Source organism: Cavia porcellus, unplaced genomic scaffold (assembly GCF_034190915.1).
Source record: "Cavia porcellus strain 051 isolate PalLab524CR breed Dunkin Hartley unplaced genomic scaffold, mCavPor4.1 scaffold_3, whole genome shotgun sequence".
Lineage (NCBI taxonomy): Eukaryota > Metazoa > Chordata > Mammalia > Rodentia > Caviidae > Cavia > Cavia porcellus.
The window spans coordinates 52,069,820-52,358,177 of record NW_026947486.1 but is presented as its reverse complement, the minus strand read 5'-3'; the positions used below and the strand labels follow the sequence as shown (position 1 = coordinate 52,358,177).

General features: G+C 34.1%; 2 protein-coding genes across 3 annotated transcripts; one reads left to right on the top strand and one right to left on the bottom strand.

Moving 5' to 3' along the window:
- The first annotated feature begins 68,265 nt into the window (after positions 1-68,265).
- Positions 68,266-263,486, top strand: Pcdh11x (protocadherin 11 X-linked). 2 transcript variants are annotated; one of them, XM_003471041.5, is made up of 8 exons: positions 68,266-68,678; positions 174,151-174,193; positions 174,731-174,929; positions 177,228-177,319; positions 231,019-231,216; positions 233,882-234,465; positions 256,738-259,230; positions 263,011-263,486. In XM_003471041.5, exons 6-8 carry the CDS (start codon positions 233,926-233,928, stop codon positions 263,053-263,055), a joined length of 3,078 nt encoding a protein of 1,025 aa, XP_003471089.2. In that variant the 5' UTR covers positions 68,266-68,678; positions 174,151-174,193; positions 174,731-174,929; positions 177,228-177,319; positions 231,019-231,216; positions 233,882-233,925; the 3' UTR covers positions 263,056-263,486. The 2 variants fall into 2 exon arrangements, with proteins under 2 accessions (XP_003471089.2, XP_023421353.1); XM_023565585.2 differs by lacking the exon at positions 263,011-263,486 and adding an exon at positions 259,469-260,382.
- On the bottom strand, positions 246,494-247,706 carry LOC106027920 (histidine protein methyltransferase 1 homolog). Its single transcript, XM_013153639.2, is given in 1 exon segment — positions 246,494-247,706. A coding segment is annotated over 1 exon segment (1,107 nt). The 5' UTR covers positions 247,645-247,706; the 3' UTR covers positions 246,494-246,537.
- Positions 263,487-288,358: the final 24,872 nt, after the last annotated feature.

Below are 288,358 nucleotides of genomic sequence, written 5' to 3'. Positions count from 1 at the left end.
TTAACTATGCTATGATATTCAGTATTATGTCCACTTTTAGCTAGATCCAAAGTGAAAATTGGTGGGAAAAACCAAAGACAGAACACCTATTTCTCATTTTAGTAGAATGGACATGTCCGCAAGTTTAGGGTAAAGAACAGCTCAGATGCTAAAAAGGTTGTCATTAAAATGAAGCTCATTTCTTTGAATTAGGACAATGGGAAAATGCTGCAGCCATTGATCAAGTGTATGACACTACTTCATTAGGTAGCGGCAGACACTGGTATCACCCATGTGGTATTGATTTTACAATCATGTACAATGCATGAAGCATAAGGTCATGAAGTCATCCAACTACATTTCAGAAGGCCTTGGAGACCAGGCAATGTGTCCATGAGAAAGAAGCATGTGAAGCTGTGACACTGAAACTAAAATTGCAGTGATGATCCCAGAAAGCTGTAGATCCAAGAAAATGGAACTTCTGCTGTGGAAAGCTGCAGGCATTGAGTGGACTTAGCCCAGGAAAGAAGCTATGTATTGCAACTTGAAAACTCATAAGGCTGAGCTTGCATTTTGGAGCTCACATGTCACAATCACCTGCCTCGGGTAGTGGATGTGGGGCTATGATATTTTAATTTTTCCTGTGACGTTTTAATCTTGCTTTGGCTTGTTTCCTATTTTGCCCCTATATTTCCCTTTAGAAGTGATAATATGTACTTTGTGCCAATGAATGTTGATAATATTTAATTTTTTAATTTTGCAATCGCTAACTAATAACAGTTTGCCTTGAATTTCTGAGAACACTTGTACTAGGGTCTTCAACAATGCTGGATGTAAGACTTTTGTGACCGTTAGAGATAAACTAAATGTATTTTACATACATTTGATGTAGTTGAATTTTTTGGGAGCTAGGGGCTCAGGAGAAGAATGCTATTGCTTATATCTAAAATATTAAAAATTCTCAGGGTCAAAAGTAGGGCAAAGTCAAAGGAAGTGGACCACTGAAATGTGACTTTTAAGGGTATATTGTCAACCTTAATGCCTTATTTCCTCTGCTTCTTGTCCAATTAATAGTTAAGCAACTTTCCTCTACCAGATTCTTCCATCATACAATTTTTACCTTGGAGATTCTCCACCATGCACTGTACACACTGAAACTGTAAGTCAAATTATTTTCTCATGCTTTATGTTATGGTTGTCTGGCATTTTGTCCCTGAAATAGAAAATCTGACTAGTATATTTATTGCAGAAAATGTATGAAAATTTTTAGTTTGTACCTGCAAATAAATTCTTCAAGATAACATTAGTGAAGTCAATTATTTTGAAATGTTCTAGATGAAACATATCAATAATTTTTATTTTAGTATACCTGAAAAACTTATCCAAAGAACCATTGTCAATTGGACATTTTCTTCTTTGATTTTCCTACTCTTCCATTTCCTGCCCAACTTATACACGGCTCTGAAGGTCTATTTTTTCATACTGATATGAAATGCTAAAATTAGATCTTTTAGTGTGCAGATATATTTTTCTAGTATTCAGCCAACTATTCCTTTTTCATTCACTGAAAGTTTATTCTCATGACCATCAGATATCATTTTGAAGTTTCACAATTCAAGTAATGTTGACATACTTTTATATTTGTACACATGCATTTGTATGTACATACCTTGATATAATGTGTGTTATGATACAGGATATGAAAATTAGAAGAATTTGCAAATATTTTGCATTTTATCCACAATCATTCTTCAAATTCAAAGGAAATTCAAGAAATTATTTTCACCAAGTGTCTATTATTTTAACATAAATGTATTTTATACTCAATGATAGGAAAAAATTGAATACCTATCCTTTTGAAAAATGAAATCCCCTTTCTGCTGAAAAAAAGGTAATAATGGAAAAAGAGATCTGTGAGAAATTTAAGTATTTGTTCTACTTTATATTCATCTCATAAAATGATGTCAACTTTTCTACCTCTACCATCTAGTTTTTTACCTCTACCACAGTGAATGACTGTGTTTTGTAATAAATCATTTTAAACCCATTTGACATGTCTTCCCATTTCTCAGCCAAAAAAATTCCCAAAAAAAGTACAAGCATAGTAAATCACTCTGAGAAGGTTTCTCATTAAAAAGCTGCAGCAAATATGGCAACCAGACATAAAGTTTACAAAATTCTTCTGAAACTTAGAATTCTAAATTTACCCTAAATTGATTCACTCACTCTTTCCTTCACCAAAGAAAGAAAGAGAGTGAGGGAAAGGGAGAGGGAGAGAGAGAGAATGATAAAGTACGTCTCATACTTTCAAGGCTTTGTATCAGGCCTGCTCACTGTTTGCAACAGCCATGAACTGCAGCCTGCAATGCCTGTCTGCCTTGGAGCCAAATGAATGTGGGCTGAAACCTCCAAAAACTAAGAGGACAGTAGGGATTTGGGCAGAACCCTGTGCCACAGTGACATTAGTCAGCTGCTTCTGGCACAGAGAGAACTGGCAGGATCTGCTGGGGCTAAACCAAGCCTCTACTTGGGGCCCAATAAGCAGATACAAAATAGTCACAACTCTGTGACATTCAGAAAGTATAGCCTAATTTATGGACTGACTGGCACAGAGGCTGGAGGCTAGCCTGCACCATACCTGCACCCCTGCCTACCCCAGACAACAGCAATTTGGGGAAGACAGCAAAAACTAAAGTCAGCACACTTCTGAAAGGCCCTAAGCAATACAGAGAGGGCCAGAGACCCTCAGGACACTCCAGTCTGAAAGAAACCAGAAACATGACAAGAGATTAAAAAAAAATTCCCACTGCCCAACATGAGAAAATAAGCCCAGAAGAAGTAAACACTGAAGAGAACAAACACAGTAACCATCCAATACTGGACACAGCATCAGCCAAAATTTAAAAAAAATACCTCCATGACCTCATAGATGAATTTAAAGCTGTACTCCTGATCCAAGTGAGGCAAGAAATAAAGAGATTAATTAAATAAATGACAAACCCCACCCAAGACAACACAGATGGAAGAACTGAGGATATCAGAAAAGAAAGAGAAACTTCTGAAAAAGAATTTAAATGTAACTTAGAATACATGATACAGATCCAAAGAGATTACCAGGAAACTAAAAACTCCATTGAACACTAGCAAAATGACTTGACAGAAACTAAAGCCAGCCTTTTGAAACTTGAAGAGAGATTTATGACATATGATCATAAAAGAAAAAACCTCTTAAAAATATCAAGGAACCAGAAAGAAACAATTCAAAGGCTAGAAGTTGACAAAAGTATACATAACTTAAGAATAAAGAATGTGAGTGAGGATGCAGGAGCAACCAAAAATGAAATACAAAGAATATTCACAGATATATTAAAGCAAAATTTCCCATGTATAACAAAAAGAAATGATATCCAGATAAAAGGGGCATACAGAACACCAGCTACCTACAACAAAAACAGATCTACACCTAGACATATAATAATCAAGATTCCAGAAATCCACCAAAAGAACAGAATATTAAAAGCAGCCAGAGAACAAAAGCAGATTACCTACAATGGGAAAATTATCAAAATAACAACAGACTTATCAACACAAACTCTTAAATCAAGAAGAGAATGGGGAGAAATATTCCAAGTCCTGAAAGAAAATAATATGCAACCAAGACTCATATACCCATCAAAACTCTCTCTCAAAATTAATGGAGAAATACAATGCTACCAAGGCAATGAGGAACTGTGGGAGTTTGTGGCCACCAATCCAACCCTACAGAGAGTGCTGAAGGACATTCCAGAGAAAGAGAGGAAGGGATACCAGGATTCCAGCCACAGTGGCAGAGAGGCCTCAGTGAATGGGGCAGACAGTGGAATGAGGGAATAAGGTGGACAAATTATGGCAGAAAAGTGGAGTAGCAGACATGAGGCAGAGACAGTAAGCTATAGTCTTTAGTATAGATAGCTCTCAAACACACACATAAAAGGCAGAGGTTAATAGTGTATCAGGATTTAAAAGATACAGTAGTCTTATTGCCATGTTTAGTTTGAATTTAATTTGTTCTGGTCTGTCCACTCATGTCAGATTTGAGGGCACAGATATCTGACCCAAAAATAGCAGGTTATACCATGGTAACTATCCTTATTTTCCTATTAACTTAAACTGAAATCCTGTATTACTTACGTTGTCTTACTATGACTGATCTTAATTGAATCCAGTTCATAAAATCATGATTTTGCCTTGGTTGGTTTTATTTGTATTTGGTATGTTTTTTAGTATCAACCCTAAAAGTAGAGGAAACTACTCTGAAGATGACAAGATGTAAAATATATCCATATTGGTATTAATTATTAACAGCTCTCAAATCCTACAATGCTTTCAAAGTTGTATTTTTATAAAAATAGGTAATACTATGTTTAACTGTATTAAGCCAATGATGTGGACAAATCTATGGAAAATAACAAGAGAAAACATAGTAACTACAGAAGATCACCTATATTGTGATCTTATATGTCTTATCATTGCATGTTTTTCTAGGAATTTGTTTTGCTGTCTTGGTATGATTTGTTTTTTCCTATAATACAGAGAGGATAGATATATATGTAGAAATTCACACATGAGATTTAAAAAAAAATATTTACGGGAACAGATTATATAATGTAAAATGTAATGAACAGATACTCTGAAGAAGAGACACTAAGAAACCCAATGCTAATTTTGTAGCATTATGATATAAATTCTAGCAATACTATTATTCACTGATCAGAATGATATTAGTCTAATCTCTTAAGTTCAGTTTCAGCATATGTAAAGATAAGGACAGCTACTACGAAAAGAATGAGAGATGTGATGGTAGTTATTATTGTTTTCCCCAATGTCAAATCTTGAAGACCTAAAAAGCCTTCATCATCCTGTAATGATTTGATTCATTCTATAATATGCAATATGTATTCAATGTTCGTGAAGATGGGGAAAACTATTTGTAAGGAACTAGAGACAATTAGATAAACAGTGAAGATCTCCAGTGGACTTGTTTTCAAATCTGTATTTCTTTAAATTGTTTTTTAACTGTTTCCTTCTGTCTTGATATGTTTAATCTTACCCTCTTTGAGATATAAAACAAGTATGGAGGACTGATAACCATATTACTGAGTTTTTGTTCAATCATTGAGCAGAACTGTTGGCAGTGTCACTTTTTGAATGTCATTTTACATACTTTAATTTTGTAACCTTAGCTATTTCTAAGATGACAATATGTAACTTATCAACTAGCGATTTCTTATCATTTATTTTTCTGTAATTTTGTATTATTTCTACCCTTTTTTACTCCATGTATTTTTTTTGTTTCCTTTTCTTTAGATAAAAAAGTAATACAAAAAAAAAAAAAAGACTTTGTATCAGCCAGAAACCTTAAAATTAGGAAATGCCTCTTATTTCACCATTCTGTAACTTTCACTAGGATAAATACCTCCAAACATGGTCATAATTTGAATGTGATGGGGCTTTTAAAAATCTCCTTAGGGACAGTAATTACACTCGCAGAATTTAAATGAGAGTACAAGTGAATACGCACCGTGTCATTAAAGAAGGAGTAAATAAGTTGTCATAGTTAATAATATCACCCAAAAAGTTTACAACCAAGTTGTCTTTCCTAATTAATTATTTATTGTAATACTTTTATGTGCCAGGTAACTTTCTTTCAAGAAAAAGAAAAGGAGTAACAACATAGCAACTGCATAAGATCTTCCAAGAAACCTCTCTGTACAGGTTCACCAATTTGAACAGTAGAAAGGAGACAGATATGAAAACATCTTTATGGAATTCTATGAAAAGTACTAAAATTTCATTATTATTAATATTTATCATCTTGTAGTTATAATGCTTTTATTAAATACCAACTTTTTAAGAAAAATCTTCTTTAGTTGGTAGAGTTATACATATAATTATTGTGTTAGTACTTCAACAAATTGCAGGGCTGGAGCAAGGCTCATGAAATGACTACATATGTTCTGAATCAAATTTAGTATAAGACAATGAAATTTACAATATTTATCTAGAATAACAACCATAGAGTCAAGTGAAGATGAGTTTAAATGATCTGTGTGCTAGACATGCAAACGATCAATCCAAATCCCTAGAATGTACAGCCATGTTCCATCGTGTGTCTGCATCCAGAGTCCAAAGTCTTCTGCAAAGAAACACTGAGGAGTCAGCACCAGGAGATCAAATGGTTGGCACTAGAAGTTAAAGTCTCTGAACTAGCAAGCTGAATGGCCACTCATGAAATTTAAAGAATCTGCACCAAAAGCTATGAGAGGACACCCAATTGGAGATCCTCCATTTAAATAGCAGCAATCTTTGGTGACAGAGAGCACAGGAGCTCCTCTGAGAAAAGCTGAAGCTCCTCTCAGTAAAGTAAACCACAGTGAAGCTCTTCCAGAAAAATCAGCTGAAATCCTTTTCTCATCTTCCTTTTATTCTATTCAGACATCAATTCTCAGGAAAGTGGATATTCTATGTCCAAAATCATGCTGGCTCAATTTGCTGGGTGATTCCCACTCAAGCTGACAAATAGTCAACTAACCTCCAAATAATCAAATAAGAACTTAGTGATAAAATAGTTGACATTAGTTTTCAAATTGATATTTTTCTGGGCCATGGAAGACAAAACTTAGCCACCTTGGACTGACACCACTGGGCCAGCCCCTCTGCTGGGAAAACTGGGGAAGCCCCTGGCACAAACGGGCCACCTCAGGATGCCACCACTGGACTTACCCCTCAGCTAAGATCATCAGGGAAGCCCCCAGCATCCCTGAGTCATCTTGGACTGCCTCTTGGGGAAACCACCTGCCTCTTGGACCTAGTACTTCAATTGATCTTTGGATCCAACCCCTTATCCCAGAACTTGGACTACTGTGAATTACCATGCTGGCTAGTTGGGAGACTCAGGAACCACTCACCCAAACAGAAGACCTCATCAGGCTCCAGTCAGTGTGGTGAGTTTGTCCTAAAATAGAGGTCTGCATTGGGTAAATAGGAGCAGAAGTGGAACTCCCTCCAACTCCACGACCTTGGCAAACCTGGCAAAAGAGTGGGTAATCTCTCCTCTACACAGAGAACATCAGACTGGTTGAGGAGTGCATCAGTAATACCCACTCAACCTAGAGGACATTAAAAGAGCTTGTGAGACCCTCAGTGACACAGTAGGGCCTCAGGTGACACAAATACATGGAAATCTGGTGACCTGCAACAACCTGAAGATATAGCAACATCAGGAACTGAGGGTTGACATACATCAACACGTCTAGGCTTGTTAGCCCAGAATGAATATAGGACTCCCCCAACAGGCTCTGTAGGAGAAATTCAGGTGATTGGTTCTCCTCTTCATTGTGGTACCCAGCAATTGGACAAATAAAAACCACAAAGTAGGAACCTAAAATTCACACTATGGGCAGTTGACGCTGTTGGGACTGAAAGACCAAATATTTACCCAAATGGTGCAAATGACAAACCAAAAAGGCAAAATACAATTTCAAACATCTAGTCCATCAGAAGCAAGTACACAGTAAAATAGAGGACTTTAAATGTCATACACCAGAAATATTTGAAAAGATAACAAATGAAGTAAAGAACCAAGTCTATGAGGCTATAGAAAAACTCAAATTAGATATAATGTCTTACTTAAAAACAGAAATAACAACCTTAGTAAATGAGTTGCTCCACATAGCTAGAGAAGAAATAGAAGAAAAAAAAAAAAAAGAGCACAGGAAATTCATTGAAACTTTGAATGAACAATGGAAAAAAACAAGCAGAATTCATGAAACAAATTCAAAGACATATCCAAGGAACAAAAAATAGTATTGAAATCTGGCAAAATGTTTAAACAAAGCTGAGGATAGAATTTAAGACCTTGAGAACAGGATCACAGGTAACGAACATGAAGGATTAGAACTTATAAAAACAACAAAGCAGCATGAAATGAAAAACCAGTAGCTTAAAGATGATGTCAACAGAAACAATATAAGTCTAATAGGCATCAGTGAGAATGCAGGAGACAGCACAAAGGGCATAACTAGACTGTTCACAGGAGTAATGGCAGACAATTTCCCGAATATGGGGAAAAATCTGATATACAAATAATGGAGGCTTATAGAACACCAATATAAATCTACACCCAAACATGTAATAATTAATATCTCAGACATACAGCATAAAAGCAGAATACTAAAAGCTATCAGAGAAATGACACAACTCACCTATCAAGGAAAGCCTATTAGAAACATGGGAGACTTGTCAGCACAAACCTTCAAGTTAAGATAATCTTGGAGTGAAGAATTTCAAGCCCTAAAAGAAAATAACTTTCAAGCCAGACTGATAAACCCAGAAAAAAAGGCTTTCAAATGTAATAGAGAAGGCTGGGGATTTAGCTCAGTGGCATAAGCACCTGTCTTGCAAGTCTGTGGTCGTGAGTTCGATCCCCGGTACTGATAAAAAAAAAAATTTAAAGAAAAAGAAAAAGAAAAAAATTAAACAAATGTAATAGAGAAATAAGGTACTTCCATGACAAAGAACAACTGAAGAAATTCATGTCCACCAAACCAAACCTACACAGAGTACTGAAAGACATGCTAGATAGAGATAAAAATGACAACAATATCCAGAATAACAACAGAAAGAAATCATCAGGATGGACAGGAAATTAAACAAGGGAAAAAAGCATGAAACCAATAGGGATACAACATGCAAAAATCAAGCCAGTACATATCAATGATATCCATAAATGTAAATTGACTCAATTGCCAATCACAAGAAACAGGTTGATAGAATGGATCAAGAAACAAGATCCCACAATATGATGTATACACGAAACATATCTGACTCAAAAAGAAATTCATAGATTAAAAACTAAAGGATGGAAAACACTATTCCATTCAACAGGAACCCAGAAAAAAGTGGGGATAGCTATTCTGTTTGCACACAAAGTGAACTTCAAATCTAAAAGGGTTAAAAGAGATAAAGAATGCCACTACATACTTACAAATGGGAAATTACAAGAGGAAGAACTAACATTTATAAATATATATACACTAAATACAGGGGAACCAAACTATATAAGACAAAAACTAATGGACATGAAAAATCAAATATACAAGAACACAATTTCAATAGGAGAACTTAACATCCCACTGTCACAAAGAGATAGGTCAAGTAGACAAAAGGTCAGCAAAGAAATGACAGAACTGAATCATAACTGTGAGCAAATGGACTTAGTGGGTGTTTATAGAGTGTTCCACCCAACCACATCAGAATACACATTCTTCTCAGCTGTGCATGGGATATTCTCCAAAATGGAAGATATATTAACCCATAAAGCATTCTCAACTAAATGCAAAGGGATCAAAATAATATCATGCATAATATCTGATCAGAGCACTGTAAAATTGGAAATCAATGGCAAAAATATCTGCAAAACCAACATAAATATATGGAAATAAAATGATAACCTTCTGAATAACCAGTGGGTTACAGATGAAATTTAAAAAGAAATTAAAATACATACAATACAATGAAAATGCAGATGCAACATACTATAAACTATATGATGCAATAAGACAGTCCTAAAAGGGAAATATATAGCAGTAAATAGTCACATCAAGAAAATGGAACAAACACTGGTAAATAACCTAAAGCTAAATCTCAAGCTTCTAGAAGAAGAGTAAGTCAAACCCAAACCTCATAGAAGAGAGGAAATTGTAACTATTAGAGAAGGAATTAATGCAATTGAAACTAAAAAAAAAAATACAAATAATTAATGAATCAGAGAGCTGTTTTTTGAAAAAATAAACAAAAGTGATAAATTCTTAGCTAACCTTATCAAGAAAAAGAAAGAACAATCTCAAATCCAAACAATAAGGACTGAAAAGAAGGAAATTACTAAAGATCCCATGGAAATCCAAATGACCATGAACACCTACTTTGAAAATCTCTACTCTCAGGGATGGGGATTTAGCTCAGTGGCATAAGTGCTTGCCTTGCAAGCACACTTCGTGAGTTCAATCCCTGGTACAAAAAAAAAAAAAATCTCTACACACATAGGGTGGAAAAACATAGGAAATGGACATATATCTAGGAACATATGAACTACCAAAGCTGAATAAAGAAGATTTAACAACGTTGAATAAGCCAATATCAGCTCCTGAAATCGAAAACATGATTAAAAATTTACCAACGAATAAATCCCAGGTCCTGATGGATTCACAGCTAACTCTTTAATGAAACTGAAAGAGAAGCAGTCCTCCCTAACTCATTCTTGGAGACAAGTACCACTCTGATACCAAAACTAGAGAAAGATGCAGCCAAAAAGTAGAACTACAGGGCAATCTCACTAATGGACATTGATGCAAAGTTTCTCAATCAAATATTGGCAAATTGAATGCAGCAAATCATTAAGAAGATTATAAACCAAAACCAAGTGAGACTTGTTCCAGAAATGCAGGAATGGTTCAACATATGCAAATCAATAAATGTAATTCAACAGAGCCAAAAACAAAATCACGTGATCATCTTAATAGATGCAGAAAAAGCTTTCAATAAAATTCAACTTTTCATGATAAAAGCCCTACAGAAACAGAACAGATTGTATGCACCTCAATCTCATAAATGTCATCTATGACAAAACAACAGCCAACATTATACTGAATGGACAAAAATTGAAAGCCTTCACTCTAAAATCAGGAACAAAACAAGGATATCCACTATAACCATTCTTATTCAATATAGTTCTGGAAATATTATCAAGAGAAATCAGACAAGAGGGAGAAATAAAAGGAGTAAAAATAGGAAGAGAAGAAGTTAAATTATCATTAACTGCAAATGACATAATACTCTACAAAGAAGACCTAAAAAACTCAATTAAAAGACTACTAGATGTAATAAACAAACTCAGCAGCATAGCAGGATACAAAGTCAACACTGAAACATCAATAGAATTCCTGTACACAAAATACTCCATGAGCGAGAAATTATGGAACTATCACCTTTCACAATAGCATCTAGAAAAAAGAAATACCTAGCAATGAACCTAACCAACAATGTAAAAGACCTATATACTGAAAATTATACTATTCTAAAAAAATGATGAAGAGGATATTAGAAAATGGAAGGATATTCCTTGCACTTGCACTTGAAATGCCAACATTGTGGACATGGCCATAGTCCCAAAACTTTTATACAGATTTAATGCAATCTCAATCAAAATATCATTAATGTACATTACAGATCTAGAGAAAACATTCCTCAAATTCATTTAGAAACAGAAGAAACCTAGTATATCAAAGATTATACTGGGCAACAAAGGCAAGACAGGAGGCATCTCAATTCCTGACTTGAAACTATACTACAAAGCCACAATAATAAAATCAACATGGTAACGGCAAAGAAATAGACCTGATGAACAATGGAACAGATTAGAAGATGCAAACACTGTTACAAAGACACTCAGCCACCTTTCATTTGACAAAGTAGCTAAACATGTTCACTGGAAAAAAGATAGCCTCATTAATAAATGGTGTTGGGAAAACTGGATTATCACATGCCAAAGATTGAAAATAGACCCATTCCTATCATCATACAATAAACTAAAGTCAAAATGGATCAATGATCTAAATATTAAAACAGAAATACTAAATACACAAAGACAAAGCAGGTAAAAATCTTGGAGACATAGGGTTAGGGAGGGAATTCATGAATAAACATAAACTGCACAGGAAATATTTCAAAGAATCAATAACTGGGATCTCATATTACTAAAAAGTCTTTGCACGTCAAAAGAAATCACCAACAAAGTGAAAAGAAAACCCACAAAATGGGAAAGAATTTTAGCCAACAATCTCTCAGACAAAGGACTTATATCCAGAACATATAAAAAATTGAAAAACATCAAGCCCCCCAAATTCAAAAACCCTCTCCAAAAATGGACATCAGAGATGAACATATAGTTTTCAGATGAAGATATACAAATAGCAAATAAATATATGAAGAAATGTTCAACATCACTGGTCATTCAAGAAATGCAAATTAAAACAGCATTGAGATTTCTTCTCACTCTAGAAAGAATGGCTGCCATCAAGAAAACAACTGATAACAAATGTTGGCGAGGATGCAGGGAAAAAGGAACAATTTGCCACTGTTGGTGGGAGAGCAGACAAGTGCAACTGCTGTGAAAATCAGCATGGAGATTCTGCAAAAACTAGGATTGGAAGTTCCATTCAATCCAGCTATTCCCATCCTGGGTATTTTCCCAAAAGAATTGAAATGGTCATATCACATTGATATATGTGCATCCATGTTCATAGCAGCACAATTTGTGATAGCTAAATCTTGGAAAAAACTAAAATGCTCATCAACTGCAGAGTAGATGAAAAAATGTGGTACTTTTATACAATGGAATACTATTCAGCTACAAAAAGGAGGATCTTTGGCCTTTGTAGTTAAATGGAGGCAACTTGAGAATATCATTAGTGAAATAAACAAGACTCACAGTAGTAAATATTACATTGTCTTTCTAGTGTAAAAAAAAATAAGAACTGACAGAATAATGGGATCCAAAAATAATAAGGAATGTAAAGGTATAATAGATATTGTAAAAGTGAAAGGGAAGGAAATTGCTCTAAAGGATATTAGGATATGTATATTGTGTAAGATAGATGACTATATTACTGAGCTTTTGTTCATTGAACAGAAAAGTTTGCACTCTCAGTATTTGAGTGTTTAGCCACTTTTTCTGCTTTGATTTTGTAACTTAAACAACTATTGTTACCATGACAATATGTAATGTATCAACTAGCAATTTTATGCTGTTAATTGAGTTTGAATTCTGTATTGTAGTTTTTTTCTCGTTTTTTTCTATTTTGCCTTTTTAAATTTTCTTTTCTTTCTCTCTTTAAATACAATAAATTTAACAAAAAATAATATTTTTGGTGACCTTATGCCAAACCAGGAAAATCAGCTGGCAGCTGGGGTAACTCCCTGCACCATCCCAAGCCTCGAGGAGACTTTAAGTACATCTCTTCCAAACCTCAAGGACCTGCCCCAAGCTCAGTCACATGAGGCTGCACTTGGCAGTTTTCAGGCCTGCCCAGGACATGCCCAGTGACTTCTCCCAAATAGGGAAACTCCGTGGCAGCAGAGCTAAATTTGCGGGGGCCCAAGCCCCAGGAGACTTTAAGATCATGTCTTCTGGAGTTCAAGGACCCATCCAGAGCCCAGGAACACTAGACTACCCTTGGGAGGTTTTGTGGACCAACTATATTATGCCTAGTGAACTTCTTCAATTACAGGATTTGAGAGTAGGTGAAGTGAGTTCCAGGGCACTGGTCTTTGCGTGTGGAAAGCTTCAACCCATCATCCACAGTGGTTAGGTGCCTGCCCAGCTACTTGAAACATTGAAGGTGGCATGGGAGGGCCTGAGGGCCTAACTGGACCAGGCTCAATAGCTTCCATTCGGTCCCAGGAGCCTAAGTCATGGGAGATGATTTCCAACACATCCAGGGGAAGCCTTGGAACAACACTTGAAGCCTAGAAACTTAGGAAAATGACAAAGTGAAAGACCAAAATGCAAGCTCAAACCTCCAGCCCATCCCAAGAAACCTTAATAGCTATGTACATAGAAGAAAATATATGCCATGCACCTGAAATATCTGAAATAATAGCAAATGAAATAAAGAAGTAACTCAGGGACACTGTAAAGGAATTCAAGCTAGTAATAATCACCCAGGTAAAAGAATAAATGATAAAAGTAATCAAAGAGATGCTGAACATATCTAAAGAAGAAACAGTTAAAAAATTGGAGGAACTAATCAAAAAAGTAGAATCCCTGGATGAACAATATAGGAAACAAACAGAATGCATAGAGCAGGTGCAAATACATATACAGGAAATCAAAAATTCCATTGAAAGTTATAAAAACTGCCGGAATGAAAGTAAAGATAGAATTTCAGACCTTGAAGACAAGATTGCAGCTACTGAACAGGAAAGATAAAATCTTTTAAAAATAACAAGGAATCAGGCAATAACAATTTCACAACTTCAACATGATGCAAAGAAAAACAACATACAATTGATAGGGATAAATGAAAAAGAAGGGGACAACATAAAAGATATCAAGAGGATATTTAGAGAAGCAATAGCTGAAAATTTCCCAAACATGAGAATGGAAACGGACATCAGGATCAGTGGAGCATATAGAACTCCAAATAGTCATAACCAAAATAAAACTACAGCCAGACATACAATAATCACCACCCCAGAAATCCAAAATAAGAATAGAACATTAAAAGCTGTCAGAGAGAAAAGACAGATCACCTAAAAAGGAAAACCTACCAGAACCACAGCAGACTTCTCAGGAAAAACAATAAAGTCACGAAGAGCATGAGTGAAGTATTTCAGATCTTAAAGGAAAATGATTTCCAAACTAGACTGATGTACACTGCAAAACTGTCCTTCAAAATGGATTGATAAATAAGATATTTCCATGACAAAGAACAGATGAAGAACTTCATGATCACCAAGCCAACCCTGCAAAGAATACTAAAAGGCAGTTTAGATACACTTAGGGAAAAAAAAAAATCACTAAGCAAAGCACACAAGCAGAATGGAAAGATAAAGATGCAATAGCAGAAAGATAACATGTCAACAATAAACCAATATATAACAGTTATAACCATTAATGCAAATGGTCTCAATTCGCCAATTAAAAGAAATAGACTTGCAGAATGAATCAAGAAACAAAATCCAACCATACGCTGTCTCCAAGAAACCCATCTAACCCAAAACGATACTCACAGACTGAAAGTCAAAGGATGGAAAACAATATTTAATGCAACAGGAACCCCCCAAAAAGCAGGGGTAGTTATTCTGTTTGCAGACAATGCGAACTTCAAGCCAATAATGATCAGAAGAGATACATAATGTCATTACAAAATGGGTAGGGGAAAATTTCAACAAGAAGTGATACCAATCTTACATATATATGCAACAATATCCAAAGCATCCAGTTATATAAAGGAAGTATTAACAGAAATGAAAAACCAAATTATCAGTAACACAAATATGACACGAGACCTTAACACACCATTGACCCCAAGGGACGGATCAAACAGACAGAAAATCAGCAAAGAAACAGCAGAACTGAATCACACATGTGAACAAATGGACTTGAAAGATATATATTGAGAGTTCCACCCAACAACATCAGAATACACATTCTTTTCAGCAGTACATGGGACATTCTCTAAAACAGATAATATATTAGCTCACAGAGAATATTTAATAAATTCAAAAGACTTGAAATTATCCTTTGCATGTTATCAAATCATAGTGCCATTAAATTAGAAAGTAATGATAAGATCACCCACACCTATTTTGAAAACTACTCTAATAGGTTTGATAACACAAAGAAATGGATTGCTAGAAACATATGAAGTACAAAAGCTAGGTCAAAACGATGTGAAATTGCTCAATACCCCAAAATCTATTAATAAAATCAATAATGTAATTTAAGTCCTTACTTACAAAGAAAAGCCCAGGCCTGGATGGATTCACTGTGGGAATTCTACAACAAATAAGAAGACTTACTACCAACAATCCTCATAATCATCAATGAAATTGAAAGGGAAGCAATCCTTCCTAAGTCATTCCTGGAAGCAAATATTACACTAGTACTAAAACCTAAGAAATACCCAACTAAAAAAGGAACTACAGGCCAATCTCCCTAATGAACACAGATGCCAAAATCCTCAATAAAATATTGGCAAATAGGATGCAGCCAATCATCAAGAAGATTACAAACCATGACCAAGTGGGATTAATCCCAGGCATGCAGGGATGGTTCAACATACATAAATCAATAAATGTAATCCACCATATCAACAAAGCCAAAAGAAAGAAACACATGATCATTTCTATAGATGCAGAAAAAGCTTTGAATAAGGTCCAACACTCATTTATGATAAGAACCTTAAAGAAAATTGGAATAGATTATCTTTACCTCAATATAATAAAGGCCAACTATGAAAAACCAACAGCCAGTATCATACTAAATGGCCCAAAACTGAACGCCTTTACTCAAAATCAGGCACAAGACAAGTATGTCCTTTATCACCACTCCTGTTTAATAAAGTACTGGAACACTAGCCAGAGCAATTAAGCAAGAGAGAAAAATAAAAGGGGTAAAGATAGGATGATAAGAGGTTAAATTATCATTATTTGTGGGTGACATGATACTTTACATAGAAACCCCCAAATTCCCATTAAAAGACTCCTAGATATAATAAGTAAGTTCAGCAATGTAGCTGGATACAAAATCAATACTCAAAAATCAATAGCATTACTATATACTGACAACAAAATCAGAGAGAGAAATAAGAGAATCCACTCCTTTCAGACTAGCATCAAAAATGCAATATTTAGGAATTATTCTCACAAAAGAAATAAAAGACCAATATAGGGAAAAATATAATACACTGAAAAAAGAAATTGAAGAAGATCTCAGAAAATGGAAAGACATCCCTTGCTAATGTATAGGAAGAATAAATATTGGGAAAATGGACCTTCTCCCAAAACTGCTATCCAGATTCAATGCAATCCCAATAAAAATACCATGAACATACCTTATGGATCAAGAGAATTACTCCTCAAATTAATATGGAACCAGAAAAGACCTAGGATAGCAAAGACTGTTCTAAGCAGCAAAGGCAAGGCAGGAGACATGAAAATCCCTGACTTTAAGTGATACTACAAAGCAACTGTAGTAAAATCAGCATGTTACTGGAATAAGAACAGAGCTGAAGATCAATGGAAAAGATTAGAAGATACAACCACAACTGAAAACACACTCAACCACCTTATTTTTGATAAAAGGTCCAAACATGATCACTGGAAGAACGACAGCATCTGTAATAAATAGTGTTGGAAAACCTAGCTCTCCACATGCGGAAAACTAAAACTAGACCCGTGCCTATCACCATATATTAATTAAAATTTAAATGGATCAAAGATCTGAATATTAAATCACAAACACAATCTATTGGAAGACATATTGAGTAAAAAAATTGAAGACATAAGGGTAGGTAGAAAATTCATGAACAGGAATCAAATTGCACAGGAAATACTTCCCTGAATCAATAACTGGTTTGCTTCTTATTAAAAATTCTCTGCACATCAAAATAAATCTCCAGCACAGTGAAAAGAAAATTCACAAACTGGAAAAAAAAATCTTAGTGGACGGTCCTTCAGCAAAAGGACTTCTGTCTAAAACATACAAAGAAATTTTAAAAAAATCAAACCCCCAAATTTCAAAGATCCAGTCTAACAATGGGCACCTAAGATGAATATACACTTCTCAGAAGAAGAAATACAAATGGAAATAAATACATGAATAAATGTTCATCATCATTACTCACTAGAGAAGTGCAAATTAAAACCCCATTGAGGTTCCATCTCACTCCTGAAAGAATGGCCAGGATCAAGAAAACTACAAAGCAACAAATGCTGGAGAGGCTGTGGGAAAAAGGAACTATCCCCTACTTTTGTGGGAGTGTAGACTGGTGCAACCATTGTGGAGGTCAATCTGGAGATTTCTCAAAATGCTGGGATTGGGAGTCCCATTTGTTTCAGTTATTCTACTTCTAGGCATATTCCCAGAACAACTGAAAGCATCATACCACAGTAATATATGCGCACCCATGTTGATAGCAACACAATTTGTAATAGCCAAATCTTGGAAACAATCTAAGTTTCTATCAACTGAGGAATGGATAAAAAAGTTGTGGCATTTTTATACAATGGAGTACTACTCAGCTATAAAGAATGATCACTTTGAGATATTTATAAATAAGTGGGCACAGCTTGAGACTATACTCATAAGCAAAATAAATGAAACTCACATGTATAAATACCGAATAGTTTACCTAGTGTAATAAATGGTAAGTATACATAAAAGTATGTGGTAAACATGATTCCCCATTATATTGCTTTGAAGCCTTATAATGTTTTCATTAATTGAAATGGTTCTATTCTGGGTTGTCTGATTTTATTGTCTGTGATGGTATGAACAGTTATTTTGAAGAAAACAAGACAATATAACAGCTAGTGCTGATATAATGTCATCTTAATTTGAAGTCCCATGAGGCTTTTGTTCTTCTGTCTCCATCAGTTTATCATGTTGTATCTTATTGGATTTTATTATGTGTGATATTATAAACAAAAATTTTTATATACCAGGAGATATTATAAAAATCATAGTTCATTTTTAGTTGGCTCTAAATATCTTTAATACTTTCATTCTCTTAAATGGTTTTACACTGTCATGTTGTGTTTGATTCTGTAATATACAAAGTTATACTCAAATATTTCAAGGACATAGACTCTGTGGTAGCTACTGTAATGTCGGGTTATCTTGTGGTGAAACAGTATGTTGCTTAAATTGTTCTGTTTTGACCCATGTTGCTATGTTATTATGTTCTCTTTTATCTTAATCTCCTTCTTTCTGTTAATTATTTTAATAAAATTATCAAAAAATTAATATTTTCCACTTATATATGCCTCCATAAAATATAGACATATATCTATTGGACTGCATTACAAAGTTAAAAACATCTCATTTTACAATCACTCTGACCTTAATATGACAAAAGATGTTTTATTAAAATGATAGTAATTAGTATCCATTGTCTTAGTTTCTGTTTGCTGAGACAGAATATGTAACATTTACAAATATAAAAAGGAAAGAATTATGATGATTCACAGGTTGTAGTGGTTTAAATCCTTAGTAGAAAGGTTCCAAGGCAGGGTTCCTTGACTTAGGGGCATGGCAGAAAAAACAGCTCATGTTATGGCAGCTAAGAAGAGAGATACCAAGGAGAAGGCAGGGAGATAGTCTTTCAGACTTTGACCCCAGTGGCCTATCTCCTCCAACAAAGTTTCACTTTCCAACATGATATTTGTTATAAACTCTCCAGTGACAAAACCCCTGTTGAATATCATGATGGTGGCTGTTGGTTTGTTTTACATGGCTTTTACCAAATTGAGGTAGGACCATCTATTCTGGTTGTCTGTAGGATTTGTAACATGAATGAGTGTTGAACTTTATTAAAAACTTTTTCTCAATCTGTTGCAATGATCATGTGATTTTTGTGTTTGAATCTGTTGACATGGTGTATTACATTTGTTGATTTTTGAATATTAAATCATCCCTGCATTCCTGGAATGAATGCTCTTGTATATGGTGTATAATCACCCTCATGATTTGTTGTGTTTTGTTTACAATATATCAATGAGAAAATTTTCATCTACATTCATTAGAGATATTGGCCTATAATTATCTTTTTGCTTGGGTCCTTCTCTGTTTTTATTATCACAGTAATATTTGTCACCAAGAATGATTTAGAAGTAATTGCTTGTCTTTCAATTTAATTAAAACGTTTGAGGAGTACTGATGCAAAATCTTCTTTAAATTTCTTGTAAAATTCAGCAGTAAATACATGTCGATCTGGGCTTTTCATTGTTAGTAAGCTTTTAATTGTATTTTTAATTTCATTAACTGATATTGGCTTATTCAGAATTTTTATATCTATTGATTTAGCTATGTTAGATCATATATTCCTAGAAATATTTCTTCTCTGTTTTTCATACTATGAGAGTAAAGATACTCAAAGCAGGTATTACTGATCTGAATTTCCAAAGGATCTATAATAATTTCATCCTTTTCATGTCTTCTTGTGCAAAGCAGAGCTTTTTCTTTTTTACTTTCCATTTGATATGGCTGGCAAAGAGCTTCTCAAGTTTATTTATTCTTTCAATGAACTAACACTTCAATTCATTAATTCTTTGTATTATTTTCAAAGTCTCCATTTTTTTTTAAATTTTCTGCACTAATTTTTATCATTTCCTCTCTTCTTTTGGATTTGGGCTTGACAAGCTTCTATTATTTTAGAAGCTTTCAGTATAGGATTAGGTTAATTTTTGATTTTTTGATTTTCTTCATTTGATTTTCCTGATCTGAGAATTCACTGCTAAAATTTTCCATCTCAGGACATTTTCATTTTGTAGCACATATTATCATCTTAGAAATAGCTATTCAAGTTACAGGATTAAAGCATACAAAGTAGGCATTCAAACGGTGAAACTGCAAACAGTTGTGCAAAAACTAGTAATATGGTAATCTATATTAAACAACTAAACACACTTGCAGTTGTATCCTTTAGAGCACTTTCTTTCCTCTCTTTCTTACAATAACATTTACACATTTTGGGTTTTATTACTCCCAAAGTTCTTATTAAATTTTTGGAAGAGAATAAAGCCAAATATGGGAAAACAAAGCAGTCAGTCAAAACAAAGGATGGACATAGTACATGATGTAAACACAGAATATAAGGTAATCACAATGGTTACCATAATGCCTCTTGCTACCTAAAAAAGAATTGCCTATATCATCAGGGATAATAAAATTGAACAAAACAGTAGAGAACAAAACCAATAAAACCTAAACATTGGAGACATTACAGGACTTCAAACGAAGATAATAGTCAAACCAGAATGGGGATCATAGTGCACCTTTTTTTCTTCAAAGTAGTTGCCTATACCCTCAAACTTGATACTATCAAACAGAACAGAATAGAATAAAATCAGTCAAAACAAGATGATGAGAGCAATACAGGATTTCAAATCAAGATAATAGGAAATCAAAATGTAACTATAATATATCTTGTAAATATTTTAGATTTTTTTCTCTTAACTAAAAAAAATAAAATTTTTTTTGGGGGGGGCTTTTTTCTTTTTATCAGGACCAAGGATCGAACTCACAACTCCCTGCTTGCAAGGCAGGCACGGATGCTGCTGAGCTAAATCTGCAGCCCCAAAAATAAATAAATTTTGAAAAAGGGTGAGATTGAGATAAAAAAGGACAAAACAACATAATAATGCAGGTCAGAAGAGAACAATTTAAGCAACATAGTGTTTCACCACAAGGTAACCCGACTTAATACTAGTTACCATAGTGTCTCTTTCCTTGAAATATTTAAGTATAACTTGATATATTATAGCTTCAAAAATATCATGTGAAACCATTCAAAGCATGAAAGTATTACATGGTATTTAGAACCAACTAAGAGAAAATGAACAATCGTTTCTATATTATCTCTTTGCCTATGAAAATTTTGTTTCTACTATCACATATAATAAAATTCAATAAGATAAAACATGAAAAAAGCAATGGAGACAGAGAACAACAGTTTGATGGGATTTCCAAACAACATGATATTAAATCAGCACTAGCTGTTATGACATCTTGTTTTCTTCAAAACAGCTATTCACATCATCACAGACAAAATATCAAACAGCTCAGCATAAAACCATTCCAGTTAATGAGTGAAAACTTCATAAGACTTCAAAGCCATATAAGGGGGAATCATGATTACCATATACTTTTATGTATTTGTATCATTTCTTACACTAGGGAAACTATTTGGTACTCATACGTATGAGTTTGATTTATTTCACTTATGAGTATGGTCTCAAGCTGTGCCCATTCATTTATAAATATCTCAATGTGATCCTTCTTTATAGCTGAGTAGTACTCCATTGAAATAAAATATCACAACATTTTTATCCATTCCTCAGTTGATGGACACTTAGGTTGTTTCCAAAATCTGGCTATTACAAATTTTGCTGCTATAAACATGGGTGCACATATATCACTGTGGTATGATGTTTTCAATTTTTCTGGAATATGCCTAGAAGTTAAATAGCTGGAACAAATGGGACTTCCATTCACAGCTTTTTGAGAAACCTCCAGACTGACCTCCACAATGGTTCACCAGTCTACACTCCTACCAACAGTGCGGGAGTGTTCCTTGGGTTTTATTTCTTGAGCCAGTCTGCCCCCTTGTTTCTTCTAATTAGTGAGTTAGTCCATCTACATTAATGGGTATAACTGATATATATATATATATATATATATATATATATATATATATATATGCATATTTTTGTCATGTTATTTTGCTCCTTTTGGTTACCTATCTTTCTCCTATGTTTACTTTCTTTGCAGAGTGGTTTCTTTCTGTTCTATTCTTGAAATTTTGGTCTTTTATATCTGTTTCTAAAGTACCTATCAGTATTCTTTTGATAGCTTGTTTGGTGTACGTTCTTAGATTTTTTTTCATGGAAATACCTTATTTCTCCATTAATTTTGAAAAATACTTTTATAGAGTATATCAATCTGAATTGGAAGCTGCTTTCTTTCAAAGTTTCAAATTCTTAAAGATTTTGACTTGAAGAGTTTTGTGAAAAAGTTTGCAGTCAATCTGAGGTGATCTCTTTCTTTTCTCTAACTGCTTCTGATACTCTGTGCCTGTGATTTGTTACTAGGATCTTGATTATCATATATCTGGATGTAGATTTATTTTGGTGATGGCTAATTGTATTTGCATATGCCTCACTTGTGTGTATTTTATATCTTTCCCTAAGATTTGAAATATTCTGCTATTACTTGTGCAAGTATTCTTTTTATGTCATTCATGTTAACTCCTTTTTTGCTGACACATATCATTTTTATATTGTTTTCATTTACATTACCATGCAGGTGACAATTTTTTGTTCCTTGCTATTTTTAAGAGATCTTTCATTTCTGATCACTAGCCACAATCCTGTTTTCAAGGTCTGAAAGCCTATCTTCAATTTCATTCAAGTGTTTTGACAGCTTTCAGTGGCATTTTCAGTTACCCGAATATTTCTTTGATTCTGTTTCATATATTCTATTTCTTTCTTTATTGTTCATTCAAGGTTCCATCGTATTTCTCTGCTCTTCTATTTTCTATGCATACTTTCTTTAGATATATACTCAGCAATTGTTTCATTATGGTTGTGATTTCTGTTTACCTGATAAACTGTTTCTGATCTGATTTCACTTATATTCTTTTTAAATTTTATTTAAAGAAAGATTAAACAAAACAGAAAACTGGTAGAAATTATACATACTTTCTTTTTTGTGTGTCTTTTTCATTTTTATCAGTACCAGGGATCGAACTCACGACCACCTGCTTGCAAGGGAGGTGCTTATGCCTCTGAGCTAAATCCCCAGCCCTTGTTACATACTTTCAAAGAAAAAGAAAACAGTAAGAAATCACTGGTTGATGTTTACATATTGTGTTCTTACAAGTAGTTGTTCAAGATATAAAATTGGCACGTATAAAGTGGGTATTCAAACAGTGAGGGTTTTGCAAACAGTTCTGTTAAACTATCCAACAAATCTTAGTAATATGGTTATCAATCCTATACCCTTAAACATACATGCAGTTATCCATAGCTTCACTTATGTTGAGATTAAACAAACCAAAGCAGGCTAAAATGACCCTGAACAAAGAATAATATTTGGGGGGGGGGTTTACATCATGAACCTCCAGGGTCAGCACTGGGTACTGTAGTGTCTGTTTTCCTCAAAGTATTTGTTCATTTCATCATGTGTCATAACATCAGTCCTCATAAACTCTTTATAGATTCTACACATGCATGAGTCTTAACATGTATTTCTATCTTTTCTATATTCAAGGGAGAAACAAAACGTAGCAGGACAAAACAAATCATATTACTATAAACACATAAAATGAAAAAGACATACAAAATCACTATGCAAGGAGTTCTACCGTGGTTACTCTGTTGTTTCTTGTTATCTTTATTAGAATGGGCTATATCATCATAGTATAATTGAATATATCAATACATAACCATATTAATAAAAACACGACTTTGTAGATAGTGTAAAACTCCAAAAACAGGTAGTAATCAAACCAGGATGGGTATCATAGTGAATATTGTCATCTTCAGTGTAGTTGCTTATACTCTTAGACTTGATACTATCAATCATAACAGTTTTGAATAAAATCTATTGATAAAATCAGCAATCAAACAATCCAGATTTAATTAAGATCAGTCATGATGAAACAGTATAAGTTATACAGGACTCTAGATTATTAATAGGAAATTAAAGATGATTACTGTGCTATATCCTGATATTTTGGGGATAGCTTTCTGTGCCTTCAGATCTAGTGCATGTAGACAAACTGGGACAGAATAAATTTTATCTAAGCAGAGCAGTGTGAGTAATATGGGTTTTAATTCCTGATATACTATTAACAATATCTTCTGTCATCTTTTTTAAGATTATTCCTAGCCTTTCACTCTTCTGAGGTGCACTGTGCATTTTGGGGTTTCACCAACACCATTGGTTTTAAATTGGGGGTGGAAGGGCAACCTGCTATTTACCTAAGTGGTTCGAAACCTTTTCCCTCCTGGACCTGACCTCTAGTTGTATTCCTTTGCCTATTAAACTCTGTCTTTCTAACCTATCTATAAATGCTGGTCTAGTTGCCCCTATTACTCTGTGGTTCTCTCTCACATAGAGCACTGTTTTCTCATATTTGATTTTCGGTGCATATACCCTTTTTCAGGTTAATTATATTTCCTATAAAGAGCATCTTGGTGGACCCTACTTCCTGATCTACACTGTCTGTGATTCTCTTTTTTGTTATTTATTGTATCAAGGTCGTCTATACTATAGATTATAGGCAACCTTCTCTGCCTCATTTCTGTTGTGCTCTTTTTGTGCCATTACTTATCTGTTTGTCTTCTTCATTTCACTTTCTGCTCCATTCATTGAGGCCTCTCTGCCACTGTTCCTGGAATCCTGGTACTTTTTCCTCTCCCTAGAATGTCCTGCAGTAGTCTCTGTAGAGTTGGATTGGTGGTCTCGAATTCTTCCAGCTCCTCTTTGACTTGCAAGCATCTTGCTTCTCCATTAATTTCTATAGACAGTTTTTCAGGGTACATAAATCTTGGCTGTAAATTTTTTTTTTCAGGGCTTGGAGTACTTCGCTCCATACTCTTCTTGATTTGATCATCTGTGTCGTGAAGTCTGCTGTAATTTTGATGGGATTTCCTTTATAAGTGATGTTTCTTCTCTCTGACATCTTTTAATATTCTGTTTTTTTTATATTGAATTTCTGAGATCTTGATTATTATATGCCTGGGAGTAGCTCTGTTTTGGTTGTAGGTAGCTATATTTCTGTATACTTCATGCATCTGAATATCATTTCTTTTTCTTATGTTTGGGAAGTTTTTCTTTATTATTTCTGTGAATAGCCCTTATAGTTCCTTTGTTTGTACCCCTGCTTCTTCATTTATATTCTTCATTTTTATGTTATAGATCCTCATGTCATCTTCTAGCCTTTGCTTTGTTACTGCTTGTTTCCTTGTTATTTTTAAGAAATTTTTCCTTTCATGATCCCACATTGTAAACCTGTTCTTCAGTTTGGATAATCTATCCTTAGTTTCTTTCAAGCAGTTTTGCTAGCTTTCAATGGAGTTTTTAATTTCCTGGTAATCTCTTTGACCCCAAATCATGTAGTCTATGTTTTCTTTATAATCTTCATCAAATGATTCTCTCTTTTTTTGTGTGTGTTCCTCCATTCTTCTGTCTATGTCTTCTTGAGAGGTGCATAGCATTTATTTTATTAATCTATTTATATCTTGCTTTATTTGGTTAAATACTTCACTTTTCATCTCATCTATGAGGTCCAAACTTATCTCTTTATGTCCACTGGTAGCATGTCTGATATTGCATGTTTGTTGTCCTCAGTGTGCTTTGTATTTACCTTTCCTGGATCAATGTTCTCAGGTTTAGGGGCCGGTAACTTTTTCTTGTTTCTTCCTCTTCTCATATTTTTTGTTTCTTCCATACAGGCATATATAGGAGGCCACAATCTCTTTCTTTGTTGGCTACGGTTTTTCTGGAGTGTGTTGGCTAGGGGATCCTGCTCCCTCCATTGTGTTATTGTGATACAAACAGGGGCAGTGAATGCTGGCCCTTCTTCTCTTGGCCAGTCAACCTGCTGAGTCCTTCACTGTGTTAGTGTGTGCCACACACATAAGGAATTGGTTTGGGATGACTTATTGGGGCTTGGCCAGGGGGGTGAACAAGGCCAAAGACATCCCACGGATCCCATCTGGGAAGAGAACTATTGACTGAAGCCACTGTTGTTCCTTGTTCTTGTCACTCCTGCCTGGTTTCGAGATGTAGAACCCTTTTCTGTAAAAGGGTTTTATTTCCAGCACTCACTGCAGGTCAATGCAGGTCCCCCGTCAACTAGGCTTTCTCTTGGGCCCTCCAACCCCCAATATCAGTAGGACTGCATTTCCAGTGAATCAAAATGGCAGGAGATCAGGCAGCTCAGTCATGGCCACGGGAGTGCAGTCATTACTGTGGTAGCATCCTACCTTTAGCTGTGCCAATAGTAGTAGCACCGGGATTGCATGTTTCATTGATTCTTCTCATCTTAGTTTCTTTCTGGTTCAAGAGAATCCATCTCCCTTTCTCCGGACCTATCCACACAGTGTTATTTTGGCATCTAAGTTGACTATCTCCTGGAATTTCTGTAATCTACCCCTTACATTCTAATGTAGTTGTTTCTTTACTTCAGTTGCTATCTTTTCAGAAATTTAAGGTAGGTGATTTCCAATTTCTTCTATGTCTATTTCTCTTGGACTTGTTTTGGCTGGACTGGAAGTCTGAGATTGCATTTCATTCCTTTATCTTGTTATTTTCCTGTAAGCTTCTAGATTAGCCAGTTGATAAGACCCAGATGATTCCTATGCTGTTTCCTATGCCCTGGTTTAGGATAATGGGCCAGGGACCTGGGTTTCTCTATACTGGGGCTCTCATTGTCATGCAGGGCTATGGGCAGCACAGGTTCTCTTCCATGGCTCACTGGGGCTCCACTGATTGTGGTGGGCTGGTAGGTGCACCCTCTACTATGTTTCACAGCTCAATGGGATGCTCAAAAATTCATTTTAGTCCTCCTAAGGACTAAATAGCAAAAATATAAAATGTAAACATGTAAAGCAAAAACAGTGTATTCTAAAACTCAAAGGATTATCACAATTATATGCTTTTCAACATTTTACTGGAATATATGGAGCACATAATATTTATATTCTTTGTGTGGAATTAAAACAAAAATACTTATAACTTAATTTCTTTTCTCATCGAATTGTCTTATGCTTCCTCCCCTTCCCTCCATTTCTTGATTTCCTTCCACTTTGAGAATATCTTCCTATTTCCTATTATCTACCTTTTAATTTGCCTTTTACTTATAACATGATTTTTCATATAAGATAAGCCTTCTGGCTTTCATATAAGAGAAGCTTTATTTCACTTAACATTATGTCCTAAAAGTGCTTTTAACTTCCTTTTACAAGGTGCTGTTTTGAAATTTTATTAAGTTTATTAGTACATTTTAGATAAAGATAATAATAATAATAATAATAATTGTCATTGGGTATTTGTATCTACGCATGATATATTTTGATTCATGTTTTTTGCTAATCTCCTCTACTCCCTTCAGCTATCTTACCCTTCCTATTTACAAAGCTTTAGTTACAACTTGTCATCTAAAAATATTAATCTGTTTCTCCATTTTTTCCTTCATTTTCTCTTTCATTCAACCTGATTCTCTCCTTTTGAAAAATGTATTCCTATTTCACAATATCTTTTGTATATTTTGGTATTTATGTACTCTTCCAATTTCTCACACTAGGAAGACAATGTGATGTTTCCACACATGAGTCATGTTGTTTTACTTAAGAATATGGTCTCAAGTTGCATCCATTTACCTAGAAATGCCTCAAATTTATCCCCCTTTATAGTAGAGTAGTAATTTGCTAGTTACAAATCATAGTTTCTTTATCCATTCTTTAGTTGATGGACATTTGTTTTGTTTCCAAAATGTAGCTATCACAACACAAACTGTGCTGCTATAAACATGGGTGCACACATATCATGTTTTTCATTCTACTGGGAAGATACCTAGAAGGGAAATGGCTGAATTAAATGGGACCTTTAATTTTAGTCTTTGGAAGAATCTCCATACTGATTTCCACAACAGAGAAGGATTCATTTTTTCTTACAGCCCCTTCAACACTCGTTATTGATTGATTTTTAAGAAAATAAAATTTATTTAACATTGTCTAATAGCATTTCCCTGAAATAGAAAATACTTTTACCTTCTTAGTTACAGGTCTTTTAACCAATAAGGCTATCTCATTCACTAAAAATTACCTGATTGTGCAATTACAGAAGTTATATTTTCTAGTTTGAGTTGAGAGTGAGAACAATAGATAGAAGCTCTGAGACAATAGCTTTAAACAGTTCATTCTGTGAATTATTTTCATTAATGTAATATAATTCTTTAATACACTAATTTTATGGTTTTGTCCTCAGTAGTTAGAAAAAGCATACACACACACACACACACACACACACACACACACTCAATTATTAAGCTGCTTCGAGAGAGCAGTCTTCTTGACAATTGAAAATACATTCAAATAAAAACAGCCTGTACTAACACCTAGGTCTTTTTGGAACAAACAGCCTTAGAGATCTTTCAATCTGTGCTGAAAATTTTCTGAAGCAAGCAATTCTATATATCTTGTCATTCTGCTCTTTTTATGTTCTACAGCTGTTCATCTATGCTACCTCATAAAATCTTATAAACACAGATAAATATGCTCAATAGTAATAAAACAAAACCATCAATAAGTTCCTTTCAGGTGATTAAGATATCATAGTATTAAAACAAGGATGTTATAAAAGTACTGATGAAATTTTGCTGTCCTTTGTGGGAAAATGGCACTGATTTTTTTTCCATAAACAGAAAATCTATGCTTGTTACTATAGAATGTATATAGTCATTTTTCAGATGGAATATGTAAGCAGTATTCTAAAGTACTAGACAATAATACAATGCAGAAATTTTGTAATGCATAAGCCAGGTCACAATTGGAGTCCATGTATTTCATGAAATCTCTCTCATGTCAACATGCAATATCCAGAGAGAGAAACAGAAGTAAGAATCCTACAAATGAGGCACAACTGACAACGTACTCTTGTCTTTTGATAGAAGTCTTTAATTGCTATTTAACCCTTCACACTTCTCTAAAATACTCCTCCTTATTCTAACACACTTCCTTATTATAAATATTAAGGACATTTTATTCTACTTTTAATATTTTGCTGTCATTAGGTAATCAATACACTTAATATATTTGCATCCTCAGTCACAGACAGACAGACACACACACACACAACACACACACACACACACACACACACACACACACACACACACACACACATACACATGCAGACCAAACAAGAGTTACTTCTAAGATAACGCAGACCAAACAAGAGTTACTTCTAAGATAGAATGAATGTCCACTTTGTATTCTCTGATACTGTGATTTGAGCAACTATTTCCAAGATGATAATATATAATCTATTAACAGGTGATTTCTTACTGTTATGTTTTTTTTTGTAGTTCTGTATTATGTGTAACCTTACACCGCTTTGTTTTGTTTTGTGTTTTTCTCTTTTTCCTCTTAAATAAAAAAAGAAGATGTGTATATTGCTAGCTTTCTTTTGTTTTGTAACTATATCCAACACTGAAGATTTATGACAGCAAAGGGAACTTAAAAATGATAAATTACTAAGCAACAATATAGTAAAACAAAAGGAAACTGAGCTCTTTGAGCAGATAAAAGAAAGTATTATGAATAGCAAACTTATGAACTTTTATATTCAGAGATCTAACCACTCACTCTGTAGGCAGCCCAGCCACAAGTCCTGATTGACTATCTTAAATAGTACCACAAGAGAAAAATAAGACAAGGATTGTATTGCATCAGTGGCTGGGAAATCAAAGTTACCAGATCGATCCCCAATGTGCTGTTCCCCAAGCAGCCACTAGTTGTTAGGTTTATACAGTGACAGGTGAGGCTAGCAAGGAGCTATAATTTGGCAAAAGTCTCAGACTCAAGAGGGGGCAGATGGTCATTTGCTAAGAAAGATCTTGTCCTGTAGTGTAATCCTCAGATGAGTCAAGAAGATGTAGATAAACTTATGCTTCAAAGAGTCAATGAGAAATCTCAGGTGGGTTCTTCCAATAATCTCAAACCTCCATTTTATCCCATAGTGAAGAATGTAAAATTAGTCATTGTGAATATTTGTATTTTTATTTTAAAGAAATTAAGACAAAACAAGACATAACAAAACAGACCAGAATAGAACAATGTAAGCAGCACAGTATTTCACCACAAAACAACCTGTAATTAACAGTAACTACCATAATGTCTCTTTCTTTGAAATAATTGAGTGTAACTTCATATACAATAGTATCAAACATAACAAAATAGTATAAAACAATTCAAAAGAATGAAAGTATTACAGGTTATTCAGGACCAAATAACAGAGAATGAAAAATGGCTACTTATTATCTCACTTTCCATAGAAAATTTGTTTATACTATCATACATAATAAAATCCAATAAGATACAATATGCTAGTACCAATGGAAACAGAACAAAAGCATGGTAGGACTTCAAAGTAAGATGATATAAAATCAGTTCTGTCTATTATAATGTCTTGTTTTCTTCAAAATAGCAGTTCACTCCATCACAAATAATAAAATCAAACAAATCAGATAAAATCATTCTGACTAATGAATGCAAAAATTATAAGGATTCAAAGTAGTGTAATGCAGAATCACGATTACCATAAACTCTTACGTATTCTTACAATTTGTTACACTAAGGAGACTATATGGTATTGATACATGTCAGTTTGATTCATTACACTTATGAGTATGGTCTGAAGTTGTGTCCATTTATTTATAAATATCTCAATGTGATCATTGTTTATAGCTGAATAGTACTTCATTGCATGAAAATACCACAACATTTTTTTAATCTACTCATCAGTTGATGGACATTTAGGTTGTTTCCAAGATCGGGCTATTACAAATTGTGCTGCTATCAACATGGATGCACATATACCACTGTGGTATGATGTTTTCAGTTCTTCTGGGAATATGCCTAGAAGTGCAATAGCTGGGTCAAATGGAACTTCCAATCTTAGCTTTTTGAGAAATCTCCAGACTGATCTCCACAATGGTTCCACCAGCCTACACTAAAACCAACATTACAGGAAAGTTCCTTTTTTCCCACATCCTCTCCAGCATTTGTTGTTAGTAGTTTGCTTGACCCTGGCCATTCTTTTCGGAGTGAGAAGGAATCTCAGTAGGGTTTTAATTTGCGTTTCTCTAATGACGAATGTTGATGACCATTTTTTCATGTTTGTATTTGCCATTTGTATTTCTTCATCTGAGAACTTTGTATTCATCTCAGATGACCATTTTTGGATTTGGTCCTTGAGTTTTGGGGATCTGATTTTTTAAAAAAATTATTTAGATGTTTTAGACAGAAGTCCTTTTTCTGAGGGACATTTCACTAAGAATTTTTTCCAGGTTGTGAGTTTTCTTTTCACTATGCTGGAGATTTCTTTTGACATGCAGAAACTTTTTAATGAAATGTAATACCGGTTATTAATTCTGGGAAGCATTTCCCATGCGATTTGATACTGTTCATGAAATCTCTACCTACCAATATGTCTTCAAGATTTTTACCTACTTTGTCTTCCAACAGATTTAGTGTTTCTGTTTTAATATTCAGATCTTTGATCCATGTAGATTTTAGTGATAGATGATTGGTCTAGATAGGGCATGGGTCTAGTTTTAGTTTTCGGCAGGTGGAGAGCTAGTTTTTGGAGCACCATTTATTAATGAGAATGTTCTTCCAGTGAACATTTTTGGACACTTTATAAAAGATGAGGTGGTTGAGTGTGTTTGTGGTTGTGATTGTATTTTCTAATCTATCTCATTGATCATCAGATCTGTTTTTATTCCAGTACCATGTTGATTTTATTATAGTAGCTTTGTAGTATAACTTCAACACAGGGATTGTGATGCCTCCTGCCCTGCTTTTGCTGCTTAGAATTGCCTTTGCTATTCTAGATCTCTTGCAGTGTAACACGAATTTTAGGAGTGATTTCATTAGATCTATGAGGTATGTTGATGGCATTTTCATTGGGATTGCATTGAATCTGTATAACAGTTTTGGGAGAATGACCATTTTCACAATATTTATTCTTCCTATCTATGAACAAGGGATGTCTTTCCATTTTTTGAGGTCATCTTCAATTACTTTTTTCAGGGTATTGTAATTTTCCCTGTATAGATCTTTTACTTCTTTTGTGAGATTAATTCCTAAATATTTCATATTTTGGATGCTAGTTTGAAGGTTGTGGCTTCTCTTATTTCTCTCTCTCTGTGACTTTTCTTGTTAGTGTATAGAAATACTATTGATTATTGAGTATGATTTTGTATCCATCTACATTACTGAATTTTTTTATTATATCTAGAAGTCTTGCAATGGAGTTTTAGGGGTCTTCTCTATAGAGTATCATGTCACCAGCAAACAATGATAATTTAACTTCCTCTTTTCCTATCTTTACCCCTTTTCTCTCTCTCTCTCTTGTCTACTTTCTCTGGCTTGTATTTCTGGTACTATATTGAATAGGAGTGGTGATAAGGGACATACTTGTCTTGTACCTGATTTTTTAGGTAAAGGCCTTCAGTTTTTGGTCATTTAATATGATGCTGGCTGTTCGTTTGTCATAGATGGCCTTTATCATATGGAGAGAAAGACCACCCACTCCAAATCAGTGTAAGGTTCTTATCATGAATGAGTGTTGGACCTTATCCAAAGCTTTTTCTGCATCTATAGAAATGATCACGTCATTCTTACTTTTGGCTTTATTGATATGGTGGAATACATTTATTGATTTACATATGTTGAACCATGTCTTCATGCCTTGGATGAATCACACTTGGTCATAGTGTATAACCTTCTTGATGATTTGCTTCAGCCTGTTTGCCAATATATTATTGAAGATTTTTGCATCTGTGTTCATTAGGGAGATTGGCCTGTAGTTCTTTTTTTTAGTTGGGTCTTTCTCAGATTGTGGTACTAGAGTAATATTTGCTTCGCTTAATGACTTAGTAAGAATTGCTTCCCTTTGGATTTCATTGAAGAGTTTGAGGAATGTAGGCGTTGTCTTCTTTGAATTTCTTATAGAATTCTGCAATGAATCAGTTTGGGCTTGTGCTCTTCTTTTAGATAAGGACTTAATTAGATTTTGAATTTTATTAGTAGACATTGGGTTATTCAGCAGTTTTACTTTTTCTTCTTTTACATCTTCTTTACATCTTGACCCAGCTATGGTACTTCATATGTTTCTAGCAATCTGTCCATTAGTTCTACTATTGAACCTATGAGAGTAGAGGTTTTTTAAATAGGTGTTGATGATCCTCTGTATTTCCACAGGGTCTATAGTGATTTCACCTTTTTCATTCCTTATTTCATGAATTTGAGCTTTTTGTTTCCTTTTTTAATTAGGCTGGTTAGGGGCTTATCAATTTTATTTATTCTTTCAAAGAACCATCTCTTTGATTCATTGAGTCTTTCGATTGTTTTCTTAATCTCTATTCCATTAATTTCTGCTCTGATTTTTATAATTTCCTCCCTACTTTTGGCTTTGGATTTGACTTGTTCTTCTTTTTCTAGATGTTTCAGGTGTAGCATCAGGTTGTTTATTTGTATTCTTTCTGTTTTACTGATGCAGGAACTCAGTGCAATAAATTTTCCTCTGAGGACTGCTTTCATTGCATTCCATAGGTTCCGGTAAGTTGTGTTTGTATTTTCATTTGCTTGTAGGTACTGTTTAATGTCTTCTTTAATTTCCCCTGTGACCCACTGATTGTTCAAGAGTGTATTATTCAGTTTCCTTGTATTTGTGTGATTTTTGTAGTTTCTTTTATCATTAATTTCTAATTTCATGGTACTATGATCTGATGACATGCGTGGGATAATTTCAATTCTTTTGCATTTATTTAAATACGTTCTGTGAAGTCATTGTGAATTTGTGGCCCAAAAAATCTGTCTTTTTTTTTTATTGAAACAGTTTAAACAGCACATAGTGTATGTATCTTTTCCTTGTACTTTTCTTCTGGGTGTTTAACATTGAGCTGATATTAGACCTGTGTTAACAAAATTTAATTTCTTTGTTATCTGTCAAGGTCACTTTTGTTTTCTCAGGAATTACCTTGGAACCATGCACACTATCTCTTAGTACATCTGTCAGTGTCAACCATTTGGATGAGTCACAGTCATTGCTTGACCAAGTTACTTTCCATGAAAGCTTGTGAGACATTTATCCCTGATAACTCTCCTTAGGCACACTGCACAACAATGATTACTGTCTTCTTTGGTTCCATAATCTCCTTCATCATATTAAGGTCTCCTGACACCAAGGATAGGATGCCTCAGCAGAGGTTCTCTTTTTTCCTGGGTCCTCATTGACCTCAGAGGGGTAGGCCACAATACTGGTTTCCTTCTTAGCCTGTCTGTCTTTCTGATTTTTGGTCTCTAAATCCCAGTTGTTGAACATCCAGAAGAAAAGACTGGTAATACTACAGTATAATAAGGCTGTAAGCTAAACATTACTACTTATCTGAATATCAAGCATCTTAGAACATAAACTAGAACCATTATTTTTCATCAACCATGGATGTCCTAGCATATATGTAAGTGTAGAATGTTAACAGTTACATAATTTACATACAAAAATTAGAAATCAAAACCATATATATTATTGTATCCTGACAATTATGACTTTCTTGCAATAACATGAATTTCCGTTTTTATAAAAAATACACTCTTTAGTCAATAATCCTTATTGAATAGATAAAAAGATTTATCAAACTTGTTGACACTTAGTGAAACATACATCTCAAAAGTTTTTGTTAGTGGCAGAGGTCTGAATAAGGCAAAAAGAATCTGTTACAATAAATTATCCCTGTTTTAGAATTTGGGAAACATAGCAAATGCTGAAATGCAATACTTTATGACATGTTGACTTTGCTCACCTGAATGACAGGTGACATGGATCATATGTGAGGAGGTATCTATAGTGGCATGAATATACTTAAATTTGTGAAAAGAAGCTGTAAATACTCATTTGCCATAACCAATTGTTTCTAAGGCCTCTTGGATTGCAACATTGTTAAGGAAAAGACCTTGGTAGGAGCTGGCAGAAAGTACAAGACATCACTATTTTTCTAGCTTTAATTCTGGTAATTTTAAATTCCTTTTGCAGAGCTCAAGACTTTTAAAGAAAAAAAAACTTATAGGATAATTTTACTTGTCAAAAATGCAAATCAGGTTGATAAGAGCAACTGCTTTTTAATTTCCTAATGATAGCAGACCTGAGAGATTAGAAACGGCTCTAATATGATTGATAAAGAGTGAAGCAATTCTGTTAATTATAGATTTATGTAGTTTTAAAAATAATTGTGATAAAGTAGGCTCAATGGTAGAGTGAATAGAAGGAGCTTCAGTCTTTTGGGTCAGATATACTGCATAAGAGGAGACATTTAATATACTAAGGGGCTGGTCTATGAATTGTTCTAAAACATGCAGAATAGCCTTGATTTCAGAGCTCTGTGCTGAATCCCCTTGGTAACAAAGCAGTGCTGGAAGGAACAGCTTCAGATAGCTACTTTCCCCATAGAATAACTATCTGTAAGTAAGTAGGAGTCCATGTCAGTGACCGAAATGAGTGACCTTTGGGAGAATAACAGAAGTGTGAAGGAAGAATTGTAAAACAGGGTCATGATTTTGAATATTCTATGCTTGTTCTAAAATGAATGTCTTTAAATGTGATTCAAAATATAGGAATTGTGCCAATGATAAACAAGTATAAGCTACGTGGGTTACCTCACCTGGCATCACATGGAATCTTTGAACTATGCTACAAAGCAATCAAGAGTGTACTGACTCTAGACTCCATGATCAAGCATGCTCTGCCACAATTCTTTCAAGAGTAAAAGTTTAAAAACTTTGTATGTATTGCACTAATGATCTGAGTGTTCTAGATATGTCTCTTTATTGATTGGAAAGCATAATGCCAGTGTATATAGTTTTATGTCACTATATTTTGGCTTCCTTGGGGGAAAGAAAGGACAGAAGTCATTTTTGATCTGACTTCTTGCTATGAGGGGGAGGAATCTTGTAAGAAGCACAATATTAGAAACATTGTTATTCAAATGGGCTGTAGAGAACAAAGCTTAGTGTGTAAATTGTAAAAGCTTCAGATTTCATTATGAAATTCCTTGCAAAAGTGAATATATTTTATAATCCATAGTTTTAAAAAATGCTTAGAGGTTTGCCAGCAACCCATTAAAAGTCATGTTTTCATGCTGATCTGGCTTTTTTGTTATTTTTGTTGTTTTTATGCTTATATATGGGTTTTCTTCTGTTTCATTTGCCTCATTTTTAATCATTTTCTCAGCACAGGTAGAATGTATTGTAATGGTAACTGGCTGTTGGTCTGTTTTTTTGTTTTGTTTTGTTTTGTTTTTCAAAATCATATTGCAATGATGAGAGGACCATTTTTCACCAGGTTATATGTAGCTATCACTTTTTTGGGTGGATTTTTAAATTTTGGATTATAGTTACATAAAATTTCTCACCTATTTTATCACAAACTCTCATATAGAGTGTACTCACTTTGGAAAAGGAAGGGTAGAATTTAGCTATCTGACAGAGAAACCTCAAAATTTGTTTTGTTGGGACTTTAATGTCTGCATAATTTAATAGGTTCATAATCAACTGGCTAAATTTTTTCTGTCCTGCAGATAAGGAATCCAATTGGCCCATAGTTATCCATGATGAACAAACTCTTAGAACAGATTCTTATTTACCATTTATGTCTCAGCTATATAATTAAGAAAATGCTCAATTTTTCTTTAATTTGGTCATGCTATGTCTGGTGTATTCTCAACACCTAGATAGTGGTTGCTGTGTCTTGATGTGTCATGCATTCTGATCATGTTGGTTGGCACATATCAGGAGCCTGGCCATGAGTCCCAATTTTCTTAAAAAGACTGCAAGAATAATTTAAAAAAAACAGAGACAAGAATAGTACTGCATCAATGACAGAGAAATCAGTGTCTCTGGATCAGTTTGTCTCCACTCTTCAAGCAGCCACTTTTTATTAGGTGTTTATAGTGGAACTAGCTAGTTCAGTTTTAGAAGACAGAAAACATTTATCCAAGACTTTCCCTTATCAATAAGCATGGGATACTCACTGATGTTAACCAGAGCTGGGAAATATACATCTTAAAAACAGTTCATTTATATATAGTAACTAAACATATGCTGAATGAAGAGAACTTTTTAAAAAGAATTAGAAACTTACAAAGATGACATGTATATCTTGATTATGTGGTTTCCAAAGAAATTGTAATGAATAAAATAGTATTTTAAAGAATAAACATTAAACTTTTTCTTTAGGAACTGAAAATAAATAAAATTATGGAATGATAGCCATATTATAAAATAGCAAGTGAAAATCATACATATAAGACCTTGCATGAAATAAATTGAGCATATAATGAGTATGGAGAGATAACCTGTTATCCATTAATAAATGGAAGCAATCACAAAAAGTTCACAGTGGTTGATACTGAAGAACATTTTCATGAATAGTTTGGTTTGCCTGGAATTATATATGAATTGGGAATAAAATCTAGCATAAATTTATAAGTTTATTGTAAGAAGTTTTGCATCTTATTCTTGTAATCAAGTTTACATAATGACCTAGCACAGAAATTCTGATTTTTTTCTTTATAGATCATATTAGAAATTATTATCCACAATGATAGAGAGTAGCTTTGGAAAATATTTATTTTGTCAACTTTCATAAAGCAGGTGATGCTTTATTGAAAAAGTTATTTTTTAAGACTTTTTGTGTAGCTAAAGAAGAAAAAAGTGGGTTTTTTGTTTGTTTTGTAAAAGGAATTGACCTCACAATCTCACACTTACCAGGCAAGTGCCATGTGCTGAGCTATATCCCTGGCCCTAAAATGTGTTATTGTTGTTGTTTTAAAGTTTTTAAGTTTTTAAGTCAGTACAGCACTTAATTAAGGAAAAAACAAAAGAAAATAATCAGTAAGCTTGTAAAATACTTTCTTCTAACAAGCCAAATTAAAAAATATATATGAGTCAAGATATTAATTTGAAGTAAAGTATAGCAATAAAAATTATGGTTAAAAGAAAATAATTTTATATAAATTGTACTGTCAATTTTATGGACAGATAAATTTTAAAACATAGTTAACTGGAATTCTTATTACTCCAAGGATGGTCTGTGAAATAACTTTGCAAGCATTTGTTAGAAGTTTTATCAACACACAGAGGCTTTACCTGATTGACTGTCTTTCCTAGAGTACTCTAATTTTATTAGTGATATCATAATTAACTAAATATTTGAACTAAGTATTAATAGATTTCTATACTTTATACCCTCTCAAACCTTATTAATTCTTTAATTGTATTTGACCAGTTACTTACATTTAATACCTATTGTTATTATAATAGTATGCCAATTTCCCTTTGTACTTGATAACTGCTGTTATTGTATAACAACACTTCTGCTTATTCCAATAGTGCATATTGTAATCATTACCAAATTAAGCTACTAAAATCTCAGTGCGTCTAATCATCTTATTTTTCCAATGAATATAAAACTATTATTTTTTGGTACTGGAAATCAAACTCAGGACCTTATGCTTTCCAGGCAGGTACTGCGACACTAAGCTATATTCCCAGTCCTATAAAACCTTTAATTGAACACTACTTACCAGTACTTACAATAAATAATGGGATAATTTTCTTACTTCTGAAAAGATATTTTCTTCACTCTTGTTGAAAAAATAGTCTAAATCCTAAAAAGATTGAGCCTGAATATAAGGAAATGAGTTATGGATCAGGAAAAACATGCAGGTGAATAATTTAGATAGCAAAAATTGGTTCACTCATGAATTCTAAAAGGTCCTTAACTGTGAACATTTCTAGTCATACAAGTAGTTTTTCATGAGTTAATTAGATATTTCATGAATCATGACCTTTTAGTACACAACTTTCAACAAATTCTAAAGGAATTCTTCACAAGGAATCTTTAAATGTCTCCTTAACAAATCTTGCTTAGCTAAGAAAAATAAAAAAGGTTTGTCTAAATTCATTATTTGAGTAGGGAATATGGTAGGGATAAAATTTTTCCTTTTAAGAATTGTGCATGTAAACTGCTGTGTTTATGTGATTCAAGACACAGACATGAAGTTTCATATGGCTGCTTTGAAATTATCCAATTATACTGTTCAGTTAAATACAAAATCATCTATTTAACTTGAAGTTATGTATTTAGTGAGGAATTTGACTGCTACCATCCTGAACAAGGTCCCTCTAAATCTTCCTTCCAGCACAGCTATACCTAGTAACTTAGAACACTACCAGTTTTATTATTGATGGCAACAACTATTCCTTGCAGCTTCGCAACCTGTCCTTGTAAAACCATTATTACTTGCGCTTTCTCAAATTTTGTCCTTGGCAGGTAGCCACAACACTAATTTCTGAACTTTCTCTTTCCAGGAACCTATAAAGGACCCATTGTCTGTAAAAGAATTACTGTTCTGACTTCTAGGGCCAGAGCCCTCCCACTCAGTTTTGTTCTGGAATAAACCTGTCCTGTTGTGCTCATACTTTTTTTTTTTTCTTTTATTCCTACTTTTTCCCTAATATTCATGAAAACATACAATGTAACTAAAAGTCATTTATTACTTTGGTAGCTGAAAATGATGGCGTTTAAGAAATATGAATAATGACTCGTGTTCTTTGTTTTGGTGATATTTAAAAAACAAAACAGAAAACATTGGTTTAACCATTTGACTCATTAAAAATAAATATTCATCATGCAAGACCTATCATGTGTATTCTTCGGAATAGTTTTCTGACTTAAATTGTATGTTAACAAAGTAATATGAATTCTTTTCAGCCATAATGTACAATAAATGTGTTAAGAATAATTATAATATATTTATTACTGAGTTTCTTATTAAATTAAATAGAAATTAAACAATGCAGCACTTAGAGCATGCAGAGTATTCTTCATCCAGATATTTTCCATGAGATCATTTCATTTATTTAAAAATAGTGGCAAATAAATAATTTGACATTTCAATTCAGTTGTAACTACAGGGTAATATTGAGAAGAAGACATCGTAGGTATAAGCAAAAATTAAAGAATGATGAGGAAAATAATCCTTTAAGTCATCACATGAAGAGCTGTAAAATTTTCATGGTCACAGAAAAATGATTTTAAGAGACTTTTCTTTAAATTCAAATGGTTTGTTAAATGTAGTTTACTACCTTATATGATGTGAATGTTCCGTAGTCATATATATAAACATGAATAGGATTTCAGAATTTTTCATTTGCTTTTAACAGTGAAAAAGAAGAATCATTAACATTTTCTTCATCATAATATATATAGGTATATCAAAATGATGCAAAAATAATATTTCTTCAGAGAACATTTGTTAAAGAAATAAAGTAATTTCACTTAAATATTATTACATTTTTCCATTACTAAAAATTGTTGAAATGAAATGAAGTAGAGAAGCACAAAATAGATAAATGGGACTGACTTAGAGAATAAGCCAATCATTAAATCTTAGAGAAAAAAATATTGTGTGTAAATAGAAAATCATGAAAGACAAAATTTTTAGGCTACACAATATACATGTCAGAGTATATGTATAGTTCCAGCCAGCTTTAGTGCAATATTTTTATGTACTGTCATTCCTATTAAAATGTGCTATAATTTAGCTATAATGACTAGTGATTACAAAGTAATGAGATTAATGTTGCATTTTAATAATAAAATTTTATAACAAAAATATACCTGCATCTATCCATATTATAAATGATACTTTCATTTTAATGCATTTTATTAGAGATTATATAGTTAAAGAAAATAAATTTTTAGCATTTTTTTCTTTCAGAATATATTGTCATAAAAGCCAGCAGGCCACGCAGTGATCAGAGCTATTTTACTCTAAAGCAGCAAATGAAAATAGAGTAAATTTTAAGATTATTTCATAAATTAAACATGTTGGGGTCACAGGAAATAAATAACTCAGTGAAGAATATCAAGATACTTAGAAATAATATAATTTCAAGCCCAAACTGAAATTAAGAGGAAAAATATAAAGACTAGTTTGGAAACTGATAGAATTTAAACATTAAAAATACAAAGAATCAATGGATTAAAGGGTTGGCCTTTGCTAGAACAATAACAATAGATAAACACTAAGCCAAACATACCAATAGAAAGACAAAAAATAATACATCAGTGAAATTAGAAAAAAAGAAATAAAATCCCAACAGACATTACTGAAATAAAGACGATATTAATGTGTATAGAAATTGTACTCCAAAAACCAGAACATATTGAAAAAATGAGTAGATTCTTGGACTAATACAAATTACCAAAACTAACTGTTTTAGTGACTTTTCTCATTGCTAAACAAAATATTCAATACCCAATGTCAAAAATAAAAAGTTTTATTTCATTCACATTTTATGAAGGTTTTGGTTCACAATTGGCTAGATTTGGGGCAGCATGACATAGCTGAGAGACCTCCCAAAGGAGAAATATTCATGGCATTCAGAAGGTAGAAAATTAAGCAAGGACAAGATTCTTTCTGTCCTTTACATTGTAAGTAGGTTACCCATTCTATGGTGAGTGCTGCATTCATACCCTTAATCCCACCCAGAACGGTGCCAAATCAATCAATGGATTACTAATCACACATTGCTTATCCTAGCACCACACACTCTAGATTCATCCACCTTTGCAAAAGTCTCAAAATAGCATGAGATTGAGGAGGACATCTAGACACAAAACAATGCTAATTCAAGGAGACACACAAAATATTGCAAATTCAATAAAAAGCATTGAAGTTGATGAAATAATAATAACAAAATCCAGGACTTGATGAATTCACTGCTGTATCCTACAAAATCTGTAAGGATCTATGATATACTCCCATAACCCTTCAAAGAAATTTAAAGGGCCAAAATTAAGGAACCAGACCAAATCAGTCAGCCCAGTGTGTGGTACCAGCACACATCACCAGTAAAGAACTGAACTAAGCTTGCCACTCAGCACAGGAACATGTTACAGGTATAATCAAATGTTCTACAAAAGTTCAAGGCAACAGTGAGAAATCAAACCAGGGAGTAAACCAAGGGACCCGTGAAAAAAGGCTAGTCCCAGGTGTGGGTACACATGCTAACAGTGAGCAGGACCACCAAGACTGAGACCAGGATTTGGCTGAGGTACATACATAATCCTAGGCAAAATCTGCAGCTTGGAAGAGTCGGAAACAGCAGTGAGGAGCCAAGAGTTGTTAAGTTAGGTGAGCCAGCCTTGTGCTTCAGCACACAGACAGACACAGAATAGAAGTGGGTGGGGCTGCTATTCTATATCAAAAGGCTCTGGAGAATCTAGCAACAGAACAGTCTCAGCCCCTGTATCCAGAGGTCAAGATCAACTTCATACCCACCATGATCCTGCACCAAATCTGGTAGAATACATAGCACATTTGTGGGAAATGACTTGGATACTACTACAGATCTGTGAACACCAGGGGAACGTTACTAGTTTTATTTCTCTTTGTCCAAGACTTTCATCTTTTTCTGCCTGGCTGGGGTGTTTTGTTTTGTTTTGTTTTGTCTTGTTTTATATGGTTATTGGTTTTGGTTGTTTTTTTTTCTCTCCTTGTCTCTTTTTTGTTAGTTTGGCTTCTTATCTCTCTTTTTGTTTACTTCTACTCCTATTCTTTCTTTCCTCAACTATCTCTTGATATTATATTTCAAAGTGAGGAAACATCGTCACTTTTCTTCCTAATTCACTGTGATACTCCAACATTTTCTCACCCATCTTTTCTCTCCTATGTCCTCCAACTTCCCAAAACTTGGGGGATCATCCTTGGCCATCCAGCCTTGCTTCTAATAATTTTGACTTCATCCATCTCCTTATCTTGTACCCTTCCCTCCTTGACACCATCCACACAAATGCAACACGGTAAAATTACTCCATTAATGGGAAAAATATTGCATACTAGTTGCTGGTATATGTTGGATTTTCTTATGCAACTGTAGAATTTGACACTATGGACAAAATATCAAGTTAAAAGTTACCAGTATCTTCATAGCTCAACTATATTTGATGCTACTGCTATTGGCAACTTAACTTTATTCAGGTTGACATAAATGTTATCAGTTTTTCTCATTTACATGATGACTCTGATTTCATTGGATCATAACCATCACCAGTAGTCCAAAGGCCTGGATGCTGAACCAAATAGCAACTTTCAGCTTCAGCAAACTGAGAAGCCAATATCTAGAAAAGCACCAACATCTAGAAAATATCTCTGAAAAACAGAAATCTAGGGAAGAGTGGATACTAGCAATGAAGCTGTCTGCAATAAGAAATGGACAAGTAGCAACACAGAAAACAAAATAAAAGAAAAATTAGAAAATAGGAGATGACAAGACATAGAAGCAAAATGAAACCTCAGACTACCAGTCCACCCAGGACAGGCCCAGATCACAAAAGATAGTGGAAACTAGAAGTCAAGAACTGGAATTTTCTGAATTGATAACATTAGAAGTGAAAAAAAATTGGAAAAGACTATAGAAAAAAGGATCTCATCAAAGAAGTGATGTTAAAAATGAAAAATATTTTAGAGTAGGCACAGATAAAAATAGAAGATATTAAGAAAAATGGTGAAAACCATACATTTACAGCATAGGAAAAAATAGAACATATCAAACAGATTAAAATAGAAACCCAAGGGATGAAATCTCCACTGATTACATAGTCAACAGATTAAATGAAGGTAAAGGTAGAACAACATTTCTCGAAGACAAGATTGCTTCTAATGACCATGAAAAGAAAGTTATCTTTTCAGATAATATGCATGAGATAATTTCAATTTCTCTTCATTTATTTAAGCATATTGAATGGGTAATATGTGGTCTATTTTGGAGAACATTCCATGTTTACCTGAGAACAATGAGTATTCTGATATTCTAGGGGAAAAGCAAGATACCGTCAATCCAACAGCTACAAGATTAAATGAAGAAAAACAACATAAGATTGATTTTGGTGAATGAGAAATCTGGAGAAAATGTAAGTATCTATAAAGTCTACTTATAGAAAAAATGGCACAAAACTTCTTATACATGGATAAAGAACTTGACATACTAATAAATGAAGCATATAGAACTCCAAAAGGCCAAAATCTATGCCAAGTTACATACTAGCCAAGATTCCAGAAATTCATACTAGAACAGTGTACTAAAAGCAGCTAGAGAAAATAAACATATCACCTATAAAGCAAAGGCCATCAGAATCACTGCAGACTTCTCAAAAAAAAAAAAAAAAAAAAAAAAAAAACTAAAATCAGGGAGAGATTGTAGTGAGGTGTTTCAAGCCCTAAAAAAATAATTTCAACCCAGATTGATGAAAGTTGCAAAATATCATTCATAATTGTTGGAGGAAGAATATACTTCCATGAAAAAGAATGACAGGAAATTCAGGACCACCAAACCAGTTCTTTGGAATGCTCTGAAGAATATACAAAACAGAGAAAATTAAGACCACAATCACAATACCAACAGGAAGAAAATCTAAGGAAGTGCAGTAATTAAACAGAAGTGAAAAACAAGAACCCAACAGCAAGAAAATAATGAGAAAAATATGTCAATACATATCTGTTATAACCATTAATGTAACTGGTGTCAATTCACCAGCCCCAAAACACAGGCTGGCAGAGTGGATCAAGAAGAAAGATGCAACAATATGCTTCACTGAATAAACACAGTTAAATCAAAAAGTGATCCATAGTCTTAAATTGGTAGGATGGAAAACAATACTCCAAGCCACAGTAACCCAGAAAAAAGCAGAGAATGCTCTTCTATTTTTAAACAATTCAAACCTCTAGAAAAGGCTGATCAAAAGAGAAAAAGAGGGTCATCACATTCTTGTAAAGGGAATATGCCAAGGAAAAATTAAAGTGGAAGAAATAACAATCATAAATATATTTGCACCAAACAAGGATGCACACAACTAACAAAACAAATATTAATAGACATGAAAATCCAAATAAGTATTAACACATTTCTAATGAAGGACTTCACTACGCTACTGTCATAATTAGAAAAGCCAAAAAGATGAAAAAAAATGTTATCAGAATTAAAATAAATCTGTGGTGAAATGGACTTAGTAAATATCAATAGAGAGTTTCACCCCTAGAATATCCAATGGGTCACAGATGAAATGAAAGAAGTAATTAAACAGCAACTACAATTAAAAGAAAATGCTAATACAACATATCAAAACTTTTGGGATGCAATGAAAGCATTCCTATGAGGGAAAATTTTAGTGCTAAATCCTTATTTCAGAAAGACAGAATGAGTTCAAATAAACAACTTAATGTTAACCCTCAAACTCCTAGATAATGAAGAATAAATCAAACCCAAAGTTCACACAAGAGAAGAAATTAAAAAGAGTAGAGCAGAAAAAAAAAATACAATGGAGACTAGGGAAACAATACAAAGAATCAATGCACTGAAGAGTCAGTTTTTTAAAAATTAAATAAATCGATAAACCCCTAGTCAAAGTTATCAAAAAGATGGAAAATAGGCACAAGTTCAACCAACTAGGAATAAAAAGGGTGAAATTACAATGGATCCTGTGGAAATTCAGATCTTCAATACCTACTTCAAGAACCTATACTCTAATGGCATGCCACAAGAAATGGACAGATTCCTAGACACATATGAATTACCAAAGCTGAATCAAGAAGATATAATAAATATTCTAAATAACCTGATATAAGTCAATTAAATTCAAAATGTAATTAAAACCTTCCAACAAAAAAATGTCAGACCCTGCTGGAGTCACTGCTGAATTCCACAGGAAATTGAGAGAGGATAAAATTCCACTAACGTTCAAACTCTTTAATGAAATGAAAAGAGAAACAGTAACAAACACCATATTATTTTCCTGGTGTGAGAAACTGAAACAGGGAATAAGATCCAAAAAGTACAATAGATATTGGAAAATGGGAAAAAATTGCTCAAAGGAAAAATGCACTTGGATGACGGCAAGAAGAAAGAAAGAAAAGGGAAAAGAAAAACACAAGGTAGTTATACTACCAAATTCTTCTTGTTCACTGAGAAAAAAAATGTTCAAGCTAATATCATTCAGAGTAGTTTTTACTCCCATTTTTAGACTCTGAGTAACTACATTAAAGATAACAACATGCAATGTATTGACTATAAACCAATGTATTGACTATTAAACTATTATATTGGTTTGAGGATCACATTGTCTACCAATACAACAGCTATGCCTTCTTTTCCTACACTTTTTTCCACAGTGGTTGCACCAGTCTACATTACCAAGACAGTGAAGAAAGGTTTCTCTTTCTTCACAGCTCTTCTAGCATTTGTTAGTTATTGATTTATTGATGATAGCCATTCTTTCTAGAGTGAGATGGAATCTCAGTGTTATAAATGGCATCTCTCCAGTGACCCATGCAGTTGAATATTTTTCCCTAGTTGAATATACTATTTTGCTATTTGTGTTTCTTTGCCTGAGAAGAGTGTATTCATCTTGGATGCTCTCTTTGGATTGGGCCTTTGGATTTGGGAGTTACGATTTTTTTTTCTGTTCTTTGTATATTCTAGATAGAAGTTCTTCATCTGAGGCACAGTTGGCTAAACTTTTTCTCCCAATCTGTAGATTGTCTTTTTACTCTGTTGGTGATTTCCTTTGATGTACAAAAGCTTTTTAATAAGATAAAATCCTAGTTGTTGATTCTTTGAAGTATTTCACGTGGAGTCTGAGTTTTGTTCATGAATTCTCTGCCTACACCTATGTCTGCCTACCCCTATGCCCTATGTCTTCAAGATTTCTATCTACTTTCTCTTCCAGTAGATTTAGTGTTTCTGTTTTAATATTTAGATATTTGATCCATTGTGATTTTAGTTTAATATAACGTGATAGACACAGGTGTAGCTTTAGTCTTCGGCATATAAAAGGACAAATTTTTCCAGCATTATTTATTACATAGCGCTTTCCTCCAGTGAAGAAGTTTGGCCCCTTTGCAAAAGATAAGGTTACTGAGAGTGTTTGGAAGTGTGTCCGCATCTTCATTGATCTTCAGGTCTTTTTGCCAGTGCCACGATGATTTTATCACAGTAGCTTTGTAGCATAATTTCAAGTTAAGGGTTGTGATGTCTCCTGCTTTACTTTTGTTGTTCAGAATTGCTGTTGCTATTCTATGTGTCTTCTGATTCCAGATGAACTTTAAGAATATATTCTCTAGTTCTGTGAAACATGGTAATGGTATTTTGGTTTGGATTGCCTTAAATCTGTGTAACAATTTTGGGAGTATGCCTCACTGTAAAGCTATAAAGTAATCAAGCTTTCTGCAGTTTTAGAGAACAATTGCAGCCAGTATTCTATTTAATCTTTCAAGGTGTCACTTAATCTGAGGCTTCTTTGAGTCTTTTTCTGTCTTCTTTTGACAGCCTTGTGAAGAAAGATTCTTGGGGCCTTGATCACCATTTCCATTCCTGTGATTATTCCTAGGGAAGCCAAAGGGGACCGGCTCTGTGGCATGTTGCATCCTGACATAGGTTATAAAGAAGACAAGGATGAGTAAATTGAATGTTGCTAAGGTAAGTGTGAGAGTGAGAAGGCCTAATGTAGATGTTCTGGTATAATTCTTCATTAACAAAATGTATATTTTTTCTCTGCAAACCCAGATTTCCAACTTTATGGAAAGGTATTTCATGAGATCAATTTAGGAAGGAGAAGGAGTTGTGATGTTGGGTTAGGAATTAAATATCAGATGCTTAGAGTTGTGCCAAATATGAAAAGATGAGTTAAATGTTGCAGTCCTCAAGTGGAAAGGAATGTGAGTGGTTGTAACATCAAAGGATCCTCAGGGCTAAAAGTGGCAAGCTTTTAGTTTAGGAAGACTCTGCCATGAGAAATATTGAGGTCTTTGCATTTTGAAGCACTGCCGTGGACTAGAAGAGTATCTTTCAGTAAGTCTCCTGATGTGATATTATTCAGATGTGGTAGCATTTAAACTGTTTTGGAAGAAAGTATCCCCATGTAACCATTAAATTAAAAGTTTTCAGGTGGCTAAAGTTTTGATGATCAGAAGTCTGGAGGAGACAGAGAGTAGTTCTGCACACAATGGGGTCTAAAGAAATGATTAAAATATAATGATCTTGTTTAGTTCGATAAGTGCACAAAGTAGCAGATTGCCTTAGATGGACTCCTTAGGGAGGTACTAGCTAGGGCCAGCTACAGAAGTTGGTGAGAACTTTAAGATCTGTGTGATACCATTTAGTGCCCCCAAAAGTTTGATGTCTGATTCTTCAGCTTGGATTTTGCCCCTGGGACTGGCAGTCTTTTTGAAGCTTAGCCCTGAAAAAATGTTTATTGATGTTAAAAGGAGAGGAAGTGTACTGAGTCTGCTATCTGAGAAAGATGGAGGCAGATAGGTCTGTGTTGTGGTGTTAGGGGTTAATCAAATGAGTAATGATAAGAAAGAAAGAATTGAAGCTGGACACAGGAAGTAAGTGTGGTGATTTGTTCTGAGGGAGAGTCTGACTGTAATATCTGTAGCCATCATTTTTGGATTACAGTGTCTAAGGAGAAAAGGATGAAAAATGGGAAATTTCTTCTCTTAGGGTAGTCAAGGAACAGGCAAAGTTATGAAGAGAGAGACTCATTGACTCATCGTGCCTCCAATCTTTTCAGTACAGGAGGCAGCTTCATGATCTACAGGGATATGGGTCTTGTTGGTGTGTATTGGAAAAGGAAAGCTTTTTTTAATAGAAAACAAATAGACTCAGGAGGAATGATCTTTTAATTTTTCTACTTCTGGAATGGTCAAGATTACTTGAAAAGGCCCTATTCATTTGGGCTTTAATCCCGGAGATAGTTTGTGGAGTTTTTTGTTTGTTTGTTTGTTTGTTTGTTTGTTTTTGGTCTTTTTTGTTTTTATCGGTACCAGGGATTCGAACTCATGACTGCCTGCTTGCAAGGCAGGCACTTATGCCGCTGAGCTAAATCCCCAGCCCCCAGAGTTTTATATAAACCTACTCCCCAGATTGTTGGGATGGAGGACTAAGGATGTCTGGGCTGTTGGAGAGTATTAGAAAGCTAGGGTCAGCATAGATCCAAATGAGATCCTTAAAGGTATTAAGTAATTTGGAAGACAGAGTAGGCTTGATTTGGAAATAAGGAATGTGAATGCACAGAGAGACCTTCCATATAGAATTTCAAAGGTATTGAGCATAAGATGTTTGCATGGGACAGACTTCATTATTAGAAGGGCTAAAGGTAGGAGTTTAGAGCAATTTAAATGGACCTGGAAGGATAATTTCTAAGGTTCAGTTTAAGAAAATGATTAACCCTTTCAATCTTAATTAAGCATTGGTGTCAATGTTGGAATTTTGAACTTCCATGTTATACTTAAAGCAGAGGCCACCTGTTGCATGAACTGTGAGGCAGATTTCAGTCCATTGTTTGTTGGGAAGGAGATTGGGATCCTGAAGAAGATGATGATTTCAGTGAGTAGGATATGTTCTACTGTGGAGGATCTTTTGTTTGATGTAGGAAAGGTCTTTATTCATCCTGAAAAAGTGTCAACTAGAAAAGGAGGTGCAATTATTTTTTACCAAAGGCATTTTAATAAATTCTACTTACCAATCAATGGCAAGGAAGTATCCCTAAAAGTGATAGGTTGAGAAGGAAGGAAGTCTGACCTTGCTCTGGGAGTTGGTTGTTTGGCATATGGAGGATGGGACAAAAACTTTTCATAGGGAGATCCTAAAACTATGAGTGAGTTGTATGTGAATCTGTATGAATTGAAACTGAAGGATTGACATGGCATGGAAATGGTCATGTAAAAATGAAAGGAATTTGTTTTTGCAAGTTTTCAGGAAGGACAAATTTTTATGGAGAAACCATCACTGTTCCTCTTGTGTATCCCCTGTTCTTTGAGTAGAGTTATTTATTGGAGTAAATAGAAAGGTGTAGGAGGGAACTGAAAGATGAGAGTGGAGGAAGGATTGTTAGCTACCTGTTTCCTACCCTGTTAGCCTCATTATTTCCACAAATGCTATGTCTGAGGTGTTAATTCCATTAGTTAGGTATTTGATGGCCCTTGCAATGAACAAAGGTATGGGGGGGGGTAGAAGAGCTCTGGGTGTTGAATTAGAGTGCTATTTTGTATAGGGGTACTTTTTGCAGTTAGGAACCCCTTTTATGCCAGATTTGTGCATTTAAATGTGAAATATTTTGTGCATATTTGGTGTCTGTGTATTTAAATGTTGATAGCTTCATTTTTTACAAGAGCAAGACCTCTACTGAACAGAAAAGTTTGTGCTAATATTTTTGAGGCAATTAAATGCAGATGACCTGTACTCTGAGGAGCCACTTTAAAGATAACAATACTCAATGTATTGGACATTGTTACCCTCTAATTATCTTGCTTTGAAGTCTTTTTTTTTTTTTTCACTTGAAAATGGGGGGAGGGTGTAAGAACTTTAGTGAATATGATGAATTCTGCTTGCTATGATGTTTCCCTCTAGGGAAGGGTAAAATTTTAATTACTTATCAGGGAGAATAGGAGGATTGGACACTGTAACAGCTTTCAAGGATGGAATACGCTGCCTAGGAAGAGGTGGTTTTTGAGTCACTTCCAACATTTAACCAATTGTGGGACCCTGGAATATGTTGTGAGACTATGCGATGAAAGCAGGAGAGAGTAAACTCAAAGAGCTCACTGCACTCATGTTGGAAGGTGGAATCTTGGGAGTCAGGTATTAGGAGAGGTTAACAGGATTTAAGGCAGATGAGCACCTAAAGGTAAACAAGTGTTGTAAGACCTGGGAGTGAAGAACTTGAACTTAGGCTGGAAAAGGCAGAAAAGAGTTAAAACACAATGACTGAGATAGAGAGTTTGTGTGAAGGGTATACTTGTAGGGGTTTGCGGAGAGTAATCATGTGGACTTCGAGAGTAAGTAGTGCAACTGAAACTAAAATCTGTACACAGAAATGTCAATCTTTTGTTACAAAGTTGAGCTGTGTGGATAAATCAGCAACAGGCTGGAGGTAGTCTCTAACTGACTGTGTTGTGCAAGTAGACCTAATGCTTGTCTTTCTTGCAGGTTATAAATTTAAAAAAAAAAATGTTTTATTAGCATTGGATTGGACCAGGGTGAGAGACTTAAAGAATGCCCATTTGAGGGTCCAAAAGGAAAAAAATTATTAAATCTGTTTCTGCCACTTTCTTATGGATCTCCAAGGAAAGTCTTACAGAGATTTTGCAATGAGTAATAAATTTGGGATCCAATGACTAAGATAGTTAAGAAACCCCATGAAGGCAAAGAAATCACAATTTGTGTTGAGGAAAGGAAAATTATTGATAGCCTGTTTTTCAGAGGGCTGTATATAGTAAGTGGTAGGAATGGGGTGAAGTTCAAGATAAATAACATCTTGTATCAGCTGGCCATTGTTTTCTAAGTCACAATATTCCTTTCCCCCATGAATTTAATAAGGAAGATAGTGAAAGATATAGTACCATTTTCCAATGGGTTGCAAAGCATAAGGTACTGGGCATATTGGAGCATGCAGCTGGGGGCAAAGTCAAATGATTGGGTGTCTTTTTGCAATGCATTGCCAAAGAAATGGGAACTATCTGAAAATCCCAGGAAAAGAACTGTCTATGTGTTAAAGCCCCCAGACTCAAATTGTTGATGCCAGAAAAAAATGTATTCAGACAGCCATAGGTCCCTACAAGGCAAGATTAAAGTTTACTTATATAATAGGGCAAAAGAACACTGAGACATGAAGCTGCAGACACATTGAGCAGTGGGCAAGAGGAAATTTTAAGCCCTAACACATGGGAATGATATAGAGGAATGAAACTCCCAATCTACTATTTCCTGTATGAGTTCATGTTCGCTAAAATCAAAGAATGAATTTTAGGAAAAATGGAGGTTAAGAGCAGAATATGTTTATTGAGAGAAATACAGTTTCTTTCTGAGAGAGAAACATAAGTGATCCTGAGCCAGTTGCCAAGGACTCTATTTTTTCCAGGGACTTTTGTAGAGTAAAATCATGAGGTTAGAGGGGTCAAAGGTGGGGAAAAATGGGTATTAGCAAGGTGGGCATAAGGCAGGACAAGACTGTGATCAACCAATAAGATTAGTTGCTCAGGTATAATTTAATAAATTAGGAGCAACTGTGGGAGCAAGTCATGTAGTAAGCAGGTGTGTTTAATAGCAGTGACTCTTTCTGTTGGGGGATAGGATGCTGACTCCTTACTTCCTCAGAGTAATAGAGAAGTATTTGGACTGTGGATCCTTAGGATGTATTTCCTTTGCCGTTTGTATTGAGACTTGGCTCACAGCCAAATCTCTTCCAAGGCTGCAAGGTATCTGAACTTCTGCTCTGGCTCCTTTGAGGGCCCTGCCCTTTCTGACTGTCTATAATATTTCTAATTAGCTCAGTTGCTTGTAACAGGAACACCTATCTTTTGAACTCCTTGGATGAATTTAAAAAAATTGCAATCCGTCATTGTTAGCTAACTTGGGGGGAGGTAACAAGGAAATCTTACCTTGGAAACTGGCTTTTTGCTCTAAAAATGTACAGAGTAACCATTGGAGTTCAGAAAGTAGTAGGTAGTGTGTAAAAATCCAAGTCATTAAAACCCTAAAATAGTTGCTTTGGCCTTGTGCTTTAACAAAAAAGACAAAGCCTATTTCTCACACATGTGAGTTGTTTGTTTAACAGAGAGATGGGATCTGTCCAGGTAAACTTGAAAGATTGCTGGAAATCAAGGTTGAAGGGAACAGTAAAGAAGACTTTAAAGTCTAGAAGAATGCAGTATTGAGTATTGGGGTATATGAGAGAGAAGGATATGGGGATTGTGGATCACTGAGTGAGTGGGAAGAGCAGCTTCATTAAACTTTCAGAGATCTTGTATTAATTGTTTGGGGGCACTACGTTTTTTTACAGGAAGGATGGGAGTGAAAGTTGGGATGAGAATGTTGGCTATAAGAAGGCTGATAATAATATCCTAGATGCCAATATGACCATTGGGACTTAGTGGTTGAGTAGGAAAGTTTAAGTAGGATCCCTCAGGATATTTTGAGGATTTAGTGATGTAAAGGAATAGAAGGGGGTTTTGCATCCCAAATAACAGGTTTACACTTGTGCTTTGATGAATTGGTTAGCCTCAGAGGGGAGGATTTCATTAGGGAGTATGACTGGTATGATAAACAAGGGCTCAGAAGGAAGTGAATATTTACAGAAGCCTTAAGAAATGAAGTATATCTCTTACCAAAAGGATTGTGGAACAGTGGCGGAATTAACAAGAAAGAGTGAGTGAAACAAATATGGCGTAAAGCAGAGTATAATGGTTGAGTCTTAGCTAGCAATTCTAGTAGGCCTGCATTCCAGCAATTGAGAGGAGAACAAAAGTCCTGATTATTCAATAAGAACCGAGGTCCTGATTATTCAGTAAGAACAGAGGTCTTGATTATTCAATAAGAACAGAAACCCCTTTTCTGGGGTTTCCTTTGTGTTCCTTGATAATGTTAAGGAAGGGGTCTTGTGATGCAGGCAACATCAATTAGCAACTGAAGATAAGGCTGCAAGGGCCACCAGATTTTCTCTAGATCTATTAGATTTTTCTGGAGGGCAGAGAAACCAGGGTAGGCACTGACTTCACCAGAGGGCAATCCATTTTCCAGTCATCCCACTGTCTGAAGTTTAGACATGATTTGTAAGAGACCTGAAAATAGGCCAAGCTTTTGCACAGTGACCTGTAATGCCACAGCAAACATAATTGCTTGCTGGGTGTAAGTTGAAGCCTTTGACAGGTTTTTTGCCTTGGGATTGACCTAGAGATACTAGAATTTAATATTTGGCTTTAGCCTGATTTCATTTAGATTTCTCTATTCCTCACTTTGGTTGCTGAAAACTTTTAATGTAATGTCTATGAGCTCCTTCTCTGGTTCTGGAGATAATTTTCTAATTTTTCTAATTATCTGGAGATAATTTTCTTGGAGATAATTTTCTAATTTTTAGGGCTTTTCACAGATGTCTGAGTAACACTGCGAGATGAAGTGGAGATACAGGACAATGAAAACTTCAGGAGAATTATGGTTAGTGTTTTTATATTTATTTATAGCCTGTGAAAGGCAGTTCACAGAGAACTGGGTTTTTGTCCACCTTCTGGGTGATTTCTTATAGTTGATTTGTTGATTTCTACATTTTTTCATTCTTACAAGAAGTCAAGTGATTGTATGACCATGATCTGTCCTACTGATATAGGGAGATGAATCTCTTGACCTACTGTATGTATAATATGAGTTCATTCCCTAAAATTGAAGAATGGATTTTAGGAAAAATGGAGGTTAAGAAAGGAATATATTTATTGAGAGAAAGAAAGTTTCTGTCTGAGAGAAGAAGGTGTCCCCAGCATGTTGCCAAAGACCTTTCTAGGAATATTTATGAAGTAAAATTATGGGGTAAGGTGGATTCAAAGTGAGGAAAACTGGGAACTCTCAATGTAGAAGGGCATAAATTCAGACAGAATTGTAGTTAACCAATAAGATTTTTTAGGTAAAACTAATTAAATCAGGGACAACTGGGGAAACCAGTCATATAGAAAGCAGTCACTCTTAGGGAGCAGTGATTCTTCCAGGAGGGTGTTGCGATAGTGATTCCTGATTTCCTCAGGGTGGCATAGAACTGTTTAAAATACCACTCCTTAGGATGTGGGTGCATTTGTTTGACCTTTTATCTTGAGGCATGGCCCACAGAAGGAGGTGTCTGTCTCCCCCTCAGGTGCAAGGTGTCTGTACTTCTGCACTGGCTCCTTTAAGGAAATAGCCCCATCTCACTGCCTATAATATTTCTTACTAACTTAGCTGCCTGTAACACTACCAGAGTGGCCAAGTTGATGTAACTACTTTGGGTCTCATAGTTTATCCTTGGGGACTGCTTGAGCAGCCTCAGTATGCCTGTTAAGGAGTTGACTGTTGTGTTCACCATGATTTTCAGTCATAGTCCAAACTTGTTCCCATTTGTCATCAGAAAGGATAGACAAAATGATAAGTATTTCCCAAAGTGAAGTCATACAGTTCTATGAGTAGGAGAAATTATTTTCTGAATTTATTGGCATTTTCTGAGAAGGACCTCATTTTTTGTAGGAAATATTCTAGATCAGAAATTGAGAAAGAAAACTGAATTTGAATAGAACCCTCAATGCCTGCTACTTCCTAAAAGAGTAGGACAGAATGAGAAGTGCTCTGGGGAGGTATCAAATGAGAAGAAATAGAGTAAGAGTGTGTTTGAAAAGGAGAAAAGAGTGGGATTGAGGAGATCTCTGGGGTGTGGAAGGCAGACTCCCCGATGTTGAAAAGTAGGAGGAGCATTTGAAGAGGGCAGATCTGCATATTGTGAGTTTGGTTGAAGTTTTTGAGGAAGTGGAAGGCAATAGGTCAGGGCATCATCATCTGGGTTGAATTTGTCAATAGAGTGAGGTAGAGAAGTTAAAGACATGATATTGGGTCTGGAGAAGGGATAGGGGTTTCTATAGGGGTATGAAGTTTTTGTCTGGCAAGAAGACTTCGAAGAGAGGAGACAGTATGATAGAAGAAAGATTGGCTCATGGAGAGTAAAAAAGGCTTGAAAAAATATTTCTGTTCTTTTAAAAGAAGTTATTAAAGTATCAGAAAATTTGGTTTAGAGTACCCTCAGCTCCCCAGCATCATTCATTATCAACTCTATACTGGAGTCACACGGAAGTGTATTAAAATATAATTTTCTGTTCTTTGGTTTTAACATCTCCTTTAATCCAAATTTGGAAATATTACAAGATAGCTAAAAGAGGTGTCTCCCAGTCTTTCTGAGATAGAGTTTCCTATTGCAGGGAGTAAGAAAGGTAGCAGTGATTCAGCAACAGGTTCCCAGGATGTCTTTCTACTATGGCCTCTAGGTGGGGACTTTTACAATCCAAGTTGAACAAGATTGCCCTGCACACTTAAAGTGAAGCATCACTCTGCCACATCCACTGAAGCTCTCAAAATTCCTGGGGGTGGGCGATGGTGGATTATGAAGAAACGAAGATAAGAGTCATAAAACACAAGACTGTAGTAAAGTGGATCCTTCTCTCCTGTTGGGAGAAAAGAACTGCAAACAACTGCAGTGTGTTTATTTATTAACTCAGCAGGATGATGTCATGTGACACCGTTCTACCTATCAGCTTGTTCACATGGCTCACCTTGGATACCTCATGGTCTCAGGGCTGATCTTGCTCCAATCTAACACATATAATCAATCTCCAGCTTCAGTTGCTCCCCACATTCCTCCCCAGTCAGAGTGCAGGAGGTCTCCATTTTATCTGGTGTTCTCAAGTAGTGAATGGGAAGGAATGAAAGGGACTTAGGAAAAGGTAAAAGGGGATGATGGATCAGGTTACCTGAGCAACAAGGAGTCATTTGGGCCATAATCTTGCCCTTTCTGAGTGCTGATGAATTAGCAACCAGTAGTGGAAGTCTGGTTTGAGGTCTGACAGGATTGTATTGTGATTCAATTTTATAAAAAAAAAAAAAATAGGGAATTTCAGGGAAATGAAAGACAGAGGTGGTTACCTGTGGGAGTTTGAGGATCCACCAAAGTGTTGTCCTGGCCAGAGCCTAAAAGTCTTGAGATTTAGAGGGCTGACAAACCTGTGAAATCAATTCTTTGGAAAAGAGGGGAAATGGGATAAGAAACAGGATCCTTTAAGAATCTTGAAGTAAGTCTTGGATGAGCTGACACTGCAAATCATGTCCTGGATTGCTAAACATTCCCCAGCCTCAGCTCTTGGGTGTTGGCACCAGAAGAGTGGGAAAGAGGAACACAAACTTCACAGCCCAGGAAGGTTTATTGCTAAACTTGAGAGGGGGGGGGGGGCTGGAGGTTTAGCTCAGCGGCATAAGCACCTGCCTTGCAAGCAGGCAGTCGTGAGTTCCATCCCTGGCACCGATAAAAATGAAAAAGACCAAAAAAAAAAAAAAAAAATAGAGATAGAGAGCTTTGTTTGAGCAGAACAGAGGAGTCTCTTACTGGCAAAAAGACTTTTTGGTGGGCTTTTGATGGGATTCAGAGAAACTATAGGCTGGTGGTTTGCAAATGTGTCCTCTGTTATCTGCTGACATATTCTGGGAGGATTGGTCATGACCTGCAGACATGTCCTCTATGATATAAGTAAATGAAATTTATATTTTTCTAAGATAACAAGTAGATTCATTTGATGCACTTTCTGGGTTTTATTAGTTTGTGTTTTACCGTAAATTAAACTTGAAATTTAATACATTGAAAAAAAAAAAAAAAAAAAACACTCTCCATTCTGATGTCTAGATTAGTGCTTGAATAATTCAGGTATAGAAATTTTGGCTAAATTTTAAGAGCAAGTGTCTTAATTTTCTCATTGCTGATACGAAATACTCAGCACACACAATTTAAGGAAAGAAAGGTTTATTTAACTCACAGTGTTCAGATGTTTCAACCCATAATCACCAGACTCCAAGGCAGAGTGGCACACGGAAGAAAGGCAACAGTTCCTGGTGATGAAAAGAGCAAAAGTAAGAAGTAGAGAGAAGGAGACAAACTTGTTTCTGTTCCTTTTTATTTTATCCAGTCTACTAGGATTAGGACAATGCAAATCTAATCAATGGACTGATCTAACAATCACCTACAACTAACCCTGGAAACTTTAATCCTAGCAGTGAACCATGAATCCATCACACACTCTAGTCACACTTTCAGAGCCACCTCTGAAAAAATTTATGACTGCATGAGGCTTTATGGGAATATCTAGATACAAACCATAACAGGAAGAGAGTATACCCATAAAATTTTTCCTGAGATAAGACTTCTTCCTTTGAGAGAATTAAACCTCTAGGACACATACCTTAGCTGTAGATCTTCTGTCCTTCTTCTTGTGAATATCTTGTGCTATGAAAACTTATACAAACACCAATAACATAACTAAACTATATATTCTAGAGTCCAGAGGATTTACCCTTATCTTTTGTCTTCTTCACTTCTTTACAACCTTTTTGCCCTGTCCAAGCCTATTTATTGAAGAGAATCTGTCCTCATAAAATACCTCTTAACCTTCTTCTAAACTCTACTTTTTGCACTGCATTTCATCTTTAGATGTGACATTAATATTAATTTGTATATTTTGTTCCTTTACAATATATTTCAATACCTAATTTATTTCTACCACTGATGGCATGCCCCATCCCCAGGAATTGTGCCATTCCAATGAATCTTATTTGATAACTTCTTACTTTATATCAATAAATTCATAGGCATTGAATCAAGGAAATGAACCTTTCGTCTCCATTTTGTAACTGCCCAAAGTATTTTTACCAAATTCCAATATCAACAAGGTTTACTTAAAAATATATATATTTGTGCTAACACTGTCAGTTAAGATATATTAAATCCCATTTATTTTTATCTGCATTTATAAAAAAATAACTTCATGGGAAGGCATTTGAGATGACATTGATGATAGAAATGAAGTGATCAGAAAACTAATTACTCATGAAACACTTTTATAGATCTCATAGACATTTAGAAAAATACAATTGTTTTAGTTGGCAGCATCTTTATGGATGAATTTTCTGCCACTAAAAAATAGTTTTAGTTGTGTTCCAAGAATGTTAAACATAAAGTTGATCAGTTGAGCGAGAAAATATGGGGCTTGGCTCTCTCTTGTGGGCAGAAAAATGAGTATGAACTTTTTCATCTGCATGCTTTCACAGTAACTGGCCAAGAAAACTACAATGCAAACATTAAGTGAAGATAATTCCTCCTTGAACAGTGAGCATTATATTCTTTCTTCAGTGTACGGCAATTCATAAACAGTAAGTTGCATCCATCTTAGAAACTTTGTTAATTTTAATGCTGCAAAGTCTTTCACATTCTAACGCAGAGAAGTTAAATAATAAAAAGCATTGTTGGAGAATTCTAGCAAGAGTGTGTTTACTTCACTATTTAACATTTTACAAATTAAGATGCAATACAGTTTGGTAGAAAAACATCACTAATTTTGACTTATGTGATTTTAATCCATGCCCTGTATCTAAGCGAAAGGTGTTTTGTTTAGCTTGATCAGTAAATTGAGGATGTAGGCCTAGATATGTTTCAAGGTCTCACTGGGTTGAGATACTATGATCACAGTATGATCAATTTTTAATAATTATTTTTTGCAAGTATATTGTTTCTGTTGTGAAAAATATCACTTTTTAAACATGCTATCAGCAGAACAAACTGTTTTATATACCAAACCCCTGGGTCTCAGAAAAGCAGGGTTGTCATCTAGACTTTACCAGTAATATGGTATCACACCAGTAAATTCATCTCTTTCAATCTCATCTCCTCATCTTTAAATTGAGGTAAGATTTCCACAACCATTTTCTGGTGTTATTTTCTGAAGATCAAATTAAAAAAACACACATATGAACCTGCTTTGAAAACTTCAAAAACGTGGATAAGAATACTGAATAAAATAATAAATATTTCAGGGCTGGGGATTTAGCTCAGCAGTATACAGCGCCTGCCTTGCAAGCAGGCAGTTGTGAGTTCGATCCCTAGTACCAATAAAAAGGAAAAAGAAAAAAAAATAATAAATATTTCCTGGAAAGTTTCTGTGATGAACAGTTTAGTGTGCCATTGTATAAATGGGTATGTTTCTGGATACATAACCTAAATACACAGGGATTCAGTTTTTCAACTTTAAAATGTCAATGAGGCTTAGATCAGTGATTTTCATTAAGTAATTATTCATTAATAAAAATATAGTTTTAATTTCTTAAAAATAATAAGTGGAACCATACACATACATCAGCAAAGTGCAGATCAATTCTAACTTAAAGTGATACAGGGATTTGCCTACTCAGCTTCCTGCTCATTTTACCCCATATCTTAGCTTCAAATCAACTTCTGTATCTAAAGTGAGTTTGGAGACCAAACAATGTATCAATTATATCAAGGTTACAATTTTTACTCTCTTTATTCTTTAGTATTTCCATTACAATTACCACCTTTTACAGTTATTACAGTCAACATTTTGCCAGTAGACTACAAAATAATAGTTTATGACATCTGCTACCTTTATCAACTAGAAGGGAAAAAAGAAATTAACTCTCCCTATTGTCATTATGACTTCAGAAATTGCTAGCACATTTTTTGGTAACCTTGCTTAATAATCTGCTTCAGTTTTAAGACGCAATGTCAAAGAAGAACTTTCTTTCAAAATTAAATTTGGCATTTTTTGAGATTCATTAATTTAATTGATTAAAACATGATGCTAGTAAATCCAAAGCCATGCACTTGAATCACAAATAGGCCAGTTAAGTCTGCAGAAAAAATATTTTGTTTCCATCCATACTAGGCCCTTTGCCATTAACCAAGAATCTAATGAATGTCTATTCTTTGAGCAAAAAGGAATTCTATTACTGCTCCTAAAAAAAAAACAGGCTGAATTGTACTACTATGTAAACTGTTTAAAACTATTAACAATAAATCTTTAGCAATAGCTCTAAACGTAAGATTTACTTAAAAGAACTTTCCCACAGGAGTTAAAACTCAAGATTTTAATGATAAACATTAACTAATAAGTTTCAAATTGCTCATCTCTAAAAGAAATATGTGTTTTTGCAGCCCTTCCAGGGGGAGAACCAGCAGTGTTTCCTGAGTTCCACGCCATGTTGGAACTTAGGACTCTGGTAAGCCAAACAAGCACCTCCCCTCCCTGGTAAGTGGAGGCAGGGTGGTAGACTGCAGCCCTTCCAGGGGAAGAACCAGCAGTTTCTCCTGAGATCCACACCATGTTGGAACTCAGGACTATGGGAAGCCAAGAAAGCACCTCCTGTCCCTGGTAAGCGGCAGTAGGGTGGAAGACTGCAACCCTTCCAGGGGGAGAACCAGCAGTGTCTGCTGAGATCCACACCGTGTTGGAACTGAGGAAGCTGTGAAAACAAATGACCATCCTGCCTCCCTGCTTAGCAATAGTGAACCTACTGCTACATGGCCTAGAGTCTAATATCACACTTCCCTGATCCTCCTTCTCCCCCCCCCCCCCCATTAGCTAATGGGAACCAGAAATCTGGGCATATCCTGGGAGGTTGACCATAGCAAATCAGGGGGACTTCCTTCTACCATTTCTTTGAAGGCAAATATTTTTATTACTTTTCGCTCTTTTCTGATTAATGGTATTGCTCTATTTAGTATTCTGTTTTGATAAGTTCTATAGTATTCTATATGTCATCTCATTTTGATATACGTGTTTGAAAGAACAACTATTATAAAGATAACAAAATATACTGTGAAATAAAAAAATAAAAAAGAAATTGTGTTTTAGTTTTAAAATATTATGTGTTATATGACAGCAAACATAAAACAAAATATTTTATAGGTTTTTAAAGACTAATTAAATTAATTTGCATTTTCATGATGAATTTCATTCACTTTAGTTTATACATTATGATTCCATTTTCTTCTCAGAGAGGATTGTAAATAAAATCATAGAATTTCAATTGTAAAACAGCAAACCATTTTGATTGCTTTCTAACTCTTGTCATTTAGAAATAACAAAAGTGGTAACTGGTCTGAAAAAAATTTTAAGGACTGAGTAATACTTTTTTGCATGAAGTATATTTGCCAGTTCAAAGTGCAAAATGTGTAATCCAAAAGTCTATTATCAAAGTGTTGCAGACAACTGAGCTAATTAGAAATATTATAGACAGTCAGAAAGGGCAGGGTCCTCAAAGGAGCCAGAGCAGAAGTTCAGATACCTTGCAGCCTTGGAAGAGACAATAAACTCCTGCTGTGATAATTTCTATGTATGCACATGTATTCCCTAAATTTAAAATACTAGTCGATACCTACTTCCTAAACAGATAACTAGATAGCAATATAAGTAGGATGCAAAACTCATTCAAAATATTAAAAGGAACAACATCAACAAATAAAAATTATGTTCTCAACAAAGAAAACCTCTTGGAATCTTTCATTTCACCAAGTAACATTTTGTAAAATATGTTCTCAGGAAACAAGGAACCTGTAAATAGCATTCTGATCTTTCTTCCTACTGTTTAAGAAATACAATAATCTTCCCTACCAATGTAATGCTATTAAAATACAGCTAATAATACATAGATTTAAAGCATCATCTTATATAATTTGCAACTACTTATTGTGTAGAAAAATAAGAGTACAGTAGGAGAAACACATTCCTTAGGAAACAGTAACCTTGAGGACACCACCCTATAGTCTTACTCATTTAACTGCATAAATCAGAGGCCAGTACTTCAGCATATTTCAGCAATATACTGAAGGCTATAATTCCTAAATATCTGCAGGAGGAAAGTAACTCAGCTGCAGTTTCTGCCTACTACATCTATGAAAATGTTCAAGTGTAGAAGGAAAAGAGCTTTCCAGTATGGGCTTGAACTCACTTGTAGCTCCCGCTGGCCTTGAACTCATGGTGATCATCCTGTGATGATTCTCCTGCCACAGTCTCCCTGGTGCTGAGATTACAGGCATTTTCCACCATGCCCAGATAGAAGGAAAACAATCTTATTGTGACCCAATTACAAAGCAATTGTACCTACACTAGTTAATTTCAGAAGTTCCTAAGATAGTCCAGAATGCCTAATCTTTCCTCCTTAGGTATTTCTGCCCTTTCTTGGGCATTTTGTTTGTTTGTTTGTATCTTTCTTCCTTTCTTGAGCTTTTTAAAAGTTTTTCTCAGAGAAAGTTACTAATTCAAACCTTTCCCAACCATCTGCAGAGTACTATAGCAAGTTTCTAATGTTATTATTTTAATGCTGTGAAGTGAGTCCTAGAAAAAACAAAACAAAATAAAATAAACTACAATAAAAGAATAAGAAGAGAAAAGAAACACCTTACCAGTCATGTCCAGAAGGGGATGGAGAAGCGTTAGTTTCATTTCAGAGGGGTGTCCTTTTCAATTCTTACAATCAATGTCAATATAGAGGAGGAAGTCTCAGAATTCTGTACAGTACTTTATTTGTCCTTGTAAATTTTCAACAATAGCATCCTCTAGTATCTTCAGGTGAGCCATACTTTTGATCACCATGTAGGTACCAAAAACTGCATTTAAAATTATTGAGAATGTATTTGTCTGCATTAACTGTTTCTCCCATTTCTACATTTTTAGTTTCATCATAAATTAATTTGCCTTGTCTGTATCTGTACTAATAGCAGACTTACTTTTCTTTGTGAATTGAATAACTTACCAACAGAAATATCTACTAATTAAATGTAAAACTATCTGAACAAATGAAAGTATAAATGTGTAGAATTAAAGTTTTAATTTTGAAAACAGTTACATAATTTTTATTTTGAAGTACAATCTTTCCCTTAGCAAATCACATGTATGTTGTTTTATTTTCCTTCAAACAAGATCTTACTATGTAGTCTAGGCTTGCCTTAAATTCATTATGTAGCCAAGTTGTCCTCGAACTCACAGTGATCCTCTTATCTCACCTTCCTGAGTACTGGAATTACAGGCATATGCCACCACACCTGGCTTACATGTATGTTTTAAAGGGAAAAGTAGAATAATTTTACTAGGTATTTTAAAAAAGAAACTCTTACCAAAGTATTTTCTTTCAGGTAGACCCTACCCCATTAAGTTTTTGCTATCTGTTATTTTATATAACATCTTTACTTTAGAAGTCTTGAAGAATATTGTGCTTATATTTAGATGTTCTCCCAAAGCCTCATGAGGTCATAGATAGATCTTTTTGGAGATGGCTGGGTCTAGGAAATGTGATGACAAAATCAATGCTGTGATAGCAGAATTGATTCAACATGCGATACTAAGATTAATGATGTCCTACTCTGGGTATGAGTGCTATTCACTCAAAGAGCGGTAAAGTGTAAAGGGTGGAAAGAGTGCTGCTGACATAGCCTGCTGTTTCGCAGCCTTATGCTTCCATGAACCATTTTTCCTCTGTGATGTTCCTCTGCCATTCCATTCTGCCTTGGCAGCAACCAATTATGGACTGAAATCTCTACAAACACTTTGCGAAAATAAACCTTTCCCCCTTTTAACTTTGCGTGTTAGGTATTTTTATCTTAGCAACAGAAAAAGTATTTTAAGGTCATTATTTTATTTGAATATCATTTCAATATATTCAAGGAGGTATAGTGATTAATCTCACTTTTAGATGAAGAAATTGAAGCTTTTGTAGGTTAACTTTGCTCTCAAAATATATAATGCAGCTAACAGATGTAGCGTTAATGTTTCCAGAAGAACAGTAAAAGTACTGAAAATAAACATGTGAAATTAACTAGAATAATATATTTAACCAAGTACTCAAATATGTATCGGTTCATGTAACTGGTGTATAATATTAACATTTTATATAAATATGTGTGTATGAATATTTATGTACCATGTCTTTAGAATAGGATGTGAATTCCATAGTCTCAGTATGATTCAACTTGGGTGATCTAAATAGCCACAGATGGTTAATTTTTACCTTACTGAGCAATGCAAGTATAAAGGTAAATTTGTCTGAAAAGACCTAGCTAGAAAGTGGCAGAACTGGGACTGCAAATTTGATATAAAACCAATGTGTTTTTCTTAATTATCAAATATCACTGTCTCCTACTAATTGCAATCTTTGTTGATGGCTTAATATTAAACATCAAAAGGATGGATAATGCATTTTATACAATCTTATCTGTTTTCACAGTAGCAAAGATGATCTATTGACTATAGCATTTATGAACAAGTTATAGCTAAATTTGCTATGTAAAACAAAAAATTAATGAAATTTGTTACAACTGACATATGATACAAAAATAATTGTGTATATGCATAAATGGTACATTTTCTCTCTACAAAGAGACTATATAAGCAAAAAAAAACCCCACAGTCAATTGCAGATGTCTTGATAAGGGGTGTTTCAATGTAAGGGCAATTGAAATAACACATTATCTGATCTGTTTCATCAATTTTATATCAAAGGGTGTTTTGCCAGAGAGAAGAAATGTACATGAATAAGCAATGTCAATTCTCCTTATTGTATCTTCCTTTACTAGGACACCATGGTTGAGCAATTAGCCTTCAGATTAACATATTACTTTTAAGTTTTAATCAATTCTGATAGGCTCTAGTCACTGTAGTTTTTAGAAACCTCTTCTTTGATCCATTATATAGCCATATAATGGCTTTGTCACTTAAACTTAAGATTAGGAATATTTCCATGTTTATGGGCATGTGTATTACCATAATTACATTTTTATTATTATAACAGAACCATGGTTAAGGTTCTTAATAGGAACACTAAAAAAACAAGATATGTTAAATATCACAGTTCCTTCCTGTGATCTGTTTGTAAAAAAGCAGATTTCCACTGTACCCTCTTTAATTCTGAAGGCTTTAGTTAATTAAATTTTTGATAGAATATACATTGTGCAAAGATTTATCCATGCAATCTGAAGATCACATGTTGAGGGATAGCAAAATAGACTGGAAATAGAAAAATTTGTATTTTCCAATTCTATATTTTACAGCTATAAAACTTTTAATCTAGTTTTTATTTACTCGAGTTAAAAATAGATGGACCTAATAATATGTCCTCATAGCAATTTTTTTTGGTACTGGGAATCAAACTCATGACCTTGCACTTGCCAGGAAGGCACTTGTAACACTTAACTAAATCCCCAGCCCTCATAGTAATTTTTTTAGGATTAATAAACAATTTATATAATATAGATGGTGCATAAATGCATTTCATAAAGGTAAATCTTTCTCTCTAGGCAGAGCAGATTTCTCAACAACCTGTTAAGAGTTAGAAAGAGCTTTTGTCAGCTATCTTAACCTTTGGTTATTGCAGGGTTCGTTGATACTACCAATAGTCAGAACATGAGAGAAAACAAGATGGGAAATTTCTTTTAATTAATTTTATATCAGACTGTCAGACTTTTTCACAAACTAAATTTCTCAGATGATTTTTTGTACTTAAGTTCTATTGTAGTTCTAGTCTTTCAGTAATGTGTCTACTTTACAGATAGTTTTCTATTGGACAATACATTTAAAAGTAAACTTTGTGCTTTATACTATAGAAAAATTCAAATTATAAAATACCCATGCCTATGTAACTGAATTTAGGAGTTATTCATGCTAAATGAAAATCTATAGTCTGTATTTTTAGCTCCATAAATGTGTAATTATCTATCTTTCATGAGATTCAGTTTCTTAAATAGCAAAATGGACATAATAATATTAACTTTATAATCCTTCATAATCCTTATAACTTAAAATCTTTAGAACAGACACTGAATAGTTCTCTCCTCAGGTTGAGATGGAAATCTTCAGAAACCAATTAATTAGTGTCTAACATATGCATTATTGATAATTATTAGTGCTTTTAAAGTACTATTAAATGGCTTTGTTACATTTTCCTAGATCAGTGATTTTACTTTCATTGAGTTCCTACTAACTCTTATGATACAGTATCATTCAACAGTGCAAACTTCAAGAGACAGAGCTGTAAGCACTTGACAGCTTCTGATTTCATCTCACAAAAAGAGGACAATGGCTGTGCTAGACAGTATGAACAATGTACAAAAGGAATAAAATGTAATAGTAATTTATCTACCTAGAACTTTTTGAAGCAGCAATTCTTTATGTTTTCTTTCATATTGATGAACTTCTCCCAGTTTCTCCCAATAGCAGTTTTAATTGTAAAAATCCAAGTTAAAAATCAAAAATGAACAAACAAACAAAACAGGATGTGAATAATCAAATTTTCAATGTTTAAAAAATCAGAAATTGGAAAGGAAGAACAAAATCGAAGACACTGGAAAAAAGTCACTATAATTGCCCTAAATTTGAAAAAAAAAAAAAAAAAGAAAAGAAAAAAATTCCACGAAGAATTAAAGAAAACTCATAATGATTAATAAAATGTTTACTTCTTATTATTCTATCTCTCTGCAGTTGCCATCCCACATTCCATTCAAAAAACAAAAACTTAAAAATTAGTTACTCTACTAATCACAGTCTACCTTGTGGACCTTTCAGCACAGGAGAGACTCCTTTCCTTTTAAAGTCAAAGCACAGTACCAGAAACAAAGTTTCTCCAAGGGTTAAGACTAGACCGTGGAATTTTCGCCTTATGCCACACATAAGAGTAATTCACAGAATTCACCTGGTTCTTTGGCCTCTGGGTAAATCGCTTTTAATCCCTTGCCAGAAAAGGAGAATTGACCTCTGCTTCTTTATACTCAGAGCACATCTGAGCTAGAAAGTAGACTCACAGTCCCTAGTTGCTTTAGTGGTCTTAAGAGCCATAGCATCCCCTATGCCTGACCCGGAGAGTCTGGCTCAGCAGCTGGAGTGAGCTGCCAAAGGCTGGTCTTGCGCCTTCCGTCCGTATTCTTCCTTTTTCTGCTTCCTTTCCTATCTGGTAAACGCCCTGTCCATGCCCACGATGATGACGGCTCCCCAGCAGCGATGCAGCCAGAACCTTGTTAAAAGCAGGACGTGGAAATTCACCTCCTAAAGCTTACTTTTACTTGTGCTCTGGAGTAGCCAAATGCTGATCTCTGCCCCGCCCCCACCACACCCTAATTACACCCGGACTTTGAGTAGGACAAAGCAACCCAAGCATTATTCCTAGCTCACAGTAGAGTATGCTATATTGTAGAAACAAGATCTTGACTCAGACTGCCCCGGGCTGCCTCTACTTCCACTAATTTGTCTTAAGTATCCTTTGTACGAGAAAATGATTTTGCTTTTCGAGTGTTTGCTCTCTTGCTGGAGTCAGGGCAGGGAGGCAAGTCCTGAGAAAAACACAGAATAAGAATAACAAAACTTCTGTAAGATAATGTAAGTGAGGGAAACTTAAAGGACAGGCTAAGAGAGCAATGAGCGACAGACCGAAGGTAGTAATGTACGTCATCATTTTCTTTGTTCGGAGTAGCTGCAACATGAATTCATGAGAATTCCCAAGCAGCGGTTCCTGCGTGCGAGTGTGCAGACACCACGAATTCAGCCTATGACTCCAGGCAGTGAACAGTAACTTGCTGAGTTAACCACCATGGCCTCCCTCCTTTTGCAGGTTGATTCTTAGTTGCAAGGAAGAACCCGCCTCCCGAGCAGAGGGGTAGTGGTGCAAGTAGTGGGGGTCAAAAAAAAGGGGTACCCAGCAGGCAATGCGGCATCATTCCCTCCTAGCAGGCAGCAAGAGCACTGATTCACTTCTCATCTTCCCAGCTACTAGCTAGCCCCTCTGCCTGCACCTTTCTCGGGCTCAGATTTTGTCCTCCCCCTCTCGATTTAAAACGGTCCGCTCCGCCCAGTCCGCAAACTAGAGTGGGAGGAGCAGCGAGTCACAGCTGCATGCCAGGGCCAGTGCGGCAAGGCAGAATGCAAGCAGGAGTGGGCAGAATGGTAGTGCCAGCGGCGACACAGACGGCACAGGCAGTTCAGACAGCCTCAGCGGCCTGAACAGCCTCAAATACAGTTTCTACGACTTCAGCTGCTTCGCGTAGAGCCCGCAATAACAATCGCTGTCTCCGAGGAGCGGGTGGAAGCCTTTTCTTTCTTATGGTTACCTCTTCGTCTTGCTCAAAAGGTGTCGCAGACTACGTAAGTATCTGGTCTGGGAGCCAAAATAGACTGCAGCGCGGGAGGCATGACAGGTCTCGCCATTAGTGAGCGGAGATTGCTAGGTGCCAGCACGTGGAATCCGTACTATGACCACAGAGGGGTTTTCAAGAAGCTTGTGGTGTGTCTTCTTCCCTTTCTTCTTTCTCTTCCCTAGAGATAAAAGAAAGAGCAGAGGAGTAAGCACAGAAAGGCTACGTTTTTTGCACTGCCACCACAAAGTTTGGTTACTTTGCTAAAATTCACTTTTATCAAGAACGTGTCCGCGAATGAATCTCAGCTGTATTGGTTATGCAAAAATGTCTTTCACCTTAACACATAAGCAGTCAGCTTCAGCAAGGATGCAAGAAATTGTAAGATCTGCGCAGATGCAGGGAAAAGAACATGCCTTAGACTCCTGGGATGGCCTGGTGGACGATTCGAATTGAGGGGCAATAGAGCTAAGAATCCAACTACCTATCTTTTGCTGTCTCCACACTGGTAGCCTCTCTTTGCTGCTGGAATTTGGAACCTTGACAGGCTTTCTTTAATGCTTTAGAGGCTGGACCACTGGCTCAAAGCTAAGGAGAGCCCGATCAGTGGCTTACATGGTACTACTAGCAGGTTCTCCTGATATTGAATCCCCGCCTGCCTTTGCTATCCTTCCTGCCCTATTTACCAGGTTGTGCTAAAGCAGCTCATGCAGGATATGGAGACTGTAAGTGTGGACATTTTTTACCTTTTTTTTTTTTTTTTTTTTTTTTTAATTTTAAAGCAACTTCTCATAATCGAATAGCCCAAAAACCAGTATCATTTTCTCATTTTAAAAATTACTTTCTAAGAGTGTAGCCCAATATAAAAGGGTTTCTCATTCTTTAAAGAAAAGACACGCAGTTCCTTAGCTGAAAAACAAACAAACAAACAAACAAACAAAAACACCCACCTATCACCTAAATACTTGGCGCTATGACCCTAAAACAAATTCATCTCTCTAAAAAGGAATTATTTCCTAAAGCGAGTATAGTAATATGGCTCCTTTTAATGAAATGTCTGTCAATGTTTGCGTCATTGGAAGAGGTGATTTTTTTTTTTAAACACAAATCAGGGCATTTCATTACAGACTTTAGTAGAGCAGAGGGAATGTGGGCCTTGGGTTAGAGATAGGACTTACACATTTGTGTTTAGTCAGTTACAAATTTACTCTTCCCTGGGGGGGGGGTGGTCACTAATACCAAGTGGGAGTGCTGTTTTACCCTGCCAAGGAAAGAATTTTAGAGGTTAACTGAGTACATTTCCTTTGCTTCCAGAATGACTTATTATGGCTCTGCTGTTTTGTTCACCGTTGTGGCAGGGAGTGTGGTTCGCTGAGATGGGTGTGTGAACTCCGTGTGTGCGTGCATGATGCCGGTGGGTCCTAGCCTCTGAGAGCAGGGTGTCCTTCCAAAAGGTTGTCTCCTGTCTGAGACACTGAGGCACACAGTTACAAAGGAAAACTGGGAGAGACAAGGGCATAGGACAAAAGAGGTCATAAAAGTGAATCACCACAGCAATAAACGAAATACAAAAGTGAGCTTCCTTATGTAAAAACATGCAGAGAAAGGATTTAAACCTAGCTTAGGAGACATACTACATCTACACAAATTATGTTATGTGCGAGGGAAAAGTGACTGAAGATCCATGTAGAAGGAAAAGGGGGCAAAGAAATGGAGTTGGAGCGATGCTTTTGGAGAAGCAGCGTGTGTGACCCTAGATAGCGCTACAACTAGAAAACAGCCTGAGGAACTGGGATTCGGAACACTGAGCATCACATCAGATAAGGTGTCATAACTTCTCGACTGAAATAAAACGTCTTCCTCTGTGGAAAGTAAGGCAGGTGTGACTCAAATAAAAAAAAGGGAGGGGTGGGACCATCGCAATTTGGTAGAAACCAGATGGAATTCTACTTACAATCTTTTTTTCCCCCACTTGTAATCGCACTTCACAAATTCTTGAAATTGATGCTGGGAAGTGTCAGGACCGTTCCCCAGTGTGTGTGCGTGTAGGGGTGCATTTGAAAGCTATTCGAAATAATGGTATATGTGTATGTCCCCTTTCTTGTCTTTGTGTGGTTCATTGGAAGCGGCCTGGACTTTGTGAGGTTGTTTTTGGCGAAACAACCGAGAAATAAGCACAATCCGGTCTAAAGAAACCTTTTTTTTTTCTTTGCTATATTAAGAACTGCTGCGCGAAGCTCCAAGCTCTGGGTCTGGCCACTGCTGTCTGAGCTCTGAGCTTTACAAGCTGTGAGGATAGCATCCTTGGGGGATTCCGAGATTCTAGTTCTTTTGTTGCCCTCTCCCCGTTCTGCCAATGATGTCAGACTCCTAGAGGCTCAGAAGAAAGAGTCAGTTGTATAGGGGATCCCGGGCTGGGAGCTCACGCTGCTCAGCTCGCACTAGCTGTCTTTACATACAGCTGCCCTTGATTGCTTATCTCCTTTGAGGCGCTGACTCATTGTCCTTGCTTCCAGTTCCCCTGTTCCTCACTGGCGCATGGAGGCACTGGGAGCTGGTCAGTACTAGTTGTTGTGTCACCGTGATTTTTGAACGCTAGGATCAAACTCAGATTTAGGGTTTTCCCCTACCCTTTTCCTCCTTATCCTGAGCTCTTCCCTTTCGCGTATTTCAAGCTCCTACCTTCACTGTCCATAATACGTTTACTTATTTAGTAATATTTTAGAGGGCAAGGTTTTTTTTCTTTCCCACCCAATAATAATTACAAGTGCTAAATTCCCGCTGTCCCCTGCCCCTGTCCCGTGATAAGAGGAATGTAAAGCCCTCAGTTTCGGTAAAAATTTTTGGTAATCTTGTCGTCCATATAACGAACTCCCTAGAAGGTGCTGAGGGTTTGTTCTGAAAGAAATGATGTGGTGGTGGTAGTGGTAACTGTAATCAAAAGCTTAGGCACTGGACTGGGAATTCCCTGAACTGTAAGAAGGGAGAGGAAATTGAGAGACAAAGCGACAAATGTTCCAGCTGCTGCTCTCCTTGGAAAGAAGAGAATGTTCTTTTTTAGAAGCCTGCGCAGTCACTTCTAGAGATCTGCGCGTCAAATTTGGGAAGATTGTGAAGTATGTTTTTGTGAGAGGGAAGCCCCCCCCCTCCCCCGCCCCGGGTCATTCCTTCAGTGTTTGCTCCAGTCGTTATAAGGAGAAATTCTCCAATATCCCTAATTTAAGACTGATTTATTTTCCTCGATTGTACGCAGCTCATTATTTAGCTCTGAGTGAAACCCTGCAAGGTACAGTTGGAGAAGGCTGCACCAAGCAAGAGGGAAGGGATGAAGGCAGGACATGTGCAGGCAACTGGGATCTCAAGCCAACTTATGTTCCTAAGGAAATTATAATCTAGAGGGATTGCAGCAGCCTAATAACTAATGTATTTTGGTTTGGAGGCAGGTGGGAAATAAAGAAAAGCAATAGAAGTTAAGACTAATTCTGTTCCATAAATGTAAGGTCGCCTCCCATCACACACATTTCTTTTCCTTGTTCCTTACAATAGAAAGTTTCCCTTATATAATGTATCTCTGGCATCAAACTTAAAAAGTCGCTATACTTATAAATACAAAAATATGAAGGAAAGTTAGACTAAGAACAAGAAGTACTCATTTTCTCAAACTCAGTCATTTACTAAAGTTTGAAAAGAGCCTCTCCTTCCCCTTAACACCTTAAGATTATTCTGATGTACACCCCAAAATGTTGGGGTTTTGTTGATGGATGCTATGGCAGAAGGGGTAGCAAGTTTGACATTATTGTTTCTCTTGGTATTCAAAACTTTATGTTTGTAAGAAGCATTCCTGATAGAGTGTTTGCAGACTACTAGTAATAGGAAGAAATCTAGTGAAAGATTCAGAAAGCAATTATTATCATTTTTAACTTTTCTCAACACTATTTGTTCACAACAGCTTTCATCCAGGACTTATAAGATTTTTTCAGGAACCAGAAGAGGAACATCAGCAGACTTTATAAACCACTGGCTTTGAGCTGCGTTGAAAAAATATGTATGGCTGCCAGATTTTATACCATTGGGAAAAGAAATCATTCAGGGCATGAATATTTGAGAGCTAATTCCAAAAATCTGACTTCACATATTTCAAAGGAGTTGTCATACATTTATTTATTCCCTCCAGAATCAACAAATACTAATTAATCATATATTGTGTCAAATTATGTGTTGGGTTGCAAGAAGACTTCACAAAATGGATTATGAACAAAAAAGACTTTGGCCTCTTTGAGTCAGGAGAATCTTAGAAAACTAAGATACAACTGATAAATACAAGGGAGAGATAAATGAAGTTTGCTAAGAGGTTTATTTAAAAAAAGATGTCTGACTTTAGAAAATAACCATTCCTGATCAGTGACTAGCCAGGAATTTTATGGTGGATGCAAGTTAAATAAAAGAGTGGGAGCTTGATGATTTGCAATTGAGTTCAGGGGTATGTGTACTTCATAGATTCAGAGCACTTTTGAAGATTTTTCAAGGACATATATTAACAACAAAGCAGTGAGAATATTTCACAGTAGGTGACATAATTGAAATACTGTTGTTTGTCTTTGAATGAACGCACTGATACACCAGTACAGAAAGTGGTTGTCCATATGAAAAGGTATTGTAACAGCTGAAGAAAATATTAAATGAAGGTGGTAGAAATTCATTGCTAAAAAAGAAAGCAATGATACTCTATGGAATAAAATTTGCTTTTCTTATTTATTATCATTGTATTTAAATCATCTTACACATTGAGCTTTCATATTTCCCATCTTCCACCAAAAAATGTAGACACTTTTTTCTCTTGGATTCTGGTACTCCTTCAGCCACTTACAAGCATAATAATCCCCACCCACTCCACTTATTATGTGCATTCTTCCATAATGTATCGGGGATCTGGCCAAGATCCCGTCTCCCAAATAAGTGTATGGCAATGGCTTAAAATAAATAAGACAAGTGGTATGATTTTAGGGCTCCAGGGGTATCAAAACTATCTTGCAGATTTCGAGAATGGGAGCTAAGACAAGGAATGCCTCTGGGCAGTGCATATTTATTTAGTTTGCAACAAGGAAGGGGTTAGATTGGAAAATGCAGAAAACTGAACAGGATCTTGGGAGTGTTTCAAGGATTTTCCCAAGAAACAGATTATGTTAATTTAGGAGAATTACCTTATTTTGCTTTCTTAGAAAAAATCTCCAGAATGAAATGCCTGCAACTGCAGGCTCTGTTTTGTTAATTGGGGTTGGAGTCAGGTGTCCTCAGCTGCGGCCTCATCTTGGCCTTTGTGGTGTCTCTTTGTTCTCAGGTCAGCCATTCCCCAGCCGTGCTGCAGCCCTGCACTTGTGTTCAATTTCCAAGTTTAACAGCTTGCACCAATCGTGTTTTCATCCTACTTGATCTCTCCTACCCTTACCTACTTCAGCTTTTTTACTACCATCACTTTAGAGTTCCATAATCTTCAGTTTTTATTCTGCTAAACACTTGAAATCACTTTTTCTTTAAGTTATTTTTTTTATCTTTTTGTCTTGTCTTCCCTTACTCATTCTAATCTTCATTAATTACCCTATTCATTTATTCACTTTTATCTTGTTTATGGTCTCACCTGTACTAACCACTTTATACTCTCCTCTAGTGATCTCAAAGATGCTTTAGACTAATAAAAAATGTATCTTTACTTCAAAATTGCTCACAGATTTTTTGAAGTTTCTTGAACAACAAATGTTCTTAAATCTGTGTCCTTTAATTTTTTTAATTTAAAACAAGTTTTTTTTTTTTTTTTTTTTAGTTTCATTACTGTAATTTGTTATGCTTTCATTATGATTCAAAATCACCATTTTTCTTTGGTTGCAACCAGGAATTTAAATGTGTGTTGAGGAGTAATCTCAAACTTCTTGATTTTGATTTTCAAACTCCTGACACTGTTTCTCTGCATCCCACGCTATATGCTGTATTCTCACTATGAGTCATTTTGAGAGCTCCCAACCCAAACCTGCCACACACAGAGTTTGAAGGCCTTTATCAATATGTGGTAGAACCAACACACATGGCAGTTTGTATGTCTTCAGTGACAAAGGAATGACTTTTATAAAAACTGCTTGCATAGGAAGTTATTTTTCTGTTTGTGTGTAGAAAAGAGGCAATTTTCAATCTTTTTTCTATGGAGGTCATTGGAATTTGGGTAAAAAGAGAGAGTATGCTATAAAGATAGATGCTGATTATTCATCAAAAATGATAATTTTATTCTTAGGAAAAGTAAAATATGTATTTAATTTCATTTCTTTATAATGTCCAAATTACTGCCATTGTCTGAGCAGAGATATATTATGTGAATATTTTTGATTATTCAGTATTAAAATGAAATCTAGATAAGAGATGTTAGTAATTTAGACTACCTTGTAATCCTCAAATTAATCTAATCATGTTTGAAAATGGTATTATTTTTCAATAATAGTTCTTCCCAAAGGCACTGCCCCTGAAATGTGGTCTTTTCTTAAAAGAAAACATCAATTTGCCAATATGCCACCATGTCTTCAGATTTTGGTCCAGTGCAACATTAGTTGTAAAGCACAAATTTACCAAAAAATTAAGCTATTTTTAATGTGAGAAGTGTTTTTTGAGTTTCATTTCTTTTTTGTTTGTTTGTTTGTTTGTTTGTTTTTGTTTTTTTCATTTTTACCAGTACCAGGGATCAAACTTACGACTGCCTGCTTGCAAGGCAGGCACTTATGCCGCTGAGCTAAATCCCCAGCCCCTTGAGTTTCATTTCTATCTATGGACACACTACATTCACATTATCCAACAGTTTAAAAAATGGGAAAAATGAATCCTTTTTAATTACTGTTTTAAATTAGAAGAGTGACTTGTAAAAATTATAAAATTTCTGTATGTTTTTTAGTCTAAAATCACCAGTTATTCAATACTTTAAACTGCCCTTTTAATTCTCTCATATGGTGATTACCATTCTAAAACTGAAAAAATGATAAAGTCAATCCAATCTAATACATTTGAAGGATGAAATTTGCATAAACAAAATCTGCAAAAAAGGAAGGAATCCTAGAAAAGGACATTTCTGTTCAATAAATGGTTTTGCTATTGTATCATATAATTAACAGCAATGATGAAGTTAATTTGTTGATATATTTTAATTATTTAAAAGTAAAATTATTTTAAGGTATTTAAATCATTAGAATAAAAGCTGAGATTTTAAATGATTTTATAATTTAGTCACTATCATCATGTAAAATTAACTTCAAAAATTGTTTTATGCCACACTTTCCTTTTGATTAATTTTATAGTCAGTATTTCAATATATATATATATATATGTATATATATATATATATGGTATTCTACATTTTCATATCATTTGGGAAGTAATTATACCTTTTAGTCTTACAAAATATTTGAGCAATAAAGGAAGGCATGGTACTCTTTATATAAGAGGAGACCCTGTAGTTCAGGCAGGTGTACTTAGCTAAGACTGACCAGTTAATAAGAGTAGAACCTTAAACAGGATAAACACGTGTTCAGTCTCCAAACCCAAGTTTTTTTCAAAAAGTGTTTTTCATTCCTTGCAATATACTTTATGAGGCTTCTGAATTAAAAAGAAAAAAAAAAAAGAGAGAGAGAGAAAATAGGCACTTTGAAACTCAAAACTAAAAAAACTCTCAGAAATGAATATAATTAAGTATATTAAAATAACTATGCCAATTGATTGTGTACTTGGATTATATCTTCCTAGTTAGTATTTTTATGCACAGATCATATAAAATTTTGATGAGATAACAGGACTAAACCTTGTGCCATTGTACATGCCTGTAATCTTATGTAACCTGACGGCTGAGGCAGGTAGATTACATGTAGGACTAGGCCTTAAAGGGGAAAAAAAAATTATACTACAAAAACTTTTCTTTTTAAAACTTTGTTCTTTTGAAACTGCCTAGCTCTGTAACTGTTTCATGGCTTTGTAATTACTTTTTTGATCTTTGTAACCATAAGAGCATTACAAAATATGCAGTATGCCTGATTATACTAAGCATTATGATCCTTAATCTAGCTTTGTAACCAATGATCTCAGTCTGCTAGCTAATCAGAGATGTCAAGCTGTTCTATTTCACTTTTGTACCCCCTGCCTGTGCAACATATAAAAATGCTAGACCACCAGAGGTCAGGGTCTGATATTTTGGGAATGATCTTAATTGGTGCTCAATGATGTAAAGTTAAATTGCCTCAAAATCCTGGGTGTTGTTTTGGTGCTTCTGTTTGCTGTAGCAGGCCCTCAAGGAAATCAGTGCAAAAGATGAGAGCAAATTACAACTGCAGCTGGAGGCAAATCTATGGGAGACCAGGCCTCAAGATCAAGATCTAATGACCTGCTCTGCATGCCTCCCCAGGGCATAACAGTATACTATAATCCCTGGTTCAGTAAAGTCTAGATAGACGTCAGTTACCCCAGTGGGTGGCCAGGACCTCCTGATTCATCTTTTGCTAAAATGAGCTTGGTTCTTTCCATGTACACTTGCTATATGACTTGCTTCCCTGATAGATCATTATTACTTGAGAGGCTATGCCTCTAATCTTATTGGCAGAACATAATTTTGACCCATATTATGCTCAGCTTGTGACTTTGTACCTACTTGATTATTTTGCTCTATAAACTTCCTCTGTGTAGGGCATTCACAGCAACTCACTTTTGAGTTCTCACCTGTCTCTATCTCAGTAAAGTTTTCATGCATATAACTTCTGTTGTTTCTTAAAATTAGTACTTTGAATTTTGGTGAACACAAACTCAGCGTATCTGACATCTAGCAGGTAGAGTTATATTATTTCCCCTATGTCAATGATATATTCTGACTTGGAATGAATTAACAATATGCTTGTCATCAGAAAGGATCAGAGGATATTCCAAAAGCTGAGATAAGGAACCTAACACAACTTACCCATGAAATAGGTGTACAGTTTTGCTGACTACCACATCAGAAAAGAAAATTTTCAAGACTAGCCAGTTAGAGGTTTGAGAAGATTTTTATTGATTATAAATTAAAACCCACAGTATTTAACACTAGTTTCTACAGATGCATCCCTTAATTTTCTTCTATAAATTTTTACATTAGCATAATTGTAGTCAGCCATGCACCTCAGTAGCTGTTTCTGGAGGATAAAGAAAGCTATCTTTGTGTTTATCCACTTAGTATAATGAAAGGTATGATATATGCATATGTGCAAATGTGTCAAACCAGGATTTATGCCCAATTGATGTGTCTAATAGGTTTTGTGAATATTTCCCTCAGCATCATGAGGGTATAATTCTTTTATATCACTTTAGGATTTGTTTTTAAAATGTTTAGTTTTGGTTTTTCTGGTGGAATTAGCCCAGTTCATAAAATGGCACATGAAAAACCAGATTTGCAAGTTTTGAATGAGATCAAAAGTAAATCATCATATTACTCATGCACGCATAATGATGACGATCTTTTACATTACAATACGTTTTCAAAATAGAAGAATCATGTGAGTGGATGATAATCAAGATGATGATGATGATGATGATGATGATGATTTTGATAATGATCTTGTGAGCCAAAGTTCTTGTAGCAGTAAAATGTAGCAATAATCAACTGATACAGACACAGGAAATGCAGACCTCCTTGATTCTGATAACAAAGAAAAAAGTAATGTGAATATATAATTATTAGACTGGCAATAATATTGCAACATATTCATGTAACCAAATGGAATAATCCAGTGTTTGAACTGGGTCTGAAAATATAGTGAGGGTATTGGCAGATGTAAAAAGAACTGGATAGAATGCCAGGACTTACATTTGATGTTAGACACTGTAACAGATAAAATGTTACAAGATCCTGAGAAATACACGAAAGCTGAAATACAAGTAAAACATGCTGTATATTTCCATAGTCATAATTAAAATGTATTTGTTATGACACCTCACTAGTTCAACCAAAAGCATTCCAAGATCAGCACTTAGCATAGGTTTCTCATGGTAACAGCAGGAATATAAAAGACTTACCGGAAAGTGACAGGTCAAAATATGGCATATAAAGACTTCATACATGCAAACACTTATTATTATTCCAAATTAGACATTTATTGTGGAACCCAGCAATCAGATTCTTATTTGTGTAGTAATAAGCCAAATAATGTTATGAACAGAATTGCTGCTTCCATCTCACAAACTAATCAGAATATGATATTTAACAATTGGTTTATTGGTTTCAAATTGATGCTCAGTTTGATAAGATGCAATTTTCATCTGTGAAAATTAAATTGGGTGTGGCAGTTGAAGCAAAGCTCATTTTTATATGTTCTGTTGATATTTTCATTGTTGTTCACATAGGTTTCTATTTATGTGACTCAGCTATTTGTAAGCAAGTAAACAGCTGATGTGAAAATATTCATGTCTGTTCTTTGTTCTAAGTACTCCACTATGTCTTACAAAAATGTCAGGAAAACAAACACGTGCTATCAGTGTAAGTGAAGCCCAGGTATGAAATGGACTGTTATGTGTGAAGACTGCCTTAGATGTCATAATTAAATAATATTTTGCTTGCAGAGTTCTATTGCTATTTTCATTGTAGTTTGGAAAGGAATTTATTTCTGTTGTTTTTTTTTTTAATTTTTATACATCAAAAATCAATTAGTATTGAAAACTTCGATGCTTTTTATGAACACTTATTATTAAATGTTCTATACTTTATTTTTGTGATAGTTTCCCTGATAAGCACGCATTGTTTAATATGATAAAACTAATGAAATAAAAATTTATGTTTTATCAGTAGAAATAGTCTAAAGAATAAATGAAGCCTTGACTCATTCATGTTATTACCCAACATGATAAAAAAAGTGTTAGGTTCCATTAAGAGTTCTGGAAATAGAATGCAGGCCCTTAAGAAAGAGAAAGAAAAAAGGACTTTATTTCCATAAAATGGTGGTCCATTCCCTAAGAAGGATACTGGCCCACATTACAGAAACTTTACAGAAAAAAATAACTTCCATGATATCAGAAGTTCCAAGTTTGTTGTCTCACAACATTGAGGAATGAAGTCATGAATCAAAGGAGGAAGTCAGGAGAGTTATTGGAAACAACAAGAATGAGTAATAGATTTCTAGGAGGGGTCTCAAGTGGGTGGTTAACAAGGTTCTTTTTTAAGGGTAGTTTATAGAATAAAATTACAATGTGAGTACAACATGAATTGAACTATAATCAACCTATAGAATTCCAAGTATAATTACCTAGCTAATATTGTTCCAATAAGGAATCAACTCACACAACTAGTCTATATGCAAATTACAAAGGTGTTCTTGAAAAGGATGAATCTAGATGTTCTGGTCAACTCCTATGCATCTGAAACTTATCTTTGCTCACTGGACCAGATAGTACTAATTACAGTATAATCTTTAATCTTGTTGTTTATCTCTAAATGGATTTGTATGCCTGGTTATTGCAGATCTGTTTTGAAGAGTAGCTTTCTTCTGATTTGCCTCCAGCTTTTGGTTAAATTCATCTTCTGTGCTGACTTCATCAAGGTCCTACTTCCTCTGCACATAGATAGATTTTAAATTTCTGTTTAATTTCGATGTCTATAATAACGTGACTCCATTTTTTCCCATTTTCTTATTGCTTTTTTTTGGCATAGGTAATTAAAACATTCTTTGCATTCTGTAAATCTGTTACATATGTTAGAATCATATTCCTGTTCTTCTCATTTTTAATTATTACATTTTGTTGACTTCAAGTTTTCCTGAGCAATTATGGGTGGTATGGATCAAGAAGGGAAAGAACCTAAATTTAACTAAGGGAATGCTGATGTGGAGTGCCTTGGGTAAGTTTCAGTAGGTCCTGCAAGTTGCAGTCTTCTTAAAAGTACAATTTTATTTATGATCCCTTTGTCTCCTTTCTGCCTAACTTTTGTTTCTTTTATTCTGTCATTCTGAATTAATAAATACATGCCAATGTTTTTTTATTAAAATATATTTAATTTTATCGCTGTGGAGTTTTCTAGTTCTCAGTATTATTTCCTCTAAGTGGAGAAAGTAAAAATTATTTCAATGAAATACATGCGTCATGGTATGCATTATTATGAAACCTCCAGTTTATTTCAAGTAATACAGTAAAACATAAATGATACTTAAATGTAGACTAAAGTAAGTTACATCTAGTTAAATTACATCATTTTCCTTAATGTTCTAATAATTTTGAAGGCATTTGCCTGAGTCCATGAATGTTACTTAAGAGCAGCTGGCAGTTGGTCTTCCTAGTTATTTTCCTTTTCAGTGTAACATACTGTGATCCCTTTTACAGTCAAAGGGCTATTCGAGTTTAAAAAACTAAGCGAATAAAGACTACATAAACAGAAATATTATAAAATACTTGAAATTTATTTTAGTTACATATTTAAATAGTATATATCAAACAAAACTAATAAAAGGCAAAATGTTAATTGTTTTTTTTTTAAAGCTAAAGACTTAAAATAGTTCTTAACTTTCTGGAAAAAATCTAGATTGTATAGAATGGTATTTATATATTTTATAATATTTACCATATTGAATAATAGATACATCTCCTAAATGGCATTTGACGCCAAAATTGAAAAGTCACCAAAAATTATGTATTACAATCCACATATGTATCTGTCTTTAATCCAATAAATTTGTTTCGGGGAATTATTTCAATGAGATTTGCAACTTTCTCAATTTTTAGTAATATAGCTTTGTTACTTAAGATATTAGAATACATTCATGTAAAGATTTAAGATAATGGAGACATTATTAATCATTCAATATATAAAACATAAGTTTTGCTTGTTTGCAAAAAAATAAATATACATCTTGTTCAATCTAAAGGTGTTTGCTTTCCTGCTAAAAATGTCTAATACATTGGTCTTTTAATAGATTAGCTAAACAATTGTAAACTTTTGCTCAGACAACACATTTTTAAAGATCACATTGTTCTTAAATTACAAATTAATAACTTTTGAGTAATGTAATATCCAGCAACCTCAATCATATTTTACTTTTTTGATTTGTTTGAAAATTAAATTTACATAGCTTCTTTTATTTTTCTAAAAAAAATAAATGATACTTTTTAATCAACACTTTCAAAATGAAGTTTTATTGAGGTTTAATTTACAAGCAATAAATTGTACTTGTTTTAAGTATAAAGTCATGTGTGACAAAATCATATATGTACAAAAATCAGTAAGGTCAATTTATAAAATACTTCTGTGACTTCTGAAAGATACCTTAATATCATTTTCACAGTAAATCAGCACCCACCACTTGCTTCAGGGAACCCATATGTCATTCCCAAAGGGTTATCTCTTCTAAAATTTAATTATGTAAGAACCTACAATAAATGCCCTGGCTTTCTTTCACTCAGTTGAAAGTTTGTGTGGCTCACCAGTTGCTGTTGCATTCTTTTAATAGTTTATTCATTCATATTCCTGAGTACCCTTGCAGGGGATGAGTTCACAATTTATTCTTCTATTCACCTGTATGTCATTGTATCATTTATATTTATTTTTTATCTTATTTTAAAGAGTAAAGCAAAGCAAAACAAAAAAATACAAGAAAAACAAGGAACAAAAGAGAAAAATAAAAAATAACAAAATCCCCAAAACAATAACAATATAGGATTTCAAGACAAGGTTGTAGGAACTTAACAAAGGTTGTTATTTTGTGTAGTTATCTTCAAAAAGGTAACTCAGATTATCAGATATAGACATGTGAAATTGATATACTCCTATGAATGTTAATTTGTTGTTGTTGTTGTTGTTACCAGGATTGAATTTACAACCTTGTAGGCACCAGGCAGGTGCTTGTGCTGCTGAGCTACATTCCCAGCCCTGTACCAAGAACAAATAGAATTAATAGTACAATCACCTTAGCTATTTTAAACATATATATATATATATATATATATATATATACACATACACATGAATTCATGTCGTTTTCAATTTCTTTACATTTTATTTTAAAGAGGGAAAAGCAAATAACACAAAAATTATTTTAAAAATGAGCAACATTTTCAGAAAGAGACAAACAATAGTAATAAATACCCCAAAACAATAATGATATAGGCTTTCAAGACAACGTGTTAGGAACTTAACAAATGTTGCTATTTTGCTTAGTTAACTTCAAAAGAGTTATTCAGATTACAAGACGTAGACATACAAAATTGATCTAAACTTATGAGTGTTAACTGTCTTGTTCCAAGAACTAATAAAATTAGTAGTACCATCATCTTAGCTTTCTTATGTGTATATATGTGAAATTACATCATTTTTCTTTTCCCTTCCTCCTCTTCTTTTCCCTATCCAAGTTATTTTTCCCCTTTGAACAGTTTCTTACCCTGTCTCAGTATTTATTGGAAATTTTTTACCTTATTAATCTTTCAGTTTCTTACTCTAAGGAGACAGTAAAATATGCAGACATGTGAGTTTTATTTATTTCACTTATGAGTATGGTCTCAAGTCACATCCATTTACTTACAAAAGCCTCAATGTGATCCTTCTTTATAGCTCAGTACTACTCCATTGTATAAAAATATCACAACTTTTCTATCCTTTCCTCTATCTATGGGCATTTTGTTTCCAACATTTGGCTCTTACAAATTATGCTGCTATAAAAACAGTACATGTATATTACCGTGGTGTAAAGTTTTCAGTTCTTCTAGGATTAAGCCCAGAAGCAGGATAGCTGGGTCAAATGGGACCTCTAATTCAAGCTATTTTATGAACCTCCAGACTGATTTCCACAGTGGTTTTATCACTCGGCACTCTCAACAGCAGTGAAGAAGGATTCTTTTTTCCCCCACAGTCTCTCTAGCATTTGTTTTTGATGATTTTCTTGATCCTGGCCACTTTTTTGTAGTGAGATGCAATCTCAGCATTGTTTTAATATGCAGTTCTCTAATGACCAATGATGTTTAATATTGTTTCATGTATTTGTTTACTGTTTGTATTTCATCATATGAGAAGTTTGTATTAATATCTTATGCCCATTTTTGGATTGGGTCTTTGAATTTAAGAGGCCTGATTTTTAAAATTCTTTATATGTTTTAGATAAATGTCATTTGTCTGAGGGACAATTGACTGACATATTTTCCCTAATTCATGGGTTTTCTTTTTACTTTAGTGGAAATTTCTTTAGATATGCAGCAACATTTTAATAAGACATTATCTCAGTTGCTGACTCTGGGAAGGATTCCCTGTGCAATTTGATTTTTGTTTTTGAATTCTCTGCCTACACCTATTTATTTAAGGATCATACCTTCTTTGTATTCTAGCAGATATTGTGTTTCATATTAACATTTAGATCTTTGATCCATTTTGACTTTGTTTAGTGCATGGGGATAGACATAGGTCTAGTTTTAGCTTTCAGTCTATGGAAAGCCAGTTTTTTCAGCACCATTTGTTCAAGAGGCTATCTTTGTTCCCCTGTATATATTCAATTTCCACAGTTTATCAAGATTTTAGAGTTTCTTTTGTCATTAATTTTCAGTTCCATGGCACTGTGATCATATAATATGACTGGATGAATGTTGATTGTTTTGTATTTACTTAAGCAAGTTCTATATTATAGTATATGCTACATTTTTGAGAATATCCCGTGTGAAGTTAAGAAGAATCTGTACTCTAATGTTGTTGGTTGCAATATTCTATATATGTCTACTAAGTCCATTTCATCACAAGTTTGATTTATTTCTGGTATTTCCTTGCTGGTATTTTGTTTTGTTGATCTCTCTTTTTGAGACAATGGGACATTAAATTTCCTCATTATAACTGTATTATTGCTTATTTGATTTTTATGTCTACTAAGATTTGTCTTATATAGCTCCAATATTTTTACATATATTTTTATGATTGTTAGCTCTTCTTGAAGTTTTCCTCTAACAAAGATGTAGTGACTTTATCTTTTTTGATAATTCTTGGTTTAAGGTTCACATTGTTTGCAAGAATACCTACCCTTTCTTTTGGGGGGTTCCTGTTGCATGATATATTTTTCCATGCTTTGAATTTCAATATATGAATTTCTCTTTGGGTTAAATGGTTTTTTTGTATACAGCATGTGGTTGTGGCTGCTTCTTTATCCACCATGCCACTCTGTTTCCTTTAATTGGTGAATTGAGTCCACTTACATTAATGATTAATAGTGATATATGTTGGCTTATGTTTGTCACGTTATGATTCTGCTGTTGATTTTTAACTTTGTACTCTTTGTTTGCCCTGCTTAATGCTTTTTTTTTTTTTGTTCTGTTGTTGTTCTTGAAGTCATTTTATTTATGTCTATGTAGAATAATTTTCAGTATTCTTTGTAGGGTTGGTTTGAAGTTCTTTAGCTATATCTTATTTCTCCATTAATTTTGAAGGATAAATTTGTAGGGTACATCAGAATTGGTTGAAAATCATTTTCATTTAGGATTCAAAATACTTTATGTTCTTCTTGTCTTTATTGTGTTGAGAAGTCTGATGTGATTCTGTTAGGCTTTTCTTTATAGGTGATTTGTTTATTTTCTCTAAAAGCTTTTTTTTTTTTTTTTTGTACCAGGAATCAAATACATGACCTCATGCTTGCCAGGCTCATGCATATACTGCTAAGCAAATCCCTGGCTCTAAAACTTCTAATATTCTTTTCTTATGTTCAACTTCAGGGGTGTTAATTATTATTATAAGTGTGAGTATATATTTATTATGGTTACTGCAAATGGGAATCCTATGAGCTTCACTTATCTGTATAACAGTGTGTTGTTTGTTTGTTTGTTTTTTGGTACCATGGACTCACAACCACGTGCTTGCCAGGCAGGCACTTATGCCTCTGAGCTAAATCCCCGGCCCTATATACCTGCTTTTTCTCACCATGTTTGGGACATTTTCAGCTATTGCTTCTGCAAATATTTGTTTTATATAATTTGTTTTGTCAATGTTTTAATTTAAACCTATTAATCTTATATTATTTTCCTTTGCATCATTTTTCAAATGTTGATTTGTCATTTGCTGATTGTTTGTTGTTTTTATAAGTTCTTTCCTTTCCAGTTCACTACTATATTTAATATAGTACTGGAAATATTAGCTGGAGCAATTAGATAAGAGAGAGAAATAAAAGGGGTAAAGATAGGAAAACAAGAAGTTAAACTATCATTCTTTGCAGATGGCATGATGCTCTACATACAAGATCCCCTAAACTCCATTGAAAGACTCTTAGATATAATAAATAAATTCAGTAATGTAGCTGGATACAAAATAAATACTCAGAAATCAATAGCATTCCTATACACTAACAAAAAATCACAGAGAGAGAAATAAGAGAAGGTACACTCTTCAAACAAGTGACCAAAAAAAAAAAAAAAGAAAGAAAGAAAGAAATATTAAGGAATTACTCCCACAGAAGAAGAAAATATAATACAAAAAAAAAAAAAAAAAAAAAAACAAATTGAAGATGATCACAGAAAATGGAAAGACATCCCTTGCTCATGGATAGGAAGAACAAACATTGTGAAAATGGCCATTTTCCCAAAACTCTTATATAGATTCATTGTAATCGCAATAAAAATGCAATCAACATACATCATAGATTTAGAGAAATCACTTCTAAAATTCATCTGGAGTGAGAAGAGACCTAGAATAGCAAATACAGTTCTAGGCAACAAAGGCAAGGCACGAGGCATCACTATCCCTGACTTGAAGTTATACTACAAAGCAACCATAGTAAAATCAACATGGTACTGGAATCAAAACAGAGCCGAACATCAATGGAAGAGATTAGAAGATACAACTACAACTACAAACACACTCAACCACCTTATCTTTGATAAAAGAGCCAAGCAGGTTCACTGGAAGAATGACAGTCTCTTTAATAAATGGTGTTGGAAAAAATGGCTCTCCATTTGCCAAAAACTAAAACTATAACCATGCCTATCACCATGTACTAAATTAAAATCTAAATGGATCAAAGATCTGAATATTAAAACAGAAACACTAAATCTATTGGAAGACAAATTGGGTAGAAACCTTGAAGACATAGGAGTAGGTAGAGAATTCATGAAAGGACTCAAACAGCATGGGAAATACTTCCCAGAATTAATAACTGGGATCACCTCTTATTAAAATGTTTCTGCATGTCAAAAGAAATCTCTAGCATAGTGAAAAGAAAACCCACAAACTGGCAAAAGATCTTAGTGAACTCCCCCTCAGACAAGCGACTTTTTTCTAAAACCTATAAAGAATTAAAAAAAAAAAAAAAAAAAAAACTCAGACCCCTAAAATTCAAACATCCAATCAAAAAATGGGCATGTGAGATGAATACACATTTCTCAGATGAAGAAATACAAATGACAAATAAATACATGAAAAAGTGTTCATCATCATTAGTCATTAGAGAAATGCAAATTAAAACCACACTGAGATTCCATCTCACCCCTGAAAGAATCGACAAGATCAAGAAAACCATCAACAACAAATGCTGAAGAGGCTGTGAGGAAAAAGGAACTCTCCTGCACTGTTGGTGGGAGTGTAGACTGGTACAACCTTTGTGGAGGGCAGTCTGGAGATTTCTCAAGAAGCTGGAATTGGGAGTCTCATTTGTTCCAGCTATTTCACTTCTAGGCATATTCCCAGAAGAACTGAAAGCATCATATCACAGTGATATATGTGCACCTATCTTTATAGCAGCACAATTTGCAATCACCAGATCTTGGAAACAACCTATGTGTCCATCAACTGAGGAATGGATAAAAAAAGTTGTGGTATTTTTATACAATGGAGTACTACTCAGCTATAAAGAAGGATCACATTGAGATATTTATAAATAAATGGGTGCAGTTTGAGACCATACTCATAAGTGAAATAAATCAAACTCATATGTGTGGATACAGAATAGTTTCCCTAGTATAAGAAATGATTCAAATATATAAAAGTATGTGGTACTCATGATTCCCCATTATGTGGCCTTGAAGCCTTATAAAGTTTTCACTCATTAATTGAAATGGCTTTATTCTGGGCTGTTTGATATTATTGTCCATGATGATGTGAATAGCTATTTTAAAGAAAACAAGACATCATAATAGCTAGTGTAGATTTAATATCATCTTGCTTTGAAGCCCCACCAAACTATTGCTCTTCTGTCTCCATTAGTTTTATCATGTTTTATATTACTGGATTTTATTATATATGATAGTATAAACAAAAATTAGTATAGGCAAAGAGATAATATAGAAACCATTGCTCATTTTCTGTTAGCTGGTTCTAAATACACTGTAATACTTTCATCCACTTGAATAGTTTCACACTGTCTTGATATGTTTGATGCTATAGTATACGAAGTTACATTCAAATATTTCAGGGAAAAAGACACTATGGTAACTACTTTAAGTTGGCTTATTTGGTGGTGAAGCTCTAGGTTGCTGAAATTGTCATGCTTTGAACTGTATTGTTATGTTGTTACGTCCTCTTTTTTCTCAATCTCCCCTTATACATTAAAAAAAGTATTTATTTTAATTAAGGGGAAAAATAGCAGGATATATTATAGTAACTTTTTTGATTTCCTATTAACTTGATTTAAAGTCCTGTATTACTCCCACTCTCTTGTTTCAACTGATTAGACTCTTCCGTTCTGTTTGATAGTATCAAGTTTGAGGGTATAGGCAACTACTTTGAAGGCAATAAGATTCACTATGATGCCCATTCTGGTTTGACTATTATCTTCTTTTGAAGTCCTGTAATGTTTACAAGGTTTAGGTTTTATTGATCTTGTTCTGTACTGTTTTGTTCAACTTTATTATACTTAATGATATAGGTTAATTGTTTTTTAAGGAAGCAAGAGGCATTATGATAACCATTGTTGATAACCTTGTGCTCTGTTTTTACATCATGTGCTATGTCTATCCTTGGCTTTGACTGATAGATTTGTTTTGTCATATTTGGTTTATTCCCTTCAAAAAAAAGTAATAAGAACTATGGGAATAATAAAACTCAAAATGTGTAAATTTTGTTGTAAAAAAGAGAGGAAAAAAGTGCTATAAATGATACAATTGCAAGTGCGTTTAGGTGTGTTAGGATAGTTGACCATATTACTGAGTTTTTGTTGGATCATTAATCACAAATGTTTGCAATCTCACAGTATGAATGTCCACTTTTTATGCTTTGATCCTGTGAATTCAGCAACTATTGTTAAGATGACAATGTGTAATCTATTAACTGGTGATTTCTTACTGTTTTTTTTTTTTTTTTTTTTGTAGTTCTGTATTACTTGTACCCTTACACTGTTTTGTTTTGTTTTTATTTTTTTTTCCTTTTAAATAAAATTTTAAAAAATTTATTTATTGAAGGGCAAATTAAAGTACAAAGAAAAGAATCAAATTCATATTTTTGAAATTCATAGGTGAGGTTTCAATCTAGAATGAAAACTACAAATTAATTTATGTCTATGTTTTAAAATAAATTTAAGTACATTGATAATGGCTGTGAATATGTATGTTTCATTTTTATTTCTCTTTAGACAATTTTTTCAGCTATATTTCTTAGCTGTATTAATTGTATTAGAATTTTGAACACTATACCTTGAGGATAGAAAAAAGTTACGAACTTTAAACTGAGCACAGAGCATTTTTTTTCTTTTGGACATTTTACTTGTGGGAGGAATTGTATAGATATATAAAATCACATTTCATTAACAATTCCCTTACAGCATGCAAAATGTTATGTGTGTTTCAGGGTCCAATATGAAATTTAGATTTTTCCCTTGACAATTAAATTTTTATTTTAGTTTATATAATCTGCCAAAGAAAATGAAATTATAGCTACTTTACAATCTTTCACATCAAATGTGATTATATTTTTGTTTCATTTGTATTAGAAATTTTACAAATTTGTTCTAGAGTCATGGAGCCCTTTCGAGGCTCTTTGATTTATTGGAGAATTTCAATTTGAAGTAATTGCTTTCAGGAACATTTTTTGTTCAGAAATCCTGATACATATTACTGTAGTACTGCGCTAAGTGCTGGGGTGACAAAATGTCTCACAACATTGAATCACTAAATAATATTCTTTTGAATGAGAAATGGATAATTGAGCTTTTGTATGCAATCTTCTAGTACTATGCCTAGATGTGTCAATCAAGATTTTTAACCTAATTTTCTTCCTAATAAATTGTATCTTTATTTTCTGTGGATATTAAACTTGTCCAAATATGTCTAATTTATAGTTAAGACAGTTAAAATGCAGCAAATTCTTATTTTTCAATCATATCCTTAAAGATTATCAACAAGAATGGAAAACTGTGAGTCACAAAAAATTTAGATTGGGGCTGGGGATTTAGCTCAACCACACAAGTGCCTGTTTGCCAAGTACAGGGTCGTGAGTTCAATGTTTAATAGCAAAAAGCCAAAAAAATGAAGGTCAAAATTTAGAATACCTCTCCTGGATATATTTTATTAATACTTAGTATATTTTCATGCAATAACAATTCCTAGGAAGTCACAATATAAAACATAGTGAGCACTACTCTTCTTGATATTTACTACCAGAGAAACAGTATGGTAGAACTTTCCCCAAGTAGACTGTCATTCTTGAAGTAAAACAGTTTTCTTTTTATTTATTATCATGCTATTATAAAATTGGGAAAATGAACCATTAGAATAACTTTTCTATAATATAAATGAATGTCTCTACATTTTTAAATGTGTCATATAATGGCCTTAATATTAGACCTAAGAAATGTTATGGTTTAGATCTAAGATGTCCCCTTAAATATCTTATGTGTTTGTAAATAGATAGTTGAGGGTTCAGGTTGGTAGAGGCATGATCCAGAAGGTATATTCTTGTCCTAATCTCTTGCCTGATCTCTTCCTCTGTGCTAAGGCTTGAGCAGTAGTTTTTCTACCTTGCTCTTTCTGCTTCGGAGCCAGCAATTCATGCTTGTACTGAGACCTTTGAAATTATGAGGCAAAATTAACTTCTCCTTCTTTAAATTTCAGGTGTTGTGTATCTTTTTCTTAGTGCTGAGAAAATTACTAATACAGAAACCTGCTACTGATGTCATTTCAAAGTTGCATCACTAAAAAGGTCCAAACATTATGATAATTTCTATGTTTATCTAAGTGAAGTAATGTTTCCTGTGTATTTAGTTTGCATATTCTCAAGATACTTGAAGTAAACCTTGCCTAACTGACATTGAGATTTATTCAAAATTGAATATTTATGAAATGCTTCATTAAAACCTAGGCAGAATATATGAATTTGAACATGATAAAGTTGCTATATTTCAAGTCAGATTCGTTGAATGTCAGCAGTTTCATGTGATAAAGTCCAGTAATCAGATATCATAGTTCAAAACATTTACTGAAGGGGAAAAAGTCATACAATTTTCAAGTTAGTAGCACCAAGTTATTGTAAATTAGTAGCTGGAATATTTCTTAAATTCCTCTTCACGTTTGCAGCTTTATTGAAGCCATTACACAAACTTTAAATAAAAATAGCTGCTGCAGAATTATTTATGAATAACGCATATTCCTGAAGAAAATGAGATTTGTAACTTTGGAGTTTTTGATCTAAATTTAATGTGTGTTCCTAAAAAGCAAAACGCAGTTCTTTCAAAAGTTCTTGATGTAAGTTACTCAGTTATGTAACATCAATCTTAATGAGATGTAGGGTCAAATAAATCTGTTTCCCAATTTAGTTACTTACAGATTGAGTAGCCACTTTTTCATAAAAGTAAGGCATTTGAAACAAAAGATAGTATTTAGATGTTTTTAAAGGTGTATATTTATAATTTTGTATATTGTAGGAACACATGAAACAATATCTACATCTAATTAATTATTTCATAATCCAAAAAATAGTTTATAATTTAGTATTTAATAGGAAGACATGGAATGATATCTCCATATCACTACTTATTCCATTATCAGAAAATATGGAAATTTCAAATTTTAATAAAATCATAAGTATACAAAACTCTTTGAACTACTTAATATCAATTATTTTATAATTTTCCCTCATTACATTTTATATGAAACCACCCCTTATTGGGCCATGCCTTTGATAATTCATTCTGTATTCCAATTCTAAAACATTGTTAAGTTGGGTATGTTTGAGTATAAATGATCAAATAATTATATTTTATATAAAGCTATGAACTAATTAAGAGGATAAGCCTGGATTCACCTATACCTACCTTCAAATGCTATCTATATTTCTTAACAGCTCTGTGGCCTTGAGCAAGTTACTTACATACTTAGAGGCTCAGTTTCTTCAAATGTGGCAATAACAGCACTTGTGTCAGGGAACTGAGGTGGTAAACACACTTAGCATACTTCTTGGTGTGTAAGAATTGCCTAATTGGAAGCTGCTCTTGTTTTAATAATTGATTACATACTTTGCAAAATGCATTAATAGGACACCTGCTGAAAGCATCACATTTTTTACACAGTAATTTTGGGATATGTGAAGTTTCAATTCATTTAAATTTTGTCTGTTAATAGAGTTAGGACTTAGTAAGTGAGTACATAAATAATTTTAGCAACAGGAGTTTAAATAATCTGAGAGAAAGGCTATCACACTTTACCATTTTTACTGATTACATATTGGTAGTGGGTTTACTGATAAAGTCTACTGTATGTTAAATAGTAGAAACTGTAAATTTTCTGCATTGTGGGGAACAGTAGACCACTAAGGTAAAGAACATTATTAGGTAAAATTAATGTGGTATGTACTCATTTAACCAAATCTATACCTTCTCAAATTCTTAGCCATAATAATTTTGAGAATTTTAAAGGAAAACAACAAAATTGTTTTAAAATATTATATCATTAAAACACAACACTTTTAAGTGAGTTTTGATAATTCAGAATATTATTTATTCATAAGAATATCACAAAATATGAAATGATAGTATTAAATTTCAAGTGGTTCTACTATTTAAAGTTAACTTTTAAGAAACATTTTTTAAAAATAATCAATAAAACATTATTATATTAGACAATAATTTTGTTTGTATTTACTATATTTAAACATTTAATAAATATATTTATTGTCTTTTCTGAGGAAATTTTATTTTATTAATTTATTTTTAAATCAAGAAGTCAAATGTTATTTACAACATATGAAAAAATTTAAGAATAAACTAGGATTGACTCTTCAGAACAACTGTAGTATAAATCAAAGTTATTTTCTTAAAAAATGGGAGCTAGTTATTTAATTACAGTTGTTTGTAATGCATTTATAATCTCCCACCAACAGTGGAGAAGTATTCATTTTTCCCCACAGACACCGAAGTATTTATTATCGGTGGATTTCTTGATCTCAGCCATTCTTTCTGATGTGAGATGGATTCTCAGTATTGTTTTAGGTTGCATTTCTTGAATGACAAATGATGTTGAACATTTATTTGCAAATTTATTTGTCATCGTATTTCTTCATCTGAGAAGTATGTATCTCAATGCCAATTTTTGGACTAGGTCCTTGAATTTCAGATGCCTGATTTGCTTTAATTCTTTACATGTTTTAAATACAAGTCCTTTGTCAGAGAGACAGTTGGCTAAGACATTGTCCCAATTTGTGGATTTAATTTTTACTCTGTTGGAGATTTCTTTTGACATGCAAAATCATTTTAGTAAGATGTGACCCCTGTTGTTGATAAAGGGAAATATTTCCCAAGTAGTTTGATATTTGTTCATGAATTCTCTGTGCACTTTTACATCATCAAGATTCCTACATACTTTGTATTCCACCACATTTATTTTTTCTGTTTTAAAATTTAGAACTTTGATCTATTTTGAATTTAGTGCATGGGGATATATATGGTGCTAATTTTAGTTTTCAGACTATGGAAAATCAGTTTTTCCAGCACCACTTGTTAAAGAAGCTGTCTTTCTTCTAGTGACTATGTTAGATCCTTTAACAAAGATAAGTTGGCTGAGTGTGTTTGTAGTTGTGGTCGTATCTTCTAATCTATTACATTGATTTTTAAGTCTGTTTTAATTCCACTACCATGCTGATTTTAACATAGTGGCTTTGTAATATAATTTCTAGTGGGGGATTGTGAAACCTCCTGCTTTAGTTTTGTTGCCCAGAATTGCCTTTGTTATTGTAAGTCTCTTCTGGCTCTAGATGTATTTTAAGAATGATTTCACTAGGTCAGTGAGGTTGCAAATGGTATTTTGATAGGAGTTACATTAAATCTGTATAACAATTTTGGGAGAATGGCCCTTTCTTTCGATGAACAATGTTTGTCCTTCCTATCCATGGATAATGAATGTCTGTTCATTTTCTAAAGCCCTCATCGATTTCTTTTTTCAGAGTACTGTAATTTTCACTGTACAGATCTCTTATTTCCTTTGATAGATTTATTACTAAGTATTTCACTTTTTAGATGCTATATTGAAGGATGTGGCTTTCCTTATTTCTCACCCAGTGAGTTTGTTGTTTGTGTTCAAGAATGCTGTTTATTTTTCAGTGTTGACCTTGTATACAGCTCCATAACAGAATTTGGTTATTACATCTAGAATTCTTTCAATGGAGTTTCAGGAGAATTCTGTATAGAGCATCGTATCATCAGCAAATGACAAAGTTTTGGATTTGCTGTTTTTTTTTTTTTTAATTATCTAGCATTTTGCTCTTTATTGTTTTTTAAAATCAAAACAAAAAAAAAGTATAGATGTCATACAGAATTTCAAAAAATAAACAAAAAGTAGGGAATTGGATTAGTTAATATTCTGCACATTGTTATGTCAGAACTAGTCATTCAAGTTAAAAACTGTAGATACCAAAGTGATTAGTCAAACAATTACATCAAAAACTGTTCCTACTAGAAGTCCAGTGGAGGCGTGGAACTCTCCTCTTCATCTACAGGCCAGGCTCATCCAGCTCCCTGTTAGTCCAGTAAGACCAGTGGAGGCAGGGAACCCCGCCCTAGGCCCTGCGAACTGTTTTCTTTGCCTGGGGCCCAGGATTCGGCTTCCTATCAAAATCAGTGAGTAAGGAGGGAGCAGGGACCTCTGTCAGCCTTGCTGACCTCTCTACCTCACTTGGAACAAAACTTGTAGCACAAAAATATAGGAAAATAAGAAAAATGAAAGACCAAAATGCAGTCTCAAGCATCCAGCCCATCCCAAGAAAGCCTAGGAGCCATGTGGATAGAAGAAAATATATGCCACATACCTGAAATAATAGTAACTGAAATAAAGAAGCAACTCTGGGAAGCCTTAAAGGAAATCAAACTAGAAATAATCTCCCAGGTAAAAGAAGAAATGATAAAAGAAATGAAGGAGATGCTGAACATATCTAAAGAAGACACAGTTAAAAAACTTGAGATAAAAAAACAAACAAAAAAAATAGAATCCCTGGATGGACAGTGTAAGAAACAAATGGAATATATAAAGCAGATGCAAAGAGATATACAGGAAATCAAAAACTCCAACGAAAGTTGTAAAAACCACCTCAATGAATGTGAAGATAGAATTTCAGACCTTGAAGACAAGATTGTAGCCAATGAACAGGAAAGGAAAGATCTTTTAAAAATAACAAGAAATCAGGAAATAACAATTCAACACCTGCAAGATGATGCAAAAAGGAACAAGATAAGTTTAATAGGGATAAATGAAAAAGAAGGGAAAAATATAAAGGATATCAAGAGGATATTTAGAGAAGTAATAGCTGAAAATTTCTCAAACATGAGACTGGAAACCAATATCAAGATCAGTGAAGCATATAAAACTCCAAATAGCCATAACCAAAATAAAACTACACCCAGACACATTGTAATGGCCATCACAGAAATGGAACAAAAGAATAGATTATTAAAAGCTGTAAGAGAGAAAAGACAGATGACCTATAAATGAAAACCTATCAAAATTACAGCAGACTTCTCAGCACAAACAATAAAGTTAAGAAGAGCATGGAGTCAAGTATTTCAGATTCTACAGGAAAATGATTTCCAACCTAGGCTGATGTATCCTGCAAAAATGTCCTTCAAAATGGATGGAGAAACAAGATACTTCCATGACAAAGAACAGCTGAAAAACTTCATGATCACCAAGCCAACCCTGCAAAGAATACTGAAAGACAGCCTAGATGCATATAGGAAAAAAAACACTACACAAAGCAGACAATTAAACAGAACTGAAAGACAAAGATGCAACAGCAGAAAGATAACATGTCAACAATAAACCAATATATAACAGTTATAACCATTAATGTAAATGGTCTAAATGCACCAATTAAAAGAAACAGACTGACAGAATGGATCAAGAAACAAAATCCAACCATATGCTGTCTACAAGAAACCCATCTAACCCAAAAGGATACCCATCAACTGAAAGTCAAAGGATGGAAAACAATACTTCATGCAACGGGAACCCAAAAAAAAAGCAGGGGTGACTATTCTGTTTGCAAACAATGTGAACTTCAAGCCAATAATGATCGAAGGGATAAAGAAGGTCACTACATACTGGTTAGGGGAAAACCCCAAGAGGAAGAGATAACTATCTTAAATATATGTACACCAAATTCCACAGCACCCAGTTATATAAAACAAGTACTAACGGAAATGAAAAACCAAGTTAACAGTGACACAGTTCTAACAGGAGATCTTAACACACCATTGACACCAATGGACAGATCAACCAGACAGAAAATCAGCAAAGAAATAAAAAAAACTGTCATTTGTGTTCCCCAGGTCATTTGTGTTCCTCATGAGTTTGCCAGGTGTATTTGTGATTGGTTCATTGTCTAGTGCTTGGATTGATGGTGTCAGTGCTCCACCCACCTAGGGGTGGAGCCAGGATGTGATTTAATGGCAGGAAGAAGGTATGACTTCTCTTTGCTGGTTCTGGTTTTGCTGTTTGCAGCCGCCATGAACTGCAGCCCAGCCATGCCCGCCTGTCTTGGAGCCAGCTGAGTGTGGACTGAAACCTCCAAAAACTGTAAGAAATAAACTTTTCCTTTCCCAACTTGGGCTTCAGGTATTTTGTCTCAGCAACAAGTAAAAAGTAACTAAGACAAGAACTGAATCGCGCCTCTGAACAAATGGACTTAATAGACATATACAGAGTATTCCACCCAACAACAACAGAATACACATTCTTCTCAGCATTATATGGGTAATTTTCTAAAATAGACCATATAATAATTCACAGAACATATCTAAATAAATGCAAAAGGGTTGAAATCATCCCTTGCATGTTATCGGACCATAGCGGAATGAAATTAGAAATTAATGACAAAAGATACTACAAAATTCCCACAAACACATGGAAACTGCATAACACACTCTTGCATAATCAGTGGGTCACAGAGGAAATCAAAGAAGAAATTAAACACTACCTACAAGAAAATGAAAACACAATACAACTTACCAGAATCTGTGGGATGCAATGAAAGCTGTCCTCAGCGGAAAATTTATAGCACTGAGTTCACACATTAGGAAAACAGAACGAATACAAATAACCTGATGTTATTCCTCAAACATCTAGAAAAAGAAGAGCAAGTCAAGCCCAAAGCCAAAAAAGAGAAGAAATTATAAAAGTCAGAGCAGTAATCAATGCAATAGAGACTAAAAAAAAAAATCCAAAAAAAAAATCAACCAATCAATGAGTTGGTTCTTTGAAAGAATAAATAAAATTGATAAGCCCCCAGTCAACCTTATTAAAAAACGGGAAGAAAAAGCTCAAATTCATGCAATAAGGAATGAAAGAGGAGAAATTACTACAGACCCTATAGAAATACAGAAAATCAGCAACACCTATTTCGAAAACCTCTACTCTCAAAAGATTTTATAACACAGAGGAAATGGACAGATTTCTAGAAGCATACAAAGTACTAAAGCTAGGTCACAAAGATGTAAACCTGCTGAATAACCCAATTCCTCTTAATGAAATCAAAAAGGTAATTAAATCCTTACCTATAAAGAAGAGTCCAGGCCCAGACTGATTCACTGCGGAATTCTACAAGAAATACAAAGAAAACCTAATGCCAACACTTCTCAAACTCTTCAATGAAATTGAAAGGGAAGCAGTCCTTCCTAAGTCATTCCTGGAAGCAAACATTACTCTAGTACCAAAACCTGAGAAAGACCTAACTAAAAAAGAGAACTACAGACCAATCTCCCTAATGAACACAGATGCAAAAATCCTCAATAAAATATTGCCAAATAGGATGCAGAAAATCATCAAGAAGATCATACACCATGACCAAGTGGGATTCATCCCAGGCATGCAGGGACGGTTCAATATATGTAAATCAATAAATGTAATACACCATATCAATAGAGCCAAAAGTAAGAACCACATGATCATTTCTATAGATGCAGAAAAAGCTTTTGATGAGGTCCAGCATTCATTCATGATAAGAACCCTGCAGAAAATCGGAATAGATGGTCTTTACCTCAATATAATAAAGGCCATCGATGACAAACCAACAGCCAATATCATACTAAATGGCCAAAAATTGAAGACCTTTTCTTTAAAATCAGGCACAAGACAAGGATATCTGTTATCACCGTTCTATGTAATATAGTACTGGAAATACTAGCCAGAGCAATTAGGAGAGAAATAAAAGGTGTAAAGATAGGATAAGAAGAAGTTAAGCTATCATTATTTGCAGATGACATGATACTCTATATAGAAGATCCCCAAAATTCCATTGAAAGACTGCTAGATAAAGTAAATAAATTTAGTAATTTAACTGGCTATAAAATCAATACTCAAAAATCAATAGCATTCCTATAAACTAAAAACAAAGTCACAGAAAGAGAATTAAGAGAAACCACACCCTTCACACTAGCAACCAAAAAAAATGATATATTTAGGAATTAGTTTCACAAAAGAAGTGAAAGACCTGCACAGGGAAAATTATATTACACTGAAAAATGAAATTGAAGATGATCTCAGAAAATGGAAAAACATCCTTTGCTTATAGATAGGGAGAATAAATATTATGAAAATGGTCATTCTTCCAAACTTTTATAGTGATTCAATGCAATCCTGATAAAAATACCATCAACATACCTCATAGAATGTGAGAAATCACTCCTAAAATTCATCTGGAGTGAGAAGAGACCTAGAATAGCAAGGAACGTTCTAAGCAGCAAATGCAAGGCGGGAGCTACCACAATCCCTGACTTGAAACTATACTACAAATCAACCATAGTAAAATCAACATGGTACTGGAAGCAAAACACAGCTGAAGATCAGTGGAATAGATTAGAAGATACAACCACAACTGCAAACACACTCAACAACCTTGTCTTCGATAAAGGGCCCAAACAGATTCAATGAGAGTGCGACAGTCTCTTTAATAAATGGTGCTGGAAAAACTGGCTCTCCATATGTCAAAAGCTAAAACTAGACCCATGCCTATCACCATGTACTAAAATAAAATCTAAATGATCAAAAATCTGAATATTAAAACAGAAACACTAAATCTATTGGAAGATAAATTGGGTAAAAAATTGAAGATATAGGAGTAGGGAGAGAATTCATGAAAAGAATTCAAACTGCACAGGAAATACTTCCCAGAATCAATAACTGGAATCACCTCTTATTAAAAAGTTTCTGCACGTCAAAAGAAGTTTCCAGTGTGGTCAGAAGAAAACCCACAAACTGGGAAAAAATCTTAGTGAACTGCCCCTCAGACAAAGGACTTCTGTCTAAAACATACGAAGTATTTAAAAAAAAGATCAGACCCAAAATTCAAAGACCCAATCCAAAAATGGGCATCTGAGATAAATAAACAATTCTCAGATGAAGAAATACAAATGACAAATAAATATATGAAAAAAAAATGTTCATCATCAGTGGTCATTAGAGAAATACAAATCAAAACCACACCGAGATTTCATCTCACTCCTGAAAGGATGGCCAAGATCAAGAAAACCAACAACAACAAATGCTGGAGAGGCTGTGGAGAAAAAGGGACTCTCCTGCACTGTTGGTGGGAGTGTAGACTAATGCAACCATTCTGGAGATCAGTCTGGAGATTTCTCAGAAAATAAGCCTGGAAGCCCCATATGACCCAGCTATACTACTTCTAGGCATATTCCCTGGAGAACTGAAAGCATCATACCACAGTGATATACGTGCACCCATGTTTATAGCAGCACAATTTGTAATAGCCAGATCTTGGAAACAACCTAAATGTCCATCAACTGAAGAATGGATAAAGAAGTTGTGGTATTTTTATACAATGGAGTACTACTCATCTATAAAGAATGACTGCATTTAGACATTTATAAATAAATGGACACAGCTTGAGACCATACTCATAAGTGAAATAAATCAAACTCACATTTATAAATACCGAATAGTTTCCCTAGTGTAAGAAATGATAAGAATACATAGAAGTATGTGGTAATCATGATTCCCAATCATATTGGTTTGAACCATATAATGTTTTCACTAATTAACCACAATGATTTTAACCTGGCTTGTTCGATTTTAATATCTACGATAGCAGAAGATCTATGATGAAGAAAGCAACACAACATAAAAGCTAGTGCTGATTTAATATCATCTTTTTGGAAAGTACCATCAAGCTGTAGTACATCTGTTTCCACTGGTTTTAACATGTTGTATTTTACTATATTTCACTATATGCTATAGTATAAACAAAACTCTTTATAGGCAAAGAGATAATATAGAAACCATTGTTTGTTTTCTATTAGCAGGTTCTAAATACCCTGTAATTATTGCATTCTCTTGAAAGGCTTCACACTGACTAGATACGCTTGATGTTATAGCATGTGAAGTTACACTCAAATAATTTAAGGAAAGAGGCATTATGGTGACATCTATTATGTTAGATTATCTGGTGGTCAAATACGATGCTTGAATTGCTTGGTTCTGCCCTGCATTGTTCTATTACAATATCCTCTCTTATCTCAATCTTCCCCCTGTTTTTAAATTAATCTATTTTCTCACATTTTTTAAATTAAGGCAAAACTAAATTAAAGAATAACGCGACATATTATAGTAACTTTTTTGTTGTCCTATTAACCTGACTTGAACCCCAGTGTTGCTCTCCCCATCTTGTTCTGTCTGATTATTACATATTCTGTTTTGTGTGATAGTATCAAGTTTGAGGGTATAGGCAATCACTTTAAAGGCAATAAGATATACTATGATGCCCACTATGGATTGACTATCATCCTTTTTTTTTGAAGTCCTGTAATGTCCTCAGTGTAGATTTTGTTGGTTTTGTTCCATATTGTTTTGATCAATTCTATTATACCTGATGATATAGACAACTCAATTTGAAAATAGCAAGAGGCACAATGGTAACCACTTTTGATCAGCTGGTATTCTATTTTTGCATCACGTGCTATGCCTACATTCTGTTCTAACTGACTCTGTTTTGCTTAGTCACATTTGTTTTTATTCTCTTCAAAACAGTAATAAAAACTGTGAGAGTAATAATACCCTTAAAGTCTAATTGTTACTGTAAAAAGGAGAGGAAAGTAAGGTGGACTAAGGGATATAACCACAGGTATGTTCGAGAGTGTAGGATGGAAAACCATATAACTGAGCTTTTGTTGGATCATTGAACAGAACTGTCTCCAATTCCACTGTATGAATGTTCACTTTATATGCTTTAATTTAGTGATATGGACAACTGTTTCTGAGAAGATAATGTGTAGCCTGTTTTATATATATATATATATATATATATATATATATATATTTAGAAATACTGTATTATTTGTACCCTTTTACTGCATTGTTTTTTTATGTCCTTTCTTTTTTATCTCTTTAAATAAAAAAAAAACTTTTCCAACTGATGAACTAAAAGAGATTAGTAGTATAGTTATTTGTCTAGCATGCACATACATACATAAATTTATATATTTTAACATACATATAAAATTTTTATTTCTTCAATTTTTCCTTTCCCCTATCTTTGTAGTTCTTTTTGAAAACTTTCTTTGCTTTACATTATTACAATCGCTGTTTTACACTTTAGATCTTGTTACTCTTTCAACTTTTTAATATTATTATTTCTTTTACATTAGAGAGACTATTCAATATTTATAAATGTGCATATGATTTATGTCACTTATGAGTATAGTCTCAAGTTGCCTCCATTTACCTATAAACGTCTCAATATCATCCTTTTTTATAGCTCAGTAATGTTGTATCAAAATACGACATCATTTTCATCCATTCTGCAGTTCATAGGAATTTTGGTTTTCTTCAAGATTTAGCTATTAAAAATTGTGCTACTATGTACATGAGTGCACATATATTTCTATGATATGAAATTTTCAATTTTTCTGGGAAAATACACAGAAGGGGAATAGTTGGATTGAATGGGACTTAAAATCCTAGCTTTTTGAGGAAATCCATACTTATTTCCACAGTGGCAGCTTCAGTCTACACTCCCAACCAACAGTGGAGAAGTGATCCTTTTTCCCCCACAGCCCTGCAAACAATTCTTGGCAGTTGATTTATTGATGGCAACCATTTTTACTGGAATGACATGGAATCTCAATGCTGTTTTAGTTTGCATTTCTTGAATGATCAGTAATAGTGAACATTTCTTCATGTATTTATTTGCCATTTGTTTGTCTTCATTTGGGAAATGAGTATTCATCTCAGATTCCCATTTTTGGAATGGATGTTTGAAATTTTGGGGGGCTTGATGTTTTCCAATTCTTTATATGTTCTGGATATATGTCCCTTGTCTGAGGGGCTACTGGATAAATTAATTTCTTCCTTTCTTTTTATTTATCTCTCTTGTCTAATTGCTCTAGTTAATGTTTCCAGGAGTATATTAAAGAAGAGTGGTGATAATGGTCATCCTTGTCTTGTTCCTGATTTTAGGTTGAAAGGTTTCAGTTTTTGTCCATTTAGTGAGATGTTGGCTGTTGGTTTATCATATATGGCTTTTATCAGATTCAGGTAGATACCATCTATTCCAATTTTCTGTAGGATTTTTTTTTTATCATGAATGAGTGTTGGATTTTGTTAAAATTTTTTCAACAAAAGAAATGATCATGTGATTCTTGTCCATGGCTCTTTTTATATGGTGTATTGCATTTACTGATTTGCTTATGTTTGACCACCCCTGCATTCCTGATATGAACCTTCCTTGATCATGGTTTATAACCTTCTTGATATCTTTTTGCATTGTATTTTCCAGAATTTTATTCAGGACTTTGCATGCATGTTCATTACAGAGATTGGTCTGTGATTTACTTTTTTTGGTTGGGTCTTTGTCTGCTTTTGGTATTAGGGTAATACTTGCTTCCAAGGCTGAGACTTGCTTCACTGTCTATTTCATTGAAAACTTTGAAAAGTGTTGGCATTCAGTCTTTCCTAAATTTCTTTGAGAATTCAGCAGTGAATTCATCAAGACCTGGGATTTTCTTTGTTGGTAAGGTTCTACTTACATTTTCAATTTCATTAACTGAAAGTGGGTTACAAGTTTTACAACTTGATTCAGCTTTGGTAATTAATATGTTTATAGGAATCTGTCCAAATCTTCTGCATTATTGAAGCTATGTAGTAAAGCTTTTCAAGTAGGTGTTGTGAATTAAAACACTGGTGGTCAACTTAATGCCAGAAGAATTACATCACCATTGTGATTAGTGTAGATGTTGCACCTGAGCAAAGCTGCAAGCATAAGTAAAGAGAAGCCTTGAGGCATTGTGGTTTCATTAAATATTGCTGTTTGAGCCATTGGTTCTCCTGAAGGAGCTCTCATCTTTACATTACGCATTGCTCACTGGCTGTGGAAGGGAAGACATGTACCATTTAATCTCTGGGACAAACTCATCATGCTGGCTTCCTGGCATGTACTTGACTCTTCTTATCTTAGGGGGAGCTTGGAGCCTCCATGTTGCTAAGAATGACTGTGGTGCTTTTTATGATAGTCCTGGTCTTTGTTTGCAGTGTGATTTCTTGGCTCCTGCATAGAGCCCTCAATCTACCAGCACAGCTCCTTCAACCTAGCTGGCATAGACTGTCTAGCTTCCATTGCTGACCTTTAGGCCTTCCCAGAACAGATTCCTAAAAGAAATTGGTGTGGGCTCTAAACCTCGAGTTGGACACATGGGAGGCATTGTCATGGGCTCTAGGTTTTCATCTGGACTCATGTAGGACCTTGCTGTGGGATTCAGGCCCTTGGCTTAATATTCTATGTCTTTGGTGTTGTGGATGGATTTCCTGCACTTTCTTGTGTTAACTCTGAGAGATGATCATAAAATAACATTTTAAATTCCATGTTCTGATTCTGACTGTTCTCCTCACAACTCCAGACTACAGCAGTAGGTATTGATGATTTTCTGTATTTCCACACAGTCTGCAACAATTTCACCCTTTTTATTTCTTAATGTTGGATTTGATTATTTTCTCTCCTGCTTTTAATAAGCTTGGCTAGGAGTTTATCAATTTATTTTTAAAGTATCAACTCTGCAATTCATTAATTATTTCTTTTATGTTTTCTTAGTTTCAATTGCATTAATTTGGACTCTGATACTTATAATTTCCTCCCTTCTTTTGGCTCTGAACTTGACTTGTTCTTCTTTTTCTAGAAGTTTAAGGTGCATCATTATGTTGTTTAGTTGTCCTTGTTCCATTTCATGATGAGGGAGTTTAGTGCTATAAATTTCCCCCTGCAGATGGCTTTCACTGTGTCCTACTGGTTCTGGTAAGTTGTATTTGCATTTTTGTTCAATTATAGATATTGCATAATTTATTCTTTAATTTCTTTGTGATTCATTGGTTGTTTAGGATAGTGTTATTTAATTTTCTTGTGTTTATGGGATTCTTTTGTGGACTTTTGTTGTTAATTTCCAATTTTATTGCACTATGGTTCAATAATATGTATGGAATTATTTCAATACTTTTGCATTTACCAAAGAGTGTTCTTTAGGCTGGTATATGATTTATTTTAGAGAGTGACCCATGTGCAGATGAGAAGAATGAGTATTCTGATGTTGTTGGATGGAACACTCAGTACACATCTACTAGGTCCATTTATTCACAAGTTTCATTCAGTTTTGTTATTTCTGCTGATTTTTTGTTTGCTTGTTCTGTGTCTTTGTGACAATGGGGGGGTTTAAGATCCTATGTTATAACTGTATTATTGCTTATTTGGTTTTTCTTGTCTGTTAGGATTTGTCTTACAAAGTTGGATGCTTCCATATTTGATGCATATGTATTTATGATTACTATTTCTTCCACTTGAATTTTTCCCCTAAGAAGTGTGTTGTGACCTTAGTTATCTTTTTTGGTCATTCTTGATTTGAAGTTCACGTTGTCTCTAAAAAGTACAGCTACCCCTGTTTTTTCTGGGTTCCTGTTGCATGGAGAATTGTTTTCCATCGTTTGACTTTTAGTTTATTGATTTCCTTTTGAAGTAAATGTTGGGTTTTGTTTCTTAATCCACTCCTGTGAGTTGGTTATCTTTTTGGTGAGTTGAGACCATTTACATTGATGGATCTTACTGATATGTACTTACTTATCACTGTGATGCTATCCTTCTGTTGTTGATTTTCTACCTTTTCTTTATAATTTTTACCTTGTTTAGTGTCTTATTTCTGCTTTTTTTTGGGATTGCTGTCATCTTTTTGACTGCGTGGTGTATCTTTTATTATTGATTATAGTATTGGTTTGGTGATCATGAATTTTATCCATTGTTCTTTGTTGTGGAAGAATATCAATGAGTCATGATCAAAATAAATCTGCACTAAGGCATGTAATAATGATTCCAGAAATTTAGCACAAGCACACTGAAGCTTTAATCCTCTGATATCACCATTACTAACTAGGGCACATCCCTGAACTATTGCACCAGAGACTTGTGCTCTGTGGCCTGTGAGGCTGGCCCAGCATTTCACTGATGTACTGCACTAGGTTCTGGGACACTGGGCTGAGCAGTGCTCCATGCAGCTCACAGTGGCACTCAGCTGGAGTGTGTTGCTGGGTCCTAGAACCTGGCTGAGGGGAGTTCAGAAGCTCTGCTACGCAGGTGGCTAGTAGGGATCTATCCCCTGAGTGTTGTTGGATTCTAGTGCCTATCTGGGTGAAATTCAGAACCTGAGGGACCCAGGCAGCAAGGCAGAGTAGGCTCTATGGATTGTGGTAATGCTGGGGACTCGCATTTGCCTGGGTAGAATTCAAAACCTCTGGGATCAGCCACGTGACTAGCTGGGCCACACCACTGAAATATCAAGCTGAGGCCTTGTGCTCTGATGGGCAGACTTCAAATTCTCCAAGTCTCATTGGCTAGACTGGTCACTCCCTGATGGACAAATCTGGTGCCCTGGGCTAGGATTCACTCTGTGACCTGTGAGGCTGGATGAGCATTCCGCTGATGGATTGAACTGGAACTCTGGGTTGGGCAGAGTTTGGATCCTCCATGCAGTTAGCACAGTCACATCCCTGTAGTGCCTCAATGTGTTTTTTTATGACTGTATCTTTTTAAAGAAAATATTAATTTAAGTGAAGGCACTTACTGATTAATTATATATTAACATTTTGTACATTTGAACCTTTAGAAATTTTAGTAATTGAAGTATGCAAGTTTTACATAGATTTATACAACTGTGACAAGGAACATAATTGTCAGCCTGTTAGATGTCAGATATTCTGATTTGGTGGACTCAAAACATTGAGCAATTCACCATCTTGTTTTTGACTGAGGTTCCTCTATTCTGTTTTGCTGGATAGTATCAGGTTCGAAAGTTTAGGCATCAGCTGAGAAGATAATGAGATTCATTATAACGCCCGTTCTCGTTGACTTTTATCTACTTTTGAAGACCTACAATATCTCCAATGTTTTGGTTTTGTCGGTTTTATTCTTTACGGTTTTGTTCAATTGTATTACAACTAATGATATAGGCAATTCTATTAGAAATAGCGGGAGGCATTATGGTAACCATTGTTGATCACCTTGTATTATGTTTTTATATTATCTATTACATCCACCCTTTTGACTTGACCAATTCTGTTCTGTTATGTCACATTTGGTTTTACTCTCTTCCAAAAAAGCAATAAGAACCGTGGGAGCAATGAAACCCAAAATGTGTAATAGTCACTGTACAAAAGAGAGGAAAAGAAAGTGCTCTAAACTATATAACTGCATGTATATTTAAATGTATAAGATAGAAAATGATATCGCAGAGTTTTATTGGATCATTGAACGGAACTGTTTGCAGTATCATTGTTGGAATGTCCACTCTACAGGCTTTAATTTTGTGACTTGAACAATTATTTCTAAGATGGCAATATGTAATCTATTAACTAGTGATTTCCTACTGCACATTTTTTTCTTCTGTAAATCTGTATAACTTGTACCCCTTCACTGTTTTTTTTTCTTTCTTTTCTTTTCTCCTTAAATAAAAATTAAAAAAAAAAAAAAAACATTGAGCAATGAAGTCATGAACCAAAACATGAGGTTAGGAACATTTTATTGGAAATAATAATAGCTCCTAGATTTCCAGGATGGGTTCAGAGTGGGTTATTGAATGGTCTCTCATTTGAGATATAATTTTGAATAAACAAACTATTGTTTTGTGGGAACATATTGGAGGTGATATTGTGAGTTTAAAAATAATTAATTGGGACCTGAACACACTAAATCAGTTCCTCAGCATGCAGAATGCCTTAGTTACATTTGATATTGCTGTGACAAAATACTTGACAGTCAAAGGAGAAAAATTTTATTTCAGCTTAGTGTTTGTAGAGGTTTTATTTCATATTGCTTAGCTCCAAATCAGAGTGGCATGGCAGAGGGGTATCACAGAGAAAAAAGAGCCGTCCCTGGCAGGCAGAAGGCAAATCAGTGAAATAACCAATTAGCTGCTGCAGCAGCCTGCCTCTCCCTTTGATCTCTTCCTAACTACCCATCTTTGGGTGATGCTGCATACACCCAGGATGAGCCTTCTGGCCATCACTACCCAGAACACTGCCAAACCAACCACACACCCTTAATTCCAGCATCACACACTTAATACAGTATTCTCAAATTTGATCCCAGTGTGGCAAACCCTAGACACAGCCACCTTTGAAAAACTCCACCTATGACAATATATGAATTTGGGGAGACGTGTAGACAAAAGCCACAGCACAGGATTTGAAGGAAACTTGGATATTAGATAAAATGAATTATTTTGGATTTTAAATTATGCAAAACTCAGGACTTTAATAAGAAGGAGGCTGTATTTCATATTGCCTAAGGCAGTTCATCCATGGTCCAATGCCTAGTTTATTGTCTATTCTTAATTCCTGTCAGTATTGCTGATCACATAACTCCATTTCAGACTACAGCCCTATGTATTTGCCTTTTTTGTAACCTAACTAAATAAGCTATTCTTTTCATAAAAATGTGTACACTGTAAAATATCATGACAAAGGACAACCAGAAAAAATATAATTTGATTCTTCATAGCAAGAGTAATTTTCATGAAGAACTTTGCTCAGACATACAAAGAAATCCAAAAATAATTATTTTTCCTTTACTTTTAAATGAGTTTTCATTTTTAAATTAGACTGGATTGAAAACTAACAATCATATGTTAAAGTGATTAAGACTAATATTAAATTTCTTTTTATGATGTTGACTGTTTGAAACTGTTAAAATCACTTACTGACCTTATTCCATGAATTTATGTTTTCCTTTATAATGTAATACAAAATGATGAATAGTTGTACCTTAAAGGTACCTTTTGTATGTGAATATAAAGAATATTAGATTTAAATTTCCTTTCACCAATTGTATTCAGTTGATGTATAAAACATATTTCATAAAACATAAATAATATAGTCATTATTTTGCTTACTTTTAATTCTCCAAGGTAAAGGGAATATATACAAAGTATAAGTGGTTTTGTTCAGGAATCCTACTTCTCTCAAAATATAAATTCTTCAAGTCTTCTAACATTCTTTAAATACATACCTTTAATCTAGGTATTGCATATTGCATATGTATTTTATATATGTATACAGACATGTAAATATAAGTGTATGTAGTTATTTTAGTAGTTGTAGCAACAAATTAAAAGGGAATTTTAATGTTTTAAAGCTCTAATGGTAGAATAAAAACATTATGTACAGTACAATAATGTTTACTGATTATATATATGTAGGCCATTTTCATTCTAAATTAAGTGCTTAGGATAAATAAGACTAGAACATACTAAAAGGATTTTTTCTTCCCAAAATAAAAAGGAAATAAGATTTGTTAGTATGAAAGTAATGTTGGAAAAATGAAATATCAAGAACTAGTTTTTACATAACTGAGTATATTTTGTGTGAAAAACTTAAAAGGGTATATTAAAATGAAGTTAAAAGAAAGGCTGCTATTCAAGTTTGATTTAAATTACTTTGTAATGAGGCATCATTAAATGTTTTGATCAACTTACAATGACTATTCTAAGGACTTACTAATTTTTGAAAATATGGAAATTATTTATTTTTTGATATGTTCCCAAAATATAATTTGCTAGAATAAGGAAAATAAATTTGAAAAAATCTCTCCTGTATGCTAAATCACAGCCTCTTAAAGGTTTTATTTCCATTAAAAGGAAGTCATTTTAGAAAGGAAGAGTGGACATTCATTGTTTTTTAGATATCTAAATTATCTAGTTAGAAATTTATTTTAACCTCAACAGTACATATATTTATAAATTGTAGAGCATAGAAATGTAGAAGTACATAAGAAACTACATAAGAAAAACCACGATGATTATAAATTTTACTTACCTCATCTGTTGGAATCACTTTACCCAATATTTTTCAGTTAATAAGGCATGCAGATTTATTATGGGAATTTTAATCTCACCAGAAATTAATTTTTCCATGCAGGTTAAATGTGGATTTACATAAATAATTTAAAGTTAATTTTAGGAGTAAACTGATATAAGGATAATTGCAAAGGTACAATTTAATAACTGATGGAAGTAATGGACAGTAGTAATAGCAACAAATAAGAACAAAGGCTTTTCTTTTTATTTTTGTAAAGATGGGTTAAAACTTGTGTCTCAGGCATGTAAGACATGATCTCTGCCAGTGAGCTATCCCTTTACAAAGAAATTTCTTTATTTTGATAGATGTTAGTAGCTACATACACCATGTGATGTTTCTAAACAACTATGTCCATAATGTCGTGTCTCAAAATGTACACAAAAGAAGAAGAGACATGTTACTCATATCTTTTACAATATCTGAATAAACAGGAAAATATTATCATTAGCATAATGGGTCTTGTTTCATATATCTATGTCTTCTAAGTATCATGGAAAAACAATAAATACCCAAAATTGAGCAAGGCTCAAATAATTAAATGTTTAGTAGAAACATCTCAATAAGCATTACTGATATAAATGTGAACAGAAAGAATCAGTAACTAAGGCAAAAAGAGATAATAATTGATAAATTAACTTCATATTTTTATTGTTCTTTGGTATAATAAAAATACATACATAGACAGACTGATAGATAGATAGATAGATAGATAGATAGATAGATAGATAGATATAGATAGATAGATAGATAGATCACAATCTTCATAAGGAATTTGTACCTTATACATGGCATATCTTTCCCATTCACCTCTTCTCCCTTTAATGTCCCTTTCCTTCCTTATTAACAAAGCTTTATTTTCTTTATATTCTTGTGTTCTTATTTCTTTTCTCTTTCCTTACTTTCCTCAATCACCTACCCACTGCTCCATTTCCTTCTGGACAATTTCTTCCTATTTCACAGTATTTTTACATATTTTGATTCTTACACTATAAGGTTCTTAACTCAGAGACACAATGTGGCATTTACACTTATGTCTGATGTGCTTAATTAAGAGTCTAGTCTCAAGGTGCATCTGTTTATTTGAAAGTTTATGTTTTGTGATGGCAGAGTAATATTACACTGATGTGTGTACATATACTTATATATGTATGTACATATATATGTATATACATGTGTGTATACATATATACATACATGCATGCACACGTACATTATATATAATAAAGTATTGCTCTTCCATAACAAAGAATAAACTTTTTAAGTGAACATATATAGTCCATCTTATTTATCCTTTATTTTTTTTAAAGAAAACAAAAGGTTTAATGCTTGCAGAATCAATGTTCTTCATCTACTAAAACCAATAAAAATGTTATCCTTGTAAATTTAGACTCTAGGTAGAAAAAAATAAGGTTCCCAACATTTGGGGAATTATCACGTTGGTTCCTCTTGGGCTTCATTCGTACAAAGGTAACATCGCATACATCTGTAAGTAAATCCTGGCAATGATCAAAGAACCAGTGCAATTCATAGTAGGAATTATTTTACAGACACAAGTATCATTCTCTTACTCTCAGGTACCTTAATCAGATGGTAGGAAATTCATTTACAGGTGTATGTGTACTTTCCCTCCTCTCCTACTCTCAGTGCAATCTACAATCAAGAGATTTTGTTCTTACCTTTGTACCCCTAGGACTCAATATTCTGCCTGACATACAGCAGGCCAGATGACTGAAATAAATTTGGTATTTAAAATCTGAAACTTTAAGAAAGAGCTCTTTATTAAAGAACAGTTTTTAAAAAGCTGTTATACCCTTTTGAGTGGTCATATCGCCTAGTACTTTGCTTACCAAGGATAAGATGATAAGTACTTCTTGGTATCTGTGTTTCCTGTATTTCAGAAGAGCAGCACAAATGTGAAAAACCATGTTCATTGTAGCCACTTACAACTAAAGAGAACTTGGCAATTTACTTAATCCCTTTAGACTTTATCCTCATTTGTAAAAAGGGATAATATCCCTACCTGCAGGGTTGTGGGAGATTAAATGAAATAGAGTAAGTACTGTATGTGGAGAGCAGGCACCCAGCCAGAAATTTCCAACCCTCTACTTCATCCAACTAGGAGTTCTTACCAATCACCTGATTGCTATTTTATGTTTTCAGCTTTTCTACAGGTCACACTGATGCACTTCAATATGAATCTAATGAGGAGCTCTTTAATTCTCTTCACATTTCCCTGTGCCATCAAATCCATATGAAAATTACCAAGGCCAGGGGCTTGCAACTGTGGCTCCTTGAGGACGACAGATCTTTCTGCTTTTCTGCATTTAGTTCTTATGGCAACTGCTCTGAAAAAGAAAACTATGTGATGGAGTGGATGATGACCAACCTCATGACTCTAGATTTCCTAGAACCCAGGCTATAGAAGGAATTGGAAAGTACAAACATGTGTTATACCAAAAGGACCCTTTATATTCCCCATCACATGAGTATTCGGCACCCCAGGTTCATTTGCAGAAAGACAACTACAGGCAGCAAAACGAAAACCCAGAAGCCCATTACCAAACCTGTAAATGAAAAGAAAGGCAACTGGGAGGACACAAATGGGCAACTTTCATTAAGCGGGACAATAAAGCCCTGTGCCAGCACATATTTCACTTAAACACTCCATACTAATTAGTTCCAAGGAAAGGTATCACCTGACGTAAGAAAAATCATGAGCAGAAAAGCTAAGCATAATTCTTATACAGACTAATGAAAGAGTGGCAGAAAAGGAAAAGCTTCCAAATTCTGCCAAATCTATAATATAAAATAACTGAAAAACTCAAAACCTCTACTGTGCACAGCATTAAGAAAAACTGACAAAGGCAACTGCCAAAGTGCCAAAGGCAAGGAGCAATACGCCATATTAAAAGAGTATGACTTGGTGACTTCAGCACATAAAAAGCACACATAAAAGGCACATATAAAAGGCCAAAGATAGGACACAGCAATAGATGATGAGTCTTAATTCTCCCTTTTCCTTGAGAGAAACAAATTACAACACAGGTTCACTTCATTACACTGCATGTAAAAGAATAAAGCACTGTTTCCAGGCAACAAACACTTAGAAGCTTAATATTCACTGTGCAGAATCCTAAAAAGTCAGTGAATGTCTTGGAATTTCACCACACAAACTTGCATCACCCCACTCTTTTGTATGAGACTGTTTCATTATCTTCCAGGCTTAGTATAATTAGAGCCTCAGTCTAAGAATAGGCTATTTTTTCCTTTGCAATCTGATTGGTAAATAAAAGTTAAGGGAATTTTTATCCCCTTCATTTGTTTTAAACGACTGCAAGCTCCTGTTCAACAAGCAAAGATTACTGAAAATACGTTCTGGATCTATGTGTTTATTCTGCTTAAAGCAAACAACCTAAGACCTTCATTCACTGTTGTAACAGGTAGAAAGTGCCACAGACAAGTAAGTTACCCAAAAATATGAGCCAGGACCACTCTAAGTTTCAGCTATAGGGAACACCAGGGCCATGTAATTCCACAAAACACATATGACAGAAGGAAGGATTCCTCATCTCCTATCTTTATACCCTTGTTTCACCATACAATCTTCTTCCGTAAGATTTCCATTCCAAGAGCTTCATTAATTATGACCACTCAGATTTCCTTACAGCTTGAGTTAAAAGGCTAAGGATACAAGAAGCAAAACTGAAGGCTCTTGGAAAATATATAGTGGCAGCAAATACTAATCAAACCAGGATATGTGCTAAGACAGGACATATCCATTCAACAAAAATGGTTCTAAGCACTGTGATGATGACAATATTTTCTCCCAGCTACTAATGCTTCTCACATAGACAAACTCCCATAAAAACACAAAATGTACTATGGAGGTTAAGATTATTCTGTCTAAGTTTGAATTATGGCTGCATTATTCACTAGTCCTGTGACCGTCAAAAAATTACTTAATTCTCTATACTTCAGTTCTCTCATCTCAAAAATGGACTTAACAGCATAAAACCACAAATTAACTTGCCTCACAATCAAGGAAATTCAGATCTAATGCAATTGAGGGTTGGTCCCCATCCTTACCCTATCCCCAATTTACAGAAACAAAGCAAAGCTCTATCAAGGGGGTAGGTGAGGAAAAGGCAAGATGGTAGGAAATAACCAGCCTATATCATTTAGATTTTCTCAGGTCAGTACATTTCTATCCAACTAATAAATAAAAACATTTTCTCCTTTGCTAAATTCCCTCACTCTCAATAATCAGAAAACAAACTAAAAAAACTGTATTTTTGATAAATCTCATAAGAACACAACTCCTGCATTTTACATAAGTAGAAAAAGTTTTTTGGAATGTGCTCTTATGTGGTAGTAAAGTTTTACTGTTAGTATAAAGTGCTTGGAATGGTATCTAGCAAGGATCAAATGCTAAATATATCTTAGTTATTATTATCCCTTATTTAACTATCTAAATATTTACTATTTACAGAGGGAAAATGAGGTTAGATCCATTAGGATCTGCATTGTACTGTACTGTACTTCTCTTTTTTATTTTTTTATTTAAAGAGAGAAGAAAAGGGGGACATAAAAAACAATGCAGTAAAAGGGTACAAATAATACAGTATTTCTAGAAAAAAATATTTACAGTATGAAATCACCAGTTAACAGGCTACACATTATCTTCCCATAAACAGTTGTCCATATCACTAAATTAAAGCATATAAAGTGAACATTCATACAGTGAAATTGGAGACAGTTCCGTTCAATGATCCAACAAAAGCTGTTATATGGTTTTCCATCCTACACTCTCAAACATACCTGCGGTTATATCCCTTAGTCCACCTTACTTTCCTCTCTTTTTTACAGTAACAATTAGACTTTTAGGGTTTTATTATTCTCATGGTTCTTATTACATTTTTTTTTTTTATTTAAGAGGAAAAAGAGAAAAACACAAAACAAACCAAAGCGGTGTAAGGGTACACGTAATACAGAACTACAAAAAAACAAAACAAAACAAACAAACAAAAAAAAAAAAACAAACAAAAAAACATAACAGTAAGAAATCACCTGTTAGTAGATTACATATTATCATCTTGAAAATAGTTCCTCAAATCACAGTATCAAAGAATACAAGGTGGACATTCAAACAGGGAGACTGCAAACAGCTGTGTTCAATGATCCAAAAACATTGATATAGTCAGCTATTTAACAACCCTAAACACACTTGCTGTTATATCCGTTAGAGCTCTTTTTCTTTTTTTTTTCCCTCTCTTTTTTACAACAAAATTTACACATTTTGGATTTTATTACTCCTTAGTGCTTATTACTTTTTTTGGGGGGGGGGGGAAGAATACAGTCAAATATGGCAAAACAAAGCTGTCAGTCAATACCAAGGATAGACATAGCACATGGTGTAGAACAGAGTACAAGATTATCAACAATGGTTATCAAAGTTGTCCCTTGTTTCCTTAAAAAGAATTGTCTATCTCATTAGCTATTATAAAGTTGGACAAAACAGTAGAGAACAAGACCAATAAAACTTAGGCATTGTAAACATTACAGGACTTCCAAAGAAGACAATAGTCAAACCAGGATGGGTATCTTAGTGAATCTTATTGTCTTCAAAGTAGTTGCCTATGTCTTCAAACTTGATACTATCATATAGAATGGAACAGAGTCTAATCAGTCAAAACAAGATCGTGGGAGTACTACAGGACTTCAAAACAAGTTAATAGGGTATCAAAAAGAGTTACTATTTATATATCCTAATTTTTTGAATTTTTTCTTTAATTAAGACAAACATAAGAAATGACTAAATAATTTTTTTAAAACAATAAGGGGGAGATTGAGATAAAACAGGACATAACAATATAACAATAGAGGTCACAGCATGACTGTTTCAACAACCTAGTACTTCACCACCATATAACCTGACTTAATAGTAGTTACCATAGTGTCTTTTTCCTTGAAATATTTGGATAAAACTTCATATACTCTAGCTTCAAATATTTTCATATCAAGAAGCCCAGAATAAAGCCTTTCTAATTAATGAGTGAAAAACTTTATAAGGCTCCAAGGCCAGCTAATGGGGAATCATGATTACCACATATTTTTATATATTTGAATCATTACTTACATTAGGGAAACTATTCGGTATTCACACATGCGAGATTGATTTATTTCACTTATGAGTATGGTCTCAAGCTGCGCCCATTTATTGATAAATATCTCAATGTGATCCTTCTTTATAGCTGAATAATACTCCATTGTATAGAAATACCACAACTTTTTTATCCATTCCTCAGTTGATGGGCACTTGGGTTGTTTCCAAGATCTGGCGATTACAAATTGTGCTGCTATAAACATAGGTGCACATATATCACTGTGGTATGATGCTTTCAGTTCTTCTGGGAATATGCCTAGAAGTGGAATAGCTGGAATAAATGGGATTTCCAGTCCCAACTTTTTGAGAAATCTCCAGACAGATCTCCACAAATGCTGTACCAGTCTACACTCCCACCAGCAGTGCAGGAGAGTTCCTTTTTCCCCACAGCCTCTCCAGCATTTGTTGTCGGTTTTCTTGATCCTGGCCATTCTTTCAGGAGTGAGATGGTATCTCAGTGTGGTTTTAATTTGCATTTCTCTAATGACCAATGATGATGAGCATTTTTTCATGTATTTATTTGCCATTTGCATTTCTTCATCTGAGAATTGCGTATTCATCTCAGATGCCCATTTTTGGATTGGATCTTTGAATTTTGGAGGTCTGAGTTTCTTTAATTCTTTATATGTTTTAGACAAGAGTCCCTTGTCTGAGAGAGAGTTCACTAAAATCTTTTCCCAGTTTGTGGGTTTTCTTTTCACTATGCTGGAGATTTCTTTTGACATGCAGAAACTTTTTAATAAGAAGTGGTCCCAGTTATTGATTCTGGGAAGTATTTCCCGTGCGGTTTGAGTCCTGTTCATGAATTCTTTACCTACTCCTATGTCTGCAAGGTTTCTACCTAATTTGTCTTCCAATAGATTTAGTGTTTCTGTTTTAATATTCAGATCTTTGACCCATTTAGATTTTAATTTAGTACATGGTGATAGACATGGGTCTAGCTTTAGTTTTCGGCAAATGGAGAGCCAGTTTTTCCAGCACCATTTATTAAAGAGACTGTCGTTCTTCCAGTGAACCTGCTTGGCTCCTTTATCAAAGATAAGGTGGTTGAGTGTGTTCATAGTTGTGGTTGTATCTTCTAATCTATTCCACTGATCTTCGGCTCTCTTTTGATTCCAATACCATGTTGATTTTACTACTGTTGCTTTGTAGTATAACTTCAAGTCAGGGATTGTGATGCCTCCTGCGTTGTCTTTGCTGCTTAGAATTGCCTTTGCGATTCTAGGTCTCTTCTGGTTCCAGATGAAATTTAGGAGTGATTTCTCTAGATCTATAAGGTATGTTGATGGTATTTCTATTGGGATTGTATTGAATCTGTATAACAGTTTTGGGAGAATGGCCATTTTCACAAAGTTTGTTCTTCCTATCCATGAGCAAGGGATGTCTTTCCATTTTCTGAGATCATCTTCAATTTCCTTTTTCAGTGTATTATAATTTTCACTGTATAAGTCTTTCACTTCTTTTGTAAGAGTAATTCCTAAATATTTCATTTTTTTGCTTGCTAATGTGAATAGTCCAGTTTCTCTTATTTCCCTCTCTGTAATTTTGTTGTTCGTGTATAGGAATGCTATTGATTTCTGAGTATTGATTTTGTATCCAGCCACATTACTGAATTTATTTATTGTATCTAAGAGTCTTTCAATGGAGTTTAGGGGGTCTTCTATGTAGAGTATCATGTCATCTGCAAACAATGATAATTTAACTTCTTCTTTTCCTATCTTTACCACTTTTATTTCTCTTTCTTGCCTAATTGCTCTGGCTAGTACTTCCAGTACTATATTAAATAGGAGTGGTGATAAAGGACATCCTTGTCTTGTGCCCTATTTTAAAGTAAAGGCTTTCAATTTTTGGCCATTTAGTATGATGCTGGCTGTTGGTTTGTCATAAATGGCCTTTATTATATTGAGGTAAAGACCATTTATTCCAATTTTCTGTAAAGTTCTTATCATGAATAAGTGTTGGACCTTATCGAAGGTTTTTTCTGCATCTATAGAAATGATCATGTGATTCTTATTTTTGGCTTTATTGATATGGTCGATTACATTTATTGATTTGCGTATGTTGAACCATCCTTGCATTCCTGGGATGAATCCCACTTGGTCATGGTGTATAATCTTCTTGATGATTTGCTGGATCCTATTTGCCAATATTTTATTGAGGATTTTTCCATCTGTGTTCATGAGGGAGATCGGTCTATAGTTCTCTTTTTAGTTGGGTCTTTCTCAGGTTTTGGTACTAGAGTAATATTTGCTTCCAGGAATGACTTAGGAAGGATTGCTTCCCTTTCAATTTCATTGAATAGTTTGAGGAGTGTCGGCATTAGGTCTTCTTTATATTTCTTGTAGAATTCTGCAGTGAATCCATCTGGGCCTGGGCTCTTCTTGGTGGGTAAGGCCTTAATTACATTTTCAAGTTCATTAGCAGAGATTGGGTTATTCAACAGTTTTATATCCTCTTGATCGAGCTTTGGAACTTCATATGCTTCTAAGAATCTGTCTATTTCTTCTGTGTTATCAAACTTTTGAGAGTAGAGGTTTTCGAAATAGGTGTTGATGATCCTCTGTATTTCTATTGGGTCTGTAGTGATTTCTCCTTTTTCATTTCTTATTGCATGAATTTGAGCTTTTTCTTCCCTTTTTTAAATAAGGTTGGCTAGGGGCTTATCAATTTTATTTATTCTTTCAAAGAACCAACTCTTTAATTTGTTGATTCTTTGGATTGTTTTCTTAGTCTCTATTGCATTGATTTCTGCTCTGATTTTTATAATTTCCTCTCTTCCTTTGGCTTTGGGCTTGACTTGCTCTTCTTTTTCTAGCTGTTTGAGGTGTAGCATCAAGTTATTTATTTGTATTCATTCTGTTTTCCTGATGTGGGAACTCAGTGCAATAAATTTTCCTCTCAGAACGGCTTTCATTGCATCCCACAGATTCCGGTAAGTTGTATCTGCATTTTCATTTTCTTTTAGGTATTGTTTAATTTCTTCTTTAATTTCTTCTGTGACCCACTGATTACTCAAGAGTGTGTTATTTAGTTTCCATGTGTTTGCGGAATTTTTGCAGTATCTTTTGTCATTAATTTCTAATTTCAGAGCGCTATGATCCGATAATATGCAAGGGATGATTTCAACTCTTTTGCATTTGCTTAAATATGTTCTGTGAGCTAATATATGGTCTATTTTAGAAAATGATCCATGTACTGCTGAGAAGAATGTGTATTCTGATGTTGTTGGGTGGAACATTCTGTATATGTCTATCAAACCCATTTGTTCACAGGTGTGATTCAGTTCTGTTATTTCTTTGCTCATTTTCTGTCTGGTTGATCTGTCCCTTGGTGTCAGTGGTGTATTAAGGTCTCCTGTTACAATTGTGTTACTGATAATTTGAGTTTTCATTTCTGTTAATAATTGTTTTATATAACTGGGTGCTCTGGAGTTTGGTGCGTATATATTTAAGATAGTTATCTCTTCCTCTTGGAGTTTTCCCCTTACGAGTATGTAGTGACCTTCTTTGTCCTTTATGTTCATTGTTGCTTTAAAGTTCACGTTGTCTGCAAACAGAATGGCTACTCCTGCCTTTTTTTGGATTCCTGCTGCATGAAGAATTGTTTTCCATCCTTTGACTTTCAGTCTGTGAGTATCCTTCTGGGTTAGATGGGTTTCCTGTAAACAGTATATGGTTGGATTTTGTTTCTTGATCCATTCTGCTAGTCTGTTTCTTTTGATTGGTGCTTTGAGACCATTTACATTAATGGTTATTACTGTTAAATGCTGGTTAATTGTAGGAATGTTATCTTTCTGCTGTTGCATCTTTATCTTTCTGTTCTGTTTAATTATTTGCTTTGCTTAGTGGTTTTTTCCTTTGTGTATCTAAACTGTCTTTCAATATTTTTTGCAGGGTTGGTTTGGTGTTCATGAAGTTCTTCAGCTGTTCTTTGTCATGGAAGTATCGTATTGCACCATCTATTTTGAATGATAGTTTTGCAGGATATATCAGTCTTGGTTGGAAATCATTTTGCTTTAGGATCTGGAATACTTCACTCCATGCTCTTCTTGACTTTATCATTTGTGCTGAGAAGTCTGCTGTGATTCTGATAGGTTTTCCTTTATAAGTGATCTGTCTTTTCTCTCTGACAGCTTTTAATAATCTATTCTTGTGTTGGATTTCTGGGATGGTGATTATTATGTCTGGGTGTAGTTTTATCTTGGTTATGACTGTTTGGAGTTCTATATGCTTCACTGATCCTGATGTCAGTTTCTGATCTCATGCTTGGGAAATTTTCAGCTATTACTTCTCTAAATATCCTCCTGACATCCTTCATGTTGTCTCCCTTTCTTTCATTAATCCCTATCATTCTTATGTTATTCTTCTTTGCATCGTCTTGCAGTTGTTGAATTGTTGTTTCCTGATTCCTTGTTATTTTCAAAGGATCTTTCCTTTCTTGTTCACTAGCTGCAATCCTGTCTTCAAGGTCTGAAATTCTATCTTCACTTTCATTAAGGCGGTTTTTACAGCTTTCAGTGGAGTTTTTTTTTTTCCTGTATATCTTTGTGCATCTGCATTATGTATTCTGTTTGTTTCTTCTATTGCTCGTCTAGGGATTCTATCTTTTTGTTTAGTTCCTCCAATTTTTTATCTGTGTTTTCTTTAGATATATTTAGAATCTCTTTCATTTCTTTAATCATTTCTTCTTTTATCTGGGAGATTATTTCGAGTTTGAATTTCTTTAAAGCTTCCTGGAGTTACTTGTCAATTTCAGTGGCTATTTTGTCTGATATATGAGGTGGATGGGATATATTTTCTTCTATATACATCGCTCCTAGGGTTTCTTGAGATGGGCTGGAGGTTTGAGGTTGTAATTTGGTCTTTAGTTTTGTCATTTTCCTATATTTCTGTGTTTCAAGTGTTATTTGAAAGCTTCCTCAGGATCTGTTGAAAATCCCCTTCTATGTTTGCTGCTACTGAGAATCTGGCATCACACTACCCCAAGCCATTGGGCTTACAGAACTAGTGGCCCTCCTCTGCCTGCTCAGAACTCTGAAGTTCCAGACAAGCTGGGCCTCAGGGACACTGTGCGCCCACCTGCCCCTTGGAAGCTCCACAGTTCTTCAATCGCAGCCGGGTTAGGGTACTCACCACAGGCCGCAGTGCTTCAGGAACCTGTGGACCCTCCCTGGTTGCAGAGATATCCACAGTCCATCAGACACATGGAGAGGCCGATGCAGGCACCCCAAATCTGCCCAGCTCCTCCTCTGCAGACCAATGGCCAGGTGCGGCAGCTAAACAGGCTGGGCTAGGCTGATAGTGTGGGCCCGCCCACCCGTCGGTAGCTCAGCAATTCTCCAAGTGTAACCGGAATGGGGAGGCTGATGTGGAAGCCTCAAACCCACCTCTCCCCTTCACTGCACCTGGAAGCCTGGGGGAACTCCAGCAGTCTGGGCGGAGATATCCAGAGTCCTCCAGACACGCAGAGAGGCCGGTGAGGGCACCCCAGATCTGCCCAGCTCCTCCTCTGCAGACTTATGGCCAGGCGCGGCAGCTAAACAGCTTATTTATCCTTTAAACGGTTAATGAGCATTTGTGTTTTTTCCAAGATTTAGGTTTTAAACACAAAGTGACTAAAAGCTTAGGTGCACATATATCATTTTTGTATGATTCTTTCAAATATTGTTGGAAGATACTGAGCATGGGAATGGCTGAGTAAAATAAGCTATCTAGTCCTAGATTTTTGAGGAAGCATCACACCAATTTTCACAGTGCTTGCAACAGTCTACACTCCAAACAACCGTGGAAAAATTTTCTTTTCCCCACACAGCCCCACCAACCTTTTTTATTGAATGATTTTTTGATGATATGGATTCTCTCTGGAGTGAGATGAAATCTCAGAGTTGTTTTAATTTCGATCTTTCAAGTTAATAGTGTTGTTGAGCATTTTTTCATATATTTATTTTCTGTTTGTATTTCTTCCTCTGAGAAGTGTATATTTATCTTGGATGATCATTTTTAATCTAAGCCTTTACATTTGGGGGTGTATGATTCTTTCTCAATTCCTTATATGTTCTAGATATTATTCCTTTCTCTAAGGATTAAATGGCTAAATATTTTTCTCACACTGTGGGATATCTTTGCACTCTGTTGGTAATTATTTTCACAGTGCAAAAGCCTAAATACTTTGAAGGAAAGAAAAAGGCACTGCTGTACCCAGTGCTGATTCCGCAGTGTTATGATGTAAGATCCAGGAATATATTAATCTTTGTTCAGAAGGATTTTAATCTAATAAGTTTTGTTAGGCCTCAACATAAATGAAGACATGGAAAAATGTGTACATGCCCAAGTGTATAGGATTGATAGCCACATTACTTAGTTTTTGTTGGATAGTTGAACAGTACTGTTTGCAGTCTCCCTGGTTGAATTCCCATTTATATGTTCCACTTGTGTATATTGAACAACTATTTGTGTGGGGACAATATGTATACATCAACTAGTGATTTATTACTGTTTATTTCTTTTCTTTGAAAGTATGTACTATTTCTGCACATTTTCTATTTTGTTCTGTCTTTCTTTAAATAATAATAATAGTAATAATAATAATAAAGAGATCCAAGATGTTGATCCTTTGAAGTATTTCCCATGCTATAGGATTTTTGTTCATGAAGTCTTTACCTATATCTACATTTTTAAGTGTTCTACGTTTTCTCTCTCCCAGGAGGTTTAGTATTACAGTTTTAATACTTAAATCTTTGAATTTAGCTTAGTGCATGGTGAGAGACATAGGTCCTGTTTTAGTCACCAGCCTATGGAAAGACAATTTTTCCAAAACCATTTATTAGAATGGCTATCTTTCATTCAGTTAGCATCTTTGACAAATTTGTCAAAGAAAAGGTGATTGAGTGTGTTTGGTGTTTTTTCTTTTTTTTTTTTTTTTTTTCTTTTTTAAATTTTATTTTATTTAAGGAGGAAAGAAGAAAAAAAAAACAGTGAAAGGGTACAAGTTATACAGATTTACAGAGGAAAAAAAATGAACAGTAGGAAATGACTAGTTAATGGATTACATATTGCCATCTTAGAATTAATTGTTCAAGTCACAAAATTAAAGCTTGTAGAGTGGACATTCCAACAATAATACTGCAAACAGTTCTGTTCAATGATCCAATAAAACTCTGTGATATCATTTTCTATCTAATACACTTAAATATACATGCAGTTATATAGTTTAGAGCACTTTCTTTTCCTCTCTTTTGTACAATGACTATTATACATTTTGGGTTTCATTGCTCCCACGGTTCTTATTGCTTTTTTGGAAGAGAGTAAAACCAAATGTGACATAACAGAACAGAAGCGGTCAAGTCAAAAGGGTGGACATAATAGATAATGTAAAAACATAATACAAGGTGATCAACAATGGTTACCATAATGCCTCCTGCTATCTCTAATAGAATTGCCTATATCATTAGTTATAATACAATTGAACAAAACAGTAAAGAACAAAACTGACAAAACCAAAACATTGGAGACATTGTAGGTCTTCAAAAGTAGATAAAAGTCAACGAGAATGGGCGTTATAATGAATCTCATTATCTTCACAGCTGATGCCTACACTTTCGAACCTGATACTATCCATCAAAACAGAATAGGGGAATATCAGACAAAAACAAGAAGGTGAGAATAATACAGGGCTTCAAATCGAGATAATAGAAGGTCAAAGTGGGTTACTATAATATATCCTGCTATTTTTTCCCTTTAATTAAACGGATAAAAAAATAAAAAAGTAAATAATGGAGTGGAGATTGAGATAAAAGAGGGCATAACAGCGAAACAGCACAGATCAAAACATAACCATTTAAGCAGAATAGTGTTTCACCACCAGATAATTCCGACCTAAATGTGGTTACCATATTGACTCTTTCCTTGAAGTCCTTGAGTACAACTTCGTATACTGTAGCATTAAGTATATCAAAACAATGTAAAACCATTTAAGAGAATGACAGCATTACAGAGTATTTAGAATCGACTGACAAAAAATGAACAATGATTTCTGTATAATCTCCTTGTCTTTAAATGGTTTTTGCTTATACTATTGTACATAATAAAATCCAATAAGATACAACCTATTTAGACCATTGGAGACAGAAGAACAAAAGCTAGATGAGACTTCAAAACAGGATGATACTGAATCAGTATTACCTATTAAGATGTCATTTTCTCCAAAATAGCTGTTCCTATCATCCAGTCTTCTCTGTCTCATTTCTGTTGAGCTCTTTTTCTGTCAGTAGCTGTCAGTTTGTCTTCTTCATTTTGTTCTCTGCTCCATTCATTGTGGCCTCCCCGCCACTATTTCTGGATTCTTTGTATTTTTCTTTTTTTAGAATATCCTGCAATACTCTCTGTAGAGTTGAATTTGTGGTTGCAAATTCCCCCAGTTCCTCTTTATCCTGGAAGCACCTCGTTTTTCCATCAATTTCCAGGGACAGTTGTGCAGGATATCTCAAACTTGGCTGGAGATTATTATCTTTCAAAGCTTGAATTATTTTCCCCCAGGCTCTTCATGATTTGATGGTTTGTGCAGAGAAATCTGCTGTAATTCTGATGGGTGTTCCCTTGTAAGTGGTCTGTTTCTTGTCTCTTACAGCTTTTAATATTCTGTTCTTGTATTGAATTTCTGGAATTTTTATTATTATATGCCTGGGTGTTTCTCTGTTTGGGTTGTAGGTAGCTGGGGTCCTATATGCCTCATACATCTGAGTATCTTTACCTTTTGCTAAATTAGGAAAATTCTCCTGGATTATTTCTGTGAGTAGCTTTTGTAGTTCACTTGTTTGTGTCCCTACTTCTTCTTTTATGTTCTTAATCCTTAAGTTATGGCTCCTCTTATCATCTTCTTGTCTTTGTATTATTGCTGTTTGTTTCTTTGTTATTTTTAAGAAGTTTTTGATTTCATTCTCCCATATTACAAGTCTGCCCTCCAGATCAGATAGCCTGTCCTTAGTTTCTTTCAAGCTGTTATGCCAGTCTTGGATAGACTTCTTAGTTTCTTGATAGTCCCTTTGAACCTGCTTCATGTACTCTATGCTTTCTCTGTTTTCTCCATCAAACAATTCTCCTCTCTTTTTCTGTTCTTCCATTCCACCATCTGTTTTTTCCTGGGTGGTGCTTAGCATTTCTCTAACTATTCTGCATACTTCTAGCTTCAGGTCATTGATAACTTCATTCCTGAATTGGTCTATGAGGCTCTCTATATGGCGCTTAATGTCTATTGGTGCGGTGTCTGCTATTGCCTGTTTCTCAGAATTGGGGGCCGAGGAGCCTTTCTTCTTGCTTCCTCTTCCCATATTCTCTGTTTCTTATATATGCAAGCTTATATGAGAGGCCTAGCTTCTCTCCGTCAGCCACAGCCTGATCGAAATTGCGCCGGTTAGGTGTTCCCACTCACCTCTGCGCACCAGGCAACCTATGCGGGGCCCGCCCCTCCCGGCCACCGTCAGGCTCTGGGATCTGGGTTGGGCTAGCCTACTGGGTCCGCTGGCAGCGTCATGTAGGCCAGGCACTTTTCACCAATCCCGCCCGAGAGGGGGATGTGTGGCTGGAGTCACCACCACGCCCTGCTCCCGCAGGACTGCTCGGGCCCAGAAAGTCTGCTGGAGTCAAACTGTGGTGGAGTGTCAGTTTCTCTCACTCACCTCACCACTAGTCGGTGCACACCTCCCTGCCCGTCCTGTTTTCGACTCCATTTGCAGATTGCTGCTCTCAGAGCTTCTGTGCGTCTCTCTCCTTCCCGAGCCGATGTAGAGGCGGCCAGCCCCCAAGGCGGGAAACCCAAATTGCGGCTTCCAATGGCGCAGGGTTCAGCCTCCACACCGAGGCTTTTCTGTTCCTGTTTTAGCACCAGGACTGCATTCCAAGTTGGTTTCTCTCAGCCCAGTTCGTTCCTGAGTCAGCAGAGCATATCTCCACCTGCTTATTCTCTTTAGTCTGCACCATTCCTGGCTTCTGAGCCTAGTTTTTCAGAGAGCCTCCGGTAGTTGCTGTTATCTGTCCGCCATGTTCTCCCAGAAGTCCCGTTTGGTGTTTTTTCACATCTTATCAGTTCTTTCATCCTCAGGTCTGGGATTTGCTATTTTTTCCCAGTATCATATTGTTTTTATCACAGTAACTCTGTTGTATAATTTTAAGTCAGAGAGGGTTGGGTATTTAGCTCAGTGGCATAAGCGCCTTCTTGCAAGTGTGCAGCCATGACTTCAATCCCCAGTACCACCAAAAAAAATTTTTTTTAAGTCAGGGATTGTGACACCATCTCTCATGCTTTTATGGTTCAGAATTATTTTGACTGTTCTAGGTATCTTCTGGTTCCAAATGAGTTTTAAGAATGTTTTCTGTAGTTCTTAGAGCTAAGCTAATGGTATTTTGATTAGAATTGCATTAAATCTATAAAATGATTTTGACTATATCACTATATCAGCTCTTCCTACCCAAGAGAAAGGGATAATTTGTATTTGCTGGTATCCTCTTTGATCTCCTTTTTTCAGAGTACTGTCATTTTCAATGTGTAGAAATTTTACTTCCCTTGTTAGACTAATTTATAAGTACTTCAGTTTTTTCAATGCTTTTTTGAAGAGTGTTGTTCTAATTCATTTTTTCTCAATGTATTACATTTTGTATATGAATGTCCCCCCAAAGTCTCATATGGTCATGGGGGCAGGCTTCTAGAATTTATGATTGATTCATGATCCAGTGCTGGGATTATGAGTGTGAGTGTTACATCCATTCTTGGTAGATGACCTACATACAATATAAGGGAAAGAAAGTCTTCACGCCATGCTGTTCAGGTTTTACTCATAGATTTTGTTGTCTTCTGCAGCCATGAAATGTTGCCCAGTGCCATTAACTACTCTGCCTTGGACCTAGCAGGCTATGGACTGATACCTCTAGAAACCGTGAACTAAAGAAATCTTTCCCTGTTTAATTTTGGGCATTGAATATTTTGTCTCAGCAATAAAAGAAAAGTAACCAAAATGGTGAGTTTAGTATTTGTGCCCAGGAATGCTTTTGATTCTAGTATTGGTTTTGTGTTCAGCTATGCAACTGGACTTAATTATTAAATCAATTATTTTGTTAGAGTTTTGGAGGTTTTCTAGGTAGAGTAACATCTTGACTATAAATAACAATGGTTTAAATTCTTCTTTTCCTATCCTTATTCCTTTTACTTCATTTTCTTGTATAATTGCTCAGGCTAATGTTTCCACTGTTATAACAAAGAATGATTTTAATGGACATCTTTGTCTTGTTTTGGATTGAAGGATGAAAGCTTACAGTTGTTTTAATGATTTAAAATGATGTTGGCCATTGGTTTTTCATATATGGCTTTTATCAAATTGAAATGAAGATCTATTCCACTTTTGCTCTAGGGTTTTTATCATGAATGGTGTTAGTCTTTTTCAAATGCTCTATAACCACCTATTCAGGTGATAATTTGATTTTGTCTTTGACACTGTTGATATGGTGTACTACATTTATTGATTTGCATATGTTGAACTACTCCTGTATCCTTGTGATGAAGCAATCCTGGTGAATAATCTTCTTGATGATTTGCTGCATTCTGTTTGTCAATATTTACTGAGGGTTTTTTTATGTATATGTTTACTAAGTAGGTTGTTCTGTAGTTCACTTCTCATTTGGGTCCTTCTGTAATTGTTGGAAACAGGGCAATACTGACTTTCAGGAATAAAGTTGTGAGTCTTATTTCCCTTTCAGTTTCCTTAAAGAATCTTGGAGTAATGACATTAGACCTTCTGTAAATTTCTTGGAAAATCCTGCAGTATATTCATCAGAATTTACACTTTTCTTTATTGGTAAATTTTATTTACACTTGTTCACTTCATGACTGATATTGGGGTATTTAGAAATTGTATATCTTATCAATTACACTTTGGTAACTCATATATTTTAGGAATCTGTCCATTTGTTCTGTGGTTTCAATCTTATTAGAATAACATTTCTCAGAGTATATATTGATGCTTTTTTGTATTTCCAGAAGATCCATCGTGATTTCAACATTCTTGTTTGTAATTCTATGAATTTGAGTCTCTTTTCCTTGGCTAGGTTTTCATTAATTTCATTTAATCTTTCAAAAATCCAACTCTTTGATTCATTGATTCTTTGTATTGATTTCTTAGTTTCAGTTTTATTAATTTGCATTCATGTTTTATAACTTGTTTACTTGTATAAACATTGCATTTGACTTGTTTTTGTATTAGATGTTGAATCCTCAACATTTGGTTGTTTATTTGTGTTAATTATGTTTTCCAGATGGTAGAATTCATTGTTATAAATTTTCCTTTAAGAACTACTTTGATATCATCACATAAGTTCCAGTATGTTGTATTGGCATTAACATTTAGTTGTACATAATGCTTAATTTCTTCCTTAACTTTGTCTGTGACTAATTGGTTTAATTTCCATGGTTTTATGAAATATTTGTGTTTTCTTTTTTCATTCATTTTAATTTTTATTGCCCTACAGTCTGATAATATGCATAGGTTTATATCAGGTTTTTCATTATTCAATATATGTTCTATTGTTGGTATGTGGTTTATTTTTTAAACCATCTTATGCACAGGTGAGAAGAATGCTTATTCTGATGTTCTTGGGAAGAATACTTTGTGGACATCTATGAAATACTTTTGTTCACAAGTTTGGTTCAGTTCTGATATTTCTTTGTTGATTTTTTTTTATCTAGTGCATCTTTCTCTGTGTGACAGTGGCATTTTAAGTTCCCCCACTACAATTGTTTTATGCTTATTTGAACTTTCATGTTTACGCATTTGTGTTTTATATAGTTTGGTGCACTTGGGAAGATATATATATATAATTGAATAGTTATCCTTGTTTATTTCTTGATTTCTGCTGTGTTGAGTATTATTTTCTGTCTTTTGACTTCCATTGTATGATTTATTTTTAGACAAGCATGTTTCTTTATGCAGCATAGTATGTATAGGATCTTATTTCTTGGTTCATTCTGAAAATCTGTGTTTTTGATTGGTGAATTGAGGGTATTTACACTGATGGTTATAACCAATATGTATTAGTTTATCTTTGCCATAGCGTTTTCCTGCTGTTGGCATTTTATCTTTTCCAACTGTTGTGCTTTCTTTGCCAGGTGAATTCTTTCTATTCATGTTCTTGGAATTGTTTTCATTGTCATCTCTTCCTAAAATACCGTTTAGAAAATTTTGTAGAAATGGTTTGGCAGTCATGAATTTCTTCAATTGTCCTTTGTCATGAAAATATCTTTGAAAATCTTTGAAAATCACTGAAAGTCATTTGAAAATCATTTGTAAGACAGATTTGCAGAGTACATCCATCGGGATTGAGGTTCATTTTGTCTCAGGACCCCAAATACTTCCTTTAAAACTCTCCATGACTAAACAGTCTGTGTTGGGAAGTCTGCTGTGACTCTGATGGGCTTTCCTTTATTGGTGATTTGTTTCTATTTTTGTTTCTTTCTCATAATAGCTTTTAATGCAGTGTGCTTGGGATTGTACTTATCTTTGTTTCTTTCCAGAGTGTCTTTCAGTACTCTTTGTAGTGTTGGTTTCATGGCCATGAATTTCTTCAGTTTTTCTTTGTCATAAAGTATCTTATTTCTCCATCAATTTTCAAAAAAAAATTTGGCAGGCTACATCCATCTAAGTTCAAAGTTGTTTTCTTTCAGGACCTGAAAAATTTCATGCTGAGATCTCTTGACTTGAATGTTTATGTGGAGAAGTCTGCCATGATTCTGACAGGCTTTCCTTCATGGGTGATCTTTTTTGTTTGTTTGTTTTTTTGTTTTTTTTGTTTTTTTTTTTTGTTTTTCTATGACAGCTTTTATTATTGTTGGTGTACCGAATTTCTGATATCCTAATTATTATATGTCTGGGTGAATATTTATTTTAGTTATAGTTAACTGGGCTTCTATAAGCTTCACTTATCTTTATATCAGATTCTCTTTTCATGTTTGGAAAATCCTGATGTTATTTCTGCAAATAGTCTTTGCAGGTCACTTTTGTTGACTCCTGCTTTTCATTGACACCTTTCAATCTTATATTAATTCTCTTTGCATCATCTTGTATGTGGTGAATTGTTATTTCCTGGTTCTTTGTTACTTGTAAGAGATCTTATCTTTTGTGGTTGTAATCTGTCATCCTGTCTTCAAGGTCTATCTTTAGCTTCATTCAAGCAGTTTTGTCAGCATTCATCAGAATTTTTAGTTTCTTAGAATACACTTTTGAATCTTATTCTGTCTCATATTGTTCATTCAAGGTTTCCATCATTTTATTATGTTCTTCTATTTTTTCATTTAGATCTTCTTTTGGTATACATAGCACTTCTTGCATAATGTTTATTTCATTTTTTACCTGAGAGATTATTTTTGACTTCACTGTCTCTATAACCTCATGGAATTGTTTATTTACTTTAGCTGCTATCATTTCAGAAAGTTCAGTTTTGCAATTTCCAGTGTCTTCCATTTCAGTGTCTCTTGGGTTTGTTCTCAGTGGACTGGAAGACTGAAACTGTCTCTTGGTCTTTTACTTTGTCATTTTCCTCTGGGATCCATGAAGTTAGCTAGGAACCCTCCTGGTGGATTGCACTGGAATGTGGTACTAGGCAGAGTTTCAATCCTCTGATATCCCCTGGCTAGCTGAGGTGCACCTTGGACTATTGCACTGGATCCTTGTGCTCTGTGGCCTGTGAGGCTCATTGAGTGTTCCCTATATGTAGTGTGCTGAGTTGCTCTGGGATGCTGGGCTGGGAAGAGTTTGGATCCTCTTGCTACTACCAGGGACAGGCTCCAAGAGGGTGTTGCTAGGGGCTAGAACCTGGTTTAGTGGAGTTGAGAACATGTGGCACGTAGGTGGTTAGTATGGATGTACCCCCTGTGTGTTACCATGGCCTAGCACCTAGTTGGGTAGAGTTCAAATCCTCTGGAACTCTGACAACTAGATGGAGCATGACCCCAAGTGTGGAACTACCTGGACCTTGCCTCTTTGCTGGGAGGAGTCCAGAGCCTCTGGAGCACCCAGGTAGCCAGAATGTGTCCCCGTATATCGTGCTGGGGCTTTGCTCCTGGCTAAGCAGAGTTCATAACCTCTGAGACCCCACTACATGACTACATGTGCTGCACTATTGAACTATTCAGCAGAGGCCTTGTGCTCTGATGGGGGTATCTCAAGTTCTCCATTACCCATTGTCACTCAATGATGGCTGTTTTGGGGCTTTGGGCTGTGCTGGCTTTTGCACCTCTGTGGCCAATGAGGCTAGACAGGCATTCCCTTTATGGTTCACCCATGGACATTGGGCTGAGAAGAGTTTGGATCCTCTCTTCAGCTAGCAAGGATATATCCCTAGAGTGCAGTGCTGGGGCCTTAGTACTGGCTGGGAGGAGTTCAGAGACTCTGGGACCCAGGAAGCTCTGTGGAGCACTAATCAAAGTGTGGCACCACCTGGACCTTGCCTCTGGCTGAGAGCAGTTCTGAGCCACTTGTCAGCTATATTTTTAACTTCCCTGGATATGTGTTTCAATTTTTTCATGGGTTTAATTTTTTTTTTCTATTTTGGGCATTCATGATTTCTATCACTTTCCTAAGCTCCTGCTTTTTGTCTTTGTCATTATGATATGTGTCATAATCATAAGATTCATTATTCAAGCCCTTCATTTTGATCTTCATTTCTATTTTTATATGAGAGATTATTTTTTATTTAGCCTCATTTATCTTTTTTTTTTTAACTTCTGTTGCTATAATTTCAGAAAACTCAGGTGGATCTTTCAATTTCCTCTGCCTCCTTTTCCCTTGGCTTTGTCCTGGGAAGTTTAGAAGTCTGGAGTTGTATTTTGCTTCTGTTCTTGTCATTTATTATTTTTAAAATTTTAATTTGTTTTCTCTACTGCTGCTTGTAAATAGCTTGTGGTATGTAACTTTATCACTACTATGAAGGCCTCCATAGGAAATGTCTGTTCTTCAGAGATGTCTTCTATATGTAAATGGTTTTAAGTGTTTGTTTCTGTCCCCAAATTTTACCTCCCAATTTATTAAGAATGAAATATTATTTATTAGGCTCAGAACTCAGTCCTTTTTCCAATTCTGTTGCAATGGTGATGACTCCAGCCAATCAGAGTTTTCTCTTTCAAGAGAGAACAACTAATTAGAACAGGTATGACTTCATGCATAAAGTATTACAATTACCAATAACAACAGATCAGGTACAACTTAGAAACTCAAAACTGTGCTCATTATTAATTTGGTATCTTCAAATGCAGGGGCAAGAGCTACAGTTTTATAACAAAATCTAACTAAATCAGAAAACTGTATGTAAAAAGATTTCCCTTAGTAGACTAATTTTACCCTGTGGTAGGGTAATTTAAGAGGGAACTGAGACACCAATGAAGAGAAAAGTAGTGGAAGCAGTGCTGTATGACAAAAAAATGATCATATAAGCTTTCCTAAACTGGGGAAGAGGGCAAGAGAGAAAGAATGAATGAGAAAGCAAAAAAGTATTGAAGTGAATCAGGAATACTACAGACACTTTACTTTCTTGGAAATATCATAAAATAAATAAAAGATATTTAAAGAAAAATTCAATATAATAGAACAAAAATAAATGTAAAAACCTAAACAACCAAAAAAGGTTGATAGAGAAAGCAGAATGCAAAAATAAATAAATAAATAAAATTATAATACAATTTCACTGGTTCCACAGTTCTGTGACAATGTACATTCATATCCATGCTCAAAACTGCTGAGTAACCTGTGAATTCTAGAGAGCAATTAGTGGTGGATGTGAGGCTGATCTTAGTCGCTGGATGTAGGGGTTTGGGGCCATTGTCTTCAGCCAGTTACTTTCTGTATGGGTTGTGTACTCCTTACCCTGTTTGTCTCTATGTCTCTCTTTCTCTCAGTTGCTCTGGCACCCTCAGACAGAGACAGCACAAAGTTGCTCCAAGTCCCGTGTGCACAATTTCCTCTGTTCAACTTCAACTGTTGTGTCTCTGTCCTCTTGCATCATTTGTTGCTGAGCAGGGTGGAGTGTGGTGATGTGAACTGCCTTTCTGCCCTTGGTGCTCTTGCCCAGAGCTGCTTGGATTCAGTTTGATTCCTCACTGTCCATAGGCCCTGCTGTTCCACTCCCTACCTTCACTGGTGCTGCCATGGCCACTGCCATTGTCCCTATTGTCTCCACTCTGATCCTCATCCTTGCTTACTCACTGCTTGTGCCATCAACACTTGTTTTAATTTCATAATTTTGACAACCAGTGGAAGTGTTTTTTATGGAGACTATTGAGCCATATATTCCTTTTAACTAATATATTAGTTTCTTTTCTCCTGAATAATTTTTATCTTTCTTCTACAGTGTAAAACATAACAAAAAAGTAAAGCAATATCTTCCCTTAAAACCTTTCAACTTCTTAGCTGTGATGACTTCATTTTAACTTTAAATTTATTAGAAGCTTTTTATTACATGTTAAAATTCTTATGCAATTCTAATTGATTTTTTTTCTAAAAATTGAGCTCAGGATCATGAGACTGAAATACATACTCAGATTTTTTAAAAAAATAATTATTATTTATAGATAGGGTCCTCTTACATCTTTAATTTGCTAGGCTGGGCCTATACTTGCACTACTCTTGTGAAGGCTTTATAGCATGTTGGGTTCCCACCAGTTCTGGCTCAGATCACTAATCCTTTTAAATAATTGACCTGTATTTTATTATGGTAATTCTAATAAATTCTCACTTTCACAAACAAAAATCAAGGAATTTCATTATCAGTCAGTACTGCTAAAAATATGTTAGCAAAACAGAAAGTAGTAACTTACAAGTGTAGTGTATTTCTTTGTGCTAAACTTTTTCACACATCCTTTCATATTACAGATATTCCTCGTTTAACGACCTACCTGTTTAACAACTGTTTGGACTTACCATCGAGGCATGCTGTTTGGATTTACGACCTGCCACTTGGATTTATGGCCCGTCTTTTATTTATTTATTTTGTATATTTCTGTACCTCTTGGTTATAGATCCTTAATGTCATTTTTTGGTACAGTACATCTTGTTTCTACAGTACTGTAATTTTTGCTTATTGTACTGTATGGTACAATATTGTAGTTTTGTGTTCTGTTATACATTACAAAACTACATGTAAGTTATACAAATAAAATCAAAGTCATCACACTGAAGTTTCCTATGACTATTTCCTTGTTCTGAATATTATAATGTGCATATTATATAAAATTTCTCATTTAGCGATCAATTCATTTAAAGACCTAGTCACAGGAACAGAACTCACTTGTTCAGTGTGGAATGTCTGTATGTCTGTAATGTATTCTTTATTTTTTCAGATACTTAAAACATTATATCGTCTCTTGCTGTAACATATTCAATGTGTAATTCAGTTAATATTACTAAGTTCAGTACTTGAAAGTCCATTGTTTTCAGTAATACTGTACCTAAAATTTGATATTTTGTCCAAAATTCAGCGTTGCTACTTTAAATGTGATCATGCATGTGTTTTTTTATTCACTTTGCAGTTAGACAACTTTAATACCACCGTAAAACTTCTAATTAGTAAAGTTAGGTTAGAAGAACCCAACACATTAAATATTGGCCATTTTAACTTTATTATGACTGGATTTACCAAGAAGAAATATGATCATTTGTATGAGTAACTATAACAATAAGTATAGTCTGACTCCTATTCAGCCTAAATCCTGTGTCATAACATAAATTTCAGAATAACTATCACTAAAAGATACATTCTATTTGTGCCATCAAATCAATAAATTGTTAATTATTCTTGTAAACTATATATTCATGAGTTAATTTGAAGTGAGTTTGTGATATTGACATGTTGCATTGTCAAGAAGAAAAACCATCATGAGGAGATAATTTCTGGGGGGGTATCTGGGATTAAACTCATGACTTCATTCTTGTCAGGCCAGGGCTTATGCTGCTGAGATAAATCCCTGGACCAAGGAGATAAAATTTTCACTGAGAATTTGCCATTTATACCCTTTTGAGTAAAAAGGAGATGTGAGAGAAACAATTCACCTTCTTACATTCTATTGAGTGGCGAACTTCATAGAGATTTTTGATTAGGGGGTCACATATTCCAGAATTTAAGAATATGTGGGTCAGCCAAGTATGCATCCATTACCTCTTGTACTTTGCATTTCATTCCAGGTGGAAGAAAATTACCAGTACAGGCATTGTCCTAAGTCATAAAAGTCACTTCAGAGCAGTTTGTAAAATATTAAACAAAAAGTGTATTTTTAAATTTTATAGTTATTTGTAAACATTATTGAACAGTTGCATCTATACTAATTAAATATCTAATTTCACAATTGTCTTAAAATAAATAATATTCATATATATTAGCTTTGTGAGCCCAGAGGTGATTTTTATGAATGAAAATATATTGTCCTGTTTCATCATGGTTGTATTCTTGAGTCCATTATGAATTTCAAAAATTTGAATATTAGTGATTATTTTTTTCCTTTTTTAATGGTTCTATAAACTTTTATTATATTTTGATCATCATTTCTGAATTGGAAAAGCCTTACAGTATAAACTTAACTATGCTTTATGTGCCATTGGTATTTAAAAAACATGGATTGAACAGATGAATGGGTATGTGAATCAGTGGCTGATTGGAATAGAATGGAATATCCTAATGAAACATATTTGCTTAAATAAATTCATGCATACCTCAGATTAAGTACAGAGTGTGAACTATCTCTAAGCTGGGATGTCCAGTATTGTATGTACTATGTACATGTAACTATTCAAATTTTAATTAAAACTTAAATAAAATTAATAATTCAGTTCACAAGATGATCTATCCACATTTCATTGGCTAAAAGACATGTATAGCTACCCTATTAGACTGTGCAGAAACACAGTATGTTTAACATTGCAGAAAGTTCTATTGGAAACCAGAGCTTCAGAAACTTTTAATGGAATAAATCACTTTTGTGGAATTATATAAGATGATAACCATAAAATCATAAGAAACATGATTCAGTTTCCCACATTAAAAAGTGTAATTCATGGAGATATCAAGTATACTTCAAAGTTACAAATATTATTCTTGTCAAATTTTTACTTCATTAATGATTATTTTGCAAAACAGTAACACATAACATTATCTATTTAAACACATATAAAGTTGCCATAATTTTCATATAAACTTTCACCAAACATTTCAACAAAATGATTTAGTTAGAATTAAGAATATCGAGGAATAGACTGAATTTTCAAACAGAAAAAAATCTTCTCATGGTAGCGTAAGTCTGTAATACAAAAATGTACTAATAAAACAGCCATCAAATAAATTTGAAAAATGCAAATAGGATGTGCATGTAGTTCAGCATTCCTTGTATTCAGTCTCCAGTACTGCAAAAATAAATAACTAAATACACAAGCCACATAAATGGGTTTTAAATCCTAAATATGTCTTCTTCATATACTACTTCCAAAGGCACTGTGGAAATTTTGATTTTTTAATCCAAAAGATCTCACAATATTATACTGAAAAAACACCATGTTTATGTTTTCTGCTGCCTCCCTTCCAGATTTAAAATTGGGAAACATTCTTTAGCCATTTTTCAATTTGTAGTTCTTATACCCAATTGAAAAATCCTATAATAAAATGGTGGGGCTCTGTCATATGTAATTTATTTGCTGAAACTGTATTTGTGATTTCTTGAAATCAAACTCAAAGTGTTTTACTACAAGATTACTTTTGTAGAAAGAATTCCACAGATCACATGTCATACAGATACTTTCTCAGCTGCTTTCCATTTTATAATCATTTGAAGATATTGACAAGCTGCTGTGAGACAATGCTTTGTTGTTCTGCTTAAAATTTTGAAAATCTTTTGTAAGATAATATGAACTGAAATCAAAAGGCAACATAGTAAAGAATATTTGGATGACTGGGGAATTTTAAAATTGGTATGTGGGAAACTAATGTCTTAGTGACAAAATATATAATTAATATTCAAAGAGACACTGTCCATTTTTCTCAATTAAAAAAAACACTACTAGTCAATGTGACTAGGGTCACACTATTTATTAAGTACCTGGATTGTATGTAGTATACTCTTTGATAAACTCACTGCACATTCTGAATTATATGTTTTATGTTTATAGAAGTTTTCTTAGTTACTTTTTACTTGTTGCTGAGGCAAAATACCTGATGTGCAAAATTGGGAAAGGAAAGGTTTATTTCTTACAGTTTTTGGAGCTTTCAATCCATACTTAGTTGGCTCCAAGGAAGGGAGGCATGGCTGGGCTGCAATACATGGCAGCTGGAAACAGCCAGGTGGAAACTGGCAAGAGAGTGAGGCAAGCCTTCTTCCTGCCATTACATTACATCCTGGATGCACCCCTAGGCCAGTGTAGCCCTCACACCCCCAACCTAAGTGCTAGACAATGAGCCAATCACAAATGCATAATGCAAATGCATGAGGCCTGGGAGCCACCAACATAAACCATGATAATCCACCCTGGCCCATAGGACTCATGTACATTCTTTATACAAAAGATGTTTTGTCCATCTCCAAGAGTTGCAAAAGTCCTAACAGTTTGAGCATTGCTGAAAAGTCCAAGTCCCAAGTGTCCTACAAGACCTATGGCAAATTCTTAACTGTAACCCCCTATACAAATGAAACAAGTTTAAACATTTCTGAAATGTAAAGGCACAAGATAAACACTACCATTCCAAAAGTTACAAACAGGGGAATATAGAGCATGGGAAACAAAGCAAATGCAACATCCAGCAAGGCGAATATTAAGTCCTAGAGTTCCTTGCTCAGTGTTTGAAGCAATCTGGTAGTAATCGCCAAAGGGCTTGGGTGATTCCACCCTCATGGCACTTCCAGGAATTTCAGCTCCTGCAGCTTCTCTCTCAAATACTCTCTGATTATTATTATTATTATTACTATTATTATTATTATTATTATTTTTGCAGCTTTCCTTGGATGACCCACATTCCTGGCTTGTCCAAACTTCTGGGGTTGCCACTGCACCTTTGGCTTCACCCTTACATCTTTACAAATTGCCATCTCAGGGACACACTGCTTGGCCTCCCAGGCCCTTTGCAATTGAGGTGGAAGCCATCTTACCCTCAGAATTTGTGCATTTTTCTTGCACCTAAAATCAGCACAATGTGGATGCTGCCAAGGTTTCCTGCCAACAGGAGTGGTAGCCAGGCTCTTCTCTCTCTTGGCTATAGGGGTCCATTTCCTGGATCCTTGAGCTCTGTGAACTTAATTGTGAAGAAAAGCTTCTCTATGTTGCCACCACTCTGGAACCTCATGTAGCTTCTGCCATTCTGGAATCTCATGTGGCCTCTTTCATGGTCAGGTATAGTCATAGCAAATGACCCCACTCCTTGGTACCAAATTCTGTCTTTGTTACTTTTTACTTGTCACTGAGACAAAATACCTGAAACACAAAGTTGGGAAAGGAAAGGTCTATTTCTTACATTCTGGAGCCTTGTTCTCTGCAGCTTTTTCCTCTGAGCATATTCTTTCACTTTTGCAGTTTTGAGGCTGCAAAGGGTAGAGACTCAGCTGCTTCCTGGGATGCCCCATGGTCATCTTTCTTATCTCTCTGTTTTTTCTCAGCAATCAAAGTCTGAGTTCAAACTTTACATTCCACAGCTTTACTGGAGTTGACCTTCTGGCCAAACTCAGAGTATTGTGAATTATCCTGCTGGGCTCTTTGCTCTTGATTTGCAGCCTAAATCTGGCTAAAAGCCCCCAACAATAGCCATGCGACAGGCTCAACATTTGACTGCCTTGAAATTTCCTTTGCCAGAATAATCAGTCCATTGCCCTTTGTTTCAGTCTCAGGCAAATTCTCTGGGCATGAGCAAAATGCAGACAAACTTTCTGCCAAGCCATAACACACATCATGGTGAGTCCAACAACCAATGCAGTCATTCTCAGCAGAAACCTCCCAAGACTGATTTTTGCCATCAAGCTTTCTATCAGCCTTCTGGTCTCCTGAGCTCTGATCTGAATCTCCTCTACAGAACAGCTTAAGCTGCTCCAGTTCTATGCATCAAGGCAATATGTCCAAAACTTTCCAAACTCTGCCCACAAGCCATTTCCAAAGCCTCTCAAAAAACATGGTCAGGTATAGTCATAGCAAATGACCCCACTCCTTGGTACCAAATTCTGTCTTTGTTACTTTTTACTTGTCACTGAGACAAAATACCTGAAATGCAAAGTTGGGAAAGGAAAGGTCTATTTCTTACAGTTTTTGGAGGTTTCACTTCATACTCAGTTGGCTCCAATGTCATGGCTGGGCCACAGTTCATGGCAGCTGCAAACAGCCAGGTCAAAACTGGCAAGAAAGCAAGCCATCCTTTCTTCCTGCCATTACATTACATCCTGGGTCCACTCCTAAGCTAGTGTAGCACTCACACCCCCAACCTAAGTGCTAGACAATGAACCAATTATAAATGCATAATGCAAATTCATGAGGCCTGGGGACCACCAAAATAAACCATGATAGAAGGATTATAATGACCTAATGGATATAGCCCAATTAGTGTACATAGCATAATTATTTAAGCTGTCCTTAGCAAATGAAGCCAATTGAGAATAGAGTTTAAGTTTGTGGAATATTTTGGGCCTACATTTTGGATTTTTGACTGACTGCTAAAAGCATTTTATGGTTCAGGAAATAAAAAAAAGTATTGCATCCTTGAAACTAAAGAAGCTATGAAACCTTCTATGTAGTGTATATGTGTTATTAAAGCCCTATAATTTCAGAGTATTTACTTCAAATTCAAACTGAATGCACTGTACTGAAAACAAAGATCTTTTCTCCTACTTCTGGTTTAACTATGTCCAACAACTGATTTTTGAAAACTATAAGAACTGTAGGAAGTTGGATTTTTATTTAAGTAATACAAGGTGAGTTTTACATACGTTGATATTCATATATGTCTTATTTATCTGTATCTTTCCAGGAGTATTAACTTTATTTGACTTCCCATTTATTAATGCATTTTTTAAAAAGTGAACTTAAAGAATAAAGTAATAACAGTAAGAATGGAAAGAAAAGAAAGTCTATTATTCAAATGTGTTGATGGGTATCATGCACAGAATGTAAAGGAGAAAAAAAATCCCATAAATTACATTAAATATTTTTATTTGACCAGATCAATAGCATATGACTATATCATCAACAAGCTGTCAAATACTAAAGAATAAATTCTGTAAAAAGAAGCTATCTTTCTTCTAGCGAACATGTTTGACCCTTTGTTAAAGATAAGGTAATTGTTTGTGTTTGTAGTTGTTTCTGTGTTTTCAAACCTGATCCATTGATCTTCAAGTCTAACTTTTTGACACTACTATGTAGTTTTTATCACAGTAGCTTTGTATCATTTCAAGACAGGAAATTATGATTCCTTTTGCCTTGTCATTGTTGCCCAGAGCAAGTTTTGCTAATGTGTTTTGGTTCCAAGTTAATGTTAGAAATGTTTTCTCTAGTTCTTTGAGGTATTCTAATAATATTTTGTTTGTCTGGAATTAAATTAAATCTGTATAACATTTTGAGAGTATGGCCATTACCACAATATTGGTTCTTTCTACCCAAGAGCAAAGCATAGCTTTCCTTTTACCGGAATCCTCTTTAATCTCCTTTTATTTAGAGCACTGTTGTTATCAGCGTACAGATATTTTACTTCACTTGTTACACTGATTCCTAAGTGTGTCATTTTTGTATGCTATTGTGAAAAATGTGGTTTCCTAATTTATCTCTTTGAATTTGTTATTTGTGTATAGGACTGTTTTGATATTTGAGTGTTGATTTTGTATTGAGCTATTCTACTACATTTGTTTATTAAATCTACATGTCTTTTGTTGGAGTTTTGGGGGTCTTCTGGATAGAGAATCATGTAATCTGCAAGTAATGCTAATTTAATTTCTTTCTTTCCTATCTTTATTACTTTTATTTTTCTCTTGTCTAATTGCTGTGGCTAATGTTTCCAGAAATATATCGAATAGGAATGGTCATATTGAACATCATTGTCCCATTCCTAACTGTAGGGTGAAATCTTTCAGCTTTTGACCATTCAGTATAACGTTGGCTGTTGGTGTGTGATAGGTGGCTTTTGTTAGTATGTGGTAAAAAACTGACTATGCCAGTTTACTGTAGAAATTTTGTCATGAATGTGTGTTAGACATTGTCTAAAGCTTTTTTTCTGAATCTATTGACATAAGCATGTGACTTTTGTATTTGGCTCTGTTGATATGGTGTGATTTATTTATTGATTTGCATGTGTTGAGCCATCCCTGAATACAGAGAATGAATCTTACTTCATAATAGTTTATCATTTTCTTATGACTTGCTGTATTTTGCTTGCCAGTGTCTTATTAAGGATTTTTGCAACTATGTTCAGTAGTGATATTGCCTCTAGTTTTCTTTTCTGGTTGTATCTGTCTGTGATTTTGAAATCAGGATAACACCTACTTCTAGGAGTGATTCAGAGAGTATTGCTTCCCTTTCAGTTTCATTAAAGAGTATCAGAAATCCTAGTCTTCCACATTCCAAAGTCTAAAACTTGACTCATATCTACCACTATGCACTAAACTAAAATTAAAATGGATAAAAGATTAAATATGATGCAGAAACAATAAATATGATGGAAGAAAAATAAACAGAACACTTGAAGACCTAGGTGTAGGCAAAGATTTCATGCTCTAATCCCAAATCATCCAGTAAATATTAAGAAGAATCTAAAGCTAGTATTTCATGCCATTAAAAAGCCTTTGTACAGCAAAAGTAAGCATCAACAGAATGTAAAGGCAACACATAGAGTGGGAAAAATTATCCAGTTATACTCAGGATAAGAAATTCTAGAATTTATAAAGAATTGAAAAAATAAAACACTCAAATTTAAAGACCCATTCTAACAAGAACATCTGAGTAGAGTACACTCCTCTCAGGGAAAGAACTACAAAGACAAGTCAATATGTGAAAAAATATTTGAACATCACTAATCATTCAACTGATGTAAATTAAAACAATTCTGAAATTCCATCTCAATACAGAAAGAATTAAAATTCAGTAAATCAACTAATAACAAATGCTGCAAGTGCTGTCATGAAAAAGGAACACTTCTTGTGGCAGCATTAAGTGGTGCAACAACTGTGGGAAACAGTGTGGAGTTTCCTGAAACCTAGTATTCAGTGTCACATTTTGTCCAGGTATTCCTCCTCTGAGAATCTTCCTGAAAGTATTACAAACATTATATTATAGAGAAATATGTTCACCCATGTTTACAGCAGCAGAGACTTTAATAGCGAAATCTTGGAAACAACCCACATGTCCTTCAAATGAGGAATGGATAAAGAAGACTTGCTATTTTCACAAAATAGAGTACTATTTAACCATAAATAAGAATAAATTTGAGATAATTTTATGCAAATGAATGCACTTTGAGACCACAATACTAACTGAAATAAATTGGATGTACATGTGTAAATACTGCATTGTCTTCCTGATGTGAGACGCTAAAAGATTAAATGAAGACCAAAATGTAAAATAGGAAGTGAGTGTTAAAAAAACAAGAGGATCTAGGGATGGGGAATGAAGAAATAAATGAAAGGCAAAGAAAAATCCTGTAAAAACGGGATGAAATGGTAATGTATCTTTCAAAATGAGATGGGAGGAGGGATTGAAGGAAAGAGTGGAGACTGGGGAAAAAAGGCAATCAAACTAAGTACAGGAATAAACTATGTGATGAATGTGATCATTGTTTATATCTAAAATTTATCAATAAAATTGACAAAAACCTAAAGCAAGAAATACATGGAGAGAGAGAGAGAGAGAGAGAGAGAGAGAGAGAGAGAGAGAGAGAGACAGAGAGAGAGAGACAGAGAGAAAGAGAAAGAGAATGGGGGAGAGAGAGAGAAAAGAAAGAAAAAGAAAGAAAGAAAGAAAGAAAGAAAGAAAGAAAGAAAGAAAGAAAGGAAGGAAAGAAGGAAGGAAGGAAGGAAGGAAGAGGGAAAGAAAGAATAAACAAAAGGTCTGGTAACTGAGTCATGGATTCTTCCTGAACTGGCTGCCTGTCCTACAAAGGCTTCAAATAGCTTGTACTATTATTGTTAGTTCAGAATTTTCACACCACTAGTCTTGGCTGTCCATTCTCTACTGGGTGACTAGGAAAAGTCCTAGTCCATTCCTTCTGGTCATTGTGCATTCCCAAGCAATTCACCTCATTCACCACAGCAGTGAGAGAAAGGACTGCACTCCTCCTGTACAGTTCAACTGTGGTCACAGAATGGTAGATAATTGATGGAAATGGTCTTTCTCCTTAATTGCTTCTTACCTGTATTGTCACAGTGATAGAGACGCAAGAGATGAGTCTCTCTCCTCTGGCATGGCTCACCTCAATTTCTTCTTGAAAATTTTTAATATGAGTTACTATCATCAAATACATTACCATGTACGTAATGTTTCATCAATACAATAAATTAGTCAATATAATCTTGTGGAAGTATGTTATAATAAATGGCATTGTGGATAAGACCTGCTAGAAATGTTACTGAGTTTTAAAATTTTGAGTGAAATCTATATTGCCAACATATTACCAAAATTAACTTGAAAAGGAGAATAATCATTTAAATACTGCTTTGGAACAATATTTTATTCTTTTTTTGTGTTAAAGACATAAAGAAAACCAAAACAAAACAGATCAAAGTAGAGCTGATCAAAACAATGCAAATAAGGAAAAGACAGCAGAAAATCACCAGTGGCTACCATAACATCTCTTATTTTCTTCAAAATGGTTGTCCATGCCTTCACACAAAATAAGTTAATACAAATCAAAATAGTATAAAAATAATCAAAACACAAGAATGAGAACCTTAAATGTTTTAAGACCAGACACTGGGAAATCAATAATGGCTACCATAAATTCTCTTGTTTTCTCCAAAATAGCTGTCCAGATCTTCATACATATTGGAATCAAATAATTGAAAAAAGATTAAAACCAATCAAAACCAAGAAAAAGTTATATTGGCTTTTGAATCAAAATGATAGGAAATTATCAGTGACTATAATGGTGTCTAATTTTCTTCAGTATAGATTTTCAGAGTATCACACATATTAAAATCAATTATTGTAAACTCTTTAGGTGAAGATCTAGGCATACATAAGCATTTACATGTACAACTCTTCTTTCTATATTTGAAGAAAAAATAAAACAACAAATACTTAACTATATCTAAGAGCTCAAAACAACAACAATGTAAGCTTTCAAAATAAGGTATTAGGAACACAACGATTTTTATTCCTTTGCATAGTTATCTTCATAAGTCTTATTTGAATTACCAGATATAGTCATGCAAATTAATCAAAACCCTAGGATATGATCTGCTTTGTTCTAAGAACTAATAAAATTGGTAATACAATCATCTTAATAATCTTATGTGTACATACATGAATTTGTATCTTAATACATTTCTCTTCCCTCTTTTCTCTTTTTCTTTATTTTTTTCCTCTTTGAGCAGTTTCTTACCTTTTCACAATATTTACTGAAGGTTTTGTATCTTATTTACTCTTTCAGTTTTTTTACACTAGGGAGGCAATACTGTATTTACACAAGTGAGTTTGAATTATTTCAATTGTGAGTATGATTTCAGCTTGCATCCATTTATTCATAAAAGTCTCAATGTGGTCTTTCTTTATAACTGAGTAATACTCTATGGTATGAAATAGCATATGTTTTTATCCATTCCTCTGTTGATGGGCATTTGGATTGTTTCTAACATTTAGCTTTCAAAAATATGCTGTTATAAACATGACGCATGTAAGTCACAGTGATATGATGGTGTCAGTGCTTCTGGGAATATGCCCAGAAGTGGAATACCTGGGTCAAATGGGAACTTCAATTCCAGCCTTTTGAAACAATTCCACACTGATTTCTACAGTGATTGCACCAGTCTAGAGTGGTACCAATACCACAGAAGAGTTTCTTTTACTCCACAGCCTCTCCAGTGTCTGTTTTTCATAGTTTTCCTGATTCTGGCTATTGTTTATGGAGTGAAATGGAATCTCAGTGTGGTTTTAATTTGCATTCCTCTACTGACCAATGATGTTGAATTTTTTTCATGTATTTATTTGATATTTGTATTATTTCTTCTAAGATGTGGGTATTCATCTTACATGCCCATTTTTTGGATTGGGTCTTTCAATTTTAGGGTCCTGATTAAAAAAAAAAAACTATATATTCTAGAGAGAAGTCTTTTGTCTGAGGGGCGGTTGACTATGATTTTTTTCCTGATTCTCTTTTCATTTTATTGGAGATTTGGATGCAAAATCTTTTAATAAGATAAGTTCCAGTTGTTGATTCTGGGAAGTATTTCCCATGAAGTTTGACTTTTGTTTATGTCAGTTTAGACCCCTGTAGTTTCATGTTTTCTACCTACCTCATCTTCCAGTATATTTAATATTTCAGTTTTAATATTTATGTATTTTATACATTTGAACTTTAGTTTAGGGCGTGGTGATAGACATTGGTCCATTTTATTTTCCAGCACATGGAAAACTAGTTTTCCCAGCACCACATGTTAAAAGGTTATGTTTCTTCCAGTGAATATGTTTGGTCCCCTTAACAAAGATAAGGTGGCTGAGTGTGTTTGTGGTTGTAGTTACATCTTCTAATCACTTCCAGTGACTTCTAGGTCTGTTTTTGTTCCACTATCATGTTGATATTATCACAGGAGCATTGTAATATATTTTCAAGTCAGAGATTTGTGATACCTCCTGCCTTGCTTTTGTTGCCCAGAATTGCCTCTGTTATTCTAGGTATGTTCTGGGTCCAGATGCAATTTTTGAATGATTTATCTAGATATGTTAGATATGCTAATGATATTTTAATTGGAATTGCATGAAATATGTATAAGAATTTTGGCAGAAGGTCCATTTTCAGAATGTTTGGTTTTCCTATTCATGAACAAGAAACATCTTTCCATTTTCTAAGATCCTCTTCATTCCTTGTTTTCAGATTACTATAATTTTTACTGAATAAATCATTTACTCCTTTTATTAGGTTGATTTCTAAGTATTTCATTTTTTTTAGATGCTACTGTGAAGGGTATATTTTCTTTCTTCCCTTGTTTATTGCTTGTGTACAGGAATGCTATTAATTTTTGAGTGTTGATTTGTATCTAGCTAAATTTCTGAATTTGGTTATTGTATTTATAGGTATTTCAATGAAATTTTGGGTTTCTTCTTCATAGTTTATTATGTCTTCTGCACATAATTTATTCCTTGTATTTCTTTCTCTTCTCTAATTGCTCTGTCAAATATTTCCAGCATTATATTGAATAGGAGTGGTGACACTGGAAATCCTTTTATTGTTCCTCATTTTAGAGTGAAAAATTTGAAATTTGACCATTTAATGTGAGTCTGCATGCTGGTTTATAATAAATGACATATCAGATTAAAGTAAAGACCTTCTATTCCAAATTTCTGCAAGGTTCTTATCATGAATGGATTTTCTACTTTATCAAAAGGTTTTTCTGCATTTATTAAGATGATCATGTGATTCTTATCTTGGGCTCTGTTTATATGATGTATGAAATTTATTGATTCATGTATGTTGAAACCTTTCTGCATTCTTTAGATGAATACCACTTTTACATGGTGTATAATCTTCCCGATTACTTGTCACTTTCCATTTTCCAGGATTTTATTGAGGATTTTTTCATTTATGTTCATTAGAGAGATTGGCCTCTTTTTTGGTTATATCTTTCTATAGTGTTGGTATTAGGGGATACCTGTTTCCAGGAATGCATTTGATATAGTTGCTTGCCTTTCAATTTCATTGAAGAATTTGAAGAGTGTTTGCATTAAGTCTTCTTCTAATTTCTTTTAGAATTTCATAGTGAATCCTTCAGGACTTGGGCTTTTCTTTGGTGGTAAGGTTCTGATTACATTTTCAGTTTTATTAACTGAAAGTAGGTTATTAAATAGTTTTTTTATTTAAAGTAAAAACAAAACAAAACAGTATAAAGGTACAAGTAATGCAAAATTTCCAAAAAAAGTAAGAAACACTAGTAAATAGCTTATATATTGTCATCCTAGAAACAGTTGTTCAAGTTACAGGATTAAAGCATACAAAGCAGACATTCAAACAGTGAAACTCCAAACAGTTGTGTGCAATGATCCAACAAAAACTTAGTAATATGATCATCTATCTTAACACACCTAAACACTCTTGCAATTGTATCTTTTAGAGCACTTTTTTTCCTCTCCTTTTTTACAACAACATTTACACATTTGGGTTTTGTTACTCCCATAGTTCTTATTACTTTTTGGAAGAGAATAAAACCAAATATGACAAAACAAAGCAGTCAGTCAAAACAAAAGAATAGACATAGCACATGATGCAAAAACAGAATACAAGGTAATCAACAATGGTTATCATAATGCCTCTTGCTACCTTAAAAAGAATTGCCTATATCATTAGGAATAATAAAATTGAACAAAACAGTACAGAACAAGATCAATATAACCTAAACATTGTTAACATTACAAGACTTCAAAAGAAGGTAATAGTCAAACCAGAATGGGTGTCATAGTGAATCTTATTGCCTCCAAAGTGGTTTCCTATACCCTCAAAATTTATACTATCAAGCAGAACAGTACAAAGTAAAATCAGTCAAAACAAGATGGTAGGAGCAATACAGGGCTTCAAATCAAGTTAATAGGAAATCAAAAAAGTTACTATAACATATCCCACTATTTTTTATTTTTCCCTTAATTAAAAATAATAATAAAAAGATAAATCATTTTTTTTAAAATGGGGAGATTGAGATAAACCATTTTTAAAAATGGGGAGATTGAGATTGACCTGTAGTGTTATGTGGTTATGAGGACATAACCACATAACACTACAGGTCAAAGCACAACAAATTCATGCAAACTAGTGCTTCAGAAAAGATAACCCGACTTAATAGTAGTTAAGATAGTGTCTCTTTCCTTGAAATATTTGAATGTAACTTCATATACTATGGTTTCAACGATATCAAGGCAGTGTGAAACCATTCATGAGGATGAATGTATTACAAGGTATTCAGAACATGCTAAAGGAAAACAAACAATGGTATCTATATTATCTCTTTGCCTATAAAAATTTGTTTGTATTATCACATATAATAAAATTCAGTAAGAGACAACATGATAAAATCAATGGAGACAGAAGAACAACAGTTTGGTGGGACTTCTAAACAAGATGATATTAAATCAGTACTAGCTATTACGATGTCTTGTTTTCTTCACAGGCAATAATATCAAACAGCCCAGAATAAAGCAATCGCAATTAATGAGTGAAAACTTTATAAGGCTTCAAAGCCACATAATGGGTGATCATGATTACCACATACTTTTATATATTTGAATCATTTCTTATAATAGGGAAACTATTTGGTATTCATGTATGTGAGTTTGATTTATTTCACTTATGAGTATGGTCTCATGCTGCATCCATTTATTTATAAATATCTCAATGTTGTCTTTCTTTATAGCTGAATAGTTCTCCACTGCATAAAAATACCACAACTTTTTTATCCATTCCTCAGTTGATGGACACTTAGGTTGTTTCTAAGTTCCTGGCAATTACAAATTGTGCTGCTATAAAAGTGGGAACACATCTATTACTGTGTTATGATGCTTTCAGGTCTCTAGGAATATGCCTAGAAGTGGAATAGCTGGAAAATGGGATTTTTCAATCCTAGATTTTTGAGAAATCTCCAATCTGACCTCCACAATGGTTGCACCAGTCTACATTCCCACCAACAGTGCAAGAGAGTTCCTTTTCCCCCACAGCCTCTCCAGCATTTGTTCTTGTTGGTTTTCTTGATCCTGGCTATTCTTTCAGGAGTGAAATGGAATCTCTATGTGGTTTTAATTTGCATTTCTCTAATGACGAATGATGATGAACATTTTTCATGTTTTTATTGGCCATTTGTATTTCTTCATCTGAGAAGTGTGTATTCATCTCAGATGACCATTTTTTGAATAGGATCTTTGAATTTTGGGGTATGATTTTTTAAAATTCTTTATAAGATTTAGAGAGAAGTCCTTTGTCTCAGGGACAGTTCATTAAAATTTTTTTTCCCAGTTTGTGGGTTTTCTTTTCACCATGCTGGAGATTTCTTTTGACATGCAGAAATTTTTTAATAATAGGTGGTCCCAGTTACTGATTCTGAGAAGTATTTCCCATGCGTTTTCAGTCCTGTTAATGAATTCTCTACTTACCCCTATGTCTTCAAGGTTTCTACCCAATTTGTCTTCCAATAGATTTTGTGTTTCTGTTTTAATATTCAGATCTTTGATCCATGTAGATTTTATTTTAGTACATGGTGATAGCCATGGGTCTAGTTTTAATTTTGGGCTTATGGAAAGCCAATTTTTCCAACACCATTTATTAAAGGGACTCTCCTTCTTCCAGTGAACCTGTTTGATACCTTTATCAAAGATAAGGTGGTTGAGTGTTTTTGTAGTTGTGGTTGTATCTTCTAATCTATTCCACTGATCTTGGGTTCTGTTTTGATTCCAGGACCATGTTGATTTTACTACAGTTTTTTGTAGTATAACGTCCAGTCAGGGACTGTAATATCTCCTGCCTTGCCTTTGTTGCTTAGAACTGACTTTGCTATTCTAGGTCTCTTCTCATTCCAGATGAATCTTAGGAGTTATTTTTTGAGATCTGTGAGTTTTGTTGATGGTATTTTTATTGGGATTGCATTGAATCTGTATAAATGTTTTGGGAGAATGGCCAAGTTCAGAATATTTATTCATCCTATCCATGAGCAAGGGATGTCTTTGCATTTTCTGAGATCATTTTCAATTTCTTTTTTCAGGGTAACATAATTTTCCCTGTATAGGTCTTTCACTTCTTTTGTAGGAGTAATTCCTAAATATTTCATTTTTTTGGTTGCTAGTTTGAAGGGTGGGGATTTCCTTATTTCTTTGTCAGTGATTTTGTTGTTAGTGTATAGGAATGCTATTGATTTTTGAGTATTGATTTTGTATCCAGCTATATTACTGAATTTTTTTACTATATCTAGGCATCTTTCAACGGAGTTAAGGAGTTTTCGCTGTAGAGTATCATGTCATCTGCAAACAATGATAATTTAACTTCTTCTTTTCCTATCTTTACCCCGTTTATTTCTATCTTTTGTCTAATTGCTCTGACTAGTATTTCCAGTAATATGTGAAATAGGAGCAGTGATAAGAGATATCTTTGTCTTGTGACTGATTTTAAACTAAAGGCATTCAAATTTGCCCATTTAATATGGTACTGGCAGTTGGTTATTTGTAGATGGCCTTTATTATATTGAGGTAAAGACACTCTATTAAAATTTTCTGTAAATTATTATCATGAATGAATTTTGAACCTTATTGAAAGCTTTTCCTGCGTCTATAAAATGATCATGTGATTCTTACTTTTGGCTTTCCTGATATGGTGGATTACATTTATTGATTTATGTACCTTGAACCATCCCTGCATGCCTGGGATGAATCCCATTTGGTCATGGTGTATAAACTTCTTGATGATTTGCTGCATCCTATTTGCCAATATTATGTTGAGGGATTTTGCATCTGTGTTCATTAGGCTGTTTGGTCTATAGTTCTCTTTTTTAGTTGAATCTTTCTCAGGTTTTGGTACTAGAGTAATATTTGCTTCCAGGAATGACTTAGGAAGGAATGTTTCCCTTTCAGTTTCATTGAATAGTTTGAGGAGTGTCGGCATTAGATCTTCTTTGTATTTCTTGTAGAATTCTGCAGTGAATCAGTCTGGGCATGGGCTCTTCTTGGTAGATCATGACTTAATTACATTTTCAATCTCATTAATAGAAATTGAGTTATTCAACATTTTTACATCCTCTTGACCTAGCTCTGTTACTTCATATGTGTCTAGGAATGTGTCTATTTCTTCCGTATTATCAAACCTTTGAGAGCAGAGGTTTTCGAAATAGGTGTTGATGATCTTCTGTATGTCTATAGAGACTGCACTGATTTCACATTTTTAATTTCTAATTGCATTAATTTTAGCTTTTTCTTCCCTTTTTAAAATAAGGTTGGCTAGGGCCTTATCAATTTTTTATTCTTTCAAAGAACCAACTTTTTGACTCATTGATTATTTGAATTGTTATCTTAGTCACTATTGCATTGATTTCTGCTCTCATTTTTCAATTTCCTCTCTTCTTTTGGCTTTGGCCTTGACTTGTACTTCTTATGATAGATATTTGAGGTATTGCATCAGGTTATTTATTTGTATTTGTTCTGTTTTCCTAATGTGAGAACTCAGTGCAATAAATTTTTCTCTGAGAATGGCTTTCATTGCATCCCACAGATTCTGGTAAGTTGTATTTGTATATTCATTTTCTTATAAGTATTATTTAACTTCTTTTTTAATTTCCGCTGTGACCCACTGATTACTCAAGAGTGGGTTATTCAGTTTCCATGTGTTTGTGAGATTTTTGCAGTAACTTTTATCATTAATTTCTAATTTCATGGCACTATGATCTAATAGCATGCAAGGGATAATTTCAACTCATTTGCATTTATTTAAATATGCTCTGTGAACTAATATATGGTCTATTTTAGAGAATGACCCATGTACTGCTGAGAAGATTCTGTATTCTGATGTTGTTGGATGGAACATTCTGTATATGTCTATCAAGTCCATTTGTTCACAGGTGTGATTCAGTTGTGTTATTTCTTTGCTGATTTTCTGTCTGGTTGATCTGTCCCTTGGTTTCAATGGTGTGTTAAGGTCTCCTGTTACAATTGTGTTACTGATAATTTGATTTTTCATTTCTGTTAGTACTTGTTTTATATAACTGGGTGCTCTGGAATTTGGAGTATGTGTATTTATGATAGCAATTTCTTCCTCTTGAAGTTTTCCCCTAACAAGCATGTAGTGACCTTCTTTGTCTCTTCTGATAATTATTGGATAAAGTGAACATTGTCTAAAAACAGAAGGGCTACTTCTGTTTTTTGGGGGATTCCTGTTGCGTGAAGTATTGTTTTCCACCCTCTGACTTTCAGTCTGTGAGTATACTTTTGGGTTAAGAGTATTTCTTGTAGACAGCATATGATTGGTTTTGTTTCTTGATCCATTCTGCAGTCTGTTACCTCTAATTGGTGCATTGAGACCCTTTACATTAATGGTTATAACTGTTATATGTTGGTTTATATTTGACATGTTATCTTTCTGCTGTTGCATCTTTATCTTTCAGTTCTGTTTAACTAGCTGCTTTGCTTAGTAGTTTTTTTCCTAAGTGTACCTAAACTGTCTTTCAATATGTTTTTGCAGGGTTGGCTTGTGATCATGAAATGCTTCAGCTGTTCTTTGTCATGAAAGTATCTTATTTCACCATCAATTTTGAAGCACAGTTTTGCAGGGTAAATCAGTCTAGGTTGGAAATCATTTTCCTTTAGGATCTGGAATACTTCTTTCCATGCTCTTCTTGCCTTTATTGTTTGTGCTGAGAATTCTGCTGTGATTCTGAGGTTTTCTAAATAAGTGATCTGTCTTTTCTGTCTGACAACTTTTAATATTCTGTTCTTATGTTGATTTTCTGGGATGGTGATTATTATGTCTGGGTGTAGTTTTCTTTTGGTTATGGCTATTTGGATTTCTATATGCTTCCCTGATCCTGATGTCGGTTTCCAATCTTAATTTGGGAAGTTTTCAGCTATTACTTCTTTAAATATCCTCTTGACGTCCCTTATGTTGTCACCTTCTTTTTCATTAATCCCTATCAATCTTATGTTTTTTTTTTTTTGCATCATCTTGCAGTTGTTAGTTGTTATTTCCTCATTCTTTGTTATTTTTAAAAGATCTTTCCTTTCCTGTTCACTAGCTGCAATCTTGTCGTCAAGGTCTGAAATTCTATCTTCACTTACATTGAGGAATTGTTTACAACTCTCAATGAAATTTTTTGTTTTCCTGTATATTTCTGCGCATATGCTGTATGCATTCTTTTTATTTCTTATATTGCTCATGTAGAGATTCTTTTTCTTTAGTTCCTCCAATTTTTTTTAACTCTGTTTCCTTTAGATATATTCAGCATCTTTTTCCTTTCCTTTATTATTTCTTCTTTTACCTGGGCCATTATTTCTAGTTTGAATTCCTTTAACGCGTCCCAGAGTTGCTTGTTTATTTCAGTTGCTCTTATGTTTCCTTCTGTATACATCATTCCTAGGGTTTCTTTGGATGTGCTGGAACTTTGAGATTGTAATTTGGTCTTTCTTTTTGTCATTTTCCTATATTTCTGTGTTTCAAGTGTTTTGCGTGTTATTCTAAGGCTTCCTTAGTATCTGTTGGAAATCCTCTTGTATGCCCTCAGCTCCTGGGACCCTGGCTCCAGTTCCCTAGATTGATAGAGGGTCACTGGATTGGAGCAGGCCGGCTCAAGCCTAGACTCTCAACCAATTGCACCCGCCTTCTTGCTTAGCACTCCAAGCTGGGAGAGGGGAGACTGATGCCTGCTCCTGGGACTTGCTGCACTATTCCAGTGCACCTGGAAGCCGCAAGGTTCCCTGGCCAGGCCGAGAGAGGGTCCCAACTAGCTGGGCTAGGAGGAAAGTGTGTCGGGCACTTACACAAATCCCTCTGGAACTTGTGACTCCCACCTGCTTGCTTAGAACTCCACAGTCCTCCAAGCACTGCCCGGAACAGGGAGGCAGATGCAGACCCCCCAGACCTTCTGAGCTCTTCCAGTGCACCCAGAAGGTGAGATGGTCCCAAACAAGTTGGACTGGGAGGGGGTGGCGGTGTGCGGGGCACTAACCCCAGGCTTTCGGGCCTCTGGAACCAGTGGCACTTGCCTGCTTGCTTAGAACTCCATAGTTCTCCAAGCACAGCTGGGAACAGGGAGGCAGATGTAGGCGCCCCAGACCTGCCCAGCTGTTCCAGTACACCTGTAAGGTGGAAGGGTCCCAAACAAGCTGGACTCGGGGGGAAAGTGGGTGCCTGCCTACTTGCTTAGAACTCCACAGTTCTCTATTCAGCAGTTTTACATCTTGATTGAGCTTTGGGAATTCGTATGTTTCTAGGAAGTTGTCCATCTCTGCTGTGTTATCAAATATGACAGTAAAGGTTTTTGAAGTAGATATTGATGATCTTCTGTATCTCCATATGGTATATAGTGATTTCATTCATTATTGCATGAATTTGAGTTTTTTCTTTAATTTTTCATTAAGCTTGGCTAGGGTCTTACTGATTTTTATTTATTCTATCAAAGAAGCAAATTTTTGATTTGTTAATTCTTTCAATTTTTTTTAGTCTCTATTGCATTGATTCCTACTCTGATCTTCATAATTCCCTCTCTTCTTTTGGCTTTGGGCTTGGCTTGCTCTTCTTTTTTTAGATGTTTGAGGTGTAGCATCAGGTTGTTTATTTGTGTTCACTCTGTTACCTCATATGGGAGTTCACAGCAATAAATTTACGTCTTTCATTGCATCTCATACATTTTAGTAATATACATTTGTATTTTCATTTATTTGTAGATATTGTTAAATTTCTTCAATTTTTTTTATTTGGCCCATTGATTGTTCAGAAGCGTATTATTCAATTTCGCTGTGTTTATTCGTTTTTCTCAGTTTCTTTTGTCATTAATTTCCAGTTATATAGCATTATAATCACATAACATGCATAGGATTATTTCAAGTCTTTTAATTAAGTATGTTCCATGGGCTAGTATATAGTCTGTTTTAGAGAATGTCCCTTATACTCTTGAGCAGAATGTATATTTTAATGTTGTTGGGTGGAACACTATACATGTCCACTAAGTTTATTTGTTCACCACTTTGATTCAATTCTGTTATTTCTTTGCTGACTTTCTGTCTAGTTTTTATGTCTCTTTGTGTCAAAATGGTGTCAAAGTCTTATGTTATAATCGTGTTTTGCTTATTTGATTTTTGATTTCTATTATTTGTTTTAGAAAACTGTGTGCTCCCATATTTGGTCCATATATATTTAGGATTGTTATCTCTTCCTCTTAAATTTTTCCCTAAGTAGTATGTAGTGATCTTCTTTATCTCTTATGATTACTCAAGATTTGAAGGTCATATTGTCTGCAAGCAGTACAGCTACCTCTGCTTTTTTTCTTGATTTTTGCTGCATGAAGTATTGTTTTCCATCCATTGACATTCAGTAGATGAATTTCCTTTTGTGTTATATGGGTTTTTTTATATGCAGCATATGGTTGGATGTTGTTTCTTCATTCACTCTGCCAGTCCTTCCTTTAATTCATGATTTGAGGACCTTTACATTAATTGTTATAAATGATACATATTAACTCATTTTTGCATGTTATCTTTCTTCTGTTGGTTCTTGACCTTTCCCTTCTCTTTATTCTTCAGGCTTGCTTAGTGGCTTTTTTCTGTTTTTTTCTTTTTCTTTCTTTCTTTTTTTTTTTTTTTTTTTTTTGAGTGGTAGTTGTTTTTACATCTATCCATAATATCTTGCAGTATTCAGCAATGTTGATTTGGAGGTCATAAAATTCTTTAGCTCTTTTTTGTTGTGGAAGTATCTCATTTCTCCATCAATTTTAAAGGAAAGTTTTGCATGGCATATCTGTATGGGTTTGAAGTGATTTTCCTTTAGGAATTGAAACACTTCATTCCATGTTCTTCTTGACATTATAGTTTCAGTTTGAAAGTCTGCTTTGATTTTTATGGGCTTCCTTTATAGATGATCTGTCTCTTTTCCCTAACAGCTTTAAATATTGTGCTCTTATGTTGAATAAATGAGGTACTGATTATTTCTATGTGTGGGTGTAGATTTACTTTGGTTATGGATAATTGGAGTTTTGCATGCTTCATTTATTTGTAAATCAGTTTCCTTTCCCATACTTGGTAAATTATTTGCTATTATTTCTGTAAATAGTCTTTTGATAACATCTGTGTTGTCACCTTCTTTGTCATTTTCATCTATGAAATTGTATAATTTTTCTTTGCGTTGTCTTGCAAATATTGAGTTGTTATTTCCTGGTTCCTTGTTATTTTTTAACAGACCTTTCCTGTTCACTAGCTGTAGTCTTGACTTCCAGGTCTTAAAGTTTATCTTCACATTGATTAATGTGATTTTGCCAGTTTTTGATGGTATTTTTGATTTCCTGGATGTCTCCTTAAATTCATTTCACGTATTCTATTTTTTCCTTAGGTTGATAATGCAAGGTCCTTTTGCAGTGCTCCTCAATTTTTTTAACTAGATCTTCTTTAGATGTGTTCAACACTTCTGTTATTATATTTAACATTTCTTCTTTTACCTGGGAGATTATTTCTGATTTGTGTTCCTTTATATCTTCATGGAGCTCTTTCTTTACTTTATTCACTATCATTTCAGAAGTTTCAGGTGTATGGGTTACATTTTCTACTATGTACATGTCTCCTAGGATTTTTTGGAGTGAGTTTGAGTTTTGAGGTTGCATTATACTCTTTCATTTTTCCATCTTTCCAATTTCCTTGATTCACTAGTGGCACTTAGAGACTCCTTGGATTGGGGAGCACATTGGATGGACCTTCAGCACTATTCACATAGCTTACTTTAGTACCCCTGCTGCTTGAGGCCCCTGGGTATCAGATTCTGAGTGATGTAGTAAGGTTGAATGGTTTGTGGAGTATACTGCGCAATCTTTCAGCTCATGTCACAAGGCACAACAAAACTCCCCAGATTCTTGGTGTCTCTGTGTGTGGTTCCATCAGGTTCCAAGCAAATATCCGCTGCTGCACAGCTAGATTGGGATCACTGAGGTAGGCTTCAGTTTACAGGAGGCAGCTCCTGGCTACCTGGCAGATCGTTGGTGGAGCCCAGTTAGAACCCAAGTCATGACTTAAAGATCCCACAGTGTTCTGGGACACTCTGAAGGGGCCTTCCAGGTTCCAAGCAGAGTTCTGCAGCTGCACAGCTAGGTAGGGCTTGCTATGGCAAACTTCAGCTCAAACACAGCGACTACCTGCTACTCAGAAGTCACTGCATGGGGCTCAGTCATGACCGGGGTGATGTCATAGAGGTCTTGCAGTGTTTGAGGACACCAGTCAGGGGCCTAACAGGTTGGAGACAAAGTCCCATGGCTGTACACCTAGGTAGGGATTGTTGTGGTAGGCTTCAGTTCATGTGCAAAACCTCTCTACTACCTAGAAGTTTCTAAGTGGGGCCCATCCAAGACCAGGGTGATGACACAGAGGTCTCACAGTATTTGGGGATGCTGGGGAGGGGCCTACTAGGTTCCAGGCAGAGTCCCATGGTAGCACACCTAGGTAGGGATCACTGTTGTGGGCTTCAGCTCACATGCAGTGGCTCCTTGCTACCTAGAAGTTGCTGGATGGGGTCCAGGTAGGGCAGGAGTGAGATTTTATTTTAAATTACATGAAAAGGTTATTTATTTCCAAGCTAGAAACAACCATTAAGTAATTACATAATGAAAAACAAAACATATAGTTTTAAACATTTTAAATCAATAAAAATTATTTTCAATATGAAATTTGAGAATATGGATTTCTGGCTTTATATGTGTAATTGTCATATAAAAAACTTTAAATGTTACAACATTGCTCTCAATTTAGAGTCAGTATTTAAATTATTACATATATATGATACATATTTATTTCAATCAAAGAATAGTGAAATGAGAAACAATCTTAGAAATAAGTCCTAATGCTACTCATCTTCAGTAAAGTCAGTGAGTCATATAATGCTTAAGTGACTTGTGTGAAGTTTTATCCACTTAAAAATAGTTAATACTAGAATTGTAGCTTGATTGTTCTCTTACAGAGGCTTCAAAATGTTTCTGTGTGTGCAGGATGTATAAACATTTTCTTCTTTTATTGCATTTTTTATTGTTTAGTGGTGCTGTGGATGGAACTTAGGGCCTTATAAGTTTTAATCTTTCTTCTTTTCTTCTGTCTTGTTTTCTCCCCTATTCTCTCATCTTCCTTCCTGGAACTGGATGGTCCCTAGATTCTTGGAATTACAGGGCAAGTACTCTATCATTGAACTATATGCCAAGCCATATTTAAGTATAAAAAGTTTATGACTTGATTCTTTAGTACTGGAAATGAATGATTGCATCTGTGTCTATGCCAAGTACATTCAGCAATGCTTTTAAATGTATGACCCTTCTATAATATATGTGAATTTCTGAATGAGTGATTTATCTGTAGTTATCAGTACTGGTCATTAAGATAGTTACAAGTATTAGATGCGTGTAGAATACTTTGATTCTTAGTGTAAATGAATTTTTTTTCATTTATCTTTGTAACTAGAGTTTAAAATCAAAATAAGCAGTTCTATTGGCATAACTGTTCTTTATAATTTTGAATTCTCGAATATAGCATATTTATTTAAGTAGTATCTGTCACAGATTTATTTTGATCATAGAATCTTTTGTGAAAATACTTCTCTATTAAGATACTATTTATCTAAACTGGATGTAATGGCATATGCCTGTAATGCCAGCACTTGGGAGTCTGAGGCAGTGGTACTGCTGTGAGTTCAAGACCAGCCTGAGCTACAAAATGAGTTCAAGGCCAGCTTGAAGTGCATGGTGAGACCTGTCTCAAAATGACTATCAAAACATCACCAGTCTTCTAAAATTGCTTACTGCCTAATTATTTCAGTATTTCAAATCTTAAAATAGTACTCATACCTAAATCCAATAGCAGAATTCATTATACTATTTCATTGTTTTGTCCCTTGCCTATGAATTGAGTACCCTTATCTTCATTTCACTGTCTTGAATGCATGCATCATTCAAGATAAGTGACTACTTGGTATAAATTGGCAGTAGAATGTTTTGTGATGATGAAAACATTATATTGTTCTGAATAGGTCATTATTGTAATTCTTAGCTACATTTAATGTTTTCAGACTTTTAAATATTCTTAAGAAAATAAGGAATTGAATTTTAAATTTTTAATAGCTCCAAATGTTGATTGCTACTATACTTAGTTAAACAGTTCTGGATGTTTATATATTTAAAAATGATGATAATCTAAATCTTTGTTTTAGGAAGCAGTCACTGTTATTTACAAATTTTTGTGCTTTTCATATCTTTAATATCAAATCCTGATACAAGAGAATTTTATCATGTATAACACTAAGCTTTAGTCTCTCTGGTTGTCTGTCTTTAGGAAGAATTAATGCAGCATCTGATTAAAATCTCCTAACCTTATAGTAAATGTGAAATAAGTCTTGTTGTGATAGCTTATTCTGTGAATGCAAAAAACTGAATCTCCGACAAGGAAAAATAGGGTAAAACCTCATAATATTTATAAAATTTTAGGTAATAAATAAGAAAATTTGAGGTTACAATGCATCTATCAGCAATATGCAAATCTTAATAAAAATGAGACATGGCCATTCTTCAACAATTGTATACTCTTTCCAATTGCTGCTATTTCAGTGTAAGTTTTAATTCTGAGAATAAAAGCACATTTTGAGAGTTAGTTTCAAAATTTCATTTGAGCTCTAGTACTTAATAACAAAAACAGTGATTCTGATAATTTTCTTTTGTAATCTTTACTTTCAAAGTCAATATGAAAATAAAACATAAATGTGTTTTTGCAAACCTTCTTTACTAGCAATTTTCACATTGTTTTCATAAGCTGTGCAATAGCTAATAATAACAATCACTACAAATGGCTAACTACAAATGTCTTTTATGGTGTGAATGTATTTTATACACTTGAAAATAAATAAATCTTAAGCACAGCATACATAAATTATTTTTGGACTGACAATATGAGAATAACCCTGATAGCACCATTTGACTGTCAACTACTGTTTAATATAATATTTTGTCTATTTTTCTTGTTCAAATTTTATTTTAAAGAGGGTAAAATTAAACAGAAAAAAATATAACGAAACGGGTCACAAGAAAACAATGTAAGAGACACAAATTTCAAAGCAAGACTACCTGATATCTTCATTGTCTGTCACATTGTCTCCTGTTTTCTTCCAAAGAGTTGTCCTAATAATTTTCTTAAAGTAATTATATGCACATGCACTTATATACAAAAGCACACATATCCAGCATAGAATATGATCATTATTACTTTACATAACACATTTTAAATGTGTCAAATACCTACAATGCAAGCAAATATGTCATACACATGTAATAACAATAACAGTAATGATAACAAAAATAATAGTGAAAATGTGGAAAATAGAACTGGAGACAGAGAGAGGGTTGTGGGTTGGGAAAGGATATGGAGTAAATAAACTAATCAAGATGCATTACAAGCATGTACCTGCTTCCAAAGCTGAAATTAAATTTCATGTGCTAAAAATAGGTATCAGTAATTTTTTTTTAAATTAAAGATTTTTAAACATAAAAATGAAAACTGGTATATACATTCCATAATTAGGGTTTGGACAGTGTCTGCTTGTTCAAATGGCAATACTGAATCCACATCTGTGGAGACAAAACTTGTATATTCTTGATTTCCCACTTGACAATGTGTAAGTCAATTTTAGGTTAATGTATTGCTTCATTTGTAAAAATGATAATGTAGCATAAAGGTTTTCCTCCCATATGTTAATATGTTACCATATAAGGGGAAGACTCACGTTTTAATTTGGAGGTAAAACATCAAGCATGAAAAATAAAGATTCTTGGTCTAAGTATTACCACTTTATAAACATCACTGAGAGTTACAGCTATTCAAAGTGCAAAACATGATTTTTAAAAATTTAAAGAAGAGAAAACTAAACATTTTCAAACGATGTATGATTGATTAATTTATATATTTTATTTATTGATTCCTGTGATACATTTTCTTAAGCAAACTTATTATAGCTTACAGTGAAAATAATTGCAGAATATAGTTTCTGAATAAAACAATTCATTGAAAAATGAAAATTTAAATTGCTATAAATCATTTCTATTTTCTTTGTAGACGTTTGCTAGTCCTTGTTGCAATATATTCTTGGAAGTAAAAAAGAGCTCAGAACAAAAAATTGGGATACCCAAACTCCAGCATGTATTTCTTAAACATTTATTACTTTTGTTGCACAGATTCCATGCACTATTAATTAAATATAACAGTTACTAACTTGGTATGTATTTTAAATCATTCAACTGATTAAACATTGGATAACTATAAATTCAAAATAAGGATCTATAAAATGCTTTTAGTCTAACAATGGTGTTCATGGAGAGGGAACTTTTACATCCAAATTGCTATCACTGAAGGGCTGAATCTTCAAGTATTATGTCCAGTTTTAGGTGAGACAGAGAGCAATCTCTTGAAAAATATCCAGCTTTTCCTTACCATCATTGTACACTTTCAAATATACTGATATTAAGAGGACACAGTAGAATTATCTAAAGTTACAATTTTTGAAATTTTGCAAGCAATTTTTAATGCTCACTTTCAAGCCAGAATAGAGTAACATTTATATGTGAAATTAAAACTTAAGTTAAAACTGAGATACCAGATGATGATAAATTTGAAGGATATTGGCATAAAAAGAAAATATTAATCTAGATGAAAAGCAATGAAAAGTAGTAAAAATCTCAGTAATTATAATTTGTCTTTGAATGAAGAGCGCATGAATACATATGAATTTACTGTACAAATAAAGGACTGAAAAGTATTGGGTCGTAAATGTTAATCTCCTATTCCACACAGATTATACATCATTTTCCCTAGATGTGTCAAAATTGAAGATTAAAAATATAGTCTAAATATATACACTATTTATGTTTCAATTAATTTTCTGTTCATTAATGTTATTTTAATTTGGTGTTTGAGTACCAAAATTTCACAGAAAACATCCTAAAATTATGTGTAAAATAGAAATAACAGTGTAATATTATTGAATTGTAGACAGAGAAACCTGTTATTATATAGCTGATAAATCATGAAGAGAGATTATTTTAAAAATTCTCGGTGTCATTTTTACTTAGTGATATATATTTCATAGCTTCAATTAAGGGTACTGTCAGTATAAAATCACTTTTCCAGGAAAAGTTTCATAGTTTCTCTGAATGAATGAGTCCAGGTTTTATGGATGAAATGTTTCTTCCTTTTCCTTGAAACGGTGGGTTGATAGACAGACTATATATTCTGACAATATTTTACTCAGATTCCTTTTTCTCACACTATCAACTATGACCTTTTTTTCAAACACCATTTCCAGTATTACTGTAATGTGTCTTCACTTGGTTTTTTTAAAGAATTGATCTTTTTGCATAATTTTGACATATTAGCACCTAACACAAATAAAAATATACACTGAATCATGCTGAAGAATCCATGTAAATAGAATAGTCTGATAAAAAAATTTCTAGAGTACTGCAAAGTTCTATGTTTAGAAAATTGAGTAACAGTAGCACATTATTGATCTTTCTACATGAATAATTTAACATTAGCATGATACATATTAACATTCTTATTTCATGGTTAAGCAAGCACTCTATTTTTACATATGATGTTACATATGTAGTAGAACCAAGGTTGCTCTACCAGTGAGTTACATCCCCAGCTCTTATTTTTTTAGACAAAATCTTTTAAGATGTGCAGGCTGACTTTGAGTTTGTGATCCTTCTTCCTTACCCTTACCCTCAAACACCTGGAAATACAGGCTTAATCCTAAATGCCAAGCAAATATCTGTGTAAGTTACAAATTTATCTATCTTTTTATTATTTTAAAGAAGGTAATAATAAAACAGAACAAATCAGATTAAAAAAAAACAATTCAAGTGACCCAGAATTTCAAACAAGACAACAGTGGCTACCATAATATCTCTTGTTTGCTTCTAAATAGATGCCCATCTCTTCACACACAATGAATTTTAAAAAGCCAAAATAGTATAAAACTGATAAAAATAGAAGAATTAAATATTTACAGGTCTTCAAAACCAGTCAATAGGAAAATAAACAATACCTATCATAATGTCTCTTCAAAATAGCTGTTTATGAACAGCTTAAGTGGGTATATACAAATTCTCTCTTAAGTGGGTATATACAAATTCATATCTTTTTTCTTTTCCCTTCCTTTTTTTCTCCCTTTCCCTGAGTTATTTTCCCCCTTTGAGTAGTTTCTTACCCTTTCAAAATATTTATTGAGAATTTTGTGTCTTATTTACTCTTACAGTTTCTTAACCTAGGGAGACAATATACTATTTCACATGTGAATTTGATTCATTTCCCTTAGGAGTATGATCTCGAGTTGCATACATTTATAAGAGCCTCAAAGTGATCCTTCTTTATTAGCTGAGTAATACTCCACTATATAAAACTACTATGACTTCTTTATCCATTCCTCAGTTAATGGGCATTTATGTTGTTTTCAAATTTGAGTATTACAAATGTTGCTGCTATAAACATGGGTACACATACAACACTGTGGTATGAAGTTTTCAATTCTTTTGAGATTATGCCCAGGAGTAAAATAGCTGGATCAAATGGGACTTCCAATCCCAGCTTTTTGAGAAACCTCCAGACAGATTTCAACAGTGGTTGCACCTTATTATACTCCCATTAACGGCGCAAAAGTGTTCCTTTTTTCTCATAGTCTCTGAAGCATTTGTTATTGGTGATTTTCTTAGTCCTGGGCATTTTTCTGGTGTGAGATGCCAAATTCATCTATCTATCTATCTACCATCTATCTATCTACCTATTATAAGAAACCATATTTTGTTACCAAATAACTAAAATGGTCCTGCAAGTAGTTTCTGACATTAAATAATGCCTCATTTTTAACTTTTTGATTTTTCATATTTTTAGATATCATAGTACCTCCATAAGTACACATGAAAGTGATAGATGAAATGTTCATTGCTTTTTCATTCTGTTTGTCTTTTCTTTTGCATATACTTTACTTTTATACATGGAAAATCTTTAACCAGTATCATGCAACTTCTTTAAACAGGAACATGCAGAGAATTTATAAAGTGAAAAATTAATGATTAATTTGTAAATTTATAAACTTTATAAATTAAATTATTTCCTACAGATATACAAGCATATTACATAGGTATTATAATTTTTTAATAAAATATGATTCAAAATCACCTAGAACAATTAAGATGGTATAGGAATGGAAATTATGTTTTCAAATTTTTTTATTTTATTTAAAGAAAGACGGAAAAGAAAATTCACAAGGAAAAATAGAAAACTGATAAAAAGATAGGATACAGATTTCAAAAAAATTGACATCATAAAATCTCTAGTTGATACATTGCATGTTGTCATCTTAACAATAGTTGTTAAAATTACAAAATCAAAGAATAAATAGTGGCTAGACACTCAAACATTGACATTGCAAGCCGTTCTGTTCAATGATCTAACAAAACTCAGCAATATGGAGACTTCTGGGAGAACACGGCAGACAGATAACAGCAACTACCAGAGGCTCTCTGAAAGACTCGGCTTAGAATTCAGGAATGGTGCGGACTAAGGAGACATAAGCAAGTGGAGATATGCTCTGCTGACTCAGGAACGAACTGGGCTGAGAGAAACCAACTTGGAATGCAGTCCTGGTGCTAAAACAGGAACAGAAAAGCCTCGGTGTGGAGGATGGACCCCGTGCCATTGGAAGCCACGATTTGGGTTTCCCACTGCACAGCGACTGCCTCTACAGTAGCTCGGCAAGGAGAGAGACGCGCGGAAGCTTTGAGAATGGGAGTCTGCGAACGGAGTCGAAAACTGGACAGGCAGGGAGGCATGCACTGACTTGTGATGGAGTGAGTGAGAGAAACTGACACTCTTACCACAGTTTGACTCCAGCAGAGGACTTTCTGGGCCTGGGCAGTCCTGCAGGAGCAGGGCACGGTGGTGACTCCAGCCACACATCCCCCTCTCGGGCGGGATTGGTGAAAAGTGCCTGGCCTGTGTGATGCTGCTGGCAGACCCCGTAGGCTGGCCCAACCCACATCCCAGAGCCTGATGGTGGCCGGGAGGGGCGACCCCCTGTGTAGGCTGCCTGGTCCATAACTCCCTGGTGCACTGCGGTGGGCAGGAACACCTAACCAGCACAATTCAATCAGGCTGTGGCTGAAAGGGAGAGAAGCTGGGTCTCCTATATAAGCTTGCATGTATAAGGAGCAGAGAATATGGGAAGAGGCAGCAGCAAGAAAGGCTCCTCGGCCCCCAATTCTGAGAAACAGGCAATAGCGGACACCGCACCAATAGACATAAAGCACCATATAGAGAGCTTCATAGACCAATTCAGGAATGAAGTTATCAATGATCTGAAGCTAGAAGTATGCAGAATAGTTAGAGAAATGCTAAGCACCACCCAAGAAAAAACGGATGGTGGAATGGAAGAACAGAAAAAGAGGGGAGAATTGTTTGATGGAGAAAACAGAGAAAGCATAGAATACGTGAAGCAGGTTCGAAGGGACTACCAAGAAACTAAGAAGTCTATTGAAGACTGGCATAACAGCTTGAAAGAAACTAAGGACAGACTATCTGAACTGGAAGGCAGACTTGTAATATGGGAGAATGAAATGAAAAACTTCTTAAAATAACAAATAAACAAACAGCAATAATACAAAGACAAGAAGATGATAAGAGGATCCATAACTTAAGGATTAAGAACATAAAAGAAGAAGTAGGGACACAAACAAGTGAACTACAAAAGCTACTCACAGAAATAATACAGGAGAATTTTCCTAATTTAGCAAAAGGTAAAGATACTCAGATGTATGAGGCATACAGGACCCCAGCCACCTACAACCCAAACAGAGCAACACCCAGGCATATAATAATAAAAATTCCAGAAATTCAATACAAGAACAGAATATTAAAAGCTGTCAGAGACAAGAAACAGACCACTTACAAGGGAACACCCATCAGAATTACAGCAGATTTCTCTGCACAAACCATCAAATCACGAAGAGCGTGGGGGGAAATAATTCAAGATTTGAAAGATAATAATCTCCAGCCAAGTTTGAGATATCCTGCACAACTATCCCTGGAAATTGATGGAAAAACGAGGTGCTTCCAGGATAAAGAGGAACTGGGGGAATTTGCAACCACAAATTCAACTCTACAGAGAGTATTGCAGGATATTCTAAAAAAAGAAAAATACAAAGAATCCAGAAATAGTGGCAGGGAGGCCACAACGAATGGAGCAGAAAACAAAATGAAGAATACAAACTGTCAACTAATGACAGAAAAAGAGCTCAACAGAAATGAGGCAGAGAAGATTGGATGATAGGAACAGCTATATTGGAGAAAATGAGGTCTTAAGAGGTAATACTGATTTAGTATCATCTTGTTTTGAAGTCTCATCTAGATTTTGTTCTTCTGTCTCCATTGGTCTAACTAGGTTGTATCTTATTGGATTTTATTATGTACGATAGTATAAGCAAAAACCTTTTAAAGACAAGGAGATTATACAGAAACCATTGTTCATTTTCTGTTAGTTGATTCTAAATACTCTGTAATGCTGTCATTCTCCTAAATGGTTTTACATTGTTTTGATATACTTAATGCTACAGTATACGAAGTTGTACTCAAGGATTTCAAGGAAAGAGACAATATGGTGACTACTTTTGGGTCGGGATTATCTGGTGGTGAAACACTATTCTGCTTAAATGGTTATGCTTTGATCTGCGCTGTTTCACTGTTATGCCCTCTTTTATCTCAATCTCCACTCCATTATTTACTTTTTTATTTTTATCCATTTAATTAAAGGGAAAAAAAGCAGGATATATTATAGTAACCCACTTTGACTTAAGGTTTCTTATCATGAATGAATTTTGGACCTTATCAAAAGCTTTTCTGCATTTATAGAAATGATCATGAGATTCTTACTTTTGGATTTGTTGATATGTTGAACCATCCCTGAGTATCTGGGATGAATCCCACTTGGTCATGATGCATAATCTTCTTGATGATTTGATGCATCCAGTTTGCCAATATTTTATTGAGGATTTTTGCATATGTTTTGATTAGGGAGATTGGCCTGTAGTGCTCTTTTTTAGTTAGGTCTTTCTAAGGTTTTGGTACTGAAGTAATATTTACTTCCAGGAATGATTTAGGAAGTATTGCTTCCCTTTCCATTTTATTGAAGAGTTTGAGGAATATGGGCATGAAATCTTCCTTGTTTTTCTTGTAGAATTCCACAGTGAATTCTTCTGGGCCTGCGCTCTTCTTTGTAGGTAAGGATTTAATTACATTTTCAATTTCTTTAATAGAAATTGGGTTATTCAGCAGTTTTACATCTACTTGACCTAGCTTTGTTATGACATATGGTCTATGAATCTGTATATTTGTTCTGTGTTATCAAACCTATGAGAGTAAGGGTTATTCAAATAGGTGTTGATGATCTTCTGTATTTTTATGGAGTATGTAGTGATTTTACCTTACTTCATGAATTTGACCATTTTCTTACCTTTTTTAAAAAGGTCTAGGGGCTTATCAATTTTATTTATTGTTTCAAATAAGCAACTCTTTGATTCTTTGGATTGTTTCCTTAGTCTCTATTGCATTAATTTCTGCTCAGATTTTTGTGCTTTCCTCCCTTGTTTTGGCTTTGGGCTTGATTTACTCTTGTTTTTCTAGGTGTTTGAGGTGTAGCATCAGGTTATTTATTTGTATTCATTCTGTTTTCCTAATATAGGAACTCATTGCAATAAATTTTCCCTTGAGGACCGCTTTCTTTGAATCCCAGATTATGGTAAATTGTATTTTTATTTTTGTTTGCTTGTAAGTATTGTTTAATTTCATCTTTAATTTCCCTTGTGACCCACTGATTGCTCGAGTGTGTTTTTCAGTTTCCATGTGTTAGTGGGGTTTTTACCGTTTCTTTTATCATTAATTTCTAGTTTCATGGCACTATGAACAGATAACATGCACAGGATAATTTAAACTATTTTGAATTCATTTAAATATGTTCTGTGGGATACTTTATGGTCTATTATAGAGAATGTCCCATGTACTTCTGAGAAGAATGTGTATTCTGATGTTGTTGGATGGAACACTCTGTATATGTCTATCAAGTCCGTTTGTTCTCAGGTATGATTCAGTTCTGTTATTTCTTTGCTGATTTTCTGTCTGGTTGATCTATCCCATGATGTCAATGGTGTTTTGAGGTCTGCTGTTATAATTGTGTTACTGATAATTTGATTTTTCATTTCTGTTATTACTTGCTTTATTTAACTGGGCGCTCTGGAATTTGGTGCATATGTATTTTATATTGTTATCTGTTCCTCTTGAAGTTTTCCCCTAACTAGTATGTAATGACCTTTATCTCCTGTGGTCATTCTTGGTTTGAAGGTCACACTGTCTGCAAACAGGATAGCTACCCTCAGTTTTTTGGTGGGTTCCAGTTGCATGAAATATTGTTTTCCATCCTTTGACTTTCAGTCTGTGAGTATCCTTTTCGGTTAGATGGGTTCCATGTACACAGGATATGGTTGTATGTTGTGTCTTTATCATTCTGCCCATCTGCTTCTTTTAACTGAAAAATTGAGATGATTTACATTAATTGCTATAACTGCTATATATTGGTTTATTGTTGATGTGTCATCTTTCTGCTATTGCATCTTTATCTTCCCATTCTGTTTAACTGTCTACTTTGCTTAGTGGTTTTTTCCTAAGTGTATCTAAACTCTTTCAGTATTCTTTGCAGGGTTGGCATGGTGATCTGCAGTTCTTCAGCTGTTCTTTGTCATGGAAGTATCTAATTTCTCCATCCATTTTGAAGGTCAGTTTTGCAGGGTACATCATTCTAGTTTGGAAGTCATTTTCCTTTAGGATCTGAAATACTTCACTCCATGCATTTCTTGACTTTGTTGTTTGTGCTGAGAAGTCTGCTATGATTCTGATAGGGTTTCCTTTGTAGGTGATCTGTCTTTTTTCTCTGAAAGCTTTCAGTGTTCTATTCTTATGTTGGATTTCTGGGATGGTGAATATTATATGTCTGGGTGTAGTTTTATTTTGTTTATGGCTATTTAGAGTTCTGTATGCTTCACTGATCACGATATCAATTTCCATTCTCATGTTTGGGAAATTTTTATCTATTACTCCTCTATATATCCTCTTGATATCCTCTGTGTTGTCCCCTTCTTTTTCATTTATACCTATCAGTCTTATGCTGCTTTACTTTGCATCATCTTGCAGCTGTTGAATTGTTATTGCCTGATTCCTTGTTATTCATAAAAGATCTTTCCTGTTTACTGGCTGCAAGCTTGTCTTTTAGGTCTCAAATTCTATCTTCACTTTAATTGAGGTGGTTTTGAAAACTTTCAATGGAATTTTTGATTTCCTGTATATCTCTCTGCATCTGCTTCATGTATTCTGTTTTTTATATTGTTCATCCAGGTATTCTATATTTTTGTTTTTTTCCTCTAATTTTTTACCTGTGTATTCTTTAGATGTGTTCAGCCTCTCTTTCATTTCTTTTGTCATTTCTTCTTTTACCTGGAAGATTATTTCTATTTTTAATTCCTTTAAAGCTTCCCAGAGTTGGTTCATTATTTCAGTTGCTATTATTTCAGGTATTTCAGTTGTATGGCATATATTTTCTTCTATGTACATAGTTCCTACCTGCAATGGTCTGGATTTTTGAGATTGTATTTTGGCATTTTGTTTTGACATTTGTGTATATTTCTCTGTTGTTTCAAGTCTTTCCCTGGGCATGTTGCAAATTGTCTTCTATGCCCTCAGCTACTGAGACATAGGCTGCCCAGTTCCCTGGATTGAGTTAGGGTCACTCAGGATGGGGCAGACAGACCCAACACCTGTGGAGCTGGTCGGATGTGGTAGGAAGCTGGCAAGTTTCTTGGCCATTGAGAACAATGATGTTAAACTCCAGGGCTTGAGATGGTGCAGGGACACTAACCTCTTGCCACCCAGTTTCCAGAATTGAGTGAAATCTTAATTTTTCTAAACTGTTTTGCAAGTGTTATATGAAAGTTGATTATTTGCAAATTTTGAAATCGTGCTACAGTAAACAGCACTAACTGATGTGAAATGTTAGAATTAATCAACAAAATTAGAGAAAATGTATAGATGAAATCTACTTCTCAGGGTCATTTAGCCTTAAATGTTAAATTAGATACATATAAAATTGAGTGTAATAAATGAACACTGTAGATAAAATTTAATAAAATTCATTTTCTATGACATCATTTCTTTAGTAATTTTTTCATTTATGTTTGTCAAGTTTGAGAATACGTAGGATATCATTGTACCAAATATACCAGAGAATGTACCTGCCCCACTCTGCTTTTGATATCAGTGCCTTTTGAATGACTGAGTTCATAAGTTACTCCATTTTATATTTCTCTCAATTTAATTACTCTCATTGTAATTTCAAAATTTCCTTCCTGCCAACCATCAGAATTGCAGTATTGTTTATGAAGACTGTAAAATATGTTGTGCTTGATCATTAGCACATGAATATATAATTGACTGCACAGTATGTCAAAGATATTCAATAGTGCATTTATGTTAGACATTAAACTGATTATGATGATTAGCCAAGTGGAGCTAGGATAATGAGCAGTATGAAGTTATGTTTTATTTTGATACAATACTTATATTTGTGGTAGTTTCATAGATTTTTTTTTTGTCTTTTCCTTTTTATCGGTACCAGGGATCGAACTCATGACTGCCTGCTTACAAGGCAGGCACTTATGCTGCTGAGCTAAATCCCCAGCCCCAGTTTCATAGGTTTTATTGCAGCACATTTAACAGTGATTCACATAAAATTAAACAGCACAAATGATATCATCAATATAATTAAGTAAAATGTAAAAAGAACTTCAATGAAATTAAACCATCATGTTCTTACCTCAAACCCTTTGAATAGCTGGATGATGTAGCACATATCTGTAGACTCAGCTATCTGGATAGGAAGAACTGAGGAAGGAGTTTTTTTTTTTTTTAAATTTTATTTAAAAGGTAAAACAGAAAAAACAAAATAAAACAAAGTGGTGTAAGGGTACAAGTAATACAGAACTACAACAACAACAATAACAACAACAACAACAAAAAAAAAAGCAGTAAGAAATCACCAGTTAATAGATTACACATTATCGTCTTAGAGATAGTTGCTCAAGTCACAGTATCAAAGTATACAAAGTGAACATTCAAACAGAAAGACTGCAAACAGTTGTGTTCAATGATCCAACCAAAAACATTAATATGGTCAGCTATTTAACACCCCTAAACACGGAAGGAGGTTTTCTTGAGCCCAGATGTTCCATGTTAGCCTAAGCAACATATGGAGATTATAATTTTTGTGGCCTGAACTTTATTAATTTGCATATACAAGAGACCTATCTCCCTCACCTACTTACTTTTTAAAATTATCCTTACCATGGATTATAAAAAAGCTTACATTTTTAGTTTTTAAAAAATTGGAAACCCTTATTGTACTTCAGCCACAATTGTGTCTAAGTTTATCTGTTTCTTACTTAACTACTATTTATTACCAAAATTGGGTATCACTGAAGTTGCAGCAGCACAACTGGAATTGGTAGAATTTTTAAATTATTTGTGTCTGCTTTCAATCTTCTTAACCTATAAATTTCCAAAATAACTTGAATCTACAGTAGTAATTACTTGAAAGGGAAGGAAAGGAGCAAGAATTCCAATATAATCTTATTTGATCATAAGACAGAGAAAACACAGAGTCAAGAGGATGTATGTTCTAGTCATACTTTCTCTGAATATCTGAGTCTAATTTATTATGTTTCTGTAAAACTAAGTGGTGCCTGTTTAGTAACTACATGTCTTAATAACTTTTCATTGCTGGAATGCAATAGAAGACATCCACAATTCATAGAAGAAAAGATTAATTTTAAGGCTTACATTTTGAAGAGGTTTCAATCTATATTCTACTGGCTCCAAGGAAGGGAGGCACAGCAGAGGAGTAAGAGCTCATGGCATGGCATGCAGGAAACAGAGAGCAATCAAGAAAATGGGAAGGATTTATACCTCTAGGTCATGCCCCTACTGACACTTCTTCTCCCTGTTACCCAACATACACCCATCAGTGGATTAACTCAGTATTACACACCCATGATCCAGTATCACATACCCATGATCAGGTCGCCTTCTCTAAGCCCCACCTACAAACACATGAGGCTTTGGGGTGATGTCTAGTATAAGTTATAAAATTAGGGATTAGATACATGTTTTATTTTGGCAACATGTGTGTTAACTTATGCTTTAGAAATTACTGTATTTTATCCTTGGTTATAATATTTCTGTAATTTTAAGGAATTAAATGTGTTTCATTTAATGATGGCAATAAAGACAGAGTAGAACAGATTTAAGATACATTGAAAGGAGACTCTGAAATTAGGTCACTGTCTTAATTCTGGTTCCTTATTTATTTAGATACTTCAACAATCATGCAATTCTTGTGTAATATCTAAAGATAATAATACAGTATAGTTACAATCCCAGTTATCACTATCTCATGTTTATTTATGTTTATGATATTGTGATATTTAAAAAATCACACAGAGGATGTAATTTTGTAAAAATTTCCTAGATTTACACTTTATAGGACATACACACATATGTGTATATAATATATGTAGGAGATACACACACACACACACACACACACATATATATATATATATATATATATATACACATATATACTTTATGTATTATTTACACATGTGGGAGTATTAAGTGTCAACAAAGCATTTTTATTCTCAGGATAATAACACTGTAAAACCAGTAATTCACCAGACATAATCGTATGCAAAATTTTCTAATGATTAGTCTTAGTGCTATTCATTGAATAGTGATGCTAAAAGTACAATACTAAAGGCAAGTCTTGGTGTTATTCATGAGGATAAAAAATGTCTTTATCATTTGTATTTGTCACTGTAATACCTAAAATATTTTATAAATAATACCAACTAATTGATCAACATAAAAGAGTTATTAGACCTATACTATATATTTTTGAAAGTCTGTGATCATAAATTATAAAATGAATAGTTTAAATTTTAACTTATATCTTGGTTCTATTCATAATGTAAATTAATTTTTCAGTGCCTTTATATATTCTATTACTGATTACAAACAGGAAGATATTTTTCATGTTGTTCCACTCAACACTTTAATAAATATAATTTTGAAAATGTAAATACATGACTATGAAGAGACAAAAGGTAACATATCACCTTGTTTGGCATAATCACAATATGTATAGCAATTTATTTTGCATCAGAAATCCTGTTTCAGCACAATTATAAGAACTTTATCAATGTTGTTAATCACCAGTTAATAACAAGACTTTTCTTAATTAGATAGCTACATGCATTAATACTTTTTGATAATGGAAATTTAAGAAATCATTTGTTCATCAATGTTTTAAAATTACTGAATATCTTGATACCTATGCTAACCATAAATAATAATAAAAATATCTGAAAGAATTTAGTGCAATGTGAGAAAATTTCAATTTCTGTGTACATAACACATTATCTACCAGTAACTATCAGAGACATATCGGGAAATTTTATGATACTAGGGATTAAAACATATTTAAAGACATATTGAGACTAATTAAGCAATCAACATGAGAATCAGAATGGCAAATAATGAACAGAAATGGAAGAAAACATTTGCAGATTATAAGAAAAATCTTTATTGAATTTTTAACTATAGTTGGGGAAATGGAATGAAAAGGACAACTTCAGTGAGTGAAAAATAATAAGCAAGTGGGAAAACCTCAAAATTTTAGAATGTTTTTCACTCATCACTGAAAAAAAATGTTTCAAACTGTTTAGTTCTATCTTTTTAAACATTATTTATCATTAATTAAAAAGCAATAATTGTGTTCATTTATGGGATACAACAGGATATCTTATCTTGGTTTACATTATAGGATTCAATCAAGAAATTAATATACCTGTTATATTACCAATTTATTTATGTAGGACTTTTAGAAACCTATTCTTTTAGCAATTTTGAAATATACACACCTACATCTTTCTTATTTATAAGTTTAGTAAAATTTTTTGCAGTTTGGAAGCTCATTTCAATTCTCATTTCATTACAAATTCTCATTTGTAGTTGCAAAATGTCAATTTTCCATGGGTTGTGGCTTGCCATTCATAAACAAATTCTCAAAATTGTGATATATTCTAGTCCAATATCTCCATTGATTACTTGGATGTTTTCTACTAAATGTATAAATATAAATCCAAAGAGAGATCCAAAATATCTGACTAAAGGCATTGTTTCAGAGGTACTCAGAGAGTACTTACTGAAGGCACAGATACCCTATAGGGGGGAGAGTCATACACCTTGAATTGGACAATTCTTAAGGATTTTTGAATCTCTGTTCATTAGGGAGATTGGTCTATAATTATCTTTTTGGTTGGGTCATTCTCTGGATTTGGTATTAGGGTAATACTTGCTTCCAGGAATAAGTTATGAAGAACATCTTTCTTTTCTATTCCATTGAAGAGTTTGAAGAATGTTGAAACTAACTCTTTCAAAAATTTCTTGTAGAATTCAGCAGTGAATTCATCAGGACCTGGGCTTTTCTTTATTGGTAAGGTTCTAATTATATTTTCAGTGTCATTAACTGAAATTGGGTAATTCAGCTATTTTATGTCTTCTTGATCCAGCTTTGATAATTCCTATGCTTCTAGAAATCTGTCCATTTCTCCTGTGTTATCAAACTATGAGAGTAAGGGTTTTTGAGATGGTATTGATGATCTTCTGTATTTCTACAGGGTCTCTAGTAATTTCACCTTTTTACATTCATCTTGCATGTAATTGAGTTTTTTTCTTTCCTTTTTTAGATAAAATTGGCTATGACTGTATCAATTTTATTTATTTTTTCAGAGAATCAACTCTTTGATTCATTATTTTTTATCATTTTCTTAATCTCAATTTCGTTAACTTGTGCTCTGATCTTTATAATTTCCTTCCTATTTCGGCTTTGGACTTGACTTGTTCTTTTTCTAGAAGCTTGAGGTGCAGCATTAGGTGTTTTATTTGTGTTTGCTTTATTTTCATGATATGGGAATTCAGCATTATATATTTGCCTCTGAGGACTGCTTTCATTTTGCTTTCCCCCTTCTAGGCATTTTCCAAGGAGAATTAAAACATCATTACCAAAGTGATATATATGCCCCCATGTTTATAGCAACACATTGTGTAATAGTCAAATATTGGAAACAACCCAAGTGCACGTCAATTGAGGAACGGATAAAAAGATGTGGCATTTTAAAAAATGGAGTAGTACTCAGCTATAAAGGAGGATCACATAGGGGCTTTTGTAGGTAAGTGGATGTGACTTAAGATCACAATAGTAAGTGAAATAAATCAAACTCACATGTGTAAATACTGGAGTCTTAGTGTAAGAAACTTAAAGAGCAACTATGATCCAAAATCTAAAATAAATATTGTGTAAGCATAAGAAACTGCTCAAAGAGGAAAAGTAACTGGGATAGGGGAAAGAGGAAATAAGGATACAAAATGAAGAAAGTTATAAATTTGTATAAAAATACATAAAATGGCTAAGATGATCTACTACTGATGTTACTAGTTCTGGGAAAAAAGAACTTAATTCTCATATGATTAGGTCAATTTTTCATGTCTATATCTGGTAACCAAGGCAACTCTTTTGAAGGTAGCCTTATACAATATCACAATCATTGTCAAATCCTTATCATTTTGTTTCAAACAACTATACTGTTATTAGTTTTGGTTTAATGTTGTTGTTTGTTCATCTCTTCTGCTTTTTGTTGTTCATTCCTATGTCTTTTTCTCTTAAATTTATAAAAAAAAGAAAATTAATTGGAAAAACAAGACATATGTAGATCATAACTTTGAATTGGATCACAGGAAGGGTAAAAAGAAACCACCATATTGCTTTGGCCCCACCCTTCTGGAAACAGCCATTATAGGAAGTTCAAAATAACTTATGGGAGGGAATGAATAATTCATGAGTCTTTGGGGCTTGGACAGCTAGGTAGAACGCATCACATACCCTTTATCCTTATCATCTCTCCTGCAAACATGAGATTTTTGCAGCTATGTGATATCTTTACTGATATTCAACAAGGACATGAACATTCCCAGCACACTTACAGAGAGAGAGAATAAATGGGTGAACAGGGTCTGTGGATCTGCCTTCAGAGCCCTGCTTCACAGTAAATCTCAATTACCTCAGTTACATGCCAGCACACCTTCCTCTTTAGACCATGTGTGGGTATGTAAACATGCTTTCTGAAATCCCAAGGACCCACAGTGGAGCACAAGTTATGTACACCTGCAACTCCACTGTCCTGAAATGAATCCTCTCAAAATTCCACAACCATGCCTGTGTGTTGGGAGGAGAGTTCCTAAACCATATTCACTGATAGCATCAGATTCTGATTGAGGGTTAATGGAGAGTATTCATAAGGCTGTTTTTTGGGCTTTTGAGTGAAGGGAACAGTAGTGAAAGTGGTTCATTTGCTTGCAATCAGACTTCAATCAAAGCCAGATGGGTACAGGCTTTTATGAAAAGTGGGCATATGTAAACTGCATGTACATTCTCTAATTGGAGTATTTTATCTGAGTTACCACTGGATGGATACGTGTGTGTGTGTGTGTGTGTGTGTGTGTGTGTGTGTGCGTGCATGTGTGTGTGTGTGTGTATTGCTTTGAATTAGTTGGCATTCATGTTATGCTTCTTTCATTTCCTTATCTAGTGATTCACTTCTGCTACAATAACATTTTCATAGTTTTGCTTGTTGTATTCACTTACTTTATTCTTTTCTTAAAATGTTTACTTCAACATATTCTGCCCTCTCTGTCATTCCTGTCTTCACATGTACTAAGACTCTGTCCTCTCTGTTTTATTTCTTTGCTATTTTTTATCTTACTTAGACACTTGTCTTCCCTTGCTTCTTTTATACTTTATAGATTCAACAATTTGTCAACAGGTTCTGACAATCGCACAGGTTTTCTCATTCCCAAAATACACCTCCTGCTATATCTTGTCTTGGCCTCCCACAATAGCTTCTTAAAACTCTCAGTAGTAACCTTCAATCTGACTAAAAGTCTTTGAGCAGAAAATGATCCCATATCTATTTTGTCACCTATCATTATTCCTCCTAACATTCTTTCTTCCAAGTGAGTTACATTCCTTTTATACTCATCCCTAAATCTCTTCTTTTCATTTTTCCTTCTACATTTCAGAATAAAGTTTAATATAGCCTGCAGAGTATCAATAAATGTTGAAAATGTAAATATAAGATTGCTAACTTATAAGCTATATGTGATTGCATATATTGATGTTGTTTTAAACAGAAATAATGATCTCCCCAAAATATAGTGGCAAAGTCCAAATCACTTATATAGCTGCAGAAGTAAATACTGTCTCAACAAATAAAGCTGAAAACATATCACAAGAAAGCAGTATCTTACTATAATGATCTTTAGATAGATCACAGTCTCCACCATCATAATTGACCTCAGTCCTCATCATCAAAAAAAGAGTGAAAAAGAAAACAATAAATATCTCTACCTACTCAGAAACATGGAAAAACAAAGCAACAAATGACCCTCAATTTATCCCAACTTTTTCACAGATGATAAAGAGAACTCCATTGGAGAAGAAAGAAAATTGAAGTTAATAAAGGGTTTTCAACTGATTAAACAAGAATTAAAGAAACTTGATAAGGTAAAGGGGAACATGAGCAAATGTTCATGAAATAAATTAAACAAAATGATTAATGTGGGCTTGGGCATAGAGTGGAAAATCTCACTAAAATATTTCAAAACATGAGTGAACAATTTACCAAAATTATAGAATCCATTAAAAGGTATCAGGCAGAAATACAAGACTTAAAAATTCTGTAAGATTCATACAATTCCAAAATGACTAACATGAAGATAAGTTTTCTGAAATTGAGGACAGAATGATAAATTACACTGAATTGCTCAAAGAAGTCTACTAAAGGATAAGAAAACAAGAAAAATTCATTCAACTGCTAATGGATGATACTAAGAAGATCAACTTAAGGATAAATGGAGTTGGAGAGAAACTAGAAGAAGGAATATATATATATATATATATATATATATATATATTTGTTGGCATAAATGATCACAGAAAACTTCCCAGATTATTGAAAAGATTACAACATACAAGTAAATGAGGTGCACAGAAAATCAGCCAACTACAATGAAAAAGAAAGCTACACATGATACATTGAAATTAAGAAGACAAAGGTCCAAGAATAAAGCATCTTAAAAACTTTCAAAGAAAAACAAAAGATCACATAGAAAGGCAATTAAAAAAACTTACACAGACTGTTCAACACAGAATTTAAAGGTCAGAGAGCTCAGAATAAAGTACTTATTTTATAAAATTATTATTTATTGATATACATCACAGATAAACATAATGCATGCAGTCATCATGGGAAACTTGTGCCTGTACGTGGTATACCTTGATTCTGCTTTTGATCTTAATTCAATTCAATCACATCTTCCTTTTGTCAATTACAAATGCTTTGTTTCTGTTTTTGCTTCTTTTTTCATTTTTTCCCTCGCTATGCTGCTCTACTCTTTCTAGTTCTCCTTCCCGTTTGAATATTTTCTTACTGTTTCACAAAATGTAATCTACATTTTGGACCTATGTTCACTTTTGCTTCCTCTCACCAGGGAAACCATATAATATTTATACACACATGACTGATTTATTGCAGTTGAGTATGCTATGAAACTGCATTCATTTAAGCAGAAATGTCTCAAGTTTTTCTTTCTTTCAGGCTGAGTATTACACCACTGTATTAAAGAAAATCCACACCTTTTGTTATCCATTCATCATTTGATGCTTATTTGGGCTGTTTCCAAGATTATGCTATTACCAGATGTGGCTATATATATATATATATATATACCCCACAATATATATGATTTTAATGCTTTTATGAGGATAACAACAAGGAGTAAAGCTGAGCGTTGCTGACTTAAAGGTTTGGGTTGAGAAATGTGTTGCTATTGTGATGGACTTTCCTTTGTAGGTGATTTGTTACTTTTATCTAACAGATTTTATCAGGAACACAGCCAGGAGTCCTGATTGTCAGTCTCCAGCATGTGTCAAAAATAAAAATTAAAAATCAGAGACATGTATCACATTCCAACAATGACTGGGAAAACAATGTTTCTGGATCCTACCTATTCACTACAAAAGCACCACCATTTATAAGCTGTATACAGTGATAGGTGTGGCTAGCAAAGCATTATAATTCATACAAAGACTCCGACTCTAGAGGGCGTAGATAATTTTAAATTTAGAAGTAACTTGACCCAGAGTATAATCCTGTGATGATTTAAGAAGGAGTAGATGATCTTATGCTTTGAAGTATCTTGTCTATGAGTATAATTCCAAGATGATTTAAGAAGATATAAATTATCTTATGCTTAGAAGAATCAATGGGAACTCTCAGAAGGGTGACACCAATAATTCCAATTCTTCCTTTTATACCATAGGGAAATACACAAAACCAGTCACTGTGAATTTGTAGTCACCTACATATCCTCCTTTGTGTTTTTATACTTGAAGCAATTAAAACAGCCTATATGATATTCATCTTTTGTAAGTACTTTTCTACTGGGTGTTTAAGACCAAGATAAAGTGAGACCTGTATTAATAAAATTCAACTTCATTGGTTAAAGTTGGTTAAATGTCCTTAGGAATTACCTTAGAACCACACATAGCATGTCTTACTGCATCACTCATTGTCAACCATTTGGATAACTCATGGTCATTGCTTGGCCAAATTGCTTCTCATGAAAGCTTGTGAGACTGTTATCTTCTGGTGAAACTGCTTAGGAAAACTACTCTGATGATCACTCTCCTCTATGGCCCCATAATCTCCTTTATCAGAAGATCCGGGACTCTCCAAATATAGGATGTTGCAGCAGAGGTTCTCATGTCCTGAGTTCTCATTGACTTTAGAAGGCTAGGGCCAAAATAATGGCTTTCATCTTAGCCTGTCAGTCTCCCTAGGTTCTGGTCTCCAAATTTCAGTTATTGAACACCCAAAAGAAAAAAAATGATATTACTATGTAATAAGGCTGTAAACTAAACATTACTACTTATATGTATATCAGATAATATTTAGAACATAAACTAGAACCATTATTTTTCATCAGCCATCAACCATGGATGTCATAGCATTGAACTATCCATAGAATGTTAACAGTTTCATGTTTTACACAGAAAATCGGAAATCAAAACTATACCTATTATTGTATTATAACAATTATAACATTTTTGCAATAATCTGAATTTCCATTTTGACATAAAATACATTTTAGTCAATTATCACTTGTAATATGTAAGAAGTTTTATCTGATTTACTGACCTTTAGTGGAATGAGAATCTCATAAGATTTTTGTATTGGTATAAGTCTGTATACAAAACAAAATCCTATTAACATAAATAATCAAAGATTTAAAGTTTTAGAGACCTGTTCATTTTGAGAAATGAATACATTTAACACATGATTAGGTTGGAAATGATTAATTATCATAGTTACATGAAAACCTTTGTATCAATGCATCCTTAAGTAAGAATCTTATTGTCTAGAAAATTTAATCTTTTTTTTTTTTTTACCAGTACCAGAGACTCACGACTGTGAACTCACGACTGTGCACTTGCAAGGCAGGCACTTATGCCGCTGAGCTAAATCCCCAGTCCCAAAATTTAATCTTTTAACAATGACCAATATGAGCATATCGCAATAATATATTTTAAAGAAAATTTATTGGATTGCTTCCATAAGGCTAGAGAGATTACTGGAGCTCCCTATTAACGAACAAGATCTGGAGAAATTTCTCCAGCCAGCTGCTTCCTTATTCATCAAGTGGAATCCTGTCCAATAGTTCCCCTAAGCCTGAAAGGTCCCTCACAAAATTTAAAATAAATAAAAAAGGAAAAAGATTTTTTGAGCTCAATTATAATAGCTGTTTAGAGAATAGACAGACAAAACAAAGACACACAAAACAGCTTATAAAATCAGAGTACACACAAATATATTTGGCCAATTTGAATAATGATGACTCACAGTTTTCATATCTTTAAGTATAACTAGACTAATGAGCATATTTTTGTAAGTCTATTAACTGTGATCTCTTGTAATAAGAGTTAAAAGAAGTATAGTAATTTTATGTGGGCTCCAAGCTGATGGTCTGATTGAAATTTCCAGCTATACAGGTTACTCACTGTTGTTTTGACAGCAATATTTTTAGGATATTTGATGGCAATATTTTTAGTCATATTTGATGGCAAAAACAGTTGTTTCAATAGTCATATGTAACTGTTCCTGCTAATGAGATAGATTGTTAAAGGCAATTTTAAACATGTCTAGGTGGTGAACACTGCAGCATGTAGGAAAGCACGCATTGCAAAAAAAAAAAAAATTCAGCTTGTTAATTAGGTGAAAAATATGATGTCCCTGGGCAGTAGACAATATGCTTTGAGATTCATTGTTTGCATTCTTGGTATAGGCTTCAATGTTTTGCACAGGTGGTTTGAATTCTGATCAAAATATAGTTCTGATGTATGACAGGGAGTTCTCTTATATCTGGTAAGATAGGGATTCCTGATGCTTAGGTGCTAGGAGGTGTGAACCAGTGGATTGGTGTCACTATGTTTTTGAGAGTTATGCTTAAGATAACTCTGTCAAGCTGGCCAGTCCATGGGCAAATGCACTGGGACAGAATCTATGTTTTTCTATCTCCTGTGATAATATATGCAGATCCTCTTCCCCAATTTATAGTGATGCCATACCTTTCCAAACACCTGTTTGGAGGTCCCTCCAAACTACAGGGGCTAAAGATCTCTGAGAGTGGGTGATTCTTGTGCCTGATGTAACATGGCTGGTGGAAAATCTGAATTAGAAGCAGGATTCAGAAATTTTGCAACATGTGAACTAAAATTTAAACAAATTTGAAGAGAGTTCTGACCTTGTATTCCTCTTTCCTTTTGTTTAGCTTGTTGATAAATTTAAGATGAATGTTCTCAATTATTGCCTGACCTTGGGGATTATAAGGGAACTCTACAATATGCTTTATATTCTAGTTATCAAGAAAACTCTGAAAATGTCTGCTAATATAAGCAGGACCATTATCAGTTTTTATTTTCTGTGGCATTCCTAATGCAGCAGATGCTGACACACAACAAAATGCTCTTTGATATGTTCACTTCATTTACCTGAAAGACAGGTGGCATGGATGATATGTAAGAAGGTATCTATAGTGACATGAATATACTTAATTATGTTAAAAGAGGCTAAAAGGATAATATCCATTCATTATAAATGATGACTTCTAAGACCTCTAGGATTTTATCCCTGTTGAGGAACAGGCCTTGGAATGAGTAGGGGGAAGGACATGACATCACTCTCTGTCTAGCTTGAGTTGTAGTAATTTTAAATTCCTTTTCAGAGTTCTAGAATTTTGATGAAAAAACTCATGGGATTGCCTTGCTTTCTCAAAAATGGAAATTAGGCTGACAAGAGCATCCACCTTATGATTTTCCCATGATAATGGATCAGGAAGGTTAGAATGGACCATAATATGATCAATAAATAATGAGGCAGTTTTGTTAACTGTCTGTAGTTTTTAAAATAGTTGTTATAAAGTTGGCTCAATGATAGAATAAAGAGATGCAGCTTTAATCTTTTGGGTCAGATATACTGCATAAGAAGAGTTACTTAATATATTAAGAGACTGATCTGTGAATTACTCTAAAACACACAGAATAGCCTTGATTTCTGAGCAGTATGTTGAATCCCCCTTTGCAAAGTTAGTAGGAGCCTCTGTCAGTGGCTTAAAGTGAGTGACATTTGGGAGAATAACAGAAGTGCAATGGAAAAATTGCAAAAGAATTTAACTAGGGTAGCGATTATCTATTGTCTTTAAGAACTGAGTAAATGTTACCTGCCAGAATATGGCAGTTTGAAGCAATGTCTGTCTCTATTGAGCTTCTAGTGGTACTACAATGACAGCTGGATCAGGTCCAAGCAACCTACATACTCTATTTCTTCCCATAATCATTATTTTTGCTATTTGTTGTACATATAACTGGAGAGATTTTATTAGTTGATTTGGCAAGAATAGCCATTCCACAGGATAAATAATCATATTAAACCACTGTCTTAACATTCCTGTGGGAGAATGATGTGTCTGTAACACAAAAAGATAAAGATATTGAGATTGAGTAATATCAACTCCAAATAATTGCCTAGAATGCAGAGAGTTTTCAACTAATTTCAGTTCTTGTCTGGTTACTTTGGTGAGTTGCTGGGGGAGAATTTAAATATTTATCACCTTGGAGAATATTATATAAATTTTATAACTGACAGGTTGCTATGCCTAATTTGTGCCTAAGCCAATTAATGTCTCCTAACAATTTTTGGAAAACGCTTTTTAAAAGTTTGTAAATTATCTATCCTTATCTGAGTCTTTTATAGTTTGATTATCCTCTCAGTAGCAAGAGTACAAATAACTGTAAGGAGTTATCATTTGTACTTTGATAGGTACTAGTCAAAGGCAAAAGCAAATAAGTCTCTTGATTTCTTCAAATAAAATTAATAAGTTACATTTAGAAGACATAGGAAGTAAGATGTCATCCACCTACTGGATACTATAAGCTTGAGATAATTGAGTACTACATCTTTTCAAAGCTTGTGCTACAAATAATTGGCACAATGTGGCACTATTTACCATTCCTTGTGGTGTCCCAGCCTATTGACAATGTTTGGTTGGCTCATGAAAATTAATGTAAGGTACTGAAAATGCAAAACAGGGGCACCGGAGATTTAGCTCAGTGGCTTATGCACTTGCCTGATAAGCATGAGGTTTTGAGTTCAATCTCTGGTACAAAAACAAAACAAAACAAAAAAAAAAAAAAAAAAAAAACAGAAAAAAATGCAAAACAAATGTCAATCCTGAAGAGAGCATGGGATATTTAAAAAATAGTCTTTAAGATCAATAACAACATAGATCAGTGTCATGCAATTACAGTAACTCTGGGGAGACCAGGTCATAATACCCCCATTGGCAATATGCAAGCATTTACAGCTTTCAATTTTTGTGTTATTTCCAGTTCCCTGATCTTTTTGGAATTACAGCTATAGGAGCATTCCATGGGATAACATGAAGGTTTGAAGTGACCTAATAGTAGCTGCTCGTCTAATAATGTCAAAAAGATCTTTAACTTCTCATGTGTTGGCAGATATTGAGGAACCCATTTCAGATCTGTATTCTTCCATTGAATAGGCAGTGCAGAAATAGGCAGAGAAGTGCCAATGGCCCCCGTTATAAATCTGACTCATATTCAATTTCAGAATTACTTTGTTTTATTAAATACTCAACTAGAAGTGTACAATCCTGTAAATTCTTACTAAAATCTTTGTTTTTTTTTTTGCCTTCAATCTTAGTCTTCTTCTTGTTAAGTGGGTGAGACACTATAAAGTCTTCTGAGTGGGAGAGGTAACTAGATCAGTGCCTTACTTCTTCATAGAGTCTTTACCTAAAAATTGACAGGAGGTGGGTGCAATGAATGATGTAATAGTGCCTGTTTTCACATCTGGGCCAATATATGAAAATGATACAGCACTCTGCAATACAGATTAAAGGGAGCCTAAGCCTATCACAGCTGTGAAGACAGGTCTAGACAGCCAAGAAAATGGCAAAGATGAGTTACTGCCTATAGTGACAGCAACTCTTGTATCCATAAGTACAGTAAATATTTTCCATTTAATTTAATAGTGCAAGTAGGTATATGAGCAGTAATATCCTGAGAAAAATAAATTTCCCAGCTGAGATATTTATCAGACTTGTGTGAGGGGTAGAGAGCAAAAGATGAGTTGATAGTGGGAAAAGAGTAAAATCTGAGCAATCAAATCACCAGGTTCGATATATTTCTTGATGACAATTACTATTTATTATAGTAGAAGTTACAGTAAGTCCTTTAGTAATTGAGTTTGATTTTCCAATAACTAATCCCATGGTCCCTTTACCAGTGGCCCATAGATTCCATTGTGAATTAAAACTGGCCCCCCTCACAATAAATAAATGCAGGAAGTTGCTGGTAAATCTAATGTTGCACTTGGTGATTCTTTGCAGGATGGATTTAATGTCAGGATGGATTTAATGAGTTACTTGTACTTATTATGGCAGAGATGTTTGTTTGGTTTGTACCAGATGTAGCTGGTTCAACTGTGCATGTGATAGCAAGACACGGTTTGATCCTGTCCCTTGAGTTTATGCATAATCCTGGGGAAGGGCTAATTCTCCATTCCTCTGGAGCAGGGCTGTGCAATCCTTATGAAATCTAGACCTACAGTCTTTTGCCCAGTGAAAACCTTTCATGCAACATGAGTACAGATTTGGGTAAATTTGAGCCTAGTATAGTGATGGTATGTGTAGCTGAGGGAGGTGCAGCCTTTATAGGCTTGTGTCAGAGTTGGCGAGTGTGTTCTTGAATGTCACAATTAACACATTTGACCATATCGGCCTTATGGTCAAGAAGCTGGGATACAGTCTCTGCCATGAGTGCCAAAGTGTGAGTGGTAGATCCTATATTTTGGCATGCTTGCATGTAAGTAGATAAGTATGAAGCTTTGAGGCTAAAGCTCATTTACAGTCCTCATTGGCAATCTCTTCTGCAAATTGATGAAGTATTTTAGCTGCATTGTCATGACAAATCACTCCATAGCCTCTTACAATCTAGCTTCAAACTGGGTGTAAGTTTCAGTAGGATATTGGAGTATCTGAGAAAATGATTTTTTCGATGTACTGTCTTCTGGGACAGAAATCCATGCTTGGTGTAATAGTTCTTTGCACAGTGTGAAAAGAAGGGTGGGGTGCACATTTAAATATTTAAATCAGCGTATCTACTCATGCTGTATAATATTTTCTGAATAATAGCTTCTAAGTTTTTATATTTCCTATCTTGATTATTCTGAGCGTGTTCTGAAATGATTGTCTTTAAATGTGGTTGAAAATGTAGGAATAGTGTAGATGATAGCCAAGTATGAGCGAGATGGTTTACGTCAAACAGCACCATTTGGAAGCCTTGAATTAGATTGTCTAAGCCACCAAGAATATATGGAGCCTGAATTCAACTATCAAGCATGCTCTGCCACAATTATTTCAAGAGGAAAAGTTGGAAAGCTCTGTGCATATTGCATTTACAATCTGGGTCTTCCATATTTGTCTCTTCTATGAGTGCAAACATAGTCCCTCTGTATATAGTCTCATGTCAATATACTATAGTTCTTTTAGGGGAAGGGAACGGGGAGGGTCATTTCTGATTTGAGTCCTTCATATGGGGAAGGAGTATACTGTAGGAAGCATAGCAGTAGGAGCATAATTTTCCAATTAGGATGTAGAGAACAATTACTGGATGTGTGAGTAAATTTGGGAAAATTTAATACTTCTTTATGAATATCTTGCAAAGGTGACTATATTTGATAATCCATATTTTTAAAAACATGCTTCATTTTTCTCTAGAAACCCTTTGGGGATCTTATTATCATAGTGATCTGGCTTCTTTGTAATGCTAATATAAGAGATCTTTTCCAATTTATTTTCCTCATTCATAATCATTTTATCAATACAGGTATAGTGCATTGTAATGGTGATTGGCTGTTGGTCAGCTTTATTTTCTAGGTTATATTGCAGTGATGAGACTGCCATTTTCACCAAGGTATATGTAGCTATCATTTTGGGGTGGATCGTTTGATCTTGGATTGTAGCTATGTACAAACTCTCAAGTATTTTATCCCAATCTCTTGTATTAAGTGTACCCACTTTGGGAAAGGAAGGGTAGAATATAGGTACCTTGTGGAGTAATCTAAATATACATTTTGATGAAGCTTTGATTTCTGCATCATTTAATTGCTTCATAATAAATTAGCCAAATTCTTTCTCCTCAGCTAATAAATAATACAATTGTACCATAGTTACCTTTGACAAACAGCCTCCTACAGAGATTTCTATTTGCTAATTTTATCTGAGCTGTATAATTAGTAAAATGCTCCACTTAGCTTTAACTTGGCCCAGTGGATTGTCAGCACCTTGATAGTGGCTGTTTTGGCTTGAAAGCCATGTGTTCTGATCATGGTGGACACCAATTATTGTGATCCTAGCCAAGAGGTATGATTGTCTCAAGAATACAGGGAGAGGAGGCTCTGAACTCCACCCAACCAGGTGTAAGACTCTGGCATTGCACTTCAGAGGTTCATTCTCACTAGCTACACAGAGGATCCAAACTCTGCCTAGCCCAGCCATCCAGCACAATCCATCAGGGAAATGCCCAATCAGCCTCACTGGTCACTGAGATAATGAACCCAGCCCAGCCTAGAGCCCCAGAGCTGTCCATCAGGGAGCCACAATGGATCTTGGGGAATTGGAACTTCACCAATCAGAGCACAAGGCCCTGGCTTTATACCTCATCAGTGCCACCCAGCTAGTCATGCCATGGGTCCCAGCAAATCCTCAAACCATCCAGCCAGGAGTAAGGCCCCAGCCCCATATTCTGGGCATGCATTTTGGCTAACTGTGCACTCCAGAATATCTGAATTCCTCCCAGTCAGGGGCAAGGCCCAGGTGGTGTCGCACGCAGGGTCTTATCCCACCTAACTCCCTGGGTCCTGGAGGTTCTGACCTCCATCTATCCAGGTACAAGGCATTGGAACCACACTCCAGAGATACATCCTAGGTAACTTTACAGAAGATCCAAGTTTTGTGCAGCCTATCAACCCAGCACAATCCATCAGGGGACCATCCAAGCAGCTGTACTGGCCACAGAGGTACCGAGCCCAGTCCAACCCAAAGTCCCAGAGCAGACCATCAGGGAAATATGATGGATATTGGATAATTTGAGCTCTACCCATCAGGTCACAAGGCGCTGGCTCCATAGTGCAGCAGTGCAGCCCAGCTGGTCATGCAGCAGCAGGTCCCGGAGGTTCCCAAATATACCCAGCCAGAGGCATGGTCCAGGCAGTGCCACCCTCTGTGTCATGATCTACAAAACTGCCTGGGTCCTAGAGGTCCTCAACTACACACAGCCAGGCTCTAGGCCCCAGAGACATTCTGGGGGTGCATATCCATTAACTACCTGGTTGCCAGAGATTCTCAACCGCACTCAAAAACGTTATAGGCCCCAAAACACACTTCTGGAGTATACCTCTTCTAGCAGCAAGAGATCCAAACCCTCCCCAGTCCAAAATCCCAGAGCAACCTAGCACACTACAGATGGAGAGCACCCAGCTAGGCTCACAGGCCACAGAGCACCAGGATCTAGCACTATAGGTAAAGGGTACACCCCAGCTAGCCATGGGAATACCAGAGGATTGAAACTCTGCTGAGTGAAGCACTCCAGTGCCATCCATCAAGAGTGTGCTTGACCAGCCACATGAGTCAAGAGGAAAATGACAAAACAGAAAGAGGCAGTTTCATTCCTCCAGTCCACTGAGAACAAACTCAAGATACACTGAAATGGAAGACCCTGGGAATTGCACAATTAAACATTCTGAAATGATAAGCAGCTGAAGTAAATACACAATTCCATGAGGTTTTAGAGACAATGAAGTAAAAAAATAATCTCTCAAGTAAAACATGAAATAACAAACATTACGCAAGAAGTTCTATATGTACCAAAAGAAGATCTAAATGAAAAAACAGAAGAACATAGTAAAATGATGGAAAACTTGAATGAACATTATGAGATAGAATTACATTGCATGAAGCAAATTCAAAGGTATATTCAAATAAATTAAAAAATCTCATGAATGCTGGCAAAACTGCTTGAATGAAGCTGAAGAAAAACTCTCAGTCCTTCAAGACAGGATGAAAGAGTATGATTAGAAAAGTAAAGATCTCTAAAAAAACAAAGAATCAGGAAAATTCAACAGCTGCAAGATGATTCAAAGAGAAACAGTATAAGATTGATAGGTGTCAGTGAAAAGGCAGGAGTCAACCCAAATGACCTGTGAAGATTATGTGCAGATATAATAACAGAAAAATTTCCAAACATGGCAAGAGAATCTTATGTGCAGACAAATGAGGCAAGCAGGACTCCAGTTAACTGGAGTTAATTTGTTGTTAACTTTCAATTTCATTAACTGACATTTTTTATTCAGAACTTTGTATTAATATATCTTTGACAATTTATATATTTCTAAGTATCTTTCCATTTCTGTGTTTTTCATCATATTTGAGAAAAATTTTTGACTTAGGTGTTGATGATCTTCTGAGTTTCCACAGGATCTGTATTTCCTTCCTCGTTGCATGATTTAAAAATTTTTTTTATTTTTTGGATAAGGATAGCTAGAGGCTTATCAATATTAATCATTCATCCAAAGCAACAATCTTTTCATTCATGAATTCTTCATATTTTTTTAGCCTTGACTGTCTTAATTTCTACTCTCACCTTTATAATTTCCTCCCTTATGTTAGACTTGGAATTGTTTTTTTTTTTTTTTCTTTTCTAGAAGCTTTGTTTCCTAGAAGTATTGGATTGCTATTTGTGCTCATTCTGTTTTCCTGATGTGAGAATTCACAGATGTAAATGTCCCTCTGATGACTACTTTCATTTCATATCCCAGGTTCTGGTAACTTGTGTTTTCATTTTGTTTCATTTTAGATATTGATTAAATTGTTCTTCCATCTTGTTGTGACCCATTGGTTGTTCAGTAAAGCTTTATTTCATTTTCATGGGTTTAAGGAGTTTTTGTAGTTTATTTTGCCATTACTTTTAATTTTTTTTGCAATATGGTCAAATAATATGCATAGGCAAATGTCAATTCTTTTACATTTACTTAAACTTATTCTATGTCTTAAGTATATGATCGATTTTAGGAAACATCCCCTGTACAGATGAGAAGAATGTATATTACAATGTTGTTGGTTGGAATGCCTTGTAAATGTCTGCTAAGACCATTTATGTTCAGGTTTTGTTCAGTTCTGTTATTTGTTTGTTGATTTTCCTATCTTGATTTTCTATCTCTTCATTACAATGTGGAATTAAGATTATTAAGATTCCCTGTTACAATCATGTTATATGTTATCTGATTTTTCATGTCTATTAATATTTATTTTTCACAGCTTGTGGTCCCATATTTGGTGCACACATATTTATGATTGTTATATTTTCCTCTTGCATTTTTGTCCTAACAAATGTGTTGTGACCTTCTTTATCTTTCATCAGTCATGATTTGAAGTTCGCATTGTCAACAAACACAATACTACCCTTGCTTTTTTCCCTGGTTTCTGTTTCATGAAGTATTTTTTCCATACATCATCTTCCAGTATATGAGATTTTTAGTGTATAGCATATTGTTGGATATCGTTTCTTGAACCATTCTGCCAATATACTACTTTTTAATGGTGAAATGAGGGCAATTATATTTATAGTTAGAATTCATATTTATTTGTTTATATTTGTCATGTTATTTTTTGAAAGTTGGCTCTGTGCTTTTTCCATCTTTTAATTGCTTCCCTTTCTTGGTGGTTTCTTTCAATTGATGTCCTTGGAATTATGGTCATTTTCATCTGTGTCTAGAATAAAAAGCGCTCTAAAGGATACAACTGCAAGTGTGTTTAGGGGTGTTAAATAGCTGACCATATTAATGTTTTTGGTTGGATCATTGAACACATCTGTTTACAGTCTCACTGTCTGAATGTCCACTTTGTATGCTTTGATAGTGTGACTTGAGCAACTACCTATAAGATGATAATGTGTAATCTATTAACTGGTGATTTCTTACTGTTTTGTTTTTTTTTTTTTTGTACTTCTGTATTACTTGTACCCTTACACTGCTTTGTTTTGTTTTGTTTTTTCTCTTTTTCCTTTTAAATAAAATTTAAAAAAAATTAAAAAAGAAAGTAAGTACTGCTCTTAAAATGCATGAAGATCCTCATTAATTATGCTTTAATCATTTTTGATGATGCCTATTCCAATGTACTTGGTATATGCCCTTTTTAACCTATGCTTTTAAGAATAAACAAATTCCATGTGAAAAAAAGAATGTATATTTTGATGATTTTGGGTGGAAAACTTGAAAATGTTTACTAGGTCCATTTTTTCACAGGTTTTGTTCACTTCTTATATTTTTTCTTTTTTTAATTTTTTAGCACCAGGTATATTAGAAAAGAAGAAAGTTATGAAATATCCTCAAACCTTTCCTTAATAAATTTGAAATAAATGACAGAATACAAAAACAAATAGAAGAGAATAATAAAGGTCAGAAAACACAAACCCTTCTCAAAATGGCAACATCATTTTTAATAAATATTAACATTTTGATTCTAATATTTCTGTAGAAATACAAAAGACTAAGTATAGTCTAAACAACTTTGATAAAGAAACAAAATTAGAGTTCTAACCCTCCCCAATCACGCTACTTATCAAAAAGTAACACTAATATGGCAAAACAGCATTAATATCAAGATAGACAAATCACCAAGGTACCAATAAGAAGTCTCAAAATAGATACTTACATAACAAACAATTGATTTGTGGCAAGGATGCAAAAGCAATTAACTGGAGCAAGGATGCCACCTTTATTAAACATAGTGGAACAACTGAATATACATATGCTAAAACCACAAACTATTTAGCACATCAAAAATTTATTAAGACATCCAAAAGCCAACTCAAAATTGCTCACAGTAGATTAGTTAAAGCAAAGGCAGATGTGATCTTAGTCTTTGCTTTGGCTGAGGTCATGCTCTCTGGGCCAAAAAGACTAGGACAAGGTACAGAAGGGAAGGCAGAACCAACAGAGGTGTTTAGTGAAGGGAGATATTGAATTTGCTTCTATACAGGCCATGTGAATTACAAAGGAGGCCAATATGCTTCTTTTAAAAAAATTATTTAACTATTTTTGTATACATATACTTACACTTTTACATGTTTTTTTTTCCACTTGTCACATTAATGAAACAATTTAATTTTACACGTGTCTTATTTATTTGACTAGTAAATATGTTCTTAAGGTACATACATTTACCTATAAAAGTGTTCACTTTACCATCATTTATGGTTGAGTAGTATTCCATTGTTTAGAAATATCACATCATTTTTATGTATTCCTTAATCAATGGACATTTAGGTTATTTCCAAGATCTAGCTATTATAAACTTTACTGTTATAAACATGGCTGCACATCACTATTGTATGATGTCTTCAATTCTTTTGGGAAGATACCCAGAATGGAAATACCTGAGTAGAATGGGACCTCTAATCTTAGTTTTTTGAAGAATCTCCACCCTGATCTCCAAAGAGGTTGCACCAGTCTACACTCCTACCAACAGAGCAAAAGTGTTCCTTTTTTCCCCCACATCCTCTCCAGCATTTGTTATTGGTTGTTTTCTTCATTCTGGCTGTTTTTTCTGGAGTGAGAAGGAATCTCAATGTGGTTTTAATTTGCATTTCTCTAATGACCATGATGTTTAAAATTCTTTAATGTATTTATTTTCCATTTGTATTTCTTCATCTGAGAACTGTGTATTCATCTCAGATGCCCATTTTTGGATTAGGTCTTTGAATTTCAGTGGCTTGATTTTTTAAAACAGTATTTATATGTTCTAGAGAGAAATGCTTTGTCTGAGGGACAGTTGACTAAGACTTTTTCCCAATTACAATGGTTTTCTTTTCACTCTATTGGGCAATTCTTTTGACATGCAAAATATTTTTAATAATATGAGATCACAGTGGTTGATTCTGGGAAGTATTTCCCATGCAATTTGATTTTTGTTCATGAGTTCTCTTCTGATCCCAATATCTTCAAGTTTTCTACCTAATTTTTCTCCCAGTAGATTTAGTGTTTCTGTTTTAATATTTAGATCTTTGATCTATTTTGACTTTTGTTTAGTGTGTAGTCTAGTTTTAGTTTTCAGCCTATGGAAAGCCAGTTTTTTCAGCACCACTTGTTAAAAGTGCTGTATTTCTTCCAGTGAACATGTTTTGCCCCTTTGTCAAAGGTAAGTTAGCTTTGTGTGTCTGCAGTTGTTACTGCATCTTCTAATCTCTTCCACTGATCATCAACTGACTGTTGCCAGTACCAAATTATTTTTAACACAGTAGTTGTATAGTATAATTTCAAGTCAGGAATTCTGGATTTGTTTGCCCAGGATCAGCTTTGCTATTTTAGGTTTCTTTAGATTCCAGATGAATATTAGAATTCTTTTCTCTAATACTGTAAGATATGCTATTGGAATTTTGATTGGAAGTGCACTGAATTTGTATAGCAATTTTGGAAGTATGATCATTTTCACTATAATTGATTCTTCCTACCAAAGAGCACAGAATATCTCTCAATTTTCTAATATCCTCTTCAATCTCCACTTTCAGAGTACTATATTTTTCAATGTAAAGATGTTTTGCATGCTTTGTTAGAATGATTCCCATGCATTTCAATTTTTGGAGGCTATTATAAAATGCATTGTTTCCTTGATTTGTCTCTGTGAGTTTGTTGTTCATGTACAAGAAGGCTGTTGGGACTTCCGGGAGGACATGGTGGACAGATAGCAGCAGCTACGGAGGCTCGCTGAAACACCCAGCTTAGAATTCAGGAATGGTGCTTAGTAAGGAATCATAAGCAGGAGGAGATATGCCCCGGTAACCCAAGAATGAACTAGGCTGAGAGAAACCAACTCGGAATGCAATCCTGGTGCTATAACAGGAACAGATAAAGCCTCAGCATGGAAGCTGGAGCCCGCGACATTGGAAGCCACGATTTGGGTTTCCTGCCACCGCAGCTGCGTCTGCATCGGTTCGGCAGGGAGAGAGACATGCAGGAGCTCTGAGAACAGGAATCCATGAATGCAGTTGAGAGGGGGACGGGTGGGGAGCCGTGCATCCACCTCCCGTGAGTGAGGGAAAACTGGGACTCTCCCATGGTCCAAGAGACTCCAACAGAGGACATTCTGGGACCAGGCAGACTTGTGGGAACAGGGCGCTGAAATGACTTCAGTTATGTATCCCCTCTCAAGCAGGATTGGTGAGCAGTGCCTAGCCCACGTGACGCTGCTGGCTGAGATCCAGTAGGCTAGCACAGCCCAGGTCCCAGCTCCTGAAGGTAAATTGACCTGAGTGGCAGGCCCCGCATAGGCTGCCTGGTCTGCAACTTCCTGGTGTGCTGTGGTGGGTGGAAACGCCTAGCTGGCGCAATTCAATCAGACTGTGGCTGACAGGGAAGGAAGCTGGGCCTCCTATATATGCTTGCATATATAAGGAACAAAGAATTTGGGAAGAGGCAGCAACAAGAAAGGGTCCTCGGTCCCCAATCCTGAGAAAGAGACAACAGCAGACACAGCACCAATAGACATAAAGTGCTATCTCAAGAGCCTCATAGACAATTCAGGAATGAAGTTATTAATGACCTGAAGCAAGAAATAAGCAGAATAGTTAGAGAAATGCTAAGCACCACCCAAGAAAAAAACAGATGGTGGAATGGAAGAACAAAAATGAGGGGAGAATTGTTTAATGGAGAAAATAGAGAAAGCATAGAATACGTGAAGCAGGTTCAAAGAGACTACCAGGAAACTAAAAAGTCTATTGAAAACTGGCATAACACCTTGAAAGAAACTAAGGATAGATTATCTGAACTGGAGGGCAGAGTTGTAATATGGGAGCATGAAATGAAAAACTTCTTAAAAATAACAAAGAAACAAACAGCAATAATACAAAGACTAGAAGATGATAAGAGGGTCTATAACTTAAGAATTAAGAACATAAAAGAAGAAGTAGGGACACAAACAAATGAACTACAAAAGCTACTCACAGAAATAATACAGGAGAATTTTCCTAATTTAGCAAAAGGTAAAGATACTCAGTTATATGAAGCATGCAGGACCCCAGCCACCTATAACCCAAACAGAGCAAGACCAGGCATATAATAATTCAAATTCCAGAAATCCAATACAAGAACAGAATACTAAAAGCCATCAGAGACAAGAAACAGGTCACTTACAAGGGAACACCCATCAGAATTACAGCAGACTTCTTGGCACAAACCATCAAATCATGAAGAGCGTGGGGGGAAATAATTCAAGCTTTGAAAGATAACAATCTCCAGCCAAGATTGATATATCCTACACAACTATCCCTGGAAATTGATGGAAAAACAAGGTGCTTCTAGGATAAAGAGGAACTAGGGGAATATTCAACCACCAATTCAACTCTACAGAGAATACTGCAAGATATTCTAAAAAAGAAAAATACAAAAAATCCAGAAGTAGCGACAGAGAGGCCACAATGAATGGAGCAGAAAACAAAATGAAGAATACAAACTGTCAACTAATGACAGAAAAAGAGCTCAACAGAAATGAGGCAGAGAAGATTGGATGATAGGAACAGCTATATTGGAGAAAATGAGGTCTTAAGAGGTAATACTGATTTAGTATCATCTTGTTTTGAAGTTTCATCAAGCTTTTGTTCTTCTGTCTCCATTGGTCTAAACAGGTGGTATCTTATTGGATTTTATTATATATGATAGTATAAGCAAAACCTTTTATAGACAAGGAGATTATACAGAAACCATTGTTCATTTTCTGTTAGTTGATTCTAAATACCCTGTAATACTGTCATTCTCTTAAATGGTTTTACATTGTTTTGATATATTTGATGCTACTGTATACGTATGAAGTTATACTCAAAGATTTCAAGGAAAGAGGCAGTATGGTAACTACTTTTATGTCGGGATAATCTTGTGGTGAAACACTATTTTGCTTAAATGGTTATGTTCTGATCTGCACTGATTTGCTGTTATGCCCTCTTTTATCTCAATCTCCATTTTATTATTTACTTTTTATCCTTTTAATTAAGGGAAAATAAATTTAAAAATAGCAGGATATATTATAGTGACCCACTTTGACTTTTAATTATCTTGATTTAAAGCCCTGTATTGCTCTCACCATCTTGTTTTGACTGATGTTCCTCTATTCTGTTTTGCTTGATAGTATCAGGTTCGAAAGTTTAGGCAACAGCTGTGAAGATAGTGGTATTCATTATGACACCCATTCTGGTTGAATATTATCTACTTTTGAAGACCTATAATGTCTCCAATGTTTTGGTTTTGTTGGTTTTGTTCTTTACTGTTTTGTTCAAATTTTATTATAACTAATGATATAGGCAATTCTAATAGAGATAGAGGGAGGCATTATGGTAACCATTGTTGATCACCTAGTATTATGCTTTTACGTTATCTATTACATCCACCCTTTTGATTTGACTGACTGTTCTGTTATGTCACTTTTGGTTCTACTCTCTTCCAAAAAGGTAATAAGAACTGTGGGAGCAATAAAACCCAAAATGTGTAATTGTTATTGTACAAAAGAGAGGAAAAGAAAGTGCTCTAAACGATATAGCTGCATGTATATTTAAGTGTATAAGATAGATAATGATATTACTGAGTTTTATTGGATCATTGAACAGAACTGTTTGCAGTCTCACTGTTGGAATGTCCACTTTATAAGCTTTAATTTTGTAACTTGAACAATGATTTCTAAGATGACAAAATGTAATCCATTAACTGGTGATTTCCTACTGTTTATTTTTTTCTGTAAATCTGTATAACTTGTACCCTTTCTCTGCTTTTTTTTTTCATTTTCTCCTTAAATAAAATTTAAAAAAAAGAAGGCTGTTGATTTTATTTTTTTTATTTAAAGAAAAGGAAACGAGAAAGAAAAAAAATACATGGAGATAAAAAAAAGGGGTAGAAATAATACAAAATTACAGACAAACAAAAGGTAAGAAATTGCCGGTTGATAAGTTACAAATTGTCATCTTCGAAATAGCTGTTCAGGTTATAGAATTAGAGGCTGTTGATTTTAAATGCTGACTTTTAACCAGCTACATTACTGAATTGGTTTATTAAATACAGAAATATTTTGGTGGAGTTTTTGAGGTCTTATAAGTAGAGAATCATATCCACAAATAATGATAGTTTAACTTCTTCTTGTCCTATCTTTATTCCTTTATTTCTTTCTCCTATCTACCTGCTCTGGATAAATTTTTCAAGATTATGTTGTAATAAAAGTAGAGACAAGTGTATGTTCTTGTCTTTTTCGCTGATTTTAGTATGACATTTTTCAGTTTTTGATCATTTAATATGACATTGGCTGTTGGCTTGTTGTAGATGGCTTTTATCAGATTGAGATAAAGACAATTTGTTTCAATTTTTGTAGTGTTTTTATTATGAATGAGAGTTGTACACTGTCAAAAATATTTTCTGTGTCTATTGAGATGATCATATGATTTTTGTCCTTAGATCTGTTAATATGATATATTACATTTATGGACTTATGTAAACTGAGCCGTCCCTGTATCCCTGGGATGAATTCCACTTGATCATGTGGTACAATGTCTTTGCTGCTATCTGTTTGCCAATATCTTATTGAGAATTTTTGCTTACATGTTCATTAGGGAGATTGGCTTGTAATTAATTCTCTTTCTTATTTGGGTCCTTCTCTGGTTTTGAAATCAGAGAAATGCTTGCTTCTAGGAATGCATTTGGAAGTATTGCTTCCTTTTCAATTTCATTAAAGATTTTGATAATTAGTGATGTTATTTCTTCACTAAATTTCTTGTAGAAATCAGCAGTGAATCCACCAGGGCATGGGATTTTCTTTGTTAATAAGTTTTTAATTAAATATTTAATTTCATTTATCAATATTGGGTTATTTAGAATTTTTTATATCCTCTTGATTTAGGTTTGCTAATTCGTATGTATCCAGGAATCTGTATATTTTCCATCTTGTTAGAATACAACTTTGCAAAGTAAGTATAGATGGTTTTCTGAATTTCTGCATGGTCTGTTGTGATTTCAATTTTTCCATTACTCTTTGTGTGGATTTGAGTCTGTTTTTAAAAATAAGGTTGGCCAAGTGTTTGTCAATTATATTTATTCTTTCAAAGAACCATCTCATTGATTCATTGATTTTTTGTAATGTTTTATAGTTTGCAATGTGTTAATTTCTGCTCTGATCCTTGTAATTTACTCCCTTGTATGAGTTTTTGGTTAAGCCAGCTCTTCTTTTTCTAGAAGTTTGGAGTTCAGCATTAAGTTGTTTTTCTGCATTTGCTCTGATTTCCTGACATGGACATTTACTGCCATGAATTTCCCTTTGAAGACTACTTTCCTTGTGTCTCACAAGTTCCAATATGTTGTTTTGTCATTATCATTCAACAGTAAAAACTATCTAATTTCTTCTGTAATTTAATCTTTGACCCATTTGATTGTTCAATAGGTTGCTATTTAATTTCTAACTGTTGGTGAATTTCTTGTGGTTTCCTTTGGCATGGATTTCAAAGTTTATTGCACCATGGGCTGATAGCATGCATGGAATAATGTCATTTCCTTTACATTTACTTAAGCATATTCTATTAGTCGTTATGTGGTATGTTTTTGAGACTGTCCCATGTGCAGCTAAGAAGAAAGTGTATTCTGATGTATTGGGGTGGAACACTCTATAGACATCTAATAAATCCATTTTTTCAAAAATATGATTTTTATTCTAATATTTTGCTATTGATTTTTGTCTAATTGATCTATTTTTCTGTGACTGGGGTGTTGAAATCTCATAGTATAATTGTATCAAGGATTATTTGATTTTTCATGTCCATTAATAATTGTTAATCATAAATAAAGTTATGGATAACTGCATGTATGTTTAAGTGTATAGGCTTGACCAAGCATGTTACTGAGTTTTTGTTGGACAGTTGAATAGAACTGTTTGCAGTCTCATTGTTTGAATTCCCAATTTATATGTTCCACTTTTGTATCTTGAACAACTATTTGTAAAATGACAGTAGGTAAACATCAACTAGAGATTACCTACTGTTTATTTTTTCTCTCAATGTATTATTATTTCTACCTATATTCTGTTTTGTTTAGTCTTTCTTTAAATACAATTTTTAAAAAATAATTGTTTTATATAATTGGTGCACTAATATTTGTTGCATATATATTTATGATTGTTATCTCTTCTTGAATTGTTCCCTTTTACCGGGATGTAGAAAACTTCTTTACCTTTCTTAATCAGTTTTATCTTGAAATTCACTTTGCCTGCAAATAGAATAGCAATCCCTGATTTTTTTCTGAGTTTGTGTTGTATGGAGTATTATTTTCCATCCTTTGACTTTTAGTCTATGAATTTTTATTGAATTAAATGTGTTTCTTGTATGCAGCATATTGTTGGATTTTGCTTCTTGTTGGATTCTACCAGTCTGTGTCTTTTGACTGCTGAATTAAGACCGTTAACATTAAAGTTTAAAACTGATATGTATTGACTCTTTCTTGTCATACAATTTTCCTATTATTGGCTCCCCCATATTTCCCTTTTTCCCTTCCCTCTAATTGGTTGCATTTCTTCTTTTGGGGTTCATGGAGTTGTAGCCCTTATATCTTTCTAGATCATCCTTTAGAACATTTTGGACTGCTGGTTTGGTGATCATAAATTTCCTCAGATGTTGTCATTGAAATATATTGTCTCAATCAATTTTGAAACATAGTTTTGTGAAATACATCTATCTGGGTTGAAAGTTATTTTCTTTTAGAACATGGAGTACTCCACTCCAAGCTCTCTGTGACTTGAGAGTTTGTGTAATTCTGATGGGCTTGCCTTTACAAATGTTTTGTTTCTTTTCCTTGACAACTTTTAAGAGTCTATAATTGTGTTGATTTTTTGGAATCTTGACTATATTATGCCTGGATGTAGAAGGTTTTTTTTGTTTTTTGTTTTTTTCATGGATATTTGAAGTTCTGCATTCCTCACTTAATTGTATGTCAGTTTTTTTTTCCCCCTACCAGGAATGTTTTCTGTCATAATGTCTGTGAACATGTTTTAATGTCTTTTGTGGCGTCTTTTGCTTGTTCTTTGGCTGCAATTAATTATAAGTTATTTTAATTTGTCTTTACTAGTAGCTTATATGTTGATTTCTTATGTTCCTTGCTAGTTTTGAGAAATCTTTCTTTTCCTGGTCATGAACTGCAATCCTGTCGTCAATATCTGAGATCTTATCCTCACATTAGCCTAATCTGCTTCAAATACTTTCAATGGAGTTTTTATTCACCTGTATATCTACTTAAATCTGCTTTTATGTACTCCATTTGTTTCTTATGTTGTGCTTCAATAATTTGCTTAAGCTCCTCTTTTTTGGTCTCTATCTGCTCTAACTTCACTAAGCTTGGTGTATACCTTTATAATTTATGTAGACATTTGAGACATTGTTTCTGATTTCATGTTTTCCACAGCCTCTTCAATTGTTTTGTTATCACTTTGGAGAGAACTGGGAGGGGGCTTTTGGATTTTCTGGCCTTATTGCCTCCTGGATTTGCCTTTGGTGAACTGAGAGTCTGAGATTTTATCATGTTTAAGTGTCTTTTCTTTTCTTTTTTTAATTTTAATTCCTGAAGTGATACTTGTGAGTTGCCTATGGTATTTTGCTTTATTTGTGGTATTTAGCACACCTAGGAGATGATAACTTTTTAGATGTTATCCACATGTAGCTGGTTTTTGGGATCTGAGTCTGTTGGAAGATCTCACTTCTTCAGTTTGTTGGAGTAGAGAAGCTATTGTTCATCTGGCCTAGTTCCTGGTTCTTTGACACTGTGCCACAATATTCTCTGTGACTCCTAGGCAGTCTCAGTCATGGATTATCAGGAACAACAGATATTTAGATCAATTATGTCAATTTTGGCTACAGTGGTACCATTAGCATCAAACATATCCTATAAAACAACCAATCATTGATTTGCAACTTTTAACCATATGAAATGAATTTGTGACTACATAAGAGAATGCAAAACAATTATATACAATATATAAGTGTGTAATATGTGAATTCTGTTCTAAAGGGTTAATATTAAAAATGGACTATAGAGAAAACAGATAAGTGGGAAAAGAGAAAAAGATTACAAGTAGTTTGCAAGACAAAGATGAATCCCAGCAAATTGGGGAAACTGATGCACAAGATTGAAGGAAAAGAGGGCTGGAAATGATAAAAGATACAGCAAACAAAACCATACCCACAAGGAGGTTATGGACCACACACACACTCAAAATAAAAGGAAACAATATAAGAGAAAGATAAATAAAATCAAACTAAATAAAACAAAAAAAAAGAAAAACAAAAATTACAACAACAAAATTATTCCACTTCCAGGATTCTCTCTGGGTTCATTAGTGGACCGCAGTGGAGACAGAATCCCAAATCATGCCACTGTATGCTCACCAGCCAGGAATTGCTTTATGTTAGAGTCATAGACAACTTTATCAGGCCTGACTTAAGATTAAATTCATTGGGTTCATTGCAGTCCAAGAAGTTCCCACATTTCTGCACCCAGCTAGGATCTGCTGGAGGAAGCCAGCAGCAGTTCTGGTTCTGGTATTATCTTGTCTGACTCCAAAATGGCTCCCAGCCAATTGCTCTATTGTCCTATGGGAGGGTCAAATCCTCTGTACTCACTGTTAGCCAGTATTGACTTCCAGATCCTCTGCTCCTCTCCACTGCCCAGTCTTTCTGCAGAGGCCTCTAGGGTCACCAACAACAACTATCACAATGACTATGTGTCCCCAGGCTCCAACAGTTCCCCTCTGGCAGTAAGTCTGGCTCTGGGCAAAAGCATCACCAGATACCATTATCTTCTTCATTGGAGGTTTTCTTTTTACTCTCTCTATGAGCTTTGATTCAGAGTTCAGACACTTCCTGGGTCCAAGGAACCTAATTGCTTCCTTTTTGTTTTCCTCACAATGGTATATTTCCATATCTAGATGGTGGCTCTCACAGAGGCTGTTTTTTTCTACTGCTTATTACTCCACTATGTTCCTGGAGGTCCACTTCTTATATCACTTTCCTGATATTTTTTAGGTGACCTCTTTGTGACAATGGGGTATTAAGATCTCTTATTTAATAGCTTTATTTTTATGCTCTTCTGCTGAATTTTAGGAAAATTGATTACTCTATGGCTCACTGTAGATTTATTTTGACATGGGTAATTATAATTCGGTATGCCCCACTTATTTTTATGTTAAATAATTTTTCTATACTTGGAGACTATTCTATCACTTGCTGTTGTTGTTGTTCTTCTTCTTTTTCTTTACTCATTCTTTTCTTCTTTTTCTTTACTTCTTTTTTTCTTTTTCTTTACTCCTTTTTTTCTTCTTTCTCTTTACTCCTCTTCCTCCTTCTTCTTTTCTTTACTCCTTATTCTTTTCTTTTTCTTTAATCCTCCTCCTCCTCCTCCTCCTCCTCCTCCTTCTTCTTCTTCTTCTTCTTCTTTCTTCTTCTTCTTCTTCTTCTTCTTCTTCTTCTTCTTCTTCTTCTTCTTCTTCTTCTTCTTCTTCTTCCTCTTCTTCTTCTTCCTCCTGAGTTCTGCTTCTGCTTCTGCTTCTTTTGATCTTTTTGAAACAGGGTCCTGCTATGCATTTCAGGTGCATAGCTCTACATCCATATAGCTATTATTCCTGTGAATCAGTTTTCTATGTCATGTGTAATATCTCCTGGTTTCTCATTGATTCTAATCAATCTTATATTGTTCTTTGCATAATATTAAAGGTGTGTGATTGACTTTTTCATGATCCTTTGAAGTCAGTCTTTAAAAAATATTTCTTTTCATCATGACTAACCAAAGTCCTGTCTTGTATATAACTTTTCAGTTTGGGTCCTTTGGAAAAAAGGAATATTTAACCTGATGAATATACGTTTCACGGATTCCATTTTTTCCTATGTAGGGCATTCATAATTTCAAACCTTTTCCTAAACTTTCCAATTTTTAAATCTATGTTCACTCTATACACACTAAGTCCTTCATTTATTTCTTTTTTAATTTTTACTTCTAAGAGAATAGAATAAAACAAAACAAAGCAGTACAAACTAGATCTGGACAGAACTATATAAGCAATATAGGGCTTCAAAACAAGATGACAATAAATCAACATTGACTGCCAATATGTCTCTTATTTGTTTGAAATAGTTGTCCATAATTTCACACACAATAACTTCAAACAAACAAAATAATATTAAAACAATCAAAGCAAAAGTGTGAAATTTTTATGGGACTTCAGAACAAGACAAAAGGAAATCAACAATAGCTTCAAAAATGTCTCTTTTTTTTTTTCAAAATAGCTGTCCATACTTTCACACATATTGAAATCAAATAATATAATAGAGATTAAAGCCAATCAAAACAAAAGAATGAAAACATTAGAGAACTTCAAAAGATTTAGTGATTCTGTTTTACTATTTAGAAGTTTGATCCTTTTTAAATTAAGTCTAGTGCATGGTGATAGACATGAATCTAGTTCTTGTTTTCAGAATGGGGAAAGCCACTTTTTTCATCACCAGTTATTAAGGAGCCTATATTTCTTTCAGTGAACATGTTTGACTCAGTTATGTAAGATAACGTGGCTGAGTGTGTATGTAGATGTATCTGCATCTTCTCATGTGCTCCACTGCTCCTCAGATCTTTGTTTTTTGCCAGTACATTACTCATTTCATCACAGTAGCTTTATAACGTAATTTTAAGCCAGGGATTGTAATGTCCTCTGATTGCCTTTGTTGCTTTGGATTGCCAGAGTCTCCTCCGTTCCAAATGAATTGTAGGTATGCTTTACAAAATTTGTGAGTTATGCCAGGGGAATTTTGACCTGGAAAGCATTAAATCTGTATAACAATTTATTGAATATGGCCATTATCAAAGTTTTGGTTCTTCCTATTCATGAGCAAGAGATGTCTTTCAAATTTCTGATATCCTCTTTAATCTTCGTTTTCAGAGTTTTGAAATTTTCAGTGTATGTTTCCACTACTTTCTTTCTTAGGTTGATTCCTAATTATTTCATTTTTTGTATGCTATTGTGAAGGGTGTTATTTCCCTAACTCCATTCCCAATAAGTTTGTTGCTTGTATCCAGGAATGCTATTGAATTTGCATCCAGGTACATTCACTAAATCTAGAAATCTTTTAAACAATTTTTGCCTTCTTGAGACAGGGTCTCACTATGTAGCTTAGGCTGGTCTTGAGCTCACTGTGTGGGATTGGCTGGTCTCAAATTTGCATTGATCCTCCTATCACAGCCTCCTGAATGCCGGGATTACAGTAATGGGCTGCTATACCCAGCTACTGTAGAAGTTATTTGATGGAGATTTGGGTATTTTCTCTGCAGAGTATAAGTCATTTGAGAATAATGATAGTTTTATTATTCCTTTCCTAACTTTAATCATTATTTTCTCTCGTCTTAATGCTGTGGCAAATATATACATAACTATAATGAATAGTAGTGGTTATATTGGAAATTCTTGTATTTTTTCCTCATTTCAGAGTGAAAGCTTTTTTATTTCTGTCTGTTAAATATGAGGTTGGCTATTAATTTGTCATAGTTTTTTTTTTAAACTGAGTTAATGACCACCTATTTTTATTTTCAGTAGAGTTTACTATTTATCATGAATGAGAGTTGCATTTTATCAAAAACTTGTTTTGCATCTACTGAAATGATTATGTGACTTTTTCTTTGGCTTGGTTGACATATTGTTTCATAATTCCTAATTTGCATATATTGAACCATCCCTGCATTCCTGGATGAAATCCACTTTCTTGTAGTGTATAATTTTCTTAATTATTTGTAGCATTCTTTTTACCAGTATCTTACTGAGGATTTCTGCATCTATGTTCATCAGGGAGATTAGCCTGTAGTTCTCTTTTTGGTTAGACCTTGCTCTGATCTTGCTATTAAGGTAATACTTGCCTCCAGGAATGAGTGAAGCAGAATTGTTCTGCTTTCAATTTCATTGAAGAGTTTACAGAGCACTGTAACCCAATGTTCTCTAAATTTCTTGTAGGATTCACATGAATTCGTCAGGACCTGGGCTTTTCTCTGTTGATGACTTTTCTTTTATCTTTTCATCTTCATTAACTGAGATTGGATTATTCATAATTTTTAGATCTTCTTGCTACAGCTTTATTTATTTCTAGGAAATTTTCCATATCTTTTGTGTCTTCCATTCAATGTGAGTGAGGATTTTCAAAATTGGTATCAATGATCTTCTGAAATTCCATAGGAGTTGTAGTGATTTCACCCTTTTAATTTCTCATTGCATCAATTTGAGATTTTTCTTGCTTTTTTTGATAAGATAGACAGAAGATTTATCAATTTTATTTATTCTTTCATAGACGCATCTTTCATTTTTTTCTTCCAAACAGCCAGCTCTGCAATTCACTGTTATTTGTATTGCTTTCTTAGGCCTTATCATTGAAATTTCTGTTCTGATCTTTATACTTTGCTTCCTTCTTTGGGCTTTGAGTTTGACTTGCTCTTTTTTAGTTTGTTTGTTTGCTTGGAAACTGAAGGGGCACTATTAGTTTGTTTATTTGTGCTCATTCTCTTTTCCTGATATGAGAATTCAAGGCTATAAATTTCCTTCCCAGGGTTGCTTTCACTGCATCTCACAGGTTTTGGTTAGTTGTATCTGCATTTTAGTTTGATTGTAGATATTGTTTATAGATTCTACTTTAATTTCATCTTTTACCTATTGGTTGTTCAGGAAAGGTTTTTTTTTTTTTTTAATTTTCCTGTGTTTCCGGAATTTTTCTCGTTCTTTTGTAGTTAATTTCCAATTTCATTTAGCTATGATTGAACATTATGCCTGGGGTAATTTCAATTCATTTGCCTTTCCTTAAGTATGTCCTATGGGCTAGTTCATGGTCCATTTTAAAGAATGTCGTGTGTGAAGCTGAGAATTATGTGTGTTCTGATGTTATTACATGGAAAACTCATAAATTTTCCTATGTCTATTTGTTTCTTGGGGCATTTTCATTCTGCCTTTTTTGTACTGATCTCTCAACTAGTTAATCTATCTCTTGGATGATGGGTATTACTGTCCCTTGTTATAATTGTGTTATTGCTTATTTTACTTTTCATGTAAATTAATGTTTGTCTTATGTAGTTGGTTGCTCCCATATTTGGTGCATACATATTTATGATTGTATCTCTTCTTTACAAATTAGTAACTTTATCTCTTTTTTTGATTCTTGGTTTGAAGTTCACATTGTCTGCTTCTTCTTCGTTTTTTTTTTTTTTCAATGCAGTATTATTTTCCATCCTTCAACATTCAGTGTACAAGAATTTTTGAGTTAAATATGTTTATTATTTACATCCTATTATTGCATTTTGTTTCTTGATGCATTCTGCCAATCTTTTTAACTGTTGAATTGAGCCCTTTATATTCACAATTATAACTTAAATATTTATGTTTATCTTTCTTATTAGTTTCCCACTGTTGGTTCCCTGATTTTTCCCTTGGTCTAATTGCTCGCCCTGCCTGATGTTTTCTTTGTTTTGTGGTTCCTGGAATTTTGGTCATTTTTATTTCTGTCTAGAATTTCTTTCAATGTTGTTTGTAGGCTTGGTTTGGACATCATTAGTTGTTTATCATGCATTATTTCTCCATTAATTTTTAAAGATAGTTTTTTAGGACACATCAATATTTGATTGAAGTTGTTTGTTTTTTTTTTTTTTTTCAGCACATGGATTATTTCCTTCCAATGTCTTCTTGATTTTGTTGTTTGTGTTAAGAAGTCTGCTTCAATTTGGACAGTTTTTCTTTTTTTCATGATATTTTTGTTTCTTCTAACATCTTTTAGTATTATTTTATTCTTCAGAGTTTCTGGGATCTTAATTATTATATGTCAGTGTATAGATTTATTTTGGTTTTGCTAATTGGAACAAGTCCCACTTAATCAACCTGTGAATCCTAGTTGGTACCTTATTGTATTGCTGGTGTTCTCTCTGTTATCTGTGTCTTTTGGAATGGTTCACCACAGCTGTGGAAGCAGTGTGGGAAGGGACCATTCTCTGGGCATTCTGGCACAGTTCACTTTATTTTGAAACTGTGATGATGTTGATGGGTAGGATATTAGAATTAAAAAGTTTTGCACCACAAGATTGAGCAGCCTGGGACTGTTCCACCACCAGCAGACAGGAGTATAAAGTCACAGCAATGCACCCTACCCGATCTCAATCTGCAAAAAGAGGCTACAAACAACAGAGGGGACAGGTAGTTGTGGCAGAGGAGGTGCACATTAATGCAAATAGTGGAGCAACATGACCCTTCCTATACTGCTATCAGTAGCTGAAGGACATAGGACTTAAACAGCACTAAACAGTATACAGAAATAAGAGGGAGGTTAGTGCTCCACCCTCAGTAGAGGACAGAGAACTGTGACTGAGCATCCTGGATATAACCTGCAGGAGCATAAGGTCACTCACTGTACAGCACAACACCCTACTGTACTCAGGAACAAGTGACTTGAGAAAATATATGTGCCAGTGAAAGAAGACAGAAAACTGTGAAAGGACCAGGATCCAGTTATAAATGGGTGGGGAACAGCTTCCTGTTGCTGCCCCAGGGTGACATCTCAACCAGGAGAGTGATACAAGGACAAATAGTGTAAGGAGTGGGCAAGTCACCATGAGACACACAGAAAACACTGTCTCAAGACTTTGGTTGCATTCTCCCACATCTGGAGGGAAGGATTAGCCCCACATCCAGAACTATCCCTGCAGTTGGCTTGGATGTGCTTTCCAGTAGCATTGGTCCCCCTCTGGACACCAGTGCAACTATATGTATGAAAATATATATGCCTACATGTAGTTATGTATGTATGTATGTATCTATATCTATATCTATATCTATATCTATATATATTTACATATAGTAATATATATGCTTACATATAGTAATATATACTTGCTTAGATATAGTTATATATATATGCATATGTATAAAATATATATGCTTACATCTAGTAATATATATATGTATATATATCTTTACATATAGTAATATATACATATATATGTGTAATTTTTTCTTCTGTTGTTTCATTTTCCTTCTCTTTTTTAAGGTCTTTTACTTCTTTTTATAATCTATTCATCTGATCTCTCACTTTCTTAAGTTATTTCTCTTGATTTAACATTATTTTCTTATTTTAAAGAGGATAAAACAAAACAAAACCAATCAAAACTAATCGGTGTAAAAGATACAGAACTTCAAAACATTACAAAATCAACAACAGTTACCAAAATAACTCTTGATGTCTTCAAAATAGCTGCAGATAAATTTTGGACATAGTAAAAATCAAATAGAGTGGAATAGAATATAACAATAAAATCAAAACAATGAAGGCAGTACAGGATTTCAAAATAAGCCTATAGTAAATCCAAAATTAATATCATAATATAACTTCTTTCTTATCTTTGAAGTAGCTGTTCATGCAGTTGGAATTGACATAATTAAACAAAACAAAAGAGAATAAAACCCAACTCAGTGGAACAATGGAAATGATATAGGACTTCCAAAACAAGAACATAGGGAATCAACAATGGCTGTTACCATTAGGAGATCACCCCTAGATGTCACACTGCATACCACTATTCTCTGAATCTATGATCAGACCACTGGCCATAGACCTGCAATGTTAGTAGAACACCAAAGCACCACAGACATCAAATTGCATTTCACCTACATAGCTATCACCACAGCTTGTATTTATCTGGATAAGCCTGTCACTTATCACAGGGTATGGGAGGTTGGTACTTCTTGTGACCTGTGACCCAGAAGGGGGTGGTGTCTGTCTTGTTCAGTATGCTGGAGGTTCACACATGTAATTGGTTCCCAGACTTTGCTTGCTTGGTTTAGTTCTCTCTATTGCCAGTCTGCAAATGACACTGAATCAAATGGCGAACCTGGAGTCTGTCTGTTTCAGTATGATGGTGACCTACACATGGTGCTGGTTCCCAGACTGGGCTTGCTTGCTGATATGGCTTTATTTTCTCTATCTCCAGTCTGCAAATTGCACTGACTCATGGAGAGATGCCGGAGTCTGTCTTAACATTATTTTCTTATGAGAGATATTCTGTCTAGTCTTGCTCACTTTTCACTGTTTCACTTCTGCTATGCTATGTTTCCCAAAGCTTTCATGATCATCCATTTTTCTTGGGTCTTTCTTATTCAATATTTCTCTTCATTTATCTCTTTTTCACCTGCCATCTTTCTTAAATAATCTCACCAAATGTTGAAACCACTGTACTAAATGTAAATACTTTGTATATAAGCATCCAACTTTTTTGGGTTCTGCTATATAACTGTAGATCTTGCCCCTGTGGTTAAAAGTAGCACATTAATTTTTACTACAGATTGTCAGTTTCTAAAATGTGCATAATGCTATTGTTATTGTTACTTGTACTACTTTAGCTAAGATGTCGTACTTGTTGCAATCAGTTGTTTTGCACTGTATAACAATATAGGGAAGAATGGGATAATAACTGTCACCACAATCCAGTATTGAAGACCTGGGAACTAAGCCAAATAAACACTAACATCTCACACTTAATCAATTAGGAATTAGAGATGTTAGAACACAAAAGCATGAACACAAAATCAAGAAGTTCTACACCTAGAAGACACATTTCAAGAACAGACAATTCTTAGAGAGACCTTAATGCTAGTAATAAAGCCATATACTAGAACAGCTAACAACAAATGAAAAATAATAAAACACAAGAAAATGACAAGAAACATAAGCAAAATGGAATTCAGACCTCAAACCCACACAGAACAAGTCAAAGTAACTATGAGATAGATAAAAATGAAAGCCACACACATGGAATTTCTGCAATGACAGCATTCAGAGAAAACAAACAGATCCTTAAGCCTACAGAGGGAATCAGATTAAGATTAATAACTCAGGTAAAAAAAAAAGAGAGAGATAAATAACCTAAGCAAGACTGGACCAGTAAATTTAAATCTACAGTACACATAGATAAAAAAGAGGAATGTAAGAAAATAATGGAAATCATGTATGTCCAATATAGGAAAGTAATAGAATTCCTGAAACAGATTCAACGAGTTATCCAGGAAATTAAATTCAGTTAAATGTTTGCAAAAATGCATGAATTAAAGTGAATAAAGAGCACCAAACCTGGAAATCATATCATGGATAGCCATCATGAAAGAAAATATCTCTTAAAAATAAAAAGGAATCTGGAAAAAAAATCAACTGGTGCATGATGATGCAAAGGAAAATGACATAAGGTTGTTATCAATGGAAAAGCAGGAGTCAATGCAATTGATATAAAAACTTTGTTTAGAGAAGAAATGGCAGAGAACATCACAATTATGGAAAGAAAAACTTGACATACAGATAAGTGATGCATATGAAATTCCAATGACAATTGACAAAAGTAAATACACATCAAGGAATGTAATAATCAAGGTCCTAGAGATATATCAAAAGAACAGAGAATAAAAAGTTGTTGGAAAAGAGAAGCACATCTCCTATAAAGGAAAATCCATTTAGAATCATGGCAGTGATCTCAACACAAATTCTCAAGTCAAGAAGAACTTGGAGTAAAATATTTCAAGTCCTGAGAGAAGATAATTGCAACCTAGATTTATGTACCCTGAAAATACTATTTTTAAAAATGAGTGGAGAAATAAGATACTTCCATGACAAAGAACAACCGAAGAAATTGGTGATCACAAAAACCTCACTAAAAACTATACCAAAAGATCTTCTATAAAGAGATAATGAATCTCACAATTACAAGAATACCAATATAAAGAAAGTACCAGGCAAGACAAGCAAGTAAACAGAGGAGAAAGACAGAAACTCTAAAGCAGGAAAATAATAGGGCTAGTATAAGCCATCCAATACAAATTAGTTATAATCATCAATATGAATGTACCCAATTCATCAATTAAAAGAAACAGACTGGAGCACACCATAGCTGCCCGCCAGAAAGAAAGAGCACAGCCGAGCAGAGGGACCCCATTCCAGCCCCACTTTCTGCCTCTTCCACCCGAGGAGCGCACTACAGCTGCCCACTGGAAGGAGGGAGCTAGGCCTAGCCACTGGAACCTGCTCCGGCCTTGCCTGCGACCTTTTGACCTGGAGAGCACCAGCACTACTGCCACTTCCTGGAGGAGGTAGCAGACCTGCAGAGGAGGAAACTCTATCAACCTAGGGAGCTTTGCCATCCAAGGAGCGGATGACTACACAACATTCAATCCCTGGAAGAGTATGAGATCCTGGATTTAAGGGCTTGGGGGTCTGCTGGGCTTGCAGCCACACTAGATTGGGCTTAACTGGATTTGGGATTGCCTGGACACACCAGGTGGCCTTCTTTCCCTCAGTGGAGCTTTGCTACCAGAGAGGGAAACTGTGCAGCTTGAGGAGGCTTTAGGTCTACCTGAGAAGAGACTGGCAACACTGTTTTAAACCAGGGGCTCTGCTGCTCAAGGAGGGCGCTACACTACCAGAGGAGTCCCAGGAAATCCAGGACATAAGAGACAATTTCCAACACGCCCAGGGGAAAGTCTGGAACTATACTTGAAACACGGAAGCATAGGAAAATGACAAAATGAAAGGCCAAAATGCAATCTCAAACATCCAGCCCATCCCAAGAAAGCCTTGGAGCCATGTACATAGAAGAAAATACATGCCATATACCTGAAATACCTGAAGCAATAGTAACTGAAATAAAGAAGCAAATCCGGCAAGCTGTAAAGGAATTCAAACCAGAAATAATCTCTCAGGTAAAAGAAGAAGTGATAAAAGAAATGAAGGAGACGCTGAACATATCTAAAGAAGACACAGTTAAAAAACTGGAGGAACTAAACAAAAAGATAGAATCCCTGGATGAGCAATACAAGAAACAAACAGAATGTATAAAACAGATGCAAAGAGATACACAGGAAATCAAAAATTCCATTGAAAGTTGTAAAAACCGCCTCAATGAATGTGAAGAAAGAATTTTGGAACTCGAAGACAAGATAGCAGCTAGTGAACAGGAAAGGAAAGATCTTTTAAAAATAACAAGAAATCAAGAAATAACTATTTAAAACCTGCAAGATGACACAAAGTAAAACAACATAAGGTTGATAGGGATAAATGAAAAAGAAGGAGACAACATAAAGGATGTCAAGAGGATACTTAGAGAAGTAATAGATGAAAATTTCCCAAACATGAGATTGTAAACTGACATCAGGATCAATGAACAATATAGAACTCCAAATAGCCATAGCCAAAATAAAACAACACCCAGACAAATAATAATCACCATCCTAGAAATCGAACAAAAGAATAGAATATTAAAAGCTATCAGTGAGAAAAGACAGATCACCTATAAAGGAAAACCTATCAGAATCATAGCCGACTTCTCAGCATAAAAAACAAAGGCAAGAAGAGCATGGAGTGAAGAATTTCAGATCTTAAAGTAAAATGATTTCCAACCTAGACTGATGTACCCTGAAAAACTGTCCTTCAAAATTGATAGAGAAATAAGATACTTCCATGACAAAGAACAGCTGAAGAACTTCATGATCACAAAGTCAGCCTTACAAAGAATACTGAAAGACAGTTTAGATACACTTAGGAAAAAAAAACACTAAACAAAGCAGACAATTAAACAGAACAAAAAGGTAAAGATGCAGCAGCAGAAATAAAACATGTCAACAATAAACCAATACATAACAGTTATAATCATTAATGTAAATGGTTGCAATGCACCTACTAAAAGAAACAGACTGGCAGAATGGATCAAGAAACAAAATCCAAACATATGCTGTCCACAAGAAACCCATATAACGCAAAAGGATACTCACAGAATGAAAGTCAAATGATGGAAAACAATACTTCGTGCAACAAGAAACCAAAAAAAAAAAAAAAAAAAGCGGTGGGTAGCATTCTGTTTGCAGACAATGTGAACTGCAAACCAATAATGAGCAGAACAGGTAAAGAAGGTCACTACATGCTGGTTAGGGGAAAACTTCAAGAGGAAAAAATAACTATCTTAAATATATATGCACCAAATTCTAGAGCACTCAGTTATATAAAACAAGTAGTATAAGAAATGAAAAACCAAATTAGCAGTAATACAATTACAACAGGAGATTTTAACACACCATTGACAACAATGGACAGATCATCCAGACAGAAAATCAGCAAAGAAATAAAAGAACTGAATCACACCTGTGAACAAATGGAATTGATAGACATATACAGAGTATTCCACTCAACAACAATAGAATACACATTCTTCTCAGCAGTACATGGGTCATTCTCTAGAATAGACCATATATTAACTTACAGAACATATTTAAATAAATGCAAATGAGTTGAAATTATCCCTTGCGTGTTCTCGGATCATACTGCTATGAAATTAGAAATCAATGATAAAAGATACTCCAAAAATCACACAAACACATGGAAACTGAATAACACACTCTTCAGTAATCAGTGGGTCACAGAGGAAATTAACGAAGAAATTACACAATACCTACAAACAAAGGAAAGCAAAAAATACAACTTACCGGAACCTGTGGGATGCAATGAAAACTATCCTCAGAGGAAAATTTATTGCAATGAGTTCCTGCATCAGGAAAACAGAATGAATACAAATAAATAACCTAATGTTACACCTCAAACATTGAGAAAAAGAAGAGCAAGTCAAGCCCAAAGCCAAAAAGAAGACAGGAAATAATGAAAATCAGAGCAGAAATCAATGCAATAGAGACCAAGAAAACAATCCAAAAAATCAATGAATCAAAGAGTTGGTTCTTTGAAAGAATAAAATCGATAAGCCCCTTAGCGAAACTTATTTTTAAAAAAGGGAAGAAAAAGCTCAAATTCATGAAATAAGGAATGAAAAAGGCAAATCACTACAGATCCAAGAGAAATACAGAAGATCATCAAGATCTATTTCAAAAACCTCTACTCTCAAAGGTTTGATAACACAGAAGAAACAGACAGATTCCTAGAAGCATATGAAGTACCAAAGCTAGGTCAAGAAGACGTAAAACTGCTCAATAACCCAATTTCTACTAATGAAATTGAAAATGTAATTAAGTCCTTACCTATAAAGAAGACCCCAGGCCCAAGCGGATTTACTGAAGAATTCTACAAGAAATAAAAAGAAGACCTAATGCTGACACTCCTCAAACTCTTCAATGAAATTAAAAGAGAAGCAATCCTTCCTAAGTCTTTCCTAGAAGCAAATATTACTCTAGTACCGAAACCTGAGAAAGACCAAACTGAAAAACAGACCAATCTCCCTAATGAACACATATGCAAAATTCTTCAATAAAATATTGGCAAATGGGATGCAGCAAATCATCAAGAAGATTATACACCATGACCAAGTGGGAATCATCACAGATATGCAGGGAGTTTCAACATATGTAAATCAATAAATGTAATCCACCATATTAACAGAGTTAAATGTAATAATCATATGATCATTTCTATAGATGCAGAAAAAGCTTTTGATAAGGTACAACATCCATTTATGATAAGAACCTTGCCTAAAATTGGAATAGATGGTCTTTACCTCAACATAATAAAGACCAGTTATGACAAACCAACAACCAGTATCATACTAAATGGCCAAAAACTGAATTCCTTTACATTAAAATCAGACACAAGACAAGGGTGTCCCTTATCACCACTCATATTTAATATAGTACTGGAAATATGAGCCAGAACATTTAGAAAAGAGAGACAAATGAAATGCATAAAGATAGGAAAAGAAGAAGTTCAATTATCATTATTTGCAGGTCATATGATACTCTACATAGAAGACCAGCAAAAACCCATTGAAAGACTCCAAGATATAATAAATAATTTCAGCAATGTGGTTAGATACAAAATTAATAGTCAAAAAACAAACCTATTCCTATAAACTCAACAAAATCACAGAGAGAGAAATAAAAGAAACCACACGCTTCACACTAACAACCAAAAAAATGAAATATATAGGAATTATTCTCACGAAAGAAGTGAAAGACCTATACAGCGAAAATTATAATACACTGAAAAGTGCAATTGAAGATGATCTCAGAAAATGGAAGGACATCGCTTGCTCATGGATTAAAAAAAAATAAATATTGTGAAAATGGCCATTCTCCCAAAACTCTTATACAGATTTAATGCAATCCAGATAAAAATACCATCAACATACCTCATAGGTCCTGAGAAATCACTCCTAAAATTCATCTGGAGCAAGAAGAGACCTAGAATAGCAAAGACAGTTCTAAGCAGCAAGGGCAAGACAGAAAGCATCACAACCCCTGACTTGAAGTTATACTACAAAGCAACTGTAATAAAATCAACATGCTACTGGAATCAAAACAGAGCTGAAGATCAGTGGAATAGATTAGAAGATACAACCACAACTACAAACACACTCAACCACCTTATCTTTGATAAAGGGGCCAAACATGTTCACTGGACGAACAGCAGTCTCTTTAATAAATGGTGTTGGAAAAACTGGCTCTCCATATCCCGAAAACTAAAACTAGAACCGTGCCTGTCACCATATACTAAAATAAAATCTAAATGGATCAAAGATATAAATATTAAAACAGAAACATTAAATCTATTGGAAGACAAATTGGGTAAAACCTTGAAGACATGGGGGTAGGTAGAGAATTCATGAACAAGATTCAAACTGCACGGGAAATACTTCCCAGAGTCAATAACTGGGATCACCTCTTATTAAAAAGTTTCTGCATGTCAAAGAAAACTCTAACATAGTGAAAAGAAAACCCACAAACTGGGGAAAATCTTACTGAACTTTCCCTCAGACAAAGGGCTTCTGTCTAAAACATATAAAGAATTAAAAAAAAAAAAAAACAGACCCCCAATATTCAAGGACCCAATCCAAAAATGGACATCTGAAATGAATACACAATTATCTGATGAAGAAATACAAACGTCAAATAAATACATGAAAAAATGTTCATCATCATTAGTCATTAGAGAAATGCAAATTAAAACCACACTGTGATTTTTGTCTCACTCCTGAAAAATGGCCAAAATCAAGAAAACCACCAACAACAAATGTTGGAGAGGCTGTGGGGAAAAAGAAACTCTCCTGCACTGTTGGTGGTAGTGTGGACTAGTGCAACCATTGTGGAGATCAGTCTGGAGATTTCTCAGAAAGCTGGGACTGGCAGCCCCATTTGACCCAGCTATTCCACTTCTAGGCATATTCCCAGAAGAACTGAAAACATCATACCACAGTGATATATGTGCACCCATGTTTATGGCAGCACAATTTGTAATAGCCAGATCTTTGAAACAACCTAAGTGTCCATCAACTGAGAAATGGATTAAAAGTTGTGGTATTTTTATACAATGGAGTACTGCTCAGCTCTAAAGAATGATCACATTGAGATATTTATAAATAAATGGATGCACTTGAGACCATACTCAAATGAAATAAATCAGACTCACATGTATAAATACCAAATAGTTTCCTTAGTGTAAAAAATGATAAGAATACATAAAAGTACGTTGTAATAACGATTCCCAGTCATACGGGTTTGAAGCCATATGTTTTCACTCATTAATTGGAATGATTTTAATCTGGGTTGTTTGATATTATTGTCTGTGATAGTACGAATGCCTATTTAGAAGAAAATAAGACAGTGTAATAGGTAGTGCTGATTTAATATCATTCTGTTTTAAAGACCCATCAAGTTGTTGTTCATCTGTTTCCATTGGTTTTAACATGTTGTATCTTAATATATGTGATAGTATAAGCAAATTTTTTATAGGCAAAGAGATAATATAGTAATGGTTGTTCAGTTTCTGTTAGCTAGTTCTAAATATCCTGCATACTTTCATTCTCTTCAATGGTTTCATACTGTCTTGATAAGTTTGATGCTATAGTATATGAAGTTATACTCAAATATTTCAAGGAAAGAGACACTATGGTAGCTACTATTAATTTCAGGCTATCTGGTGGTGAAAAACAATGATGCTTAAACTGTTTGGTTCAGACCTGTGTTGTTCTATTGATATGTTCTTTTTTATCTCAATCTCCCACCTTTTCTTTATTTTTTTAAAAAAATAATTTATTTCTTGTTATCTTTTAATTAAGGGAAAACTAAATTAAAAATAGCATGATATATTATAGTTTCTTTTTTGTTTTCCTATCAACCTGATTTGAACTCCTGTATTGTTCTCCACATCTTGTTTTGACTGTTTTTATTATATTCTGTTTGTTTAATAGTATCAAATTTGAGGGTATAAGCAACCATTTTGAAGGCAACAAGATACTCTATGATGCCCATTATGGTTTGACTATTATCTTCTTTGGTAGTCCTGTAAGGTCTCCAATGTGGGTTTTATTGGTCTTGTTCTGTACCGTTTTGTTCAATTCTATTATACCAGATGATACAGGCAACTCTTTTGAAGATAGCAAGAGGCATAATGGTAACCATTGTTGATCACCTGGTAATCTCTTTTTGCATTATATACTATGTCCATTCTCCTATTCTAACTGACTTTGTTTAGCTTTGTCACATTGATTTTTTTGTTCTATTTTGTTTTTTTGGTTTTTTTTTCCTCTTCAAAGAATAAGTTATAAGAACTGTGCAAGTAATAAAACCCAAAATGTGCAATTGTTATCATAATAAAGAGAGGAAAGAAAGTGATCTAAAGGATATAACTGCATGTATATTTAAGTGTGTAGGATAGAAAACCATATTACTAAGTACTTGTTGGATCATTGAACAGAACTGTCTGCAATCTCTCTGTATTAATGTCCACTTTGTATGCTTTAATTTTGTAATCTGGAAAACTGTTTCTGAGAGGACAATATGTAATCTATTAACTAGTGATTTCTTACTATATATTTCTTCTCTTGAAATTCTGTATTACTTGTACTTTTATACTGCTTTGTTTTGTTTTTCTCTTTAAATAAAAAAAAATAACAGACGGGCAGAATGTGTCAAGAAACAAGATCCAACACTGCTGCATTCAAGAAACATGCTTAACCCAATAAGAAATTCATATATTGAAAATAAAGTGCTGGAAAATAATACTTCGTGTGACAAGCACCCAGGAGAAAGAGTAGTTATTCTTTTTGCACATCTTGTAAAGTTCAAGCAAGAACAATAGAGAGATAAAAGTCACTCCATAGTTGTTAAGGGAAAATTTCAAGAAGAAATAACAATCATAAAAGTATATATGAACCAAATACTGGTGCAGTCACCTTTATAAAACATATATTATTGGACATCAAAATCAGATAAACACTAATGCAATTGTAATGGAGGACCTTAATGCCCCAATGTCACAAACAGATACATCAACCAGAAAAAATTAACAAAGAAATATCAGAACTAAACCAAGCCTGTGAAAAAATGAACTTAGATGATGTTCACAGAGTATTCCAAACAACATCACAATGCATATTCTTCTCAGCTGTGCACTGTATGTTGTCTAACTTAAACTTTATACTAGCCCATAGAATATGCTTAAGTATATGAAAAGTGGTCAAAATTATCCATGCACATTATCTGACCAAAGTGCAATGAAAATGGAAGTCAACAGCAAAAACCCCACTTAAACTACATAAACATATGGAAATTAAATAAAAATATCATTGACAACCAATAGGTCCCAGATTAAATAAATGAAATTAAGTAATATCTATAATTAAAAGATAATTCTGGTACAGTGTTGTGGAGCTTATGGGATGCAGTCAAATCAGTCCTAAGAGAGAACATAATAGAGTTGAATTCTTATATCAGAAAAATACAATGAGCTCAAACATACAACCTAATGTTGCACTTTAGACTCATAATAAAAAGAGCTACTCAAATCCAATGTCTATAAAAGGGAGGAAATGATAAAGATCAGAGTAGAAATTAATGGAAAAAACAAACAATCAATCAATATAAACAACCAATGAATTAAACAGTTGGTACTTTGAAAGATTAAATAAAATTGATAAACCTCTAGCCAAATTTATTTTAAAAAGGAAAGAAGAGATTCAGATTCACACAATAAGCAATGAAAAAGGTGAATCCACTATGGATTCTGTGGTTATTCAGGAGATCATCAATATCTTCTTTGAGAATCTTTGTCTAGTAAGATAGAAAAGGCAGAAGAAATGGACAGATTCCTAGATACATATAAATAACCACAGTGAAGTATAAATATTTTAAATAGCCCAATATCAATACAGAAAACTGAAAATATAATTAAAAACTAACCAACAAAAACAGCACAAGCCCTGAAGGATTCACTACTTAAATTCACTATAAGAAATTTAGAGATCTCATGTCATTACCGCTCAAACTCATTAATGAAATTTAGAGGGAAGCAGTACTCCTTAACTCTTCCCTGAAGGAAGTATTACCTTGTTAACAAAATCAAAGGAAGACTCCACCAAGAAAGAACTACAGGCCAGTCTCCTAAATGAACATAGCTGCAGAAATTCCTTGTGAGATACTAGCAATCATAATGCTGCAAATCATCAAGCAAAGTATGTACCTTGAGGAAGTGGGGCTCATCCAAGTAATACAAGGACAGTTAAACATATACAAATCAAACAGTGTAGCATCCCATATCACCAGAGCCAAACACAAAATCACATAATCCTCTCAGTAGATGAAGGGAAAGCTTTTGACAATGTCCAGCATCCATTGGTAATACGAACCCTACAGAAAATTAGACATCTTTATCCTAAGCTAATGGAAGAATATCAGTGATGTACCAAGAGCCATCGTCATGCTACAGTGTCCAAAAGTGACAGTTTTCACCCTAAAATCTATCATTACTTCTATTTAATACAGTTATAGAAACAGCCACAAAAATAGACAAGAGAGAAAAATTTAAGCAGTAAGAATAGGAAAAGAAAATAAATTATTTTCTTAAATTTTTATTTCAAAGATTATAAAACTAAATAAGAACAAACCAAATGGGGTCAGTCCAAATGAAAGGATGGACATAGTACATGACTTAAAATCAAAATGCAAGGTGATCTATAGTGGTTACCATGATGCCTCTTGTTATCTTTGATAGAACTGCCTATATCATCAGACAAAATAAAATTGAGCATAGCAGTGCAGAACCTAATCAATAAAAACAAAACATTGGAGACATTACAGGACTTCAAAAGAAGATAATAGCTAAAACAGAATGGGTATCAATTGAATTTTATTGTCTTCAGAGTAGTTGCCTATACTCTCAGACTTGATATTAACAAACATGACAGGTTCAAATAAAATTAGTCAAGACAAGACAGTGATCAAACAAAACAGGTTCAAATAAAATCAGCCAAAACACAATGAAAGCAATAAAGGGCTTCAGATTAAGTTTATAGGAAATTAAAAGTGGTTACCATAGTATATCTTGCTTTCTTTGGAACAGCTGTCCATGTCATCAAGTAGAGAACAAATAGACAAACTGAAACAGATTATAACCAAACTAAACAGAGTGATGAAATCTATATGGGTTTCAAGTCATGATACAAGATTAACAATGTCCTCTGACTTCCTTTTTAGACAATTCCTCCTCTTTCACTTTCACAGGGTGCATTGTACATTTTACATTCCAGTAACTCCTTTAGTTTTTAGATTAGGAAGGCAATTCACTATTCAACTAAGTGTTTCTGATCTTTTTTTCATCCTTGAAATTAGTCTCAAGTTGTATCCATTTACCTACAAGAGCCTCAAGGTTTTCCTTCCTGGGAGCTGAGTAGTTCTCCATTGTAAAAAGTGTTATGTTTTTCCAACCAATCTGCAGCAGACGGGTGAGCTACCCCCACTTCTTTCTGGTTCCCTGTCACATAGAGCATTATTGTTTCATCTATGACTTTCAGTCTGTATACCCTCTTTTAGGTTAACTATATTTCTTATATAGAGCAACTTGATGACCCCATCTCCTGAATCGCACTGCCTGTGTTTCTTCTAATTAGCGTATTGAGGCCATCCATGTTGGCAATTATGGCCAACCTCTGCCTCATCTGTGTCATGCTATTTTTATGCTTTGTTTTCTACTTTTCCCTTTCATTCCAATGTCTGCCTCATTCAGTGAGCCCCCTCTGCCACTGTTCCTGAAGCCATGGTCTTTTATCTCTCCCTCTCTAGAATGTCATTCAGTACTGTTTGTAGGGTTGAATTGGTGGCCATAAGCTCACCCGGTTCCTCTTTGTCATGGAAGCATCTTGTTTCTCTATTAATTTTGTGAGACAGTTTTTCAGGGTATATCAATCTGGGTTGGAGATTATTTTCTTTCAGTGCTTGGAATATTTCACTCCAAGCTCTTCTTGATTTGATGGTTTGTGTTGAGAAGTGTGTCATGATTCTGATGAGTTTTCCTGCATAGGTGATCTGTTTCTTTTCCCTGATCCTTTTTAACATTCTGCTCTTCTGTTGAAATTCTGGGATCTTGATTTTTATATGTATGAGTGTAGACCTATTCTGGCTGGAGTTCTGTATGTTTCATATATCTGAATATCATTTCATTTTACTATGCTTGGGAAGTTTTCTTTAATTATTTCTGTAAATAGCCTTTCTTTTTCCTTTTTGTTTACCCTTGCTTCTTCACCCACATTTTTCATTCTTGTTATAGATCCTCTTGTCATCTTCTCGACTTTGTATTGTTACTTCATGATTCCTTGTTATTTTTAAAAGATCTTTCCTTTCATGGTCACAAGTTTCAAACCTGTCTTAAAGGTTTGATAGTCCATCTTTAGTTTCTTTCAAGCAGTTTTGACAGCTTTCAATGGAGTTTTTAATTTCCTGGTAATCTCCTTGAATCTCGTTCATGTAATCTAGATTTTAAAAAATATTATTCATTAAACATTTCTTTCCTTTTTCCCTACTCCTTCATTCTTCGGTCTGTCTTCTTGAGAGGTGCTTAGCATTTCTTTTGTTATTTTTTCTTATATTTTCCTTTACTTGTATTAATATTTCTGTGTTCAGTTCTTTTATAATTTTATGAATATATTTCTTTATGTTGGATGCTGTTTCTTCAGAAATGGCAGGTATGCAACCCTTGATCTCTTCTGTGTTTACCTCTCCTGGGCCACTACTGTTTTAGTTGGAAGCTGGAGACTTCCTTTTGTTTCTTCTTCTTATCATGCTTCTGGTTTCTTCCACAAAAGTGGATAGTGGGGGTCCCAGCACTTCCTGTAATGGTTACAATTACTCTGAAGCATACTGGCTGGCGATTGCTTCCTTCCCCTTTCTGCTGGTGACCACTGAAGTACAAGCAGGGGTAGGGCAGGCTGGCCACTCCCTTCTGAGCTGGTCAACCGCTGGGAGTCTTCACCACATTAATGTGTGCTGAGCAGTCAGGATCAGTTAGGGATAGCTTCATGGAAACCTTGGTCTTGGTTATTGAATCATACCCAGGGGCAGGACTCAGTCCAAGGAATTCTCACCAATCTTCTCTGCACTAGGAGTGGCTGAATGAAACTGGCTGTGGTTCTGGTTCCACGTCTGCCCTGACCATGTTCAAAATGTCACCCAGTCAATTGTCAACTCCCATGGGAAGACTGAGTTTCCTACACTCACCAGAAGCCAGTGCTGTTCTCTGGTCCTCCACTCTCCTCTGCAACTGGGTCCTTCAACTGAGGCCCTTGGGCTTGCCAACCCTCAACTTCACTGTCACCTTGCATCTTTAAATTCCAGTGGCATTTTGCATATAGTGAGAATGGCTCTGGTGAGAGTGCGGCTGGCTACAGTCTTCTGTCCACGTTTTTTCCTTTTCTTTTTTTTTTTTTTTTCTTCACTTTAGTTTCTTCTTAGGTTAAGAGGATCCATCTTATTCAATCTGGTCTTCTCCAGGATGCTATATTCCAGCATCTGAACTGTTTCTCTCAGAGAAGCTTTTTTATTTTGCTGCTTATTGATACACCATCTTCCCAGATTTGCTAAATTATTATTTGCAGATGATGTAATACTCCACATAGAGGATCCCAAAAATTCCAAGAAAAGACCTCTTTATTTAATTATCAGATTCAGTCACATATGTGTGTACAAAGCCAATACTCAAAAAGCAATGGCATTCCTATACACAAATAACATATTCATTGAGGCAAAAATTAGCGAAACATCACCTTTCAAAGAATATATTAAAAATGAAATACTTAGGAATCTACCTAACAAAGGAAGTAAATTTCTCTACACTGAAAACTACAGTACTCTAAAAATGATATTAAAGAGGATATCAGAAAATGCAAAGGTTGCCTTGCTTTTGGATAGGGATAGAGCCCATATTATGAAAATGACCACACTACCAAAATTGTTATATAAATTTAATGCAGTCTCACTCAAAATAGCAATACATACCTCACAAAAGTACAGAAAACAATCCTAAAATTCATTTGGAACCATAATAGACCTAAAATGTTAAAAATAATTCTAGGCCACATATGTAAGGCAGGAGATATAGTCCTTGACATGCAGTTACAATGAAGAGTTACCATGATAAAAATAGTATGATATTGGAATAATCACAGTCCTGAGAATCAATAAAAAATTTAGAAATTGTTAAAACAACTCCAAACACTCAGTTACCTTACTTTGAGAAAAGAATCAATCATTGAAACAAAGACAGTCTCTTTAATAAATGGTGTTAGCAAAACTGGCTTAGCACATGCCAAAGACTGAGCTAGACTTAATTCTATCACCATTCACTAAAGTAGTATCTAAATGGATCTAGATCTAAATATTAAAACAGAAATGCTAATTCTGTTGGAAGTGACGACTTTTTCTCCTTCTTCTTCTTCTTCTTCTTCTTCTTCTTCTTCTTCTTCTTCTTCTTCTTCTTCTTCTTCTTCTGGTACTGGGGTTCGAATTTATGATTGCACAATTGCAAGGCAGTTGCTCATGCCACTGAGATAAACACTGGACCTAGAATTTTGAAGACATGAGTGTAGGAAAAGTCTTCATGAAAAAGACCAGTTCACATGGGAAACAATATAATCAGCAACTGAGATCTCATCTTATTAAAAATTTTTCACGGGCAAATAATTCACCAACAGACTGGAAAAACAACTCACAGAGTGGAAAAAATTTAGTTGTCCCTAAGACAATGGAATAATTCTAGAAATGTAAAGAACAGAAAAATTATTAGATATTCTAAATTCAAAGACTGAATTTAGAACTTGGTGTCTGAGATAAATACACATTGCTCAGAGAAAGAAGTGGAGATTCCAAATACATACATGTTCAATCTCTGTTCATTTCAGGGATTTAATTTAAAATTACCTTGGAATTCCATCTCGTGCCAGAAGGGATGGCTACTTTAAATTTTTATTTATTTTTTATTTATGATTAAAACGACACTCAAAAGAAAAACAAAAAAAATACAGACAAAAATAACAAGAAGGCAAATACAATAACAAGTTTGGTTTACAAAACAAGATGATAGGAATTTTTCACCATCTATTGAGATGACTATGTGTTTCTTTCCTTGGTTCCGGTGATATGGTGTATTAAGATTTTTGATTTGTGTATGTTGAACTTTCCATGCATTCTTGTGATGAATCCCACTTGATCATAAAGTGCAATCTTCCTGGTGACTTGTTGCATTGCATTCTCTTTTCCAGTTTTTAATGAGAATTTTTGCATCTATGTTCATCATAGTGATTGTCATGTAGTGTTTTTTTTTTTGTTGTTGTTGTTGTTGTTGGCTCTTTCTCTCATTTTTGTATTAGGGTAGTAATATTTGCTACCAGGAATGAGATAGAAAGACTTGCTCCCATTTCAATTTCATTGAAGTTTTTGAGGAGTGTTACCATTAAATCTTCCTCAAATTTCTTGTACAATTCTGCATCAGGACCTAGACTTTTGTTTCTTGGTGGCGTTCTAAAATCATTTCCAATTTCATTAACTGAAATTGGGTTAATCGTCAGTTTTGTATCTTCTTGATTCAGCTTTGTTATTTCATATGTCTCTAGGAATCTGTCCATTTTTTCTGTTATTCACCCTATGAGAGTGAAGCTGTTTGAAGTACATATTGAAAAACTCTATTTCTGCGAGGTCTGTAGTGATTTCACTATTTTCTTTCTTTTTCTTTTTTTGGCATGGATTTGACTTTTTCTTTACTCTTTTTAAAAGGTAGGTAAAAGTTTATCGATTTTATTTTTCTTTCAAGTAACCAACTGTTCGTTTCATTAATTTTTTTGTTGTTTTCTTAGGTTCAATTGTATTAATTTCTTCTCTAATCTTTATAATTTACTTCCTTCTTTGGCTTTGGGCGTGACTTACTCTTTTTATTTTCCAGAAGTTGGAGGTGTAACATTAGGTTGTTTACGTGTGTGCTTTCCATTTTTCTAATGTGGGCATTTAGTGCTATAAATTTCCCTCTGAGCACTACTTTCATTGTGTCCTATAGGTTCTAGTTATTTTTATTTGTATTTTCACTTCATTTTTGTTTTTGTTTAATATTTTTTTTAATTTCTTCTGTGAGCCATTGGTTTTTTTAGTTTAATGTTACTTAGTTTCTGTGTGTTTATGGGCTTCTTTTAGTTTTTTGTCATCAGATTCCAATTTTGTTTTGCTATGGTGAGATAATAGGCATGGAATTATATCATTTCTTTTGCATTTACTTAAGCATGTTCTGTGAGGTAATATATGATCTATTTTAGAGAATGACCTATGTGCAGCTGAGAAAAGTGTGTATTTTGATGTTGTTGGGTGGAACACTGCAAACATCTGTTAGATCTGTTTGTTCAGAAACTTGACATAATTCTGTAATTTCTTTGTCAATTTTTTGTTTAGTTGATCTGTCTCTTTGTAAGAATTGGGTATTAAGGTCCCCTATTATAACTGTATCACTGTTTATTTGGTTTTTTGTGTCTATTAACATTTGTTTTACATAGTTGGGTGCTCTGATATTTGGTACATATGTACTTATAATTGTAATCTCTTCCTCTTGAACTTTTCCCCTGACAAATATGCAGTGACCTTCTTTATGTCTTTTGATCATGCTTGGTTTGAAGTTCATATTGTCTGCAAGCAAAATATCTGCCTACTTTTTTGTGGGTTCCTGCTGCATGGAGTATTGTTTTCTGTCCTTTGGCATTTAGTTTATGAGTTTTCTTTTGAGTTAAATATTTTTGTTTCTTTTTTTGTTTTTTATTTAAAACTGATGTGTGGATCCCAAAGTTAAACGTTTTTCTTGTGCAAAGCATATTGTTGGGTATTGTTGCTTAACCCACTCTGCCAGTCTTTTTCTTTTAATTGGTGGATTGAGACTATTTGCATTGATTGATATAACTGGTAATTACTGACTTACCAGTGTCATGTACCTTCTGTTTTTGATTTTAGACTTTTTCTGTTTAATTGTTTATATTATTTAGTGGTGTCCTTCTGTGTTACTTTTGGGACTGTTATCTTTGTCTCCTTCTAGAGTGTCTTTCAGTACTCTTTGTATTGTTGGTTTTGTAGCCATGAATTTCTTCAGCTGTTCTTTGTTCTGTAAGTATCTTATTTCTCAATCTATTTTCAAAGATAGTTTTGTAGGATACATCAATCTAGGTTGAAAGTTGTTTATTTTTTCAGGACTTGAAATACTTCATTCCAAGCTCTTCTTGACTTGAAAGTTTGTGTTGAGAAGTCTGCCATGATTTTGCTAAGTTTTATTCATAGGAGATTTCTTTTCTGTAACAGCTTTTAATATTCTGATGTGCTGAATTTCTGATATTATAATTATTATGTATGGTTGAATATTTACTTTGGCTATATTTATTTGGGGTCTGTATTCCTCACTTATCTGCATATCAGATTCTCTTCCCAAATTTGAAAAAAAAATCTGTTATTATTTCTGCATATAGTCTTCATAGGTCATTTGTGTTGACCCCTGTTTTTTCATTGACACCTGTCCATCTTATATTGTTTCTCTTTGTATCATCTTAAAGCAGATGACTTTTCATTTATTGGTTTCTTTTTTATTTTTAAGAGAGCTTTTCTTTCATAATCATAATCTTAAATCATGTCTTCAAGGTCTGAGAGTCTATGTCCAGGTTCATTCAAGCAGATTTTCCATATTTCATTGGAATTTTTAATTTCTTGAATATCCTTTTGAATCTGTTTCATGCATTCTAATTCTGTCTCATATTGTTCATTCAAAGTTTCAGTTATTTTATTTATTTATTTATATCTTTAGATATACACAACATTTCTTTCATAATATTTGTCACTTCATTTTTCATCTGAGAGATTTTTTTTTTTTGGTACAGTTATCCAGTTCATTATCTTGTTCTTGCCAGGCAGGCTCTTATGGTACTTAGCTAAATCTGCAGCCTGATTATTTGTTCTGATTTTTTCTATAACTTCATGGAGATGTTTCCTTCATTTGCTATCATTTTAGAAAGTTCAGTTGTGCAGTTTCCAGTGTCTTCCATTTCAGTGTCTCTTGAGTTTGTCCTCAGTGGACTAGAGGACTGAGAGTGCCTCTTTCTGTTTCACTTTGTCATTTTCCTCTGGAATCAGGGTGACTTCTCAGGCACCCTCCTGATGGATCACACTGGAGTACTGGCCTGTGTAGAGTTTCCATCTGCTGATATTCCCATGGCTAGCTATGGCACACACCTAATCTATGGCATCAAATCCTTTTGCAATGTGGCATGTGAGTCTGGTCAGGTGTCCAACATATGCAGTGCGCTGTGTTGCTCTGGGATGCTGGGCTTGGCAAAGATTGGATCCTCTTGCTGTTAGCAGGGACAGACTCCAGGAGTGCTGCTGGGGCCTAGAACTTTTGTGACCAGTGAGGGTGTCTAAGCATTTCCTTGATAGATTGCATTGGGTCAATATACTGGGAAGTTAGGATCCTCTGTGCAAGTAGTAAAGACACACACTTGAGTGTGGTGCGGAGGCCTTACTGGCTAGGTTGAGTTCAGAACCTCTAGGACCCAGGCTGTTAGGTGGAGTTTGACTCCGAATGTGGCATCACCTGGTTTTTGCCTCTGGCTAGGAGGAGTTCAAAGCCTGTTGTCACACAGCTAGCCAGAGCACATCACCACAACATGATCCATAATCTCCAGTTTGGTTCAATATAGGTCAGTGCCTTTACTATGCATGTCCAGAGCAGAGTGGATGATTGGCTATTTTTTGAAATCAACCATACTGGCTATGCCACAGGGAAAAGGAAGCATGTCTCTACTGTTAGTGTGTGCATACACTTGTGCAACCAATGTGAAAATCAGTGTGGAGATTCCTCTAAAATTTAGGTCTAGTAGTCCAATTTTACTCAGCCATTACCCTTCTTGTATCTTCCCCCCCAAAATTAAAAGCATCATAAGCACAGTGATATATGCACAGCCAAGTTTATACCAGCACAATTTGTTATAAATAAATCTTAAAACCAACTAAAATACCCATAAGCAGATGAATGGATTAAAAAGTTATAATTTTTAATATAATGGAGTACTACTCTTCCATAAAGAAGTATTAACTTGAGACATTTATTGCCAAGTAGATAGAACTTGAAACCATTCTCTTAAGAGAAATAAATTGGACACACGTTTGTAAATATCACTTTGTTTCCCTGTGTGTGAAATTGAAAGTGAAAATAACAACAAACGCGATATGGTGAAATGAGAAGAAACTGTTCAAAAGGAAAGGGGAATTACAGAGTTGGGGAGAAAGGGAAGGAAGAAAAGATTGAGAAACAAAGTTTAAAATGGAAACAAAGTTTTGTACATAAAGATAAGAATAGGACTTGGAGGAGCAGAGGGGTAAGAGGGAAAAGTATACAAGTTAAGTTATATCATGTATCGTTTCCCTATGATGAACTTGATCATTATATATAACTAAATTGTACCTATAAACTCAATTAAATGTTTAAAATTATTTATATTATATCTTACTACCTGAAATGAAAGCATCCATAGTTCTATATATATTGCATATATCTCATGGTGATTGCAAGAATGTAAATGGTTTCTATAAAAGTGATGGTTAAAAATATGGCATAAAATGTTATACTCATAGATGCCAAAACTTATTAAGTTTCAAATTTAGAGATTTCTATTGGTAATCTGCCATCAGGCCCTTATTTGCATAGTAATATACTGAATAATGTGAACAGACCTGTTGTTGCCATTTCTCCGACTAATGTGACGTTCAACATTTGGTTTACTGATTTCCAATTGATTTTACATTTATAGCAGAGTAGATACTGACTAATGCATGAAGTGCACTCAGGAGAACAAGGCAGAAAATCCAAATAAAATGTAATTTCAAACTTAGAATTGTATATAACAATCTTTGGATTTTGGAATAATATAACACTGGCCTCATATTTGGCAAAGCATAACAAACTGCTACTGCTGCATCAATTATTTACCATGCTGAAAATATGGATAGGGAAACCTTGACTAAATGGTACCTGAGATGGAAAACTTTAACAACAAAACAGAAGATGAAATAGATGGTGTTGATGAATTATGCAGCAACTACAGTGTCCCTTGAAACACAAAGCATTGGCCAAAGGTTATATTTTAATTTTTCATCAACATGTGGCATAAATTGTTTGATAGCTTACAAAGACAGTAATTAGTGTGAGATATCAGAGAAATTCTGTTAGAGGATTGGAACTGGAGCTTATAAAAGATCATTTACAGCAGAAAAAAAAAAACAAAAAAAAAATTTTTCTCCCCAAGGAAATAAGAAAAATAATTGTGGAGCATGCTGACAAGCTGACAGTTGAACAGACAAATGCAACATCATAAAGACCTACTATAACAAAAGGAAAACCAAAAATATGTCAATTCTGCCCTATAATGAAGTACGGGAAAACAAAAAATGTTCTTTTTTTTTTTTTTTTTTTTTTTTGGTCTTTTTCATTTTTATCGGTACCGGGGATCGAACTCACGACCGCCTGCTTGCAAGGCAGGTGCTTATGCCACTGAGCTAAACCTCCAGCCCCCCAAAAAATGTTCTATCAGAGCAAGCAATACTTGTTTTTGGAACATGCAGTTAGCACATGTGAAGACTGACTTGGATGTTACAGTCATAAGATGGCCTGTTTTTATGGTAGAGCACTATTGGTGTTTTCATTGTAGCTTATATAGGAACTTATTTCTTATGCTGTCTTTTAGATTTTGTAAAAAGTACACAGATTATTTGAAAATGTTAATATCTGTTCTAAACACACAATACTTATAAATTATTTACTAAATTATTTTATTGATATTTTATGGACCTAATAATGACACAGAATGTAATGTAATAAGAACCTCCAGAAAACCATGAAGACCAAAAAAATGTCAAGTATGCCCTACAGAACAGCTACAAAAGTAAAGTGCATGTGCTGTCAGTGTAAGTGATGTGTGTATATGGAGCATATTGCTGTTATGTGTGCAGAGAGCTTTGCTGTGATAATTAAAGTAAGGATAATTTTCTTTGTACAGTGTTATTGGAATTTTCATTGTGGTTCAAGTAGGAATTTATTTCTCTTATTCTGTTTGATACTATGTATCAAAATCAGTGCATTTTGGGAGTTTTTATGCTTTTTGTAAATGCTCAATAAATATTAAAAATTCAACACTTAACTTTTTGTGATCTTTTGTGTTAAGTATTCAATATGTAATATGATAAAAGTCAAAATATTACAAATAGTAGTTAATCAAGAGAAATATACTAAAGAGTAAAAGTGGGTCTTATATACCCTTGTTTCTATAATTTGACAAAGTTAGCCATTTATGTCCCTATTGAGCAGCCTGATATTTTAAAGTACTTTACATATCCTAGATGTTATTCTTGGTATGTGGAAAGATGACAATATTTTTTCCCACTCTGTGCATTATCTGTTTACTCTGTTGGTTTTTTCTTTTGCTGTATAGAAGCTTTTTAATTAGTTGTAGTCCCAGTTGCTGATTCTTTGTGATATTTCCTGTGACAATTTTTAATCACAGTCTTTATGTCTTCAAAACTTAAATATTTTCAAGAGTTCTACCTATTCTACCTTCTAGCAGATTTAGTTCTTCTACTTTAATATTTAGATCATTGATCGATTTTGATTTTTGTTTAGTGCATGGTGAAACATATGTGCCTCCTTTTAATCTTTGGCATGTAGAAAGCCAGTTTTCCCAGCACCATTTTTTAAACAGGCCAGCTTTCTTCTAGGGATATGATTAACTGTCTTGTCAAAGATAAGGTGGCTTCACGCATTTATATTTATTTGTGCATTTTATAACATGTACAGGTGGGAAGGAGAATGGTATGGTTGGTGTTTGAATTGCCCCCCAAGCCTCATCTAGTCATAGAAGCGGCTGAATCTAGCATTTGTGAGTGGTTTATTGTCTAGTACTCAGATTGGCAGTGGAAGTACTGTACCCAATCAAGAGTGAATAGCTGACATGAAATATAAGGAAAGAAAGGAGGTATGCTTTCCCTCCCTTTTTTATCTTTTTCATCTTGTAGCTTGTGGCTACCTTGAACCACTTCCCATTAGCCAGGCCATCATGCCTTGGAACCAGTTGAATATGGACTGAAACCTCCAAAAACTGTAAGCTAAATAAACCTTTCTTTCCTCCTTCTTAGGCGACAGGTGTTTTGCCTCAACAAGGAAAGAAAAGTAACCAAGAAGAGAACAGATGAGTGTTGGGGGGCAGTGAAAGAAAGGACAAAAAAAAGAGAATAGAAGAAAAGACATGGAAGCAAAACTTATGTAAATAGGAAGAGAGGTGCTGAAAGGAGTTGAAAGGAATGCAAATAAAGTAGCAAGATATATCACACCAGGTACATATTCTCTATGATAAATTTTTTTCATTATGTATATCTAAAACATACCAATAAAATTTTAAAAACAAATCGAATCAAAACAAATACTTCCAGCAAGACTTTTCACAAATCTGGAGAAAGAAGCCTTAATGTTCATATCAACCAGAAGAAAAGCAGACAGCAAAAGCAATCCTGAGCAACAGGAGCAAAGGGGGAGGCATCACAATACATGTCATCAAATTACAGTACAAAGTCACAGTAAAAAAAAAAATAATACTGGCACAAAAACAGATATGTAGATTAATGCAACAGAACAGAGGATACAGAAATACCCCAGTCACATTCCACTATTTTACCACTAAAAAAGCACCCAGGAGTATACATTGAAGAATAAAATAGCATATTTATCAAATTGTGCTTGAAAAAATATGCAGAAGATTTAAACTGAATCTGTATCTCTAACCACATACTAAACTAAAATTAAAATGAATGATCAATTTAAACATTAAAACCAAAACAATGAACCTACTGGAGAATAAAATAGGAGTTACTCCTGAAACCAAAGACTTTCAAAACGGAAGTCCAATTGCAAATGTAATATCACCAAGAATCAACAAAAGGGACTTTATCCAACTAAAACCTGCACTGTAAAGAAAGCAATAGAGCAAAGGGAAATCCTAATTTATGAAAAAGCACTATGCCTGCTCTCCATTAGAGTACTAATATCTAGGATATATAAAGAATTGAGAAAAATTATACCACCTTCCCCCAAAAAAACCCAATCAAAAAATGAGTAAATGACATTTGTACAGAGCCGGACTCACGAGCATAAGTGCCTTCCCAACAAACTCAAGATCTTTAGTTTGATTTTTGTTTTAAAAAGGCAAATGAAATGGACACTTTTCAGTACAAGCCAAAACAGTTAATTAATACTTAAAAACTGTTTACCATCTCTGGCCTTTAAAAATGTGAGAATTAAAAATAATCCTAAAATTTCATCTCATAACCAGAAAGAATGGCAGGCATTAAGAAATGAAATAATAGTTTTATGGCTGTGTTGAAAAGTGTACCCCACTATATTTTGGGGGGTGTGTGAACTAGTATAATCCTTCTGGAAATCAATATAGTGTTTCCTCTATGAATCATGGTAAGAAAGTCCATTTGACCCAGATACTCTTATTCTAGGTATCTTTCCAAAAGAATTAAAGTTATCACATTGCAGGCTACATATATACAACTGCTTGTGGCAGCTTTATTCATAATAACAGAATCCAGGAAGCAGGCTGTATTACCAGAAATACAAATGAATTAAAAAATGTGGTATTGATCCACAATAGAGTGCTATTGAGCTATAAAGAATAAATTGGAGGTATTTTTTAGGAAAATGGATACACTTGGAAAACATGTTAAGTGAAATAAATCAGATATGAAGATTTAAATGCTTTATGATATCTCTCATGTCAGTCAGATAATTTTAAATAAATACCAAAATTGAGAATAGTTAGAGAGAGAGAGAGAGAGAGAAAGAGAGAGAAAGAGAGAGAGAGAGAGAGAGAGAGAGAGAGAGAGAAAGAGAGAGAGAGAGAGAGAGAGAGAGAGAGAGAGAGAGAATCTTTTCCAATTGGAATGAACTCTAACAGATCAAGGGTTTGAGAAGAGAAGTGAGGAAGTAAAAAAGATGTAGATGTGTCATTTATATATACAAAGCACACACAGTGAATGCAAACATTATATGTTATGTAAACAAACTAAAAATAACAATAATGATCAAAATGAAGAAATGGAGTTTATAGTTCAACAGAGACAGTTGGGTGGATAGGGGAAGGAATAAAAATGAATCATGATGTATTATACACATGTAACTGAACCAAAGGTCAATGTAAGCTTCATGTAAGCTTCAAATATATATTGATATATTCAAAATACAAACTAAAGTACTTGCTCTTTAAAAACAACCCTGAATTTGAAGATTTTGACTAATGATAAAGATTTTATATTGTATAAATATCTCCAAATATAATGATAGTATCTATCCAGTGAAAAAAACTTTCCGGAATTTTTAAGAAGCTTTTGCTTATTTTGATCTGAAAGTTACTCCTTTATAATTTACATCTGTTCTTGCTTAAGAAAATCCAAATCTACTTTTCACTTATTTTTTTCAATACTTAGGCATTTGTCACATCAATCCTTCTCTTCAAAAGGACTGTTATTCTCTAAACTCAAACCTTCTCACTGCTTGCTACGTCATGATTCTTTACTTATTTTTATCCAGATCAAAGTCTATACTTTGATGCCAAGAATTGAAAATACAGAGTATTTTATAAAATATTCATTGTGAAAGTTAAGTCAGAAACTCACAAAAAAGAACACTAATAATTTTTATAATTGGTAACAAGTACTCTTTTGCATTTTCTTAGGTATGGAATTATTCTAGCTATTTTGATTACTTCTATCTTGATATATTTATAATAATTTTGCTTGTGTCTTTCATTTTCTGAATGTAAAAATACATAATATTTGATACAAAACCAATTTGTTATCCATTAATTAATGTCAATTTTGCTAATATTTCAATTAATGATGTAGTTTAAAACTGAGTAGTTAATAGGTATATTTACGGTTGATTTCCTAACAAATACTTTTTTCTCTTCCCTGTATCTCTTTTCTTGTTTTGTCTTGTCAGTGTTCTTTGTGTTGGTACGAAGAATCGTTACAAACGTGCCTGTTATGGACTTGTTCTCTGGGACATACATATTTGCAGTGCTGTTAGCATGCGTTGTGTTTCAGTCTGGCGCCCAGGAAAAGAACTATACAGTACGAGAAGAAATGCCAGAAAACGTCCTAATAGGTGACTTATTGAAAGACCTCAATTTGTCACTCATTCCGGACAAGTCTTTAACGTCTCCTATGCAGTTCAAGCTAGTGTACAAGACTGGGGATGTGCCGCTGATTCGAATTGAAGAGGGTACTGGTGAGATTTTTACTAGTGGTGCTCGCATTGATCGTGAGAAATTATGTGCTGGTATCTCTATAGATGCCCGTTGCTTTTATGAAGTGGAAGTTGCTGTTTTACCAGATGAAATATTTAGACTGATTAAAATTCGCTTTCTGATAGAAGATATAAATGATAATGCACCACTATTCCCGGCAACGGTTATCAACATATCGATTCCAGAGAACTCTGCTATAAACTCTCGGTATGCTCTCCCAGCCGCCATTGATCCTGATATAGGAATAAATGGAGTTCAAAACTACCAACTGATTAAGGTGAGTATTTAAAGTATGTTGTTGAATTCATTACCTTGTTTTACATAGAGCAGGCCAAGATCTTGGTGTTCTTCAAATTTTGAGTAAACTATGACCTCAAATTTTCAGTTTAATTAAAGCGTACAGGAGGAAATTAATCCATGCCATTTTTTGCAATTGCATATATTTTATGTACTGTACTATGTATAGTGAACTTCAAACATTTAAGTTTTCCATATAATTATAGAGATTAGAGAAGCTCAATTTTGCCACTTACAAGTCAGTTTTACATGGCAGTACTACAAACTTGACTGAAACAAGCAAAGGCAGACATTAATAATGAATCAACAGAACTATCAATTTTTCTTAGTGATTATTAGAGATATAAAGCCTTATCTTGTCATTTGAAAAGATGCTGGATACATTTATCTGAGACATGAATATGACTTTTTTACTACTATGCCAGCATTTCTGAATACATAGATTAAAAGAATAATTTTGTTTCATTTTAGAAAGCACACAATATTCATTTTCTGTAAAAATAACTACACCTTTTAGTGAAAAAGAAAACTTCTACTTGATTGGCTTTGAGTCTTAGGGTAGGGAAGACAAAGGGACATATTGATGGCATATTTGATGATCTTCCAAGTATCAGTAAACGGAACATATTTACAAAGTAAATAGGCAATTCTTTTTAATTACTTATAAGCTCTGTGAATGGGTAGAAAACATGGATTTGCATATGGGAAATAGAACAAAGCAACTGAATGAGCAGATTTCATTTAGGATTAATATGAAATTTTATATGAGATTTCCAAAATTTATTAAATGTTTTTTGACTATAGTTACTGCTAGGCTATGATTGACAATATGACTAAAGTTTAAAGGTATTCAAAGAATACATATGTAAGAGCCTGATATATATCATCAAAACATTTTGATCTGGAGGATATATAATATGGGAAAACTTCTCAACTGATATTGATATGTTATAGATATATTTCTTCATGAATATATTCAGAAGTAGATCACTTCAGTGAAATACAGTTATGTTAGACTATAAGAAGTAAAATAGAAAGAGTTTAATTATTCATAAGTAAATATTTTTAGTGAAGTCACTATTGTGATATCTGCTTTAACATGAAATGCAAAAAATATTAAGGAGTCTGAAAGCTACCAACAGTCATTTTCTTCTTGCCTCTTTCTAAACGTAATAATTCCTGTTTGATCACAGTGACATAATTTATTTTATTTTAAGATATGAATGATGAAATAATTAGTACAAGGATAGAACTGGTAATAATTTTCATTAAGCAGAGCTTAGACATACACATGTATAAAATGCTTTTGGATACAGTTTCATAAAACATTTTCCTATTATAAAAATGAGAAGCTTATCACTTTTTAAACTGGGTAGCAAGATAGATGCTATTTATAAAGCAACACTTTCCAAAATAATCTTCTACAATGATAGGTACTCTATAATCTGGGATATTCAAAATGGTAGCCACTAGATACACATGCCAATTGAGTAATTGAAACATAGTGTTACTAAGGAAGTCAAGTTTTTAATTTCATGTATTTTTAATATTAATAGCTACTAGCAGTTGCTGCCATATTGAACAGCACAGCCTCAACAAATGGAGTTTATTTGGAAAATTTGGAAAGTTTGTTTGAAAAATAAAACTAATAAAAAATGACTTTTTGGCAAATTTAAGTCAACAATCAGGAATTCTGAGGCATGTGTTTTATTACAATGCAATACTTTACTCAAGAAACAATTTTCTCATATTTCTCTCAAGACATCTTAACGAACTTCCAAGAAAAAGCAGATTTTTCTTTAAAGCTCCTTAACTAATTCAAATAAAACAAATTGTACGGCATAATTTCAGTTTTGTTTCACTATGTTTTTATTTGACTTTCTTTGAAAGATTGTCAGCAAATGACAAAGAACTCATTGGAATCTTTTAGATAAGATGTAAGAGTAGAAATGCTCTTATTTTTTTTTAACATTAGAATGTGTGATAAACCTTAAGTATATAATTTGCCAAAACTTCAGAGCACTTGGATGGCCCTGTGAACAAATACTGTTCTGAGTTCCCGTTAAAACTAATGATAATGGACCACAAATAAATTCTCAAACAGAGTGCCATGACATGGGTGACATTAATTGAGCACCCCCTGACTTGCAAAAACGCCATCATAAAAGTGGCTTGTGTGGAGGTAAGGAGGAGAATGAAAAAGAAAGAAAAATAGCATGTTTGATTCACCCATAAAATTCTATAAATTTTATAATTTGAAAATAGGCAGATTAGTCACATTGAGTTCTTTTAAGAGACTCTTGCCAAATAGGATGAGAATTTAATTAATATTTACTTAGGTATACTTTTTTGAATAGACAAGAAAGGAAAACTCCATTTGTCTTAACTAAAATAATATAAAACACAAAAAGTTGTAATAGCAAAAGGAGAATGGGTGAAATGAAAAATAATATAAGGAAAATTAGGTCAATTTATAAATTAAGAAGTCCTTGCTGACAGTTTTATATTAACTGAAATTAAAGACAAAAGTGGAGCAGATTTATTAAATACTAAAAAATGTACACAATATGAAAAATTTTTGACTTAGCAGTATTTATTACTAATGCTTTGATTTATATAAGTATCTTAATTTAGGTTATAAAATTTTAATTACTTAAGGCATTCTTTGTCTTTAAGATAATTGCTATTTTTCAGAATTTAAATATTTGGAAAATGAGTTTCAGAGTGGATACATATATTTCTTATGACCACAACAGAAATAAATTATAGAACTGGAAATATGAATGAAGTTGTGATTCCTAGATTTCACAAACAAGTAGACAGAAATAATCTTGAGAAAAGGGGATCACAGCAAGTTTATAATACGAGCAAAGTAGACTGAATGAAGAAAAGAAGGTGAAACTATGTAAACTTTGAAATGATTATTGTGTTATTCTGCTTGGTAAAAAAGTAAAGCTAAATTTATCTGAGTGACCTTGTAAGGTTAATTTAAGATTAAAAGATTGTTAATTCCTAATGAAAAAAATGATTCATCTATAAAACTTTTTATTTTAGCCTCTTTTTTAAAAATTAGGTATGAAATCTTTTCTCTCCTCTATTTAAAGTTATCATGCAATGAAAATCCCACATGATATTCTGACATAATTTGCCCTTATTTTACATATCTCTATGTACACATGACATACCTACATAAGTGTGTACATATACACAGAAGCACCCATAGCATATCAGATATTAGTATTTTAAAGAAGTCGGGAGTAGGAAAGTACAGTATCTCTATGTCTCTTTAACTTTTAAATTTTTACTCAAATGACGGTTCATTTACAAAGTTCTTTGTTTCATTGACAGAGAAACCAACACTTTCACAAATAGAAATATCTCTTAAGCACCCACACTGATCCATGATATGGATATGTGTCAGGTACCTCATTCTTTATATGGCTACATCACATAGGAAATTAATATGAATACAGATCCTACAGATGTCTTGATTTATTGCTTTAGTCTTCTATCTTATCTATCAACTTATTGATATCAAGTTATCTATCAGTAAAATTCCTAAACTAACCTTGTTATAATCTGCTGATTGGTTCCCTTAAAGGAGGTATAACAGTAGGTCAGACTGATATTTTGTGCTGATAGTGCACAAAGATCAACTTTTTCCCAGATTGGTGATCCTACTCTAACTTATTTCCATAAAGAATTCTGAAATTTTTTATGAACCCTAGTAGACAATTTAATCTGAGGTGGAGCTCTTATATGAAATCAAGATTTTCAGGCCCTTATAACTAAGCACCCTCTTCAATGATCAATATCAGACTTCAATTTATGAAACTAAAGATGAAGTTGGATTTATTTTGAAATCTGGGGTGAGAAAATTCTAATTGTGAAAACTCATCTATTACTAGATGAGATTTACGCAAATTGGTGCTGGCACAAATTTCTGAGAAGAAGGCACAAAATAATATATTGTGGAGACAAAAAGCAAACAAAATTTATTATTCTGAAAAAGTAGTGTTTTTTAAGCTTAATTCAAATAAATACATAATATTGGGAGACTGGAGTAAGGATTGTTTACAGGCATAAAATCAAGCAATGACTGTAACTGTTTAGAAGGCTTACTTTGATTACTTGCCTCCAAGACTCAGAAGAGTCTGAATACAATTTTTTCTCTTTTTAAACTATAAAGTGAAGCTTTATTTAGTGGATCATATTTTCAACTTTATAATTACTTGAATATACTTTCTCTGAACATTATGAAGTGTGGAATGATATTTTTGATCTATATTTAAAAGTAAAAACCAGTCAAATGCTAATGATAATTCCAAGGTTATTATTAAAGTATACCTTCATTATAGAAAAATGACATCATAAAACTCTTTTTTTCATAAATACATTTTATTGCTGCTATCAATTAATATCATAATGAGACTGTAGTGCTAAGAAGATAAAATAAAATTTGAGTTCATTACTCAAACTTATTATGAGATTCCTGGTTAGTATTCACAGTGCATTGATGCCTTAAATTAACTACATCTATTAATTATAATGCCTCATAGATATGTGGGAAATTTTAGCCCAACTCTAGAAAATGTAAATTGAACATCTGAATAACAAATGTGTTTCCACAGCTGAACAATTTATTGGTATCATAACCTTTAACTTAATATTACTAACTAATTATAAGATGCTCTGTTACATTTTCTTATTAGGCACAGATCTGATTTGTTATTTCACTGACCACTCAATCTAAATAATAATCCATTTTTTACATAATTTTATTTCTGGCAAAAGGAATGATTTAAAACTGAAGATGAAATATTTTTAAGTAACATAAACTATGAGGTATAGTACTCTTCAATTAGAATATGGGGTTTTCCACAGATCTAATTGGCTTTCGTAATTTTTTTATTTATCTATCTATCTATCTATTTATTTATTTATTTGCTTATGAGTCTTGAACACAAGACCTTCTACATGCTAAGCACTCCCTTAGTTTTTTTTTTTTAGTTTACCTAATATTGTAAAGATATGTCCATTCAACAATTAAAATGCAGTTACATTAAACATTCTTCCAATGTATTAAGAATAAGCTTTCGTAATTTTGATCAATGCTAATCAAATCTACTAAATACCTCAGTTGGTGTAATTGATTTGACATTTTTTTCTTTTTGTTTGCATCACTTTATATTGAATATAATGACACTCATTGCTTTGGAGAGGCCCACTTAGTGAACTTAAGTATGATGTTTCAGTCCAGGTGAGATAAATCAGTAGGTCAACTTTTTTATGAGAGAAGATGACACCTTTTATCAGAAGTGGTGATAAAAATAATGCAGTCATTCTGGGGGAAATTTTCTGATTTTATTTGAATTTAATTCAATACATACTTTCTGCATACGTGGTATTGGACCAGCCTTTGAAGGCAACTTATCTTTACATCAAAATTTAAAACACACTTGAAAATTGTTCACTCTTTAAATTAAAATACTAGATAAATTAATGTTCAAACTTTGTATTTACCATTTTACAGTCATTTTCACAAAATAAATCAAGAAAAGGTGAATAGTTAAATGTCCTAGTATCATAACAGAATAAATAAATGCTTCAAAAACAAATTAACCTTTACCAGATCTTTGCTGAAGTATATTTTTGCTATTAGAAATTGTAATTTCATAATTTTATTATGCAAACATGTTACAAGTGATTTTCCCTTAAAATGTTAATTAATTATAGGAGATCTAAGCTCACCAAAATACTGTATGTGAACCCATACACATATACACACAGATAGATATTTTGTCATCAAAATGGCACAAACAGAGCTGTTTGTATATTTTTGTTTTGCTATGAAATGTAAAATGTGATTTTGGATGGCAAACCACAACAAATGTATTGTGGAATTGCAGATGTAGACCAGCAGCACAGCATCTGACTGGTAAGTACAAGGTCCTGATTTCCATTCCTGGTACAACAGCAACAAAAATTATATTGCTTATTTTTTAATACATTGGAACAATTTTCAATGCAATTATATTTTAATTACTATCTGGACATATTTCTACATTTGTAGGGCAAACCAAGCAAGTATAAATTTACACAATATGAAAAGACCTATTAGAGAAAAATGTCAACTTTGTTTCACTAAACAAAACTGATAGGTCTGTCTTCAAAGGATAAAAGATGCTTCCAAAAGTTGAGGAGTATAAGACAAAAGAGGCCTTTATTCCGGGAACACGGGAAAGGAGACCAGCGTACTGGCCACTGGAATCTGGAGGTCTCTCTCTCAGACACGTGGCGTGGGGGACTCTAAATAGCCCAAGCCTAGGGCAGTGCCCCAAAGGCCATTAGAGATGCACAGGTGTCTCATTGGCGCACAGGTCCTTAAGGATGGGGATATTGGATTACAATCAAATCCATAGGGGGCAGGGTGGGGGAGGAGTTTAGCTGCAGCCTTTTCTGGTTACAGTGTTCCATCTGGGCTGGCAACTCTTTCATATCCCGTCTTCTGGTTATTAGGAAAAGGGGCGAAGATCTCTCTCTGTAACTACTTCCTGCTGGCTGAGACCAGAGACAAGTTTTACACACCCACCCTCCTGATGCTTTCAGATGGGGGAGTAATCATCTCTCATGATTTCAATAACCTCACACTTATTTTTCAGAGTTCTACCTCACCATGATGATGCTCCTACCTCAATCTACCTCACCTGGGTCCTTAAAAATAATAGTGCCATGTCTCCTAATAACATTATGTCTCTTTGTTTTTTCCAGTCTGACATACGTACATTCACCAGTAAAGTTGTCCTGGCTAAAACACCTGGCATCAGTGTCTACCTGGGCATCAACCTTCATCCCGTCAAACCCCCCTAGACCCCAATACAGTGCCCTCAGCCAGCAGGAAGTAGTTACAGAGAGAGATCTTCGCCCCTTTTCCTAATAACCAGAAGACGGGATATGAAAGAGTTGCCCGCCCAGATGAAACACTGTAGCCAGAAAAGGCTGCAGCTAAACTCCTCCCCTACCCTGCCCCCTATGGACTTGATTGTGATTCTGTATCCCCATCCTTAAGGACCTGTGCGCCAATGGGATATCTGTGCATGCCTAATGGCCTTTGGGGCACTGCCCTAAGCTTAAGCTATTTAGATCCCCCACGCCACGTGTCGGGGGGAGTTCGCCGGGGGAGTTCGCCGGAGGAGTTCGCCAGAGAGAGTTCGCCAGAGAGAGAGAGAGACCACCCGCCCCGGGCGCAATGCTGCGCCCGGGGCCGGTGACGGGGGCCCCCTCCCCGCAGTCCCGGAATAAAGCCACTGCTGACCACTACTTTTACGGCCGTCCACTCCGCTCCATTCCTCCCGCGGACCTCTCTCTCCGCCTCTCCCCCTTCTCCCAGACCTAACAAAAACAATTTTTTTTAAGAATTATGAATATTGGGGCTGGGGGTTTAGCTCAGCGGCATAAGCACCTGCCTTGAAAGCGGGCAGTCGTGAGTTCGATCCCTGGTATCGAAAAAAGGAAAAAGACCAAAAAAAAAAAAAAAAAAAAAAAAAAAAAAAAAAGAATTATGAGTATTTTGGATAGTCTAACTTAAATAATATTTATCTAGGAGAGCTCATTTCATTTAAGTAGAGATTTTATGTAGACTATGACTTCAAAGCAAGATGACTTTAAATCAGCAGAGACAAAGAATATTTGTCTAGGAGACCTCATTTAAGTAGAGATTTTATGTAGAGAACATATTCTATTCTTGGGTTATTTCATATATAGAAATATGTTTTAATTTTTTCCATCATAATAAAGTGAAAATATAAGTAATAGAAATCCGCTGTGTTAAAATTTTGTATTAATTATTTCAGGTAAATACTAATATTTAGTCAAATTTTAGCCATCTAAATTTAACATATTTAATCATTTAATCAAAATGAAAGTCTTAAAAAATAGTCACTGTATCTGAGGAGCTTAATAACAGATATTGTAATTAATATGGTTTTACAATAATGATAGTAAGGAGAAAAATATATTTATTTTGTTATAGGACATTTGATTTTGAATTGGTCATGGAGCCATCAAGAATATGGAATTATTTAATCTCTTTATAATCACAGGAACCTTAAGCTTTCTAAATTTCACAAAAGACTTTCAGTCAGCTATAACATTTTATTTTGTCAATAAGTCTTCACCTATATTAGTAATAAATTTTTGCCAACATTTACCTGAAAAATATTTTTGCAGCTAAAGATAAAACTTTTTTTGATGATAATGGTAATTCCTCTAACAATGGTAGTAGTAATTCCATGTGATTTTCTATACTTTTTGATTATGGTATTTGTGCCTTTATTTTCTCTAGCATATTACGAGGAAGACTAAAATTATCTAAGAAGCTTTGATATCATAAGAATTAATGAAATAAAAATATCTATAAGTTTGTTAATATCTTGAATAAAAGCTCTAAAAACATTTATTGCTTATTCTATAGTTTAACATTACACTGTTTCTCAGCATTTTAAAGAACTGATGCTTTGCACTCTATAACAAGATTGTTTTACATCTACATTTAATATATTATATATGTTTCATGCATTATATAAAAAATATGACAGCAATACTTTGTTTCTCAACCAATGCCCCTCCATCCACATTTACTTTAGAACTTAGTTCAATCTTTAAAATGTCCTCTATTTACATTTAGCTTATTTCTTGAATCAGATGTCTCCTCTTTATTTGTCACTGCTTACTCCTTTCCCTTCATATGATAGTTATGGCTAAATAAAAATATTTTCTCATATACTTTGTCAACCATTTAGAATTGCTGCATTATCATATCATTCAAATGTCATTTTTTTAAGAAATCCAATTTTGTCTCTTCTCTCTCAAGCTCTGAATGATTGCTTTGTTTTATTTTTTATCCCTTTCTTTATATAAGCCAATCATCATCTTTATCAAGTCTATTTGACATAGGAGAGCTAAGTCAAAACATTTTAATTTTTATATTTGTTCTAAATGAAATAGTTTTTTTCTATTATTTTAAAGAGATTAAGACAAAAGAGGACAGAATCACGAAGATCAGAACAGAGCTATGTAAGCAACACAGTACTTCAGCCCAAGACAACCCAATATAAACAGTAGTTAACATAATGTCTCTTTCTTTGAAATAGTTGAGCATACCTTCACATACAATAGTATCAAACTTACCAAAATAGTATAAAACCATTCAAGAGAATCGAAGTATTACATGGCATTCAGAACTAAATAACAAAATGAACAACGATATTATCTCATTTTCCATAAAAAATTGTTTATACTCTCACACATATTAAAATCCAATAAGATACAATATGAGAGAACCAATGGAAACAGAAGAACAAAAGCCTGGTAGGACTTCAAAGCAAGATGATATTAAATCAGCAATGACTGTCATAATGTCTTATTTTCTTCAAAATAGCTGTTCATAACATCACACATAATAAAATCAAACACAGATTTTAAATATCATTTTAAGTCAGAGATTTGCTAAAGGAAGCTTTAATTTTTGATAGTGTTTTTATTGTTTTATGAAAACCCCAAGATATTCTCTGAGGATAAGAAGCTTCTTAGAAGTATTCATGTAAAATAAATGAACAAATGAATAATAAAGCTCATAATTTTCAAGTTATAAGTCACTAAAAGCAGCTAGTAGTATCTATTCCACATCCTGAACATTGAAATGCTCCGAAATTTCCTCTGCCAGATTAATAATTCTACTACACTCTATTTCATTCTTCCACAAAGTATCAGTACATGGGTAAAATAAAGACAAATTTTCTGGTAATGTACAGGCAATTTTCAATGGAGAACTTCTCAGCTGACCCCTTTTCATTCCGATATTTACACTCAGCATTTCTATCAGCATTCTGGTCTTCTTTACTTTGACCAGGCTCTCCTATTAAATTCAGCTTACAGCATCATCAGATTTCTCTAGTCAGCATCTCAAAATTTTTCCAAACTTCTATCAATCATTTCTAAAGGCTTCTATATCACAAACTCAAGAGCAGTCATTGCAATGACAACAGTTCTGTGGCTCCAGTTAGTCACACTTGTGTTGTTGTTTACAAATTCCCAACCCCAGAAAATTAAAGAATGAATGTTTATTGTTTTGCTCACAGTTACAATGCATTCAATGCATTTCTGGCTAGCTTCAAGACAGAGATACAATGGCAGAAGAAAGCTACTCAATGGATGCTGGCTCAGAAATAGACAGTGGAGGATCCAAGGAGAAGAACACACTTTTCCATATCACAAACTCAGTGATCCGTCTCTCATTTTCTTAATTCCTAAAAGCACTTTCCCATTTGAAATCTAAACAGTAAACAAAACAAGATATCAACAGCATGTGCATGCTATTATGGTCTAAATGAGGAGCCAATAGCTGCAACAAAAAATTTAAATAGGCTTATAAAAAGTCTTTAAAGTGTAGTAGCTACACCATCATATATTTTATACACACACACACACACACAACACACACACACACACACACACACACACACACATATATATATAGAGAGAGAAATCTTTTTTGAATGTCCAATAATTAAAATTTGTGATACCTAGTGTCTTACTTTCTCATACCTGAGACACAGTACCAAACACCAAACTTTGATGGAAGAAAGATTTATTTTTGATTCACCTTTGTAGAGGTCTATCTCCAAAGCAGTTCAGCAAGGCAAGGGGCATGGATGAGGAGAAGTAGTTCGTGGCCTGGTGGCAGAAACTGCAGAGAACAATCTAGAAATGAATGAGGGAGAAATGTTCTTCCAAGGTATAAACTGTGACCCACATCTTCCTATCAGGCTTTACCTGCCAACATCACATCTAGCTACATGCTCATAATAGACTAATCCATTAAAGAGTATTACATATCCATGAACATATTACCTACCAAAAGCCCTATGAGCATGGGAGGCTGTGGGTGTATATTTAGATATAAAACAACTCTAATAAAGCCAAAATATTTCTTTGATCAACAATAGTATAAGAAGGAATATGTCCTTCATGAAAGATAATGAAACCAAGAGCAAGTATGTGGCAACATTTATCTGAACTAAACAGGAGAGCTTACTAACAATTGTAAGTATCATCTAAAGGAGATTTCAGTTAAACTAACCCTATGGATAATTCTAGGCTTTCAAAATACTTTCTGGGATTCTAGTTATAAAAGTGTTGAAGTAGAGAATTTTGAGGAAGTATTTTGTTGAAAATGATAATATAATAAGAAAAGTTACGATTTACTCAACTACTGACTATAGTGTTTATTAAATGAGTTAGATGGAGTTGTGCTAAATTCTTTTCATACACTTCTTAGCATGCCCAAAAAAGCTTGAACACTAAAGTAGAAATCAGATGATTGCCTTTGAAGTTGTATTTTGATTATCAAACACTAGTTTAATGAAGTCAAAATTTATCAACTTTTGACAACACTGGTTATAAATGCAAAACAAATCCTTTGAGTGATAGTAGATCGTTAAACATTTAAAAATGCTGAATTTGATATGATAATGTCATTTTTCTATGGTCAAAGACCTACTTCTAATTTGGTAAACTTCCTAGAGGTAGAAAAAATACAGTTACTATGAAGTTAAGAAACATAAATAAGAAGCAATGTACTTTTTACCACCTCATTACTCTAAAATCAAGGTTTTACTATTAAATCATAAAATTATCAAGCTGCCTGAACTTTTTATTTTGTATACAAATTGCATTTCATTATCACAATAGTTATTTAGCTTTGTAAGAATTGCCATTAACTAGATACTTAAATATGTTTCAATTATATTTATTAGGGACTATGCTAATGCATTCAAAATATCTATAACAATGAAGAGCAAACAAAAGTATTTGCAGTGTATTTACTAATTCATGTAATCACTTATTTTCATGAGTAGTGTGATATAAAAGATATAAGTGATGCTAATATAGATATAATGGATGTTTAAAATGCAGCTCTTTTTTTTTTTTTTTTTTTTTTTTCAAAGTTTTGGGTCATTCAGTTTATTCCTCTTAGGGCATTCAGTGAATATTAACTACGATATTTAAAAGTCATTTCAGTTAGAAACCTCTTTAGTCCTTCATCAATTATTTCCAGTGTCCTAGTCTCAAATACATCCTTTTCTTCTACAAACTTCTGAAAAAGATGAACACCTCCACCAACACCAAAATAATGGGCTTTGCTGGCCAAAAGTACCCGTACATCTTTACTCAACAGTCTAACTAAAGTTTGGTGCAAAGTAGTATAATAATCCGGATTATAAATGGTTTCCGAGGTAAGAATGAGATCATATTTTACAAAGAGTTTTTCACTGCTTAATATAAGCTGACAAAACTCAGACCACTCTCCAGAAAATAAACGACAGTTACCCAGTTCTTGCACTACTTTTGACTTCCTGCATCTTTTTGCATCTGGTTCATTTACACCATTTTCTTCATGTTCCAAAGTGCAGTTAGCCACTACATTAGGTAAAGTCACTTCCTCAATCACCAAACTGTTATAATCTTGAAAATGAATTTCTTTGGCTCCTCCCTTAAATGCAGTTATACCCAGTAATCCTGATCCGCAGCCAAGATCTAACACTTTTTTCTCAGCAAATTTCACTTTGGCCTTTGTAAAATAAGCCAGGAGGTCAAACGTACATTCCCAGATTTTTAAGCCTCCTTCATAAACACCTGTAATCAGATCAGAGTGAGAAGAAAAGCTTTTGGAAATTATGTTTTCTCCAGGGAAGTTTTCTTTTGACCAGATAGTTTTCATTACTGATATTTTAACATGCTGAAGACCTGGTAACATTTCTATGACTTTCTTTAAATCCTTAGGTATGGCATGCTCTTTGGCAACTCCCAGGCAGGGCTACTTTTCATCTGGGTCCAAGTCCTTTGAACTATTGGCCACACTGACTAGGCTATCAGGATCTTGAGAAGGAGTTACATTTTCTATTGATCTGCACTCCCCCAAGTGCTTCGGATGCAGGTCAGACAGTTCTCTAAGATGTTTCTTCTCCTTCTGTTTTCCTTTATGACTTTCTGAGGTAGATGACACTTTTGAGGGATCCAGAGTCAAAACTCCACCTTCAAGGGGTGTCAATTCACTTTCTGCATGGTATTCCATGTTGAAATTAAACTGAAAACTCATCTTGGTATTAAAGGCACACAATTCTTAAATTCAAAGAAAAGGCTCTTCAACTTCTGCATAAAATCTGATGACACACGGAAATTTGCCTCAACTATTTATTTAGTCCCACTAAGGTTAACTTCTTTTTAGCTATCTATACACCGAGTTGTCTCCAAAGACTTCTTTGTTTCTTTGTTTGAGACAAAGTCTTGCTAGTTCAGGATGGTCTTTAACTTACTATGTAGCCCAGGCTGGCCTCAAACTCACAGGGATCTTCCTGTCTCAGCCTCAAGAGTGCTAGGATTACTAGTGTGCACCAACACACCCAGCTTTAAAGACTTTTCAAAGAGTCCTTTGATTCTCTTTCATTTGACCCTCCAAGAACAGCCATATCTCTAAGGAAAGCCAGCAGCAACCCAGGCCTGGGACGAATGCCTAAAATGCAGCTCTTAATCATGTCCTGCATCAGTGTAGAATTTTTTGCCTCAAGTTTAAGCTGTTTTTCAGAAAATTATTAGATCTACTAGGACAGGATATGGATACTTGAAAACACTGTATATAGGTGAGGACAATGCCGAATGATAGAAATTTTGGGAGATATTTTATTTCTAATTTTAAAGAGGAATTTATATTTCATTAATTAAGCAATAGTTTTTCAATATGCTCTATCTATATACATAGAAAACACATTAAGCACTAACATTAGCCACATTTTTAATCTATAAAATATTCCCATGGTATAAATTGAATATTTGTATCAGTCAAATATCAGTACCTTTTACCAATCTACCTTTCAGGCTTAGACATAAAACATACAATGACAAAATTATTAACTATGGCTATGTTTTAGAGTATGTTAAACAATTTGAGATTTAATACAGAAATATTGATTCTTTTTTATAGGGAACCACATTTCTAATCTCATTTTATGATATGATTTATTAGTAATGTTACATTATTAAACTAAAAATATCTCTATGCTATTTGATACAATATATAAGAAGTGATTAATTTAGCACCATCTAGAGTTAAGCACATTAAAACAAATTGAAAATGTTGGATATGACTGAAATATAAAAGTTGATGTTATTGTATAATGAACTAATATGAGCATTGTTTTTTTTCATTAATAGATTCAATTGTCACAAGTGCTCTTAGCTCCTGAGTTTTATACTATTTTGTAATGTTATGAAAAAAATTCACTGTATATCCTTAGTCATATTTACCTAAATGTCTATTTGTTAATCATTTTGGGGAATGAAACTCCCAACCTACTGTTCCAGTACAAGCTCGCGTTCTCTAATACTGAAGAATGAATTTTAGTAACAATGGAGGTTAAGAGCAGAATATATATATATATATATATATATATATATATATATATAGGCAGGCACTTATGCCGCTGAGCTAAATCCTCAGCCCCTATATTTATCGAGAGAAAGTAAGCTTCTGTCTGAAGAGAGACAGAAGGGATCCTGAGCAGGTTGCTAAGGACTCTGTCGTTTCCAGGGACTTTTGTAGAGTAAAACCATGGGTTCGAGGTGGAGGAAGACTAGGAGCACACAAGGAAAATGGGCATGAGGTGAGACATAACTATAGGTAGCCACTAAGATCGATAGTTCAGGCAATACTGATTACATTAGGGACAATGGGGAAGGGAGTCATGTAGAAAGTGGGCATCCTTAGAAGCAGTGACACTTCCCTAGGGTGATGGGGGCTATTTAGAGTATCAGTCCTCAGGATATGAGTGCATTTGTTTGGCCTTTTGTCTTGAGGCTTGGCCCACAGCAGGAGGCATCAGTCGGGATCCCCTGCAGTTGCCAGGTGTCTGCACTGGCTGCACTGAGGACTTAGCCCTATCTCAATTCCTATAAGATTTCTAACTAACTCATCTGCCTGTAACAATTTGAACATATCCATGCTTTCATAAGCAACCTAGGCCTCTTTTGGTTTAGCCTCTCTATGAGTCCGTAAAGAGTCGATTAGTTGGTTGTAAAAGTTTTCCTTACTTCTTTGATATATTTGATGGTTGTTGCATCGCAAAAATACTGCTTCTGGAAATGTTAATTAGTTTTGGGAAGACTTCATTAGTAGTTAAAGTGCTTTTACTTTTTGGTGCTTTGTTTGGCGGGTATGTGGCATTCAACCCTTGGCCTTTTCACTGATTTATACCTTCAACCCTATGTTTTTATTTTTAGCTATTATTTGCTAAGTTGTTAAGTTGCTCACATTGTGCTCAAATCTATGACACCTCTGCCTCAGCCTCCCAGGGTGATGAGATTACAGATGTTTTGAGGAAATCAGGGAAGAAACTTGTTTTTAACCAGGCTCAGTGTTCTAAAGCCAAGAAACACCTTTTTAGTTGCATTTATTTTGTTTTGAATGGTACTAATTACTTGGTAATTAACTCAAACTGAGAACTCTTCACATTACAGAGTTTTTCTCCAGTGCCAGAAAGACCTTCTTTTTGAGAAGTAGTTGTAGGTTAGTGAAAAAGCCTTTCAATTCATAGGAGACTTGGCATTTAAATCTGACGCTTCAGTAAACTGTGTAATTACAGACAAGTCATAGAACTCTTCTGAATCCCAGTGTCCTCTTTTGAAAGAGAGCTGAGTCCCAGTGTCCTCTTTTGAAAGAGGGGAGTCAGTTTAGTTGAAAATAAAGTCCATTGTAATATTGATTTTCAGGAATTCAGTATATGATCTTTATTTTCTCATAAATCTATTCATTTTACTCAAATGCAAAGGAGCAGCTGCTGAAAAGAGCTGACTAGCAACATTTAAATGACATGTTTCATTTGTTTTACATGACTTTTCAATTAAAAGCAATGATTAAAATCACATTCTTGAAAATATATTCCTAAAAAGAAAGTATTTTTCAATAAAATGTAAAATATTAAAATATCTGGGTGAAGTATAATATATACATAGTGGTTTTCTAAGTCACAAGGCATGTTGAAACCTTGAAAGTTACATAAACTAAATAGAGAAAATGTCAGAAGCAGAAAGAAAGGGAAAGTGATAATTTTCCACCTGCAAGGTTTATAGAGTGAATAAAAGTATGTCTTTTGTTTCTTTCATACCACAGATTGGTTAAACTGTTAATCATCTGTTTAAGAGTATTTTTTTCCTGAAAGTTAAAATCTATTTTTTCAAAACAAAATGAATAATGCAGACTTAAAAATGAAAAACTGACAAATGGATTTGTTTCACCTTTAAATCTGTGATCATGGCTATAGAAATCCTGATATCAATTAAATCTCACTTTTTCTAACATTTAACATTATGAATCTGTTTGCACAATGAAATATTTTAAATTGAATATATATTCCACATAATGTAATCAAATATTTGTTTACTCTCTGAGAGTAAACAAATGACATTTGCATACAATCATGAAAAGACAATAATATCTACTATATATTAAAACGATCTGAAGAGAGAATATGCGGTAAGAAAAAGCCTGGTACAAAAAAGTCATTTTAAGGACCTTCCTTGCTGACTACATTTTTGTCAAAAGGAAAATAAAGTTATCATTGAAATATTATAAAACAGAGGAAAAAATTTTGTTTTATTATTCCAAAAAATTTGGGATAATTAGAAGAGAAGAAAAAACAACACCTTTATTGAATAAATAATACCTTGCTAACAGATTTTGTGAAGCCACTAATTAAAGTACACAAAATATATGGTATCTTACACATTTTATGTATACAACTGCCATTAAAATTTTAGTGCAAATCTATTACCTCTAAAAGCATTTGGTGTTTTTTTGCATATTATTCTTTTTCTGTAATATAACTTTAAAATAAGGAAGAATTTGGTGAACTTAGGGTTATTGATAAATATGTGAATAGCAGCTGAAGTTATTTATAACACATTTTTATTGTATTTCCCTTGACAAAGTTACAAATGAATAGGCACAGATATGTTCCAGAAACAGTGCATAGAATCTGAATGACATCACATCATCAATTGTATAAGCAATATTATGCTTGCTAGTAAGTTTCCAAAAACAAACCACACAAAATTTAAAGTAAATTTTATTATTGTACTGATTATATTTAAATTGAGAATGTGAAATATATTTCCTTGTTGATTTTTAAATTGCCATGTAATTATGATTTTCTTCACTTGAAATTATGTTCTTCCATTTCTGTGAAAACAGATGCATTTTTATGTGTAAAAAATGAAGAAAAAAATATTCACAAAGCAAGCAGTGGCAAAATATTTAGAAATACTTTTTTTCAACCAGCATTCCTGGATGTATAGAAAAAACAACTTTTATTTAATCAGTTCTGGAATCCAAACCCTTTGGAACAATTTCTATTAGTAGTGGAAATATATGCATTTTCTGGATCACTGTACCAGATTTATAGCTCAAATGTGCTGCACTATTTATTAGCATTTGATAAGCAGTGAATAGGTGACTTTCATTTGAGCATGGAAAAATGTTAAATTTTACTGCAGTGGTTGATTCAGTTAATTTTTATCTGAAATAATAGATATTACATGTAGATCTTTACAATGCAATTCACTTAGCAACAAGTATTCTCTATTTAATTTTTTCAAAGCAAAAAATGTTTCTCTGGATAATTTTATATCCAGCATAAGTTATATCTCCTTTTTAATTTTTCTTGTACCACTGATGGAACCCTTGGGCTTTTCACTGAGCTACCTACACAACTATTATTAAGTTTTTATTTTGAAGCATTGTCTTCCTAAATTGTTAAGTTGTACAAGTTGGCTTTAAATTTGCATCCTTCTGTCTCAGTCTCCCAGAGTGCTTGATTTATCACTTACCTAATGCACCACCTGGCATGCGTTATCACACCATGCTTGGTGTGAATGTTTCTATACTTATCAGATTTGCTTGTTTCAGCATTTTTGTCCTATATTTGCAAACCCAAAGCTTATTTAGAAAGATATCATTCACAAATGAAATAAAATATTTTGCATTACATGAGATTGCTACAAATTCCATAAATTTTTCTTGATCTGAAATTGTGCTGGCAATTTTGTATACCAGTGATCAATGTTACATGTGTCAGTACTCTAAATCAGTACACCAGATTGTTTTAATTACCTTTTTCTCATTGTTCAGGCAAAATGTCTGACAAACAAGCTAAAAGAGAAAAGGGTTATTTTTCTTATAGTTTGTAGAAGTTTTAGTCTATTATGAGCTGGCTCTAAGGCCAATGGCATGGCAGACAGGCATCACAGAGGAAAAAAATTAGTTAGTAGAAGATAACAGAAGCAAAAAAGGGACATAACACCTTTTTTTTTTTCCTTATCATACTCTATGCTATCACAATTAGGGCCGTCCAAAACCAATTATTATACTAATTTAGAAATTATATATCCTTAATTTCAGCATTGCATCAGGAATCAATTACACACTTTAGATCTAACTGGCTCTGAAAAAGCCCCACATATAACCACATGAGGCATTGGAAGTCATCTAAATACAAACCATAAGTTTCTTCCCCTGACCCCTCAAAGACTCATGTACATCTCCTTATGTAAAAATCATTTAGTCTGTCTCTAAGAGTTCTAAAGTCATTAGTTTTAGCACTACTGAAAAGCCTGACTAAAGTCTCTTCTGAAATTTAAGGTAAACTTTTTAATGTAAGCCCCTGTACAAATTAAAAGAAAGTTACATACTTTAACATATAATGATACATGATAAACATTATCATTTCTAAAGGTATAGATGGGGAATTTAAAGGAATGGGACCAACACAAATGTAAAATCCAGCAGGATAAATACTAAGTCTCACAGTTTTACTTTTAGCATTCCTGGAAATCTGTAACACATTGTGAGGGCCGTGACCAGTACTCTCAGCTTTTTTCAGGTTATTTGGATATATATATATATTTGCTTTTCTAAACTTCTAGGGCCTCCACAGAACTTTTGGCTTCATGCTCACATCTTCACAAACTGCACTCTCAGAGACATACTGCCTGGCGTCCCAAGCCTTCTTCTGAAACCTGGTTGGAAATCTTTCTGATCTCACAAATCTTGCATTTCTGCATTCACCTATAATTATCACCACATGGATGATGTCAAAGTATGAGTCAGCTAAAGCAGGCTTTCTTTTAGCTGTAGGGGTCCAGTGCTTATGAACTAAATTTTGAGGAACGACTTTGTTAGGCTAAAGCCATTTTGAAACTTGATAATCTTAGTTTTTTTTTAAATTTTTTTTCAAAACAAAGTCTTTTACCTTTGGAGCTCTAAGATAGCAGAGCCTGTAGTCCTGTTGACTGCCTACAATTTTTTTTTTTTTTTTTTTTTTTTTTTTTTTGTATTTTTCCTTTTTATCAGTACTGGAGATCGAACTCATGATGGCCTGCTTGCAAGGCAGGAGCTTATGCCTCTGAGCTAAATCCCCAGCCCCAACTCCTATAGTTTCTTAAGGCCATCTTTTATCTTTTTTTAAATGTTTGATTTTATTCTTTTTTTTTTTATGTGATGAAATTTTTTTCTCTGTTTTACCATTGAAATGTACAACTTACCGTAGCTTTCTTTCTGTCCAAACTTAAAACACTTTAAATCATTTTCCTGGGTTCTATGTTCTTGATTTTAAACATAATTCTGGCTAAAAGACCCCAGCAATAGCTATGTATCAACCACGTCAATGTTAGACTGCCTTGATAATTCTTCTGCATGATTAATTAATCTGCTGCCTTAATTAATCACTCTCAAGTAGTCTCCAGAAATGATCAAAATGTAGACCAACTTCCTGCTAAGCCATAATAAAACAGTCTGGAGTCTAAAAGCCAATGCAGATTTTCTTTTCTTTTTGTACTGGGGATTGAACTCATTACCTTGTGCTTGATAGGCAGGAGCTTATGTGACTGAGCTATATCCCTGGCTTATTTTGTTCTTTTCTTAGATTTTTTTTTTCTTTTCAATATTTCTTAGCAGAAACCTCCTTAGTCTGATCCTTACTATCAGAATTCTGCCAGTAATCTGGTCTTCTGAACTGTGACTAGAATCTCTAGCCAAGTGTATCTTAAGGCATTCCAGCTTTATTTTTGTAGTTGGTATCTCTAAACCTTTTCTAATTCTCTCTTCCCAGAAACCAGTTTAAAGGCAATTAAACCACATAGGTATAGTCATTGAAATTACCCCTTTCTCAGTACCAAATTGTATTAGTTACATTTTTTTCATTACTGACAAAAAGTAACCAAGACCCACAAGTTAAGAAAGGAACATTTTATTTAGCTTACAGTTTGTAGAGGTTGTAGTCTGTCATCAGCTGACAGTAAAGCACCATGGCATGTTAGACAGGCATCACAGAGCAGAAACAGTTTCTTGGTTGAAGGAAGGTAACAAAAGCAACAAAAGGAATTTAGGAGTTCTTTTTTTTTTTTTTTGTCCCTTTTGTATTCTGTTGACTACTAGGATTAGGGCAGTGCTACACCAATCGGTAGATTGATTTCTAATTACATACCCTTAATTTGAGCATTGTACCATGAATTAATCATACACTTTACATCCAGCCACCTCTGAAACAGCCACACCTATGACTGCATTAGGCTTTGGTGGAATAGCTAAATCAAAAAAATGTAGACACACCTATGTAAATTATTCTTGGATGAAATTTATATATGGTATTAACTTCTTTGAATTTTTGTTTTGTTTTTGAACTGTACATACATTGTTTGTCAAAAGTGGGGTTATATATTTTATAAGTAATGCCTGGAATTATATTGTGTACATAGCATTTGCAATAACTTTTTCTGAAAAAAAAAAGCTTAAAATGAGAATGCAAAATTTTACTACCTATTGGTATTGTAACTTTTATTGTATTAACATTAAAACTTGTTATTTCTGTGATTTCTTTTGAAATTATTCTTTGTACAGTATTACAAAGGTAAAAGGTAAAAAAAAAATTAAAAGTTTATTAGTAGATATCTCGTTTTTCATTCTTGTTGACATTATTAACCATCACTCATGTTATGACATATAATGCTTATATTGATTGAGGTTACTAGGCTACCATACAAGGCATAATTTATTCTACCTATTTCCCCTTCCCCTCCTCCTTATTCCACACCTTGTTACCTTGGACTATTTCCCTACTACAAGATATTCATTCGCTTGTTCCTTTATATCTGTCCTTTATTATTTGCTTTGTACTTTCTTTCATTTTAATGAGAAATTCAATATGGCATTTAGTCTTAGGTGTCCAGTTCATTTCACTTAGCATGACATGTTCCAGGTACTTGAACAAATATCTCAAATTTGTTGTTAATGTTCCATTATACACAGATAACATACTTTATTTTTCAGTTGTCTGTTAATGCATATATACGCTGCTTCTAGGTTTAGCTATTGCACCTTGTTCTGCTATAAACATTTTTATGCATGTATAGCAGTAGTATGATGTTTAAAATATCTGTAGAAGATACCTAGCAGGGAGATAACTAGGTCATACGGATTTCTAATTTCAGTTCTTTGAGAAATCTTCATGATTTCTATAATAGTTTTTCTAGTTTGTATTCCCCCCAAAATAAAGTAGGATTTATTTTTTACTGTAGCCTTCTCAGTGTTTGCTATATTTTGATTTGTTAATACTTGCTACTCTTTCTGGAGTGAGATGCAATCTTAGTATTGTTTTAATTTGCATTTTTCTAATGGCCAAGGTGTTGAAAATTTTTTCATATATTTGTTGATAATTTGTATTTCTTCCTCTGAGAAGTTTCTGATCATGTCTCATGCCTATTTCTTGGTCTTTGGTTTTAAGTGATTCAATTTCATCGATTTCTTTGTATATTCTAAATATTAGACCACTACTTGAAGCATATTTGACAGAATTTTTTTTTCTCAAACTGTAGGGTTGTCTCTTCAGTCTACTCATTGATTCTTATGCGGTATGAATTTTTTTTAATCTGATGTAATTCCATTTGTTAATTCTTGCTGTTATTTCTTGTGCAATTGAGGTTCTATTTAGAAAATAATTCCCTACATCTATATATTCCAGTGTTTTGCTTATTTTATCTTCCATCAGCTTTAATGTTTCTATTTTAATATTTAGATTTTTGATCCATTTTAGTTTAATGTATTTAATATGTATTAACATAAATAAAAATATTTTGTATTTTCCAGGGCCAAAATATTTTTGGACTTGATGTCATTGAAACACCAGAAGGAGATAAGATGCCACAACTAATAGTACAAAGGGAGTTAGATAGGGAAGAGAAGGATACATATGTGATGAAAGTAAAGGTTGAAGATGGTGGTTTTCCTCAAAGATCAAGTACTGCTATTTTGCAAGTAAGTGTTTCTGATACTAATGACAACCATCCTGTCTTCAGGGAGCAGGAAATTGAAGTTAGTATACCAGAAAATGCTCCCATTGGCACTTCAGTAACACAGCTCCATGCAACAGATGCTGACATTGGTGAAAATGCCAGGATTCATTTCTATTTCAGCAATCTAATATCAAATATTGCTAAGAAATTATTTCATCTTAACACTACCACTGGACTTATCACAATTAAAGAACTACTGGATAGAGAAGAAGCACCAAGCCACAAATTACTTGTTTTGGCCAGTGATGGTGGATCAGTACCTGCAAGAGCAATAGTGCTGGTAAATATTACAGATGTTAATGATAATATCCCATCAATTGACATTAGATATATCATCAGTCCAACCAATGGCACTGTGATTCTTTCAGAAAATGCTCCACTGAACACTAAAGTTGCTTTAATAACTGTGACCGATAAAGATGCTGAGCACAATGGTAGGGTGACGTGCTTTACAGATAATGAAGTTCCTTTCAGATTAAGGCCTGTGTTCAGCAATCAGTTCCTCCTCGAAACTGCTGCATACCTTGACTATGAGTCCACAAGGGAATACGCTATTAAATTACTTGCTGCAGATGCTGGGAAACCCTCTCTGAATCAGTCTTCACTGCTCCTCGTCAAAGTGAAAGATGAAAACGACAATGCTCCTGTTTTCACTCAACTCTTCATAAGTCTCTCTGTTCCAGAGAATAATTCTCCTGGCACTCAGTTGACAAAAATAAGTGCAACAGATGCAGACAATGGGCAAAATGCTGAAATCAGTTACCTTCTGGGTGTGGATGCTCCATCTGAATTCAACTTGGATCCACGCACAGGTGTCCTGACTGCAGTGAATAAACTAGATAGAGAAAAACAGGAAAAATACTATTTCACTGTTCTGGCAAAAGATAATGGGATACCATCTTTAATGACCAATGCAACAGTTTTTGTTACTGTTCTTGATCAGAATGATAACAGTCCAGTTTTCACTCACAATGAGTACAATTTCTATGTTCCAGAAAACCTTCCAAGACATGGCACAGTAGGACTAATTACTGTGACAGATCCTGATTATGGAGAGAATTCTGCAGTTACCCTCTCCATTTCAGATATGAGTGATGAGTTCACCATTGATCCACAGACAGGTGTCATCAGGCCAAATATTTCATTTGATAGAGAAAAACAAGAATCATATACTTTCTATGTAAAGGCTGAGGATGGTGGTAGGGTATCACATTCTTCAACTGCTAAAATAACCATAAATGTGGTTGATGTCAATGACAACAAACCAGGTTTTGTTGTCCCTTCTTCTAACCACTCCTATGAATTGGTTCTACCATCCACTAATCCAGGCACAGTGATCTTCAAAGTAGTTGCTACTGACAATGACACTGGCCTGAATTCTGAGCTTCGTTACAGTATTGTAGGAGGAAATACAAAAGGGCTCTTTGTAATTGACCAAAAAACAGGCAATATTACACTGAAGGAGAAATGTGTTATTGCAGACCTTGGTTTACACAGACTAGTAGTTAAAGTTAAGGACTTAGGACAACCTAATTCTCTCTTCAGTATTGTGGTTGTGAATTTGTTTGTGAATGAGTCAGTTTCTAATTTGACACTGATTCATGAATTGGTGCACAAAGGCATAGAAACATCAGTGACTGAGAATATTGAGAAAGCTGATTTACCCTCACCAAGTGACTATGTTAAAATAATGATTGCTATTGTTGCTGGCGCCATAATTGTCATCCTAGTGATTTTCATCACTGCTGTAGTAAGATGTTACCAATCAACACAGTTTAACTCTACTCAGAATACCAAACAGAATTCTGAATGGGTTACTCCAAACCCAGAAAATAGGCAGATGATAATTATGAAGAAAAAGAAAAGCAAAATGAAGAAGCATGTCCCTAAAAACTTGTTGTTTAACTTTGTCACTATTGAAAAAACGAAGGCAGAAGATGCTAACAATGATGGAAGTGGCATCACACTAGACCTCCCTATTGAGCTGGAAGAACAAAACGTGACCAAGTATAACTGGGTTACTACACCAACTACCTTCAAACCTGATAGTCCTGATTTGGCCCAGCACTACAAATCTGCCTCTCCACAGCCAGCCTTCCAGATCCAGCCTGAAACTCCCTTGAGTTCCAAGCATCACATCATTCAGGAACTACCCCTTGATAACACATTTGTGGTCTGTGATTCCATCTCCAAGTGTTCCTCCAGCAATTCTGATCCATACAGTGTATCCGAATGCAGCTATCCAGTGGCAATGTTCAAGACCCCTGTATCTGTACACACGAGACTGGTAGGTAATCCAAGTTTCTAGCTAAACAACCAATATTTATATTTTTATTATTTTCAACTAATGTAAATGTTTGCAAAATATTGATTTGATAGATATGTGCAATCATAATGCACAAAATCTTTGAAATAAGCATGAGTTAATTTAAATTTAATGAAAAAAAATCTTAACAAAATAAATGATTATTGTAAGACATGTAAATCGAAGATAATGCTTCTAACAGAGGCAATTTTGTCTACAGGTGATGATATGAAGCCAGTATATTGGAAACATTCCACAGCAAAGCTTCTAGCATTGCCCTAATTAACATTGTGTAAGACAACAGAAAAGTTTGAGATACTTATCCCACACAAAGTTTTTAAAATCTCATAAGCAGCTCTTCATGGTGTTGAGAATTCCAGCTTCATTTGGGAAAATCTGTGGCTTACCAAATCCATTAAATGGCACTAAGTTATCCACCCTCCATAAAACAATATGCTCCCTATTCCCCCCAAAACTGTAATTTTCATATTAGGCACTCAAGCTCATACTATTTCATCATGTCTATAATTATACAATATATGAAGAATGGGGTTAGAAAAATAACAGTATGTTTATCCCCAAGCCAAATAATGGAATCCATGTGAAATATCAATTTTAGATAAATAGTTAAGTATTTGCATAATTATGCAAGACATACAGAACCAATAAGATGACTTTCTGTAAAGTAATGAATTTTGGAAAGTATATTTATTTATTATAAAGGGCACAAAGAGAAATGAGAACTTAATAAAACTTATGAAATTTTTGCACAATGATTTAAAGCCCACTATGAAATCTATGGTTTGTATAGCACTTCTTTAACCTTTTATTCTGTGTCTAAATGAGAAAAATTTATCTGAAAAATCAAAAAAATAATACTATTTCTTAATAAAGTTAAGTGATGGAATTGTCTACATTTATTTTTCTCACTCTCATTATGCTACATGTTGACTGCATTATTTTTCTTCTGCTGGAGAAGCAGTTATCTCAGTTGCAGTACATAAAGAATAAAGTCTTTAGAAAAGTTATTAAAGCTTAATGAAACAGTTGCACCGTAAGAGTAAAAACAGATTCTGTCTCATTCAGAGATAGAGATATTGAAGATGTCCAGTACATTTAAGATAACCATGAAAAGGGATGTTCCATACTTTTGGAAACAATTTTAAGAATGCAAATCATTAAAGGGTATGCACAGTTAAATAATACATAATATTAATGTTTCTACTTTAATCATAGAGTTAAGGTAAGATACTCATTCAGTTGCATGAATGTTTTACTACAATAGGCCTGCAATTAAGTGATGTTAGAGATTGTAAAATTAGCCTTTTGTCTCTTCATAAAATTCCTGTTATGCTATGAAAGATTTTATGATACAGATTATCTATGATTTGAATGAGTTCAGTGTTTTTCTCCCAGAGATGTACAATACACATAACAAATGCTTAATATCTATTGAGGATGTACCTTTTTATATTTCACCATTAAAAGCACATATTTTCTAATTTTATATCTGTTGTCCTGCTTATTGGAAATATTTCTCAATAGAAAAGTGGTTTATATGAGTAATATTTTATGTATGTCGTATATCCAAAGAACACTTTTCTTGGATTAAATGTACTACATTTAAAAAGTATATGAATGGTAGAGTTTATCAACTGTATTTATAAGCTATCATTTTAATAGATTGGCTCAAATTTAGTTAACAGAGAAAATTTTGGTTTCAGCTCTTTTTGAAGTTTCTGAGATATTTTATGAGTATTATTCTTGAGTATATGAACAGACAGTAAGAAGGCATTGATAAAAACAAAAAATTAAATATTTTTAAAATTTTCTCATTTTTGGATAGTTTGCAATTTTATGAAATTATTTAAATTAATAACCTTCCCCATGATGACATTTTGTATTAAAAAGCTAAGAAACTTTTCATTAAACATAAGACAAATTCCTTCATGAATTAGTTAAATTATCAAAATCAAGTATTGAGAATGAGCTACTGGCTATTTTTAAAATTTAATTAACTAAAAGAAATGTCTTAAAATCAGTGAGTTATCAGATGGTAACTTTGATTTTCTCACATGTTAAAAATTATGTATTTTATGCGATTGTCTTATAGTTGTTTCATACTCATTTCTATCATTTCAGTATGAATTTAGGAACATAGGCAGACTAATTCAATACTAAAAGTTATTTGAATATTTACATTTTGTGCTACATTTTTCATGTTTCAACACTTTATGTACACTTTGCAATTTATAATTAATTCCAGGAGAAAAGTCTTATATTCACTGATATTTCAAGATTCTAAGGAGATAAATGAACATTGAAAAAGATGTCTTGTATTTAAAAATTCAAATATGGCATGTATGTTCTTAAAAATTATACATAATAAAAGTGTCAACAAGTACAATAAGAATTCATTGCTGATGAAATTCAGCCAGTTACATGAAATATTACTGTTATCAAATGTCACAAGCATTCCACTTTAAATGGAGAAATATATTTTCAAAATGAAGTTTTATGATGATACTAACATTGAGTTCAATGTTCATCTGAATGGAAATATTCATGCACAGAAATAAAACTGTCTTAGTAGGCTATAAGATAACAAGAAGTCGTGGCAGAATTTTTTCATTTTAAAAAGCTAGAAAATATTTACTTTAGATATAATTTTCTTAGTTACTTTTTCAGAAAAAATAGAAAGCTGTCATTGTATAGAAGTACATTTATGTATAAATACATCTACATGATGTATTTCTCTAGCATAAGTGTCTACATGTTTTATGAAAAGCATTTTTTAATTTAAAAAATAAAGAACAAAACAAAAATGGGTGAAAATAATACGTAATTTCAAAAAATACACAGTAAGAAATCACTAGTTGATAATTACATATTGTCCTCTTACAAATAGTTGTTCAAGTTACAAAAGTGAAGCATACAAAGTGGCCATTCGAACAGCGAGACTGCAAACAGATCTGTTCAACTACCCAACAAAAACTTAGTAATGAGGTTATCAATCCTATACACTTAAACATACATGCAGTTATATCCTTTAGAGCACTTTCTTTTCCTCTCTTTTTACAATAGCAATTAAATGTTGGAAATAAAAAGTTTTCATACGTATTTATATTACAAATTTAAGTGAACAAATCCACAGATAATCATCCATTAACACCTCTCACTGAAAGAATAAACATTTATTTTTTATGACTAACATTTTTCAGTACAAAAACTATTTTAGAATAAGTTTTGTTAATTTATATGTGTAAGAAATACATAGCCAAAATTGAGAGCTGCTTAGAACCATTCTTCCATTAAAATATTTTGCAGAACATACATTTGAAAAATAGAAAGTGAAATTGAAAGTATTATTTTTGAGGGGTCCTCTTTGTACCAATTACTGTCTTAGATATGTATTTCACTTATTTCATTTCTTCAACTCCTAAACATATTCTATCAAATTTCTGTGATTTAAGTTGAAAGATATTGCAATTTGGGTAATTACGTAAAAACAATGATGAAAAGTTTGGACAGTTATAACTCATGGCTGAAGTCATGCTCTAGATATGACATATGGTTTCAAATGATAACAGCATGTAAGTACCCAGGAATAGGATTCATAGTCACTATGATTAAATTTAATAATTTTAATTTTGTGCATCTGTATTATGGTATGTGAATTTTATCCATGCAGCATGCTTGACAAATAAAATTTGTAGAACACAACCATCTGATTTTGATAATGTGTTATTTTTCTTGTCCTAGACTGATTCCAGGACATCAACTATTGAAATCTGCAGTGAGATATAACTTTCTAGCAGTAGCAGTTCCATTACTTTACCCATTTTTGAATGAATTGTAATTTCACAATTTGTCTAAGATCATTAGTTTTGTAATCTAGATTTCCCATTATAAAAAAACTAAAAAATACATTAAAAATGATATCCAATGAACCTTGTGTTTTATTTAGCATTAATCCAGTAATTGAAATTAAAAATGAATGAATTCCAGTAACAGAGTTTATAATGTGTTCTCTCTGTTTGCTCCCTATGAATGTCAACAACTCTGATGTAATCCAAAGCTTTCTTGTTCTACACACTGATGTTTAATATGTCTACATGCTTGCTGAGAGACTAAGCATCATCACTAAGTGTTTGAAAGTGAGTTGGAGCTAAACAAACTGCCCTCTGAAAGTTATCCAGGGTGCAAGGTAGTTTTAAGAACAAAAAAAACCCCAATGTTTTAGAACATGCACCAACATAAATATCATAAAAAACTTGTAATTACCAACCACTCTTTTTTTTTTTTTTTTTTTTTTTTTTTTGTGGTACTGGGGACCAAACTCATGACTGCACCCTTGCAAGGCAGGCACTTATGCTGCTAACCTAAGTCCCCATTCCCAGCCAAAAACTCTTCTTAATAGGTAGATGACAGAAAATAATCTTTTGAGGTTTTTATGTTGATTATAATTTTTTTCCACCACATTGATCACTAAAACTTACTTTTGATGTAGTCGATTTTCTTTTCTTTATAAATTTTAAAAGACAATTTATTTCTATTCTTATGACTGAAAAGAAAAACAAAAAGCTCTTCACACTCCCTGATGTTTAAGAAATGCATCATTATTTGTTTATTATGAAACATAACCCCAATCATGTGGGAGTAGAAAACAAGAACTGAGATAGGATGTTCCAAAAAATTACTATGTAGTTTTACCGTAACAAATACTATTAAGATGTATTTTTTAATTAAAATCCACAGTTTATAAATTGAAAATAAACTGTGGAAAATGTCTCGCACTTTACTTTAATATAAAATTTTTTGACAGTAACATACATAAGTAATTATATTTCTGATATTTTCTTTATGTACAATGATAAAGCAATTTTAAATTCACACATTAATTAATGTTTTATGCATATATTCTGTTTTGTTTATGACAACTATGTCCACACTGTCAATAAAATTCATAGGGCTGTGTATATAGCTCAACAACACAGTGCCTGGCTGGCAAACAGGAGGTCATGAGTTTGATTCTTGGTACCAAAGAAGAGAAAAACCAAAAAATAATCATATACTTTAGAATACTTTTTAAAAGCTGAATTTAGATCCAATAAATCAATCATTATTTTGTACAATATTTATAAATCTTATTTCAACACACAATACTAGTGTCTCATGTTATTTATTTATCTGTGTTCACTGTTTAATTAGATGCTGTAATTGTGGAGCCAGCTAGGTATAATGTTTTTCCTCTTCTCAAGAGAAATGACACAGGACAGGCATATCTTAAGTAATCTCATGTGAATTTTAGTTACACAGTAAATGCTTCCTATATATGCTCTTCTTTGGCAGACAAGATTTCTTAGATTTTGTAAAACTTAATATTTGTTTATTTTACAAAATATTTAGATTTAGGTTTTCTAGTATATTCAAAGGTGCTGTGATAAGATAAAGTTGTACATGTCATACAAAACTATTTTTTGCAACATTTTGGTTTTTTTTCTTTCATTTTACAGATTCACACATAACAGCTGTGGTTCAAAGTTGTATTCAGAATTAGAAGTGCAATTTTTTAAAATTATAGAGTAGTTTTTATTTTTATTGTACATGTAATACACATTGCTGGTATAACAATGTATACATATTTAGAAAATTGATAGCAGGTTATAGAGAAGAATTTTTAAGGTATTTGTTATTTATTTCAATCTAGGTCAGTCATTCCTTTAAATTTAGTAATTTGTTTAAAAGGATCTATAACTTTGAAAATGTTGCCTTTTTATGAATCATTCTCTATATTTTATATCATAAACTATACATACAGGTCTTTTTACACATATGAATTAATGACATAAAAATTCATTTATTTTTGCAGGTATATACTTGAGCAAATTAACATACAAGTTGATGAGTTGATACTGTAATACAAACATGATACATATATCCACCATGAAACTAACTTCCTTTCAATAAAAATATCAATTGTTTTTGAAAAGTTACTTGATTTATAAAGAAGCCCATATACATTTCCACCAAAATACCCTTGTACCTGAACAACAAATTTATTTATACATTTCAGGTATTTTTTATGAAATACATTGAATTTTGTATATTACAGATATTCTCAATTAAAATTATTTTTGAATGTTTCTTTTACAGAATTTATATAATTATTCATATAACTAACAGGTACCATTCTATTAGGAATGAGATTTTTTAAAAGGCATATTTCAATAGCTTTTAAATAGTCAAATTGACATAATAATTAAATTGAAGTATTTCAGTGGTTTTGCTGGAAGGATTTTTTCAGTTTTCTGTCTTATTATGGAAACATTAATTATTGATTGATTTCATAAATTGTTAGTCTCTTTGAATACAATTGTCTTTCATAAGCTTTTCATTCTTAATGTTTTAGTAAAAACAACAGATTTAGTTTTAGTAAAAACAACAAAATTTAGTAAAAACAACAGATAAGAAAATAATGCCTTCGTCAGACAATTAGGAAAATGTTTTTAAAAATTATTATTTCTTTCTACTCAGTATGGTTAAAATTAAACAAATACCATACAGTATATAACTTTGATAAAAATATTTTACAAAATGTCATAAATAAAAATATTGACATTTTATTATATATCAGATCTAATGTCAATTAAAAATGATTGCAAACATGAATTTAATATTATCTTATAACTAAATAAAGTTGATCACAAACATCACCTTATATAAAATGTATTTCCAGTTTTGAAACATGCTAGCCATATAGCTTTTACTTGTCACATTATAACTTTGGAGTAACTAAAATAAAAATTATGACCAGCTCTTTTGGCATGTAAATGCAGTATTCAAAGTTGCAATGAACACACAGAAAATGGGATTTCATTATGTTGGATAATTAGTTGTTATAGTCCTTAATACAAAACTATAATTTATTTCATTTATTTGATCATTTTTTCATTCAACATCACCCATTGGATGCTGCTTTGTAGAAAATCGGATACATAATGTATCATACTCAGATTAAATAATAACACTTTACACACAAATACCATTATCAGGATGACTTACTTACTTTTCACTTTTCTCTGAGACAAAATACCTAATTCTGAAATTTAGCGAAGGAAAGGTTTATTTCTTACAGTTCTTGGAGGTTCCAGGCCATACTTAGTTGGCTCCAAAGCAGGGTGGCACGGCGGGCCTGCAGTTCATTGCAGCTGCAAACTGCAAGTGTGTAAACTGACAAGAGAGAGACACATACATTCTTCCTGCCATTAAATCATATCCTGGCTCTACCCCTGAGCAAGTGACACACTTAAATCATCATTCTAAGCACTAGACAATGAACAAATCACAAATGCTGGATTTAGTTGAGTCAATAATTCACTAAGCTAAACCATGATATGCCACACTTGGGCCTCAAAGACTCATTTACATTCTATATATAAAAGACATTTAGTCCACCTCCAAAAGTTGTCACAGTCCTAAAAATATCAGGATTGCTGAAAAGTCCAAGTCCCAAGTCTCCTCCAAGATCTATTGCAAACTCTTTAATGGAACCCCCTGTACAAATGAAACAAGGTTAAACATTTCCAAAATGCAAAAGCACAAGACAATAATTACCATTCCAAAAATTGAAATGGGAATACAAAGCATTGGGAACAAAGCAAGTCCAGCATCCAGCAGAGTGAACATTAAGTTGTAGATTTCCATGCTCAACATTTTAAGAAATATGGTTGCAAGCTCCAAAAGCCTTGGGTAATTCTACCCTCCATGGAGCTTCCAGGGATTTCAGTTCCAGCAGCTTCTCTATTAAGCCCCTTTGCTAAGTTGTGTAACTTTCCTTGAATGATACACCTTCCTGGTTTTTCCACACTTCTAGGGTCTCCATTGCACCTTTGGCTTCACCCTTATATCTTTACATATTGCCCTTTCAGGAACACAGTGTTTGGCTTGCCAGACCTTTTGAAATTGGTGTAGAAGCTGTATTACCCTCAGAATTTGTGCATTTTCCTTGTACCTAAAATCAACACCATGTGGATTCTGCCAAGGTCTACTGGAACAGTAGCCAGGCTTTCTGCTCTTGTCTTTGGAGGTCTAGTGCCTAGATCGCTGGGTTCTGTGAACCTGACTTTGAGGACAAGCTTCTCTATGTTGCCGCCATTCTGGAACCTGGTGTGTCTGCAGCCATTTTGGAAACTCATATGGCTGCCACCATTTTGGAGCATCATATGGGTGCTGCCATTTTGGAACCTCATGTGGCCTCTGTAACCATTCTGGAGCATGGTGATCTGCAGCTTTCTCCTCTGAGACCCCAAAAGTCTTTCACTTTTGCAGTTTTGAGGCTGCAAATGAAGGAGATCTGTTGCTAGGATGTATCTTGGCCATCTTTTGATTTCTCTGTTCTGTCTCAGCCATCAAAGTCTCAGCTAAATTTTTACAATCCACAGGTTTACTGGAGTTTTCCTTCTGACCAAACTCACAGCATTTTAAATTATTCTGCTGGGATCTTTGCTCTGAATTTGCAGCATAAATCTGGCTAAAAACCCCCAACAATGGCCATGACGCAGCCTCAACATTTCAGCTGCCTTGGAATCTCTTCTCCCAGATTAGTCATTCAGCCACCCTTAATCTTAGTCTCAGGCAAAGTCTCTGGACAGGAGCAAAAGCCAAACTTTCTACCAACACTTAACATACATTAACTGGAGTCCAACAACCAATGTAATCCTTTCCAGCAGAAATCTCCGAAGCCTGGTCTTTACTGGCAGGCTTTCTATCACCATTTTGGTCTCCTGAGCTCTGACTAGAATTTCCCCTAAAACACAGCCTAAGCTGTTCCAACTCTGCACATTTAGGCAACATCTCTGAACTTTTCCATACTCTTCCCACAAGTCATTCTCAGAGGCACTTGAACCACATCATCAGTTACAGTCAGAGCAATGACCCCATTCCTCTGGTACCAAATTCTATCTTAGGTACTTTTTACTGATCATTGAGACAAAATACCTGAGGCCCAAAGTTAGGGAAAGAAAGGTTTATTTCTTACAGTTCTTGGAGGTTTCAGTCCATACTCAGTTGGCTCCAAAGCAGCGTGGCATGGCAGGGCAGCCATTCATGGCCACTGCAAACAGCAAGCGTGAATCTACAAGAGAGAGACACACACACTTTCTTCCTGCTGTTACAACATATCCTGACTCCACCTCCAAGTGGGTGCAACACTCACCCCACCAATCTGAGTGCTAGACAACAAATCAATCACATATGCAAGATTTGGTTGAGTCCATAATTCATGAGGCTTGCAGGCACTGACAAACCCTGACACAGGACATCTGGGGAAAAATGAAATTTTCACTGTATGTAGGCATATTTTCGTTAAGCTGACAAAATTATTTGACTTCATAAATACAGAAATTTCAATATAACAACAATGTTGTAATAGTATCATGTTATATAGAGAAAAATATTTCAATGTGCTGTACACATTCCTCATCTAAATCTAGAGTAATAATATTTAATAGCTACTCTACTTGGTGCTGCAACTCATTACTTATATAAAAATTATTTCAAAATACATAGAAATTATAGAAATGATGAGGAATTTACCACCAAATATTTTACAATTGAAAACTGAGTACAGAACTGTATCAAACTCATATTAGAAATTAGCATACCTATTGGAGTATCTAGAAGAACATCAATTTAAATTTGATTTTTAGGTAATTTAAATACAGTGAGATTAAAAATATTAAGTGAAATTAAAAACACATATCTTTACATATATTTGTTCAATTGTGCTTTTCAAATTTCTAGCAGAAATAACATGATATAAATGAATATAAAAACACTTTGTTTAAAAATAATGCATTTTCATTTGCAATTCTATTGACTTCCATTAAACTATTTTGCCTCATTTCTATATTAATTCTGTATTCTTATAATCTTACATATTATCTTTTACTTAGTAAAAATTCTTTCCATATTCAGTGCATTCAGAATATAGTCTAATGTCACTTTTTAATTTAAATTAAGTTATTTGGTTTTTATGTAGTGACAGTAATTTTCTTTAAAAATATTTCTATTTTGTAACAGGAAGATTCAGTAATATTAAACAATTATGAAACACAATTATACTGAAAATTATTAATGTATAGGTTCTTTGGCAAAATAGAGAAAGAAAAACTGACTTTTATTAACATCAAACTTTGGCTCAGTTGGTATAAGCAAAATTTATCCAAATAAAAAGCCTTTATCATTTCACCTTTATTTTGTATTAGTGCTTTATTAATTTTAAAATCTATGAAAAAAGAGCAAATCAAATAGCTTTGTTAAATATCAGATTTTCAGTTTCATATGTCTCTAATTTTTTGGGTTGAATTGATTTTCAAGAGATTATGATATGGCATTTTCATTATATATATGCATATATGTCTATCTGTGTATATAAATTCACATTTATGTTTGTAAAAATTTCAATGTGAGTCATGGATTGATATGCATCATGGAAATATTTATGAGGGTAGATCAACTTTTCAGATTGCACAAAATATACAATTTATTATAGGTTCATTTTGTTTCTATGATTTTCAATTGTTTTATGAGTCAGGAACTTGCTATTTAGTTCAAGTTAGTCTTGAATTCATATGTAGCCCAGGCTGTTCTCCAGCTTCATCAATCTTTTTGCCTCAGGTTACTGACTATGGGTATTGTAAGACTGTTTCGTTACATCTGACTCTATATTTTCTATTTTTGTGTGTACTTTCTATTAAAATATCTATTGGAGAAAATCTATACGTTAAATTGTGAAGGTTTAAAATACTTGTGACATTTAAATGCTTGTTTTTGGTTTCTACTGTGCTGAAATTTTTAAATGAATGAACAGGTTTTGTGTGACTATATTAGACTAAATATTAAAGAACATCTTTAAAGTGCAATATATGTAGGTATTAACACTAGTTATATTTCATAGAATTTCAGTGCTTAAAGTGTGTGTAGTCTGTACTAAATGAAATAACTATAAATAAAATTATTTCTACATTGCAATAACACATCTGATATATTTGATGCACTTACTATCATAAGGGAATAACAATTTAATTAACATCATTGATGATCTGCAATATGTACGTACAATCCTATCCTATATTTTTCATGATAGAACTCATAATTTGTTTTGAATTTACCAAAACTTTATATATTGCTGTTATTGTTAAATCATATTGTGAGGTAAATAATACTTTCCAATAAATCAAAGCAATAAAGTATGTAATAACAAATTAAATTACTGAAGTTCTAGTTTTATGCATGTTATTGCATTTATTTTCTTTAAATATTAATAAAATTGGATTTATTATCCACTGTATTTGATAAAATATGGAAAATTGTAAAGTTTATTATGAGTGCAACCAAAAATAAAGATGTGTCTCACTTCTGTGAGCCAACAGTGTGAAGTATAGAGTTGGTCTCATTGAAAGATGGGATCTGGAATTGGAGAGATGTAAACATGCAGTAAAATTGATGGTCTCTCCCAATTAATATTGGTTTCAATATGTCCTTTCAAAAGAGTTTTATTTCAATAATGTTAGAAATACTTTTGAAAAAAAATACTTTAACTGGATAAAAATACATAAAAGTAACAATATACAAATTCTTAGTTGTTGTCACAATACTTAGTGCATATATGTTTCTTAAGTAAATTATAGGGAATGTATGTATTATATCTAAGGGAGAATGTAAATGACCTATGTCAAGAAGCGTTCTAAAGTCAGTAACATTTTACACCAACTAACAATTAAATTCAGTTGCTCCATCATCTAAAATACCTCCTATATTTGTCCTTTTCCCACTTCCCTTTCAAGTCTTAATGATGAGCTAACTGCTTCACAACTATTAGGTTGTCTTTTTTTTTTTTCACCTTAAAGAAAGTAAAACAAAATAGAACAAAGCAGATCAGAAGAAAGCAATGTAAATGACATAGATTTCAAAGCAAGATAACAGGTGATCAACAATGGTTACCATAATATCTCTTGTTTCCTTGTAAATAGTAGTCTATATCTTCATACACAATGAATTCATACAAAACCACATACTATAAAACCGATCAAGAAAGAAAAATGAATTCATTAAAGGCTTTCAAAACCAGACAATAGAAAAATCAACAATGACTACTGTCATGGTTTATATCTGTGTCCCCCAGGCCTCATGGGTTTGCATTGTTCATTTGTGATGATTCATTTTATAGTGCTTGGATTGATGGTGTCAGTGCTCCACCCACATAGGGGTGGAGCCAGGATGTGTTATAATGGCAGGAAGAAGGTGTGTCTTGCTATTTGCTTGTTCTTGTTTTGCTGTTTGCAGCCCATGAAAGGTGGTCCAGCCATGCCCACCTGCCTGGGAGCCAATTGAGTGTGGAATAAAACCTCCAAAAACTGTAAGAAATAAACCTTTCCTTTCCCAACTTGGGCATCAGGTATTTTGTCTCAGCAAGGAGCATAAAGTAATTAAGACAACTACTTACCATAATGTCTCTTGTTCTTTTCAAAATAGCTGTCCATACTTTCATGTTTGTTGAAACTAAATAACACAAAACAGACTAAAACCACTCTAAACAAAGAAATAGAGCATTACTGGATTTCACAGCATGATGGTAGAAAATCAGCAGTGAATACCATAATGTCTCTTATTCTTCAAAGTAGTTGTTCATATCATCATGCACAATACAATTGATTTTTGTGAACTCTTTAGGAGAAGCTCTAGGCATCTGCTTCTATATTTACATCTTTCTGCATTGGAGGAAAACACAAAACAATGCAAATTACTAGAAAAATAATAAACAAAAAATACAAATAACAATAGCAAGAGCTCAAAACAATGATGATATAAGCCTTCAGAACAAGGTAGTAGGAACATAACTAAAGTTGTTATTTTACATAATGATCTTCAAAAGAGTTGCTCAGATCACCAGACACAAACATGAAAAATAGATCCAGTCCTATGACTGTTAACTGTTTTTTTTCCCCAAAAACTAATTAGTAGCATAATCATCTTAGCTATCTTAAGTGTGTTTAAACAATTTTAGATATTTTTGTTTTCCATTCATTTTTTTCTCCTTTGCCTTGAGATATTACTTTTTTCTGGAATTTGAGCAGATTCTTACTGTTATGGATTAACAACTGGTGGTCAGCGTAATGCCAGCTGTATTACATCAGGATGGCACTGAGCATAGATGCTCCACCTAAGGAAAGTTGCCAGCATAAATACAGAGGTGGACAAGGAAGTCTTTAATGTGTTATTACTTTGAGGCATTGAGGCATTGTGGATTCTCCTGAGTTGCTCTTTGAGTCGTTAGTTGGCCTGGAGATGCTTTGGTCCTCATATTAAGCATTGCTTCCTGCTGCCAGAGAGGAAGATGTGAGCTGCTTGGTCTCCAGGATGAACTCATCATGCTGGCTTCCTGGAATGTACTCCTGTGCTTATTTCAGAGGAGCTCAGGGCTTCTGTGGTGCTGAGGATGGCTGTGGTGCTTTTCAGGTTAGCCCTGGTAATTATTTTGAGTATGACATTTTGGATCCAGTGTAGAATCCTCAACCTACCAGCATGGCTACTTCTGCCCACTGGCATAGACTTCCCGGGCTTCCACCACTGACCTTTGGGCCTTCCCAGCACGGATCTGTAAAAGAGACTGGCATGAGTCTTTGTGGGCTCTAGATCTCCAGTTGGACTCACTGTCATGAGCTCTGGTTCTTTATCTGGAATCATGTGGGCAAATGCTATGGGATTTAGCCCCTTTGCTAAATATTCTATGTCTGTGGTGTTGTGGATAGATTTCCTGCATTTTCTTGTGTTAACTCTCAGGGACCATCATAAAACAATATAAACTCCATGTCCTGATTCTAATTGTTCTCTGCACAACCCCTAACTACCACATTTATCTTTTCACATGATTCATTGAGGATTTTGTATCTTATGTATTCTTACCATTTCTTACACTTGGGAGGTAATACAGTGCTGACACATATGAGTTTGATTCATTTTACTTATGTACATGTCAGAAGTTGCATCCATTTACCTATATAAATCTCAATGTAGTCATTATTTAAAGCTAAATAGCACTTCATTGTATAAGTGCTTTCCATTTTGCAGTTGCTGAGCATTTAGATGGTTTCCAACATCTGGCTATCACAATTTTGCTTCTATAAACATGGGTGCACATATATCACTGTGATATGATGTTTTCAGTTCTTCTGGTAATGTGGCCAGAAGTGGAATAGCTAGGTCAAATGGAACTTCCAATCCCAGCTTTTTGAGGAAAATTCAAACAAACTCCACAGTGGTTGTACCAGTCTACACTGACACCAAAAGTGCAGAACTGTTCCTTTTTGCCCTCATCCTAGCCATCATTTATTGTTGGTAGTTTTCTTGATCCTGACCATTCATTATGTAATGGCACGTAATCTTAGTTTTTTTTTTTTAATTTGCATTTCTCTAATGACCAACAATGCTGAACATTTTTCATGTATTTTTCTTGATTTGTATTTCTTCATCTGAGAACTGTTTATTCATCTCAGATGCCCATTTTTGGATTGGGTCTTTAAATTTCAGTGGCCTGATTTTTTAAAATTTTTAGATATATTTTTTTTTATTCTTTTGTCTTTTTGAGACAGGGTCTCACTATGCAGTTCAGGCTGGCCTTGAGCTCACTTTATAGCCAAGGCTGGTCTCAAACTCATAATTATCCTCCTGTCTCAGCCTCCCAAGTGCTGGGATTATAGGCATGAGCCACCAAGCCTGGCTTCTGATTTTTTTTTTTTAATTCTTTCCATGTTCTACACAGAATTCTTTTGTCTGAGGAAGAGCTGGCTAAGATTTTTTTTTCAAACTTCATGGGATTCATTTTTACTCTGCTGATGATTTCTTTTGACATTCAAAAGTATTTAATAAGCCAAGATCCCAGTTACTTATTCTTGGAAGAATTTCCTATGCAGTTTGATTTTTGGTCATGATTTCTCTCCCTACCCCCTATGTCATCAAGGTTTTTACCTACTTTGTCTTCCAGCAGATTTAGTGTCCCAATGTGAATATTTAGATCTTTAGTCCATTTAGACTTTAGTTTAGTACATGGTGATAGACATGATATGCAGAAAACTAAAACTAGTTTTTAGTTTTCATGAGCCAATTTTTCCAGCACCACTTATTAAAGAGACTATCTTTCTCCCAGTGAACATGTTTGGCCCTTTTGTCAAATAAAAGATGGCTGAGTGTGTTTGTAGTTCTATTTTAATTTTCTAAGGTATTCCATTGATCTTCAGGTGTTTTTTATTCCCGCACCATGCTGACTTTATTACAGTACTTTAGTAGTATAACTTCTAGTCAGGGATTGTGATGATTCCTGCCTTGCCTTTGTTGCCAATAATCGCCTTTGCTATTCTAGGTTATTTCTGTTTCCTCTCAAATTTTAGGAATGATTTATCTAGATTTGTGAGGTACATTACCTCACAATGCATTTGTTTGAAAATGTATCAAACCTATATAACAATTTTGAGAAAATGATCATTTTCACAATGTTTGTTGTTCCTATCCATGAACAAGGCATGTTTTTCCATTTTCCTGAGATATTCTTCAATTCCTTTTTCAGGGTTATAATACATTTCCCTGAATGTATCTTTTACTGCTTTTATTAGATTGATCCCTAAGTATTTTATTTTGCTGGATGTTATTGTGAAAGTTCTGGCTTCTCTTATTTCTCTCAGTGAGTTTGTTTTTTGTCCATAGTAATGTCATTGATTTTTGAGTTTTGACTTAGTATCCAGCCATACTAATGAATTTATTTATTATACCTAGGAGTCTTTCAGTAGAGTTTTGGGGGTCTTCTATATAGAGTATCATGTCATCTGCAAATAATGACAATTTATCTTTCTCTTTTCCTATCTTTTCTCCTTTTATTTCTCTCTTTTATCTAATTGCTCTGGATAGTATTTGCAGCACTGTATTGAATAGGATTCATAACAATGGACATCCTAGTCTTATTCCTGATTTTAGTGTAAAAGCTTTAAGTTTTGGGCCATTTAATATGATACTGGCTGTTGGTTAGTCATAGATGGTGTTTATCAAATTGAGGTAAAGACCATCCATTCAAATTTTCTGTAGAGTTCTTATCATGAATGAACATTGGCCCTCATCAAAAGCTTTTGCTACATCTGTGCAAATGATCATGTGATCCTCAATTTTGGCTCTACTGATATGGTATGTTACATTTATTGATTTGCATATGTTGCTCAGTCTCTGCATTCGTCGGCTCAATCCCATTTGGTCATGTGTATAATCTTCTTGACAATTTGCTGCATCCCCTTTGCCAGTATTTTATTGAGAATTTTTGCATCTACATACATTATGGAGATTAGCCTATAGTTCCTTTTTTTGCTTGGGTCTATCTCTGCTTTTGGTAATAATTTATTTCCAGGAAGGAGTTAGGCAAAAATCACTTCCCTTTCAAGTTCATTGATGAGTCTGAGGAGTGTTGGCGTTAAGTCTTCCTTGAATTTCTTGCAGAATTCTGCAGTGAATCTATCAAGACCTGGACTTTTCTTTGTTTGTACTTGTTTTATTTTCATTTTCAATTTCATTAATAGAAATTGGGTTATTCAGCAGTTTTACACCTTCTTGATCTGACTCTGGTAGTTCATATGTTTATAGGAATCTCTGTTTCTTTTGTATTATCAAATGTAAGAGTAGAGGTTTTCACATTAGGTGTTGAAGAATTTTTGTATTTCCACATGGTCTGCAGTGATTTCATTCTCTTCATTCCTTATTGCATGAATTTCAGTTTTCTTTCCTTTTATAAATAAGTTTCACTAGGGGCTTACTAATTTTATTTATTCTTTCAAAGCGTCAACTCTCTGATTCATTAATTCTTTGTACTGTCTTCTTAGTCTCTATTTCATTGATTTCTACTCTGATCTTTATATTTTCTTCCCTGATTTTGTCTTTGGGCTTGACTTGCTCTTCTTTTTCTAGATGTTTGAGGTTGTTTATTTTTGTTTGTTCCCTTTTCCTGATGTGGTAATTCACTTAAATAAACTTTGCTCTGAAACTGTTTTCATTTCATTGCAGTGTTTATGGTAAAATGTATTCATATTTTCATTTGCTTCATGATATTGTTTAATTTCCTCTTTAATTTCCTTTGTGAGCCACTGATTGTGCAGCAGTGTATTATTTAATTTCCATGTTTTTGTGGAGTTTTGCAGTTTCTTTTGTCCTTAATTTCTAATTTCATGGCACTATGATACAATAACATGCATGGGATTATTTGAGTTCTTTTGCATTTACTTAAGCATGTTCTGTGGGTTAGTGCATGGTCTATTTTAAAGAATGTCTCATGTGCTGCTGTGATAAATGTATATTCTGATGTTGTTAGTGGAACACTCTGGACACATCCACTATCCATTTGTTCACAGGTGTAATTCAGTTCTTTAATTTATTAGTTGGCTTTCTATCTAGATGATCTGTCTCCTTGTGCCAATAGGGTGTTAAGGTCTCTCTTTATTATTGTGTTATTGTTTTATGATTTTTAATTTCTGTGAATATTTATTTTATGTAGCTGTGTGCTCCTGTTTTTGATGCCTATATAATGATGATTATTATCTCTTCCTGTTGAATTTTCCCCTCACTAGTATGTAGTGAATTTCTTCATCTCTTTTGATCATTCTTGCTTTCAAATTCTCATTGTTTGCAAACAAAATAGCTACACTTGCTTTTGGGGGGGGTTCTGATTGCATGAAGTATTGTTTTCCCTCTTTGTCACTGAGTCCATTTTGCATTAGATGGGTTTCCTGTACATAGCATATGTTTGGATGTTGTTTCTTGATGAATTCTGCCAGTCAGTTTCTTTTCATTGGTGAATTGAGGCCATTTATATTTATGTTTAATACATAAATATATTCATTTATTTTGTCATGTTATCTTTATGCTTTTGGTTCTTTACCTTTGCACCCTGTTTAATTATTTGCCTTCTTTAATGGTTTTTTCCGATGTCCATCTAGAATGTCTTTTAGTATTCTATGCTGGGATAGTTTGGTGATCATGAAGATCTTCAGCTATTCTTTGTTGTGGAAGTATGTTTTTTCTCCAATTTGTAACGACAGTTTTTTAGGGTCCATCAATCTTTGTAGGAAGTCATTTTAATTTATGATTGGAAATGCTTCAATCCATGATCTTCTTAACTTCATTCTTTGGGTGGAGACATCTGATGTGATTTTGATGGTCTTTCTTTTATACTTGATCTTTCTCTTCTCTCTAACAGATTTTAATATTCTATTTTTATGTTGGATATCTGGGATGTTGATTATGATATGTCTTGGTATAGTTTTATTTTTGTTTTGGTTATTTGGTTTTATATATGCTTTACTTATCTAGTTGTCAGTTGTCATTCCCATGTTTGGGAAATTTTTGTCTATTATTTCTGTAAATAATATTTTGATATCATTTGTGTTGTCACATTCATACCTATCAAACTCATGTTGTTTTTCTTCACATTGTCTTGCAGCTGTTTTATTGTTATGTCCCAATTCCTTGTTATTTTTAAAGATCGTTCATTTCCTATTCAGTAACTGCAATCTTGTTTTCGGTGTTTGAAAGTCTATCTTCACTTTTCTTGAGGAGGTTTTGCCAAATTTTGATGGAATTTTTGATTTCCTGGATTTCTCTTTGAATCTGTTTCATGCATTCTTTTTGTCTCTTGTACTGTTCATTAAAGATTTCCATCTTTTTGCATTGTTCCTCTAATTTTTTAACTATGTCTCCTTTAGATGTGTTCAGCATTGGTTTCATTACATTTATCATTTCTGCTTTTATTTGTAAGACTTTTTCTGATCTGAGTTCTTACATTGCTTCCCAGAGTTGTTTCTTTATTTGTGTTGCTATCATTTCAGGGGTTTCAGGTATATAGCTTATACTTTCTGCTAAGACCATGTCTCCTACAGGCTTGCTTTGGATAGGCTTGAGGTTTGAGATTTCATTTTGCAAAGATCCTTTCTCCATTGCATACTGAAAAACATCTCAATTAATTTTTCCCAAATGATCTTTGCAATCTTAACTAAGTCTACTTGTTAATCCTATTTTCTACCATTCTGCGCAACCAATATCTTTAGTTCAATACTTATTTCTTGATTGTATCATGATATTTAATGTCTCCATAAATCTGTATAATTTACCAGAACTAGACTGTGCACTTTCTTTCATTAAGACCCTTCAATGGTGTCAAACAATATAACTAATCCATGGTTAGTTAAGTAGAAATGCAACTACTGAGGTACGGGATGCACACAAATAGTTTTCTACCAGAAAGATTATGACAAAATGAAAGCCCATTACTATCTGAGATTTTATATAAAAAAAGGAAGCCTGGATGGTATATTTTTCTATATCTTACTAGTTTCTTAGAATAAACCATACAGCTTCTATGTAATTAATATCCCTCAAGTAATGAATAAACCATATAAATGTTGAACATTCATTTTTGAAAAGTATTTCTAAGAAATTTCTATTATATAACGTTTCTTCATTAATTCCAAAATATTACAAATACTTATTTCAAATATTTTGATTCTTATTAGATTTATTGCTTGAGTTCTACTCAAAATATAAAGTATGAAATTAAAAAGAGAAATGTGTTGATTTGTGTGCCGCCCACATACACAGGAGTAAAAGAACTACATATGCTGTCCAGATATTTTACTAACAGAATCATCTCACTGCACTATTTCATGAAAGAAAAATGTTGCCAGTGTGAAGTGTAATAAGAGGAAAGATGCCCTTGTGGTAGTATTTTAATTAAATTAATTTAAAGCATTCTTGAAAAAAACTTTAGCTCATTAAAAAGGGTACATAAAAGTGAACAAAATAAATCTTAGCTGTTTTTAATCACATTAATTAGGGTGTGTTTGTGTTTCATAAATAAATTATGGTTAAACATGTTTCTTATCTTCACCAGAGAAACATTTTCCTCAATGAATCATAATAAATAGTATTTGCCTATCTGATTGTGTATGCATGTATATACACAGATTAATCTCAGCATTGAATTATTGAGATGAAATTATGATCCTAAATGGAAATCATTTTATCCCTTCCCTTCTTTTGGGAAAATCAAATTTATCAATTTTGTAAAAAGAGGGCTGGGGATTTAGCTCAGTGGCATAAGTGCCTGCCTTGCAAGCAGGCAGTTGTGAGTTTGATCCCCAGTACCGATTAAAAAAATGAAAAAGACAAAAAAAAATTTGTAAAAAGAAAAACAAAGAAAACCATGAGATATTGAAGGGAGATATTGTGCAAATTTTATCATTGTAGTCATATTCTGAAAATTCAGAAATATATACTCTTACTCAGTATAGAAATATATGTATTCAATAAGTATTCAATATGTACATAGAAAGGAATGCATTTATTTACCTACATGGTGATAACCACCCACATTCCAGAAGAGATGAAAATAAACCATTCAGTTTTTAGATTAGCTCATTTTTCTTTTGTGCTTACTATGACAGAAGAAAATTGTATGCAGGAAACATCGTGGTAAATTAGGGTTTTGTTGTGGTTAATTTTTCTTTCATAACATTTCTAGGAAATCTTATATTGGAATAATGGAACACCAATTTTAATGTGAAAACAATTTAATAGTATCTGATGCTATACATAAGTTTATCACTTATCATATCTCTCTTAGTAAAGGAAATGAGCATCATTGTTAAGGAACTCCTAACATTGTTAAGGATATTCTTCTCTGTTATGTTAATTTAGTTGGGATTTTCCAACCATATCAAATAAAATAAATGTAATCATCAACAATTAGAATCAGAGTAAGTGGTTATTTTCTTCAATGAATATACATTGGGACTACAGAACTACTATTAAAAAGAGTAATAAAAATATTAGATACGAACATAAGGGTAAGGACTGGATAAAGGAAAGCACATAACAAGAATGGAAAACTGTGTATATTTGAGGAACAAACACTTTAATACATTCAACATGGCTATCAATTCCTAAGCCTGATTTCACACTATAGTACTAACAAGAAGTGTTATCAAACACAGATCAGTAAGTATTCATAGAAGTTATTAAAAGTTTGTAATTTATAAAAATATTAGTGACGAATTTCAAAAATGGCAGCTTGCTAGGGGATTGGGCAGAGAGTCTCTGCAGAGAAATCATATTAGATGCTAGAATATGGCAACATGGAGAAGGCCATACGAATGGATAATGATTCTCTTTAACCAAGGCGGTAACTGAAGGGAAAAATAAAACTGGGAAAAAGAAGGATAAGGGTGAATGGAGAGCTGAAGCCTGATGTACTCACTGAGCCCGGTTCCTTGCTGTACTAGGCGGGGCCAGAGGATTTAAGCTTGTGCTGAGACCACAGCTACCGATAACAGGAGTCTGCAAATCCCGAATCCTTAATGCACCACACTGATGAGTGGATTCAAGAGGAAAAGCTGTATTGGCTTTTAGCGAAAGCTGGAAATTGAGACCTGGGATCCTGTGAAGCATCCCGGGCCACCTGGCTGCATCAGAGGAGACTGCAAGAAGCTCCAGAACTCCAAAGGTGGACACTGTGCAGTTTTCTGACCAATCTGTGCTGTGCCAGGAATACAGTGAAGACAAGCGGCACAGTGTGCAGTGGACCCAAGAGGAAGATCTGCATTGAGTCCCAGTGAGTACTAGGGACTGTGTCCTGTAGCTGCTGTCTCTGGCTGGAGGACACCTTGCGACTGGCCAGAGCCCACCACCATTGCAGCATCAGTGACACAGAGAGGTCTGGTGGAGGATAGCTTGCAGTTGGGCAGAGCCCGGTGGCATAACGACGTCAGCGACACAGAGAGGACTGGTGGAGGACATCTTGGAATTGGGCAGGCCCAGTGCTGTGATGACTTCAGATAGTTGCTCCTGGTGCAGAGAGGTCTGGTAGAGGACAGCTGGAATTTGGGGAGAGCCCTGTGCCATGGTGACATTAGTCAGCAACTTCTGGCACAGAGAGAACTGGCAGGATCTGATGGGGGTGAACCAAGCCTCTGGTTGAAACCCAACAAGCAGAAATAACATAGTCATGACTCTGAGATGTCCACAAGATACTGCCTAACTTGCAGATTGACTGGCATAGAGGCTGGATGCTTAGCCTGCACCATCCTGCTTCCCTACCTACCTCAGATAACAGCAAATTGGGGATGGCAACAAAAATCCAATTCAGCATTCTTTGGAAAGCCTGTAAGCATTGTTGTGGTTAATTTTTCTTTCATAACATTTCTAGGAAATCTTAGGGGCCAGAGAACCCTAGGACACTCTAGTCTGAAATAAACCAGAAACATTAAAGAGATAGAAAAAAAACAAAAAACAAAAAAAAAAAAAAAAAAAAAACTCAAGCTGCTGAACGTGAGAAAATAAGCCCAGGAGAAGTAAACACAAAAGAGAACCAGCACAGTAACCATCCAATACTAGGCACAGCATCAGCCAAAATAAAGAAATACCTTCATGACCTCATAGACGAATTTAAACTGTACTTCTGATCCAAGTGAGGCAAGATATAAAGAAATTAATTAAAGAAATAATAAGTCCCACCCAAGAGAACACAGATGGAAGAATGGAAGAAATCAGAAAAGAAATAGAAACTTCTGAGGAATAATTTAAACATGAACTAGAATACATGAAACAGATTTAAAGATATTGCCAGAAAACAAAAACTCCATTGAACACTGGTAAAACTCCTTGACAGAAACTAAAGATAGCCTTTTGAAACTTGAAGAGAGATTTATGATATATGATCGTGAAAGAAAAGACCTCTTAAAAATAACAAGGGACCAGAAAGAAACAATTCAAAGGCTAGAAGGTGACAAAAGGATACACAACTTAAGAATAAAGCACATAAGTGAGGAAGTGGGAGTAACCAAAAATGAACTACAAAGAGTATTCACAGGTGTATTAAAGGAAAACTTCACAAGCATAGGAAAAAGAAATGATATCCAGATAAATGAAGCATACAGAACTCCAACCACCTATAACCAAAAGAGATCTACACCCAGACATGTAATAATCAAGATTCCAGAAATCCACCAAAAGAACAGAATACTAAAAGCAGCCAGGGGAAAGAAGCAGATTACTTACAATGGGAAAATTATCAAAATAACAACAGACTTATCAACACAAACTCTCAAATTAAGAAGAACCTGGGGGGATACTAGCCAAGCCCTGAAAGAAAATAATTTGCAACCAAGACTGATGTACCCAGAAAAACTGTCTCTCAAAATTAATGGATTAATAAGAAGTTTCCAAGACAAAGAGGAACTTTGGGAGTTCATGGCCACCAACCCAACCCTATAGAGAGTGCTAAAGGACATTCCAGAGAGAGAGAGATGAAGGGATACTAAGATTCCAGCAATAGTAACAGAGAGTCCTCAATGAACAGGGCAGACTGGGTAATGAGGGAGTAAGGTGGAAAAATTATAGCAGTAAAGTGGAGTAGCAGACATGAGGCAGAGACTGTAAGCTATAATCTTTAATATGGATAGCCTTGATACACTAAAGTTAAATAAAAGGCAGAGGTAATTGTTAATACTTTAGCAGTATTTAAATGTTACAGTAGTCTTATCGTTCTGTTTAGTCTGATTTTATTTTGTTCCAGTCTTCTACTCATAATAGATTTGAGGGCACAGACTTCTGACCCAAAGTCAAAGATGAGAAGGCAAAGCTGTATGTGACAGGAAACCAGAGAGAAACAGGGACAACTCATTCAGCAGCCACAAATAGATTGGAAAGCTATGACACATTTGGGCAGTGTAGAACTACACAGCTGGAAGAAAGGAAAACCTTATGACTTTAGTGAGTAAAGGAGTACAGCTCAAGATAAAGCTCAAGGGTAGAAAGGTTCAGCAACACTCAGATAGACAATGGGCTAGCCCCCAATCTAAAAACGAAAGGGGCTAGTGAGACCCAAAACATACAAAGCATCTTGAGAAGGGGAAAGGTGAAAAATAGCATAAAAAGGGAAGGCAGATGTCATTGTTAATAGTGTATCCAGATTTAAGAGTCATGGTAGTCTTACTGCTCTGTTTGGTTTGAATTTATTCTGTTCCAGTCTGTCAACTCATATCAGATTTGAAGGCATAGACATCTAGCCCAAAAATAGCAGGTTATACTATTGTAAGTATCCTTAATTTACTATTAACTTAAACTGATACCCTGTATTACTTACATTGTCTTACTATGACTGATATTATTTGAAGCTGGTTTGTTAGACAATGGTTTTCCCTTGGCTGATTTTATTGGAATTTGGTATGCTTGATAGTAACAAGTCTAAAAGTAGAGTCAACCACTCTGAAGATGACAAGATGTAAAAGATATCCATATGTGTTTGATTATTAACAGTTCTCAAGTCCTACAATGTTTTCAAAGTTGTATTTTTATAAAAATAGCTATGTAATACTATGGTTAACCATTTTAAGCCTGATGATGTAGACAAGCCTATTGAAAGTAACAAAAGAAGGAATAGTAACTGTGGTAGATCACCTAATATTGTGGTCTTATGTGTCTTTTTCATTGCATGTTTTTCTAGGAATTCGTTTTGTTGTCTTGTTATGATTTGTTTCTCCCTACAATGCAGAGAAGATAGATATACATGTAGAAATTCACACATGGGAAGAATTTTTAAAACTGTTTACGGGAACAGCTCATATAATGCAAGATTTAATGAAGAGATACTCAGAAGAAGAGACACTAAGAAACCCAGCGCTAATTCTGTAGCATTATGATATAAAATCTAGCAATACTACTATTCACTATTCAGAGTGATATTAGTCTAATCTCTTAAATTCAATTTCCGTATACGTAAAGACAAGGACAGCTACTATAAAAAGAATGTGAGACACTATGGTAGTCATTATTGTCTTTCCCAGTGTCAGATCCTGAAGACCTAAAATGCCTTCCTCATCCTGTAATGATTTGATTAGTTCTATCATATGCAATATGTATTTAATGTGCATGAAGATAGAGACAACTATTTGGTAAGAAACTAGAGATAATTAGATAAACAGTGAAGATCTTTGGCGGACTTGCTTTGAAATCTGTATTTTTTAAATTGTTTCTTTTTGAACTGCTTTTGTCTGTTTTGATATGTTTACTCTTACCCTCTTTAAGATAAAAAATAAATGTGTAGGACTGATAACCATAGTACTAAATTTTTGTTATATCATTGAGCAGAACTGTTGGCAGTGTTACTATTCGAATGTCACTTTACATACTTTAATTTTGTAACCTGAACAACTATTTCTAAGATGACAATATGTAACTTATCAACTGGTGATTTCTTACCATTTATTTTACTGTAATTCTATATTATTTCTACCCTTTTTTCTCCATGTATTTTTTGTTTCTTTCCCTTTAAAGAAAATAAAATTAATTAAAAATTTTTAATTTGTATAAAATGTGAATGTTCAACTTAATCACTTATAATTAGTAACATTTTATTCTTTTAAATAGATTGGAAAGGGATCAAAAATGGAAGGATATGGGGAATTGGAAAGGAACCTGTGAGTAAAAAGGATAAAGACGCAATATGAACATGTACCAATTCTTCAAAGTGAATGTAATTATTTTGTATGACAAACATTTATTCAGAAAATGTATAACAAACATCAGAAGAATAATTAGATTTTAGATTGTGCTTTGGAATTTACTCATTCAATTCAAACATAGGAATTGAATCATTAATTTTAATAGTTTTCAGTACAAATTTTAACCTTGTTTTATACACTTGGTTCAAATTAGGCAAGATTCAGTACTCACTCATTAAACTCTATTCGTGACTTATGGATCATTTTGACAAGACAAATCAAGTACTTGTGACACATAAAATTCCAAAAATAGGAAATTGTGAAAATAAATAAATAAAAAGGAGGGAGAGGGAAGAATTATTTCAGAAAAAATTTTTGAATGCCTGGTAACGGATGGTGACACAATGGACTGTTAGTCAGATACAATTTTATTTTTCCCAATCTGAATTCGTAGGGTTTAGGTTTATACTCTTTATCTTCTTAGAACTACAGGATCTTCATTCCCCCAAGTTTTTAAATTAACAAGATTGTGAAGATTAATTGAAATAATGTATGAAATTTATTTTGGAAAACAAAGTGGGACATTCAATTAGTATAAATTCGCTTTTCTATTAATGAACTCATGCAATTTTATAATATTATGTATTTTATATTATCAGTGGAACAACCCACTTTACAAACTAAAAATAGAATCCTGATTCTCCAATACCTTTTATTACTTTCCCCATACCTCTTTTTAACTTATTTACATGCTCTTTGCCCCATACTACATCTTCTTGGATCAAGAGCCTAAGGACTGTTTTTATTAACTGCTCAATAAAAGTTCATATATATGAGAGGACAGTTGTCTTTTGAACTCTGTTATATGTGCTTTTTACAAGAGTTTGTATAGAAATGTCAAGTATTGATCTGAGCAGAATTATTAAATTAAAAATTCAGTTGTGCTTCAGAGAATTTTAAATATAGCTACTAGAAAAAAAATTCAAATTCTAAGTATTGTCAAAACTCTTGACAAAATGATTATTTTAAGAACTATAAAATGTCAGACGGAGGTAAGACTAAAAATGCAAAGGATATTTATGTAGGATCGTACCACCATACTTTCAAATAAGATATGAGTGTTAACTTCCTGACTTTCAGCGCAAAAAAAAATTGCTACTATGTATACAGTCTGTTTAGTATGTGATTACTTTGTAACCTAAATAAAAACTGCTACTTTGATATTAGATAGCATTAAAGTTAAGAAAAAAAGTGAGAATAAATAAACTAAAACACTTCTAGGCACCAAAATAATGTTAATTTGTAGTTCTCCTATTTAATATTGCTAATGTGACCCTTAACCGATTATTCATGCTCACTCAGATCCTAATAAAGATAAAAATGGAGATGGTGCACTGTTCAGAACCTCAGCAAGATGACTTTTCCAAAAATGTTAGAAAAATGAGGATTGTACGTAAATAATCATAATCAATACTATGCAACTAAATAAATCTTTAAAGCTGTGCTACAGTCAAGTTTTTTTTTTCTTATTAGACACCAAACAGATCAGTTCTTCATTACAAATAGTGTTACATGCAACTATTCAAAATATCCAAATTGTCATACATGGAAAACACTGGAAGACTCCTGTTTTTCTGAAATACATCACTTTATTCATGAAGTAAATTTATATCAGGTGTTTCTTAGCAGAGTTTATAAACATGAGGAGCTAAATTCTTTAAAACCATCAGTTTCATATGGTATTTAATTATGAAAGCGATGATAACTTCCAGTTGCAGTAGGGGCCACATAAAAATGATAACTATATCCACTCTTCTCAAAAGAAGAAAAGAAAAAAAGATAGAAAATTTTTCTTATGTGCCGAAACTATTTCAGTCATGCTGAGACAGTAGGAAGTGGCAGCCTTCAGAAACAGGGAGAATGTGTTGCAACCTGAATTTTTGGCCCTTATCTTTTGAGTCTTCCATAAAATCTTTTAAGGTTCCTGAGTATTAAAATTATAAAGCACAAAGTGACATTATGACTAATTCATAGGGTTATCAGAGGATTTAAATAAATAACATATATAATGTGACTGACACATATAGTTTCTTTAAAAAGGGTTATCACATTCATTCATTGCTGCAGACAATGCATCCAACCACCTGGTAGACGATTGATGTTAGCATTGTCCCCACATCACAATGCAAACTCAGATATAGAGTTTCAGAGTTTCAGGAATTTGCTGAAGTTCAGGCAACTGGTAAATGCCTTGTCTGAAATTTTACCAAAATTGATTTCACTCCCAATTCTTAGTCCTTTGCTGCCCACCATTCAGACCCTGCCTGAGACAATTTATGTATTCAGGCAGTTCAAGTCATTATGTATAATATTAAATTGTATAGGTTTTCCTTTAGCACAAGAGATATCTGTTGGAGACTGTGATATGAAGAAAAAATATATTACTTTAGGGTTAGGAAATGTTTTAATTAATTAAGTTTATTGGTAAATTTTAGATATACATAATTATCACATACATTGTAGTGAATTCGTACCTGTACATGATATAAATTGCTTCTTTTTTTCGCTAATGTCCTACCCTGCCTTCAACCACACTTGGCATGCTTACTTACAAAAACTTTGTTTCCATTTTTTCCTTCATTTCTCATTTTTTTCTTTTCTTATCATTCCTATCTACCTCTCCAAAACCAAGTTCCCTTTTCATTTAATATTTTCTTTCTATTTTACAAATCTGTTATACATTTTTGTCCTTATTTACAATTTCTATTTCTCACAGCAAAGAATCAATGCAGTATTTATACATGTGTGTCCAATTTATTTCACTTAATAGATGGACTCAAAGCACATCTATGCTACTAGAAATGTCCAAGTTTAGCCTTCTTAATGACAGAGTTATACTCCACTGTATAAAAAATTATCTCTTTGATTCATCAGTTGAAAGTCATTTTGTCAGTTTCCAAGGTACAGCTATTGCAGTCTGTGCTACTATAAACATGAATGTGCATATATCGCTGTGTGACCGTGCTTTTAATTCTTTGGGAAGATACCAAGAATAGGAATAGCTTGAAGAGATGGAATCTTTAGCCCAAAGTATTTTGAAGAATCTCAACACTGATTTCCACAGTGCTTGCACTAGTCTACACTCCTGCCAACAGTGAAGAAGTGGTTCTTTTCACCTATAGACCCACCAAAATTTTTTATTGGTTGATTTCTTGATGATAGCCATTGTTTCAGGAGTGAGTTGGAATTTCAATGTTGTTTTAACATATATTTCCCAAGTGGCCAGTGATGCTGATCTTTTAAAAATATATTTATTTTGCATTTGTGTTTTCTTCATCTGAGAAGTATATATTCATTTCACATACTCATGTTTGGATTGATTCTTTAAATTTGGAGGTTCTGAATTTTTTTCAAACAATTATATATTCAAACAATATTCCTTTGTCTGAGGAATAACAAGAAGTTTCCCAAACTGTCAGATGTCTCTTTGCTCTATTAGTGGTTTCTCTTTCTGTGCAAAAGCT

What these genes read in the sequence shown, in the direction of transcription:
- Pcdh11x (XM_003471041.5), top strand. Translation starts at nt 233,926, where the DNA reads ATGGACTTGTTCTCTGGGACATACATATTTGCAGTGCTGTTAGCATGC. An exon ending in AAAACTACCAACTGATTAAG is followed by an intron (nt 234,466 to 256,737) that starts GTGAGTATTTAA and finishes TGTATTTTCCAG; the next exon opens with GGCCAAAATATTTTTGGACT. An exon ending in TATCTGTACACACGAGACTG is followed by an intron (nt 259,231 to 263,010) that starts GTAGGTAATCCA and finishes TTCTTGTCCTAG; the next exon opens with ACTGATTCCAGGACATCAAC.